Source organism: Triplophysa dalaica, chromosome 8, assembly GCF_015846415.1.
Source record: "Triplophysa dalaica isolate WHDGS20190420 chromosome 8, ASM1584641v1, whole genome shotgun sequence".
Classification (NCBI taxonomy): Eukaryota; Metazoa; Chordata; class Actinopteri; order Cypriniformes; family Nemacheilidae; genus Triplophysa; species Triplophysa dalaica.
Window position 1 is genome coordinate 6,631,876 of NC_079549.1, and position 272,509 is coordinate 6,904,384.

At 39.1% G+C, this 272,509-nt stretch overlaps 9 protein-coding genes and 1 long non-coding RNA gene across 14 annotated transcripts; 5 read left to right on the forward strand and 5 right to left on the reverse strand.

The window, feature by feature from the left end:
• The first annotated feature begins 427 nt into the window (after positions 1 to 427).
• LOC130428050 (uncharacterized) lies at positions 428 to 5,433 on the forward strand. The gene is made up of 3 exons (XR_008907385.1): positions 428 to 566; positions 4,192 to 4,257; positions 4,476 to 5,433. It is a non-coding gene; the product is annotated as an uncharacterized LOC130428050 (long non-coding RNA).
• Positions 5,434 to 5,525: 92 nt separating this feature from the next.
• On the reverse strand, positions 5,526 to 24,721 carry gtf2f2b (general transcription factor IIF, polypeptide 2b). The gene is made up of 8 exons (XM_056755882.1): positions 24,579 to 24,721; positions 24,216 to 24,289; positions 24,119 to 24,137; positions 23,800 to 23,941; positions 8,395 to 8,476; positions 8,219 to 8,318; positions 8,001 to 8,144; positions 5,526 to 7,088 (listed from the first exon to the last, which is right to left on the reverse strand). The coding sequence occupies exons 1-8, from the start codon at positions 24,645 to 24,647 to the stop codon at positions 6,954 to 6,956; spliced, it is 765 nt and encodes a 254-aa protein (XP_056611860.1). The 5' UTR covers positions 24,648 to 24,721; the 3' UTR covers positions 5,526 to 6,953.
• Positions 14,913 to 16,269, forward strand: kctd4 (potassium channel tetramerization domain containing 4). The gene has a single exon (XM_056755881.1). The coding sequence runs from the start codon at positions 15,055 to 15,057 to the stop codon at positions 15,829 to 15,831; it is 777 nt and encodes a 258-aa protein (XP_056611859.1). The 5' UTR covers positions 14,913 to 15,054; the 3' UTR covers positions 15,832 to 16,269.
• Positions 24,722 to 29,396: 4,675 nt separating the features above from the next.
• tsc22d1 (TSC22 domain family, member 1) lies at positions 29,397 to 76,368 on the forward strand. Its single transcript, XM_056754695.1, is given in 4 exon segments — positions 29,397 to 30,634; positions 30,637 to 32,452; positions 74,257 to 74,308; positions 74,937 to 76,368. Coding segments are annotated over 4 exon segments (2,883 nt in total). The 5' UTR covers positions 29,397 to 29,877; the 3' UTR covers positions 75,195 to 76,368.
• A 126-nt stretch (positions 76,369 to 76,494) lies between these two features.
• On the reverse strand, positions 76,495 to 78,691 carry serp2 (stress-associated endoplasmic reticulum protein family member 2). Its single transcript, XM_056754696.1, has 3 exons — positions 78,094 to 78,691; positions 77,448 to 77,520; positions 76,495 to 77,339 (listed from the first exon to the last, which is right to left on the reverse strand). Exons 1-3 carry the CDS (start codon positions 78,175 to 78,177, stop codon positions 77,299 to 77,301), a joined length of 198 nt encoding a protein of 65 aa, XP_056610674.1. The 5' UTR covers positions 78,178 to 78,691; the 3' UTR covers positions 76,495 to 77,298.
• A 17,851-nt stretch (positions 78,692 to 96,542) lies between these two features.
• lacc1 (laccase (multicopper oxidoreductase) domain containing 1) lies at positions 96,543 to 100,409 on the reverse strand. 2 transcript variants are annotated; one of them, XM_056755094.1, is made up of 5 exons: positions 99,679 to 100,409; positions 98,914 to 99,113; positions 98,614 to 98,779; positions 97,809 to 98,034; positions 96,543 to 97,444 (listed from the first exon to the last, which is right to left on the reverse strand). In XM_056755094.1, the coding sequence occupies exons 1-5, from the start codon at positions 100,208 to 100,210 to the stop codon at positions 97,261 to 97,263; spliced, it is 1,308 nt and encodes a 435-aa protein (XP_056611072.1). In that variant the 5' UTR covers positions 100,211 to 100,409; the 3' UTR covers positions 96,543 to 97,260. The 2 variants fall into 2 exon arrangements, with proteins under 2 accessions (XP_056611072.1, XP_056611073.1); XM_056755095.1 differs by having other exon boundaries at positions 98,935 to 99,113; positions 99,679 to 100,408.
• Positions 100,410 to 103,194: 2,785 nt separating this feature from the next.
• enox1 (ecto-NOX disulfide-thiol exchanger 1) lies at positions 103,195 to 194,643 on the forward strand. The gene is made up of 15 exons (XM_056755435.1): positions 103,195 to 103,319; positions 144,701 to 144,831; positions 149,111 to 149,248; positions 152,316 to 152,483; positions 156,262 to 156,468; positions 157,753 to 157,986; positions 160,920 to 161,132; positions 163,122 to 163,228; positions 169,280 to 169,397; positions 171,224 to 171,408; positions 179,998 to 180,105; positions 181,810 to 181,869; positions 183,778 to 183,877; positions 186,830 to 186,915; positions 193,935 to 194,643. Exons 2-15 carry the CDS (start codon positions 144,822 to 144,824, stop codon positions 194,064 to 194,066), a joined length of 1,866 nt encoding a protein of 621 aa, XP_056611413.1. The 5' UTR covers positions 103,195 to 103,319; positions 144,701 to 144,821; the 3' UTR covers positions 194,067 to 194,643.
• A 6,669-nt stretch (positions 194,644 to 201,312) lies between these two features.
• dnajc15 (DnaJ (Hsp40) homolog, subfamily C, member 15) lies at positions 201,313 to 213,954 on the reverse strand. The gene is given in 9 exon segments (XM_056755439.1): positions 201,313 to 201,769; positions 206,552 to 206,622; positions 208,987 to 209,063; positions 210,625 to 210,698; positions 212,577 to 212,628; positions 213,400 to 213,440; positions 213,443 to 213,505; positions 213,742 to 213,858; positions 213,951 to 213,954. Coding segments are annotated over 8 exon segments (516 nt in total). The 5' UTR covers positions 213,809 to 213,858; positions 213,951 to 213,954; the 3' UTR covers positions 201,313 to 201,698.
• Positions 213,846 to 233,232, forward strand: epsti1 (epithelial stromal interaction 1). Of its 3 annotated transcripts, none has more exons than XM_056755436.1 (13): positions 213,846 to 213,986; positions 216,428 to 216,486; positions 217,143 to 217,226; positions 217,337 to 217,410; positions 217,505 to 217,588; positions 218,238 to 218,311; positions 218,589 to 218,676; positions 220,444 to 220,527; positions 220,927 to 221,000; positions 227,779 to 227,933; positions 230,339 to 230,465; positions 232,216 to 232,403; positions 232,882 to 233,229. In XM_056755436.1, the coding sequence occupies exons 1-12, from the start codon at positions 213,895 to 213,897 to the stop codon at positions 232,226 to 232,228; spliced, it is 1,008 nt and encodes a 335-aa protein (XP_056611414.1). In that variant the 5' UTR covers positions 213,846 to 213,894; the 3' UTR covers positions 232,229 to 232,403; positions 232,882 to 233,229. The 3 variants fall into 3 exon arrangements, with proteins under 3 accessions (XP_056611414.1, XP_056611415.1, XP_056611416.1); XM_056755438.1 differs by having other exon boundaries at positions 213,905 to 213,986; positions 217,143 to 217,216; positions 232,882 to 233,232; XM_056755437.1 differs by lacking the exons at positions 232,216 to 232,403; positions 232,882 to 233,229 and having other exon boundaries at positions 230,339 to 232,165.
• Positions 233,233 to 256,347: 23,115 nt separating this feature from the next.
• Positions 256,348 to 267,249, reverse strand: tnfsf11 (TNF superfamily member 11). Of its 2 annotated transcripts, XM_056755003.1 has the most exons (5): positions 266,918 to 267,249; positions 263,568 to 263,603; positions 259,245 to 259,377; positions 258,725 to 258,772; positions 256,348 to 258,233 (listed from the first exon to the last, which is right to left on the reverse strand). In XM_056755003.1, the coding sequence occupies exons 1-5, from the start codon at positions 267,101 to 267,103 to the stop codon at positions 257,809 to 257,811; spliced, it is 828 nt and encodes a 275-aa protein (XP_056610981.1). In that variant the 5' UTR covers positions 267,104 to 267,249; the 3' UTR covers positions 256,348 to 257,808. The 2 variants fall into 2 exon arrangements, with proteins under 2 accessions (XP_056610981.1, XP_056610982.1); XM_056755004.1 differs by lacking the exon at positions 258,725 to 258,772 and having other exon boundaries at positions 266,918 to 267,239.
• Between the last annotated feature and the right edge of the window lie 5,260 nt (positions 267,250 to 272,509).

Here is a 272,509-nt window from a genome sequence, read left to right on the forward strand (position 1 = left end):
AAAAATTCTGTCATCATTTACTTAAATTTGAAAAGTTACTTTGGTAGTCCATGGTGGCCGTGGAGATAATGTTGACAGAATTTTCATTTTTGGGTTAACTGTTTCTTTAACAATAAAGGCCGCATCAAAAATGGTCACAGTGAGTTACATTACCTCGTATACAGTGAACATTTTATCTATGATTTTCCTTCATTGTGAAAAAGCAAAACTGGACAATCTAAACAGCTAGTAAAACTGTTAGCCTACTTCTTTAAAGTTTACATTTGCTCTTTTTAACCTTGATTTCCTTTTTCAGAATATTCCCAAGAATTGTATTATTGTATTATTTATCACCACAATGATAAGGTATTTCAAGAATTATTGGCGTGACTATTTCATCCTTTAGAGGGCGCACGTGTCCAAGTGATGGGCGGAGAAAATAGAATGACGCGTTTCCTGTCGCTCAGAGCTTTTTAACATAGCGTTATTTTGTATTTTTCCTCACTCGTTGCTGTGCGATTTTTGCTCCTTTTATTGTCTGCAAATGCTAGAGTCTGCTACAATGATTTACATAGACCTCAAATCAGGTAACCCAAACTTTTACAGCGCTCTGACATGCATATGAATGTGAAGATTATCTGTAGACAGATATACAGACGTGCTTAAATTTGTTGGTAGCCTACCCATCCACAAAAAAAATGAAGAATGCACAATTTTCTCTGAAACTCCATCCATCCATCCATCCATTTTCTACCGCTTATCCGAACTACCTCGGGTCACGGTTCTCTGAAACTCGCAACTGACAAAAGTAATTGGCATCCACCATTGTTTATTCGATATTTAATAGAAATCAGACTTTGCGTTTGATTTATTATCCAACATAAAATTTTAAATAATAAAACCAATGACAATGTCATGAACAAAAATGATGGGACCCCTGACCTAATATTTCGTTCTACAACCTTAAGATGCACCTGTCGCCAGGTAGTTGGCCCTCTCTTCCTAAGCAAAGTGCTCCAGCTGTCTCAGGTTTCATTGGTCCCTTCCCCAGACTGCAAGTTTCAGATCTTTCTAAAGATGTTCGATAGAATTGAGATCATGACACATAGGCCGCTTTAGAATAGTCCAATGATTTGTTCTTATCCATTCTTGGGTGATTTTAGCTGTGTGTTTTGGGTCATTTTCTGTTGGCGGACCCATGACCTGTGACTGAGACAGAGCTTTCTGATGCTGATGTGACTTGCCAAAAAGCTCCAGTTTTGACTCATCTGTCCAAAGGACATTCTCCCAGAAGGATTGTGGCTTCTCAATATGAATTTTAGCTAATTCCAGTTTGGCTTTTTTAAGTCTTTCTTACAAAAGTGGAGTCCTCCTTCCATTGAGCCCACTTTTGTTTAAAAAGCGGATGACCATATCAAAGCGATGAAAGTATACATGATACAATCGCTTTTAATTTCATCACTCTTTCAGAAAGGAATGAAGTATTATTTCAATAAACTGTAAGAGTACCAACAAATTTGAGAACGTCTGTATGTTGCATGAAATCCAGAATGCTTTGTACTGCCCTGTAGATGGAGTTCTTCACATTTCAGAAAGTTAAATGTATAATATCCTATTTAAAATAAATGTCTTTAATGTCTAATTAGGTATGATGAATAAAAATTTGCTTAGACAACATGGCTTCCATGTGCTATGGTATTTACATTTTTAGGGCGTTACAGTAATGACATTCAAAAGATTTGAAGTTGTCAAATTAAAGGCTCTTAAAGTATAAACATGTCAGGCCTTGTTTATATGCTTATATGGAACACTTTTATTTCCATTTTAAGAAAACAAACTTTCCAATATTAAACAGTTCTGTTTAAGACAATAATGATCAACTTAAATTACATCAAGAGTAAGTTACTAAAAATGAGTATATACCACTGATCTGAAGTAACAGTAACTAGTTTTATAGTAATCCAATAAACACCTAACAGTGCTTTACAAAGAAACAGCCCTTTGCATGCATCTACAGTTGAAAGAAAAAGTATGTGAACCCTTTGGGCTTACTTGGATTTCTTCATAAATTGGTCATAAAATGTGTTCTGATCTTCATCTAAGTCACAACAATAGAGAAACACAGTCTGCTTAATCTAATACCGCACAAACATTATACGTTTTCATGTTTTTATTGAACACAACATGTAAACATTCATAGTGCAGGGTGGAAAAAGTATGTGAACCTTTGGGTTTAATAACTGGTTGACCCTCCTTTGGCAGCAATAACCTCAACCAAACGTTTCCTATAGTTGCAGATCAGACCTGCACAACGGTCAGGATAAATTTTGGACCATTCCTCTTTACAAAAGTGTTTCAGTTCAGCAATATTCTTGGGATGTCTGGTGTGAATCGCTCTCTTGAGGTCATGCCACAGCATCTCAATCGGGTTGAGGTCAGGACTCTGACTGGGCAATTCCAGAAGGCGTATTTTCTTCTGTTGAAGCCATTCTGTTGTTGATTTACTTCTATGCTTTGGGTCGTTGTCCTGTTGCATCGTCCATCCTCTGTTAAGCTTCAGTTGGCGGACAGATGGTCTTAAGTTTTCCTGCAAATGTCTTGATAAAATTTGGAATTCATTTTTCCATCGATGACAGTAACCCGTCCAGGGCCTGAGGCAGCAAAGCAGTCCCAAACCATGATGCCCCCTCCACCATATTTCACAGTTGGGATGAGGTTTTGATGTTGGTGTGCTGTGCCTTTTGTTCTCCACACATAGCGTTGTGTGTTCTTTCCAAACAACTCAATTTTGGTTTCATCTGTCCACAGAATGTTTTGCCAGTAGTGCTGTGGAACATCCAGGTGCTCTTTTGCAAACTTCAAACGTGCTGCAATGTTTTTTTTGACAGCAGTCGCTTCCTCCGTGGTGTCCTCCCATGAAGTCCATTCTTGTTTAATGTTTTCCTTATTAATGTTAGCATGTGCCAGAGATTTCTGTAAGTGTTTAGCTGACACTCTAGGATTCTTTTTCACCTCATTGAGCATTCTGCGCTGTGCTCTTGCAGTCATATTTACAGGACGACCATGCCTAGGGAGTGTAGCAACAGTGCTGAACTTTCTCCATTTGTAGACAATCTGTCTTACCGTGGACACATGGACATCAAGGCTATTTGATATACTTTTGTAGCCCTTTCCAGCTTTATGTAAGTCAACAATTCTTGATCGTAGGTCTTCTGAGAGCTCTTTTGTGCGAGGCATGGTTCACATCAGACAACGTTTCTTCAGAAGAGCAAACTCAAAACTGGTGTGTGTTTTTTTATTGGACAGGCCAGCTTTAATCAACACATCCAATCTCATCACATTGATTGGACCCCAGGTTGGCTGACTCCTGGCTCCAATTAGTTCTTGGAGAAGTCATTAGCCTAGGGTTTCACATAGTTTTTCCACCCTGCACTATGAATGTTTACATGTTGTGTTCAATAAAAACATGAAAACGTATAATGTTTGTGCGGTATTAGTTTAAGCAGACTGTGTTTCTCTATTGTTGTGACTTAGATGAAGATCAGAACACATTTTATGTCCAATTTATGAAGAAATCCAAGTAAGCCCAAAGGGTTCACATACTTTTTCTTTCAACTGTATATGTTGCTTGGCAACTATTTTGCTATTCTGAAATGGTACATAGCTTGGTGGACCATTTTTTGTTTGTTGCTGTATTTTCTGAACCATTTGTAACCAAATGGAAACCATTTCATAAGCCCACTGAAGCAGTGCTTGCACAGTGAATAGTGAATACTACTATGAATAATATGGTCGTCCTCCCAGTTTTCATCTGTGATGTTCTAAATCTCTTTATCTATATTAAAGTGAGATATTGGGTTAATTAGACTTTACCTTTATTTTTTACAAGGCACCAACAGTCAGTGTGAACAGTCATAGTACTCATGCTGCAAAGTGGATTAGAATAATTAAATGGGTAAAATAATGTAATGTATACATAACCTCCCTTTTTCCTGTTTTGATGGGCTGTGGATCATAGAACATAGGCTTTTGTCTTCCTGGTCAGTGTATTAGAGCAGGGAAGCATGACTTTTAAATGAAAATACATAAGGTGATGCCTGATACCTCGACATCATGGATTGCATTAACATGAACTTTCAAAACTATGTCAATAGTCCTTATGCATCATTCAAATGAATTATACCTAGTGAGTTCAATTACTTTTCTTTACAGATGTAAAACCAGGCTCTAGTGAAACCATGAATGGTGCACAAGGAAAGTAATTCAAAGGATCGAAAGGTATGCAGTATACCATCTTTACAATTAGTTTTTTATTCATATTAATAAATAATTTTAAAGATGTGCAATGATGACAATCAATTGCTGAGGTCATGGCCAATGAAACTATATAATAGCATGTATTACCAGAGCACGTCTTCTGAGCAGGTTTTATTTACTAATGCGCTATTATTAAGGGTCCATTTAGACTCCATCTCACTTTCATTTTTTTCCCACAGGCAAACCTTCAAATCCAGATGGCATGAAGTATCCGCCCAACTAGAAAAAATAACCGATTCTTGAGGGGAGTGTAAAGACTGAAAAATATATGAAGATTGTGATGGAATAAGAAATTCACACCTACTGCACCGACCACACATGGCTTTCGCACGTCAGACATGGCTTAAAAAGAAAGGCCAGATGAACAGAAGTGTATATGTATCATTTTAATATATAAGGCACTAGGTTGTATTAATAAAATAAGTAATAATATTATGTAATAATATTTAACAAGTTCTATTATAAACGCTTATGCTACTGTGGAAGATTTATGGTTTGATGAATTTCTTATGAAAATTCACCTCTGCTCTTAATGATTTTAGCTCTTACAATTGTTAATGTTTCTAAGAAACCAAAGACATACATGATGTTTCTTGACTTGAGATAATTTTTTATGAAAAGTTGAAGATACTGTATTAAAAGGCAGAAGACAGAAACCTATGGGCTTGTGGGTGAATTTAAATCTATAATATTATAATTTATTGAAAAATCCGTGTTGAGAAAATATTTCAAATGTTTTGGTGTTTACAATGAATAGTTTTCTTAAAGTGTCTTAAATTACAACTTATTTTTGGACAACATTTATTTTATATTATAACACGGCTCATTTGAATGCTTGATTCTGATTGCCTAGTTGCAACATTTGCAGGTTCCTTTTTTTCCCAGATAACAACCTCAAAAACCAATAACGGACGGTAACCTGGATGCAGCCATTCATTTGACAGTTTTTTTTGACAAATTAAACATAAATATGTCTTTTATTAACATATATGACAGTATATTTACAAATTGTTAAACCAAATTGCCTGTTAGTGATATTTGAACGTTGTTTTATTACCTTTAACTGAAAGTATATGGCTTTTCCTCGCGGAAGGTCTACATCCGGTAAAAATTATCTAATAAAATATATAAAATTCACATTTCATGTCCAGTTTTATTCTTATGTGGAAAGTTGCAGTGTAATAAAGGGGATAATGTAGAAGCAGTCGGCTGTTTTCATGAAATATGCCGATTCAGTGGCCATTTTAAGGGCAGCCTTGTCCTAATGATTAGAGAGTCGGACTCGTGACCAGAAGGTTGCTGGTTCGATTCTCAGGGCCGGCGAGCAACGTCTGAGGTGCCCTTGAGCAAGGCACCTTACCCCTACTTGCTCCCCGGGCGCTGCAGTGATAGCTTCCGGGTGTACGTGTGTTCACGACTTGCTGTGTGTGTGTTCACTACTCTCTGGATGGGCTAAATGCAGGTCACATTTCGGGTATGGGTCACCATATCTGACAAAAAGGTCACTTTCACTTAAATTCTGCTTTAACAACCGGCTGCCTGTAAATTATCCCTTACCAATAATAGTCAAATTCACATACACAACCTGTTCATAATTTAAAAGATAGAAACATAGCACTGCCTTAAGAATTGGATTTTAATTAATGTTTATCAGTATTTATCAACACTTTAGCTAGTTAAAATGTCTTTGTAAAGAAAAGTTAAAAACATGTGAAAGAAATTCGAAAAGCTGGATCTCATGTCATGTAGCTACTATAAAGAAAAATTAATGTAAAGGAGTTGCAGGATGATTTCTTTCAGAGAACAATTTCCTCAGGACAAAACAGACTCTAATAACATTACAAAATATAAAAACTGTCATTGATAATCAAGGAGGGTAACTTTAAAACAAATTTGCCTGTCATCTATGTCAATTCAAAATGATGTACAGTAAATTCAGTATTAAATCAAATATCAATTTGAACTCTTTTCCCCTCTTTTTTTTTTAAGTGTCAGTATTACCGTTACAGGTGTTGCCGAAAGAGATGTGTCCTTTGCTGTCTTTTGCCAAAGATTCTGAATTTTGAAGAATAAAGATTTGTTCCTTTGGAATAGCAACAAAAGACGCTGTTCTCTAGCAGAACCCAAAGCAGCTTGATGTATGTATATGTCAAATACATAAAAACATAATATCTATTATATGAACATATAACCGTATATACAGTATATGTAAACATATTTGACATTTCAAGAGATTCAGTGTAACCCTGTGGGAGTTTTAATCTTTGCTCACTATTTGGATTTTTACTTAATGCATGTAGCACTGTAAAACTATTGGAAAGATGTATTTGAAAGGATCATTGTTTTATTAACAATGTACTTCTGTGCACAAGTGCCTTTAGCTCAAGACGAAAACAAGGGTCATGCAAATTATAGTATTCACTTCAAAATTATCTCAAACACGTCTTTTGAAACAAAAAAGTAATGCATGTTGCTTAGTATTACAAAATAACCATTTTCATATCTGTTATGCTGCGTTTTATGTCTTTTCAAACTGGGAATAAGTTTTCAGGGACCAAAAGGTTGAACAGAAACAAACAATATGTCAATCAAATAAACATAAAAAAATAAAATAAAAGTAGACCAAGCTTTGAACAACAGTGAACATCCGATCTGAATCACTCCATCTTCTTTTCCTCATCCTCTTGTCCTTCCTCATAATGCCGATACTCTGGCTTCAGTTCCCATGTGCTCTTATGGGGCCCTCTGGAATTGTACACTCCAATCTCTCTGAGAATCTCCTTCAGATAAATCTACAAAATGAAGCCTGAATCAATATAATTATACACATAACTCTGTTAAATAAAATATTAAATTCAGGCATAATTACTATTGCCTTATTAGTTTAATCAGTCATTTTCTTTCTCTGACAATAAAAGACCACTGCTGCACAACAATTCCCTCATGTCTATTTGGATTCAGTTCTGTTTCTTTTATCTACACAGTTATGACTCATCTAACTGTAATCATATTTTTATTTGTGCAATCCTTAAGGGACACAGAGGCAGAAGTTACAGTAAGTGGCATTTATTCATAGACACATCAAGCTCACTTATCTGCGATAATATAATCAGCCATGCATGGCTTTCAACACCACGCTTATGTGGAATATTTACGCTTTCTTGTCAGTTTACTTGTAAATATGTGAAATATCATGAACAAGAAGATATGGATGCATATAAAAGATGCAAAACATCAATTTTAATTTCGCCATAAAACAGAAACGTGTCCATACAGATTGTTCAGCCAGGTGTATTTGGAATGAAACCTTTATATGAAATAATTAAAAAATGTTTAAGAAATGTTTCAAGCTTCGTGGCAGAAATTACAAAGTAACATCTTTACATTTGATCACTCCAATTGACATCCTTCAGTAAATCATAGCATTAAACTGAACATTCTGTCATCCATTCCCATGAATACCCATTTTCATTTCTCAGAACTTTCTTGTACGTCAAAACTTCTTGTAATGTGAAATAAGCACTCATTCACACAACATAAATGCATGGTGTCATTTTCTAATTATATAACGTACACACACAAAAAAAAACAGCAAATGATCCCCATGACCGCCCCACCTGGACACAAACCAAAATCTTTTCCACTCGACTAATGAGAAATGTAGTTCTTTTGGTTTTATGGGCCTTGCACTCAGCTGAACTCACCACCGGTTGCTTTGTGATGTCCACCAGGTCTCTTATATTATAGTACTGGTGCTTCTCAAAGGCAGAGAACAGCATTTCAAGAACCTTCTGCTTGTCAGCTCTTGCACGCTTGCCTTCCTCTTTCTTCTTCCTCTCATGCTCCACCTGACAAACAAACCTGGGTTTCTTCTCTCATTAATTAAGAGCATATATCTTTCCCACACCAAGAACACACTTACATTATGGCGGTGGTTGGACACAGGTTTGTAATTGGTTGTAATAGCCTTTTCAAGCTTCTGAGATAAACGAAGAGGTTTGATAGATTCTTCAATCTGCAGCCTGTGAACAGAACATTCATTTCCAGAAGTTCCCATTAAATGCAGGATCCAAGTGCTTTGGTTAAACACAGACTTACTTCTTTAATTTCATGTAGCCTTCACTGGCCGCAGGTCTGCATTCAGCCCGTTGCACAACCATGCCTTCAAGTGCCAGTTTATCTTGAAAGCATACAGTAGACATTCAAGTTATCCAATACATTGACATCAAGAATAGTAGGTTCAACAATTGGCAAATTGTGACATCGTTTCCTCACCCTCATGAAGTTCCAAACCTACCCAAGACTTTCTTCTGTTCCATTTACATACTTTATTCACTGTTTAATGGCCAGGCTTTCAACCTCCAATAATCCAATCAATTTGTGAAGGACAAAATCAAAACCCGCTCCATATACTTTTTTCTCATTCCAGAAGTTTTTTGACTCCGAAGTATTCATTTACATTAATGCATTTGGCAGACACTAGGCAAGGCTCAACATTAAGGATTTTTCTACTGGCCAGGCCGGGCAAGTGATTCAAATTTTTACTGGCCCTGCCAACATTTTCACTGACCCAATCACAAAAAGTAATAAATAGATAACATTGCGTAGTTATTTATTTTTTACGTACAGTATTATGTAATCTTAAATTATGATACCACAAAAACTATTAGCCTAAATCACAGACATTTTAAATATTGTAGTAATTAATCGGTAATTGATAAAATAAGAACAAGTAATCAAAGCATGTGCTTTAGCACAAATAAACATAATAAAGCAAACATACAACTAAAAACAATCAGTGCTTTTCAGGTGGTTCAGGCTGGTAGTTAACTGATACAAAAATTAAATAAGGAAAATAAACACTTTATGGTCTTCACTACATTACATATAAACACATTAAATATAGATGAAACCTTTGTAAAGTAAATCGGTCTGGAGCAGTGATTGTTGTTTGTCTTCGTCCTTTGTTGTTTGATTAACATTAAAATCAGAGATGTTTTTTATGCTGCTGCTCCTTTAGGGAATGCACAGATCTAATGTACTTTGTTTGTTTCCAAACTGTTTACTTTCATTTGACATAATGGAAGACATAATGGTTTACTTTCAAAAGGACTGCTATGGTCATTTTGTGTGGAAATGTCTGTTTAAGAGCAAGAAGACATTAAAGAGATCACAATTCAAAATTTTGCACGTTGTCTTAGGGGGCGTTTACACCAGACCGATTTTAACTGAAAATGCAAAACAATTTATGCGTCTTGGCCGTTGAAAACGCAAGCTTTTGAAGACTGGTCTCAAAGTGCAACTTCCTGAAAACATGGCCTTTTTCCTTTCCATGCAAACTGCAAGACAGAACTTTCTGACGTCACGTGCTACGTATAACGTTTTACGAGCATAGCCAAAACAATATGGCTGCTTCCTGTACTGTGAGCTCTCACTGCTCGACTATGTACAGTATTAATGTTTCCCCAGCAAAATGTTGATGCTGCACCAATAAGCGGAGACACACTATTTACATTAGGCAGACTTAAAACAAACACATACGTCGATCAACAGTATTAAAAAGCACCTTTTCCTTATAAATGTACTTGTGTATGTGCCAAGGCATGTCCCATTTCTTTACAAAACAACATCGCTATCCACTGGCCTGGTGTGCATACTACAGTGCTTTTATCCATTTTCCTGGATCCGTGTAAATGCAGACAGTTTTGATAATGCTGTCATGTGAACGTGAAACCTTTCAAAAACGCAAAGGAAAAACGTTTCTGTTTTTCATCGTGTAAACGTGGGTTTCTGGCTGTGTGCATATCTCAAACAGCCAATGAAAACTGAATCAAGTTCTCTTTTGTGTCTTCTTGAAAGTATTTAAATATGCAAGGCTTAATTACAATCAAATTAGAATTTTTTGTGACGATATAGCACTGGCCCGATCAGGCAAGTGACAGTTCTGAAAAATAGCCCGATGGTCTCCAATGCTGGCACCGGGCCATTGGGCATTGTTGAGCCCTGCTAGGCCAGGTTTCCATTACAGTTTCGTGCAAAACTTATATTTTCTAAATGTCGATTAAAAGATTATAGCGGAATGACGGCATTCACCTACTAGAGAAATGTCTATATTTTCCTATATAATTTTATATTAACTCTGTGTTCCTAAAAAAGCTCCATACAACACTCATTTGATTTGCATTTGGGCCATCATCGAAGATGTTACTTGATATGAATTCCTTAAATCCTATCTTTCCAAATGTTCTGCCCAAACACAATGGTCAGGTGACTATCATACTTTTAACTTGTGACTTGTAAATGCGACAGAAGTCTTTCCATTGCAGTTTTGCAAAATATTCCTTTATCAAATTTCCTGAAAAAAAACACCTCATGTGAGCGAGATAAATTAAAGTGCTCTATTTGATTTATGCACTATATAGCTTACTAGTTAAGCTTTTTTTACTGATCTTTCCCTTGACTATAAATATGGTGCATTAATGTCAAATGCCATTGATCCGTCTTACCGATGTAGCACGACTGCTGCCACCATATCATTGAGAGCTAAAGTGAAAGGACAATTTCAGTGAATCTTATGGCTTCAGAACGGATAAAAGCATGAGTCATATGAATGACGTTTAGAATGTTCATGGTGCTTTGAGTCATTTTGGAGCTTGACAGACACAGTCCCCTTCAAATTTTATCAGAAAAGGGAAGGCCACGTTCACGCACCAGCACATCATGAATATCATATAGTACAAAGGAAAAGCTAATTATTTTTTTGGGCATTGTGTGAGGTCCACCAGAACAACTAATGGGTCCACTTGGCACTGAGCATTAACATAAGGTACTTCAAAAGCAAGGACTCTCTAATGGAGCGTTGGCACAAACCCCTCTTTTCAAGTTCAACTGGACAACTTATATTTTGTGATTCAGCAGCATGGTTTTTAAGCCGCTTTTCTGAAGTATTTGACTTTTGCATGAACATTAGTCTGGTCAACAGACAATGAATAATGATTTTAATCAAAACCCAAATGAGCTTCTCTGCAGCTCAAGGCAGATCTGCTGCCTGCCTGCTTCCATTTGTTGACACAATGTGAAGGCAGCCTAATGGCTCAAGCTCGCTTCTATTGATTCTATTAACTGTACAGCAATGGCTGTAATACCCTGTGGTTATTGTCCCAAAGGCCTTTTAAAAGGGCAAAAATATTTCACTCACAAAATCCATCAGAGAACCACTAATGCGCACAATTACCGGCAATTATTGCCAGATGAGTGCTGAGCACTTGTTGGAGTAACTCCATAAAAACGCCCACTTGTATTTCACAACTCACACAAAAGCATCAATTTTGCTCGCAATTACCTACGGGCTATGAAGAGGGGTCAGGGCAATTCAAGACCTCGGGGTTCACATCTCCCCTGTGTGATCCCTTCCTAAACATCACGTGACCCGTGCATCTTGCGGCCATGCAACATTACATAAGTATTTTGAGAGAATAATATTTAAATAAGCAGGCGATGCATTCAAATGGTCTCTGAATGAATTTGGGGGTGGCGTGAGTTGCTCAAACTGGTAGTGGGCTGCAAATCCGCTGCTGAGATGATAGAGAGGTTACAAGGGGTCGGTCTTCCACCCCCGCACAAGAGCCCACCAGTTTGACTTTCACGGATGCAGAGAAAGGGAGCAATAACATCCTCAGCCCTCATCAGGACACAGCCTCTCCACAACCTCCACTCTCACACACCCACCTGCAGGCAAAGCGTCAAATCTCCAGATGTCTCTTTATACAGTAGCAACAAATCTTGACTTTTTTTCAAAGCCTCAAGGTCTCTTAAGCTCATCACTCATTTCAGTCTCTGTTGACTTTGATCTACAATGCACCTTACATTGCACGCTGTAAAACCAGTAAGCTTTCTGTTTAATAGCACTGGACTGTGGTAATGCAGTAATTTCTGCAATTAAATTATTTAATATACATGATATCAATTTGACACACTTCTTGTAACGGAGTATCAGCATCGGGTTTGTCATCTCTGAAAATTGAAAGTGCCTTAACGCTAAGAAGATTTGCCAAAGCACAATAACGCTTAGAATCTTTTAGAGGGAGTAGACAGAGATATTTTGGGACACTCAAAGATATGACAGTAAAACAATAAGACTCCTAATCATATGCCTCACAGGCTTTTTAAATAATATCTGTGGCACAATTTCTCCCCACTCTATCTCTATTGTTAAGCAATCCTCCACACACTATATTTGTCAAAACATAAATAAATTTGGTGGAGTTTAAAAAGAACATCTTTCATCCATGTGATCTGATCCACATTTGCTTACCAATCCTCCACTAATAGACAAAACCAATACAGTCCTCTTTAAATTGCACAAACAAGTGAACTAATTAAAATAAAAAGAGAGATGAGAAAAAGCAGGTCAGCCACCCACTATTTTCTCATGCATAGTTAAACCCAGTTTGCAATTCAAATGCAGTTGAATAAACCTAGTTATCACATGATGATTAAAACCATGACCGAGCAATGCTTTATAACAGCTGGAATCAGTCATATATGATAATAGTGAACTGTCGCTGAATATGTAATTAGATGGCGATGTGCATGGGCGTCACATTGTTTTAAAAAGTGATGGGGACATTCACACAGGAGTGAGTTCTGAAAGGTTCATGGACGTGTTTGTTGTCACGATATGGTGAAGGCTTAACTCATGAATAATAATTAGTTTTAGTTCAATTATTATATGCGAGTTGGCCTTAACAATTTTACTTGATTCTGACATGTTCAGATCTTTAAAGCTCATCTTGTTCGTTATAGCATCCTCACCTGTTACATACATAGTATTTTTTTCAGCTTAAGTTTCATCAATGTACATTGCTTAGAGTAAAAACTTGCAATAATACCATGCATTTTATTTATTGGTATACTACTATTCTTATTCTTTTTTTATTACAATATATGTAAAGCTACTTTGAACAATAAAAATAAATAAATACATTTGAAAGGTTAAAATTTAAATTGAACTGAATTTAATTAAATATATACTGTAGGATCTGAAGATTACAGCCGGACATCTACAGATGTTTATCAGAAGTTTATTATTATTAAAAATGATTTTGCCTTTTATTGGATGAGCTGCAAAAATATGTTAACCATGTGTGGGAGATGACATCAAATAGTACATCTGTATTTAGAACACTCTAGTGATGATTTCTTTTAATTAATCATAAAAAAAGGAAATATTTTTGAAGCCTGACAATTGTGTAAAGTCAACCCCAGCACTAAAATGACTAAACCTCCACCCTATTCCTGTTGCTGATGCCCACACACAAACAGTGCGATTATTGACTCAGGCGGGTCATCTTCCAGTGAGATGCAAATTTAACATGACATCATTAAAAAATGATCGACAAGCTGACTTTCATTTGTGACATCACTCAAAGAGATTGTGATTCCGGTACCGTTTAAGGGCAAGTCCTCTTTTAGACACAGGCCATGTTAAGTTACAGACATTTAAAAGATGCTGCAGTGGTACTATGAGTAGGGGAAAATCCAATGCTCAAGAGGACCACGTTAGCGAAAAAGGTCCTGCCTTCCCCAAAATTACCTATGTTCTGTACTGTGTTGTAAAGTGCTTGATGACTTTTGCACTGGATCATAAGTTGGTGCAACCTGAAAAAAAGGGTGTTTTTAAAACACAATTAGAGCTCAAAGCCGCAATTGCAGGTTACTTTACATGCCTACATTTACGTGGGTTGAAGTCAACTCAAGTCAAACTGACATTACCTGTGAAATTGTATAGCTCAAATTATAAACAATTATTATAAGCTTACTGTTGAAATTCAGAGATAGTTTTGAACACAGTTTTTTGTGGGCTTGTTCATTGTTAACCAATTGTTTACTTGGTCTTGTGTGACTGAAATTTTCTTCTCAGACATGTTGCAATTATGGCAACAGCAGTGACATTCCTTAAAATAAGCCTCTAAACGAGAGTATCAACTTCGTTTTCTCATCTCTGGGATTATGTAGTCAAGCACCATATGTCATTTAAAGATGGCTTTAAGCCAACTGAAGGCTCATTCCTAATAACTTTAGGTCAAGACATACATATTCTTACTAATCAAAGACTACTTTCTGTGTCTCTTCTTCCAAAAACAGAAACAAGTACCTCTCAAAGAAAGCAAGAAGGCTTCAATGCATTTCTTTTGAAATGAAGAGCAACAAATAATTTACATAACTACACCTACACACAGTACTGGATATGGCTCTTGTTTGGCATAAAAGCTGTCAATCGTCACAATCATCGGCACATCACACAGATGGATCTCCAAAGCAACGACTTAACACGACAGGCCCTCTCGGTGAGTTCATGTGCTGCCACCCAACCGAGGAGCCCTTTCATCAGAGGGCAGTGCCGCTAATTGCCGAGCCAGAGTCAGAGAAGGTGCTGAAGTGGAAAGGTGATTTAATTCAGCCTTTGGAGTGGAGGGCAGCAAACAACGCACTCTCTTTCCTGAGCTCGCACCATTGACGCAGTAGAGCCCACCCTTAACACCCCTCCTCCTACTGAGAGCGTATGAGTGCACACACACGCGCCCATACTCGCGTGTGTGTGTGTTTGCGTGGCTGTGAAAGGCTCAGACACTGCTGGCAACGCACACAGCTCCTGTGCTCCATGCCAGCGCCGCTCAGCTGCGCTCCTATTTGTTCCCCCGCCCGCTCGCACGCACGCTCCCCACACACACCGCCAGCCTGGGTGTGAGGAACGGCATGGAATGGAATCTCAGAAGGATGGAGAGCGAGCTGAGACAGATCAACCCTGACTTGCTGCAGCCCAGCAAGAGCTTTAAGAAACCTTCTTCAGGCACCATCACCATCAACGTGGGGGGCTACCTGTATGCAGCACAACGGCACACCCTAGTCAAGCACCCCGGCTCTCTGCTGGAGGAGGTGGTCAGCGGGAAGAAACCCGTGGTGCACGTGGACTCCATGGGCAACACCTTCATCGACCGCGACGGCCCCATCTTCCGGCACGTTTTGAACTTCTTGCGCATGGGTGAGCTGCTACTACCCGACGACTTCAAGGAAGCGGAGCTGCTCAGACGCGAGGCTGACTTCTACCGGCTGAGTGAACTGGCCCAAGCCCTGCAGGAATGGGAGCAAAAGCAGGCCGCGCAACGTGAGCCTGCCTTTCTGGAGGTGACGGACAGCCATGAGCGCTCCCATGGTCTGAGGGTCTACTGCAGTGACAACGGGTTTATCGAGAAGGTGAAGAGCCGTCTGGTGCAGATCTCCAAGAGCCGACTAGATGGCTTTCCAGAAGAGTTTGAGGTGTCGTCCAACATCATCCAGTTCCGGCATTTCATTAAATCAGAGCAGGGTTCTCGGCTTGTGCTGAAGCAGGACAGCACGTTTTTGTGTACACTAGAGTGTCTGAAGCTGGAGACGGTGATGCTAGCTCTGAAAGGAGGCTTTCGTCTGCTTACCAGCCTAGACAGCAGCCGCGGATCAGTGGTTCAGTGCGAGGCTCTGCATTTTGTCAAGTGACCCAACCGGAACTGCCACCTTTAACCACATGATCTGCTGTAAACCCATCACATCAACGAACACCAGCGTCCCCAACCGAAATCCTGTTCTGGAATATTCCACTCTGCTTCTGCATTACACACTCCTACTAACAGCCTTGATAGACAAGAGAGATTATATGTACTGTGGATTTGTTTTTGTTTTGTATACTGTATGCAGTTTTCTTCTGTTTACATGTTGCTTTTAGAGGGAGAGTGCGTACTGTACTGTACACGATGAGATACATTTGAATTGCAGAGTACTCTGGAGTCAAAAGGCTGCAATTGCAAGTGCAAAGATCATTACATCTGTGTGCAAATTTTGTGATTTCTGGTAAAGTGAAAAAATATAGTGAACAAGAGGTTAATCTGAAGTCTGTGAATGTTTTCCAAAATAAAGCAAACATATAATTTGACTGAACACTGTTTAAATGTTTATGTTCATGTTCATAAAAGTTTGCACTGCAACACTTTATTGGACTTTCTCTGTGAAGTATGAACAATCTTATAAAAATGGATCTTGACAAATTGCAGGGGGTTGTATAAATATAGCTTAATTTTTTCAGTAGCTTGTAAGAAATATCAACATTGTCCTAAATTAAAAGTTTGCAATGTTATGTGACCTAAAAAGCTTTTTTTAATAGCTGTGAAATTTCCTCCAGCATTGATCCAAATTCTAAAGGGTATGAGCACAGAGAACAATTTTAGAGCACATGACATATAAACATCTATCACAGATGTTTCAGTGTGTGTGAACTGCCTCTCAAATACATCATATGACACAACTGTTCTGTAAACACTGAAAGAATGCACAGTAAAAGTCAATCTGAGACAGATTAGAGTATCGAATGTTACAGTAACATTAGTCAGAGGCTAATAAATAAATGTGTGAAGATATTGAGTTCAGAATCAATCACCCTGCGAATCGTGTAATATTCAGAGCGCAGTCAACAGAGTAATTTTAAAAAACAGCTCCGTTTGGCACACAGCTAACTTCATTTACGGTTCTAAGTCGCCCGTTTCGAAGCGAGGCAAAGGCAGACATATGGTTACACTCACTTTGGATTAGCCGACATCTCCACACACTAGTATCCATCTGTTTTCATTGAATCTGTCATGCGCTCTTATCCATTCTTCCCCTAAAATGAGTCAGAAACACATTTCTGACATAGGGAAATTGAACCATCTTCAATCTCCACAGTTTGATATGAGGACATCAAACTAGAGTCTCTTTTAATTGTAGATATCAGTCATTAATGTTTGATGAGGCACGACGGGGCTTATTAGCTGTCATCTTTGACTCATGTGTTCCTAAACTAATGCCAGCAGGGGACTGGAAACCTTGCAGGTGGGTGCTGGGAAGGGGGAGCATTTATTTCATATGAAAGAAAGCCATTAAATGGCTAAAATATTCATGCACAAGTATCTTGTTCAGTTGTTGCCAGGCAAATGAGACTCCTACATAAAACAAAGAAGCCAAAGATTGTCATCACATGCTCCCAAGGAGGCATAACTAATGGCTCCATCTCATTCGGATCAAAATGAATGGTCAGGCTACAAGTACTTGCATGCCCTCAAGAGACCAATTTCTCAGCCGACACTGAAAGACGCGAGAAGAAATAATGAAATTCCTAGCTGGTTACTTTTTCAAAGTGTGAGCTTGATCAGGGGCATGCTATGTTGGAACAATGAAAAAAGGGACAATTGTCAAGGCCATCTGTTAAAGGAAAGCACAATAGCAATGCAGAGTTTTAGAAATAGATGAAAAAAGCTTCAAATGTTGAGGGAAACTAGATTAAACCCAATGCCTTGGATTTCCAGTCATCAACATATTTGATATATTTGTAGCCTAATATTTGTCCATGTTAAAAAACATAAGGACACTTTTGATTACTGTTCTTCTGAATACCAAAGATGTATCTATAAATCACCAATTATTGCTAATATGACACAAACTGATTTAAAGTAATGGAAACATTTGGTATCTCCATTACAATTATAACCAAGAATCGCCTTCAATCCTCTCTGATCGAACTCCTGGTATGTAATGCCATTTTCAAGGTTAAAGAAGGTTTACAAATCTAGACATATGCAATTGAAAAAATTGCATCAACTACCATTTCTACCCCCAACATTCATCCGTTATTACCATGGTCACGTGACTCTTTTGTGCAAGCTGAAAGGTGACTTTTTTTCTGCAAGCTGAAATGTCTATTTAGAGCCACAGATTAAAATCTGCACTACAGAAAACTGTGTAGAAAGAAAACATCTTTCACGACTTCATTGAAGCCTTATGAAAGTGGCCATATCTTTGGGTCTGGCTTTAGCCTGGCGAAAGGCTTTAAAGGCTCAAGTCAATTAAATCAAACTGGCTCTTTAACTTATCACTGTGAAGGACTTTGTGCAGTTAACAAACAAGAAAAATACCTGACAGCTCATCAAAGTCTCAACAACTTCTCCACACATCAAGGCCCACTTTTAGACAGCATACAAGAGAACATGTGGCAATTCTCTGAAAAGCTTTTACAGACCACTCCTTTTCTCAAAATAAAGTGTTATATAAAGAACATTAAAAAGGAAGCAAAAGATTACATTTTCTATTGACTCCTGATAATCCAAACTCTGCAAATAAAGTCCGTTACAGAGTCTGTGCAAAATAAATCAGTGAACTTAAAGTCAAGGACACATTTTCTCTGATGAATCACATAGACAGTATTAAACCTTGGTCCACTGGACATACAAGTTTTGCCCTCTTTCTACCAGCTGTCCTAAAGCATTTAGAGCAAAAAACAAATATATGTGTCGGCAGTGAGAAATTACTTCGTAATACACTTGCACACAGGGGACAATAATATCTTTGTTATGGGATTTTGGCCTATATGACACCTAACAAGGAAACATCTTCTGCTATGTGATCACATAAGGACATATGACCTTTGTGCATCAAACACCTCCACTAATACTACCTAGCACCAAAGAAAAAGGTTTATGTCTTGCATTAGCCGATAGAGAGCTCTTTGTACTCTGAAATAATTCAATTCATAACTTGCTGAGAAAAAGACACTGGCAGTCTTCCACCCCCAGAAAAAAGCTTTTAACTGTACAAGTAGAGCCTCTATTCATGGCCAACTTCTGTGGCTAACCTGTTGCTTAGCAACCACTCAATCAATACCTGGGGCTTATAAGCACTAAGCAGGCGACTGTAAAAAAGAATCATAAATGAACAAAAGCGCAAAACATGCCCGCAATTCCACAGTAAGCTTTGTGTGAATTTCAGTCAGGCTACAATTATTACGTTCTGCACTTATTTATCACATATTAAAAATCAATGTGTGCAACAGTTAATTAAAAAGAATAGCCACTGAACACTGTAAGTATATTTATGTGATTAAAACAATGTGATAAAAGATTACTATGAAACAATGTAATTTTATAAATTGTTTTTAAATGCCAATATTCAAAGAACAGGGTGGCCAAAAGCCCATAAAATGCCAATTTAATCAGCCTTGTGACTACTTAAATGACTGTTCCTTAAAGGTCCAGTCAGTGAAATCTAGCGGCAAGGTTGCGAATTGCAACCATTCGCTCACTCCTCCCCTCCCCCTCCCGTTCGAAACATTACGATGGCTGACAGAACATGGCTAATTATATGCAAGGGGGCCCACGTGTGTATATAGACAGAAATAGCTCGTTCTAAGATAATAAAAACATAACGCTTCATTGTGTAAGCTCTTTATACACATCTGAAGACATAGTTATGTATATTATATTGAATTTCTTTCAATAGATCCTCCAAAAAATTACACACTGGACCTTTAAAGCCCCAATAAAATGCCTTGGAACGCGCAGCATTATTTGATGTATTGACGTAATTTCAACTGAAAAATGCAGAGAGAGTGAGACACATTGAGTGTCCCCTCTCCCTTTTAAAATAACTAAAAGCTTTTTGTTTACGGCACAGTCAGCCTGACAAAACTGCATTTAACATCATACAGCAACAGTGGTGTAAAAGTCTATTGAAAAGATTAGAAAAGATCACTGTTTCAAGTTATGTTTCATTTGAAGCTTGTTATTTACATTGGTAAGTGACACTGGCGTTTGTCTTTTTTATTAATCAAGGCTGCGATGTCCGATCTCTATCATCAGGCCCGGTTTCTGCCATGTGCAAAAGGGTGGGCTAGCAGATATCTTGGGTGGGCATTTAACACAAACGGTATAAAGGCGCAAAAAAAATTTAAGAGACCATTTCAAAAGTTCTTTTCTTCTGATAAATAATAATGTGATGTGTTTTGGTAAAATTATATTTTTTTCTTTATTTCTGTGAATTTCTGACAACATTTCTCCCAAATTTAGTTTGCAAATTTTGTAAAAATAGAAAAAAAACAGATCAAAGCAACAGAAAAGCGTATCTGCTTTTTTAAAACAGAAACATCGCAAAAAAACTAAACAAGTTCATATTTAGTTTCAAGCAACACCAAACTAATGTTTGTGAATGTTAGAAAAAGTTAAAAAAAAAAAAATTATGATATAACAGAATTTTTATTATCATAGGGCTTTCATATTGCTGACTGTCACTATTAAGGTTTCCTTTTGTTGGAATTCAACAAACACTCCAATATATGACTGGAATACACAGGACTTAAATGATTTATGATGTTATAAATATAAAAAAACACGCATTCATTACAGAAGACATAGATTAAAACATAAAAAGTTGTTGTTGATTATTGCCTTTAATATAGTAATTATGTGTGCTAGATTATATTGATTTTTTACACATTTATAAAGCAGTTATGTAAACTGGACATAAATAGAAGCCTATAAAGTGTGCTAAGAACAATCCCCATCACTGATCGATCACTGACTTTGGTTGAATTTCGTGAAAAACTCCAGTTTTAATGTAATTAATCTAATCATATCTGCTGCACGTTATGCGCACAGGTTAGACTACCTGCTAAGCATTTCTGCCAGACGCATTTCCGCAAGTGCCAGTTAGGCATCTGCAGGGTCATCAGCCGGGAGCCACCCGTCCTTGATGTTTCGCTCCTTTAATCCCGGAAAATCTCTAGGTGGTGGAGCAGCAGCAGGGACGTCCCCCTGCCGCCCCCTGCAGATCCATCTCACCCCCAAACCTTATCTTTTCTGCGTAGCCAGAGCCAAAAGATCCCCTGCTCTGCCTACCCCGCCAGGTCTTTCAAGGCCTTCTTCAGTTTTGGGCCTCTGACCCCGAGAGTCATAAATTCAAGTTCATTTTATTTGTGTACCACATTTACAACAGCCATTAGGCTGACCAAAGTACTTTACAGGAGAAAACATTTATTCTACATGTACGAAAAAAGACCATACACAAATTTAATACAACCCCATTTAATTGGCTATATCATTGTAATCAACAATTTAAAGCAACCTGATTAAAAATTTAAAATTACCAAATCACAGTAGTCAATACACTAAGGAAAATAAATACGTTTTTAGCAGAGACTGAAAAACAGAGAGAGAAGGGGCTGGTCTAATTTCTGGAGGAAGGGCATTCCAAAGTCGAGGCCCTACCACTGCAAATGCAAGTTCACCTCTACGCTTAAGCCTAACGCGAGGGACTACCAACAATGCCTGGTCACAGGATCGTAGGCTTCTGGATGGGGTGTATAGATGAAGAAGTTCAGAGAGGTAGACAGGGGCTATGTTGTGTAGGGACTTATATGAAAAGAGGAGAATTTTAAAGTCTATTCTCTGACAAACCGGCAACCAGTGTAGGGATTTAAGGACTGGAGTGATGTGTTCAAGTTTACGACACTTTAAAAGAAGTCTGGCCACAGCATTTTGAACAAGCTGAAGATGCGCAATTTGATGCTTAGATATACCGCTGTATTAAGAATTGCAGTAATCTAGACGAGACGTAACAAAAGCGTGGACAGCCATTTCTGGAGTTTTAGGTGTGTATATTTGATTTGGAAATATTTGATTTTGGACAATAAGCGGATCTGATAGAAACTGGATCCAATAACAGAAGAGATATGTTTATCAAATTTTAAATGCTGGTCAAAAAGAACTCCTAGGTTACGTACCCGTGAGGATCTAAAAACAGATAAGCTTTCTAAATCAGGCCTTATACACGTTCTCATTGGGACCGAAAACAATAATCTCGGTCTGGTGAAGGATTGTTTTAAGCTAAACTACAACAGAAATTAGTCACAATTGTCCAAGGCAAATGCCCTAACGAAAACCCTTTTCAAATTAAATTACAGTGGTTGTGTATCAGTATGTTGTATACAAGGGTTTGGGACTGGTAAGGACCCTGGCTCACTTCACATTGGGACACCGGTGATGTCTCAGTTCTACGAACGCAAAGAACGGACTTGTCTACTTGCTAAATAGGACTTGGCAAATTCGGACTCGGGAGTTTGAACTCTTGAGGACATAGTCCGGTTATATTTTTTCTTGAGTAGAACCTTAAAGAAGATTGTTTGGTAAATCCGCAGCCCTCTCTGCTTCATATGAGATTATACGGGGTCACCGTTCTTAGTGTTCCTAAAGCACATAATTCCAAAAAGTGGCTCCTGGCGACATGTTGGCATTTCATGAAGTGACTCGCTTGATATTGATATACAAAAATATTAGCCATACTGTACAGCCTCAACACTCCCTTTCTGCAGGTGGCGCTAAAAGTACCAGACGCTGGCATGCCATCCGCCACCAAATACTACAAGAAGAAGATTGCGATTGTGTGCAGAAGCTGCACATTATGTCTAATATTATTAAAAATGACGTTCGGTTTTCTGAAAATATCAAACAAATCGCTTCACCAAATGCGAAAATGTCACCAGGAGCCGCATTTTGGGAATTATGTGCTTTAGGAACTCTTAGAACGGCAGACCCCATATACACCCATTAAATGAAGCAGAGAGGGCTGCAGATTTACCAAAGAATCTTCTTTATGGTTCTACTCAAGAAAAAATGTCAGTTTTTGGCTGAACTATCCCTTTAATAGCCTATTTATTTTAATGTTGCTTTAGGTTGCTGCGCAATGCATATCGGAGAATATAGCGTCATCAGTCCACACAAGTCAACTCCAAATGCATTCTCGATAAAGGGGGGAGATCAAGCTACATCCAGGGATTTTATCCATTCTTGTATAGATGTGAACTTTGGCTGCGTCCCAATACCCCCACTTGTGGTCTTTGCACATGACTATTTTCAAGATTTATAACCTAGCGTGATGCATGATGAGATACACTTTACCCTGATTACCGATAGTGTGGGTTTAGTGTGCGCCAAGGGCACTGCACTTTGGCGATTTTAAGACATTGGACACACGTGCACTCCTACTTCCTGTCGAGTGCACTCGCTCTTAATGGTGGGCAAAACTGCAAGTGGGGTGGGGGTATATGAGCGCGGCCACTGAATTGGAAAAGTACTTGGGCTGATACTGGTGATGTTTCACAAGTCCACATGAGCACAAGTACAGACAAGAACGCATATTGAGAAAAGGCCACCGTTCACTTATTTCCCTGTGACGTGACAGGCAAAACTGACATCTCTCTGGCTTTATTTGATTTAATAATGGTTGAAATACATAATGGAAATACTTTAAATAGTTTGTTACATATCCGTGTGCAAATTTGGTCCAATATTAAATCCAACTGTTAAGTTGATTATGTTCCCTGCCTGTCTAGCAACTTGTGTTTATACATAAAAAAATGAACGTTTGTCTTTTCAAGTTCTGTCGCGTTTCATAAAGTTTATTGAGTTGGCTCGTGCAATTTCATTAAACGGAACATTTCTAAGGGAACATGGTGAGCATTGATGCACCCTGAATTTTGCATTGCATTGTGGGAATTTTTAGGGAACGAACGTAATCAGTGCACTGGAAGGACTCCCTGATCAGTGCCCTGACTAACAAGCTGATTGAGTCACGCCTTGCATCAAATGATAGTTCAATCATTACACTCACCCGAACTCTCTGTAAAGACAGCAAGGGTCTGACCCCCCACCGTCTGTATGGTGAAGGGGTGTTCTGTTGGAGCCCGGACTGATGAAGCCTTCTCCCCAGAGCTCTCAACAACTGTCAACTCCTCATTCAAAGTGAAAGACACCTAAGGAAATAATCTATCACTCTCTCTATAAACACATCAAATAGGCTCCACATTCCAGTTTCAAAAATGATTCAGATAATGTTTATCGTGCTTATCAATAGTGACATCTTTACAAAATAAATGTTCTTGCATAACATAACCTCACTGCAGGGAAAATGGCTTTAAATTGTCTTTTACCACAGTCTTTCCCTCTGATCTAAAGGAAAGATAAATATTATCAGTGTAAAGATTATATTAAGGGAAAAAAATTAAGGTATATGAAATGTGACCCTACTTTCCGATTTTAAGTTTGCCAACTTCCCCTCGTCCAGATGCCTTAGCCCATTGCTGAGAAAGATATTTGGGAACCTGAAGTAAAAGTGAATTAGCCTTAGATAATATCATGTTTCTGTTGACAGAGTGTAATCAACAACAGTATGACAACAATACAACTTAAATTTCAAAGACAACAAGTGGTTCTGCACAATGTTTGTGGTGACGAACTGCTAGGTTTTAGTTAAGTCTGTAGAACCTTTGTTTAATATTTAGGGACAGGAGTTTTTTCCAAGGAGATCTAACTTACCTTTTCCCGTTGTGGGCAGTAATAAATAACAATACAAAAATCTAGAAATCAACCACTAAAATGTAAATCACCAACCTTAACCAGCCATACGCCTGTATTTTGTTTGGCCCGTGTTAAATCGACATCTTGCGCTTTGTCTGACATGACGGATGGCTTTTTTATTTGAACACACCGCTCTTGGTACGCTACAGTAAAGACAATCTGGGTATATATAGGAAGAGCAACAACGCAGCTTTGTAAATTAAAAACGCTGTATGTATCCCCATCTAGTGGCAATGAATTGAAATTGGAGTGGGTAGTCATGTTTATGACTTCATGCAGCACTGCGCAGACCACTCTGCGTATGACATCGACTATCGCGAGATAACTTTCGAGCAACCAGACCAACGATCTATATATATCACAAACATTTTTAACATTGCGATTATTAAATATTGCAATGGTTTCATTCCAGTCTTGTAGACACAATTTAAAGTTTAAAGTGTAAATGTTAACTTAGCCTATTTATGCATTACATAGTGCTTACATAGTTCTTTGTTGTTTCAGAGGTGTCTCATTATTCCCATTGTATCAATTAATAAGGTACGTAAAGCTTTCTATAACGTTAACTTTTTGTTATGGTTTCATCAGTGAAATTAAATTTCACGAATCGGCCGCTAGATGAAGCTGTTTGGTCGTCTTTTATTTGCCCAGTAAATTTTTAGCAATGAGATTTTAAAAGATTTGAAAAAGATTTTAGCAATTATAAGTACGGTCAAGTGGAGACTTGTACAATTTGAAGGTTTAACATCGTTTATAAATCACATATATAACTATATCACATACATCTTGCAAAAGCAAAGATTCCTGCTATAAATCATAAGAACAATAGCCTAGGCCTAAACTCAAAACAGATTTTAGCTGAAGAATAAAAAAGACGAAGAATAAAAAATGTTTTGTTTTGACATTCAATAAGACTGTTTTTCCCTTTATACAGCAATTAGGCTACATATCATTTAATTATATATGCCAAGTCTATTTGCTTATTTGAACTAAATTTTGTTTCAATTTTAAAAAAACTGTCTTTTCAGACTTTAGAGATCATGTTAGACGCATATGGTTTATACAAAATAAGGCTTTCACATGCCAAAACCTTCCTTTCATCACAAGTTCATATTTCAGATCAATTCAAACCTTTTCCGAAACAGGTCTTCAGAAAGAACAATTTCCGAAACAGGTCCTTCAAAAAGTTTTTGTTTTCCTCATGCCTTATGGCAGATCACTTCAAAGCGGCGCTCATACTGTATTGCCAGATACTGCTTAATTCATTAGCCATTTGATGCATGGATTTTACTTGATCAAAAGCTTGATTCAAGCGGACAGAAATGTTTTGCATGATCTTAAAACACACAGTTGAATCTGAATGTTTTAATGTTTTAAATTATTTTGAAGACAAAATATAATTGTGCGAACATTCATTTTAATAAATAAGAAAACGAAAGCAGCCAGTAAGAGCTCAGAAAGGAAAAACCTCAATACTTTTTGAAAAAGGCATCTCAAGGTGATACCTCAAGAAATTGTTTGATAATACGTTTCTACAAATTATAGGCAAAAAATGCCTACTTTAAAGATGATGTAGTAGGCTACGTGTAAAGTTTTGTTTCATTTATTTTTCTGTGATCGCAACAGAAATCACATATCTGTTATTCCATAGTTTTAATGCATTTACTAATATTCTATAGTGTGGGGTTGGAATAAAACTATTTCATCATGTATATCTCTGAAGATGCCTGTTTTAATAAGTGTTTACAAAATGAAACCAGTCTCCGCTGTGTAAATTGACCATTGTTGTTCAGGAGCACAATAGCGCTCTGTGTTTTTGCTGTGGAGTTCCAGTGTGATTTAAAGCTGCTGACAGCACCAGACGCTTACATTGCAATCAGCTCTCACTGGCTCTCTTCTTTTTCTGAAATTTGTATGGATGGTCACAGCCTGTCTGCCTACTCTGGACATCAGGGCACATGCCCATTTGGGTATTGTCAGAAACCATTTCCTCATACTTAATGTGTTACAATACAATCCCTCACTCACTCACTCACTCACTCACTCACTCACTCACTCAGATCACTGCATTCCAAATATAGGTGCATGTACTGTATATAGGTTGGGCAAGGGCATGGGGATGTGTCAACCCTTTACTAAGCACACTTACAGGATCATAATTCATCAATTTTTCAATGTTTGATTTTATAATGATGTGTCAGATATTGGGGTCTTATTTAAGCACAGTCTGTGTGTGACACCACCTGGAACAGCATCTATTAAAGCAAATCGCTTTGTTATTATTATAACACTAGTCTAACTCAAAAAGCTTTGAAAATAGTGAATGTGAATAAGAGTTTCACATCAGTCCAGCTCTAGCACACCTGCCTAATTGTCATGAGGTGTGTTCCAATCCACAAGGTCCCGATTCACAGTAATTCATTCCTGTAGCTGAGGTGTAATGTACCCTAGTATTTTTACTCAAGTACATTTATCAAATATCTTTGTAGTGTCTTTGGTTTGGAAAAATGTCACTATACTACATTATAAAGCATTTAGAGCCATGGGAAAAATTAAGAGACCATGCTAAATGTTCATTTCAAATCAGCATTTCTAGTTGTATTGTGGCCATTCCAGTGGTTGTTGAATTTCAATTAAATCAAACCTCAGGAGTGACATGAAGTCATCCAACAGCGATGTGAAAGACTGACTTCATGATATGAAACTAAATTAAATTGAGGTTCTCGTAAAATGATTTAGAACTCTTCCTAAATACACGTAAAAATTTTACTATTATATTGCTTAAAAGTGAATATGAACCTGTTTTCTTTGCAGTATTTGTGGTCTGAAAAAATGCAGAGCATATTTTCTGTTATTTTGACCAGTTTCTGCAGTTTTTATTTTCTGTAAACAAATGCTAATAGAAACAATATTTTTGGTTTATATTTGATAGAAATATTGTTAGTAATTCACAAAGTAATACAAAAATGATAATTTCACCTAAACACAATATAAATTTTACATTTTAAAATCAGAAACACAGTCTCTGAAATGTTCTCTTAATCGTTTCTGCAGCTGTATTGCATTTTTTACTCCACTACATAACGTTTTTTACCTTTAATGCTACTCAAGTAAAACCATTATTTAGTAAAATACTTAAGAAAGTACGATGACCTTTAATGTACTTTGTAAAAACTGCAATGTATATGTATGTAGTTGAGTAAAAAGTATGTTTTATAATGTAGGCCTATGGAAGTATTTTATTCCAAAGTAAAATCCCTTTAAAGTAAAGATACATGATCCTTGTGCGTGAAATACTAAAGTAGCCTACTTTACACATCTGGCTTTCAGCACTAATTAACATTAATTTCACTTGATAATATTTGTTCAATTTGAATGCCCTACAATGTCATTCAACACAAGGCTTTAAATCGTGCAGATTTTGGTTATGATAAATAAAAAATAACCAATGACAATTCACCAGTAATAAGAAGTAACACTTCCACTTCCTCAATTCTTCACTAATAGCCCTGCCATATTGGCAAATTAATGCTAATAATGTTTTCTCTCCCAAACTACAGGCTAGTTTGTTTGGTACAGCTAAGCAGCTGGATGAGGTTCATTCATTGTCTAACATAAAACATACATTCTATGTATGATATATGGCTTAATTTCTTGTTAAATGAATTAATAAATGAATTAATAATGCAAGGTTTATTAGCATTTTAAATGCAAGCAAAACACATGGATATTTGACACAATATCTATTTTGTGGAGTTCTGCTGGACCTGTAGTTTTCTAACTCCTAACAGAGGTGAGCAACAATCAGTGTGTGTGGACTGTGGAATAATTGTCAGGGCATATGTGTTTGGTTGTTCTTTTCTGTCTGTGGAAATATCTGGCCCCTCTTTCAGTGATGCACTTCATTCAAAATCAGAACAAATCTCTCAACACCATTATTGTCAAAAGGTCTGTTTACATCTTGTTGGTTCTGTTGCATAGACCAGGGTCCAGTTGCATAAACTTAGCCACTGCGTCTTAACAACTAGTCTCACTGACTAGCAATTATTAAAGACCAATCAGTCTTACTTTTCAGAATTCAATTAGACCAATCTTCCTTTTTATGTAACTGACTTTAAGTTATGAACAGTCTTGAAGAAAAAATTGGATGACAACCCGAAGACCGGCCCCAGAACATAGAGTGACATCAAACCTACAATACTGATCTGTCCGTCTTTGTTATAGGCATAGGTTTACACCAATATGTTGTTGTTAATTTTATACCACAAATGTGGCATAATTAAAAGGTCCCAAGTCTAAATAAAAAATATTTTGAAGCAACTGAACAAACTATCTACACATCTAGGAAAAACAAAGTTGTTTTATTGTTTTTAGGCCAATTTTCCAGGTTTGTGGGACATTAAGTGTCAAAAACTAAAAAATGTTTTTGTGTTCAACTCGTGTATTAAACTAGCCATGTAAAACATCCCAAATTCAAAACTTTTTAGTAGTTCTCAAATCTGTCAGCCTTTCCTCTGCTAAAGCTCAGTTTTGTATAAACCTTTTACTTTACTACTTGGGTTACCAAAAATATATACCATAATATGTTATTACGTGATGATTTACACAGCTACAAAAGGCTGTGCAATTACAAGTGCCACCCATCACCAAACATAAGGGTTTCCTTTCGGTTTCAGTGGTTGTTCGGAACTCTCCGTCAGCCGTTTCTAGCAGACCCCCTTTCTCCACCCACCGTCCCTAGACTCGTGCTTTATGTCTGGGCGCTGTGAACGTGAACTGCCATGCGCGATCGCCATGTTATCGCGCTCTCCTCCCCCTTTCGGTACTCGTCACAGGCTGATAGCACTAGCACAGGCTACATTACAAGGAGGCAGCTGGTGAATAGGATCAGAGTGGGAGAGTCGTAGAGCTAACACCGGACTAAAACAAAAGAAAGCACGGCATGGAATAAAGCAGGACGGCACTGAGTCGCTCGGTTTCTCTCCGTCATTCGACCCCGGCCAAAGGACCTTATTTCGTGCGATTTCGCTCTTTGGTGACTGCAATACAACAATTCAAAATGCGCCTGGCAGTTTGAACTGTGATGGGGAGAGACTGTGTCGTTGTAACGTTGGATAACGATTGTATTGCTTATCTTGAGTTGATTTCTTCACATTTAAACTTGACGGATATGATGTGTCGATTTGTTTGGTAAGGATATACGTTTAAAAACAAAAGCTGAAGCGAATCGGCGTCAGCTAGCTCGCTAGTGAAGTTAGCATTGACATTAGCCCGCTCCTCATGGTGGACATTTAAATAAACCTCAAGTGGATTTATCTTTTTTGCTGGTTTTATGTGGAAATTACTTGAACTGCTTGAAGTTCCTTCTGAAAAAGAGCTTGTCAACACGGCGGTTCTCTTGACCTGTAATTATAACTCTGTCAGAGACTATCCTCTAGAAATGAATCACCACGAGCGATCCGGTGACTCCGCCAGCGCCCGAAAAATGTTGAGTTTACCCAGACGGGAGAGCAGCAGCGGCACGGTAGGTGGTTCCCCTGCATTGACAGCTTCAGGAAGCGCCAGCCTTAACAGTAACAACTTGATGCAAGGGTTAGATTATTCACCACCTGTGATGATTCAGACACCGGCCACATCCTCACTTGTGACTCAGAATCCTCCTCAGAGTCTAAATATTCCTTTGCAGTCAACCCTTTTACCCCAAACTCTACCCACTGCAGTGGCACAGATGAAAAAGAAAAGTGGCTTTCAGATCACCAGCGTTACACCGGCTCAGACATCTGTCAGCACCAACAACAGTATTACAGAAGACACTGAGAGTTGTGATGACTTGGACGAATCACACACAGAGGATTTGTCCTCCTCTGAGATCTTGGATGTTTCCCTTTCACGAGCTAACAATCCAGGAGGACCAGAAAGGAGCTCCTCTGAGGAAACGCTGAATAACTTTCATGAGGCAGAGACCCCGGGGGCCGTGTCACCTAATCAACCTCCTATCCTAACCCAGGCACACCCACATAGCGCTATGGTTAATGGAACTGTTCACCATCATCACAATAATCATGGACAGCATCCATCTGAAAAGCCCCTCCTGCTGTAGTTGGAGCTAGTGGGGCGCAGATAGGAAAACCATTGGTTCCTCCAGTGACATCTGCTGTGACCTCAAGTTCTGGAACTTTAGTAGGCACGGGCCAGAAAATGCCTTTACAAGTGGTAGGACTTCTTGAGAACGCCTCTCTTGGAACAACCAGTTTAATCGGTCAGCCTTTGGCTACTGTTGCCTCAGGAACTGGAATGATCTCTGTGGCTTCAGGTGCAACAATTAGTACTGGTAATCCTATAATAACTAATTCTGCCGGTGTGCCTGCATTGGGTGGCATAAGTACCACTAGTAGCAGTGTAAATTACTCTCCTGGATTGAATAGTATCAGCAACCAAAATGTAAAATTGACACACATTCAGAGTCGAATAATTGATGTGGGCATCACCATGGCAACCACTGGTACCACTGTTTCTGCAATGGCTTCAACAGGTGGAGGGCAGGTTGGGCCAGCTGTTGTGGGCCAGCATGCGGTGCCCGCTTCCTCTGTCCCTCTATTAAATGCCCTGCCTCAGGCCCAAGTGCCTACTCCTGCCTTCACAAGCTCGCGTTTCAGAGTGGTTAAACTGGATTCTACCTCTGAGCCTTTTAAGAAGGGTAGGTGGACATGCACTGAGTATTATGACAAGGAGGCCCCCAATGCAGCACCCTCTGAAAATGCCCCCAGCACTCGAAGCGTGGAAAGCATTCGGCAGTTTGTACCTGAGAGTGTGGTGTGCCTGGAGAGAGAGTCTGTTAGTGGGATCTCTGTCAACAGTTCTGCTAGCCATTACAAGGAGAGCCTGGGCAGTGGAGAAACTGGCGGCCCCTCAGCTGTGCAGCAAACCTTTCAGCATCCCTCCACTCAAATGCACGACTACTCTGCTTCTAATATAACTCCGATGCCAACCCAGGACATGCATGCGCATCTTAAGACTAACGTAGTAACCCCAATGCCAGCGAGCATTCAGCAGCAGGCCCCAGCAACTGTTGGAGGGTTGCAGACTGCTATTGGACATTCATCTACTTCTGTGCCCCTTCGTATGCCTAAACTGACATATGCCCAGGCAGCACAAACTTCTCCAGCTCAAACTCAGCAGCAGATGGGCTACCCTCCTGCACAGCAGCCAGCTGCACAAGCCCAGGTAGACTTCCCTCAATCCAAACAGATCATCAACACTGTGGCACCTGGATCGCAAACATTGCCCCAGCTGTCTGCATCAATCCCACCTGTAGTGGTGTCTGGAAACAGTCCGTTAATCACCTCACAACAACCTATGCTGACTCCCGCTGCTCAATCACGTCTTCAAGTGCTTCTGCAGCCGCAACAAACAGCAGCCCCTCAGATGATCCAAGTGTCCACTGGTGGTGTCCTGCCTCAGCTTGTGCAGTCTGGGACCGGTCTCACACAGAACACCCAGGGCAAGCAGCTCCCCTCTCAACCTTCTTTGGAGCAGCTTACACAGATCAGCGGTCAAGGCCGTGGAGCTATGTTTATCCCAGCCGTGACCTCCAATCTGCCCACATCCGGCGTGCCTCCAAACATTCAGTGTGATCCTCAGTCCAGTGTGATCCAAAACGGCTCTAAGGAGCCTGGAATGCATCCTGTGGTTAGCGCCTTGCCCTCTGCAATGCCAACACCACTCGAGGATGCTCAGCTCCTTCTGTTACAGCACCAGTCACTACTGACACAACCCAAGCCGACAAGTGGTGAATGTGTCCCCCAGGCTGCCACCGCCCGTGGTCCTGAGGGTAGCAGTGGAGTCAATGCCTTAACTGCCTCAGCCAGCCTGCTGAAGGGCCTGCCTGTAGATGGAGAGGAAGATGGGTAAGTTTCAGAAGTTTTTCTTCATGATCTGCCCTCTATCTGTTTTCTTTTGCTATCAAAATTGGCATTCTATTTGCAATAGATTTATTTTAAAAATGATTACCAGATGATAGGTGTTGAAAGGTATTTTTAATTTAGGCCTGTGAATGAATTATATTATGCATTAAATGTTGCAACTCGTGTTTTTTGCACATCAAAGCTAGAAGTGTCATTTAAATATAAGACATAAAAACTGTTGGAGTTTTGTTTGTTTTGTCTTTATTTCGTGTGGCTATAGCTTTGTGCCTTTTAGTTTACAGCAGATATCTATGGTCACTGTAGTGATTGAGCCTATCAGTGGAATTTTTTAAGAAATATAATATATAAATTAGTTCAGTCTGTGCTCTGTGTCTTCACCGCAAGATCCTAAAGTAATGTAGATATGAAACTGAAAATTTGCATCCAATTGTCTTGGTCTTCAAGATTGCAGTAAATGCACAAACACACTAAGTCAGTGAGAAATATGTTTGCAGATGTTAAGAAATTTGTCTTGCGCAGTTAAGATTAAAAAGACTGGGGAGTTTACACTGTAGTACGTTTATGAGCCCTTCTACAACTTCCCTGTGCCCGACAGAGCTTGTCTAACAGATGTCTTGGGAATGACAGTGTTCTCTGTAATCGTACACGCCTTAATTACTTTTTTTTGTCTCATTCAATCGCAGAACTAGTTTATATGTGACCCTGGATGAAAAAACAGTCTTAAGTGTCAATTTATCAGAAATTTGATTTTTTACATCATTTCAAAGCTGAAGAAATACGCTGTCTCTTGATATATGGATTGTTATCAGAATATCTGGTGGAACAACAACTGTTTACAAAGCTTGAATCTCAGGGTGCAAAAAAGAAAAACATTGAGAACATTGATCCCCTTTGAAGTTGTTAATCTGAGGCACTCTAGCAGGCCATCCACTCACAAAAATAAAGTTTTTATACATTTACATTAGGATATGTATAAAATATCTTCATGGAACATGATCTTTACTTAATATCCTCGTGAATTTTTGCATAAAAGAAAAATCTGTAATTTTTCCAATACCATGTATTTTTGGTGATTACAATTTTTTTTCCAGTTCTACTTAAGACTGTTTTTGTTGTCTAGGGTCACATATCTGGTTTTAGTCATACACATACTTGGGTGGAAAATGTAAGAACACAAGTTATTTATTTCAGTATAAGAAGTACATTATGTATCTGTATGAGTTTTGAACAAATCATCAGATCGTTTTTGACACAGGGTCACCCTTGAGTTGATATTAGGTTATCAGCTCAATGAAACCATAATTAAAATTCAGAAATGTGCAGTTTGAAGTCTTACCAACTAATGGTAGTTTTTGCTTTAGAATCATTATTAAGACATCTGTGCCTTACTCAAATCATGTTATGATTTTCTTATTAAAGCATTAAGTCTATAAAAAGCACATTGAATTAACCTGATATACCTGATGTTGTTTAATTGTTTTTCATCAGCCAACCTGTTGTGAATATTATATATCTTGCGTAGCTATAATTTCAGCAGATTACAACAAACTAGTTAAATTTAATGTACCATGGTAACATCTTTGTATGACAATGTAACAAAGCAACAAAAAACATTTTTTTTGCAAGTTACATTAATATCCTTATTGATTGCAAGTATGTGGTGTACATGAAAAAGTAACCCTTGCTGGATTTCGTTTGTATTCTGCGGGAACTTTACAAATCATGTGGGTTATATGTAACATCTGTATGTTTACATTTGCTATAATTGTGTTTGGGTAATAGACTGTAGAATGAAGAGCCAGCATTGGAAATTACATCTTTGAACAGCATTATTTAGAGCAGGTTGCTTTTGTAGGATAAGACCAATGTTACATGCTCAATAAAAGTATTGCAAAATAAGTAAGTGCAAATTATTTCTGTTTGTTTAGTCCTTGGGTCACCATGTTGACTGGTTGTCTTTTATAGAAACATTATCATCTCACATTTGCTTTTCCCACTCTAATCTGCTCCTGGCAGTGACAAAAGCAACACATTAGTCTCAATGAATCACTCATTGTGTAGAGATCAAGTAGATTATCTCTCCAATTAATGAGCCAGCATAATGGGAGAGGAAATACTTTCACTCGGCCAAACCAGATACCATTGCAGAACTTAAAGCTGTTGTACATGTGTATTTCTCCTGAATGGTAATCATTTTCACTGCTGTTTCTGTCTGCATTAAAGGGACAGTTCCCTAAAATTGTTGTGATTTACTCACCCAATGTAGTTCGAACCACATAATATTCTATATGCTATAACTACTCATTGTTATACTATGAAAAGTGGTTTGGTGATTTATATTGATATGCACACAAAACTCTCTCAGTCCTCTGAACCCATACGATTGGTTTATGCATGTATCAGAGCACAGTTAAAGACTCCTTATTCACCTTATAATCTTTCTCTGTGCCAGAACCCTCTGGTCTCATTAGTGATTCAGGGCATGTTTTAAAGCTTGCCCTTTTTTGATTACTCTGGTAACATGGAAAAACCAGTACCACTTGATGTCAGTGATGTCAGACCTGCTTTATAGATGAAAACGGGTTCAGTATTTCGTTTAACATCTCTGTTTTTGTAAGAAGATAGATAATGTGAAGTTAGAATGACATGATGGTGAGCATATAATGTAACAACTTATATTTGGATGAACCTTTGCTTTAATATGTGTTTAAAGAAAGACATTTAAAGAACACTAGAAGGTTTCTCTCTGCAGCTGTAATCCAAGACAAGGGTCTGTCTTTCATCCCAAATAAGTCTCATTCTATGGACATCTTTTTTTTTTTAGTATGATGTCATTTGGATTATAACCTGTCTTTCCAAACTTGAGAGCATAGAGCACGGATACTTTAGGGACTGAAAATGAATAGGGGCAGAGACTGCATGAGGTCAGCTGAACTGGTTTCTCAGACACATTCACAACAGGCATTTTGCTTGACTCAACTCTTTTCAGGTTTCAATGTGGTGGTGTTCATATTCTTTCCCAGAGGTGTTGCATATGATCCTCAAATGGTTTCCTGCCTGCTACACCTCCTCAACAAATCATAATTTATCTATTTAATTCAGCATTACTTTGTCATAGATGCATGTTTTAGGATCTTAATTTTAGGCCTGCATGTTAAATTGAAAATAACCCTCTCACGGTTTGGTAGTTGACTACGATTAGTTTTTTGCTCAGTTTGCCTGTGAAGTACAGTTAAATGCTGCTTCATCTGAAGCCAGAGGGTGCTCTCGCACAGAAACTCCAAATATACACCGTAGAAGTTTCATAGCACACGGATGCCTATGTTAACTTTTTTGCGCGAAGAAAGCACTGGTTCCATAGAGGTTTAACGTTTTGTTGCACAGGCCATACAGTTGTAGCAAATGTTTAAACATCTGTTGTCTTTAAAGATAGGTGATATTATATCGTTTGCGGTATACCAGTAGAAATTCTCCCAATGATAGAAATTAGTCTTCCCGCGATATAAACGATAAATCCTATTTGATGACATATTTTTTTTATGAAACTCATTCACTGCTCATATGCGGAGAGAAAACAAGTATAACGAGGGTCAGATGTGAAGCTGAGAAAGTTTTTTTATAAATAAAAAACGTGATGGCCTGAAGTTATCCATCTCTATGTAGCATTACTCTCATTTGTCGGTTACCTACCTATTCTTGTGATGAACTCACATTTATTTTAATGATGGTAACTAGGGATGGGCGATATGGCACTAAAACTATATCACAATAGTTTCTGGTATTTGTTGGGATAACGATACTAATGACGATATAACTATAACACCTTCCACCGCCGGTATTTGCTACAATTGATAGTAGCTTGTGCTGCATGTAGTCTAGAACCTCAGATACCCAAACATTTATCGAAAGTAAACCGTACCCCAAATCAAACAGGCTCCTAATATATACCTACAGTATTTTTGTAAATATAAAATGTAATGGTGACATTCGACTTCAAAAGGTTTTAGTAAAGAAAGAATTAAATTAACTAAAACTCTTGTCATACCTAAACTGTATATAGCCTATTGTTGGGTGGAAACGATCGCATCACGCTGTCACTCTCTACTAAACTGTGTGAACCTTCTCTTCTCACAGAAACATATACTATGTCATGTATCTGTCTATGACTCACGCGCAACAGAAAGAAAACAGAAAAATGCGGATGAAAAAAATCTAATTAAAAAATCTATGCTGTCATACGCTCATAAACACATTTAAAAAAACTCACATTTTGTCCTGGATGTAAACGGGCAGCATTGCGGTGCGCGCTGTGTCGCTATGAAAACACAAGTTGGGTGCGAGCTGTGCATGGGTTGCTCCGTAAATGCATCCTGTATATACCAGGCAAGAAATCATATTAAACCATTTGTGCAATGCGCACACTTTTTAAATAAAGAATTTTAGTCAAACTAAATGATTTGGTGTTTTAATGTATTATGGCTATAAACAAATACTTAACAAACAAATGAAATAAAACAGAAACTAAAGATCAACTCTGATGCATCTACAGTGCATCTACCTAGACCTCCGCTATACTTGTTTTTGCTATGCATATGAGCTGAGAATGAGTCTCGCATAGAAAAATGGCATTATTGTTTATTTCGCAGGAAGATTAATTCCTGTCGTGGGGAGAATTTCTACCGGAATATCGCAAATGATATAATACGTTTTGTCCTCATTAACTCCCCAGTGTTACCTAGTTGTTATTGTTTACCTCCAGCTAAATGAAAGCAATTCACACCAATAATGATATACTTAAAAAAACGATTATGATGATATTGTAGCACACAGAAATGTGTAATTAATGATTAAGTACCGTTTTATTTTTCTGCACCGGTAGTTATAGAGAGCTGAATCTAGTTTGAGAGCCCTGGAAGGACAACGGGCATATAGAGTTCAGACATCAGTGTTTTTAATATTAATTATTTGAAAACATGTTGTGGATGTGACAGATGAACAGCAGTGACAGCACTCCAGCTTATTAGAATGAATGGCAGAGAAACATCATATCAAGTATTCCTTCTACTATATAATGACTCCGCAATTGATAATGACATCAGGGGTTTTCCTGGCTCAAAATTAGACTGAGGTGGTACCATCCTAATCATGTGCATGCAGACACTACGTTGTAAAATGTGCGATTCATGGTACCATAATTTTGATTTGAAGTGAACTTGATGTTATACAGCACATTTTATGGGTGAGCATTCACTTTTAGATAGAATGCATATTTGTTCCGACACTTTAATTTTTGCAATTTTACATGTCAAATACATGCACAGGCAACTTAAAACACATCAATGACACATAAAAACATATATTAGCGCCATATGACCTCTTTAAACAGAAACTTAATGAAATTTGAATAATTTGCCATTAATCTTGCCTTGCAAATACATTTCGGCACATTTACAGTTTTGCCTTTCTAAAAATGTAAAATGGATACAATTGATGTTCATCAATTAAATAAAATCGAATGCAGAAAAACTATCTAGTATTTTATAGTACTGTATGCAATTGATCAATGTCTGTAGCGGAATTAGCCAATAGTTGTTTGTTAAAATCGCTATCTGCCCTAAGAAATCATATCGGTGCATCGCTAGTTTAAATGGTAAGATGCTTTTCTAGATGCTTTCATGCATGCACACACGTATGATTTGACTATCAGTCGACTATAACAAGATGTGACAATTCTGATGCGACTATGTAAATCCTTAGTCAGGGACACCCCTATAACTATTTTTTAATCTATTTTTACAAAGTAAGATATACGTGCCTCATTGTTTAAGTCACACACAATCAAGCACAACGACACACACATTTTACACAAAACACGCAGCTCTCTAGCAAAACAATCTCTGCATAGCACCTATATTGTCATGTTTTATTGGACAATTAAGCTCCTGCTTTGATCTGTTGGGTACAATTATAGCATTGCCTATTTAGTTTTTTGGGGGGTGCAATTATTGCATTTATTTTTTTTATGGTTTTAATAATTTTTCCTTCAGCAGTAAATGGTAAAAGTAGTTTGCATTCAGAGACTTATGGTAACATAAATATTTTTCAAATGTGTGAGAGAATATTTGCCTTTCATCAAATCAAGCCTTTGCATCTGGGCTGTGGTTCATTATTACTGTTGTTGTCTCTATTGTTACCTTCAGAATTAGAGTTAAAAAATATTTTAAACTTTTTGTAAGAGCTTTTTCTATCATTCAAGCGTTAGGGCTTGCACACGGGACCTTTTATGAAGTACCAATAAACATAATAATTTATCGGTTTATCTGATGACATGTTTATGACCCTGAACCAATGTCAAAAATGATTAGGATATTAAGGAAAGATCATGTTCCATGAAGATATTTTGTAAATTTTCTACCGTGAATATATAATTCTTTTGAAAGCAGCAACATCGCTAACAAAAAATGGCCAGAAACATGCCTACAAACTTCGCCCCTTTGCTGCCGCTCAAGTTTGGTATCCATTTAAATCTTAGAATTTCACATTATGTATTCATCTACTCTCCACATCGACATTACAACGGTAAAGAGAACGTTAAAACGAACCTGTTTCCTGCTAAAGCTCTTCTGATCAACAACTTTAAATGCAATTTTCTCAATATTTAGATTTTTTGCACCCCCATATTACAGAGTTTTAAATGGTTGTATCTCGACCAAATATTGTCCTATCCTAACAAACCATAAATCAATCAAAAGTTTATTTATATAGATTATGTAAAGATCTCAAGTTAGAAAAATGTACCAACTTTTGTCAAGTGTAACATTTGAACTTTTCTCATTAAAGTTCAAAAACTTAAATATCCATTAAGGTGATCTACATAATTGCTGCATGATCAGATCATGTTTTTAAAGGTCTATATATTCAGCAATGTATAGGAGGTTAATTTATTAGCTTATCTTTTTCGTCTATATAAGATTTCTAATTGATACATTGGTTGATTTAAAAGTCAGTTGTGTATTGCTTGTTTAATATGCCTCATAAGCTTGCTGTTGTGAAATGAAACTGCTCCCCAACCATTGTTATTTTTGCATCAGCTAGAGTATGTTACAGACGGTTTTAACCCTTCCTATTTTGGCTTCTATGAGCTGTCTGCATATAAGGCAGCAGAGGTGGAAAGCTTACTCTTCACTGTGATTTTAAACTGTGCAAGATATCTCATGTGAAACATTGAGCCTGTTCCATGTCAATGTACAATGACATTTCCACTCCTAGACAAAGTAAAATGAGGTCAGTCTGGGGGGAAAATGGTGGCCACAGCACAAGCATTTTTTTCATTTGAGACTAATTAAAGTTTTTTTCTCTTTGATAACTATAACGTTTTGGCTTTTGTAGGTTTGCATTAAAGGATTGCATTTTTGATTGATCATTGCTCAATGTCTTACTCTGAAGATTTTATTTTAAACCAAGCACCTTGCCTGCTCCCATAGGAATAGCTCCATCTATGTGGAATATCTTATCTCCACTTCCTCCCCATCCCTGCCACAAACACCATGTGTACCACAGATTATAAGACAGTCAGCTTCTCACCTCTTCACAATTCTTATCTCCTAATACCAGCTAACAAGCAAACGGCTTGAGCTTGTGAACTAATTAGTCCACAACCACCTGTGTCTCTAGATCAGGTTTAGGAAATGTCCAATTTCTTCCGCCATTTACATTTAACAGTATAAAAAATGTGCACTAGTAAGTGGAGCATCTTGTGGTGAGCTTTAAGGATACTTCACACAGTTTTTATTTGTACTTTAATTTAGCTTGCAACCAAGTTTATGCAAGAATGAAAAATGCTAAATGTTTGTGCATGTTAGTTCTGTCTTATTAAATTTCCTGTATTTATTTGATCCCATGTGATTGTACAGCATGCTCTTATAACGATGGGGTCTATGGTTGCTCCTGGGGTTGGTTATCATTTGAATTTTATAGATTTCGAGTGAGTTCAGCCATTATCCCGCAGCCCGCACACACACATGACTGTCTTAGTGCCCACAACCATCAAATTCTGTTGCAAAACATTAATTTCCTCGCTCTTATTTTATTTATTAATGACGTCATCGACTAGTCGACATCGACGCGACTTATCACATAATTGTCGATTTAAAAAATCTGAGGTCGTTTTACCCCTAATACACATCAACCATGTTTTGTCTCACCATGTCACCAATTTGTATCACCATAGCTTAACTACATAATTAAACTGTAGTTAATATAAATAAACTATGGTCAATTTGTGGTTTTACTACTTTATCACAATGAATATATCTGAAAATATGAACACAGGAATTGATAACAGGAATTAAAATTTTAATTTCAAGTATCCGATTCCTATTCCTTTTGAATCCGATTCCCAATCGATTCCAATTTATTATTCCCAACCCTAGTTCGCTATCTCTTATGTTGTGTTCAGACCAAACGCGAATGGCGCGTCAAGCGCGAGTGATTTACATGTTAAGTCAATGCAAAGACGCGATAGACCTACTTGCGGCGCGAATCGCGCGAATGAGGCGGCGCGAATTGCGCGAATTGCGCGAATGACGCGAATAGCGCGAATTGAGCGAGTTGAAAAATCTGAATTTTGGCGAAAATTTGCGCCGCGTTAACCAATCAGGAGCTTGCTCTGGCAGTCAGGCGATTATGATGTTGCGAGGGGAGGCAGAAATCCCAAACGACAATGGAGGACAAAATCATCGTTGCGCTATGTGGATACCTGGAGCTGTACGATACATCTTACTTTTATCGAAACAGAAATAAAAATGATCTTGCTTGGAAGAAAGTGAGTGAGGAGGTCGGACAATCTGGCAAGTTGTCAAAAACGATCTTTACACAATTTAAGCAATATATATATGGGACCGGAGCCGCCTGGCAGAAGCCCCTCCCATGACGCCAATTCGCGTCTGCAATGAAGCGAATTTGACGCGCGAATGAAGCGAATTTGACGCGCGAATGAAGCGAGTAAACTAAAATGTTCAAGCGTCCAACTACGCGCCATTCGCGTTTGGTCTGAACACAACATTAGGCGAAAAGGGGCGAATGATTGCTGGGCTCTGTATTTAGCATACAGCGTGCCGCTGTGATCCATTAGTACTGAGTCATTGTTTCAACCACATTGCTAGTGTCGCCTGGCCGCCAGCCATCTCGCGCTTTCTGTGCAGACCACCACACGCTTTCCTATCCCTGTCTTTTACACCGGCTTGCCCGCTTGTCTGAGCTGCCACAGAGCTGCTATAGCAACCGGCAGTCCTAAACCCTCCAGCATAGCCCTTCCTGAGCCAATTTTATCTTCATCACTCTCGCAATGCCTCTCTATAGCTGTTCTCATTCAGAAAGGGAAAAAAGTTTGGTTGCTGTTTTAAAACCGTCCCATGATCCTTTGTGCTCGAACATTTTAATTGAGAATTATTATTTGCTTAGTTGTTTGTGGATTAGCAGAAAAAAATGCAAATTTATGCCCTGTTTCAGATGAGTCTCTGGCAGAATGGCAGTTGCTGTTCTCTGTCATGGTTGTTTTCGAGGGAGCATGAATATAGAACAGATCCTTACAAAGGGCTCTGGGGTTTCTTTCTCATCCAGGGCTCTTTTGGGCACTCTCTCGTATTCTCTCTCTTTCTTTCATGCGTAATGGAAATCTTTCTGTGTTGTTATTTATCCATGTTATCCAGTACAGTTGTGCAGGGCAACATTACTAGCCAGAGCCGATTAAAAACAAAGTTACGACACACTTTAATCTTTCTGCCTTTTGGTCATTTGGTTCATGGGGCTCTCGATAGTTCCAAACTATCAGTCTGTTTGAATGGGTTTAAGCGAGAGACAGTGGAAGCAGCTGTATTTGGAACCAATTTCACTAAATACCAGTAGAGCTTTGGAGATACGCCCATGTTTAAAAGCACATTTAGACGTTATGGAATAATGCTTTGAATTTGGAGAAATAATATTTAGAGAAATTATTCTTTCTATTATTGGTAACATGATTCTAATATTTGATATATTTGATACACAAGGTAAGGGAACCGGCCTATACAAAAATATTTTTCTTATCATATGTAGCTTTGCACACTGCTAGACTCTAGAATGGTTTTGATCAGCATATTATTGTTCATAGGGCTTTTTCAACTTATATCTTACATTTAGCTTTTTTTGTAATATTGTTCATATCGTTATCTGAATTCTATCGTATCGACCGAAATGAAGAAAATATTTCAATATAAATTTTGGCCAAATAGTCCAAATCCAGCCCTAATTTTATTGGGGCACAGGCCTCCCATTACTTGACACTTTTTCTTGAAAGCTTCTTTATATTTTCATTTAAATGAATAATTTTAATTTATAAACGTCAACTGAATTGTATGTATGACTGTATTTCCAGTTTCTTTTTTAAAACTTAATACAAGATTTGCCATGCTCTCCAGCAAATTTCTAGCAAACACGGTTACTTTGTCACGACGTACCTGGACCGGAATTCGTCGCAGAGATGTACCAAATAACGTTTCTGGGACATGATGAGCACATCCTAACGACCAAATATTTTTTAAATTAATTTAAACAAGTATCATCCCTACCATAGAGGATTAAATTAATTTGCGATTTAATCTGTGCGTTAAATATTATGCATAATTGGAGTAGTTCTCTATTCAAATATGTATAAAGCACAGTCTAACGATTAATAATACTCAACACAGTACTGTACATCACAATCATATATTTTATTTAGATACTGAAGTATGTGACATAAATTACCAAAGACTTCAACACAATATAGAGGATTTAAAGCAGATATTTATTGACAAAGAGGAATTAACATTATCTTTAATCTTAACATTAAATTCTTGTTTCATCACATAAATTTAACAGCAAAACATTTTATAAACAACAATCAAAAGCTTCTTTAGTCACACACCCAAAAATCATGGAACGTTGTCAAGACATCCTCAGAACGTGGTCACAAAGTAATGTCACGGTAACCAAGTGAAGACCAACTGGCGTAACTGCCGATGTCCTCAGAATGTACTGTTTGTGCTGGGTTGACATTAAGAACCGTTAAAATTAGCTTCAGTGTCTTTCATACAGCATGTTTAAGTTTCTTGGGTATAAAGACTACTAAATTTGCCATTATATCCTCAAAATTGACATTGAGAACTGTTTAAACTTGTATGTGTTTATTTTCCGACAAAACATGCATGAAGACGAAATGAGATGATCCGTTATAACTTGTGCATTGCGGCTGTCGCACACAACATGCACACAACTGCATTTAATCCTTGAATTGGAAGTCAAGACTTTCTTCACAAACACCTCATTATGGATAGAGACTTCAAAGCGGCAGGGGGCACGGACGAGAAGCGAATCACGTTACGTCCACAACGCGCGTCGGGCACGTACCTTATGCATGTGAACGTTCGATCAGCTTCTAAGTTTACTCCCGACGCTGGATGGGCAACATTTAACTTCATTTTTATATTTTGTTTGAGTTAAAAACTTGAGGCTCTTAATCTTTGATCAATGAATAGGTAATGCGCGGCTGTATGCTTTAGTAAGGAAACACAGGTGGGGCAGACATGGATATCCGGCTGAGTCACTTTTACAAGCATTAGTAAATTGAAGATACTTTTTGTAAATTAATATACAGACAGAAATGATCAATGTTAAACTAGAAATTTATACTTTGGCACAACAGAGTGCCAATATATGCACTGATTACTATGTTGATTAAATTTATAATAACATTTTGTCTGATGAGTGTTAGAGAGACCATATTAATCAGTTTTGTGTGTTTAATTTGACTTGGAAGAATGCATAATGTGCAATTCATAAACAGTATGCATGCATTCATCTGTTTCTTATGCTTCTCTGATCATCAGTACATACCAATGATAAATTATGTTAGGCATTCACATATAAATGCACATTAAAAAAATGCATATTATATATTTAATACTGGGAGAGGGTAGATAACATTTTATTTAAAGTGACCCTGCAACAGTGTTTCATTCATTCTGTATGTATTTCTCTGCTCGATACTCTTCCAAAGCGATCGTACAGGTTTCGGAAAGTTTTTTTTCGAACATATAAAACTGTTTTGTAACAACTTTTCTTAGTCCCCTATTGGACAATTCTCCCTGAAAAGCATGTGGTACGCCCATGCGGCAGCGAGGAGAGCAGGAGAAGGAGCATGCGCAGACGTCACTTTCCCATGTAAGCAGGAGAGAGCATACTGTCATGATTCCACCATCATGTTTATTCTTGGTCTTGCGGTGGAGTCATGGCATAGCCTTGGGTTTTGTGTGTGAAAGACATGGCTATGTTTATATATTGGCTTGCCATGTGCTTTCTAGTGTCTCGTCTGTGTTTCCCACCCTTTTGTCTCGTTAACACCCATCACCTGTTCCCTGATAATTATCCTTTGTCTGTCTCACCTTTAAATACTCTTCATGTTTCATTGTCCTGTGCTTGTTCATTGTAGCTTGTACTCTGTATCCTTGTGCGTTGTACCGTGTTTGCATTGTGCCTTCTCTTGCGAAAATCCTGTTTTACCTTGTGTCAAGTAAGTGTAGTTAGTGGTTGTTTAAGTGTTTGTTTTCCTAGTCTAGTTAGTCTGTGTCCTTGTTGTTGTTTATAGTTAATCCTGTCTTGTTTTCCCCCTCGTGGGTTTTGTTTTGCCTTTTATGAGTTTTTTGAGTTATAATAAATTAGTGGTCGACCGATTATCGAATTGGCCGATTATCGGCGTCGATATTAAGGATTTAGCCGATAATCGATATCGATCATTTTCAAAGCCGATTTGCCGATAAAGTCATTTAATTTTGAAATGCGCTTTTTGGCCCTGACGCAGCCAAGGATTTAGCGAGAGCAGTCGGAACACGTCACTCTAGGGGTTTGCCTAGAGTAATGCCCGCCCACTGCCCCTCTGATTTGTTGGGACTAAGTCACGAGTCCGGCCAATCAACACGGGAGGCTGCGGAACAGAAAGTCTTTTTTCACTGTCACACCGAAAGCGCTGCTTCGGGTTCATGCTCTATGAGGTAAAGCAGCATCAGACGTTGAAATAAATCTCAATCCACTGCACTGAAGATGCAAAACACTTCAATATAATAAGTGCCTGAATTTCGGAACTGCTTTGCGGGTTTCCTGCAGGTTCCGCGGGATTTACGCATTATTATCACGTAGATATAATTCACATCCTCAGTATAACAATGATTTGCTCTGCAAGCGAGCAGCACACTGCACACGCGTTTCTTGTAATTGATCGAGCTGGCGTTTTGCACGTCACTTAAAATGACGCAATTTCAAAAATACAAGACATTTTAAAGCATAAAGAACTTGAATCGTCAGTCTTCAGTCAGAGCGCTCTCATGCTCATGTTATAGCTTCATGAAAATATTGCAGTCTTTTCAACAACATACACAATAAAGCTATGAAGGCAATTCAGTTATTTACACTTAATATATAAATTCAAATTGTGCTAGTTAATCCAATGATTAGCATAATGATTAATTGAAAAGTATTGTATGCAATGTTAAAGTCATCAGAACATATTTTTTTCCATAAATAAATATAATTTGTTACATTCAATTCATTTTTTCATTTGTTGCTTGTTGTTTTTTTCTGTGTTGCTTTTGGTTTACAAAATGTTCACAGAATTCTGCTGGGTGCTCTCTTCTTTCTTTTATTAGTATTAATATAAGTGATATGATTAAGATTTCTCAGTCAGAATTAAAAATATTTCAAATGTTTCAGAGCATGTGTTCTTAATTTCTATATAAATTTACGTTTTTACACCATATATATATCGGTTCAAAATATCGGTTATCGGTCTAATTTGCATGGAAAAATCGGTATCGTATCGGCCTGAAAAAACGCATATCGGTCGACCTCTATAATAAATATCTGTTAACTCTGGCATCACAATGTCTGCCTGCATCTCGGTTCTTACGAGCCGAAATCGTGACGGCATACGTTAAAAAACTTGCTGTGTTTTCACGTGTAACAGGTTCATGTAACCAAAGGGTGGCGCTGCCAATAACGACGCACCTAAAACCTAAAGGCTGTCAATCAAGAGACTGTAGAGGAAAACATTTCCCCACAAGAATTTGTAACGAAGTTATGCACACTGTAGACCCGCGTGGCATAGCGGAAACGGTAAATTGAGACTATGTCAAAAATTAGTTCTGTGTGGGGGTCCTTTAATAAAATTAATGAGAATAAAGTGCAGTGCAAACTCTGCAACGCAAAGCTGGCTTATCATGGATCAACAACTACGATGCACAATCATTTGAGGGCGAAGCTCCCAGCAGGTCCATCCACAGGTCAGCAATCAGTTGCTAGTTTATGGTCAGACCAACCAATTTGGATGCCAGACGGGTGGAGCGAATAACGGCTCTAACTACCAAGATGATCGCTAAGGATATGCTTCCGATCGGCTTTGTCGAAGGAGAGGGTTTTAAAAATCTTATGGAGTTTGTACAGCCCGAGTTTACTGTTAATATATGAATGTTTCAGCACGTTATTTTAATGTATTGCTTGATGTAAGATTGCCTATTCCATAATACATAAAGCAGTGTGTCGTCATACGGATTTAAAGCGTAATTGTTCTCTCTCTCTCTCCGTTTGTGTGTGTGTAATACTGTAAATGCGTCCATGTGGGGGAGGGGTGCAAATTTCGAATAATTTTCGAATAGTTCTCATCGATCTTCGAATATTATTTTTGCTTTAAATGCCCATCCCTAGTAAACACATGGTTTAGTTCAGCCTAACCTGAAAAAAAACTTTATTTAGGAAAACAATATTTTGCTTCAAATGCAGCCTTATAATAAATCAGCAGTTTTACAGAGATGTATTTTATCAATTTACCTGCGTACTAAACCATGTGTTTTGGAAACAGTGAAATGAATGAGCTTCAGTTAAATGTTTGGAACTATAGAACCCTGTGACACGAGTTACTTCTGCATTCCATTCTTCTAACGGACATCTATGTGAGTGTCACAACTCTGTTTTTCAACTGTTCTTATACTAGCTTTCTATGGTAATCCATATGGTAATCCAGTGGCCAGTGCCAGTGTTTGGACCCCTTACCCCAGAGGCTTGAGATTTCTCGTTTCCTGCGTCACTGTCCTACGTGTCCTTTTGTCCAGGCTCTGTCCTTGTTATTTCTGGTAAATGGGAAGCTCTCCCTTTTGTCAAGCAGGCTGGATTATTTTGCCTTTAATTATAATCTGTTTTAGATGCAAGATAAAGTTCTGTAAACTTTTTTATATACTTTACTTGAGGTATATACTTTGTTGCCTGCCATTGAAACAGAGGCATGATCATCCTTACACCGTGTCTACACCAGACGCAACATGACAACCTGCTTGTTCTTAAGAGGTTTGTCGCGCCGTGCAGCATCCAGTGTAGAGATGGTGTTAAACCAGACCTGAGCCTACAACATTACTTTCCTTATAGATTGTACAAAAAAAAAAGAGTATAAACATGTTATATAGACTGGAGATGTACAGACACGCATCGAAAGTAAAACAATGTGCATAGGAACTGTTCTGAATATTTTCTTTAAGCACAAAGTTTTTTAAACTCAAACTTAGTTTTTTTTTTATCACGACCAGTATAAAAAACTATAGTTACCTCATTTTAAACTGTTACAGTAAGGCTGTAATCTACAGTTTTAGTTCCATTTATTAAGATATTAACATTTGTCTGACATGATCGGATTACAGTATGCAGAAAAAACTGGTTAAAATGGGCTCCTACATGTTTGAGGTAACCTTAAACCACATTTGTTATGCATGCATCTGTTTTGTATGAGTTTTTTTTAAACCCTTGAAAATGTGGGGTAGAAGTAATAAAGATCTCTGGTATGTTTGACATAGGGGTGGGCGATCTAGAAAAAAAATTCAAATCACGATTTTTTCCAGATAGATCACGATTCACGATTTTATCGCGGTTCTTCTTCAAGTTGGTTTTAAGACTATTTTGCAAATTAAAGGGGCTTCAATACAGCCAAACTAAGTCCCCATATAAAAATATACTCTTTACCATTAATATTTTCAAGAATATTTTAATCAAGTTAATATTTAATGCAAGTGCAAGACCATAAATCAGCTGTTAGAAAAAACTTTACATTTTGAATTTTGTTTTTCATCTTGTTGCGGCGCTCGGAGTAAAGCTGTGGAATGGGCGTGGAGGATAAATATTTTTGGCTGGGTATTTCGTAACGTGGATCTACGACTTTGAGCAGTTTTTTAAAGCCCTCATTTTCCACAGTCTTTATGGAAATCATGTTTTTGGCCAGGTAAAATGCGACCGCGTCAGTGACATCTTTCCAGCGCTTGTTCATTCGCTCATACGGATACGGAGTTCCTTTCTCAAATGGTTCTTTCGCTAAAGTCGTTGTTTAAGCCTTTTAGTTTCCGTATGCTTGGTTGTACCTGATTTACTCGCGTGGGATCCCTTTATAATTTGACTGTCGGCATACTCTTTCAGTCCCTTTTATTTTGAGGTGGTTAAAAAGGTTCGTTGTGTTGCCTTACGACGCTCGAATCTTATCATTGCCACATTTGCAAATAACTGTTGTTTGGGCCGTGTCAGTTGGGGTAAACCCAAACCATTTCAATATTACTGATGTAGAATGTTTTTTAGGGACCAAGTCCTCCGTGTTTCCCTCCATCTTCACTGACCGCGTCACTTAATCTTACTGAATTCACAAGCAACGTATACGAGCTTGTTAACATGGCGCAATCTATCGCAAGTATGTGGACGAATTCTATAGAACACTACTATATAGGACGATTTAACGATTTTCCCGAAAAAGTGGATCGTGCAGTCATTTTAATCGTTCGCGATCTAATATCGTCATATCGCACACCCCTAGTTTGACATCATGTGCAGGGACTGCAGTGCTTATGTAAAGTATGCATGTTCAGAGTTTAGTTAGCACAGAGACTCTGCTATTTTGCATTCTGCTTGGAACATCACAGTTTGATCAAAATTCCAGCATGGGCAATATTTCAACAGCTTTTTAAATTAACAATTGAAAAAGCTTTTGGTTTTGTTCAATTTAGACCATTCGCCATGCTTCACATAAAGTACAGGCTTATATACAGAAGGCCAATACTGTTGTATTAAGTAATGCTGCTGGTGCAATTATATTTTAACCTCCCTGTCGGTATCTTGACAGATCAGTGCTGTCAAAAGTCCATTTACTGACAGCAAAATCTCATTCCTATCTTACTGCCCTCTGACGGATGCAGATGACTGAGGTTTCTGCCTTGGCATGTTTAGGTGTGCATTGCCAGAAACTCTTTGACAACACTGGGTTTGGCCCTCTGTTAATGATAGAGACATTCCCCCAGGCAACCCAAACACACGCATAGTCCTGATTTTTTTACTTACTGAAAGTATTTGGATGCATTTCCAAGTGAAATTGAATTACTAATGAGGAAAAATAGTGGGCGTGGCTTTCATTTTACTCTGTGATTTGATTGGATGTATAAAAACAGCTGTTGCATTTTGAAATGAAACTGGCAGCAGACTGACCGTTGAAGGGGAGGAGTTAACGGCTGCTCCCCCCAAGCCGTCTAACGTACTTCATTTAAAGGGATATTTCATAGGGGTGTTAGAAAAAATTTATTCGCATATGAATCCCCATCGGCGGATTCACAGCAGTAGAGAAAGAGAAAACTATTCAGACCCTTTGTACTAAACTTCGATATAACAAAATACATTACAGGATGGTCTTTCAATGCATCTACTCTGTGCAGTGCGAAAGGGCGCATTCAATTCACCATACCGTAGCTGAATTGTCAATGAGTGCAATATAGTGTTTCCAAAAAGCTGTAATTGTTTAGACTTAAGAACATCACCATACTTCTGGAAATATGCAGTTTGTTAGCCAGCTCACACATGCTGCACGAGGCAAATACTTTAATATTGCCAAAATCACAGTTGTATGTGAGATGATTTTGTCAGAGGATGTGTCAATTCGGGAAAGTGACATGTGGCACTATTGAATCGCGTGTATTTACTATTATACACTTTTTTTTAATGTCTGACAACAGAAAATTTCATAGAGGATGGCTTTATTGGGCACTCAAATACAAAATGTTACAGTTCAACACTAGAAGCAAAAGTGACAACACTAGTCTGACTCGGAGCACAAATGCGATGTAATAATGTTTTCTGAATGCTAATTAGTATGTCAAGAATCGAATCGTGACCCTAAGAATCGATTCTAAATTGATCGTGAGGGACCAAACAATTCCTACCACTAATATTTCACCACCAAATCAAAATGTCCCAATGTTTTACTTGTACAATGTTTATATTATTGAAGAATATTTCAGTCAGATCTCTAAAACAACATATCATTTTGCTTCCAAGTAGTAGGATTGGAATATTATTAAACAGACTATAAATTCCTGTATGCAATAGTAATAGTTTTGAGCCGAGTTCCCCCCTAAGTGACACAAAATGTTAAACACTCTGCACTTCAATAGACTCTAGTCTAGTTGCTGTAGTTGGATGTGTTCTGACATACGTTAGGCTGTGTATTAAGTGAATGGGAGCATGTTGATGATGAATGTCATCCTTTCAAGATGTGGTTAACAGTGTCACACTTGCTTTTTTGTGTAGATCTTGTGTTAAAAGTTATGCGGCGTATAGTACGAGGTTTTATGAGGTATAATTCAGAGAAGAATGGAACTTGTCATTCTGGTCTTCTTTTAGTGTTATGCAACAATTTGATTCAACAAAATTTGGGTTGATGTTGCAGAACTTCAAACCAGGTGTGTAAAACTAGTGTGGCTAAAACTAGAGATGCATTAATATGGTTTTACTGGGTATATAACCATTAATGCCTACTTAGCGATACTAACTGAAAGTAAGAATTAAAGCAATGCTATATAGTCTTTATCTAAAAATAATGTCTCTAAATTTATTTCAGTCGTAGAACAACTCTAAACGGGACGAATTCTACTGCAGCTGCTACCTGAGCAGCCTCCTAGCTCCTCAAACCACACTCTAAGTTCTGTGTTCGGGTTGGTACACACAGCCCTGCCCATCCCCTGCCTGAGGAAGAGTGAGACCTGCTTTACGGCATACGTCACATATTTTAATCGTAGCCTGGGTAGAGTTAGCTAACAACTAACTATAAGACAAACATCTAATATACATGTCTCTAACATTACTGGTTCACAAAGGTAGGTAGACGAGAGATAATAATGTAATATTGCTGGTCTCAATAGCTAACATAATTTTAGCATGATTGTGCCTCGTGACAAATTTAGTGTAATGCTTGTAAAGGATGACTAACAAACTAAAATAAATGTTTTATGGTCAAAAGTTGCTGATTCTTTTGTTCATATACATATATACATAGACTAATGTTATAGGTCTCTATAGTTACACAGTTTATGAAGTGACATGATGTAACAGCGGTATCTGTTTAGTCAAGAAATTCACGTGTATTGCCCTACCCATGGGGAAGCTTATACAGGGACATTATTTACGACACTGAAAACAGACAATTGCGCCGATCAACCACATGGGGGAACAGTTAACAACAGTTCTCTAGTGTTGCTTAAAGTAAAATTATCAGTGTAGTGGAGTAGGCGGGGCGAGATCGTGGTTCAAGACCGGTGAGTAATTGTTAATGAGCGCCAGCTGTGCGCGCACCGGTCTCGGATCACGTAGGAGATTGGGAGCATATAAGAGAACGAGTGACCAGACCGTTGAAGAGAGAGGACCGGGCCAGAACATGTTTTAAATTTGTATTTATGTTTTATTCGCCGGCCGTCGACCGTGAGGGGCGGCCGGCTGTCTTTTTACTTGTGTTATTATTTGTTAAAATGTTTTTATGTCTGCCGGTTCCCGCCTCCTTCCTTCCTTTTGTTGAACCTTGCTACAATCAGTATCGGCTATACAATTGTTTCATATACAAATTTTGCTTTTAGTCACACTTTTTACTAAATGAAACTTGATAAAAATATGGAAAACTGTTACTTGGAGCAAGACATACTAATTTGACTAAAATACCATATTTATTTGGTGTCATGAGCACTGATGCGTTAAACCGGTCTTGCGTGCAAGTTACTAAATAATTGTTGCAAGTAAATATTACCATAACATGTTTTGGCTGGATTTGCAGTAAAAATAAATCCCTGTTGTGAAAATGATATTGCCCAGTGGCACATGCACCCTTTTTGGGGTGTGACCAGACACTTATCCCATGAGACTAGGTTCACGAGAACAAGACGAGACAATATTTTTAGAAATCCTCAACAATGAAAATATATTGAAAAAGTCTTTTATTCACATTAAAAACAAGAATTGCAAAAAATGTAGTCATTCCAAAATCAACTTGTAATTTATGAAACAAATTAAACTTATATTTTAATTAATGATATAATGCTAGAATAAACGATATGTAACACTGCAAAATGTTTGCTCACATAGGCTGCGTCCAAATACCCCCACTTGCAGTCTTGGCCACTTGAGAGGACGTACATGCGACAGGAAGGAAGAGCGCAAGTGTGTCCAATGTCTTAAAAATGTCTTAAAAAAACTACTTTTTAAGGTTATATCTTTATTCTATTTTTGGCTAACATGTGTTTTTCTTTTGTATTTGTTTTTTGATACAATACAAATAAAGTGCTATAAAAATAAATCTGACTTGACTATATAATTACATATTACATATCATTTCATTGTAAAACGTAGTGTGACATATTTTATTGGTGAAAACTCAAGAGTTATGTATTTTATAAAACTCCTCTTTATGTGATAATTAGAAACCCCACATTAATTAATGTTATATGTTTGCACTTGCTAAGTGTCCCATCGGGTTAGAAATATTACATGCTCACTTGGGATCTTCATGGCCACTAGAACACTAGTGCCCAAACAGGAAATATGTCATTAAAGTTGTATGTTTTCTGGTGTCGATCGTTTGAACCAGGTTGAACCTGCACGGTTTTCGGGCAGTGGGACCAGTCAGTCAGATCAGTCAGGTTTCTAGCCTGTCGCTGAGAAACACGGAGTTTGAGCTCCCTCCAAAGATTCTCTATTGGGTTTAGGTCTGGAGACTGGCTAGGCCACGCCAGAACCTTGATATGCTTCTTACAGAGCCACTCCTTGGTTATCCTGGCTGTGTGCTTCAGGGTCATTGTCATGTTGGAAGACCCAGCCTCGACCCATCTTCAATGCTCTAACTGAGGGAAGGAGGTTGTTCCCCAAAATCTCACACTAGATGGCCCCGGTCATCCTCTCCTTAATACAGTGCAGTCGCCCTGTCCCATGTGCAGAAAAACAGCCCCATGCTTCACAGTAGGGATGGTGTTCTTGGGATGGTACTCATCATTCTTCTTCCTCCAAACATGTTTAGTGGAATTAGGACCAAAAAGTTCTAATGTGGTCTCATCTGACCACATGACTTTCCCCCATGACTCCTCTGGATCATCCAAATTGTCATTGGCAAACTTAAGACGGGCCTGGACATGAGCTGGTTTAAGCAGGGGAACCTTCCGTGCCATGCATGATTTCAAGATTTCAAACCATGTGTATTAATGTACCTTAGTGTATTACCAACAGTAACCTTGGAAACGGGGGTCCCAGCTCTTTTCAGGTCATTGACCAGCTCCTCCCGTGTAGTTCTGGTTTCTAGATTTCTCACCTTTCTTAGGATCATTGAGACCCCACGAGGTGAGATCTTGCATGGAGCCCCAATCCAAGGGCGATTGACAGTCATGTTTAGCTTCTTCCATTTTCTAATGATTGCTCCAACAGTGGACCTTTTTTCACCAAGCTGCTTGGCAATTTCCCCGTAGCACTTTCCAGCCATGTGGAGGTGTACAATTTTGTCTCTAGTGTCTTTGGACAGCTCTTTGGTCTTGGCCATGTAAGTAGTTGGATTCTTACTGATTGTATGGGGTGGACGACCTCAAACAGATGCATCTAATTTAGGATAATAAATGGAGTGGAGGTGGACATTTTAAAGGCAGACTAACAGGTCTTTGAGGGTCAGAATTCTAGCTGATAGACAGGTGTTCAAATACTTATTTGCAGCTGTATCATACAAATAAATAGTTAAAAATCATACATTGTGATTTCTGGATTTTTTTTAGATTATGTCTCTCACAGTGGACATGCACCTACGATGACAATTTCAGACCCCTCCATGATTTCTAAGTGGGAGAACATGCAAAATAGCAGGGTTTTCAATACTTACTTTCCTCACTGTATATATACACAAGATATCATGTCAATTCAAGTCAAGCAAGCAGCAGGTTGTGAGAATGGACCCGATGCTGTACCCCTTTTATTATTCCGCTACTAAGTAAGCATAAAAATTGTATCAGCCTACCTCATTTGTAACAAATGCAAACCTTCCGCGAGGTAATATATAGATACTGTATATGTATATTTTTAAATATATATATATATACATACAGTGAGTACGGAAAGTATTCAGACCCTCTTAAATTTTTCAGCCATTTCCTAAAATCATTTAAGTTCATTTTTTCCCCTCATTAATGTACACACAGTACCCCATATTGACAGAAAAACACAGAATTGTTGACATTTTTGCAGATTTATTAAAAAAGAAAAACTTAAATATTACATGGTCCTAAGTATTCAGACTTGAGATTATAAATCCTTGAGATGGTTCTACACCTTCATTTGAGTCCAGCTGTGTTTGATTATACTGATTGGACTTGATTAGGAAAGCCACACACCTGTCTATATAAGACCTTACAGCTCACAGTGCATATCAGAGCAAATGAGAATCATGAGGTCAAAGGAATTGCCTGAAGAGCTCAGAGACAGAATTGTGGCAAGGCACAGAAATGGCCAAGGTAACAAAAAAATTCTGCTACACTTAAGATTCCTAAGAGCACAGTGGCCTCCATAATCCTTAAATGGAACACGTTTGGGATGACCAGAAACCTTCCTAGAGCTGGCCGTCCACAAAGAGTGAAAAATTTAAGGGGGTCTGAATACTTTCCGTACCCACTGTATACTTATATATATATATCCCTGGCTAAATGATTTATTATAATATTTATTCTACCTAAAACTAAAAAAAAGTTTTGTGCCTCTAACAAGTGCTTTTTCCCACCGCATAAAAGGCAACAGAATGCTTGCTTCATCAGACACCTCCATACTCTGCGGAAAACTACATTTAAACACGAAAACCTGAGGTAGTTATTCCAGACCTTTTATAGAAGGTAACTCAACTCAACTTTATTTATATAGCGCTTTTTACAATTTTCATTGTTACAAAGCAGCTGTACATGAGACACATTGAATACAAGAAAAACAACTTAAAGCATTTACCTGTAAAAACAAGAAAAAGGTTAAAACAACAAAAGACAGACATACCAATGCTCCACACACACAATATGCATACATACTTACACACATTGACATGACATGACGCACACACGCAAACACACTCGCACACAGGCACAGTGAAAGCACACATTTGGGATAAAGGAGAGAGAACCACAGGTCAAATATTAAACGGACTATAAATTCTTATATGCAATCTTAATTATGTTTAACTTCTAAATTCTAAAGCAGCCCCCCTGGCCAGGCAAAACAATATAAAAAACGGTTGCGAGGAACCCAAAACTCCAATCGAGAAAAAAAAACTCAGGAGAACCCCAGGCCCAACCAGGGGATTCCAGTTCCCCTCTGGCAAAAGCGGCTGCCTCTGCACAAGCTCAACAGTGCTTCCACAACAAGGCTAAATAATAATAAAAAAAAAACGTACAACATTTTTCGTAATTACTACTGAGATGGCACATTCGAACGGGACTATAATTACTGAGAAGCTCCGGTAATAATAGCTATACCCCACCTCCCCATATAAAACCTATCCCATCCGAATAGGGCTTAAGAATGGCCGGGCCTGTCACTGGAGCTCACAGCACGAACCCACTTTTTGCAGTTATTATTAAAACAGGTTGCATGCTCCTAAATATATTTAGAGGTCGCACAGGTAAATTTGGGCAGCAAATGCTATTTAAAATGGTCGCAATTTTGAGCCAAGTACTCTATCATGCCATTTGCGTGAGGATATTGGGTCCTCGAGATCTTGTCACACCCCTAGGATCTCTGGTTAAATGTTTGTCTTGCCATTTTATATAATTTTGTTACACAAATTAGTGTCTTGCATCAGGATTTACAGCCCACACACTCCAAAGCGTGTATGCCACACCAGCTCTCTTAGAGGAACATAAACGCACAGGATGCACAGATCCAGTGACAGCCATGCACTATTGATGGAGAATTTTCCTTTGGGGCCACACACAGACCTTCCATCCACCCAGACAAGGGCCAAGTAATGTGAGAGTGTTTGTAAGAGAGAGTGATGCACACATGATCTGATCACGTTTCCTTCACTTGTGTTTCCTTCACAAGCACCTCACAATCACAATGGTCAGGGCTGCCATTAACAATCATAAGGTTGCATCCTTTTACCTTCCAACCAGCTCAGTCAGTGCTTTAACATAAATCTATAGAGTCCTACCTCTCACCATCCCCTCTGGTAAACCAGTTTTGTGATTAAGGCCTGATGTCTGCAAGTCAGCAAGTCAGGTGATGGTGAAGGTTTTAATGACTGTGTATATGGCTTTCGGCCCTGCTGACTGATTGGCCCCAGTTGCTATTGTGATGAATCACCACTGCGTCAGCTGTCATGATCCGTGACAAGTCATGTTTTCAATGCATTTGCCAGTTATTTAGGCTTTTGGTTTCAGGGATGGATAACATTCTGTGAATATATTTGTGATCATTTCCTTTTTTCATCATTAAACTCTATGAAGCCATATTAGACTAGTTTTATATTTTTTCTTGACATTTTATCAGATGATTTACAACATCTTTTATTTGAATTACTGTTTTTTTTTCGTTTACATTTATTTCTTTGGCAGAGGTTTTTGTTCAAAGCGATTTACAGTTGACAAAAAACCACAAGTGATTCGTCTTAGCAAAGCAATATTCACGAGAAGTTCAGTAATACAAAGTTTCAGATACAATGATATGTATAAGCAAGCAAACAGAGAACATTAGAGAAGGAATAGAGAGCTGGAGATTTTTATTTTTGGGTTAAATTTTTATTTTTAGTTGATAATTGTAGTGTCTCAGCTTATTTCAAACCTGTTTCAGTTTATTGTTGAGGCAACATTTCTAAATTTTAAATTATGCATTTTTTAGATGCTTTAATCCAAAGCGAGTTGCACTGCATTACAAGGTATATATTTTATAATTAACAAATAAGAAATTTGTGATCCCTGGGATTGTGATTTTTTTTGCGCTGCTCGCACAAGGCTCTACCTATTGAGCTATAGAAACACATTTTTCTTTAGTTTAAGATGATCAAGTACTATGTTAAGTCAATATAGTATTTATAGATTTTTTATTTTAATAAACAGAAATATTTTAGTTTAGCAGAAACGCTATAACTTTTTTTGACACAAGCAAATTTTGACTGGTAACGACTGATAGAATTGAGGTTTCCTCTGTAAAAATTAATTGTCCTTTAAGCCATTTTTGCGGCTATGCTGCATTCTTAATGTAAGTGCAATACCGGATTCTCTGAAATAGTTTAATGAATTGCTTAGCAAATCTACTTAGCCTGTTGACAGCTTGAAATTTGAACTTGAGTTCATGGAGTTCTGGCGTGCTGTGAATAGGCCTTTAAATAGAACGTTTTTGTGACCTAGCCTGACTTCTGTTCCCTCACCAGAGAGCCCCAGTCACAAACACAGACTATGGCTACTAGATAGACGGTATTGCATAAGACTGCTAATGAGGACTAGATATGACAGTCTGGCTCTGATGGCACGGTGATGGCCGGGGCATAACACTCTTTCTATCAATAGACTCTTTTTATGCAGTTATGGTCTACATTATGGTATCTGCCTGGGCTTCAGTTTGTAATCAAATTTTATCTTAATATTTTGGTCTTATGATGGACAAGATTACATTGTAGTAGCGCTATCAATTAGCCTAGATGTCCACTTGCATGATGCAATGTATCATTAATATCAGGATATTGCTTACAAATGTCAATAATAGAAATACACACTTGCGTTTATGTAGAGCTTGTTCTCTACAAAACTTCAGAAGTGTTATAAGGCTGGTTAAAATACACAAGCAGCATACTCACTATCCACTTGTGCGGCAGGCAGCATAGTTTTCTTATGAGAGTGTCCTGACTCATATCTTTCATTTCTGAGGTCACGAAACAAGTTTTATCGAAAGCTTTGTGTCATACATCATGACGGCATCAAGGTCACTTTCACATGAACTTCAAACAATCGTTAAGAGTCAACGATGCAAGTTAATGAATTCCTACTTGTTTGATAGCTGGCCTGCCTCTTCCGGCTTTCTGTGTTCGGCCTGATGGCCAAACACATGGATGATGTCTTGAAAGACTTCTGGGGTTTTGTTTGTTTTGGAACCAATTGTTTCAGATAACCTGAAATGAACTCTTTCAGAGCTGCCACTCCCTCACTTTATGTAATTTAGGCAAGAGGCGTGCGTTATTGGTAATAATGGACACAATGGTTTTGTCTTGTGATGAATGGGGATTTCTGCGGGAGTAGATGTGGCAGTACTGAGATAAGTTAATGTAAGCCAGTTGCCGTAATTTGAAAACCATTGCTTGTATTGCCCTCTGATGGCATTTTTGATGCTCATGGAATGTGTTATTTAATTCATGAACATTCAGTTTGATGTACATTTTTTTTTTGTTATTTTTGTTTCTCGTTTCACACAGTTTAATTTAAAAAGTGCCATAACCTTAATGTGAATGTTTTTGAGAGTCTGAAATTAGCAAAAGAAAATTTATTAGGCATGAAGTATCCTGTGTAGTGTTATAGCACCATCTAGTGACTATTTCAGAGAATGACACGTTATGAGTTGCCTTTTTACATCTACATTAATTCATTGGGCAGACACTTTTATCCAAAGCGACTAACAAGTAGGAGAGCATATAAACATTTTGTCAACATATTTTTTCTACATACTGTCATGAGCCAAACAAGAATAAAACAGTGTTTGACAATGATATAGGAATGCAAACATTGTAATTAGAAAGTATTTTCAGTTTGGTCAAGAAAATGAGCTGCAAGGTACTACACGGCAGGTTACATGATCTTTTTTCTTAGCCCATCTAAAAAAACGTTCCATTATTATGAGGCACAAAGTCAAGAATATTTACTTTCTTTTTCCCTCTTGGTGGATTAAGCCTCTATTCACCAGTAATCGAATAAGATCATTATAAGATTGAAAAAACAGTTGAAGATGCATGTCTTCTATAAGCACTTAACTAAATCACATCAATTAACCTTGCTTTCACAAGACTCAAAACTACCCGTTATGCTTTGATTGTAGGGATAATGCTCTGGATTTCATATTCTCGGTTTAATGCCCTTACCAAATTACATCTGTAATCTGCTATTTTATTTTAATTTGAAATCATTAATGCCATCCATCAATGGCAACAATAACTTGGAGTAGCAGCACTTCCAAGAGTATTTAACAAAGACCATAATCAACATAACATTGCTCCTCACTCTGTGAACTTGACCAGCGCTACCTCCTGTATCTTTACAAGACTTAATTTCCCTTAATGAACACTAGAGGGCAGTGTGGCCATTCCTAATATAGATTATTGTTTAGTTCACACCCCAATTCATTACATAAATCTTGATTCTTTGAGTGTTATTTTTTTTGCCATTTAAAAATGTGATGTTCTTGTAACTTCTCACCGTAACTAACCTACAGTATATATCTCTATAAAGGATAGACTGTATTCACAGGAATACTTTGTTTAGCTTTAGCAGCCCAATTATATATGTGTGCCCAGTTGATTTACATCAGGTTAGACTGAGGTTTAACAGAGAGAACATCACATAAAATAGTCAATCAAGCAACTGATCAAAACACCAATACACCTGTTGTCTGCGTTTTGACTTTTGTTTGGCATGTTAGGTTGTTGATATCATTTGTTTTTCAGCATTTTATTGTTTTGACATTCCACGGAGAACCTCATACTGTGTGATATGTAGGAGTGTTTTTTTAAGCTCAGTGATATAATTCCAGAGGTATTTTGTGAAAACATCACACATCATTCTCACTTAAGGTGGCATTGTAATGATTCTCTAGCGACGTCTAAAACCGTGCCATTTGGATCCATTTACACTAGACGTTAAATATGCTTTGAATTTTTACTTTTCAGATGTGCACGTGCAGGGTCTCCTCTACCTGCCCCATTACAGTTAAGGTAATTTTAACACTGGAGCTTTAGATCATTTGCGACCAATGGAGAGGGACTGTGCATGTTTTTTTGAGCATTGAATTACAGATTGAAGGGTTTCTTTTGCATGGTCACCTTTTACAATCAACAAATGGCAGTTGCTTCACATTTATGAATTGGCTCATTTTACAGCCTACATTATCTACATCTATGGTTCACTAGTGAATATTTTCCTGTGAGTACTCCTTAAAATCATGTGCAATTCCATTTTTTTTCTGTCTAGTGACACACAGTTAAACAGAGTTTACTAGAATCCGTTTTTTTTGCAGACAAATTTTTGTTGAATGTATTTTTATCATTCAAGTTAAGGGTGTGCATAGCTACTCTACAAACATATGAAAAATGTTTGTTTGGAGAGAGAGAGAGAGAGAGGGGAGAGAATAAGAGAGACAGAGTTCTGTTAGGAGAACACAAGGACTGCTGTGTTAGCTGCACAATACGTGTCTGCCTGTCACAACATAAGAGAAAACAACGAATCTGATGTTTCTCATATATGTACATAACATTATATTATTATATCCCTTTATTCTGCTACTAATACTCTATTTCTGTTTTTATATATTTACATATATTATAAACCACTTTTAGTTACACTACATAATCAAATTTCATTTCATTAATATAATTATCTTTTTGTTTGTTTCATACTTGCACTATTTGCAGCCTGGCTGCAAAGGATTTGGCAATACTAATGCACATTTTGTCATGCCAATAAACCACACTTAAATTGAAATTGCGAGAGCGAGGTATGCTTTATTAATGCAGCAAATGTGTCGGTAGTGTGTGCAGCATTTTAAAGTGTCAGAGAAAGACAAAGCACAGAATTTGCCCTGCGCCGGAGTCAATTTCTGCGTGAAAGGTCTTAACCGGTCGGAAACTGGTGTACATCAGACTGGAGCGGGCGGTCTGGCAGTAGCCCAGCCGCTCGCGAAATCATTTGACATCATACAGTGGTTGCATGCAAACAGTTCCCTGTACTAAACAACTTGTCAAAGTTGTTCTGTGCATCCCCGCCACGAGTGCACTATCTGAGAAAACAGTCAGTTTGTGTGGGTTTAGTTTGGAGGAGAGATGTGAACTGAAATGGTTGTCAGAATTGCTTGCATGGAAGCTTTTTCTTCTTTAAATCATTTTGCATTGTAGCCTATAATAATACAGGGTTTCCATGTATTAATATTTTTAGCTTATATTGTTGAATGTACCCTACAGAAAAAACACTTTATTGAAATGTGTCAGAGTACAGTACATTCACAAAAATTGGCGAAATAAATAAATACGAAAAGTGATGTTTGGTTTCTGTATTTGGCCTTCGGCCAACTGTTTCATCTTTATTCGGCTTCGGCCATAATTTCAGTGCAACCCTAATTGCTACAGTGAAACATCGCCATAAGACGATGACATCGCCCTGCAGCGTTTTAAAGTGAGGCGCATCTGGCACAAGCTGTGCAGGGACGCATCTTCATTATACAGCGCAAGCTGGGCAGTTATCAATTCAGGCCAGTCTGATTTGTACAGTGTGAGGTTTTATCCCCCTAAGCCTAGTTCATATTTGTTTGCACATTTGCAGCCCATAGCATGGGGCAGCGAGAGTGACATGACGAAAATGAAACATTTATTAGAATCATAATGCCCGCTCAACATCATCATGTCTATCAGCCATCGACCCATCCCCTAATGTTAAGTAAGGTTTGTGAATTGTGAATTTCTTAAATATGACGAATAAAATGCTGTGGCAAATTTGTGTAGAAGAAAACATATTGCACACTCTTCAACAAATTTGACAACTCAAGTTTAGTAAAACAAATGTTTAAAAAGTAAGCTCCTGAACATCATAATGCAAGTTATATTTTTGTTCTTTTTTTGTATTTTGTGCAAAACATCTCTTATGTGCTTACAATAGTAGTGTAAATGGGTTAAATCACAAATATAGTAAAAATAGTTACCGTCCATATGCTTTGTACCGCTGCAGGTTTTACAGGCCTTACGTCCCAGCGCTACATCAATAGGCATTGTTCCTTTGTTAGTTGTTGTTAGCTTTATTGTTATTAATTGTATGCTGTCATCAATTTACCACCGCTATATTTTTGACCTTTGTTGGGCCTTTGAAACCTTGTTGTTATGAATTGAAGCCTTGTGCCTTTTTGTAACTGTACCATAGGGTTTGTGAGCTCCTCTGAGCCAACCGGTTACAACCGGCTGGGCTCTGCCTCTTCCCCTCCTCCATATCGCTCTCCTATCTTTCTGTCTCTAGCTATCATGCTTTTCTTTCAGTCCCACGCTTGGTGAGCCTTGCAGACTTAACTGGCTCTTGCTTTCATAGTCAATATCAAATGTATGCTTTTATTGTAAAAATAAGTTAAGCAAAATCTTAGTTTTAATGCATAATAACCGTTGTATTGAAATAAAACTACGGAATGTTGATAGTCCTCATGGATTTGGGACATTGACTTTTTCTAAATTAGTTTACACAGTTATTTTGCAAATCATCACACGGCTAATCAAAAAGCCCACGACAGCAAACAGAGATTGGGTGTTATTACAGTCAAGGTATCGACGTCACAGATTTACATTTGACGTACACTTGTAGTAATCTGGGATATTGGTTCTGCGAGTGAATTTTTAATGAGATGGAGGGGTAGTTGAGTGTGTGAGTAAATCTAACCAGGCTTAAAGTTAAATAACCAAGTCAGACAATTCTTTCAATGCATTAATCCAATACATCTTAATGTTTCATTGTGTTTAGGTCAAAGGTCACCTAATTTAACAAACACAGTTTGCACACAGTTAGACTGCAAGGTAAACGGAGTTCTTGGTAGTATAGTTAAGCATTATCTGAATTGCTCAAAAGAACATTGTGGTTATGTGTGTGTACAAAATACGGGTAATGATGAAACAAGCATCTTTCAAAGCCCAGAGATGCACTACCCATCATAAATACCAACTGCGTGACAGCTAGTTCAGGGAATCCTTAGTGAGATTTTTGAAAGAAACTTTCAAATGTGATATAGACTGAGGCTCTTATTTAGCTGAAATGAATAGTAAGCCTCCAGGACAGTCTATTTGCATTGCCTTTTGGCAGCTGTATCAGTCATACAAGTCCTGTCTACTTGAATCTTTCTAAAACCGTCAGTTAAAGAGTATAGTTCTGACCAACAATTAAAACAGAAATAAAATAATTTTGCTTCCTAAGCTTGTATTGGGGTAAAAACACTTTTTATGACACTGTTCAGAGCCCCTCCCCCGATAATCATTTTATTAATCGGTTATAGAAGATGATTGGCTCGGTACTTTCTTCTCTATAGAGGTCGTATTGAGCCACGGCACCGTCTTGCTATATTTAAAGTTGTTGGTAATCTATTGTACTTCGAGTCACCAAGTTGTAGTACTTTGGGACTGTGCCAAAAAACATTCTTATTCAAATTTTTCCAAATACAGTGAAAAACTTTTTTATATACAGTATTGAAAAATTTTGGTGTGGCACACAGATGCTGACAAAATGTGTAGTGTTTATTCATGGAAATGCAGTTATTTAAATTAAAATGTCACTTGATGCCTTATGTTAAATCTTGGTCCTAATTTTGAATCCAAGCCCGTTCTAGATCTAGAGCCCAATGTATCATTTTCAACCTTATTCTCATACACCAGTGGGATACTTGACACAGATATTTATTTTAGAACAATGTGCAATTTATTTTGATTTGGGACATGAGAGGATCATTTGACTTCATGTATGGTTATGATTTTGTGATCTTGTAACCATAAACAAAACAATTATAGGGCCAATTTTTCCCAAATTCAGTATTATTTTTCCCAATTTCATTTTACATTTTTTATTTATACAAAAGTAATATATTTGCCCAGATATTCAATTATAAATTGTTTAAAAAATTCCCTCCTGTAGATACTTTGTACTAGGGGTGTAATGAAACACTCAGCTCACGATTCGGTACATATCTCGATGCTGGGTTCATGGTAAGATAAACATCACGGTATTTTGCACAAAATTAAAAAATGAAACGGAAAATCGAATAACATTTATTTTCAAAATATTAACAATTTCAGTAACTTACTTTGTTGCACATAACACTTAATAAAGAATTGTAACATTTTAAGGCTCAACTGAAATTAGAATTAAGATCAGTGTCAAATTTGACAGCAAATTTTGTTTTTGTTAAATAGCAACTCTCACTTTACGAATAAATTGCATGCAGTGTAAAGCCAAAGCTCACGATTTGGTCCGATCGTTGAGCTGCGACTGCTTCAACTGCGCGATACTACACAAGTAGCAACAAAAATGTACCACAATCATCCAAACATCCGACTGTCAGTTGGAAGAGGTTAATGGCCTCTTGTTTTACACTGCACAGCAAATAACCCAGACAAAGCTGTACGACTCAGAAATGGGCTCAAATTTGGATAAAAATTGCACCGTGCTTAACTGTTAATCTAATTACTGTATTTCTAATGCAATTTGTGAATGGAGCAGTCTCTGATCATATATTTCCCCTACACTGAGTGCACTCCACTCCAATGTGTACAGCACATGTCTCTTATGCTGCCTGCCCTGCAGAAAGAAGAGACGTGTGCGTTTTGCCCTGTGCCCGGCACGCCTTCCGGTCTAAACAAAAGGACACAAAAAGAAGGACTGGCGGAGGGAGAAGAGCTGTGATCCAGCTCAGTGATTAGTGAGAATAGGGGGGTCCCCTCGCCTAGTAAAACAGCAGTTATGTAACGCACAATGAGGACAGGCTTCAGGCTCCCTCAGGTCCTCTTCTGCCTGAATGGAAAAAAGGAGGTTATGGGAGATTTTTACGTGTTGTTAGGTTGATGTGAGGGAGGGGAGATATCTGCAGTTGCCACAGAAACAGCAGCCGCTTAGGCCTGAAACACGGGGTCTCCTCACATGGCCCTGCACAACATTCCACTGCTGAATAATTATGGGCAGTATATTTTTGTTTTTGATCTTCGCTCAGATTAAGCATTGTAATTTTTTAGCCTTATTTTTTGCATGTTTATAGATGGGGAGATGTTCATACATTTTGAACTTAACTGTTTATCGTACTGTGAAGTTATTGATACTATTTTCATGTAGCATTTAGAGATTATAATAATAATAATAGTGCAAAGTGCTGTTTTATGGCGGTAAGCAATATTGTAGCAAGCACTCTCATTCAGGGCTGATCACCCGCATGTTTTTGCCAAGCGTATAGAGCAACAACTGAAATGTTGCAGGTGTAATTGCTCACACAGGCCAGCACACGACTGCAGAGATGCTACTGATGTTTTTAAGCAGTTTGGAATGCGTCCCACCTCATGGCCACGTTGACTAGCTCCTTTCCATAAAGCAAACTGGATTCTACCGGTTGCTGCTGAGCGTCTACGCTCTTCTCAGAATTAGGGCAAAGCAGAGAGAGTGGGGAACGGTAGTCACAGACTGACATGGCAGATGGAGAGAGGGAGCAGGCGGGGGAGTCAGCTCAGTAAATCTAGAAAAACAGCCAGTGCAGTTTAGATTTGAAAGACAGAACGAACACAGAGACAGTAAAGCAATAGGCTTCTTCCGTGTTGTGTGTGCATTAACATAAGGGATGCCCTAACGTTTTCACACTTTAAATCCGCTCATTGCTCTTATAAGTGACAGTTAACATGATAAACGCGAATCATCTCTATGAAAACCGAAAACATGCTCTCTATGAGGGAAACGCGGTATGTCTTTACAACGTGCACATTGTTTTTATACGTGACAATACACTGGACAAACACATCATATCTATAAAAATCAAGAACATGCTCTCTAAGAGTGAAATGCGTTTTTTGTTTACAACGTGATCATTGTTTTTATACGTGACAATATAATGGACAAACGTATCATATCTATAATAACCGAAAACATGACCCATAATGAATCCTGCATTTTAAAAACATTCGTTTGTGAAGCATCCCGGTGTAAAGTGACTTCACCTGATGTCTTCTGCACATGCCGTTGAGAAATAAAACTAATCCAGAGTCTCTTTAGAGGCTCAGATGTCGGGAGTAAATGAAGACTTCTATGTCATATTTACATCCGACAACTGCACACCTTAGTTGTTGCGGATACATTCTTGTCACTGGCCACAACTGCTTTTGGGTGAAAAGGGCGACACCGTGTCTCTGGTGGAAGGTGGACTGAATGCTCATATGGCAGAGTCTGTGAGAGGTCATGGGCGGGAATTATCAGTGACATTACCTATCTAGGAGATCGCTAACAGCCTGTTCAGTGTGGCTTTTGAGGTTTATATGAGATTACATAAAACAGAATGGATGAATTAATATAATTACAGGGTGGATCTGCACACACACTGGCATCTCAAATTTAGGTTATAATACCATGTTAAAGTGAACTTATCGGATTGGGGGGCTTTAAAGTGCGGATATTTCCCTTCCTTTGGAAATCATAAACCTCCTCTCATAATCCCAATGCTTATATTCGAGTCAATCAAACCATGCATTTGCCTTAAAGCATTACCATATTCTTTTAATGCTGTGAGATGACTGATTTGTAAAAATGTTTAAGAGGACATAACACATTGATGCAAACCTTAAAGGACCTGTGGTTCTTGGAGGATCTGTTGACATAAATGCAATATAATATACACAACTATGTGTTCAGAGGTGTAACATAATGAAGCTTTATGTTTTTCTTACCTTTGAATGAGATATTTCTATCTACAGACAGGTCCCCTTGCAAGGAATGTCCCCATGTTATTTTTTTACAGTAGCCCCAAACAGAAAAACTGCTCTATAGAAAGCGTTTCGTTAACACATTAGCCCTTTAGGGAAACAACCGAAAACTTGACATGTTAATCCTCTATCGGCCTCCGTAGTGCTTTGAAGGGAGGGGTTGAGTTAGCGGTTTGTTGCAGTTTGCAACCTCACCACTAGATGCCACTAAAATTACGCACAGCACCTTTAACACTCCATTTTGTGGCTTTTGGTAAGCTGTTTGGCTAGTTGAAACGCTTATAAACTGGAGTGTTTTAGTTTACATAGGATTTCCAGCTTGGATTGCCGCGTTTTTTATCATGATTAATTAATTGTCATTAATTGTGAAGGACCTACATTATATCGCCTTGTCATGACCGTGTCTCCGAATGTACAGAAAAGACCTCACAACTCATTAGGAGTTCGTGCGGAAGTAATAATTGTGCTTGACTGACCGACTGCATCAAGAACATCGTGTACTATGTAAACATCACCCTCTCAGACCCCCCTCAAATCGCCTATATCCCACCTATTGTCTCAATCATCCCCAACGAACTGGAGCTTAAATGCGTCATCTCAATGGCTGTTTGTCTTCTCTGTACTGCTTTAGAAGTGTTCACTTGAGAAAAGAGCACTTAAACAGCTGGTGATTCATTTATACTACAATATATTGCGTGCAAAGGGGCTATACGTTTCTCACAATACATAATAAAGCATGTGCGTGAATTCCCAGAGTCTGATGTCTCAACTATGCCTTGTCTGTCACTTTATATAAAGACTATGGTGCTTCCAGACAAAGGGAAAGGGTGGACCTGTACAGATTTGATGCTTATAACAACGGCAAGTCAAGAAGGATTCTACTGTTCTAGCCCCGAGCCTTCATGATGTCTGTAGTGAAAACGACTTCAATGACTTACTTCGTCCTTGCCCTGGCTGTTTTGCTTTTGGGCTAATCCTTCTAATTCCAGGTTTCACTTCACATTACTTATACCTGTTTCCCTTGTATGCACACTTCTAGCACAGTTACATAACCATGAATGTGTGAGCAGGTCTGTGACCTCCCGCTTTGCCACAAAAATTTAAACTGCCCAGTACACAAACCTGTGGCACTCTGCTAGACAAACAGCAGTTGTAGATTAATTTTTAAATGCAGGTTTTACTTGCTGTAGTCACTGCTACAAATATACTAGTTGAATCACAGAAAGTTCACATGCATATGCATTGGCTGGTATCACCATCTTGGAAAAGCACAATTAACCGTATTAACTCAGTTTAAGCAATAAATGGTAACCTTGCCCACTGAGGCTATTCTCACATGCTTATTTTCTTGCTAATGGGGTGAAACTTGCTGGTGGTTGTCCAGTCTATTCTGTGTGTGCTGTAATGTTGGAGCTGGAGAATACAGGATGGAGCTGTGTTGTGCAACCTGTTGTTGTCATCCCATTAGGCAAAATGACACTTGCAGAGTGGCAATGTTTATGTTTATGATTGTTAATGTCAAAATTCCACAATGTGATCTCATTGATCTTCCCACTATTCCATAGGTTTGTGAAATTTTCTTTTCAAACCAACCTCTGGGAGTCTTTTTAACCGCTTTTATGGTATTACATAATATTTATTTTCTATTTATAACAGATTTGTAAGGTAATACAACATGGTAATTTAGGCTGTCCACATATTTTTGACCATTAAGCTACACCAACTACTAACTGCTGCATAGAATCGAGCATGCAGCGAAGTTATGTACAAATATTTTTAGAATTGGACGTTTTTACATGACAGTGCTTCTGTGCACAATATGTTTACTGAATATGATGTGAAATATCTCGACTGACTGAAGTTTTGATATGAATCTGAATCATAACAGTTGTTGGGGTGCACAATGCATGTACTGTATTTAAAAAGAAAAATTAAAGCTTACTGAGACATTGCATATTTTAAAACCCCAATTTAAACTTGTAACCTTTCTTTAAATTGTATGGCACTGATAACTTGTGAGTCCCAGAAAGGTGTGACTGAAGGGCTGCTGTAAGCGGCAGTCCCCATCTGTATCAGAAGCTCCTACACATCTGTTTAAACATCTCCACTTCCGCTGGTCTTTCTGTGGATGCTATTCAAATCATGTTAGCCTATTTTGTATGTAAATATTGAGGCTGCCCAGTTTTCAGCCATTGCTGTCAGGATTGAAATCTTGGCTGGTGGTTAATTGTCATAGAACCTTTCCACTACAATTGAATGATCTCAACTTTTCATGTCATTTCGGTGTAAGCTTTAAGCACATACAATTATTGGAAAACAATTTGTAGAGTATTTTTACTGTTACTGCTATCTCCTCATTTCAAACTGTTGTAATATCTAGTTAACCAGTTAAGAAAGTGTTTTTAAATGAGCAATGCAAATGTAAAAAACGTGAATCTAGACACTTCCTTTGCATACATTATGTGTGATTATGCATATAACGCAAGCTGAAATGTTGACCTAAAGCCAAAAGTATTTAGGTACAACCTAACATGGTCAGATTTTTTTTGAAGCACTTAAATGTACCATTTATACATTTATAAATATTTTGTGGCGTTTATATGTTAAGTAATAATTTTTTGTATTTTGATTGTAATTTAAAATGCATTATGGTTATCTGAATTACAATCTGACGATTACATAATGACATAACGGTCCTATTGTCATATGATGTGGAACCTGAAACAACTGTACCATAAGATCATTTTCTTGAGCATGCGTTTTTTTGAATATTCTAAAGACATTGCTTGAAGACTGAAAAGCTGCAGTCGGCAGTGCAGCTGTCAGGTTGATGTTCAAAAGCTGGATGCTGAGCTGTTTGTACTCGGAACGACACGTAAGCACAGAAGCCTCATTGCGATTCAAAGCCCTCAATGAGTGTTATTTGAACAGGTAAAATCCCTCCCATTGTCGGACTCCCTATTGTTTTTCACCACAAGCAGCTTAAGCCTGTAGAGACTTGTGTGCGCGCTTCACCGGCCGCGGATGCCGTAAGCCTGCATCAAGCTGCAATACTGATGAGAAGTGACAAGATAAGTCCTGGCTCAAGTGCGAGGGCCTGTCTCTTCTCTCCACACGGGTGAAATGCATGCTTGCCGGGAAAATAATAAAACAATATTGGCACCGGGATGGTTGTGGTTAAGATGGTGAGGATGATTGGACAACAACAACCTCCTTGAGCACGGATGTGTGAGAGAAGGGATCACTGAGAATATTTTAATCTCTGTTGCTGGTTTATGTAATAGTCACGTGACCTATTCAGTGACGTGACGTGACATCACAACTTGTTTTCACTCAGTCGCTCACAACCCTCCTGTAAGATGCACAAAGGCAGTACAGTGGAGATAAGACCACCAAACTCACAACCAGCCATTTGATGTTTTTGTGCACGTGCACGTGTGTGTTTGAGCCTTGAGGGGAATAGAGGAATAAGTTCTGTTTTGGTGGACTGCTGATTGGCACATCAATGAGAGAAACAGTCCTACGAGTGAAAGGCCGAGACGAAATGGCCATGAAACTATTGTTTTGGGAGCTAGAACATCATTTGAAAAGGTATAGTCTGCTGTATAGCTGTAAAGAGACTTTGCTTTTGTTAGTGGGTGACTGCTTTAATCTTTAAGAAATGTCTATATAGTATTTTCAAATAGATGCCATTACATTGTTGTTTGGAAGGTGTTAAGCCTTAAAAAGTTTAAACGCTTTGCAAATATGTTTCACATTATAAATAAATATTATTGGTAGATCTATTTTTTATAGTCTCGTGAAGTCTCTGTTGCTCTAAGCATCATATTTGTCAGATTAATCTTATCATTTTTAGGGGTGTATGAATTTGAATAGGCCAACCTGATACAGGGTTCAATTGGATAGTATTAGAACATTTTCAAAATAGAGATCTTATGTTTTGTTTGTTATCGAATTGGCAAAATTTAAGGCTTAACTGAACCTCATATAGGTAAATAATAAAAACTTAATAGTTATGTCAAATAATAGTACTTAATAATGTTAATTTTAGCTTTATATTATAAATGTTAATTGCAAGTTCTTTATCAAAGAAATTAAGAAAGTTAGTTAACTAACTCAAGCAGTAAAAACACATTTAAAAAATGAAACATTGACCTATTATATATGTTATGCACAGGTCACATGTGGCTCAACAATAAACTGACATCACATCGTATAAATATTGCCACAGCCCTCCAGTACATGATTTTTTTGTATTGTTAAATATTTTCGCACATCATATTGTTAACTGCAATTTTAATAAGAAATATATGTGTTTTGACCAGTATATTCATATTGTATGGAGAATTTAAAGATAAAAACTAGGTTTTACAAAATGTTTACACTATTTTTATGGAATATTCTATGCATTAAATTAAAACTTGTTTTGTATGCTCATTATGCAAGTACATTCTGTACAGTGAGCGTAATCCAGGTCAAATCACAGGTGTTCATATAATAATGCCATATTATAGCTTCAGGTAATTGGCTAGAGTTTAAGTGTATGCCATGGCATTGGCAGTAGCTCTTTTGTGGTGGTGACATTAAGTGTAAGATGGTACACTGGGAGAACCACAGTAGGATGTCAATGAAATAAGTAGGTTGCATTTAGTTTAGAGTTCTAAATGGTTGTAGTGTGAGGTCAGGTAACAAACAACACAAGGTATATTTGCACTCTGTAATTGCTTACTGGAACAGCGCTCTGAGCTGCTTAGAACGTTATTTTGGCCTTTATTAGGTGTGCTGCTACACTTAATTGGTTTAAGTGATCTATATTTACTGGACACAAGCAAAGACTTGATTTGAACAGTCATCTTGACCTCCACTTATACATCTATGTTGCTTATGGGTCGGAGTTGTGCAGTGGTTCAGAAAAATTCATATCATCTATTGGGTATTGGCCTTTAGGAAATCACCTGTCTTGTACATCTGTATACCAATTTGCGCACAGATTGTTGCACCAGCATTATTAAAACCTCTGTCACTTTTACCAAAATTAACAGATATTGTTGCCATGATACACGATAAGGATAAACATCATGCTTTTTGCAAAAGGTTAGGATTTTCTGTTTTAGCTGAATCGGTGTGCTTAGATTTAGATCTCTCTCAAACACTATAGTTACTTTTGCTGCTCCCTGAGCCATGCAAACCAAGCTTGTGTACACACTCAAGCATGTTGTATCATTATTTGAAACGCACACAAGATTATAAAACACATATAAATCATTAGAGATGTTGCTTGGTGCTTAATTTGATTATAATTATGAAAAGTCTTGATATCTGACCCTTTACATATGGCTGATTTCCTCAGCTGGGCATGCATCTGTACTAGAAACTAAAATCCACTCTTGCTTTATGGAATCGCTGCTATTCCCTTTGCTGCCGATATGTGGCGACTCGAAAACATGCATTCTCAGGCATTTGGTTTTGCCCCTGTACTTTAAAAACAGCATAGACACTATTTTTGTGAACTTGGTATTAAATGTTGTGTCATGTGCCATTTTAAATTATGATGGAAAAGCCAATGCATTATCATAATATATTGAATCGATCGGGGTATTTTTGTCTGGATAGTATACAAATGTTGTAAACTAGACTATTAAGAGCTATCTCGTTTTGTTGACACTTGCGGAAAATATCATCGCTTATAACTCGCCTGAACCGGTTGACTGTAAAGAAATTCGTGGCTGAATATATTACTGGGGAGAGTCGGAAGAGCAGTAAATATGGGCGTCACTGCATAGATTATTCAAACAAACCCCACTCTCGGCCAATAGCGTGCTGCGCAGCGCTGTGTGAAAATAAATTATGCAAATATTACAGGCTGCAGATATTCACCAGCGCAGAGATGAGCTGACCTTGGAGTTTCTTTGTGCTGCGGCACTGGACGTACAGTCTCCTGATAAAGGGAGCCTTTCTGCTGGGGACTCACGCGATCAGCGCATAATATTCCTGTAAACGCGTAAAAAGGATGTAATATTCAAAAACACTGCAGGAAGGACACATTCGCGTCTGTTGTCGATTACATATGGACGAAATAGCATGAATTCTCCATGCTATTCCGTGGCGATGGATCTTGGTGTTTGTCAGCTTAGAAATTTTTCAATATCTTTCCTGTCATCGTTGTTGGGGACAGAGACTTCGTCCGTCAAGCTCGACAATAGGTAAAATGTCAGAATTGTTATGTTGGCAATTTAAATGTTGCGGTTGCAGAAAACAAGGGTAAAGCATCCGTCTTGCAAGCAGCCTATATTCTGTCCAAAATGTAACCAATGTGAAACACAGGATGCTTTTGGTTGAATGTACGTTAGGTCTTTTGTATTGTTGAAGGGTCGTTTTAAGGTTTTTCCGTTTTGCGTCTGTCATAAACGTCTAAGATCAAACCGGTTTGCCTGCCATTTCTGTATTACGTCCAATATTTGCTGTATGAATCCTGAATTTGTACTGGGTATCCTTTTGATTATACTTTGTTTATTAAAGTCATGGAATATAGTAATTTTTGATTTTTCTCTAGAGATTTCCTTGTAGCATTAGTGCATTAGCCACTGTGTAGATGGATTGCCTTTAAACGACAAATTATGTTGTTTGTATTCAAATATCCGTCTTTGCGTTTTGGACTTGTGCCTAAGCAGTGAAGTAACGATTCTCTTTTTCCCCCCCACAGCTCATCTGGTGCCAGTGTTGTGGCCATAGACAACAAAATTGAACAAGCGATGGTAAGTCCCATTGCTTCTTAATTTCACATATTTTAGCATTGATTGAAATCATTTGCTTACAGGCTGAAACATAATGCAGCGCTGATACATTGTTAGTCGGTTTTGTTCGTGTAAATAATTGTGAATGTTGTGTAATCCGTTTCGGTGACGTGGTAAACACTTTTGGGGAGCAAAATTTGAATGTAATGTTTGAAGTGTTTGGTGTTTGTTTGCGGACTTGCCTGGGCTTTTACTTGCGCGTACTCACGCGATCTGTGTGCTCCTTGTTACTGTTGCTAGGCAAACCCAAAGGTTTTACACCTTGTTAAAAATATCTCGGCCTCTGATTGGTCTGACAATGTGTGGGACGGCCATTTTGTGCGTTGGGTGACGCTGAGCAATGGCATAAAGAGAGAAGGAGGGGACTGCGAGTTCGTAGGATGCAGTTAGCCATAGCTGTTATTTGCTGTCTAATGAAGCCATATCTGAAAATGTAGTTAAAATATGCAAGTAAATATGCATTTTTTGACAACATTATAAATGTAATAAACTTGAATTACAACTTTATATATTATTCTTTTGCGGTGCATATGTCATCTATAAGAATCCAGAAGACATTCGAAAATAACTGTTGATTTTCTGTTTTCAGGATCTTGTGAAGAGTCACTTGATGTATGCTGTTCGGGAGGAGGTGGAAGTGTTAAAGGAACAAATTAAAGAACTAATTGAGAGAAATTCTCAGCTTGAACAGGAAAACAACCTGCTCAAGAACCTGGCTAGTCCAGAGCAACTTGCACAGTTTCAGGCACAAGTTCAAAGCGGTTCACCACCTTCATCCACTCAAGGAGTGCAGCCAGCTGCCCCATCAGGCCAGCACGCAGCACAAAACTCTGGACCCTCGGCATAGCACAGGAGGAATGTCCCCTTTACAGACAACGAGTGGCCCAAAACATAAGTAAAACAGACTGAAGCTTATGAACAAACATTTCTCACTCGCATGTAGACTGACAAAATTTGCACACCTTTCAAAACGTGATATTTGTCGTACACACCATTGACAATCCAGTTGGCTGTTGACTGATGTTGGATGTTGCCAAAATCCATGGATTGTCAGGTGGAAGAAAATAATCCAAGAGGACACAATGTTAAAAATCCACTGTGCCTGTGTCTAAAGTAATTTTGGTTTTCAGTTCAGGCTGTTTTTCGTGTCTCACTTACCTTTGTAGTGTAAATGCTGACTGCGATCTTTTAAGACTGTAAGCTTATATTAACAAGCACTTTGACGGTGACGAATGTGATAAACTCTGCCTATCTGGGCCCCATCTGGCATGGGGAAGGTGGATGCAAAGATGACTTGCATAGTTGCATAGGTTTAATTATGCTACTTCTTTGAATGAAGAAAAGGAAGAGCTGTTTTGCTTTAAATCCTCATTCTTTCTCTTGCAAATTCAAGGCTGCTTATCTGTGCAGTTCTGCATGCAAGAATGATAGGTGAGAAAGCTGTATGCTCATTCTTTCTCTTGCAAGTTCAAGGCTGCTTATCTGTGCAGTGATACATGCAAGACTGATAGGTGAGCAGTGAGCTGAATTTTGAGGCGGACATGCTAATGTAAACTATTGTAAGATGAGTGTAAGTATTTTGTAAAATAGCAATATCATGCGAGACAGTTAAAGAGACATGATATAGGTTGTACAGATAGAGGCATAGCTTTTGGCTTGCCCAGATGATGTCTTTTTAATGCTGTTAAAACGAGATCTGTCTTGTGATATTTATCTGACAATTGGAAACTACTCATCTAACACATACTGTTCACTACTTGGTTCACCAGAAATGATTTGAAGTATTACACCGATGTGATTTCAGATTTGACAGTGAAGTGTTTTGGATCAATCTTTTAACCTACAGTTACTCTTGACTATCAAATAGCTGACAAGATTTAGCATTGTGTACAAGTTGTATGCTTATGTTCTGTGCATGTTCTCAAACCAGGAGATAAATGTAAAATACTGTAATAGCACTTGCCAGTTGCACTTCACATCTCTCAATAAAGTCATGTTTGTGAACATTGTTGAGAACAATCTTTGAGATGGTTTGCTTTCACTTATTCCAGGTCTTTACTGATCAGGCTGTATGTTAAAAACAATTGTAAATGGCATTTAATTCTACTGTAAAGGCTGAAGCTGCTTCTTCCCATATTGGTGGGTATATATTTCTTGCTGTTGTTGTACAATTATGTCTAGTACCAACGTTAGATTGCAGTCAAGCTCCAACTGTTTCTTTGATGTAGCATTACTACTAATAATACAAAGGCACTTTGGATAAAATTGTCTGCTAAATCCAATGTTTTAAATATATTTTTGGGATAATTTAAGAGATTGAACTTCTCGGTTATTAAAACTGCTTTATGATGTGATTTATATTGTTAAACTTGCAAAAACCTAAAGAGTGACTTAGATTTAAAATGCCAAGAATGTTCTAATAGTCAATGTTTTGTCAATGTAATCTTCAGCTTCTCCAGTGGGATTGTCTATACAGAAAGTGTGCTATTTGATAAATGTACATTTGGAACATCTATCATGTACTATGATTTTATACAACTATTAGTTGTTTCTGTATGATTTAAAAATGTTTACACAAACATTCTGCTTTTTTAAGTTTACCTTTTTATGAAGCACTATCCAAATGTGTTTGACGTTTATTTGTAATAGAAATAGTTAATGACAAGCGATCAGTAAACATAAATGAATTTGGCGAAAGTGAAGAGATTTGGGGAGACAACAACAACAACAATGGTTCTGTAGAAAAGTACTGGTTCCCTTCATACAGGGAAACTGTAAACATGTAACAAAATGTCATGTAGTATTGTACCCTGGATCAAACTCTAGCATACAACCCTTCGTAGGACCCAAAAGGTATATTGTAACCATCCAGTTTTCTGACAGGTTGTATCCGATCACCCATAAATCTCATTCAGATGTAGGGCAGGGTACATTGTGAAGAATTCTGGAATTCACATTCCCATTCGAATACTTTGTATGATCTGAAAGATAGCTAAATAGAGGAAAGAATAATATCAGTTTTTTATTTACACAATTATCATGATATTATAAACCAAGGGAAGCTAAATTACAATCTAATCCGTGATAAAGAGAATATTACCTGATCCACAAACAACAAATACAAAAAGTGCCAAAAGCCATGGTCCCACAGGGTATTTCTCCTCTTGTGGTCGCTGAAATAAATCAAGCCAAATCATTTAATATCTACTTTAATATAAATGTGTCTGGAATGCCTGTGGAAACATTTGGCCTGCTTTTGATGACGGTCGTTCTTAGTTTAATCCTCTTGATGGTCGAATTCTCCGGATCAAACTCCACCACAGGATGTTCATGCATCAGCCCATGCCGTATTATCAAACACATGATGTTAAGCAAATCAGATTGTCATACACATTCTTTTTTGCAGCGGTGACCACGGAAGCGGCATTGGTGTTAACGTTAAATCTTGTTAACGTCAAGTTGAATCATAAAGGTAGATAGGCTGCGAGAATGTACAACAATAGTGGCGTTACGTTATACATGTAAATTAAAAGCGTTATATGAGGATATGGAAGCAAAGGATTTATACTTCTAAATCTCACACGCTTTATATGAGGTGTTATAAATTAAATAAAACGGAGCATCTATAAAACGCGTATAGGCTCGTAGCGAGTCTCACAATAACCTGACAAATCCCAAAAAACAAGACCAATCATACATGCTCTACTTTGCCATGCGTTTATTTCTCCGACACATGTCAATCTTACCAGGGTCTTTGCCACGTTTCCTCTCTGAGTGATGTTTTTGCTGTGCTTCTCGTTTGCCATACGGATTCGTTGTTTTGCTACCATCTTCCGACACAGTGTTCGTGTATAGAAATTCAACGCTACAGTTAAATGAAATGTATTGCTTTATCTGTGGTGACGCTTCAGCCCCTTTCCTGCACCTGCTCCCCTAAACCGAATTATGCGGAACAGAAGTGCGCCTCCATGTAGCCTAATAACGTCTAGAGGGACGAACTCCCTGTTTGCTTCAGCTTTATCTCTATGTTTTACCAAAATGCTTGTCATTGTTTGTCGTGTTTTACTCGATAAATCGTTAAAATTACATTGATCTTGTCACACCGTAAAGGCTAACTGGATTGTAGGCTGTATCTCAAAATAAACAAAGCTACCTAACGTTATCTGATGATGACAAGTGTTATCTTATGCTTTTGGCAATACAACGTCAGTTGTGTTCTTAATGTATTTTCCACACGATTTTTAGTTGCGATATACTTTATTATTTGTATTTCTTTAAGGGACTATAGTACTTTCCTAACTTCCCCACAGCTGTCAGTGTGAATAATCTCCCAATATTGCCATGTTTTTGAGATGGTGCCAGTAAATAAGATACAAGGTTGCCTCAGCAGTCAGCTCAGGTCCTACAAGATATTAAGGGGTTGCTTAGCAACTGCATCAAGGGGGTTGTGCAAAGCAGTACACACCTTCAATGCAAGGAGATCAGCATTCTCTGGGCTCCCATTTCACATTACAATGCATATTGTGATGCGGGTACACTGTGCACTTTTCCATTTCAGCTGCGGTCAAGACTCATCTATCCGTGAATGTCCTCCCATTGTGCAGAGAGCTCTGTGCAGTCAATGGTTGACTAGTTGCAATTTAGCACCTGAAAGGCTTTACTAGAATTCAACATCATATTTAAGTCTCAATCTAATCTTCAAAACAATCTAAACCATTATTTTAAACTGTTGATTTTAATTGTAAGCAATATAGCCTTCTTACCAAAGAGGAAACATTGCGGATGATTACACAGCTGATTCCCAGTCCAATGTTGAAAAAAATATTTGTATATATTTTTTTTAAATGTTATAAAACATTTATTGTAATTGTTTTTTTTTCTAGTATTTTTTTCATTATACAAAATGTGTAATCTGCAAGATCTCACTGTTTAAATTGTGAAATATGTTAAACGCAACATCTCAGCTGCTGTACTACCTCTGAACAGATCTTCAGATATTTTTTTTTAATATTCATCAACTTTTTATCTTTTATTCCTTCTTTAGTTCATTCTTATGAACCTTTACAAGGGAAGTCAATTATGTTACCCTGTGCAATAACAATAAAGAATCTTGAATCATATTGTTGTGTGTGAAGCACAACCTCTAAGTTGTCACGTTTTATAGCGGCAGTGGATTGACCTTATGCATTTCTTTCAGCCTTTGTGTTTACAGTTGGTACGAGATGCATATAATACAGAAACAGTGATCTATAAAAAATTAACACTGTGTTTAAATGGCAGCATGTTTTTACAATAAAATTTCGCTCTGTTTATTTGATTACTATTAACAAAATAGTTTATGCATTAAATATACATTCTGAATTCTCACCTACGTTGATAAATTAAAAAGATTCTAGGAACAGTTAAGACAATATCACAAAGCAAGAATGACTTTAAATGCTTGAAGTCTGATTATCTATAGAGCTTTAGAAAGTAAAAGGGGTGTTTTCATGTGAACCAGCTGTCAAAACACAATTTAGATAACACATGTTATATGTCTCTACTATAGTATTTACTGTAAATTATGCATAATTACATGTAACTAACCCTAAACCAACCCTAATCCTAACCCTGACCCTATAGCAAGTACATGTAGTTTATTTTTTTTACTCAGTACTAAAATGTATAATAACACTGTAACACAGGCACTGTAAAATAAAAAGTGTAACCAAAAATTGCAAATGCAAAGAGGGAGGAAGATTTCAAAATTGTCAGGCTGTCAGTGCCATAGTTGCAGATCCTGGCATAGTCGTCATTGTTCTTTTTGTTTTTAAAATTGATGTGAATTAGCCAACATTTAGAAATGTTTCTGTATGATCAAATTACAGACTTTTAATTGGACCCAAGAAATCTGCCCATATGGGCCTAGCCTTTGTATTCATCAGGAACTTACTGTCTCGTGAACAATTTTTACTCTGCCTGCTACCCTCTTTCCAGTTACTTATACTTTCCCTCTTGCTTTCTCTGTGTCAGTCCTACAACAAATTTAATGTCAAATATTAACCCTCAGGAGAAAAAACAGGGATGATTTATTTATTTATTTATTTTTGCACACTCCAATACGTTCAGTTTTAATGCTGGTACAAGATGTACTCTCAGTATTTTTATACCCTAGAGTCAAAGGGAGAGGAAATGTCTGACCTGGATTTAGATCCGTTTACTCCTAAATACTGGTCCAATTATGCTTGAATTAAATCCTAAGAGAGGAGACCATGTCTTTTCACCAAATAAAGTTTAGGTATAGAACACATGAGCTAGATAACAAGATTGAAAAAATATGATCTGCATCTCAGAAAATTAAGAAAAAAAAAAATCCAAAACCAAATAGTACCTATATAGAACAGCCTCAGCACTGTATGTGGTACAAAGTACTGTGGTCGGAGCATGTATGACTAACTGTTGCAGTCAAACCTTTGTAAATGTTGACATCCAATCAAATGCTAGAACATTTTTGTGAAGATTTCTTTCAAAATACACTTGGATAGGTCACAACATGTTCATTGAAGGATAGAAATGATAACATGCCCTTTCACCAACCCAATGCATTATAAACTTGTTTCAGAATTACCTGCAACAGATATTTATGATGAAAAGTACTTCCGTTAACCCAAAATGCCTCCTTAAAAGTCGCATCCAGGTCTTTGTCAATCTTTTTGTGAGATTTGTATAGCTGACACAGTAGATATGTCCCTGAGGAGTAGCATGAACGAGAGCAGCCTATCAGAGACCCTTTTTATCTCTATTGGTCTCTTTGTGGAAACCTGCACTGTGTCTGGGTTTTGAAGCCAATAAAGTCTCCCTGGGGCAGTCAAATTACATGTGACCCATTTGGTCAGGTTGGATGAACGAACAGTAAAATCCTCCTTTTTGTTCCCTTTATGCACAGTGAACTTTTGTCTTTGTGGGGTGTTGATTGGTCGTGATAAGGGGTGAAGAGCCAGACCATCATATTCATCTATACAAAGTTTGACAAAGTTTACATGACATGTCATTCTAAGCAGATTGTCAAATGAACAAAAAATTACAATTTATAGTTTTGTTCTCATTTTTATCTTTCAATACAATCTGCTATTGCCCCAGTGACACGTTTGGGGATGGGTTTAAATCCTAAAACTGTTTCTAGATGGAATAAATAACTGGAGAAAAGTTTGTTCTGTTAGGATAGTTAAGTGAAGTCAAAAGAATTAATTGATGCAAGCAGTACATTTACATTAACGTGAGTCACTTGGCATGGCGCTGTTATCCAAAGCGACTTCCAGAGAGTTCAGGGAGCAATAAAGTAATATGTCATACAGGACCAATAAAGGAGCTAAATTACTGGTTTCAATTAGCTTACAGTTACAAAGTTTTCAGTAACTTATATACCCTTCCGAACCGACACATATAGACAGTAGCTCACTGTTCACCCTATGGGTCAAACTGTCTTAGAGAACAGAATGAAGACCACAATTTGCTATAAGGTCATTAATAATTGATTTAGTGAACTGGATCTAGGCAGTGCAGAGAGACGGAGGAGACTGAGTTCTCACGCTAACGCAAAGTCACACCCTCTCAGGGAACCTGATTGAAAGGATAAGATGACCAAGCTTTATTTAGACTAATGTGCTGTATACACTGAATAAACCACTAAAATAAATATCATAGAATATGAAACTCCCAGAAAGTGCATGATGTACTGTAAAGACTGTTTGTGTGTTACTGTTTCCTAAACCTTACCTTAATTTGTTCTTAAAGCATTTGTTTTTTAGCTGTCACAGACCGACGAAATGTTTTTTTTTGACAAGGAACTACTGAATGGATTCGTTCTTCGAGATGTTTAGACTCAGAGCACCACTGCCGGAAACCAACAAGGCCAGAGAAAGCTGATAAAGACTGAATATGGAAACAGAAGTCAGAAGGATTCAGGAAGCTCTGTCAAAAGGATTCAGGTATTTTAGGTACTATGGCGGAAGAATTTGTTTTGAGAGAACCAGGACAAGAAAACTAATACTAACAAACAGAACATGTTCATTAAATGTCGGAAGATACATAAGGTTGGGACGTTAGATAAGCTCTCTGATATCTTTCAGTGTATTCTGAGTGGTTGCCAAAATCATCAGTTACATTCTTACTAGTAGTAGCAGAAAAACGTTTGGAGGATATATTGTTATCATATGACCATGAGCGGCAACCGGTTATTTTCTCAGTTAGGATGTGCTAATCCTTAATCCTTATTCCTTATTCACTTACTATGTGCTATGCACTAAAACTATGCATTAACTAGTAGCAAAAACACAGCATTACAATATACATTACAATGTTACAAATAATTGAAAGATTAACCACTCAATCCACTCATCCAACCATCTCTCAAAGGCTGTTTCACAGAAAAATGCAAATTCACTTAACCACATTGATTAAGAAATGGATGAAATGACGCATGTCAGGTTATAAGGCCTTTGCAAATTGTTTAACAGCAAAGAGATAATGTGATTCATTATTTGCTGAAAAAGAGACACTGACCCATTCATTATACCATTTGTCATGCTTCACTTTCACCACAACTCCACTTTTTAACACAAGACAAAAATGTTGTCCCCTGTACAAACAAAGACTTCCAACTGTTTCCCCAAGAAGTAATTGTAAGGATCTTGACTGGCATATGCCTGTAACGTATCTTTTGTCGACGAAGTCTATACTCATCATGTTACCTCAGGTAAAAGTTTGATTTGTGTAAAAAGATTTCTCCACAAAGTCATATTTCAAGCAATGTCACTTCATATTGTTTTTAATTGTTTTTAAATACCCTAAAGTTTGTTCAAAGGAAAATGTATTGTCTTTGATAACCTGTAGACTTTCATGCTTGCGCAGAATATAGCCTAAAAGATGTTTTGAAGAATGTTGCTAACCAAACACTGGCTCCTATTGGCTTCTTCAAAATATCGTCTCCACAGACTAGTATTAAATTAGTTGTGAATGACATGAGAGTGAATAAATTAGGACAAGTATTTTTGGTGGGAAAAACTATTACTTTGACTGTTCCAGTGTGGAATTTTGATTAAAGAAATAGGCTGAATCTTTGGAGAAGGAGAAAAAGAACAAAAACTCTATAAAAGGCATAATTATTTCACACACTTTATTTCTCACACAGACATTTATTACTGTTAAGAAGACCCATGCAAAGTGTAACAAAGAAAGGTCCAGTGTACGTCTTTCAGTTCTTTCCAAAGGAAGTTAATTTATTAGACTGTTCGATAGAACAGAGCAAAGAACAAACTTGGCTTTAAAAGTCATTTATAATTGATTTACTGATCTGTATCTAGGCTGTGCAGGGACAGAGGAAACTGAGTTCTCACGCTAACAGTCACACCCTTCTAGAGCCTGACAGATTAATTTAACACTGAATACAATATGACACGTCTTGTGCAAAATCATAAAAAATGACCTTAACAAAATTATTTGTTAAAAGTTTTTATTGTTAGTGTGTTTGCCTTGAAGATATGGTACAGAGCAGATTCAATCAAGACGTGTTCCCGCGTCACTCAAACCCAAATATCCAGATTCTAAGAAAACAGAAAAGGCCAAGCTGAGGCGTAACTGTGATTAATATTTTATGGTGTTATAGGTTAAGCGAGCATTCAGTGTGTGGGCTAAAGATGAGGTGTAAGCCTACCTCATTACCACTGCACAACATGCGTTTCTTTAGGATTTTTGTCCTGTTTGCCTGAATACTAATACATGTAAAGTAACAAATTCAATGTGAAGATGGTTATTTTAGCAATAGGAAAATCTTCTCAGTCGGAAAAGTGTGGCTTGCTCACTTCAGGTAGGTGGAGAGTTCCTGCCTCAAGTGGAGGAGTTCAAGTATCTGGGGGTCTTGTTCACGAGTGAGGGAAGGATGGAACGGGAGATTGACAGACGGATCGGGGCAGCTCTGCAGTAATGCAGACGCTGTACCGGTCCTGTCGTGGTGAAGAAGGAGCTGAGCCGCAAGGCGAAGCTCTCGATTTACCGGTCAATCTACGTTCCTACTCTCACCTATGGTCATGAGCTGTGGGTCATGACCGAAAGGACAAGATCGCGGATACAAGCGGCCGAAATGAGCTTTCTCCGCAGGGTGGCCGGGCGATCCCTTAGAGATAGGGTGAGAAGCTCGGTCACTCGGGAGGAGCTCAGAGTAGATCCGCTGCTCCTCCACATCGAGAGGGGCCAGCTGAGGTGGCTCGGGCATCTTTTCCGGATGCCCCCTGTACGCCTTCCCGGGAAGGTGTTCCGGGCATGTCCCACCGGGAGAAGACCCCGGGGAAGACCTAGGACTCGCTGGAGGGACTATGTCTCCCGGCTGGCCTGGGAACGCCTCGGTGTCCCCCCGGAAGAGCTGGAGGAAGTGTCTAGGGAGAGGGAAGTCTGGGCATCCCTGCTTAGACTGCTGCCCCCGCGACCCGGCCCGGATAAGCGGAAGAAGATGATGAATGATGAAAATCTTAAAGATGTATATTCTCCGAAAACCAGTCTTATGTTTAACGTGAGCAATTGTACTTCTCAATTAAGTTCATCTTGTTCAAAAGGGTGTTTAAACATTAAAAAAAAAAAGAAGACAAAAATACTGATCAAGAAAAGTTCCCTGAGGGATAGACAGTGTCATATAGATTTATTTATCGACAGCGATTTTTAGGATTACGGAGGATTTTTACTGTAAACACAAGCCCTGCAAGAAAATGGATGTTGTTGTTTTGGTTGGAGATAGCTTTAATGAACAGGAGGAGGTTTTGAGAGAAATGTACTAGGTTATGTCCAGCATTTTGCTGAATTGGATGCAAGAAGGAGGGACTGGATCGGCAGGGAGCTGAGCCGTATTACTCGCACTCTATTGTTTTAGCACTGCGTGTGATTAGCCTTGCCATTTTCTTCTTTGTCAAACACTTCTAGTGGTTCTGTTAGCTTGCCACAGGCCATATTGTTAATACTGCTGCCCCACACAAAACTTTTTGAGCACGGTCATGTCGTTTAAGCGTTCAACTCTTTAGAAGAACAAAGCAAACAAAAAGGAACAAAACAGGATTCAGGGCTGGCCCCTGAATACCCCAGAGAATGCCCGAGCATTAGGGAACAGGTCGCCTGTGAGGTGTATGAGTTCAGAAAGATGGATGAATTTCAGTTTCTCTAGTATAGTCAATGAAAACAGATATCCCTTAATGCGGGTTGGACTTGGCCCAAATCATAAGTGAAGGAAGGATATCTGTGGGTTTCATACCATTACACACTCTACAGTAGTAATGAAAGTATATTCTACAAACCATATAGGTGACAAAACTGTACTTACACAAGGATCACAATTAAAGGAATCAAGTTAAAGAGCGTTTCCCTGGACCAGAGTCATTTAGTTTCATTCGCACCGGCAGTAGGACCGTAATGGCAGCCTTGGGCAAAACTGGGATTGAAAGAGCCGAAAGGAAGAGATGTGTGCTCAAAAATCGACGGCAACATTCATATTTATAAAAACGGTCTATAAAGTGCTTAGTGCCACGTCAGGTTCTGAGCAGACGTGCACAATTTGTCTGTCCGAGTACTGCAGGTTTTTGGAAATATAAGGCATTCTTGCTGCTTGTAAAGGAATTGACGTTGACAGGTGCTCTTTCATTTTTCAAATATGTTCATTAGACATTCTTGAAAGGCTTCTAATACTGTTCAGCTGGTCAGAATTTCAAGATCATTTGCAATTTATGGATTTTACATCTGAAAGAGATGTGTATAGCCTACACATTTTCTTTGTTTATGTTCTCTCTATGAATCACACGTACGCACATCAAATTTAGGACGGTTTCTACACTGTTTTATAAATGACAGTGTAAATAAATGGTCCGTACATAGCTGATTTACACCCCTCGTGAAAACGAAATACCATAGTGGCTCATCTGCTCTTCAGCTCATCCTTGCATCATTATTTTTTAAATGCCATGCAGTCACGACTCAGCACCTATGACTGTGCGAGCATGTATGTGTGTATTTGTGCATTCTGTCACAGACTGCTCAATGACCCTCACATGCCTGCAAATCACACCTTTTCACGCTCATTATAACCGATCGCCTCAACAGAGGATAAAGACTGAAATTCTACCAAATATAATATGTTTAAACAGTATATTTTAGTGTAGAACACCTATGACGGCACATTTTGTTTTAGCTTACACCCGTACCACAATCAAAGGACATTTTTTTTAAATAAACATGAATTGTCTTCCAAAGTAAAATAAAAAACGGGTTCTTTCCATTCACGCTCTCGGGTCTTTAAAAGACCAAACACAAAGGAATTTAAGTGAAACGGAAGCCTGTGTGATTAAGGAGTCCATTGCTGCTGCCAGCCTGTGCCACTACTCAGAGTAGCGGAAAGTAGGTCAATAGCCTGACAAACCAAACAGCTTTGTGCTGTCCTGCCCCTGGAGAGTAGTCCTCTGCACTACATGGATAAGAGAACAACAAAAACAATCTTTTTTTTATTTTCCATGACGCTTTTTAAGTCAAAGTGCAAAACCGCGACTGAGATATGTTTATGTTTGGGCCAAATTTAGCTCCATGACACTCAGACTTTCCCTGTTTTTACTTCTTCGAGTTTCTCTACTGCCTAGCCTGTGAAAACAAACACTCTTTGAGGAAGGTTGGGTGTAAGACCTCGATGCGTGTGGCTGCTCCCAGTGCACTGAAGTTTCATTCGAAACTGCAGTTACTGTGTTTTGAAAACATTCACCATGGTGACCTTATCTTCCCAGGAAGACACTCATGTGATGTCATAAGTCTGATGCATCATCCATCTGCTGGGATGGTCACAATCTATGTTTCGATTTAATTTGGATTTGTGGGTGAAGTGGTTAAATTCCATGATTGTGGAGTAACCGTAAAGTAAACTACAGCCTGAGGGATTGAAGAGCTGAGCCAAAACTCAGCAAACACCCTCTCTTTGTGGCTGCCTTCATGAATGGCTTTTAATAAACATGGGCAAAAAAGGAATGTATAAAGGACATGTTATGTGTAGGTGACTTTAGCAACATTATTGAACTAACAAATAAATCCTTTAAAACTCTAAAATATTCTTAGAATGACGTATAATCAAGGAAAAATTATAACTTAAATAATTCCCAATATGTTTAGCACAAATGACATTCTAGCAATACATGTCTGGCCACTAGAAGATCTATTTTATTTTTCATTCTTAAAAATTTGTTTTTGCTTACACATTCAACTTTGTTCATCTTAATTGTTTACTTTAAAATACCATGTCCAATAATACTCTATATCTTAATATAAGTATTTTATAATTCTCCTGTTTTTATATTATTACGTTTTCTTACTATTATTTATGTTGTATTTTTTTATATCTTCTGCTAAAATTTGTTTTTTAAAGCTATCAAATTGTGAAAAGCAGAATAGAAATCGATATGCATTTATTGAATTAAAATGGGTTTCAATTAAAAATATTTATTATCTAAATATTTACTCATCCTTATTATGTGACTGATTACTGTTGTTAAAAAAGTTATAATGTCACTGTCAAAAAATATTCGACTTTGAAGATCTATGACTGTTATGTATTAGAACATTTTCTTACCAAGAAATTTCATGCTTAAAATGTTTAAATACAAAAACAATATACCAGTCAATAATCAGTTTCTTTCGTGCATTTTGTCGCGCACACACAAACACATCTGAACAGTTCTCAGACCTCCTTCATCTAATACTCTGTTACCCTTAGTCATAAACTGTCACTAATGATGTAATGTTTGGGGTGGGCATTCCACATGTAAGTGTCAGTGAAACTCTACTCACTAATGACAGGGTGCAGGGCTGGTTTCACAGTAGTGTGTGACAGCCATTGTCTCTACCATAAGCCGCAGCTCATACTCTGTGCATGACACAGTAAAGGAATGCAGGTGAAAGTCAACAGCAGCTTACATTCAGCAGATAAACTCCAGGCAACCTGGGCTTGTACTGTTAGCTTAAAAAACCTAGTGACTCCCAGTCAATGGCACACATACCACATGGCAGCTTGCAGGTTACACCTGGAAAGATTATATTGTAAATATTAACGCATTTGGCAGACGCTTTTATCCAAGCAAAGTGCAAGTGTATTCAAGTATACATTTTGATTTGAATTAAAATTAACACATTTCTGGTTGTGGTGAAGAATGAGCATTATTTACAGGGCAGTAGGTACAGTATGCATTCAGTGCATACTGAATGCATTCAGCATTCCTACAGATATCTTTTTTAGTCTGTTAAATTGTGCAGACATGTCAGGTCTATGTCGCTTACAGGGATTTAATGTTGAGCTTATAGAGAATAAATGATTTTCTCTGCACATCAATGCCGAATCTGCGGAAAACAAGTAAAACAAGTAAAAACAAATACAATTAATTCATTTTTTAGTGAATAGTGGTCCATCACTATACTGGGGCATAAGGACCAAACCAGACCACTGGGCGAGCACCCCCTGGCTGTCAACCTGACACCTCTCCAGCAGCAACTTAGTTTCGCCAGGAGGTCTTCCATCCAGGCACTGATCAGGCTCAACCCTGTTTATCTTCAGTTAACAACAAATCTTGGGTTACAGGGTGATACGGCTGCTGAAGAATACAGTTGAACATTAGTTTGGAGCATAGATGAACATCCAAGTAAATGTTTAGTCAGCATGAAACCAATGGTGTTGTATTATTCCAAATATCTGAGTGGATTGGCTTCTGGAATGAAGAAAAAATTTAGGGTGGGGCTTGATTTCACCCTTCAGAATTGATTGGGTTGTTGAAAGTAGGAAATACTGGCCATTGGACAGTTAACATGGTCCCGTCCCCAGGCCAAGACCTACTGTACATTATTCAGAGAAGAGATTTAATTTGTAGGGGGAGGGGATAAATCATGACTATAAATAATTTAGAAAAAGCGACTATAAATAATTTTGAATAATGTATTTAAAATTATTAGAATTCCTGGATTTGATTTTAATGCTAACCTAAAAAACTAACATAGTGAACCACTTATAGAGGAAGGAAGCATTTGTGTAATTGGATGTTTGAAACAGTGTACATTATCCTGTAGATATAGTTCTTGTGACAATCCTCACCCAATCTCAGCTTTATTTCACAGTCTGTGAAATAAACGCATTTCTGAGAGCGCCTCTTCAGTATTCTCTCACAACATATCTGGTTGTGTCAATTTACACATAATAGCCACCTTGTCACGCAAGCTCAGAAACAGTTGTGTCGTGTTGGGTTTGATGTATTTAGTCCAACAGGTGACACAGACACAGCTCATAGCAAGCAAATGTCTGTCTTGTGTTTGTTTTGCCTCCAGTCCCTGCACCTCTGCTTCAGATGTGTCATCGGACGCCGTCACTGATCTGACAACGTAACAAGAGTCCTGCGTGGGAAGTCATGATAGTTCAATTCACACAATTTCTTCTTTTAGGCCACATTCTTGTTGACAATGATCTTCATCGTTTTTGAAAAGTAGCCAAACGCTGCAAGACGGTTGCCGGTTCGATCCTCAGGGCCGGCGGGTAATGATTGCGGTGCCCTTGAGCAAGGCACCTAACCCCTACATGCTCCCCGGGCGCTGCAGTGATAGCTGCCCACTGCTCCGGGTGTACGTGTGTTCACCACTTGCTGTGTGTGTGCTCACTAATCACTGGATGGGTTAAATGCAGAGGTCACATTTCGGGTATGGGTCACCATAACTGACAAATTAAAAAAAAAAAAAGACTATAGCACAACCTATACACCCAGGCATTTAAAAAAAAGACTAAAAAGGGAAACCTGACATTTATTAAGAGACAGGTTAGTAAGGTTATACCATGAGGGCAAGAGTAAATCTCAACAGATTTCAAGGTTTCCATAATAATTACTCAAAATAGTGGAGTAATTACAATGGTTTTTGCTCTGCCTGTTCTTGGCAAGTGATTTCAGAGAGTTTTTATCGAAATTTGCAACCGCAGGACTATCTGAGCCTGGTCCAATGAATTAACCACAGGCGGTGGATCATCTATAGATTGCATACTGATTTTGCAGAATCCTACAGTGTTCAAAGGCTTTTTGTATATCAGGGTGAAAAAAGGCTTATTTTGTAGAATTCCATGAAACTTTCAAAATTATTCAATTTTTTTAAAACGTTTTTACACTTTACAACAATACTTTGTCAGGTATGGTCAAGATGAACTTACAGACTGCATTTATTGTGTTTATTTTTGTTTCATTAATTAATATATTATAGCAGGTCATACATTTCTTTGAATTTAAATAATGGTATATAATGTATAGAATATGTATACATAATCGGAGTATCTAGATAAGCTTATTGCTTAATCTTTCAGAAGACTGTTGTTAATTCCATTAGAGAATGCTCTAAAACTCTTCATCCTGTTTGAGCTTTAAACATTTTCAGGGAGCATTACAGAGATCAAAGCAACAAATATTCCTTGAATAGAATCAATTGTGCAAGTGTGGATCAGTTGAGAGGAAATCAGATTAAGAGGCTCAGGCGACAGGCAATGACTCGTTCATCCTGGTTTTATCATCTGTAGTTTGAGCTGAAAAGAATCAATCAGATTCCACAGCTGGCAAACCAAACAGGTCTGTACAAACAGCAGAAAGCACATTTCTTTCTTTTAAATGCACCCCTCTTTATCTCAGCGACCTCACATTTTCCCATAGGCCTGTATGTACACATATATACACTGAACACATGGGGAAATATTTGACCAAATGGTAGCTTAGAAAAAGATAGGGCCCCTTCGAGGCTTCTTCACCTTGAATAAAAGAGAGCTTAAACAAACTCTAGGGAACTAGTGCAGGCATATGGGTCAGCTGTGCCATGTTAAGATCCTCTCCAGTATTTCCAGACTACCAAATATGCTGAGCGTTGGGAAAAAAACATCCCAGCAGTCTTGTTTACATTCGTCACAGATTCAGAGCCGCAGCCAAAGCGGTGGACAGACAGACTATTAAGCCCAGCTGTCGAGATCACCTGAGTACATCTGATACTTCCCTTACTCAGCCAGAAAAAAGTATCCTCTGAAACAGCAGGCTGGCTACGCCTTTCTCACTTCCTTTTAAAATACAGGGACTTGATCAGGGTGTTTTCATTTTGTGACAGATTCAAAGAAGCCTGTTTTAATCTGCAGGAAATGAGGTCGTAAAACAACTGATTTATTTATACAAATGGGTGAAGCTAAACGTCAGAACATGTTATTCCTGTCACTAAATAGTTCAGTTAACATTAAAGTATAAAGGGGCAGTTTTCTCAAGTAAACGACAAGTTAACTTCATAACGCAAATGTTGCATTCGTCCCATTTTCTATTATATGTCAATATTTGTTAGCCAAAGTTTCCCCATGGTTTTTCTCTACATTTCATTGCCACAGTTGCCTCTGTCTTGACAAAAACATTAAGTGTTCCAATGAGGTTTTCAAGTGAAACTGGTCAACACAGACTCTGTAAACATTTAAAACACTGTACAGTTTGACTTTTAAGAGCTGAATTGAAAAATGTGTGTTGTGGAAATGCATTCAAAAGACGTGACATGACTTGACATACAGTATCAGCAAACACTCAAAATGACTGGCAGCACCTTAAGGTTTTCTGATTGCCTAGACAATAGTGTCTTGTACAGTGTTATCCTTTCTGCATTCTATAGCTGAAGGCTGTCAGCCCTCAAGAAATATCTAAGAACGTCTATTTCAGTGACATCTGTAAGACAGCAGACAGGTTTACTGTATCTTATCCCGTTACAAATATCAAGTAGGCCACCTTTACAGAAAAAAATGCACACAACCAGTTTTGACAGTGTGTTTTAGGGCCTTGCTGAATTTACTGAGGTCTGCAGTCCATTAGTGATACCATTAAAGAAATTGTAACTCATTAAAACAGCTTTGTAGACATCATGAACATTTTTCTCTCTGGGAGCTCAATCACATTAAAGCTTTAAGTATTTTTCACTCACAAGATCTGGATGTGGAACACTGGGGGTTTGGCATCAGTGCTCCACTGCGACTGATCTTATGGCAGTAGGAAACAGAAAAGTCTGTAAAATTTCTCTCCCATGTTTCATAGTGGCCGGACTGTACCTGCTGAGCCATCTGTACTTGATATGAAGGGGCACTCAGCACTCCTCATATGATTATGTCACTATTCCAGAATAACAGCAGAAAGAAGATTTTATTCGGAAGGTCTGAGTTAAGCAGTCACCCCTACGGGAGGAAATTGTAAAGGCGAGACAGTGTGTTTAAATCAAAGGATCAAAGGCGTGTACTAGTTTTAATCATAATATGATAACAGGAGACAAGATGCTTTAAACTGTCCAGATCAGTTCACAGTAATCATGACAGAATCTCATGGTGGGCAGATAGAACGGACTGATAAGAGAAAAACTCATGTTTCAAAGACAGCGTGAGTATGAAGGTCACTGTCGGAACAATAATCCCCATTAACCCCACAAGAACAATTATGCTTTTCAGGCGTTAGCAGAGATAAAGATAAGTCTTCTTCTCTACTGTTTTGGGATGGATATTGAGGACTACAAATAAGTCCTTACAATTATCATTATCCAACAGTGGTTACATGGTGCCAGGAATGTGTCTGCCTCTCTGTAAACTCCTCTATCTGCAGGTGAGAGAAAGCTGCTGCATCAGCTTCCAGCGTTAAAGTGTAGAATCCATTCTGCACCTCAGCCAAAACCGTTCTGCACTGCAGACTTACTCTGTGTCTGAATTCTACCTTCAGGGTCACCCTTGGCTTAAGGTCTCATCTTGCAAACAGAGTCTGTAATAGCAATATCTTTATTATACCACACCGCAGGGTCAATGGCAAAGTTTACCTTTAAAAGTATTGAAATATGAAACTGTGACATTTGAGGTACTTTTTTATCTGTTGACTTCACGGGACATGCATTGGGTCCTGCTTTGGCAGACAACTGGCATAAACAATAATGTTTATACAAAGAAAGTGAATGAAGGGATGGATGGAAGAGGTCACAGTCTATAAGAAGATTCAGAAGACACAGAGAAGAATGACTTGGGCCCGGTTTCACAGACAAGACTTAACCAAAACCAGGACCATGCTTTAGTTAATTTAGCCTATTTACGTTGCTTTTAATTAAAATAATTTAAAAAACATTACTGATGTGCAGCTTGAGACAAAACAATGGCACTGATATATTTTAAGTTATGTCAGGGGAAATTATGTTCAGTTAAGACAGCTCGAAATTAAAATAGTCTGGGACTAGCTTTAAACCTCGTCTGTGAAACCGGGGCTTTTAATCTGAAAACTGATAAAGACAGAGTGGAGTCCAAAAAGTCTGAAACCAAACCAAACCTGGAAATAAACTGTTTTTGGATTCAGCGAAATTGATTAGATTATAATGATGTAGAAAAATGCAAGACGGCAAAATCACTAATGGGACCCCAACGTAAACTTAATCCCCTAATGGACTCATGTCAAAACCCACCGCAGGAATGTAGACAAAATGAAGACCAAGTGAATATTACCATGGGTTATTATGTTTCTTTTAATTGACTTTACAATCCTTCATTGACATTGGTCATAAGTTTGGACGGTTGTCAATTTGTATCGGGGTCATGCAGTAAAGGAGCAGCAGAGAAATCTCTACAGCAGCCTAAAGACTTGTACACACCGGGACGAAAATCCCACGTGTTTATCATCAGTGTTTTTCAAGACGTTTTTTCGACGTTCTTACCCAAACGATTTTCACTGGCAATGAGCCGAGTAAACATGCAAATTCACTCCCTGACATAGATGGCACTTAATGAAAAACAGAAATAACCCCGTACACAAGGTGGCGCTGCACAACTTTATACTTCTTAAACTGAAGAATTCATTTTTCACATTGAAAACAGACGTCCGCCTTGAAGTTTTCCACTATATTTATTTGATTTACTTTTGAAATTTGACTGTTCCCGTGGCATCACGGGATAGAGAAGTGCACATCCGGTCCACTCTCACAAGTCCTGCCATGTAATATCTTGAATGTTGAATCTGTTTCCAGTAAAACAGTACTATGATTTAAACAAACAAATTGTGCATGCCAGGTCTATGTGCAGATGGGCATAATGGTTCATGGCGAGGATGTGCTATTTTGTTCATAATAAAAACAAAGGTGTGTGTCATATGTTGAAAGCTTTTAGAAGCTCTCATTCAAGGAACGCAAATGACCGGACCTCAAGACTTGTTTACAGGTTTACCATTGGTCAACCAACCTGCCTGTGTCAGGATCCACTGAGAACATCCAAAAATGCTTTTGTCTGACTCTATTCAGAAATATTCACATTCAAAGCTTTTGAAAAATCAAGGACTTGTCCATCATATTTCTGTTTGATAGAACTCCCAGCACTCATAACAGCTTTTACAGCCTTTTCATTTAGACAACATTTTTTGTATTGCATTAGCATCTGTAGTGGAGTAGGCGGGGCGAGACCGTGGTTCGAGACAGGTGAGTAATTGTTAATGAGCACCAGCTGTGCGCGCACCGGTCTCGAATCACGTAGGAGATCGGGAGCATATAAGATAACGAGCGACCGTACTGAGTAAAGATGGGAAGTCATAAATCAGGTTGTGTTGTGCGAGTAATTCTGTGGAACAGAAAGTTCTTACAGTAACTTGTATATTAATAATAATATCCAGTATTTAACTAATGCGTTTGAGAAGCACTGATATAAAGTACAATAGGACTAAACTATCAGTGTCAAAATTAAAAAAAACAGCTCATTTTGCCAATACCTTAGATAAGTCCAATGAGAAATAAGGATTCTGTAAAATATCAAATGTATATCTGTTATACTGTAATATTTCCAGGATATATTTTTTGCAATCTCATACAGAAACATTTTTGGGAATCTAAATTGAATAATCATTTTGTTGTCTGACCCACATTTTAACAAGCATTTTAATTATCCAAGTTTAACATGACAGAAAAAATGCAAATAGCCAAGTATGCTTGAAAATTGAAAAACTTGCATATTTTAAACTCTATTTAACCAGAGTCGCTTCACATGGAGACAGCCTACTCTATTCTGCTAAAGAGTGTAATAAGGAAGTAATTCAATATAATGTTTAATAGTTAACTGATATGGTTAACTGATATGGTTCTTTGTTAATCATGTCATGTTTTAATAGAGATAAGTGAAAGATCATCAGTTTATCATTAACATAGAATAAACCACCATGGCAATGAGGCTTCTGATGCAAGGCTAATGGCCAACATTGTTAAATCATATAGTAATTATACAAATAACTTGATCACAGAATACATCCATTGACCAAACAGTTTCAACTATTTCAAAGTGCTGTGTATTAAAAGGACCGCAAAGGTGTCTAAATGACTTCACAGAGAGATTAATATACACAGCTGTTTCAGACAAGTCCTCACCACAACAGGCTAATGGATATCAACTTTTATATTGTATTTATGTATCTTTTTCATATTTTCTATTTGTTGAGATTTATTGTGTTATCTAGATAAATAGCCTAGCTAAATGGTATAGCCTAGAAAATACTTGCAATATAACATGAGAGTTATTTATGGGCTTTTATGTGTGTGTGTGTGTGTAGGTGTGTGTGTGTGTGTGTGTGTGTGTGTCTGTCTGTCTGTACGGTCAATGCAAATGTAAAAAGCTCCATAAAAATAAAATAGACTTAACTGGAGTACTGAAGTGGTACAGTATAATGAAGAAGAACAGAAGAATTTGTTATTCAGTTTTTTTCAAAACAGATTATATTTTATGGTGCTTTCAATTGAATATTTCTTACAAAAAAATGATGACAGAAGTGGTGCTATTTTTAGGATCAGGTCTGGTCAAATATTGGATAAATTAGGTCACTACTTCGATTAACTGAAAGTGGCCCAATAGGCTTATGCCTATATACATAGTATAGTATTGTGTAGTATATAATGATAATTACAGTAATTAGGATTTATCTCTTTTGCAGCATTAACTCCTCTACTGTATATCACACTGTTAACAAAAAGAAAATCTATTGTGAGTTTGCCACACACTCATTTTTCGTCATGACAGCTTACTTGTGTTTTTATCTTATGTAATACTTTGGGAAGCCCACACACATCCTGTTTGTTGTCAATAAAGCTGACAGAGGTCAAAAGACCACATCACTCTGTGACAGCTGTATTACCCTTTTTTAATGACATGTCAAACAATATGTTGCAACCTTTTCAACGGAAAGTAGTAACAATCAAAAGCAGTACCTTTCTAAACAAACAAGCACTAGCACTGTACTGTAAAACTGGGTAGACGCGCGCCCTCTGCTGTCTCGTCCAAATAAAATGTAGTAAGACGGAGAACAGATGTGAAGTTTATTAAATAAACATGTTATGGGATGTTTATGCTTTATTGTTATTTTCTTTCTTTCTTCCTTCGTTGTATTTTGTCTTTCTTTCTTTCTTTCTTTCTATCTTTCTTTCTTTCTTTCAATAGTGTTGTCCGGTTGAGAAGAGGAAAACCACTATTAGCTCCCTCTAGCGTACATTCCCGGTCAGTTTACAGTATGCTATTTAAACCCTTTCAACACTGCCTAATACAGTGTACATACAATACATTTTAGAATTTACAAAACACAGAACTTTTTATACTGACAGATATCAACACACAAATCCTGAGTTAGCTTATTTATGTGAGGTTTCTTTGACTTTCCAAGCTTTCCTGTTGTTTGTGATTTTTGACAACCCTTTCAACAGTTTCAATGCATGCAACAGTTGAAATTTTCACCAAGTATTATACATGTTGTTTTGTAAGTGTGGTAAAACAATCCCATATTAACGAATGTATGTAATTAATGCATAAATGCTTTTTGCGCAGCTTCAGTTAGTCTTTGGTAAACAAATTATTGGTTCGATTCCTCTTTGATCCACACATATCCAATCTGTGTTCCAAAGTTGACTCCATCTCTTACATGGGAGAAGAATAATTCAGGCTGACAGGAAGTGCAAAGTGTGGAACTGGTTTCATTTGGGATTTGGATGTTCTCAATGTGTTCTTGTTTAAGTCCACCTCTCTCCAGTAGAACTCTGGGAAAAAAGAATCGGACTGTAAGACGTGCTGCTTTTTAACAAATGTAAGATACTGTAAAGTTAGATTTACCGTGAAGAAAATGTGTCTGTACACAATAAAACAACATATTTCTTCATTTTTAAATTCTGAATTTAATTTGGTCAGTGATTAAAAAAGATTCCTTCAAATATTGTTTTACAGAAATGTAAAACAAGCCCATAAATCACTTTTTTAATTTTTTTACTGTGAGGAAATGGTATGACCTATGCGGCAGACACAGAGGACAGCAGCATGATGCCATTTTATGAGGATCAATAAAACATGTCTCCAGTGTGCTGTTAAAGTCGAAGCAGAATTTAATTGATGCCCTTTTATGCTTACCTGGTTGCGAGTCTGATATCAACATAAGGTGTAGGTGACTCCATGTGTCTTACACAATCTGGATGTATGGCATAGAACTCTGTAGCTGAATTTTGCTCCAGAGTAAAACAGCACGGTCCCACAGAAGGCCCAATCACACATACAATGTTTTCAGGCCTACTGCCAAACTCTGACACCATAGCATTCACTATTGCCATAGCAATTCCCATGAGGGTTCCTTTCCAACCTGAAACATGAACAACCAATACTAGATAAGCAAGTATTTTGTATCTGGTATATCATCTCATTTCTATGAATTCTTTAAACAGAAAGTGTTGACTTGAACCTATAACCTAACATTTCTCACTGCAGTCCCATAACCCCATTTTTACATCAGTTTTACAAGGATTATGTACACAGGTACAGAAATTATACCAGAGTCCCTTTTAAGGAAAGTAAATTCTCTCTGTAGCCATATGTGCAATGCCTCAGAGAAGTTTCAACCACAATAACTCTTTATTCTTCTGACCGCCAATTAACCCTGACATCAACTCCTCCAAACTTCACTTTCCCCATTCAGTTATTCCAACCCACTATCTTGTTATATCTTTCGTATTAAGATATAGATTTAGATATACCAGCAGTTTTTGTAAATGGTTCAGGTACAAATAAATGCATAGATATACGCATTACATATCTACAATATTCATATATAAACATATCGTAATGCATTTTTTTAAAATCATTAATAATCATTTTCTAAACTTGGGTAAAATATGACATGGACATGTTTTGAGATTCCCATCTCCCAGACAAGATGACTCACCTGCATGTGCTACTCCAATGACCTTTGCTACAGGGTCAGTGAAAAGCAGAGGCATGCAGTCAGCTCCTGGTGCTGCTATGACAACGCCTGCTTGGTTGGTCACCATTCCATCATAACTGTCGGGTGCAGGTTTGCCCATCACCCACACATCATTTGCATGATTGCACTGAAACAAATAACAAAGATACATAGAATTGTACATACAATGATGCGACAGATCTATAATTGTGGTGTTTTGTCATTTATTTGGGTTTAGACTCTCTTTATTTTGTGTCTAAAAATAATTGGTCAATAGATCACATTTTCTTCGTGGTAAAATACTTTTATGAGGTTAAACTGATGAGGTTGAAATCCAGCCTGTTGGCCAAGGCGGCGGAGATTTTCAGACACCACAGCTCTGGAGTCTTTGCGCCGAGGATTGCAGAAGAGGTTAAGTGAGCTCAACGTGTTGATGTAAGATATACCTCCGATACGAGTGGTGAAGCCATGAGCAAAATAGTCTTTGAGTAAGAAGGAAAGACAGATATATAAAATGATATGTATTATTATTGTTATTTTTCACATTTTAGATCATAGAAATTAAATACCACAAATGCAAGAGATTAAGTAGACCAAAAACTGTTAAAACCATGTTGTATTTGAAGGTAGCCTTTGCTCGAATTACACCTCTGCACCCTCTGGGGCAATCTCTCAATCTAACAAGGGGGGGATTTGGGGGCTGTTTTCCTTTCAACCTTCTAGTCCAATTTAAGATATAGGCTACATTTTCAGGTATAATAAAAAATCTAGGATTCAATGCTTTTTAGGATATAGTAAAATGAAAAAAAAAGTTAATTAATCCATTATCACAGTCCATAATTATTAGTCATTTTACGTTGGATGTCATAAATCAGATTTTCTGAATTTATAAAACATGAATCTTAACATGGAATGACAAATGAAAGATTATAGCCTAATAACAAAGGTTGTTTGCTAGCTTTGCTTGATAGCAATTACATTTTTCTTTTTCATTTCACGATCCTGAGCAGACCCATACAGTTGAACCAAAAAAAAGAAACAACCAACCTGAAATTAAAGGAGACCTTAGAGTTGAAATTTCTCCTTTGACCGCTGGAAGGTGCTGCAAAAACGTGTTAACCTCACGTTTAACTTCAGCGATCTGTGTGCAAGTGATCGTGGGATCCCCAAGTGGACAGGACAGATTGTCAAATACGATCATGTATTCAAAGGTATATGCCGAAGTGAAGAGGAGCTCCTGGTAGACTTGAAACACTTCTCTTCCGTGGGTCGAAGTGATGATCTTTACATCTGCGATTTCCTTTTTGTCTATAGCTTGTTTGAATGAGTATAGCGAGGCACAAAGAGAGCTTTCGCACAGAACTTGTTGTGAATTGTGTAAACCAACACACGTCTCCCGAATACAGTTTCTCAGAAATCTGTCCGTTCCCGTGGAGTTATCTTGGAATACTGTAATGAAGATAGTATCCTGCGACCCATTCTCAGTATTTGCGAAAAACGTTCTCATGCGCTTCTCCAGACAAATATCATACTCTGAACAATTTGGATGCGTAAGATCCACAACCGTAACGGTGGCCATCTCCGTTTTTTGCGCAATATTCGAGCGCTCGCGTTAACTTATCATTACGCGCAGCAACGTTTAGGTCGCTTTGTTTAGTATAAAGGATCTGTGGGAATAAAGTCATAGCACACCAGAATATAAGGTCTCAAACAAGGAACTTTCTGCGTTTACAACGCAAATAAAAATTTCCTCTAGTGCATTACTTCCTGAAAAGACCGTGGGACCGCCTTCAGTGGAAACTCCTCACCAAACAAGTTGCGCCTAGCACATGCTGTGCTCTGCAGTTGTAGACGGATTTACACAAGCAATGCGTACATTTTCAAAAATCTCCAACTTATTTGCATTTATCACACATTGAAGAACATTTGGATTAACCACCAAAACAATTATTTTATGTATTTTCAGTAAATACAATGAAAGAAACAAGTTTCAAATGAGCATAGATGCTAATTGAGTGTTACTGTAATACTGTAAACACACAGTCATGACGATGGCTATTAGACTTACCTGCACAGTCAAACACACAAAAAAGCCACGATGAAAATGGCAGGAAAAAAAGCCATATCAAATAACACAAAAAAATCACTTTATATGAGGAGGAAAATAAAACTACATTTTACATTATTTAAAATTTTTTTTTTTTTTAGAAAAATCAATCCTGTATTCAACATTTGGCCATCAATTTTCAATAAAACCACAGTGAATTTCATTGTGATTTTATTTCTTTAATGATACGGTTCCTTGGGAGAAACTAACTGTTCTATACTAAACAGTAAGAACATTTACTGTACTGTGAAATATAGTGAATAGTTACTATAGGCTACTTTGCGTTTTTATTGGCTAGATGATAGAGCAGACAGTTTACAGTTTACCACATAGTCAATCATGATGGCTTGGACTTTTGAAATTAATCAGCACTGCCTACATTCCTCTGTTACCTACACTTTTGCAGGTTCCATGTCAGCCAATGTGTACCTCTTAACCTTCTTCAGGTTTTCCTCTTTTCTTCCAATTCCATCCCAATCTACATTTTCAAAGCAGATTGCTATTGTTTGTAGCAACACATTTATCAGACCTGCAGTTATTTGGGTAAACTGCTGGGACTATATTTACAAGTCATCTAATCTGGACTGAATGAAAAGTTTATACAACTAAAATACAACTAAGTATGTGTTAATACTTTGTGATTTTGTGTTTTTTGCTACCACAATTAAAATTATAGTGAAATGTTACTAAAATAAAAAATGCGTTTAAGATAATCTGTTGTGAGGTTAGGTATACTATGAGTTAAAATATTTACCACTAAAAGTTGCACTAAAGCAAAAAAAAAACATAAGCAACATAATTTCCCAGAGAATTTCCAGTCTAAATGAAGCAGTTTCATTTTACTCGTTGGTAACATATCAGATACTGTAAGTAACAGACAGATTTCACACAAACACTTTCCTCACACTTCCTCTTGAAACAGACAGAAGAATGGGGTTCAAACATTCTTAAATCATGACTTTTGTTCCACCCTAAATGTCCATTGTCATCACATTTTGCAGTGGCTGTTGGGTAAACAACAACATGATTTATGTCATGATTCCGCTATCATGTCATGTTTATTCTTATTCTTGCAGCGGAGTCATGACTAAGTCTAGGGTTTTGTGTGAGAAGGACATGGCATGGCTTAGATATTGGCTGTCATGCTCCTTCTCGTGTCTCGTCTATGGCCCCACCCCTCTCGTCTCCTCGTTAGCTTCCCTTGAGTGTTTCATTACCCACACCTGCCTATTGTTAATTTACCTTTGTTCGTCTCCCTATTTAATGCCCTTGTATTCTCTGTCCTGTGCTCGTTTGTTTTTGTACATACTGGAACCTTTGATGTCTGTTTGCCTGTCTGAACTCTTGTTCCAAGGAGTTATCCATACGCTGTGTCCCAGCGTTCATTTCCAGTGCTCTGTTCCTGTTTTTGGATCCTGAGAGTTTTTGTTACAGTTTGTTACCCTACGTGAGTTTTTCGTTCCTGTTTGGCTGTCTTTGTTTATCCCCTGTATTTTACCCCATTGTGGGTTTTTGTTTTGTGTTTATTAAAATCTTTTGTTACCCCGTACCGCTGCCTGCATTTGGGTTCTTCTATCCCCACACGTTTCGTGACAATAAAACCACACTGCCACACATAAGCCGGCGAAATCACTATACAAGTATTTCACAGAAGGTTAAAAGTTGATCTCATAGTACAAGGGTATAGCCAATTTAACAAAGACCAGGTTTTATAAATTTAACATATCATAATTTTATACAACTAACGAATAAGCTCATTATTAAAATTGCTTTCTAACCCTTTCTAAAGGGTTTTGCGAATACAGCCGCTTGTCTGTGGCCAACAGAGGGAGTACAATTACTAGATCATTTTGCCTTTGCTCTGATAAGCCATGATGCTTTCTGTATGATCTATGCACAATAACCCTTTCTCCTATAATTAACCACACTGCATGTGATAATATCTTTTTTCTCATAGATACTGTGCTTTTTCAATTATATGCTACTGAAAATTCACACAATAACGATTTAACTTTTAAATAATATAACTGGATTTCTTTAGATTTAGCCTACTGACTGCATACAGTGTTATCAAAGAGTATGACATTAAAACATACTTGCTCATTTGGCGGGGGTAATTTAAAAAAAAACGTTTTCTGTAGGTTACAAATCACATTGCACATTTTTTTAGGAAACGCAGTTTTGGGAAACGGTGTTATGTTAGGCTAATGCCTCTGATGTGTGATGGAATAATCAATGTAATATTTTATTTAAAAAAGCAAAATGAGTTTGTATGAGTTATATTCTCCCACATGATATCATGATTTCTTAATTTTCTTCGATACAAGGTTTACACATCAATTTTATTCAAGTATTTTGCACATGAAATATCCTGGTTCATCTGAAGGCAGTTCGCTGTGGACTCGTGCACGCTGATCCGTGTCGCGCGCCTCTCAGTCTCCAGTAATAAGCGCGTGGAAACAGCAGCTGTGCCGTCAGATGCACCAGCACTGAAGAGCAGCGACGTGCAACATTTCGCCATTCAGCTCCATTCACGTTTATTTTGCAGGATTACTCCGAATCACAGACTTTATTCAACACGGTAAGTGCCGATGTTTCGAGCTTGACTGTTGCTGTTTTCTGTATTAGCTTCATTTGTACGTCCCAGGTCTTATAGCGTCTGCTAGTTTCTATTCTTCTCATTTCATCAGACTGAGCTCCATCACAATGTTTCCCCCTATCGAAGCATCAATAACATGTACCGGCGGTACGAGACGTTTTAATTGCATCTATTTTGTAATACTTTTCAAACTGGAATATGCTGCGTGCGTCTGGGTTTGAGACTGAATTAATATTTTACTTGTTGGAATACTTGTTGAGACTGTATGAATATTTTAAATTACGTGTTACATGTTTTATATTTTTATTTCTATTGTACTGTTTTGGATATAAAGTTGACGCGAAAGACCTCACTTATAACAAGAAAGAAAGCGAATTATTAAAGCGAAAGACGTTCACAAACTATTGCTAAGTTTTTCGATTCGACGATGTTCAGAAACAGGCTAAAGACAAGAGACGTGTAGAATATTATTACGAATTCTTTAGAAGCTTAAGAAATCAGTGCCGTTTCGCATCTGATTTATCCCGTTAGTTTTATTCATCACGGGGGATCAGATGCGTGCGCTGCTGTATGTATGTGCTCTGCTTCTTTGCTGATGCCCTTGATTACATGTCACCTGGGCAACCGCTTCAGCACCATGGAGAGTGTTCTGCCTGCTGGAGAAAGGTCTACATTCTTATAAAAGAAAAGTTACTCACTACCATCTGTTTGATTTCTCACTTTGTAGGGTATTATATTTTCTTTCCCTTTTTATAATTTTTGCTGTGGCACCACATGACTGCTGTCGCATATGATGTTGTGCAAAAAATATATAACATACGGACTAATGTACAGCATTTTTTTATACGTCATCAGAATCATCTGGTTTAGCCAACATGACAAACTTTACTGTTGCTTTCTAATACTTTTATATACAACAGTTTATTGTTGAATTCTGAAACTCAAACTTCTTATACTTAAAAAGAGACATTATTTTTGAATAGTAAATGAATCTGCCCAAAAATTTATTTGATCAAGGTCCTTGGTCATTACAGTCTAATAGATTTATGCACATCATGGCTTGTTTTGTTATTTCATGTTATGCAGGCTAAAGATATTGGACTTAATATTCAGGAGGTGTATATCGTTTAACATACGAAGAGAACCTTTAGAAGCATCCTTTCATGATGTTTAACAGAATGCTCCTAAAACAGAAAATAATAGTCATTTCAATGTAATAGTAGTGTATTACCTAAGCGACTTCTCCGGTAAATACACCAATGCTGTTACAAAACAGTGTACCATCTTGTGTTTATACATAGCATCATAATGACAAGTTTACGCATGGTTTACTACTGGTTTACATGTCACTTCACACATGATCTTTTCACTGTAATTCATTGATAATTTATCAGTTAGTTGTAACCAACAACAAAATGTGTGATATGACCCTTTTGCTGATCAATTGACCATTTTTGCAGCTGTGGTTTTACAGCATTTATCAGATTAAGCTCAGTGACTCTGACTCTGACTCTTGACTGACTGAATTCTCAAAATAAAATTAGAAATAGTTAAATTTCTTTCTGATCAGAATTCAAATAAAAGTCAGAGTCCTACACTGGCTAGCTGCTGTACTATTTAAATATATCAAAACAACAGGGAAATTCTCTTAAAATCTATAAAGGCTGTCATTTTATGAGGAACGGACCGCTGTATGTACATGATTTGCCATTTTGGGTCAGTAAAGACTTAATGCGGACAAGTACTATTTTTGAAAACCTGACTAATGTGTTCTTTACAAATGGCTTAGCAAAGTCAATGCAAAATATTCAAATCCAAACTTAAAACAGACAAAGTTGACCGAAAACCCTGTATTAAGGAGCTGTAAAGACAAAAGATATAATGATTTTTAATACTGACGTAAAATCATGGCTTGGCCTATTATTTAATATGATGTATTAATAAAATACTTGAAGTCATGTTGAAAATGATTTGCATGTGTTTCACCGCTGGTCATTTAGTTGTTTATGTCACAGTAATCAAAAGTAAACATTCCCATCTGTTTGGGTTTCATACCAGATGAAAGCAATAAAAAAAGCATTGGGTTGTGATGATTTAATAGCATAATGCCAATACTGCAGTTTAGATTTGAAAGGCATACAGAGCACAGGAGAGTACTGGAAACATCCATTCTTCTACTCATATTGTTTACAAATGCAGTCATACTACAAAAGAATGCATTACAGATTTCTTTCCTCTCCAATGAAATTAGCCTCAATAATTGAAATGGCATTTTAATGTGGTAATTCTTTCCATGGGTTCTGTTTTTCAACTATTTGAATCATATGTATAATCTCGCTTCTGGCCAGTTGGTTTTCTCCATCTATCAAAAGAACTTCCAATTAGGCTGACTTGGCACTTACAGGGCACAATTTCTTTTACAGCCTGTTTTCTCATTACCTGTTACTGGTGGCTCTGCATGAATCCCCAAATAAACATCAGTTGTAAAGATCAACTGCAGAAAATTACAGTCACCCGTTTTCTGTGCTGCATGCACATATTTTTGCATGTGCATATGTTGACTAAATGCTTTCCTACACTCACGCTTTTTGTCATACTTTCACTTACAGATAAAGGCCACTGCATGCTTTTTCTCGTCTGGCCCTCATACCAGCTGTCTTCTCACTTTAGAGATGCTGGTCATTATTAGATTTATCGTATTTTAACACAAGAGTCTGATTCCTTTGGAGGAGGGATGCGCCACGTGAGAATAGCTTTACTCACCGTTTTGCTGTCTGAAGTGACTGTATGTCATTCCCCCTCAAAGCAGAAGATATAAAAGAATCCTTTGCTGTTGGGATATTTTTCTTGGAGGGGTAGGACCTACTCTGCACAATAACTCGCTTTATCTGGGGAAGGAGCCTCTTAGTAAAGTTTGGCATCAAATTAATTACAATTTAACTATAAAGAAAATGCAAACTGGAAATGGAATTAGATTTTTCTCAGATATTTAAGAATATGACATTCCAGTTGCACAGTTGTATGCATGTAAGCAGACATGTCTGGTATGTGTACCAAACCACCTCCTTAGATTAGATTGCACTTGAATGCATCTTGAAGAATATTTACTCTTTGTTCGGGTGGTTATCTGATAAGTGTAAGTAATCCTGTACATCGAGACCTCGCTGTGCAATGGCTGGAAATGAAGACTTGTTTTCTTTTCAAAGAGAGTTGTTTACAATAATTAACCATGAATGACTGTACTTGCCTTCTATTCAACTAGCTTTTTGTTGTAATTACACATTTTAACTGCAAAGTTAATTGTCCATGGGTGGCTTTTACAGTGTTATTTAATTCCCGCCTTTTCCTTGATGGCTATTGACTTGAGAACGACAGGGTTTGGCTGTTAAACTGAGTGTTAAAAATGATGTTTCTTTCTACCTTCTCCCTTGGGTTTCCATGTCAAGGTTTCGGTGAATACGCTGGCTTTTTTCTCTTTTTTGCTGTGAGAGTTATGTTTCTCTCCTTTGAGAGGTGGGGTCTCTAGTTTTTCAATGACAGAGGTTCCTGAGATAAGGAAAAGACTCTCTGTCTTCCTATTACCAGCCTTCCTCATAAGAGATTATCATTCAAACACAAAACCCTGGCTACATATATACAGTACCAATATGAAGTTGTTAAACGCTTAATCTGGAGTAGTATGCTCATCTAATTTTCTAATCATTACAGGGATTAAAAAGCAGCCTCTTGCACTACTCTTTCCTCCTCCTCTCCTTCTCTTTTTCACCTTTAATTATCTGCAGTAGTCCAGGGGTAGTTCTCTCCAAGCTCCTCTATAGCAGACAGCAAGCCAAATCTGTTCAACACATTACCATGCTAAGATTATATAAATTTGTGAAATGGGAGTTAAAAGAGAACTCTTCATCCAAAAATTAAGCCATCATTTACTAACTCTATTGTCATTTCTTTCTTCCTAAAGAATTTTCAGTTTTGTCAATGCATATTTTCTATGCAAGGGCTGGTGCTTTCAGGCCGTAATATTCTGCCTAACATCTTTTTAGGTAGAATAAAGGTCATACAGGTTTGGAACCAAATGAGGTCATGTAAATGATGACAACTCATCTTTTATGACAATTTTGAGGACCATTTTTAATCTGGTTTTATGAAAATTGATGGCTGTAAAGTAAACTTTTCACCGAAAAACTGTGTCTCTCTCACAGTATTTGGTCAGACTATTTAGTCAGGCTACAAAAATGTAAAATAAAAATGCTTTGCAAACAGTATCTGCCTCTGCAATGTTAAGTTATTAAAAAATTTGAGATCTTTTTAACATTATGGTTATTCACTTGTTGTTTCATTTGTATTTCCCCAGCTTCATTTGTAATACAAAGTCTTCCTTTATAGCAGCCAGTGTACTGACCTTGCACTGCATCATCGAACATGCATAGATTGAGTAAAATAGGATCTCTCTGAAGCTAAGAGCATCAGATTGCACCATTTCCTTGTTTAACATTAGGTCTTGGGTTAAATCCAGCACATTGCAACACAACAGAAAACTCGGTAAAAGCTGATCTGGAAGATATAAAACAAAGTGCAAAGAGGCATCTTGCTTTGATTATTGAGAATGTGAGGGAAAGAGACAGTATAGCAAGAGGTGACAGACGATGCATGGACAGTGAGTTGCAAAGCCCAACTACAGTTATAAAACCAACCCAACCAGGGGCGTAACAAGCATTTTGAAAGTGAGGGGGAACGGGACACTGTCAGTTGACTTGACCCTTTTATATACAGTATATATAATATAATCCTCTGGGTCTCCATCCGGCTCTTCCTGCTCCAAGCTCGTCGCTCTGAACTCAATCTAGTCACCTGCCCCGGCGGCAGTGTATTGAATAGTGCGGGGAAAGAATCATCTTTATCTGAAAGTGAGGGGGACATGTCCCCCACGTATTTTACGCCCATAAACCAAACTATAACTATATAAATAGCATTTAGAACTTTGATTTGATTGAAAGTGTAGGTGCCGCATACCTTTTGCCTAAATAAAAAACAGCAGCTAAGATGAAAACCTCAGAAGAGAGTGGACGAAGCTTTTGTAAAAAATAAAAAAAATTTAAACATTGTTTAATTTCTCTATTAATGCACTGCAAATGTATATTGTATGTGAGATATCATGTCTCTGAAAGCTCTCTCTGTTGATACCATTGGTTATATATGTTGTAACAGCGAGCCTATTTGACCTCTATGAAAGACTCTATCAAATGCTAGATGGGGGTCGCCAGCAGTGTTTTAGTCCAACACACCTGGAGTTAATGTGTCCAAAGCCAAGGGTCTAATTTAAATGACAGGGATTACTCTCTAGAATATTTTCATCTCCCTAAAGGAAAAGTTCACCCTCAGGTTGTTCCAGAAATGTGCTGCTATTTTCCCATTGGACTCAAAATGTAAATATTTTGCAAGAATCTTCATGCACCTCTTCTCATAGACAAAAAGTTCACAGTGAGTGTCAAGTCACATATGCTAAATGTGCATGTTTTTTGCATCAGCTTACTGTAAGGGTGAATAAATAAAATTTTATTTAATCACTTTTTTCCGCTTTCCCTACTGGGAAAAAGGTTTGAAGAGTTTTTGCATATATTCATTTTATACATTAACCATGTACCAACCCCCTCCTGTATTTCAGCTAATTCACATATGATGGGTCAATGGGCAGACGCTGCATGATTGCACTGATAGCCTGATCTGACCATCTCTTCAGAGATGGCTTTCATCTCCACTCCCTCTGTCCTGTTCAAGGACAAAGGCTCTGGGGGAGGGGAGACAATTGTGGTAATGGCTATAGAAAGCACCGGACCACTTACATGTGCACAGCATATGACTAAAACATATTCATAGGGACACAAATGCATTACACAAATCCATAACAAAAATTTATTAAGTAAAAAACAAGTATGCTTTGGTTTATCAGCCTTGCATAAGGACTACTATATCTTTCAGATTGGTCTGTGTTACCTTTCAGGTCAACTGCTAAGCAAGATAGCTCCTTTTAACATGTTAGGCAGATACCTGAATATTAGCATATGTTGTTTAATCTGGGGGTCAAAGCATGGGAAATGTCAGATGGTAATGTAAATGCTGTAACTTGAAATGGGAAAATTAACACACAGCCCTCTCCTGGTCAGTAACACCCCACACTCTCCTCTGCCCTAGTGCTATGGATGAATGATCCAAAGCACTGAGATCTACATTGGATGATAGGATTTCTTAAGACATTGATGACCAGTAAACTGAAAGAATGTACTGGCCTGCTTTTCTCTTTAAGTTGGCTTGACTACCTGAGTGATCAGTGGAGAATCTCTGGCTATGGCTTCTGTAAACAGAGATGGCCTTTTATGTTGAACTTTCAAATGAAACAAAGTCAAGGCTGATTGTGTTTGAGCAGGATACACCACACGGTCGAAATCTCATCTCTGTGCAACTTCTCTTACCTAGATTGTTTTGGGAATAGATGTAAACTGAAGGTAGCAGAGAAATAACTTTAAGAGAGAACAAAGTGAGTCATCTGTAGATTGAAGCGCCAGTCTTTCTCTCTCTATTATTGAGAGGGACAATTGCTGCTGTCTGAAGACTTGCAGCAAGGTTTGGCACAAACACAGAATTGTGCATCAGACGTGAAGCTGTGCACGTCGCTGCATGCCGTTGTTTTACCCTTAATGACATTGACACACAAGTAAGGGATAGGCCATACATTCTTTATGTCAAATGTTTTCATAAGGCTTAGATGGTATGTAAAAATATTCATTTTAGTCTGTACGACAGTAATACATCACAATATAGTATCATTTATACAGAAAATTAAATTTCATAAAAGTCATGTGATTTTTATAACTGTAGGAGAATAAAATAATTAAAAAAACGTAAAACAAAATGAAAAGAAACGATAATTTTAAAACATTTGAACCTATTCTTATAAAACTGATGCACACACAAGCACCTGTGACTGCACATTAGTTCTATATATAAAGTGTTAGGATGTGACGTTGCTTGGCTACCGTAAATATCTACACGTCACAGACTTAATAACAGCAGCACATTCTTTTTACTCCATGTTTGTTCTTTGCTCTTTCATATATAACACGAGGCAGTCCTGCTCATTGATAGCCCCAATATTTATGTACTATGTGCAATGAAAACCCAAATTTCTACACATTAGTGACTAACAGTATCTTCTACCATTGCACAATATATACTGTCATAACACCAAGACCTGAGGCATATTTTTCTGGACCTATAAATTTACCGTCTATATGATAAGAAAGCAAAAAAGTGTCAGTATAAGCCATGTACAGTAAATTTCAATGTGTAAGAGACTGCTTATTAAAGTATGGAACTGTTTATTGGGATAAGTCTTCGTCACGGTTAGAACTGTTGGCTGGTTGTCTTAAGGGCTTATAGCTTTTAAAAGCATGAATATTTTTCTATGTCTGCTTTGACGTCACAGCTCACAATACTGATAAGACATGCCAGTCAAGTTGTACTATAAATTGCTTTAAATAGATCTTTGGTTTCTCTGCGTTCTTGAAATAATTCCTTATCAATCAGTTCTCATTGTTTTCACAAATACTAAGAGGATAAACACTTTCCAAACACAACAGTACATACTGCGAACCCTCTGGATGATCCACGAGTCCTATGTATAGTTTTTTGATGAGGAATGGATTTAATAGTGTCTGGTTTTGGCAGATCAGTGTAAAGAGAGCTCAGTCAAAGAACATCAATGAATGAAACGGATCAGCAGACGCTGATGTACACATGTACCTGCCGAGAATCTGACACCTTCTCGAATGGGAATTTAACAGGTTGCTTAGCAACAAGCACAAGCCTCCTTGAAAGGCCTGAATCTTAATTAGTCTGACTGGTCAGTACTTTTTCTTATTTTGGATGACAAGGTCACAGCTAGGAACAGAGAAAAAATATGATGCCACTTCATAAATGAAACATGAGAAAATCTCCTTACCTGTCCAATCTACCTCAAAACAATTTATGTGGACAACTCACTCAGTTTTCCCTCAAGCATGAAACAGCAGCAGCAGCACCTAAAGACTACTGAGTGTGTTTTGTAAGGCGGTGAGGATCTTTTAAAAGGCTTTTAGAGGCTTTAGGCTGATCTCAGAACGCTTAGGTGGGGATCCCAATGCCTTTGCAATTTCATTGACAGTTGCATGATGAATATTATATTTAGGTATTTTTTTCTCAAACCTGTATTCAAAGGGTATGAAAGGGAAATAAATGACTAGGAATCTTTTTTGTTGAAGTTAGAGATGCCCATTTCAACTAAAGATCTTTTAATTAATGAACATAATCTAATGATAACTCATTTGCAGCCCATTCAATCAAATAGTCTAAAATTCCCACAAAGTTGGAACCCAAAAGCAAAAAAGTACATTTTACACAGATGTAATTTGTAATATGAAGGATGAAATAAGCGAAGCACCCAGCATGTAAAGTTATTGTTATGGCAACCAGATACAGTATACTGCAAGCTGGGTTACTAAAGGACATTCAAGATGTTTTGGCAAATAAGCTTGCAATGACTAAGAAACATAAAAACATACAGTACTTGATTTTACTGGCAGAGTAAACCATTATTCTTTGCTGATATTCAAACATTACCATTTTCTTTTGAAAGAAAACAGACTTCTAAAAAGAACAGATTTTACCCTCAATTTAAACATGGTTAACATCAGACTATAAAGACCCAGAAGAGCTCATCTCTCAGGCCACTGGTGTTTCCCCTTTTTAATGTTTTATCAACCATCAGATATCACCCAAAAATAGACCACACGAAAATATGTGTAACATTATCTCACTTCTTTTAGAGCAGCTTAGGACGACATGTGAAATATGTGCCCAGAAATATCTCTCTCTCTTCTACAAACACACATTTACACTCTTACTCAACACTGACCCAGCGCACGTAAACCTAAACCATTAAGCTCGGTTCTCACTTCAGTCTCAGCGTACTGCACAGTGTCAAGATAGAGATTGTTTTCCACTCATTCTAAGGGGAAATGCATACTGCATTGTGATATCCCTCAGAAAGGATGGTTTAAATTTTAATGACTTTTGCAGGAGGTGGTTATTTCATTGGAAACACTTGGGCGCACAGAATCTATAATCCTCTTTATTGGTTGCTGTCTCGCTTTATTCCCATGGGGTGTCGACCTCCATAATGCAGCTTCGTGCTCGGGATGGTGATGGGGGTTGTCTGTGGAAATTCTTTGTTTGCTATTCCCAGATTTTTTTATCTGTAAATCTTATCCAGAAGAGCCGTCCTGAAGAATGCTAAGGCAATATTGTAATATCAATGCACATTTCAAACCAGGAAAATGTCTTAATGCAGATCTCAGAAGATTGAATCCTCTACGTTACCTTGAAGGCAGATTTAAATACCTCTGCCTCTTTGATTGCGGTCATGATTTGAAATATAAATGCTTGAAGGTCTTTCTGAATGGCATGCCCTACAATGGCAGTTCAAAAGGGAATGTGCAGATAACAGCAAAGCAACCAAGCGGATCGTAAAGACTGCTTTTGTGCCATAAGATGTAAATTCAGTGTAAAGCTTTTGATGTATTCTGCTCTATTTACACCAGATTCAGGACTCTGGAGACACAAAAATCAATAGCATTTCCAGAGCAAGTGGGCACAATTGGGGGTAGCTTCACACATGCTGTTAAGGGACGTTTCCCAGAATTATTTCCTGCATTAGAGACAAGGAATACATAGAACAATTGGATTACTCAGGAGTGGAGAATACCATTGGAATAACAGATTTATTACAACTAACAATTTTCAATAATATTTGTTATTTTGTTAAATATTTGACACATTCAAGGTTTGATTTAACCTCTAGACCGTAAACTAATGGAAAAAAATATGTCACTTAAAAATAAACCTAAAAAGAAAGGAATTAAGAACGCTAAAGCCTGGAGAGAACTTCACTAAAATGTTGATGCAGGTCACGTGTCTGCAGCTGAACCAATCAGGTTAAACTGATTTCATGTTGTAAATCGAATCGCCACAGCTGCTTAAAATTGTTGTATATGCAATACATCGGTGTATTGTTACAACCCTACTCAACGTTTACAGTAAACATAATGCATAATTTTATTGATTTTTGTTTTAGTTATGCTGCATGGACTTTGACACACACACACACACATTTCTCCATCTGTTTCTTGTTTTGAAATTTATGTTGGAAAGAAAAGTTAGAGTGCTTGGATAAAACTCTGAATTTCTCTGTGGAAAATGAAACAAATGTCCCAGTATTAATCAGATTTTCTACTCTTAAAGCCTACTCAAGTAATGATTTGAAAATGCGTCAATAACCTCAAAACATACAATGTGAAATGTGAGGAGTTTCTCTTTGATCCTCTATTAATATATTTTGTAAAACATTTAGAACATTACATTTCAAGTGTTTTTGTACATTGATTATCAAACTCACAGCAGTTCACTAAACAGTTTTCAGCACCTTTGCAAACAGTATAGACTAAACTAAGGTGTTAAACCAGGTGCTGTGTGCGCTCATATAATTCTGTGTTGTGAGATTTTGGCTTCAGCAGTTCATCATATGATCAAATTTTGGACAACACAGACGCAGTGTAGTAGTCAAGCTCTTTTTTGCATGAATAGCCAGTCAGTGATGCTGTGCAGTCCCAGTAAAGTATGCTAGATTACAGTAGTCTGCTGCATCATCCATGCCTACTGCAGCACTTGAACAACCCGCTAAGATCAGGAATTTACATTTATGTGTATCATATTAAGCTTTTATCCAAAACTTGCAGTGCATTCAAGATACATTTTATCAGTATTTTCATTTTATGGGAATCAAACCAGAAACTGAGCTACAGGAACAGCTACTGAACTCGTACCTTATTTGCATAGCTCATTAAGTGCTAAAACAATGCAGAGAGTACATGTAAATAAATCACGGTACCAGGCAGAATTCATAGTGGTTTCCCCAGGAGAGTAAAGGTTCTGGAAGCTTTTTAACATAATTTCTTTTAAAGCTGTCTTTTGCTATTTTTATTAGATGTATATCTTGAAGTGGCTTCCTATGCCAAGTAACATCTACAGCCAAACTTCAGGGACCCTTGGAGACTTGAGAAGAATCCAAGTATGAAAGCATGGTCTGAAAATGATTACGGAACCCTTTTTCCATAAACATAATCAGAAAAGGTAAATGCGGGTTCTAGTAGCCTAGATCAAATTCGTAATGACACAGAGAGAAAACACACACACACACACACTGATAAAATGTATATCCTGAAGTCTGTTTGGTTAAAGGCAGCTATCAAATCACATAAATGTAACCATGTTGCCAATCTTGGCATAATGAGGTCACCTATAATTTCTCAAAGCCAGTCTTCACGATGACCCTGCATGTGAGAAACAGGAAAGAAGATTTGTGAGCTAGGTAGCAGATTCAGTGTGTATTGTTACAGTAAAAATATAGATTAGGTATAATTTAGAAAAATACATTTTTCCATTTTTTCCATTTTTATTTGGCCTAATAGAAAGATGATGTAATTATGAAACTATTTTGCGGTGTGACTTGAAATAAAAACATTCCCATCCGGTATTTTTTCTTAAAATCAGATAATGTTAAAGCCATTTGCAGTATTTGTAAAAATCACCATGTGTTGTGGGAAGAGCAACATTCCATTCCATTCCATTTTCTACCGCTTATCCGAACTACCTCGGGTCACGGGGAGCCTGTGCCTATCTCAGGAGTCATCGGGCATCAAGGCAGGATACACCCTGGATGGAGTGCCAACCCATCGCAGGGCACTCACTCACTCACTCACTCACTCACTCACTCACTCACTACGGACAATTTTTCCAGAGATTCCAATCAACCTACCATGCATGTCTTTGGACCAGGGGAGGAAACCCCCGAGGCAGAGGGAGAACATGCAAACTCCACACACGCAAACTCCACACACGCGCACGCGCGCGCACGCGCGCGCACGCGCGCACACGCGCGCACACACACACACAAGTCGGAAGCGGGAATCGAACCCCTAACCCTGGAGGTGTGAGGCGAACGTGCTAACCACTAAGCCACCGTGCCCCCCGAAGAGCAACATAAAAGCTTTAAATAGAGCTAATGTGAAACAGAACCTGAAAATAGGTCAAAGAGAAAGTAACACTTCTAGGTAAAGTTATGAAACGCTGATAAAATGGCATCTTTTGTAGATAGTAACAAACCCTAACACTCCCCTGAACTTTTGCGTTGTCCATTCGTGTTGTTCTCAAGTTGAGCAACATCTTAAAGGGATACTCCACCAAAAAACGAAAACTCGGTCACTTTTTACTTAACCTCAAGTTGTCCCAAACCTGTATACATTTGTTTGCTCTGATATACACAAAGAAAGATAATTGGGAAAATGTTAACAACTGACTATTCTGGGACATTATTGACTACCAAAATAATTGTTTTTGTTTTGTACTGATAAACACAAAATAAGATATTTTAAAGAATTTGTAAAAGCACACAGCTCTGTGACACCTTTGACTAGCATTTAAGTTTTCCTATGGCAGTCAATGTTTGCTAACATTTTCCCCCAAAACTTCCCCTGTGTTCAACAGAACAAAGAAATGTATACATGTTTGGAACCATTCATTACAGAATTTTAATTGGAGTGGAGTACCCCTTAAAATATTATAACACTATTATTTTTGGTAACTGTTGTACCTCTTAATAATAATCGTTATTTTGCTAAATTATTGGTCTCTATCTGTTCTTTCTCGGCTTTCCTGTAGCTCAGTGGTAAGAGCATTGCGTTAACAACTCAAGGTTGTGGGTTCGATCCCAGGGGATTGCAAATACCTATGTAAAACGTATAGGATAATGCAATGTAAGTCGCTTTGGATAAAAGCGTCTGCCAAATGCCTAATTAATGTAATGTATTGATCCATCAAAACAGGTACTACCTCAAACACTATTGGTTCAGTCAAATGGGTCAGGCTGGGAGGAGAGTATAAACAAACAATGCAAAGTTTGATAGCACCACAATGTTAGATCTGATAAACTGATAAACTTTTTTGCTATAAACAAAAAGTGTGTTCTGTGAAAGAATAGTGGTACGCTAAATTAGGGCCTTGTTGGCCTATCATTTTGAATAGGAATACTGAACTGCATATTCCTGCTGGCTGAAGGTGATTGATCACAACAAAAGCTTCATTCCTACATCACATTTCTCTCCATCCAACAGAGCTGCCACAGTAGGTGCTCATTAGAGAAGGTGTCTCAGTCCTTAGACATGATGATAAATGGAGGACACAGCACCTCAGGCTGAGGGCTGTTTATCTGTGAACATTTCCTCTGCCCTGAGCTTGCCATCACAAGACTGCTTGTCTTGCCTGCCATTTGAAAAATACCCATGGTAACTAACCAGCCACAGCTTTTTAATGACATCCCTTTAATATTTGTAAAAATTAAGAAGTGTTTATTTGTGTGCCTTCTTATTCACATACATTTACATTTATTTATTTGGCAGATGGTTTTATTCAAAGCGACTTACAAATATGGGAGAATATACAAATTTTGTCAACATGTAAAACAATAGCCTACCGTTAGTTTACAAGGCCATGCTACTAGGAGGATTAAAGCTGGGGTAAGGAAGGGAGAGAATGAACAACAACTTTTTTTTAGACACAGGGCATAGATTGGTTAGTCAAATAAATGCGGAACAGGTATGTTTTGAGCTGTTTTTTGAAAGTTGAAGGATGCTACAGTTCGGATGGAGACTGGCAATTCATTCCACCACAGGGTAACCGAATGAATAAAGATTTTTTGAGTAAATTTGTTAAAAACCGTCAAGTGTAAAGAATGCACATATCACCCCTCAATCTCACACCACAAGTCCCCAAGCTAATGAGCCATTCCCTCTCAGAGTCAGAGAGTACCCACTGTTTTCCACCATATGTACAGAAATGCTATGCAGTTTTCACTCATCTAGCTGTGGGTTATCTGACCACGACCGCTCACTACCATATGTGCATTTTTGGCAACCACATCCACACACTCAGTCAACACTTGTTTCTGCATTTAAAGCAGTATTTTCTGATCTATTTCCCATGACACTGAGAGTTTTTCTGACCTACATTATGCAATTCATCACTCTTGTTTCCTACCTTTAATTTAGTGGACCAGCAACAACAGCAACCCTTTGTGAATATTTATAAAAAAACATACATAATAAAACATAGCTTTAAATTATAATGCCTATAAAACTAATTTAAGTACTTTTTAAAATCTGATATATAATTCCGTAATAAGGAATTTTATAACAAAAGGTAGTACTATCTTCATGTTTTTAGAGTCCTGTAGTGAGCTGCCAGAATGTGGAAAAACCCTTACAGTACCGATGAAGTCTTAAAACAGCAAATTTGCTCATTTGCAGCTAAAAGCTAGCACTTACCCACTGTTTGCACCTGGTATTAGAATGTATAGAGCAAATTTTTCTAAAGCGTGTGTGCACCAATTGCCAACAAAACACAGACCTATGACTCAGTTTCACTTAACGATCTCCAAATCCAGCATTATATCCACCCTTTATATAACAGCCATCACTGAAATGCCATGAACAAACAAACACACCTCAACTTACTATCGCAAGAGTAACGAGCTGGAGCTGCAGGCCATTTCTTTCGCCCTGTTGTGGGTGTGCTTTTCCGGGAGAATTGCCCGAAAAGGGACTAAGAAAAGTTGTTAAGTAACAGTTTCTCATGGTTGAAAAAAACTTTCTGAAACCAATACAAACCTTGGGGTAGTGTGTCAAGCACAGAAATACTACGTAATACCTCTAACTCGTTTTTTTGGCAAGTTGACCGGGTCAAGCATGAGAAGACAGCACGTTTATTATTGTAAAGAAGTCAGAATGCATAAAACACCGTTGCCTTTAAACTTAAGACAGTTACAGCTCATACGGTATATAGTATCTCATTTTTTGTGACACTTCATTTTTGTTAACATAAACAATTATTTTTAATAATAAACATGAAAGATGAAAATGATAAAAGTGACTTATTTGTCAGATATGGTGACCATTACCCGAAATGTGACCACTGCATTTAACCCATCCAGAGAGTAGTGAACACACACACAGCAAGTCATGAACACACACACATCAACTCATGAACGCACGTACACCCAGAGCTGTGGGCAGCTATCACTTCAGTACCCGGGGAGTAAGTCGGAGTAAAGTACCTTGTTCAAGTGCACATCTGTCATTACCATCCGGCCCTGGGAATCAAACCGGCAACCTTCTGGTCAATAGCCCGACTCTTTAATCATTAGGCCACGACAGCCCCAACAATGGCTACTGTACAGTATCTGTTAACATGACATTTTTTTTAGACTACATCATGTAGAGAAATGTAATTGTCTCTCAAATAACGCTGTACAGGTTACAGAGGTTGTCTGGTCAACTGTTGCAAAGCTGATGTCATGCGATGACATACAGTATATAATGACAATCCCAATCCCACCCTGCTACAAGTTATTGCAGTTCTTGACAGCACCCAAAACCGTGCAGTTTTTGAGGGACTGGTGTATGTTAATGTCTTCAGCTGGTGCTTGAGAGATGGGTGTGCACTGCATAGAAACTGACCCAGAAATCGAAACACATCTGGGAGAGCACAGACCAGACATGACTGAACTGTAGCCACCTGTCCCTGAAGCATTAAGCATTACTGAGCACCAAGAACTCTTCTCTTATAAAGATCAATGATAGCCTACTCAAGGCAGCTGGAGAAATATTGATCGACTCTTTTTAAAAGCTTTACGGTATGGTCATCAGCTTGACTGTAGCTAACTTCAAGTTCCCTTCAGGATTGTATGTATTCCACTACTGCTCCCGGACATAAACCATAAGCCATGAAGCAACCCAAATAGTCATGCTAGTTTAAGCTAGTCTTTCCAGCATGGAAAATGATCTAAAAAAATGAAATATAAAAGAACACAGACCCACAAAAGCAGAAATGTTTCAATTGATCCAAAAGCAATTACCAATCACTTAAGACAGAAAGATAAAGTCATATAAAAAAGTAAAATATACATTTCTTCTAGATATATTTGAGAAGAATAACATATTACTATTTTTTTAAACCACTTATCAACCATTTACACACTACTTTGTTTGAACCTCAGCAGAGTGTTGGCTTTGTATAGTGCTGACCAGTTTGTAATATGCATCAGGCAGGAAAGGAACAGACTGTGGATAGTACGTGGGTGGTGCCCCCTGATGCTGAGATTACAGTCCAGCTGAGGCAGCTGATCATGGAGATATTGGCAAAAACACTTGAGAGTGTACAAGTGCATGACGTGTGTGACACCCCCAGCTGCTGATGGCCACCAGAGAGCGGAAGCAATAAAAGTGGATTAGCACTGGATTAACTAACTGTCACTTCGCTCTGCGTTTTCATTCCCTCCACACACTTAAATACATCCCTACAGGGAAAACACAAACACACAGCACTTTCCATGAACTGGTTCACTGTAGCATTCCAATACTTTTTTAGGTGCTAGAGGCACAACGTCCATGTTTCTCCTACACTTATAAAATAAAACAGCTCATATAAAATGAAGATTGACCTCCAAAACATCCACTGACCATTCACTGAATAACACTTTTGTTTCACTATATTACTGAGGACATGTCCTAGACTTCCATTGTCTTATACCATGTTGATATTTTCTTTCCCATACCCCTAAAACAAACACACATTCACTTATCGAAACAAGAAGAGAATGTTGGAATAGTAATAGTGTTGGAATTAACATCTTGATATGTCAGAGGACTCTTGTAGTGTAGGGGTGATAAATGGGTCACTCCTGCTGTTGTGCTGTGCTAAACCTGCAGTGATTTACGGAGGCTATTAAAGGCTGAGATGGTCACTATAAGTCCACTTCATCTTGGTGATATATAGAAGAAAAGATAGGGACACCAAAAGTAGAAAAACCAAATGGAGAAAAAGCATGACAGTGAGGGAGCATTGTGAGCAGAGAGGTAAAGATGCTGTATGCCGAAACTAAGCACTGATGACTTGTTTTCCTGCTGCTGTCGAGGGCCGCTCCATTCCGATTTAGGTCACACAGAAACTGGTGAGGGGAGACAGCCATTGCTCATGCGTCTTTTCCAGGGTGCTGCTTCATCAAATTTAGCTGGAGTGAAAACCTAGGCATCGTTTCCTGAATTTCCATGATTCAACTGTCCCAACAGTAACAGGGTGCCATTAAGTCCTTTAAGACCTCTTGCCACAGTGCCCACATCCAAAAGATGAGAAAATTAAAGAGAAATAGGGAAAAGAGAGACAGAAATAGAAAGAGAGATGTTTTGATAGGATTTATTGAACAACACAAAGCCCAGGGCGGTTCTGTGAAAGCAAGATAGGATGTTTGGATCCAGACTCTGTTCCATGTCTTGCTGTGTTTATGTAAATATGCATGTGTGTGCACAAGTCAAAAAGAGAGTTTTGTCGTGCAATGCAGTTTAACTCACGGAGTTACTCAAGAAAAGTCTCTGCCCACAGTTAACAGGAATTGTTTATCTTTCTTAAAGCTCTTCAATCTTCTGCCATTAGACAGATGTGTAGGCCAGCCTCGTGAAATTTATTAAAGACTTTCCTTCCCCCGACAAACACTTATTGGAAACTTCTTGAAAACATGAAATAATCTAGGATTTTTGTATGTCTGTTATCTACTGATGAGGCTTAGAACTGTGTGTGTTTTTATGCTGCTATTAACAAATCAACATTGTCAGGACACAATTTTAAAGAAATCAACCTACAAACGGATTACATGTTGTCACTCCATATCAATCTAGAAATAATGTTTTGATATAATTTTATCACACCAGCAACTCCTTGATAGCACTTCTGGAAGCTGTCATCCTTATTTTTAGTAAAAATAAGTAAAAGAGTTTATTGTCAATCAGTTTCCAGAGTATGCCAAACTCTTAGCCCTCGGGGAACCATTTTGGTTTTGCCGTTGAGAACTGAATTGTCCATGATCTCACATCCACTGCAGCTGACAGCTGCCAGCACTTTCAGCTCAACTCCCTTCAGTGCCGTCAAGCTCAGCTTTGAGTCAAGGGAAAATCTGACACTTTTGTCTTGCATTTAATGGTGTTCATTTTTAAGAAGTTTACCCTGGCCGTATTAACTGATGTGGACTAAGATCCAAATTGTGCCTACTTTCTCCTTTTCTAAAACCCACCCCATAATGGAGATTCATGCTGATTGATTTGCTTGTTTCAATTTCCATGATCTGATTCTGATCTCAAGCCCACATTATGTCTTGTCAAAACAATGTCCTGTCGAATTAGATACGAGCGGTCCAAATTGAATCCTTGATGTAAATAATGAATCATCTATGAAGTCAGTAACTGACATTCTGATTAGTTTTGTATATGGTGGGTAAAATACTCCGGTTAAATTTATGTAAAAAATTGGTGCACTTTACAGAGTCTGTTTAAAACAGAATTGCAAAAATAACTATATTTTTACATTTTGTGTCACCGCTAACTAGTATAATGCAGGTAGTTTGCCGGTTGTTGCTAAGGTTTATAGTTCATCGCTGCATTTTTTGGCCTAGGTTAAAAGAGCCCACATCAAAAGCTACGTACTGTCGCTGTGTGTTTCTCTTGCTACGAGGTCGTTAGATTGCCTTCCTAGCTTTGTTTACTCTAGTAGCGGTTATAAACAAACCCTGCAGTAACTGTCGAGAGATGGATGACTTGAGCTCTGCTGCTGGTAGTCGCTTCCAAAAGTCACTTATCATTAGCATAAAGTTGAGCAAATCTTAACTTTGTCTTGTTGCTAGACACTAGGGATGAAACGATTCACGATACTGATCTTACGATAACTTTTATTTCACAATTTATTTTTACAAAATGAGTTTAGACAAATTAAAAATGACCAATTGCCCTTCTATTATTTCTCAAAGGCTGCATATTTCTTTGTAAAAAAATATATTATTTGTCAAATAACAAAAATGAACAGCAATTTAAAAACAAATTCCAGATCAAATAAAAATGAATTATACAAAAGGCCCTTTAATATTAACAAACTAAGGTCGTGTCCGATATAGCCCCTTATACCCTTATATAGTGCACTATTTGAGGGGACATCCATTTGTGGTGTCCCAAATTGATAGTAGACATTATTGAGTGCACTCATTCGATCCCATGATGCATCATAATAACGAGTATACAACCGATGTAGGCCCCTATCCCAGATGGCGCACTGTGGGCTTGCGGTCTCGTGGACCCACTGAAAGCAGACTCCACTGAAGTCCCCTACCCAGGAATCCTTGCGAACGCCTAATCACAGAACGGATTGGAGGAGTGTCGTGGATGTCAGACATTTACGTGAACATGACGGATACATTCTTAAATGTATGTTTTGATCAAATTAAAAATGTATTTAGTAATTAATTATTCACATTAATGCTTATTTTATTATTCAAGAATACACATTTTTAATGCAGTGCATTTTATAACTTAAGGTACGAAGCCATATTTTATTGTGGATTTGTAGTTGTCTTTTGGCTCTGTATTATAGATAAATATTAAATAACCACATATATGCATATTAAGAAGTGTATACAGAAGAATAGTGGATACAAATAAATATACATAAGCAGGTTTACGTCATGACAAATGAATGCATTACAAACATAAGTATCTATTGCATATTGCTCGTGTGGCATTTCAACATATGAAATACAGAACAATAAAATCCGGCAGCTTCAGTCCCAAATTGTCACAATAACGAGTTGAGCAGAACCCAGATGCAGGCAGACGAAGTTAAACAAAATACTTTTATTTAAATAAACAAAACAAAACCCACGATGGGGCAAAACAAAGACGTATTACAAAACAGAAAACCTTCCACGAGGGGAACAAAACAGCTAGTAAATAAGTCCAAAACACGAAATACTCCGACAGAACTCACGGGGAGGAAAATCACTCAGGGTAATCCAAAATCCGTCATGCAGAGTAACGCAGGGCAAGACAAGTAAGAATACACAATACACAATGAACCGACGAGGTGTGAGGGAAAACAGAGAAATTAAATAGGGACACGATAACAAGAGGAGATTGCGCAGGGACGGAGAAGGGCAGGTGACAAGACTTAACACTAATGGTAAATCAGACGGAGAAACAAGGGGTCGGAGCTAAACGGAACACAGGAGAACACGCGGCGAATTATCAAAACATACCGCCACGTGTCTCCACATAAAACAAAACATACACACAAGACATGGTACTGTAACAACCCTGTCCCCAAGGCACCAAATCTAAGAACAGAAAGGACAGGATCGTCACACAAATAACTACAACGGGACAACAAGTGTGATCGAATTCACACGGCACTGTTCAGACTGATCAGCGAATGACAACAAAGTACCACAAGAGTGATTAGAATGCATTCTTTCTTGCTCTTTCCGGTGTGATAACCTCAAGTCTGTCCCACAATGCACACCCATGTACCCCTGTGGACTACAAGAGGATGTCCACAAGACCGGAGTGTGCCATGTGGGACAGGGCCTTAGAGGGTATGCATTGGCGTTACCTTCCCACGTAAACACGCCCCCCTTGAGCGCCAGGACACGTCTCCTGAGTGGTAAAACATGCAGCAAAATGGCTGAGGAGAATTGAGGTATGCATAGATGTTACTTTACCACATGAACACCACATGAGCATGCCGGAACGTACCCTCCTTGGTGGCAAAACTCTCTGGCTAATGAATGCTTACAATATCAGGAAATGCAATTCCGGGCAACATTTCAGTGTCCAGGCATACCTGATTCCTTTGTAAGTGGTAGTGAAGTTGTAACGATCACTGTCTAGTCCAGCTGCTTGTTATTTCAGCCAATAATAGAGTGTTTTAGTCCCGGTTTCTTTGTTTGTTTCTACTATTCTCCTCAGCCATTTTGCTTCGTGTTTTACCATTCAGGGGAACATGTCCTGGAACTCAACAGGGAGTGTCCTGGCGTGTTCACATGGGAAGGTAACAGCAATGCATAACCTCTATTGTCGAAACAAAGTAGCCTTATGAGTGTTTTGCCAGCCAGAAGGGCACGCTCCGGGGTGCCCACGTGGTGTTCACACTCTATGAATTCCCGAATCCTGGCAGAAGATGGCGTCCGCAGCAATTCCAGTGCAGAGTGTCCGAATTTACTCACTCGATTTCACCCGCTCCTTAAAGCGCACTATATTAGTGAACTAATGTAGGTAAATGTGAATGAGGGTATAGGGGGCAATTTCGGACACAGTCTAAGACTGTTTTGGATTGTAACATATCAGCATATCCACGTTTACCAAGCTTGCAGTACACACACCTGCTGTTCAAAACATGTATTGTGATTCATTTAACATCTCAACCGACTTGAATCATCACAAATACTTCCTGTCGGTAACGGTCACCGGATGTGGCTATGGTACCATTGAAATGAATGAGATCAAGTCGCTCTCTCTGGCAGTGTGAATGGGGCATAAATCCTCATGATATATTGGGCAGGAGATGATTTAGATTCTTGCAACAGGTCTGTGAGATTGTTATCGTCCAACAATGTGAAGTAAGAACTGGTAACTTAAAAGTTGTAACTGTTGTTACATTTTGCAGGGGCTTTGTTACAAAGCAAATGACAAATCTTTCAATCTACACCGTACATGTATCTTTATATGTGTGTTCCCTCCCAAGACCAAAATCCCATGATCTTTGTGTTGCCAATCGAGTTACCATTTTTGATCCAACAGGCAGTCCTTCCCTTAGGTCATACATTGGTTGAGCCATTGTTGTGTGTTTTATGGCCCATTCAGGTCAGACTGCAATTCCATTTGATACTGTGGTGAATCTTTTAAGCTCCTAAATCAAAGCACACGCCTGAAATGAACTATGCTTTGAGACAAGTGTTGTGGTGGCAATGAATCATCTCTCCCTTTTAATTTAATTAATATGAAACTGGGACCATAAAGGCACTTCAGAGGACTTACATGACCTTCTGCTGATGCAGACAAAAGGATCATTTAGTTTTTTCACAGAGAAAAGCACAAACTGTACACCCTGGAGGCCATTGTGACATATGTGTTTTGTCCCAATATACTGAATGTTCAATACACTGTTATTTTTTCTACTGAGAGCAAATTAAAAACAGAAATGGTTCATATGAGAAACATTTTTCACACGACAATGTTTTTGTAGAACAAATTGTCCGTAGGGTGTGAGTGCGTGAGTGAATGAGTGAGTGTGTGTGCCCTGCGATGGGTTGGCACTCCATCCAGGGTGTATCCTGCCTTGATGCCCGATGACTCCTGAGATAGGCACAGGCTCCCTGTGACCCGAGGTAGTTCGGATAAGCGGTAGAAAATGGAATGGAATGGAATGTTTTTGTAGTGAGTATAATCATCACATGTAGGAATGTTATTATGTGTAATGTGACTAAGCCATTGGCTATCCCCCATCAATAAACATGTTGTTCAAGTCCCTATAAATGCAATCAATATCCCTGTATCTAACTAAGGCTCAATACAAAGGAGTTATGTAAAATGAAATATATACCAAATATAGATTGTTTCATCGGACACACACGCCTGACCCCAGTTAACTTCCGGTTTGTGTTTGGCTAGTAGTATTATTTTACAGTATAATAATTGTATTAAATAAACGATTTGTTGAATTGTGTTGTATGTTCATTTTATTAAATAAACAATTTGTTGAATGGGTCCTGTAGTTTTGACGCATTTAAAGAAAGAGTTTTTTTCAGGGTAATTTCATTTTTGGAGGGATTACTGGGGTACAGAAACAAAAGGGCAAACTCAGACAAATTACCATTTACATCACAGGTTATTCAGTGCAGGTGGATTATGGGGATAGTCTGAGTTTCCCCTTAACCTCCCACTGTGGTATTACATACTAAATCGACTGAGCTTTAAGCAGGCTCAATTTCTATTCCATACATTTTGAATCGCTATTAGTTCCTTTGACCAGGGCAACATTAATGCCTCATAACAGCAGGAGAAAGACGCACAAGTCATATTCCTGTACTTTTTTACTGCATTAAATGTATTTGCCTGCCCCCTAAATTTTAGACATACATTCTCGAAATTGAGGCTTTGAGAATGCTGCAAATTATTTTGTACCCTTCAGCTGTTCCTTTTAGTTTCACATTCGTCATAGCCATCTATGGAGCTTGAATAGATTAAAAGATTTCATGTTTTTATCTCAAGAGTTGCAGCCGGAGTGGAAGAAAAAGCATAACTCAATCATTACCCCTATAGGCTTAAAATTACATTATGGTCTAAAATGTATGACTGAAAGCTTATGTTGCTATTTGTTTGTTTGTGCCTGTTTGTTAATAGCCCCAAGGACCTGGTGCATTCATGAATTCTTTGTCTAGTGGTATAATTTTCTTGTGTTTAGGACGTAATTTGTGTATTTTTTCTATCAAGGAACACGTAACAACACACCTCACAGGGGTTAGTCTAGTCAAATGAAGATAAACAATAAGAAAATAGAAAAATAAATGTGGATCACCAGCTTTCCTGTGCCTCAGTTGTTAGAGCATGGCACTAGCAATGCCAAGGGTTAGATCCCAGGGGATTGCACATAGTCAGAAACACATGTGTTATACAATGCTATGTAAGTCGCTTTGGATATAAGTGTCTGCCAAATGCATTAATGTCATGTAATGTGTTAATCATTATGTTGTGAAATCAAGATTTTTATCATGCATTGAAACAATTTCTGCTTGCATAATAGAACATATTTTTCTAAGGTGGATAACTGGTAAGTCTGGTTAAGTGGTTCAAAAATTATGAATTATGTACATCCAAAGACATTTGTGATCTTTTAGTCATTGTGTTAATGGAAACGTAAAGCACTACAGAGAGTTGTTGGTACAATCAAGTATCTATTTTCATGAGGTGGGGTGAATAAGACTTGTGTTTATCTGAAACTGAATCTCTATGGGGAAAAATACATTTTTACTCTCCATTGCTGGCTTTGCTCAGTTAATTGTCTAGATTGTCAGATGTATTTCTGTACTGATTCAATGCACATCTCCATGCAACAGCAGTTCTATCAAACCCAGCAAAGATTAGTCCTCTCTGAAGGGAGATATGTCTGCTGTATTTCACCTCTTTAGAATTATGTTTTCTTGCTGGTCTATCAAGCATTTATACATCACTATTGAATAAACAACATTGGGGGCTAGCTCATTATATATGTACTGAATGTGTTTGGCTTTTACAAAGAGTCTTGCCTTTTATCATGAAGAAATTAAAGCTAGACTCTAAATTGTAGTATTATATTGTATTCATTCATTAGATGAAGAACATGAGCCACTGGATGAATACTGTATAGACCGTTTCATCGGACGTGCGCGCCTGAGCCCCACTTAACTTCCGGTTTGTGTTTGGCCATTGTCTAATAATATAATTGTATATTTTATTTAATTTATGTTATTATTAATTAATTAATATTATTATTTTATTGTATGTTCATTTTATGAAATAAACAATTTGTTGAATTGGTCCTACAAACAAACCGTATGGTACATTGACATCCAGCGGTTGAGCTTGGTATCGCTGTCTAAATTCAAAATATCGGAGAGACAAGTTTAGCCAAGTAAAGGTTTTCTCTGTATCTTTTGATTGTTATCAGAAATAATCTACAGTCACTCTATTAGTTGTCAATGTGTACCGGAAGTTAAAGTGAGGTCACCAAAGTACACATGCGCTGTAACGTTTGTTTATGTTCATGTTAAGATGAAACCGTCTATAAACACGTTCACAACATCATAGAAAGAACTACTGATGAACAGTTTTATTGCTCTTGAAGGTACCATCTTAAATTCTGAACTACACATATTGTGGGCATGAGAGTTATTTAGACTAGGTGAAATTGAAGGTAGATTTAATATGTTTTCACTCTTTTCAGGGACTTATCTACCAAATCAATTACAGCATAGATCACCCAAATATGAAACTTCCCTCATATTTTCTTGACACTCATGACGTCCCAAATGTATATGACTTCTAATCCTTCAGTTGAACACGAAAGAATAATTGTATATTCATTGGTAATGTTTTATTTTTACATGGTGCTCACATAGTCTATATTGATTTCAAAGTTAATCCAAAAAATGCCAATGGATTAGTAAGTGTCTTCTGAAGTAAAACAATACCTTTGTAAAAGACAACAACAAAGAGGTAGAGCTTATTTGGTAAATATTGTTTAAAGTAAACAAGCAGTTGCAAAAGCTACATTAGATTCAAATATGAAGCGTCAATAACTTGTAAACGAATGTCTCTTAGTCATATGCATGTTTTAATTTTAAGATTAAATTTACAGATGTGCCGCCATTTTTAATATAGCACTTTGATCTACTCTAACACTTATTATTTGCTCAATAAGATTAAAATACTATCTGTTAACTTTCATATCTTTTAGCTTCAGGCGACATTTATGAACCCAATGGAGTTGTTTGGATTCTTACTGGTGATTTTTGAAGCTTCACCATATTAAGCATCTTATAAGATAACATGACAGCATTTTAAAAAACATTTGTTTATGTTCATCTGAAAAAGGAAAGTCATACATCTGGAATGGCATGACGGTAGGTAAATTATGAGAGAATTTTCAAATGTGGGAGAACTATTCCTTTAAAGCTTTCTTGTAACTCAACTAATTGAGTATGATAGTAGCGTTTTCATGAGTTTACATTAGCACCATCAATATGAGTTTGATTCACAGCAAATGTAAGTACTCATACAATTTAAATCTTGAAGACACTTTTGTGTTTGGACGAAATCCAAGTTGGATTTAACTGTCTCCCAAATGCATAAATGTTAACTGGGATAAAAGTAAATATTCTAACATTAAGGGCACAGCTTTAAGCTAGAAAGAATATGGGCGTAATGCGATATTATTGAACCAGTTCTGTCTAGTTTACATTGTTTTTTTGTCCTTTAAACTGAACAATAGAAAATGGAAAGATTGCAGTCAGATAAGTTTAATCAGAAGGAAAATACCTACTTGCATTTTAGGATACCTCAACCTTTTGCTAGAGGCGCTAAATGAAAAAAAAGTTTTCTCCAACACAATATATTTATATTAAATTATTTTGTTTCTTACGAAAGGTACTTTAAAAGGAGAGGACCTTGTGTCCTCTTTTTAACGGTTGGGTAAACATACTGCACTGTGTTAGCCAGACAGTGGAAAATCTTGAGCTCTTTTGCCCACAACAAGCGCCAAGTGCTCTTAAGTTTCTTGGAGAATAATAACGGATAACCTGCATTTAATTTGGTGCCTTCACTCTTCTGACTTGTTGAGGAAACTGGACGTGCAACTCAGCCTGGGATATTCTGAGCCAGAACATCTGGGTCTCTCGTCAATCCACTGAAACTGAAACCTCACAGACTCTTCAGAGTATAGGGAAAATGAGAGGGGGAGACACGCCTGGAGTGTTTCAGATCCCAACTGCTTCTAAATCAGGTCCGCCTTTCAGTTGAGGTGTCATTAGCCAAGGGTGTGCCTGTATCTGGATATTACTCATAGATTTGATGGTAAACATGTGTTTACTGTAGTGTGCACACCTCTAAGGTGTAGCAATTAATGCTTAAGTCTGAAATTAATTGGAAGGGAAGGAAACATACGGTGTTGCTATAGCTCAGTGACTTTGTCAATCATGCTGCTTAGAGCAGATATGCAGGTCTCTAAAAAACGTAGCTCCAAAACAGACACGAATGTGTAGAACAAGTTGACTTCTGTTTGAAGAATTCCTAACTTACAGAAACAGACTCTTTTTACTTGTCATTGCAGACTTTTAATTATGCTACAAGAAGACAGAATGAGTCAAAGTTAAAGCTGGGCATTCAGTTTACTTGATTCAATTCAATTCAGTTTTATTTATATAATGCTTTTCACAATATGCATTGTTCCAAAGCAGCTTTACAGGAGAAAATAAGAAAAACACAGAAAAGGCATAAACGGCAACGCAGCGCATGGTGTTTATAGAGCAAGCAAGATCATTCTAATAAATAATATCTACTAAAAGTTGTATCCCTGTGAGCAAGCCAACACGTCCCTGTGACGAGGAACCCAAACTCGAATGATGGATAAATGGAGAAAAAAAACGGAGAAACCAGTCTCAGTCAGGAGGGCCAGGTCTCCTCTGACGTGTCACTGCTGCACTCAGTGACTTCGATTAAAAATTGCTGAATAAATGTTAATGAAAAATAAGGAGCGCTTGTTAGTTGTGATTTAGTAAATTTCACTTGTTGAAACTGTTCTAATAAACAGGTCTAATTTTGTCTTATTTTGTGATCGATATCACACAACAGAGGAAAGTTATAAGCAGGAAAAATAGTAATTGCATATGTTACTAAGTGCAGCTAAACCTTTTAACCGCTTTCATGTAATTTAAATTTAGCATTAAGTACGAAGTACTGTAAATTTAGTAGTGGTGGGCATAGATTATTATTTTTAATCTAGATTAATCTAGATTAAATGGCTCATTTGAATTCTGCCGAAAGCATTCAGAATATGTGTTCTACCCAAATAATGACTAAAAGTAAGTCTTTGAGAACGGGTGTCTCAAGCCAGGTGGCGCATTAGACCAGGGGCTCATCTCCATTCCATTCCATTCCATTCCATTTTCTACCGCTTATCCGAACTACCTCGGGTCACGGGGAGCCTGCACCTATCTCAGGAGTCATCGGGCATCAAGGCAGGATACACCCTGGATGGAGTGCCATCCATCGCAGGGCACACACACTCACTCATTCACTCATGCACTCACGCACTCACACCCTACAGACAATTTTTCCAGAGATGCCAATCAACCTACCATGCATGTCTTTGGACCAGGGGAGGAAACCTGGAGTACCCGGAGGAAACCCCCGAGGCACGGGGAGAACATGCAAACTCCACACACACACACAAGTCGGAAGCGGGAATCGAACACCCAACCCTGGAGGTGTGAGGCGAACGTGCTAACCACTAAGCCACCGTGTCCCCGGGGCTCATCTCCTGTTTTCCAAAATGCATCACAAACTGCTTGAGAAAGCTGTTCTACTATGATAATTGGTGATGAAAATAAATTATGTTCAATTAGATGTACTTGTGTTTACTTCCGCATTAGCCTGCTAAGGGATGCTTTGCGTTTAGGTGGTACTTGGGACTGGAAGAGCTCCTACAGTACATTTGCATTTAGTCATTTAGCAGACGCTTTTATCCAAAGAAATTTACAAAGAGTTAGGGAGCAACAAGCGATATGTCATACAGGAGCCATAATACATTAGGTGCCAATACAAAATTACTGGTGTCAACTAAAGCTAGACCACTACCTATTGAGAGAAAGTTTTTTTTTAAACCAATTCCGCATTGCACAAGGTGCAAACAACCTTAGTCTTGTCGATGTTTCCATTGGGAAGCTTCTTAAAAATAAATTTTCCCTGAAGCAACCCGGCGGCTTCAAAGCTGCATCCATGTTAGCACGTCACGTTTGATGTAGTAATTTCACAGTAACGTTATGTTGTGTTCAGACCAAACGCGAATGGCGCGTCAAGCGCGAGTGATTTACATGTTAAGTCAAAGACGCGATAGACCTACTTGGGGCGCGAATCGCGCGAATGAAGCCCTCGTCATGAGACCGCGAATGACGCGAATTGCGCGAATCACACAAGTTTAAAAATCTCGTTCTTGCCTGGTACAGTGCAATTCAGCTAGGTATACATCCGCGCTAAAATATCAAGGTAAATGTCATCATAGCTAAGTATAGACCCAAGTATAGACCCAACCCAATTTTGAGAATAGATTAACGGCGACATTTCTTTTATCGCGCGATAAGAGTCACGTTAACGCAGCACGTCAACGCCGTTCTCGGCCCACCACTAAAATTTAGCATTGATGTGACAAGTAGTCCGTCTTTCCTATTGTTTGGGGTGAAATTGCCTAAGCTGGAGCTGGGAAGGCCAGATGGTCACTTTGCTCTTGGTTGGTGATGTAATTGCCTAAAACTGGAACTGAGAAGCATACACTTTGCTGTGGTGGCCGCTATGCATTCTGCTGGATGTTTGTCAGCTTATATATCACTCTGATAGCCTGGAGTGTAATGTCCTTGCAGAAGACCTGATACACAGCAACAAATGCTTTAATGCTATTTCAAAGCATCTGGTGACACTTGGCATGAGCATAACAGGGTAAGACCTACCGTTCATTGCTGTATGCAGGATATCGTGGTCAGGTTGGCCCCGTACCGTGCAGTATGGCCCTCCCTGGAATGCAATAGTAGCTTCTTTTTTTAGTTCATTAAGATAACTGAGATTTACTTTAAGATTCAAATTACCTTTTTATTTTTGGACTAGATAGTCTATCCTCCTTTATTAGATTCCCCCTCCTTTTGTATTGCCAGGTTTCAGTGGTTCCTGTCGAGCAGTGTAAGTATTGAAGTCTGTCAACAATAAATAGCCAGGATTGAGGGTCAAGGTTGCAGAACCCTTCCTCCAATATAGAGAGGTTTCTGCTGGAGGTCTTGAACTTAAGAGTGAGATAATGCTTGTTCTCTCTATTTTCCACTGCATTACAAAAGTGAACCCTCGTCTTCCACTTGTAATGGTGAAGTGTGAACAAACTGACTGACAGGAGCAGCAATTAATTTTAGTCAGCCTTGCCTTTTCTTGCATTTTAACGTAATGGCGTGTAATATATAGCAATCGTGGCTAAGTGGATTTAGAAGAGAATGTTTTGCATGAAGAACCTGGGCAGTTAAACTCTTTCTGATTTATACATCATTGTGTTCTAAGATGTTTAAGATTGCAATTGATAACACAGTGTACACACTTGTTCTAAATGGACGCTAACAGTGTCATCACTGACAATGATGACTGGGAACGCGCCCTGTAAAAGTGGGGTACACTGGACAAATAGTTTCACTGCAGACTATATAGGGGTGCTTGGGGCCCCCCTTATAATTTTGTTTAATTAGATCTTTAAATTCACACCGCAACAGTGTTGCCATGTGCCGCTTGTCTCTTTCTATGAGGTCAGTAGGAGGTGTTCATAGTTGTGGTTATCAAAGATAATCGTAGATAAACATAACTGCTGTTGGATGTTTCATGCAGTTTCATACTGACCTCAAATCAGTTTTGTATTGTGTAAAATGTTTTATATAAAGCACGGTTGTGCGGAATGAGCTTTATTTAATATGCAGACATGCTCTTTGCAGGCAGACATTGCAAATGGCAGGTTATTTGGGTTTGTCAGTTTTTTCACTGACTTGAGTATTGGTAGTTGCTCCTGAAAGTCACTCATAAATTGCATCAAATTATTTCAGATTTGTTGTGACACACCCACATCTTGTTGCCAATAGTCACTGTTGTCTGTGGCCACAGTTGTTTGTGGCGGCGAAAGTTGCCAGTCACTTCTAAACACGGCTACAGTTAGACCTTATAATCATGTTTATAGCTGCCTGAATAATAAAAACTCTGGTGTAATGGCACAGGCATGAAGGTATTGCCCACTTGGTTACTAATATTTATTACTGTAATAAAAAAAACACGTATGTTTAATGAGAACTCAAGCTTGCAATATGATGACCGAGCATTTGGCTCTTTTGTCCTTCCATAGAGTATGTTTTTGTCCTTAAGCGACACCCCACTGTGGAGCATCTGTGTGTTGGATAGTGGGGCCACTGCAGTACTCATAGCCTAAGGGAATTGGGTTTGCCTCTTTGTAACAAACAGAGTCTGGCAGGCACTGGGTTGTCTGGACATAAGCCAGTATATGGTTTGTGTTGTCTCTGAGGTGATCATATATTCTCTGTCTGCAATGCGAGGACAGATGGACACGTTGGAGTCTCTGAGTGTTAAGTCAGCACAGATGTAAGAGTCATTAGCATGTCAGGAGAACTATTCCACTTGATATGATATGCATTCAAACCTCAATATATCTCTTTATGAGGATAATGTCACATTTGAGTCTTTGACCTCCATTATGTAGATTATGGAAAACGATTGGAATCATGGATCTTTAACATGTTGGCAAACTAAAGATATTTAATAGGTGTTAACATGATGTAAGAAGAAACCAATAACAGTTGATGTGAGTCATCACAGCCAACTGAGCCTTGATAACGCTGACTAAAGCTGCACTGCGTCATTTCTGCACCACTAGTGGGACCAAATGGAATTTCTAAAATAACGCAACTAAAATAACGTACAAACAGGTTCTAATACACTCCTACCACTCGTCACAAATGGCTGAGCCATTAGGTGTTTCAGTCTGATTAGAAATCTCAGTCAAAAGTACTGTAAAATGTTTAGACATGTAATTTCAAGCTACCAATGGTTTACGTATAATTAATGACACACATTAAATGTCCACTAGATGTGCAAAATTGTTGGGTCCCCTTTTAAAAACATGTTTTGTTTATTCTAGTAATTCCAATCAAAACAAATATTAATCTAATTAATTGGATTAATCCAATTAATCCAATTTAAAATATATGTGGTTCCGTCTTTGTTTTGGAAGGGCCTTTTTCTGACTTTCTGACTGACTGTACCCCGTGTACAAGCCATTGAAGGGTTTGGTTGATGAGTGTTTGATTCAAAGCCATACCAAAGGTTTTCAGATGAGTTCAGGTCTGGTACATTTTTTTCCACATTAGAATCAAGTAATGTTTTAACCTTGCTTTTTGCACATGGGCATTGCCATGTTGAAATAGTAAAAGGACATTTTCCAAACTGTTACTATAAAATTAGAAGCACACAATTCTCTAGAATATCATCGTAAGCATTAGGAATTGTATTTATGAAAATTACTAATTTAGTCAAACCTGTTCATTAGGGCGTCCCAATATTTTTGTCCTTATCGTGTACTCCACGTCATTTGGATGGAGCCTAATGATCCAATTCTGACCATCTTTTTCTAATGTATAGAAGCAGTACTCTACTAGCTTCCCACTAGCTGTGATATTCCTCCTTCACCCTGAATTCACAACTAATTGAATTAGCTCTATTCCATCCGATTCTGTAGTCTGAGGGGCTAGCTCGGAGCTTCAGCTGAGTCTCAGGACTGAGCTCTACCTAACACCCCAAGCCAAATTTATTTTCTATTATTATTTTCATTTAGACTGGATGAGCAGGTGAGCTTGTAAAACTGGAATAGGAGAATGTGCTGTATTTTAAAATGACAAACAACACATGACAACCTTTGACTTAAGAACGCAAACATGTATGCATTGCAGGTGGTAAGATTAACACAGTAACACAGAAGCTCTTGTCAGGCATTGAAATCATCCTGTGCTATTTTGTCATGTCTCTGTGGACCACTATCTCTAAATATTCATGGCTCAGGTTTACAGGCAATGTGTGAAATGCAGCACGATGCTAATTGGCTATGCCTGCCCGCGTTTTGGGGTGTGTGTGATGTGGGAACGTGGTGAGCGAGGCTGTTTAAAATGCAGAGCAGTGATGGCTGGAGGAATGCTTCAGTTAATTCTCGCCATCTGGTCACTTTCACTGTGACTCAGAACTATCACCCCTCTAGCACATACTGCTAGCCATGACATTACACACACACATACGTTACATTTACAGGCTTTTGTGCATACGTTACATTTACAGGCTTTTGTGCATAATTTATTGACCTACCTTGCTATCTACTGCTGACATAAACTGCCTTCTAAAACATCATCTTAACCCTTGTTAAATCTCACAAACAATTCATGCAACTAGCATTCCTCTCATTGGGCACACAGAAGATGCAACTCAGTCGATGACACAATATAAGCAACGAAAAATGGCGCACACACACATATAATGTGTATATTATGATTTTAAAGCATTCTAAGCCTTCCTCATAAAAGGACAGATTTGATCCTGCCTTATTATTTAGCCAGAATATCTTTTGTGTGCCTTTAGAAGGTAGGCAGTATAATAAGTTGCCTCGCTGCATAATTATGCTGCCTACCTTTTAGAACAGTCAGCGCACCTACAGTATGATGCCTCAAAGTGCTGCATACGCACAACACTTGATTTTTGCCCTAAGATCCTCAAAATAGAAACTGTACACAAACTTGCATTTCCTTTTTTAATTTAAGGTTAGTACACTCACCCTGTGATAACAACAACACAAACAGGTTGTGTGGTCAGTGATGGATAAAATTGGTGCCTGGTGCTCAGTCTGTTGTGGTAAATGAACATACAGAATAGGAGTAGATGATTAGTTTATTTGATTTAGTTATATTTGGATGAGTCTTCTTCCGACTTCAAATACAAAGGAGAGCAGGAAAGAACGAAGGAAGACCGAGAGGCGTACAGTAGACAGAATTAAATTCTTAGCTATGTTTCTTTCAGCATTATTATTTAAGCTTATTTATGTGTCTTTGAAGCTGATTTCTTGGCAAAATGACCTGTATTATGTATCCAATACTTATGTTATGACAATCAGAACAGTTTTTTACCTTCTTTAAAATAGAAAATAATAAAATAAAGAGAAAATAATGTGCATTGTGTAAAGGCACACAAAGTACTCTGTTGAACTTTAAACATTGATTTATCAAGTGTTCAATTTATGTGCACACAGATTACCATGTTTGAAAGTTTTCATGTATTAAAACAATTATATAGCCTGTGTACGAAGGACCAAATCCCAATAGGCATCTGGCACTTTGCTTTCCTTATGCATGCATAAGTCCACAGGTGTTCAGCTTGCGAAGATTTGACATGCAATAGTTCACTGTATCTTCGGCCAAGTCCCACTCTGTGGTAAGTATCAACAGACAAGGGCAACACATGGAGTGAACAGACTGATGAGAGAAGGGATGGGAAAGGGGGAAGGCATAATGTTTTCTGGTGTAGAGCATCAATTTGGTGAACTTTAGCACAATATATTTTGCAGCTTATTTGTTAACATAAAAGACTATGTGCTGACAAAATCTAGATAATAGAACATTTAGCTTTAAATAAAACACCTCAAGGAAGTATCCCACTTGTCGACACAAAACAATTCAGTTTTGGCCAGTTATTTCACACCAACCCACTGCATTAGCATACATTAGCACAAACATTTGCATTAGCTGACAAAAATAATGCTTGATTTTGCATTAAAGAATGTGAGAATATGCTCATTAACAAGAGACTATAATATGAAATTTGCTGGATATTTTTGGAGAATTAACAGGAGTCAATTAACTGGGGCTGTTAACGCTCATCTGCTGGCAGAATTTTCCATTTCAGATTTCTAAATACAAATTGATTATGTAAATTAAAATGAGTAAATTTAGCTACAGAGTTTATGACTTAAACTGGCTAGTAGGACATGGAACTAACCACACTACAAGACCATTGCCTTGCACACATTTACTGTATGTCTAAGTCAGTTACAAAAACAAATGGAAAACATGGGTTTTATTTTTCTCCTTTCCTATGTGAATGTAATTCTTGACAACAAGGTCAACAAACGACACGATTTGATGAATTGGAGACATTTTCCATTGGTTCGTAACATTGCAATATACAGATGAGATGGTGGCTAGGTAGACATAAATATAAGTTTGGGGGTTTTATCATAGCCTTTTTTCACATTCTCTTGAGTCATTCCTGTGCACCATTGCTGCTTGTCAATTTTTAAACCAGACTGAAATATATCGAGTGGCAGTGAATAATCACAATGTGCACATACTAGAAAGCTGTGTCTGCTGGCATGCTTGTTTGTCTAGGACTCTGGACTTTTTTGCAGTCTAGTGAGAAACGTAAGACATGAAAGGCCAATGAGCTTCAGTCTTGCTTGACCTAAAATGAAACAGTTGATGAAAGATTGAAGTGTGCAGCAGACAAGGTGGCTGCAGGAAAACAGTTAGGCTGAAGGAAGCAAAGAATCATGGGTTAAACTGGAGGCAGAGAGCCAAGAAACAGAGTTGACATCCCTCGCTTCCTGCTTTGTCTTAGGTGTCCACAAGCACAATCGTTCACATTTGTCTTCATTAACAGCTGAGAGAGGTTCTGTGACAGTAGCAGGTCGGCTATGGACTTCTAGAATTCTCTAGAACACTTTTGTAGGCTAGCACGGACACGCAAATCTGCTTTTCATTCTGTAATGGCCTAATGATTTTGTCCATATGACAAAAACCCTGTTTTTCATATAATATGGAGCGCAGAGCAGAGATGATTCAACTAGCAGTCGGCTAGAACTATGCCAAAACTGCTCAGAGAAAGAACAAGGAGAAATCATCTAAAGATTAATCTTATGGTTTGAGTTCTCGAGTTATGATTTGACAGAGACACATAGTTACTGAGTTTACCTTAGTGCAACAGAGTGAAAAGAGGACAGCTGAAAGACGGAGATATGCTTCATAGTAAATGCCAATAAGGTGGAAGTTGTAGGGCGTTAAGATGAAATCGCAAATCATAGTGGATTAGGCAAGGCTCTCTGGCAGTGGCATGACTTTTTTACACGGAAAAATAGAAGCCGATTTAATGTCAACAACTGCTCGTTTTTCTTGCAAGAAAATTGTCTTTTGTCTCTGAATTCTGTATTTCTTTACATTTTTGTTGTGTTGACCATTTTTTACCAAAAATGTAACCAATTATGTATTTCTTTACTTACTGTTTAGACAATGTTCATATCTTTACAATCCAACTTGTTGTTGCACTTTTGCACATTACATTATATTTTTGGAAATATGTTAGTTTGAAAACATACATTTTTAATTCATTTGCTGACAGTATTAAAACAAATAATTAGGATCCGACATCAACTTTAAAAACAGCTTTCAAGGAAAATTAATTTACAGGAACCTCATATGTCTCATGTATGTTTGGTATCATCACACTGACCCTCATTCCCATCTTTATGGCCACTCATCCCCAACAGCGCTAAAAAAATTACAGAGAACCATCAGAGCTGAGCTTCACCGGATCTTAACAAAGGCTCCAGCTACTCCAGCAGGAATTACATTCTTTTGCATCTCAGTAATGGGATTAGGATAATGTAAAGGTGCGCATGTAGAAACAGTGGGGGATAGAGAAAGGCTTTAGAAACCACAATCAAAAGAACTGTCTGTTTGTCATTGCAGCCCTCCAATGCAAACGGCTGTGTCTGTTCTCAGTCACTACTGTTGTTGTTTAGTTGTTCCCAGTTGAATGTAGTGGAGGGTCTTTGTGTGTTGCCAGTGTGTTTAAGTGCACAGGCACTCTCCGTTCTCTGTCTGCTGGTTGAGTGAGGTCTACTAAAACACTGAGTGTTCTTTAGAGTTCCTCTGACTCTGTTCAGGACGAGCAGATGGAGAATTGCTTTCCTTTGTTCGGCTGAAGTGCCGCATTTGGCATTTCATTCAAGTTAAGTAGCTGTATTCACCAGAAGCTGCAGATACCAGGGCTGATTCTGAGCTACTTGTACTTGGCTTGAGGCCAAACTCTATTGCATTATGGATGTTAATTCCTGGTAGTAAAATTGTGGTAAAGTCACGAGCACAGTTGCCTTAGATTTTAAATACACCCTTTTTTAAGCATCTGCCGGCTAACTAGATCTAGATTGAGTATTGTGAACCAGTCAAGTGAGGGGATGGTGCCTTGGGAATGGCTGATTCCCCTTTTTTTCCCACTACATGTTTTTTCCTTGATGAAGAAACCTAGGTTTCACTGTGCTTTGCCAATGCCACTATTTAGAACAGTTTGCGTCAATACTTGAGTAACATTGTGTGGTTGTGACCCCTTTTTTCTAAGTAGAGTGCTGGTGTTAGTGTGCCAGTCTTTTCATAGCTCTGTTCTACTTGTATAGCTCAGAATAACTAGATACTGTAACCCCTGGTAGCCCATTAGGCAAACAAGAAGAAAATCTAGAATTAGTCCACAGAAAGGACAAAAGTACAGGAACGTGTAATTCACCCAAAAGTAACATTTAGTAGTTTTTATATACATTTCTGTTTGACCAAACCTGTAATTTGGCATATTTTTTTCTATTAAAAACAAATGGGACAGTTTATTGTGAACAAGGGCTGTCCGGCTACCAAAGGGAATTTTTATAAAGCGTTGTGTTAAATTTTTACAAAGTCCAAATAGCATAAATGTTTGCTATAACATAACAGCTGAATACTGCATAAACACAATTCCATCCTTATAGAGAATTTAGTCACAGTGCAGTGTAAATCGTTGCATTTGGAAAATGCCTGGAGACAGTTTGCAAGTATCATTTGGCATGCACATTAGATTCTCCCATAAACCTGATGTTGTATGCAGACTGCAGGTTAAGCATATCATTTGTTTGTCCCAAAAGATTAGACATGTCATGGATGGGTTATAATGGAGTATTGATATACAGTAATGATCTTTCATGAAGGTCATTGTAGGTGAAACTATTTGCAACATGCAGTACAGAGCTTTTTAACACTGGTGTTTGAAAACTGTAGAATGCATTTTGTCTTGTAATTGGAGACAAGTTATGTGTGTACTTCTGTATGCATTCAAAGACATTTTTTTCATGGAATCAGGTAAATAAATAGTTCACCCATGTAGGTGTAATGTTTAGCATTTTTGACCCATCATGTTTATTTATTTATTATTCCATTCCATTTTCTACCGCTTATCCGAACTACCTCGGGTCACGGGGAGCCTGTGCCTATCTCAGGAGTCATCGGGCATCAAGGCAGGATACACCCTGGATGGAGTGCCAACCCATCGCAGGGCACACACACTCACGCACTCACACCCTACGGACAAATTTTCCAGAGATGCCAATCAACCTACCATGCGTGTCTTTGGACCAGGGGAGGAAACCGGAGTACCCGGAGGAAACCCCCGAGGCACGGGGAGAACATGCAAACTCCACACACACAAGTCGGAAGCGGGAATTGAACCCCCAACCCTGGAGGTGTGAGGCGAACGTGCTAACCACTAAGCCACCGTGCCCCCCACTTATTTATCATTTATATTATTGTCCCAGGTGAGGTCGTCAGGTGAAAGGTCATCACGTGTGTTGTTTTATTAAGGGTTAAATTATTATCAATTATTTTTACTAATAGTAAGATTGAGCTTGCCTTCCCAAAAGGGCCTTGTAATACATCTCCATAAAAGGGAAGGATGGAGTTGGGAACCGGAAGACATTTTAAACATTTAATAACAGAAATAATAAAAGCCGGCGGCCCCTCACGGCCAACCGCCAGCGAACAAAACATAAATACAAAACACTAGAACATAAATACATATACAAACACTTCGGGCCCGGACCTCTCTCTTCGACGGTCCGGTCGCTCGTTCCTTTTATATGCTCCCAATCTCCTACGTTATTCGAGCCCGGTGTGCGCACAGCTGGCGCTAATTCACAATTACTCACCGGACTCGAACCACGGTCTCGCCCAGCCTACTCTACTACACGCCTTTAATTACATTAAGGGCCAAAGAGGCAGGTGCTCAATTCGGAATCTAGAATTCTAAAGTAGCACCACTTGACATTTGGTTACTTACTTCATATGCGAAAACACTTTTGTGTTCTACGGAATCAATAAAAACAAATACTTCCATAACAATATAATGGAGGCAATATAATAATATAACTTATTTTCTCCCAATAAAGCTAATAAAACCAATTCCCCTCTCTTATTTATATCAATTAACTCAATACATTATAAATGTCATATTTTTATAGGCTATGTAGATAAAACAAGCTTGAAAAGCATTTTTTGCTGTTTTATGTATTAGAAAACATTAAATTCAACATTCGTTTCTCAGCACAAAAACACCTTACACTTCCACATTTTAAAACAAATACTGTAGTTTTTAAACAATTGCACTCCTGGTAGTAATTCAATTTTTTACTTATTGTAACTGTAATCTGATTCTTTTGTGTTTCATGTAACTGTAACGGATTACAGTTACCATATTTTTGTATCCTGATTACTATAATCCCTTTACATATATCAGTTACTCCCAAACCCTGCTTTTCCATCATGATTGACACACTCAAGACTGGGAAGTGATCAGTTCTTTTGGAGCAGAATGGCACCTCCATGATTTAGAAATGTCAAGTGAGCTCATAAATTATAAAGGCAACATGGTTTGCAGAATAAATATTTAATGGTATCTGAAAGCGAGTCGGATACTCCATGGGGTTTGCAGTGACCAGTTTGAGAAAAGCAGAGACTGATAGAAAGAACGGAACCTAAAGGACTAAGAAAAACTGCTATATTAAGACATGTTTGACCATAACATTTTCTTTAAGCATACTTTGCCTACAGGGAAACCTTGCATATTTTGGCTAAGTGGCATTGTGTCCATACAGCAAGAGTTAATAGGGTCCAATGTTGTTTGTTTAGCAGTGTTATTTAAAATATCTTCTTGTGTCTTCTGTAAATGAAAGAAAGTCAGGTTTAGAACGACATGACCAGTGATGGGAATAACGGGGTTATAAATGAAGGGCGTTACTAATGCTGTTAGTTTTTTTCAGTAACGAGAAATCAAACAAATTACGGTTTCCCCCCTTACAACGCTGTTACTGACAGTAAAATGCAGCATCACTGATGACGAAAATAAACAATCAGAAGAGTTTCTTGTGTGCACGCAACAGTTTCACGCATGTTCACGAGAAAGTTCACGCATGTTCACTGTTCTAGTGAGTGTGAAGATCCCAAGTGAGCATGTAGTATTTTCTAACCCAATGGGACACACTTAGCAAATGTAAACATGTAAAGTTAATTAATGTGGTGTTTCTAATTATTTGATAAAAAGCTGTTTTACTAAATACAAAACTCTGAAGTTTTATAAGATGTGCAACACTACGTTTTAATACGAAATTATATGTAATATCTAATTCTATAGTCAAGTCAGATTCATTTTTATAGTGATTTATTTGTATTGTATCAAAGGAGCTGTACCCAAAAAACAATAGAATAAATAAAGATATAACCTTAAAACGTTGTAGTATACAGTAATTTACAGTGTAAAGTTTTCCGCAACACCTCTCGAGACCCGGGCAACGTGATGCATGATGGGATACACTTAGCCCTGAATACCGCTTGGAAGCAGCATTCAAGATAGTGTGGGTTTAGTGTGTGTTATGGGCACTGCACTTTGGCGTTTTTAAGACATTAGACAGAGTTCTGCACATACTCCCTGTCGCATGCACACGCTCTTAAGTAGCCAAGATGTCACACATTCACTAACTCAAGCACTATTTGTTAGAATTAATTAGTTACTATAACATATTACTTTTTAAGGTAACGTGCACAATACTGGACATGATGGTGAGTGGTGAAATGTTTTAATTTTTACCTGCACTATCCCCTTGTCCCAAAATATAAATAGTTCAAACTGACACTGACTTACCAGATATACAAGGAAACACTGTGACTAATTAAAGTTATGATCTGATTGTTTTTCAATTAAAGGAGATTGTGTCACGTTGCTAAGTTGATTTCCATGTGTCAGATTTGAATAATGTGGCACGGTTTGGAGTGGCAGCAAAGAGCATGTTTGGCATACTGATGACAGCTTCACTCTCATAACCCAACTGTTCCCACACCGGGGAAGAATCAGTGCGCTCTTTCTTTGTATCGGATCTATTATCCCAACCCATATTAAACAGCTTAATGGCCCCATCTTCCAGACTTTGATTTTCAGGGTGATATGATGCACGATGATGGAAAGTGCTGGAGGAGGGGAGGTGATCTGTGAGGGAACAGATGGGGGATGGGGTCAGATATCCCTCTCTGATTTCTCTGACACTCACACACACACATTTCATATATTATTATACATTATATATATTTGAATTTTACTGGTAATATATAAAACAATTATTACATGTTTGTGGGTAAATGAATTGGAATTTAAAGGGCATTCCCTTTTCCATTCTATATCCTGTCACTCACACTGGCCATCTGATGGGTCACAGCATGACACATGTCAGTTTAATGGAAGATGGATGGCTCAGCTGTTATTCATTTAAAGCAGAAGCACTGAAAGAATGTCTGAAAATGGCTTTAAGAAGCTACATGTCCTTAAAGGCATTTCCTCCAGTCTTGTTAGTGCAGCTGCAGAAACTATTGGACTCTGTATAACAGTATGATTTCTCACATTAGCAGCTGATAATGAGAGTTACTGTGATATTTCTCCTCTAGTGATTACCATTACTATTTATAACCTCCATCTATTTGAAGAGGCATTTCTAGCTGTGCGTTTGGCTGGACCGTTGGGAATAGAACTGGCTCTTTGAGCTGCACTAAATAGTCGTAATAAAAGTAAGACTGTGACGTGAGTGTTCTGAATATCTCTCTCTGAATTCTCCATGCTTGTGTTGTTTGTGTATTGCAGGTTCTGCTGAATGCTGTGATGAGCTCCTGAGTACTCCGTTCTTCCTGGCCAGCTGTCTTGAAAGACCAAGTGCTCTAGTGACAGCAGTGGCATCCAGAAAAACAAATAAAGACAACCAGCCATGGCTAGTGGTAACTAACCTGCTCTAATTATGTCAAATAGACAGTGAGCCATACCATGCAGAGCAGTCACTCCACTTCTGTTCCAAAACGTACATAAGCAGCATTGAAAGTCAGGACAATAGAGGGTATGGACGTGTCGTCACTTTACCACGTAAACAATATCAGGAAATGCAATGTCGCACAACATTTCTGTAACGTGTGAGCCAGGACAAAGAGGAACGAGAATCCAAATGCAATCTTTTGATTTGAGCGGTAGGGCCATATAGCCCTTCAAACAAAGATTTTTCTGGACCTCACTTCAAACGAAGGGCTATGAAATTTCCCAACATGGGTGCTTATGCGAGTATAATTTAAGCCTTTATTTGGGCTTTAACTCTTTCGCCCCCAGCCTTTTTTTTAAAGCTACCAGCCTTTTATATTTTCACCAAACTTTAACGGCTCACAGTAAATTTTCTGTAAAGAATATATGGACAAACAATATGTCCAATGAAAGAACAGAGTCTCTGCTTTTAAACAAAAGAAACCGTATTCTTCTATCTTCATTTGTTCTTTTTTTATCACTCCTTAGATGTGGGTAGGTTTCTTCAAAAATGCATCACTTTGATTAAACAGCTGATAATGAGATAATTAATGTTTTCTGTCAAAGATTCCTCCCAGATTACACTCAGAACAATCATTAAAAACCGATAAGAAATATACGTTCTAGGTTCTGGGATTCTGTACTCTTTCCCAAAGGTGTGTCTTTGGCGGGGAAACGTTTTTTTTTTAAATGAAGAGATAACTCATCAATGGCGGTGAAAGAGTTAATATGGATTTAAACAGCTAATAATCATCTTGTTTATGTTGAATTGAATGTGTTGTGTTTTTTGTCTTGAGTACTTGAAACATTTATAAAAATTCGCTCAATTTTACTAACGTAACTCTTTAATGATTGAACCGCAACATACACAACTGCAAAAACAGTATTTTGCAGGGACTGGATACATGACAGTTCCCCCCTCTAAGGAGCGGATTCCAGACACTCCTAATAAGACAGACCAGGAGGGTGGTGGAGCGGAGGCGGAACAGGGCGAGGGACGGAGGGCCAGGTCCATGATGGGGAACAGTACCAGGCTGTGGAGCAGAGGCTGACCGGGGAACAGAGGAGTACCTGGTGGATTCCAGGGCGAAACTGGAGGTGGAGCCATCATAGCAGGAAGCCTGGGCATAGCAGACAAGACTGGAAGCCTGGACGGGGTAGGCAGGGCTGGAAACCTGGGCGTGGCAGACAGGGCTGGAAACCTGGGCGTGGCAGACAGGGATGGAAGCCTGGTCGTGGCAGCCAGGGCTGGACTACATAGAGGCACAGGCAAGGCTGGACGACATGGCGGTGCAGTCAGAGCTGGAAACCTGGATGTGACAGGAGAAGTTAAAGCGGCCGTCTTAGCGGAGGCACTTGGCACGGAACGCCACCAGGACCACTGGACAAGGAACCACCGGTGTGGCGGCTACGTTGACTGGACGCTCTGGGCTGGCAGCCATCTTGCAAGTGGGCTCTGGACCGGTGGCCATCTTGCGAACAGTCTCTGGACTGATGGCCATCTTGTGAACGGGCTCTGCCGGCTTACTGCCCCCCCAAAAAATATTTAGGGGCGACCTCCTCCTCCACTTCACCCACAGAAAATGCAGAGCTGCTTAGTTGCAGTGCCAGATCTAAATAAAACTCCAGTGTCCTGAGAGGATCATGCAAAGGCATGAGTGAGCTGAGCAGTTCAGATCGTCCTCCACGAAAAAGTACCATCAAGCATATATCATCCAAACCAATCAAATATTCCAACTCAACAAAGTCCTAGCATAGTCCTCAATGGGCCGATATCCTTGATGGAAACAGATCATTTGTGCTGCTGGATTCATAGTCGGTCGGTCATTCTGTAATGTTTGAGCCAGGAAAAAGCGGAACGAGATTCAAAATGCAAGAACAAGTCAGGAGTCAAAAGTCAGGAACAGGATCCAAACAGAGTACAATCCACACAGAGTAGGTACAATCAATCTAGGAGAGTCAGAAACATGATCCAAACAGAGTGCAATCCACACAGAGTAGGTAAGAACATTAACCAAGAACAAGTTTACAAGAACAGTGACTGACAAACAGCAACTCAAGCACAGACCGTATGTACACATACCTTAACCATCTAATGTGACACATGTGGAAATAACACAATGAGTCCATGCAAAGGTTTTTGGGAAATGTTGTTCTCATGTGGAATGGCAGAGTAGTAAGGAGTTCCCTATGGTGGCAGGGAGTGGATACATGTCAATTTCAGTGTCCAGGAACACCTGATTCCTTTGTAAGTCATAGGCAAGTCGTACGGAGTGCTGGCGAGTCCAGCTGCTTGTAATTTCAGCAAATAATTGGGCGTTTAGTCCTGGTTTCTTTGTTTCTCCTATTCTCCTCAGCCATTTTGCTGGGTGTCCCGTCGGAAAGTGACATCAATGCATACCCTCAATTCAGTTCAGTTCCTGTGTTGGCAATGTCTAGCTAAATTAACTCTTCAATCCTAAAGAAGCACACCTGATAAAGCTAAATCTGTCAAACTGCAGGCAAGTGTGTTGGATTAGAGTTGGAGATGAATGTGCCCTCCAGGGATCAAATTGAAAAGCCCTTGGTAATACTGCAATATAGGGGGCAATTCTCACTATTAAGTAGTTGCTATAAGCATACCTATTACTGGCATATTGGCTGTTTATTTGTAATTATAATGCACATTTTCTGCATGACCATACTCTAAATCCCTAATCCTAGCCAATACCTAAACCTAATAACTACCTTACTTACTATTAATAAGCAACAAATAAAGAGTTTACTTAGGGAAAAGCCGTAGTTAAGGGTTTGTTAAAAACAAGAATTGCCCCCTACACTGAAGGGTGACCTAGCCCTTTTTTAAGACATCATAGTTTTAACTCCACATTGACCCCCTTGGCCCATTGTTACGATACAGTGCATCAGTATTGTTGCCATATTGGAGAGGCTAAGCTGCCCTATAAACACAACAGATGAGCTGTTTTTGATAAAAAGGACAATAATGTTTAAGTTTTTAAACCCATTTTAATGCATGACGAGGGAAGTTTTACAATTTTACTATTCCAAATCTAGATATTCAAATTCAAAGTAGAGATGGAGCTTTTTTGTTCTCCACATAGAGAGTAAACCATTGAAATCAGTTGAGAAATATAAACACTATTATGCTTTTATTCCGAAAAAAAGCACAGCTACCCTGCTTACTTAAATGGACATGTGTTTATTGGGCTGTCCTGCCTGATCCAATATGGTGGCGATGTTGACATATGATTCACAGGTCAATGCAGCGTCTATGCATTTCTATGCCTCAGTCTAAGAGTCTTCCAAGAATCTATTAAGGTGATAGATCATAGGGTCTGAATTTCTTTTGTGTGTGTATTTTCGAAAAATTATGAAATTCTGACTTGAAAGTATAGACATGCTTTTTGAATTTATTTCTTATTTTCTTATCCATATTATTCTTTATTATTATTCTCTACTGTTTTTTACGCATTTACTTTTTTAGTTATAGATTCTATTCATTTTTTCTACCTAGTTATATTCTTCATTCTGTTGGATGCTGCATTTGTATTGTCTTCACCAGAAGATGACTTTCAAGTGGTCTCATTCTTAAAAACGTCACGAGACAAAGTTGTCTAGCAGTAACTTTCCACTGTCTATGTTGGTATAATAACACCCACTCAATGTGTTTCTAGTCAGACAAAGTTAGAATGACGAAGTATTTAGGCATTTGTATGCAACTTCTATGCTTTTCTCTCTACAATAAACGTTGCTCATATTACTATAACATCACTTCATCTCCTGCCTGTTGTTCTTCCCCTCTGACATTCAAGTCTGCAGGGTAGTTTGATCAATCAGTTTAGGCATATTAACAAGATGGAACTACAGTACTACGGTATCATTTTGGATCAATAACAAGATAGTATAATCTGTCAGATCTAGTTCATACTGACGGTTAAAAATATGATGGTGATTTAGTAGTAGGCTTAGTGTGCAGGTTGAAGTGTCAAGAGTAAGCTATAACTTTGTAAGCAGTAACACTACAAGTCCACAATGAATGACCCATACCCTTTAGTAAAAAAAGCATAGCAACTACTTTTTGCCCAGGTGACAACATACATGCACATGTTTAGTCTTCGAGTGATTTAATGTTCTCTTTAGTATTGACCAGGAGACTATTCATTTTGTATGAGGGCCTGATGAAGTTTGTTATTCATGCTCTCTCTGCAGCAGCAGACGGTATTGGCAGTTTGGGAAGTGAGCAGAGCCACATCAGTGTGCCCATGGCGGATCCTGGTGCCTGGGCAACTGCCATGAATAACCTGGGCATTGTGCCTATGAGCCTAACTGGGCAGCAGCTGGTATCAGGTAAGGCTCATCACCTTTTCGCCATTTTGCTCTTGCTTCTGTTCCACAGTAGCCCTCTGTGCTTTGGATTTGAATGGTAGGGGATATTAAAACAATCTGCAAAGCCACCAGAGGTCCAAGCCTAGTACATGACCTTGAGAAGCAATGGACACTGGATTTTACGTTGACCCACGTTTCAGTTGGTTGAGCCTTTTTCTCCTGCTAAGATAATGGATTGTTGTAGCTTTCAATAGCTAAAGGACTGTCCTGATGATGGCATCCTTTTTCTGCTTGGTGTTTATCCTCACTGTTTGTCTAAGACCTTCACTGCTGTCTCTGATTGGCCACTGATCATTGCCAGCCCTCTGCATTCGGTCATCATCAGCTGTTGTTCCAAATGCCATGTACATTTGTTCTAGTATGTGTGTGCCAGGAATCGTCTCTTAAAATCTAAGTTGTTTGTATTTTTTTCTAAACAAGCTGTGAAGATGAGTGGACTAATGGAGTGCTAGGCAATTTGCTTTCTTCATACACTGGCAGTTTACCTTTCCTGCTTTGCTGGTCCCCGTGTCAGTTTTTCATACAAATGAAGTCTGTCTTGGTTTGGAACCTTTTTTAATGACTATCACGCTGGGTAAGCCATGGATTGAGTCAAATTAGACTGAGATTAAAATGCATGAGCCGATATTTCAGATCATGATTATTTATGAGACTCTAGGATGGCATTCGTTATTTCAATTCCATTTAGGATTTTTTTGTTCTTGGGCGATTCAGAAATCATCTAAGAAAGAATATTAAACTATTATACTCCGTCTAAAGCCTCTGGTAATATGCCGCAGATGAAAGAAACATTACATTTTTTAGAATTCTTTACACATTTGACTTTTAGGCCAACCCTTAGCAATGAGATGAGGATTCCTGATCCTTCTCACTATTGGGTATTTGGGTCAAGACCCACAAAAAACAGCCACAATTAGTTGTGGAAAATCCTTGTTGAAAAAGAGTTGAAATAGTATGTCTAGATATCGTAAAGAGAGTTTTGTCAAACTACCGCAATAGCATTTGAGAACAAACGGACTGGAAAGTACAATTTAGCAATTCTTTTTTATAAGATTTCCAGCTTCAAAGGAATGTGTGGAAAAAAATCTGTTTTTTTGTCAAATATTACAGATTATGCTGAAATGAGGATTTGTTTTAATGTCCCCCAGCATGCTTCCAGGCACACTTCAATATCACACATATTGCTTATGACACACACACACACAGCTTCTATTTTGTCCCATGTCTGCTCATAAATTTTCTGCTCACAGAACAGATGCTCACTCGCACAATTTCTCATTTCATTCTCAGAATTTCAGCACATTTTCTATTTATTGTAAATGTTTGTTTGCACCAGCTTATTAGAAGACATGCTTTGCGCGAGCAAAATATCTTTTTTTCAGATGGCTTTTATCCTGCTGGATTGGTGAGGCACAACAATGAATCTGAGTCTAAATATAAATGATTTTCCTGCAGTTACGAGTTGCCTTTGTTGGGGTTCCATTGTGTTGCACTTTAGACTCAGCATTCTGGGAGATTTGGGTTAAGAATTGGTGTAAACTCTGAATGTATGAATGCACATATTTACAAAGATTATGTAAGGCTGTTTTTAGAGAGAAAAAGAACCAAAACCCAATCTGTCTCCACCAGGAGCAGTCAAGTAGGCCTTAATTCACAATGACCTATTTAACTACCACTCTTGTTTTTAACAAAGAATCATTTTACTGAGCAGGAATTGTAGTAATCAACTGTAATTTCCCCTCAATGTTTTCTATAGTAGGCCTATCGATACTATTGACAAATTTGTCGTTCACATGTTCGATACAGATACACAAATGAAAAAGGGATACAAATGCAAAAATTATAAATAAAAAAACGTTACAAACACAAAAGGCTGATTCAACCTTAACAGAAGCTGGGAGCACTTGAATGTAGGTTTTTACTGTGACTCAGCTGTGCTGGTGTCTGAGTTATTCACTGTCATTCTGGCTGCTCTGGATGATTATGCATCACATATTAGCTGGGGTGAGCAATGGCTGGAAATGTGTCAGGCCAAAAAAAAGCTGAGACAAATTTCCGTACAGATTATATATTTGGACCGCAGGCCCTGCGAGTAAAGGGTTTGCTGCTCTGCATTTGGGAGTGTTTTTGATGGACTCTGATTAATGGAATATCACCTCTATAGTAATGAGCACATTTGTCCTACACATTTTTGTGGAAGCTGCAGTCTTTGTGGTGATTTTTTTCAGATTTTTATGGGAAAATATCTGGTGTTGGCGTGACAAGCTAGTTTGAATCTATACACTCTTCATTTTGTTTCATTTAATTGTGGATTATGTCCATATTTCCTAGTTGTATGGAGGATATTAGTTTGTTCACAGAGATGTCAGTGCTGTTCTCAACTAAGTGTTACAGTTTTCTGTACTATATTTCTGAATTTCACAGATGCATTTACTATTGTAGAATTGTTGCATTTCTCGTTTTGTGGAAAATAGTAGCAAACAACTAGAGTCAAAAACTTACCAACAGATTCTTAAACATTGTAGCACACTTTTGGTCAGAATCCTTCCTTTTTATGCCGACATTTCTTTTATTTATTTATTTAAAAAAAAAAAATGTACTGAAGTTGCAGGAACACTTGACTCTTTCTAGATCTGAGACACATTGTACAAGTAGAGGCAGATTGCCTTTTGGGTGTTTCTATCTTAAACATGTAAAGCTCTAAGATGTTGACAGCAGAAGCTGTCACCCCCGTGCCTATAGTGCTAGACTTTTTTAATTCTTAATTTACAGCACTAAGTACTGTAGACATGGTCAAACTTGATCAAATAACCTTTTCATCAAACATTGCTCTGTATTTAAACTGTTTATGCAGCTACTATCTTGGTGGATTCTCTTGGTTTTTGACATCTGTGATGTTTTGATTTTCCTGCCCCATCTCTGTCCTCAGCTTGATTCCACTTTTTTAGGCTTCTTAATGGCTCTTCTCAGATGGTTCAAAATAATAAATCATTTTATAACCTTCCACTTTTCTATTTTCCATCTTCAGACTCCATCTGCATACAAGGTTTTGACCCCAACTTAGGAATCATCACCCCAATCAATCCAATGATGGCTGGGATCAGTTTGGTACCTCCTCATCCTGTGCCAGCAGAGCTACCAGTAGTAAAGGACATCATCCACTGCAAGAGCTGCACACTGTTTCCACAGAACCCCAGTAAGAACCACAACACATGTATAAGATATTGATCTCTAAAATATATTGATGAATGCTAAAAAAAAAATATGTAAATGGCAGAGGTGGAAAAAGTACTAATATGATTATACTCAAATACAAGGACAACTACTTTGATGAAATTGTACATGAGTACAAGTAAAATTACCTGTCAAAAAATCTACTAAAATGTGAGTTACTTTTAATAGTAAAAAGCAGTTTGTTTAAATTTAAAAGTAAAAGTTATTTTTTAAAAGTCCTGATTTATGCAACACCAACAATAGTCATAGTGCCTAATTTCATATATTAAAATGGGTTACAAGTGCACTGCAACAAAAAAAGATTTTTGTCTGGTTTTGCATATCACAGAATCCTGTAGTAGAAATAATAACTAAACAATTCTTAAATCAATATACATTTTCTTCAGAAGCAAAATTAAGCCATAAAAACACATAGCATTTAGATTTTGTAACCATTTCAGAATGATATCACACAGATCGAATGAAAAACCTGTTAATATAGGGCCTAAAGCAAATTGCAAATGATGCTATAAAATCCAAAAATAAACACTTAGGGGAATATATGACAATCATGTTTATATTTACAATGTTTTTGTTGAGAAAAACAAACACATAAATGTTCGAGTTAAAGTTTGGAGTTAGTCTGTTAACACTAAGCGGGTTTCCATTACTCTGGTTTTATTCGTATTTTGAAGTTTCACATAAGAAACGAGTGAAGGAAACGGCAAATTTAAAATTTAAATGGTTATTCTATTCGCTTCAGTGTTTTTTTAATTTTTTCCGCAAAAGAGTTAAGGCGAAATAATGGGTGATGGAAACGCATTTGACGAATAAATTCCTCCAAAGATCACGAAATTGCGAGATGGGAGTAACCTGACTAAACATAGTACTGATCTTGTTGTCACAGCATCAGAAATGTTGTTATGGTCATTCTTAAATTGTCATGATTCCACCTCTTCTTGTTAGGTAATTCTTGGTCTTGAGGTAGAATCATACAGGATCCTTTGTTTTATGTGGGGAGAGACGTTTATGGCCTTTTGGCTTCCATACTTTCTCCCCGAGTCTCGTCTGTTCCCGCCCTTTCTGTCTCGTTAGCTTACCCTTAGTGTTTGATCTGTGTCACCTCATCCCTACCAATTATCCCGTGTTTGTTCCCCTTGAAATAGTCCTCATGTTTCATTGTACGTCTTACCTTGCCTGTTTGATGTCCCTCGTTCCAGTTCTTTGAATGTACATGCCTTGCCTTGTCCTGCTTTGTTCCAGTTACCCCTGTGTCTTAGTAAGTGTAGTCTATTGTTGTTCAAGTGTTTGTTTCTTGGTTAAGTTAGTCCTTGTTCTTCTTTTGTTTCTAGTTTATTTCAGTCTTGTTTTCCCCATCGTGGGTTTTTTGTTTTGTTCCTGTGTTTTTAAAATAAATATCTGTTAAACTTCACCACCAAGTTGTCTGCCTGCATTTGGGTTCATACCTCTCCCGTGGCTCAGTAGTGGAATCGAAGACTTTGACGCCGGAAAATCGAGTTCGATTCCCCACTCTGACAGATCCTGACACCCACAGGGTAGCTACATAATGGTGCATTATAATATCTATTCTTGATGTCATGAATGCATAAATATGCTTCTCTGCATCTGATAGTGACAGCATATGTTAAGAATATAAGATATATTCATAAGATGGAAAATCACGATTTTACAGGTGTTTGCGACATGGCTTTCAAATGTCAGATAAAACGGCAAGATTCTTTGCTGACAACAAGGTTTTTATGGAACATCAATCAATAGTAAAATATTTTTCTTGGTTGTTACGTATGGTGGTTTTCAATCCAATATGTAACCCTTCTGTTTTGTTCGAGTTAAGTAATACAAAGTTGTTAGTCAATCCAATTTTTTAAATCGACTATGCATTCCATTATTTTGTTGAACTGCTGTGAGGCTTCGAGAAAATATAAAGTTTAGTGTTATCACCATAGCATTAAAAACTAACTCTATGTCGCTTTATTATATCTCCTAGAGGTAGCAGGCATAGTGCGAAGAGCAGAGACCCTAAAACTCAGCCCTGTTGTACACAGTACTGGACTTGTGATTTGCCTTTGACACCTCATTGTTTATTGCTACGAATTAAAAACGGTCCGATAAGTAAGATTAAAACCATTTCAAAGCTACTCCATTTAAAGCATTACATTTTCAGGTCTATGTAAGAGTGTGCTGTGGTCAATGGTGTCGAATGCGTCACTAAGGTCTAGCAGCACCAAAAACGATATACAGCCACGGTCAGAAGCCAAAAGCAGATCATTTGTAACTCTGATCAAAGCAGTCTCTGTACTGTTATGTGCTCTAAATCCGGACTGGAATTCTTCATTGATGTCATTCCTTTGGAGGAAGGAACATGGTCCTAATTGAGTTTAAACTACTTTTACAAGTACTTTAGAAATTAAAGGTAGATTCGATATAGGTCTGTTGTTAACTAGTTCTTTAGGGTCGAGTTGTGATTTTTGACAAGGGGCTTTGTAACAGCCACCTTATATGCTTTAGGCACATATCCTAGTGTCAGAGAGGAGTTAATAATGCTAAGAAGAGGATCTTTAATATCTGTGAGCATTTCTTTCAGTATATTTGTAGTTATAGGGTATAGCATGCATGTTGTTGTTCACCAGTTCAACATGATCTACAGCAGTGTTTCTCACTTGGAACCCTAGTGGTTCGTGGCTTAATTGCAGGGGGTCCGTAGAACCCTTTAAAAATGCATTCAGGGTTTGAAATTAACACCCCCCAGACGCAGAAAATAATCAACCGATTCGGCTATAAATGATAAATATTCCCAACGAGTTATTACAGAAACAATTTATTAAAGTATTAATTGTTTTTGTTTCCACCACTTCTCAAAACATAGTTATGCCACTGAAGGAATGCGTCAGGTCAGTTGCACGTCAGGGCAAGTTGGGCAACCCACAGGTCTCACCCACCAGTCCAAAGTCCACTCCTGATTGAAGTTTAAAACTTTTTAGTTTTATTGAACAATGGATAGCCTCTTATGTTGTGTTATTGTTTTCTTGTTTTTAACCATTTTCTACAGATATAAACCATTATGTAATGGTTACATATAACGGTAACTGATCAGTAATGGTTGGTGTAAATCCTTGTTGACAAATGAATGTCAAAAGAATACTCTGCAGTAAAGTGTGTTTATACTGTTGGAGATACTGAAAGAGATATGTTGGGGTCCAGTACTCCAAAAATGATGAGAACCACTGATCTACGGTATAAAATTATTGCAATTGCTCCTTAGGGGAGCTGCAGTTAATTGTTTGATCATGGTTATAATTTTTTTCTCTAATATAATCAATCTTATTTGTGAAGAAGTTCATAAATTCATCACTGCTATGCTGGTATCCAAAATCAGAAGTAGCTGACGAAAGTTCTATCCATGCCTTTTAAAATAATTCTAATATGTTCCACTGAAAGATTGTAAATCTAATATGAATATATATATTTTCAAATAAATGCTTCAATTACAGTTGGATGATTAATCTTTATAAACGTTTTGAATACATCTCCTTACCTAGAAATTAGGCCGAATACTTCAAATTAATTTTACTTTTTACCTTTTTATTTTACTCTTTACACAGCCCCATTTATACATTGTTGTATAAATTCAAACTATGCTGGAAAAAGAGCAATCTGCAAACAATTACATTTACATGATTAAAGTCAGGTTGAGTCCTGCAATCTGACCGCAATAATCAGGCTTTTTGTGGATCTTGCAGATCTTCCGCCACCCTCCACCAGAGAGAGACCTCCAGGGTGCAAGACCGTCTTTGTTGGTGGACTTCCTGAAAATGCGACTGAGGAGATAATTAAAGAAGTTTTCGACCAGTGTGGTGAGATTATTGCCTTACGCAAGAGCAAGAAAAACTTCTGCCACATTCGCTACAGTGAGGAATTCATGGTGGACAAGGCGCTCTACCTCTCTGGTGAGTCTTTGTTTATTTAAACACATACAAGTACTTTTTATTTTATTACTCATTTGATTAAAACATAAATTTTCTCTTTATTATTACAACTGAAAGAAACATTCCATCATTATGAATTTGAATGCTAGTTCAGACTGGTTTTCGCTGGTTATGTGGACCAGAAAACCCATGCTGTTAACAGCAGACTTTGGCAGATAATGTTCCTGATGCAACTATTGGCAGATTAGCCAGTGAGGACACCAGGAGAAATGATATCACTGATTTCCTACTAAAAATAGAACCAATAACCTAAAATCCACATACAAAACAAAAGCAGCCTAATCTGACCATTCTGGGCTACTACACCTCAAGGCTGATTTTAAAGTAAAAGTTCACCCAAAAATGTAAATTCTGTCATCAGTTACTCACCCTCACATTGTTCCGACCCTGTATGATTTTCTTTGTTCTGCTTAATGCAAAGGAATATATTTGAAAGAATGTTAGTAACCAAACAGAATTCATACCCCTTTTACTGCCATAGTAGGGAAAATAAATACTATGGGAGTCAATGGGGGATGAGATCTGTTTGGTTACTGACATACTTGCAAAATCGTCCTTTGTGTTAAGCTTAACAAATAAATGTATACAGGTTTGAAATGACAAGAAGGTGAGTAAATTATGACAGAATAATAAGTTTTGGGTGAACTATCCCTTTAAGGTCCTCCACATAACAAAATACTATAAAATGTCATCATATAAACCCCCAAAAATGTCAATAAAGTGCAGGTTTTCTAGTACTGACCATTATAATAAGTTGTGTTGGAAGATGCATAAATGGTTTGAGCACTTGACTAAACCATGAGACAAGATTCAAGACCAAAGTAATGTTATTGTTGTGTGGAGAGTTGTCATCTTTGTGTGTCGGTGATAATGCTTTGAAAGACCACTACATCACAATTCATTTTCTATGATAGTGGCAGACAAACAGTCAAATTAAACTGCCTCGGATGAGCAAGTGAAGTGCACAGCTCAGAGTAGAGGGGTGACGCCCACTGCTGCTCCAGTGCCATTCTAGATCTAGATCTGCCAGGATCCATCACTAAGAGATTTCTTTTAAAATACAGTACATTAAAATACTGCATGTGCTAGAATTCCATATATAACGTGACAATAATTAATTCAGACAGATCAATTATTATTATGCATTTATTATGCGTTCCTGTTTATTGAAATTGGCTCTCTTTTTTACGTTATGGAAATCCCTGTATGGTAGCTCTGTTTTATGATTGATGTTTGTTGTTTTAGGCTATCGGATGCGCATTGGCTCCAGCACCGATAAAAAGGATTCGGGCCGCATACATGTAGATTTCGCTCAGGCGAGAGATGATTTGTACGAGTGGGAGTGCATGCAAAGATTACTGGCACGAGAAGAACGACATCGACAGAAAATCCATGAGGAGCGGCTGAGACCTCCTTCACCTCCTCCCATAATGCACTACTCTGAGCACGAGGCAGCTCTTTTGGCTGAGAAATTGAAAGGTAAGCTTTCCCACAGACTCTGGTGCCATGATCTCATCTAGCCTTTAAAGCAGAGATTTGTCATCATTAATGTAGCGTCGAGAGAAATTTGGGCTCTTTGGAAGAGCTTCAAGGCAGAGCTTTTATTCCTGTAATAAAGGCAGAAAGTGGTAAAATGGCCTAAACTGCCAGGTCTGCTTCTCTTCAGACATTTTCCAGCTGTTCTTGACTGCCCTCTGATGACGTGACTGACATTAATGGGTGGCTACGTAGTTTTAAGGGTCATATGCCTCAGGAGTCCTCATTTCATCCGAGTCTGCATCTGCCCCAGCTGTTGTTTATTCTGCAGTACTGGTGTGCTTGTATGATCAGCTAGTTCCAGTGAGACCTGATTGTCAATGAAGTAAACACTCTGTGTCAGACTACCAAAAAGGGATTCCAAGGTTGATTTGTTTCTGGGTGCGCAAAATGCTTTATTATGATTCAGACTTTACCCAAATTCTCTCCTAACTGACTCTACAGCATACATGTATATGACTTTCTTACCTCATTCGAATAAAAAATTTGTTTTTAGTACGATAGTTTGAGAGAAAATTATTAATAATTTAATGAAACTGGAATGTAAACAAGCAGATGCGAACGCTAATTTTTATTGTATTGTGGCACGATAATTTTAGATCTCACTGGTTCTCGCGCCTTGTCTCTAGTTAACCTACGTATTATCCAGAACTAATCAAATGTAAAGTATTGACTGCTGTATTGAAATTCATTCTGCAATATATATTCAGATCTGCGATAGTTTTGGGATCTTCTGTAAAACTCTAGAAATGTGTACTCCATACTTAAAAACCACATGCTTTTTTGGTCACACCACTCGATCACTACTTAACATTCGCATTTAGTAACAACGTCACGTTTCTTGCTTTATTTCAAAAATATTTTCTGGCTGACAGCTGCTGTGTTCTCATGCTGTGATTTGATTACAGCTTGCAGCACTAGGAAAGCAGTAGAGGTTGGGTTGTGTTTGGCTGCCATCATTTCCATGCATATCTCCCGTCTCACTGTCGAGACTGCTTTCATTTAGTTGATGGGACTTGACTGCAGCCTCCACCTCATCAACAATCACAGCACACTGTCAAGCACTTCCCATTTTCCCTGCGTGCAGCATCCCGAGATCCGAATCTGTTCCTATATTTATTGAACCCAAAGGGCATCAGAAAAAAATCATCTCTGATGGGTCTCAATATTGCTGCACCTGGCTCAGTTCTGCTTACATCTGACATTTTCAGCCCCTAGCTGAAACCTTCGACCATCATGACCTATCAGACCATCATGCAATTTAGCCACAGATAAATGTTTGTTGACCACAACCAAACAGTCAAAGTATGATTGGCTAGCAAGGTACACTCAACCACTTCTAGTAAATATCATAACTCCGCCATAGTGGCTAAATAACATATTTTCCTATTGATTGTTATTCAAACAGAAGTCGATGAATACTAAAATATTTGTAATATTTAAGCGACATATGAATGGCAAATATTTCTACATTATGTTGTAGTAGATGTTTAATCAGAGATGGATTTCTTTTACTTTTTTATTACAATATATATTAGCAATCCACTGTATTTTGATGTTGTTGATTTAAAAAAAATCCATCTATTGTACGTTAAGCAGTGTTATTGCTGCATTTGGAAACCCTTTCATATGGTATTCATTTAAGAAGTCTATGGTTAATGTTTTCTGGCAAGTAAATGCTCATTGTGATATTATCCTCTTATGGAAAATTTAAAAGGACTGCTCTTTTAAATAAGGCTAATATTCATAACTAGTACTGACCGAATTTGCAAAAATAAGTTACTTCCAGAATGTCTAAGGTATGGAGAGTTGAAAGAACTGGATGTTGGGAATTTTGAGAGAGAGCTTGGAAATTTCATGTATTCATTTCTGTTGGAGGTTCTCATTAAAAGGGAGATTGGCAGTGAAGGCTTATTTGACTGTGGAAAGTATTTTTATTCTTGTCAGATGGCATTTTTGCCTCAGGGCCGGGAGAATTCAATTTCCTTTAATTAGCTGGGAAGTTTGAGTGCCATCTTAATAATATGCCTGCTATTGATGTCAAATGCTCAAGGTCTCCTGGGATTCTCGTCAAATGCAGATGGGAAATAATAATAAATTTGAAGAAATAACAGTCTGGTCAAAAGTGCACTGGTGAGCACAGATACAGGGAATGATGTTGTTGCCGTGTAGGATATCATTAAGGGAGGGATCAAATGTACTGCCAGCCAGCTACTGCATTGTCATTGTGGCAAAATTCAATTATTCTTCCAATTTCAGTAATGTATTTCACACAGGTCCATAGGGAGCAGATCTCTGAAGCCTGGGAGAGGCCACACCGAACGCCTCATGTCTCGACTGCTCAGCCTGGAATTACAATTCAGGTTTAGACAAGAAAAATGCAGGGTTAGTTACTGACTGAAGAGTCTGAAGAGATGATGTTCTTGTCCAGTGGAAAAAGACAATACAGAAAAATTAGAGAAACCATGGATTTGAGGCCAAGTTGTGTCTTTTCCCAGTCCTGTTCTGTCCTCTAAATGCTGCCACTAACAAATGTTGTTCTTCTTATATTTATATTTAATTCTTCGAAAAAGTATGCAAGGACAAACTTTGAATACTGGCTTGCCTGAAAGTTAAAAAATGCTTTGAAATCTAAAGGTTGGAGGCACAGACTTTTTTGAATACTTGTTGCATGTTGAAGAGATAATTGAATTTTATAACTTTGTAGTTATGGGGTGCTCTGGTCTGTCGGATCCTAGGACATTGTTTGAAGGTTGGCAGATGGATAGATCATGTCAGTCAATAAGGAAAGATACGGAGTCAGAACTTCCCCTAACCAAAGTTTGTTCTGTACTGTGAAGTTTCTACTGTACTGATTTTCTCATTCCTTCCTCTAGATGACAACAAGTTCAGCGAGGGGACGGCAGTGCTCTTCACATGGGTAGAAAGAGGCGAGGTGAACCGCCGCACAGCGAATCATTTCTACTCAATGATACAGTCGGCCAACAGCCACGTGCGTCGTCTAATGACCGAGAAAGCCCAACATGAGGAGGAGATGGAGCTGGCCAAAGAAATCTTTAAAAATTCCCTGCTTGCCATCCTCACACAATGTAAGATAACTCATGTCTTCACTGTTAGTACCCCAACTGGTTACTATGAGATTTTTATCTAGTGTTTCCATGACAACAGCACATCCTTTTTGCAGCGAAAGATGATATAGTCGTCCTTAAGTGGGCTCAGTCTCTGATCTGATTGCTGGACCTTTCGTGCTGATCTTGATATTACTTTTCTGCCAGCAGGAGCGATTGTTAATGTCCATAAGCGGCAATTGTTATGCTTACACCATCAAACAAGACAAAAGAAGAACATGCTCTGTTTCAAAACCTAGTGAGTTGCCTATGTATGCAGCATTTTAAAGCATCATAGAAAAGCTCCCTATATAAGACTCATCCATAGGCTAAATTATACAGCAGATGTGTCGTATGTATTATTTAAAGAGAAGGCACACTGAAAAATGTTAAATGTGTGATTCCCAACAAAACTAGATTACTGTTGATTTTATATATAAAAACGTGTAGAAAGTAGTTCAGAATGGGGAAAAATATGTTGATGCCAATATCTGGGTGTGTTTTATCACACTATTGGCATACCAATATGAATGTCTAACTCTATTCATATCAAATGTCCCACTATTTATTTGACATTTGCTACTCATGTAGAGCCTTTTTAGTTTCAGAAAAGTTATGCCTATGTAGGCTTTCAACAGCAAGGCAGTTCACTAGATTTTTTAACAGAGCCCGAGTGTCATTTACATGTGTGCAGTACAAACATTGCATTCACCATCTAAATGAAGTCACTTAGACAATATATATAGAAGTACAGTATGGGATATGATGTTCGCTCAGCATTCAGAACTACACTATCTGCCTCTATAAGTCAGTGTGGCTGTAGCCAAAGCCCATAGAAGGGTCCTAGGTAAGTACAGTTTCAGTGGAGGCACTCTGACCATATAGCAGATGTGGAGGTGTTCAACTTACTTTAAGGTAGGCCAACACCAGATTCCCTCATCTTTATGCGTTCAAAAATACTGATTTTTAATTGGCAACCTGACAAAAGATAAACATAGGAAAACTTTGCTTCTCTCAGCATATTTGCATAAAATAGTAAAAGGGAAATGTATTTCAGAATCATGTCAGCTGTACTAAAAAGACAGTATGTGTTTTTAACTTAACTGTAGGCATCTCCGGACAAAATAATAGCAGGCAACAGTTTACAAAGGGTCCAAATCCCAATAAATGCAAATATAATGCAGTGGTTTTCAAACTTGTCATGGCAAAACCCTTCAACAACTTTTGTACCCCTTTAAATTAAAAAAGTTTATAAAAAGTTGAATGTTATTAGTAATAATTCATAAGATATTGATAAGAGACATTTTAAAGTATTTAATAAAAAAATGTTCCAATAAGCTGACTGTTCACTTGCTAAGATGGTGAATTGAATATGCATTTGCATACACTAAAGTATAACTGCAAGATATGTCATTGAAGTGACATGACAGAAACACTTAATATAAATGAATGTTAACGTTTAATCAGAACTTCTTCAGAGTCTTAAATTTCATTTCACAGAGGTGTTATGTTTATGTTCTGTCAAATGGTCCTTAAGCCCTTTTTCCGTTCATTGTACATGGACATTACAAGATAACATTATATAAAAATGTACATTAAGCTCAATGAAAAAAAGACTTCAGGGCTGTTTGGCAGAACATAAATAGGGTTAAAAAGGGTTTTAGCCTTCCATGACTAGTCATTCTAGTTTGAGAACCAAAAAAGAGAGAAATTAAAATTCATTAATTTTCAGCTGTCTCCAACCAGCGTTTGATATCAAATAATAATATGATACTTAGCAAATTGTAGACTGTTGCCTCCCTCAGTCCTATGGAATTGAATCAACAGCTAATGAGATGTAAGTACAACAGACACCATCATGGCCCTCTCTGTGAAGTGTTGTGAGGTTCCTGATGTGTCTGACTTTAGCTGACTCAGATACAAAGCTCTACATAAATGGCTTGTCTTGTCTGACTTCCTTACCCACCAAAGTTGAGCAGATTACGGCTGTGTTCACCGCTGCCACCAGACAAAAGGCATGGGACCATTTCTCAAAAGCACAGCGCAAGAACATAGACATTTGGCGAAAGCAGTGCGAGGTTGGTACTGTATTTTTCTTCCCCTCTTGACATGCTGACTACATTCGGGGGTCTCAAACTGCACACCCAAAGGCCAAGTTTGCCTCTAAAGATGTATATACTGAAATCTGGCTTGCAAGTTGACTTTCAACTCTTTAACAAAATCAGTTACTTTGTAGTATATACTTGCAAATAAAATTCATGCTTGGAAAAATGTGTTGTCATTGTTCAACTGAAACCTAATAGAGAACACCCCATTGTGGTCCCTGGTGATTTTAGTTTGAGACCCCTGCACTGCACGGTACACTGGCAGCTGTTTATATGGCTGTGTATCTTGCAGATTTTCACTGAACAGACTTCAACAGCAAAATGTACCAGATTGCTAGCTATTGCTCTTTCAGGCAGCAAAGCTCTCATTGAAATTGCAACCTACGAAGAATCACTGTTACCATGGCAACAGATGCTAGCAGGATTATAATGATTCTCATCAGTGATTAGCTAGAATTAATTACTCTTCAATTTTGAACTAGGTCACAATGAGGAAAAATGGATTTGGATGTTTACTTATAATATGCATATGTTGATATTTCCATGTAAATCTCTGATGTATCTAGAATGTACCTTCTGAAGATTTCCATTTTTATATATGCCCAACATCACCAGTATGCAAAATTCATTTTAGTGCAAACAGCATTCTCTATGCATTCTCTAAAATATTAAAATCTGGCACTGGTGATGGAGCTGCAGACTTTCCTCCAGTCATATCACTTTCGCAATTACTTTAAAACACATACAGTGATGCGATGATGTAATGCACATACAGAAATACATGTAGACTGTATTGACTAATTGTTTAAAGGCAAGTCTATAAAAGGATTCCATTTCAGTTCACAGTCCCCTCGAGGTAAGATTTGATGTGATAACATTTTTTGGTGCTGTAAGAAGTGAGAAGTAGTTTGAATGCCACTGCTATGAAAAGTATTTTAGTGAATACAATCATTTTTGCTAAGACTTTAAAGTGTAACTGAAACTGTATAGTAATTAGTCATATTCAGCTTTAAATAAGATGAATAAAAGCTTAAGAAGAATTGTTCATTGTTAGTTTGTTAATATTATTACAACATTTTGTAGATTTAGACAGATCAATCGGTTTTACTTTTTTATCAATAATCAAAGTTAAATACAGGAATCGTCTTGGTAACGTATGTAACCTCAGACATTGTGTCGAACCAACAGATGGGGTTCGTCTTGAGAACTGCTGACCAGTTTAGAAAATAACAAATGAAATTGCCGAATGATATTCGAATGCCGGACTCCGCCACCGGATATCCGGGTATAAAAGATAGACGGCGTGCTGCATTCATTCACCTTTGGGCTGAGGAGCCTGAGACCTCTCTCGACTGCTGCTGCGGGCGGCACTCATTGTGGCATGAAGGACACAATGTCTCATTCCCTCCATAAGGGAACTATCCATAATGTTGAACCGACAGGTGGGGTTCCTATGGAAAACGCCACGCCGCTATGCCGTGTCTCAAGCGATGCGACGGTGACTTGCCTGGGCATGTCAGACGTGAGTGCGAAATTGTAACCTTCCAGTGGATAGGTAGGGGGTCCCAGAGCTTTTGGAAAGGTGGGAAGCTCCTGACACAGGCCGTCACAGGCTGAGGCCTTGTTTCTCTAACAGCGAGAAGCCGCCTGGCACCGTACGGGCAACTTGGTAAGAGCTATTTCCGCAGTGGGGAATTGCGCTAAAGAGACCACTTCCTACCGTAGGGAGGAGTGTAGTGGAGACACCAACATGGTCTCACCGATTGGGGAGAACTCATGGGAGGAATGTGGGGACTGAAAGAAGTACTGCAAGGTGGAGGTCCACCTAGGGAAGGTCATGGGTTACTATGGGAAAAACCCTGTTGGGGGTTACTATGTCTGGAGCACTAGGTCCGGTTATAGCTATGCGGTAGATAACTCCGCTGGCAGCCGGCACTAAGGGGAAGGGCTGATCTGCTTAGCCCGCACCCGCAGGAGGTGCTTAGTGATGGATGGAATGCCTGTTCTTCACCCAGTGGGGGAAAAAGGGAGGCGAAAATAGCACGCTGACCCACCTAGGAGGGTGGGAGGTGCTTTTGCAGGCGTATGCCCTACCGGCCGCCGGTCTTACCTGTTGCCATGCAAGACTCGAGCTGACACCGGTTTTACGTTGAGGCGGTAGAACCTTACGACGGTGTTGGGCGTAGCCCAACCTGAAGCTCTGCAGATGTCTGCCAGATAGGCGCCCTGAGCCAGTTTCCATGAGGAGGCTATACTCCAGGTGGAGTGAGCTCTGACAGCCAGTGGGCACGGGCGATCTTGGGACCAGTACGCGGTAGTGACGGCATCCATGATACAGTGCGCCATTCTATGTTTTAAGACATCCGTCCCCTTCTGCTGACCTCCAAAACAGACAAAGAGCTGTTCAGAGCTCCTGAACCTCTGTGTGTGGTGCAAGTAGAGGGGCAATGCGCATACTGGACACAACGCGGTGGGGAGCGCCTGCAAGTTTAGAGCACGCAGAATTTAGAGCACGCAGCTAGGCCAGGGTTGCAGTATAATGTGAGAATCACAGAGCCAGAGTTCTAGGCAATCTTTGAACACTGAGAATGCTTGTAGGTCCCCTACATCAAGGTCTTGAGAGGGTACAGAGCGCAGCCTTCTCCCTCCCCTAAAGAACCTAATGATCAGGTTGTGCGGTCCTAGAGACTTACCAGCAACTGGGTCGTGATGAGCGGCAATGGCGGCTACATACACTTTCAGTGTGGAAGAAGAGAGATTACTCTCGAGTCTCTCTGGAAGTACAGCATGTTCCCGTACGAGCAACTCCACGGGTCTTCTCTCTGAGAAGAGCACCAGGACGATAAGGTTATAGGTTATTACCACTTATAGGTGTTTAGCCGCCTTGTGGCAAGGGCCCTGACCAACGCAGGGGTTAGGCAACTCAGGGTCTCCTCGTTCCGTCCAGGAGCCAGACATGGAGTTTCCAGAGGTCTGATCTTGGATGCCATAACGTACCCTTGCCCTGAGAAAGCGGTTCCTTTATGAGGGGAATCGGCCAGGGGGGCGTTGTCGTCAGGAGCATTATCTCCAAGAACCAAGTCCGATTGGGCCAGTATGGCGCAAGTAGTAGGAGTTGATGCTCCTCTTCCCTGACCTTACACGAGCCTGTGCAATGAGGCTCACTGGGGAGAGGGCGTACTTCCTCTTGTCCCACGGCCAGCTGTGCGCTAGAGCATCTGTGCCGAGGGGGGCCTCGGACAGGGAGTAGTTAATATACTTAACTGCAGTTGTGCTGTCTGACTGGACCAGCATGTGCTTGTCCTACACGAGAGATTTTATGGTGCGTTGGCAGAGAGGCGTAATCACCGTACGCTTGCTGCCCATTTGCCACGCTCTCCATGTGACCCGACTCTGTTGATTGCCATGAACCAATCCTGACATCTTGTGTAGGTCACTTTTTAGGGTACACAGATCTAGAATGGGGCGCAACCCTCGCCTTTTTGGGAGACGATGAAGTCTGTAAAACCCTGAAATAAGGGCTGAAAAAAACTTGCACACTTCTGGAACTGCCGAGAAGCCCAGGGGAAGTCTTTGTGTGACGGAACGCATCGGGCTTCGAACCGGGTCTGTTCTGCACGAGAGTCGGGCGCTCTAGCGAGGAGGCTAAAGACCGCAGTCTCTAGCGTCTGTCGCTAGAGAGTCCTTGAGGCAGAGGAGTGATGTTTACATACTTGCTCAGCACTTCACTGGATTGACTCTGTTACATTTGTATACTTCAGTACATAGCTTACACGTGCCTGAATCTCTCCAAATCAGGAAGACGAAAAGTTTTCGTTAACGACCTATTTTCACTGACGAAAACTAGACGATAACTAAATAAAATTGAATGCATGACAACGAAAACTGTAATAATATATTAATTATTATTATAAACTGACATTTTCGTTAACTAATAAAAACGAGACGAAAATATTCTTGTACCACCTGGCGGACATCAGTTTGCGCGCATGTGCTGCTTCTCTCATATAAGCGATGGAGAGAAGACTCTGGAGGTAAGCAAGCACAGACATATATTTTGTCTCCACGCGCTTTACAAAGCGTCTTTTTACTTCACGATCGCCGGTAAAACGCCGCAAACTTGAAGCGCGACTGTAGGCGAAACACTTCTAAACACATTACAAAGGCAAGCTCAAACGTTTTTATATGCCTAAACTTTCCGCAAACACGAGCTGCTGCATAACGTTAAAATGCAACAAAGTCAGGCAAAAGAAAACTAGCGCTGTCCTCTACTCATTATAGAAGTGATGAAATGAGTTAAACTGTACATTCGAACAAAATATGTAACCAGTTTGCATGACACAGAAGTTACACGAGAAGTGTAATACAATTTATGTCTTTTAAATGCTGTTTCTTATTAATTTCTGTCTAAAGCAAAGACAGTGCAGGGAGCTATTTCTTCAGAGGAATGCCATAGCGTCAATAGCGTTTGAGTGTGAGAGCGTTCAGAGCGTTTCATTGGTTGAATGAACTGAATGAAAACGCCCTACTAAACGAGTCATTTGAGTCTAATGTTCTGTGTTCCAACAATGCATATCTATTTATTGATTTTTTTCAGAAAAATAAAGGTAATGACCTGGTTTAATTTCGTTCTAAGCTGAGGTAAATTATATCAAAACAGTTGAAGCTTTGTATGGAAAGTTTAATTACACAAAGTAAATGATTTACATTTAAGCATTTGGCAGATGCTTTTATTCAAAGCAATTTAAATTGGATTATCCTATACATTTGTTTCTAAGTATGTGCAATCCTTTGGGATCAAACCCATTACCTTGTCATTGTTAAAGCCATGCTCTTACAACTGAGCTACAGGAAAGCTATACCGTTTCAATTTTAAATGACTGAATATAATGTATATATATATTTATTATTTATTTTTCATATTTCGTTGACTAAAACCAAAATGATGGGGTTGACAGAAATGTGACTAAAACTTAATCAAAATTTGCTGTCAAAATTAACACTGCTCCCAATGTACCTGTCTTCTATTTATTTGTTATGGCTTCACCAAAATTTTATCTTATATTAGCACTAAACACATGTTATACAATGCCGAAAATTTGATAGTACATGAGACCGAATGGCTGGAGTTACTTTTCTGGAGTTACTGTAGTTTAGAAAGTTTCTCATGGCCTTGTCTCCCCTGTTTTATTGGCTATAAAATATAGGTATAATCTCTATAAAACTACTTTATACAACCTTATCCTGTAATTACAAAGGAATGTAAAAGTCAAGGAAATAATTGGTCAAATGTGGGAACCCTGTTAATATGATACTGTGATATATAAATAAGTAGAATTAATAAAGGGAACTGTGTTCCACTGATAGTAGAGCTTTACAGAAGCAGTAGAAATATTAGGCAACACAGTGTTACAAAAAATCATTCACAGATAAGTCAAGCTAAAATGTGCCCGCCCTTGACTGTGGCATCGCTAAGCACATTTATAGAGTCAGATCTGCAAGATCTCACAGTGGTGGCATTAAATGTCCTTTGTGCTGATCCCCATAATGGCTATCAGAGGATCACTGGGCTTGGAAGTTTGTGTAATGTGATTTTCACGCTCCATTTTCAGACCTAGACAAATGAACTTTCGCTATTGCACAGCACTGAGACGACAGAGCCTCAGTTTCCCCTGGGGGTTGTGTTTTTAACTTAAGGAATCAATCACCAGGGCCTTGCGCTTGCCAATTCATTGCGTGTTTTTTCATCCTGTCAGAACCGCACAGGTTAGATTCTGGAAAATAACAAGAGTAGAACTGTGGAAAAATACTTCATTTATATGTGAATTTTGTATTCTGCAGCTGTACATATTTGAATATATTAGATGGAATGCGTGATTTTCATACGTTATTGCCACATTTGTACAATAAATGGAATTGTGCCTTTTTGACACACAGGAGAAGAAATGTTGTTGCAAATAGTATCTTGAATCAGAAGACAGTAATGGAATATGTGTGTTTCATTTGTGTATTGTACTCCATCAGGAGTTGAGAAATGCTCACAGTGAAGAGATCATGGGAATACGAAGAGAAGAGGAAATGGAGATGTCAGATGAAGATTTGGAAGAAAACCCTTGCAAGAAGATCAGAATGGAGGACACAGGTAGTGTTGAGCTCAGCTAATAATTATGATTAATTAGAACATTGATGACAGTGATAGACCAAGACAAGAAAAATAATCTGTATTATTTGGTAATTGTTAATGTAGTAAAGAGAAATAATTGATGTAATCCCGTGATTCTAAGACCGGTTTTGTATGGTCCTCAAAATAGAATGTTCGGCATGGCTGATGGAGAGCACTTATAGCGTAGGGAGCTGCTTGGAAAAAGTTACCTCACACAATGTATCGTCAATGAGAGAGGAAAATAAAGTCTGCAAACTCCTGTAGAACCATCATAGACAACTTTTTTCTATAAAAAAAATGTTCAAGTTTGTAAGTGGAGGTTTTTTTGAAGTGCTAATAAGTGATGTGTACAGTATATCAAATGTTTCATGGATGTATATTAGTAATACTTACTGTAAACAAATAGTCTAGGACCTAAGATTGTAATTTTTTCTTTGGTGACATACATTTTAACATGAGATATGACCATCCCAAACTGGTAAGGTGTCCTTAATGTAGTGAATAAATGAGAATTACGAAATATTACTTGTCTAAAGCAAATAAATATTTTTTTCTGAAAACAAGTATTTAATAAAATGACCACACCCATGATAAGTATTTTGTAAGGTTTACGTCAAACTGAGATATTACATCCTTCATATAACCTTGAGTTAGACATCATTTCAACATGAATGATTATACCCATACTCCGGTGTGTATCCCACAGCAAATGTGATTATGAATGATATTGCGGAGAACAGCAGAGGAAAATGTCAGGGGAGTCTAGGCTCAGCGATATTTCATGACCTGTCACAGCACACTAGCTTTGGCTCCATAAAACAAGTATTTTCAATGGCAGGCAGGAATATCTAATAGTTGAGATTCTCTGTTGACACAGCAGAGACTCAGAGCAGCGACCACGTTGTTAAGAAAACTTCACTATCAATTTCAGCTAGAAATCCAAACATTTGCTTTCTAGAATGAATGTCACATATATATATTATTCAGCCAGACGGCATATATTTAGAGCTTGTCTACTAAGGTGCATGTTAGAATAAAGATGCCATTGCATGTTATAAACCCTGCTGGAAATAATATTAAAGAGCAGCAGGTCGGTTGAAAAGTTTCCCACCAGTTGAGATAAGGTGTTCTAATTCTAGGCAGATAGACATGTTGATCTACCTGCAGTACTGGTGGGACAGACATGCAACTTGAAAATCATTTGTAGAAAAATATTTGTACACATACTGTAAGCCATTAGTATCACCATTATGAGATATCATATGTGTAAAACTTTTCTATAAAGCTCTTGAGAATTATCTTAAACTTTGATTTAACCCTTGTGTGGCCTTTTTGCAAAATTAACTAAAATATGGGTTTTATTGTTTTGTCAACCTTAGACATTAATATTTATGCAGGGTAAACATGTTTCTTTTTAACCATTATGATTTTTTTCATATTTTTTTTCATAATTGAGATTTAAGGTAAAAAAAATATATAACATAATATTAACCATTTACAAAACATTTTTGACCATTGATGCTGCTTATGTTGCGTGTAGTTGGAGTGTAAAAATATTTTCACATAATTAAAAAAATATGACCTCACAAGCTGTGAAGTTTCAAAACATTCTTGAAATGTAAGACAGTCTGAGAAAAGCCCCTGTAAAATTACAAGGTTCTTAGAATTTTTACACAATACTAAAGTTTTGCGGCATTGTACATTTGACCCCAAACAAATTCTGCAAATGAATGATGGTAGACCTTTCCTCTGAAGTAATCTTCAAAACTCATGTTCTGTCTCTGTTCCTCCCTGTGTGAGAGCAGTCCTGTCTGCACAGTCGTGTTCTCTGCGCGAAGAAAACGACAGTCTACGCTGGCAGCTGGACGCCTACAGGAATGAGGTGGAGTTGCTGAAGAAGGAGCAGGAAAAGACTTACCGCACAGAGGAGGACCACACCCAAGAGCAGCAGCTGCACTTTCTGCAGCAAACCATGCAGAACATGCAGCAGGTAATACACACATCACGATGCATGACCTTTAATTTGACTAAGCTTTTTATAGCATCACACATTCCCTGGGTAAAAGTTAATAGAGTGATAGTGCATAATTGTATAAAAAAATATTTCCTGCTTTCCTGTTTATGTCACGGTTTCACCTCTCCTTGTCAGGTATTTCTTGGTTTAGAGGTGGAATCATACAGAATCCTTTGTTTCATGTGGGAGAGAGACGATTTCTTCTCTCTCTGGTCTGCGTCATCGTTCCTACCCTCCTGTTTCCTAGTTTGTGTTCATTAGTTTACCTTAATTGTTAATCCCTTGCACCTGTTCCTTCTTGGTTTCTCTCCCTTTAAAACATCCTCATGTTCATTGTCCTGTGCTGGTTCATTGTGTATGTATGTTTACGTCTTACCTCGTCTGAGCTGATTGTCAAGACCTTGTATCTATGTTTCATGCCCTCGTCTAGCCTTGTTCCTGTTTCCTGTGTCTAGTAAGTCTTAGTTTAGTGTTTATTTCAAGTGTTTGTTTTATAGTTTAGTAAGTTAGTGTCCTTGTTAAAGTTTATTATTTATCAAGTCTTGTTTTCCCCATTGCGGGTTTTGTTTTGTCCTTTTCCCTTCTTTGTTTTATTAAATACCCTTTGTTACCCCTACCTTCTCGTCCTGCCTGTGTGTACCTGCATTTGGGTTCTTGCCACGTGATCCGTGACAGTTTATGACTGTGAAGATCACTTCCTTCAAAACTCACTTTCCGGAGGGCCAGTGTCCAGCAGAGTTTGGCTACAACCACACATGCTTGGAAGTTCCTAGTAATATTGAAGATCTTGAATAACCGAATCAGGTGTGTTTAGTTAAGATTGCAGCTAAACTGTGCAGAGCTGTGGCCCTCCAGCAACTGACTTTGACACCCCTGACATGCTGTCCATGTATCTGAATTGTAATTAAACAAAGCTACCAGTACATAGAAATGTATAATGTGTTGCTCTTGATCTTTTCTAAACAAGCTTCTGCCAAACCGTGCTTAAAATCCATAACATTGAATTGTAGAGAACCATCAATGTCAGTGATTTTTCTGTGCCATTTTTCCCTTTTTAATCTGAAACTGTAACATATTGTACCACTCAGAAATCAGTGAGACTTAAGCAAAAACTGTCTTGGGTGTTTCCTTTTTTTTTTAAGTATAGCGTAATCTAAGGTATTTTTACTCGTATTCCTTATTTCTAAGAATAGGTGTGATTCATCAAAGTTCAAAAGTGTTTACTTTTGACCTAGGGTTGCCTTACCCTTGACCTGGGATTGCCATTGTACTGTACGTTGACATCATAATCAGTCCTTTAAGTGCCACATGAGTCATCACTAGTATATGTAGGAGTCTAGACTTTGCTGAAAGTTTTCATTGCTGAAAAATGTATTTAACTATTATCTACTCTTAAGCAGGTCCTGCTCCGTATTCGAATAACTACAGTTGTGTTCAAAATTATTCAACCCCCACTGAAATTGATTGTTTTGGTCGGTTTGACATTGATTATGATCATTCAGTCATCCTGCTTACAATTAAATCAAAGAGGCACGTGTAGGTCAGACAAATATAACATAACATTTATAATGAAATAACCACAAATGTCTTTTCTGAGCTCACATCATTATCAGTTTTATTCAACCCCCAAGTGACATTCAATCTTAGTACTTCGTACAACATCCTTTTACAGTTATAACAGCTTTTAAACGTGAAGCATAGCTTGCCACAAGTGTCTTGCAGCGATCTACGGGTATCTTCGCCCATTCATCATGGGCAAAAGCCTCCAGTTCAGTCACATTCTTAGACTTGCGCACTGCAACTGCTTTCTTTAAGTCCCACCAGAGGTTCTCAATCGGTTTAAGTCTGGTGACTGCGATGGCCACTTCAAAATGTTCCAGCCTTTAATCTGCAACCATGCTCTAGTGGACTTGGAGGTATGCTTGGGATCATTGTCCTGTTGAAAGGTCCAACGACTTCCAAGCCTCAGGTTTGTGACGGACTGCATCACATTGTCATCCAATATCTCCTGGTACTGAAGAGAATTCATGGTACCTTGCACATGCTGAAGCTTCCCAGTACCTGCAGAAGCAAAACAGCCCCAAAGCATGATTGACCCCCGCCATGCTTCACAGTAGGCAAGGTGTTCTTTTCTTCATAGGCCTTGTTCTTCCTCCAAACATAGCGTTGATCCATGGGCCCAAACAGTTCTAATTTTGTTTCATCAGTCCACAGAACACTATTCCAAAACTTCTGTGGTTTGTCCACATGACTTTTGGTATACTGCAGTCGACTCTTCTTATTCTTTGGGGACAGCAAGGGGGTGCGCCTGGGAGTTCTGGCATGGAGGCCTTCATTACGCAGGGTGTGCCCTATTGTCTGAGCAGAAACTTCAGTACCCACATCTGTCAAATCGTTTCTCAGTTCCTCAGCAGTCACACGGGGACTTTTCTCCACTCTACGCTTCAGGTAGCGCACAGCAGTCTAAGTCAGCATCTTCTTTCTGCCACGACCAGGTAGCTTTTCAACAGTGCCCTTTGCCTTGAATTTGCGAATGATGCTTCCTATGGTGTCTCTTGGTATGTTTAACATCTTTGCAATCTTCTTATAGCCATTGCCCTTCCTGTGAAGAGTAATCACCTGTTCTCTTGTCTTCCTGGACCATTCTCTTGACCTCACCATGTTTGTAACCACACCAGTAAATGTCTAGGAGCTGAGTGTTATGTTGGGAATCAGTGAAATAAAGAAGCAGAGAAACAGGCCGTACTGAACCACATTCTGTTTACTTAACACACTTCTTCTTACATTTCTCTCCTGCCATAGAACAAGTAAATACAACAGTGCCAACTAGCGGAAGACTTAAAAGTAGCACAATTTTCCAGACACAACATCTTCCCCTTGTTTAGAAAGAATGTAGCAGACTTCAAATAACCGAAACCTGTGTATGCCTATAATTAACATTTACTGTGAAACACAATTAAATGAAGAACATATTTAACTTTTATCTTCTTGACTCCATTATTTAACAGTTCAAACTTTCTTCATTTTCTTACTCCTGTAAAACATAGTCCTTAGTCCAGATAGGCTTCTGCCTTGTCCTAGTACACCTAAATGGCACGCTCGGAGAGTTAACCATTTGTAAGGCAGATTGTTGCTTTTCGTAAGTGTCATCATCACACTTTTCCGGCACTCCAGCAAGACGTGAAGCATTCCATATTTTACCATCATCCAAGAGATAGGAATCCTCACCTCTCTTCCGCACAACAGATCTTGGTTGTGTGAACTTTTGGTCACCTTTCTTTACTTTCCAGGGTTTCTTTATCCGCACTAGGTCTCCAGGTTGGAGTCTAGAGGACTTTGCATTTCTCCTGGCATCAGTGTACTGTTTGACTTTGTCTTGTTTCATTTTCACACGTTGTCGTAGTATGTTGTGGTCTGTAGCCTTTACAGGGTAGTCCATGATTTGTAGTTTTGTTCGCATGTATCGACCATGGAGCATCTCTGAGGGTGTAAAACCTGTGGTAGCATGAGGGGTACTCCTGTAGTTCATAAGGAATGTTTGAGTGAATGATTTCCAAGGCTCTCCCTGAATAGAAGCAGTTTGCAAACAGTCTTTTAGGACCCTGTTAAACCTCTCAACCTCTCCATTTGCACGTGGATGATACACAGCAGATCTGAGATGGCGTATATCTCTCTCCCTGAGAAACTCAGAAAACTCAGAAGAAGTAAACTGAGGTCCATTGTCAGAGACAAGGTCTTTTGGATTTCCTTCGCGGGCGAAGACTGAAGTCAGGAACTGTGTGACAGCAGCTGTGTCAACTCTGGATGAGAAAGCAACCTCCGGCCATTTACTGAAATAATCAACAAGCGTTATGGCATATCTGCAGTTTGCTGGTGCAGTTTCAAATGGTCCTACAATATCGATAGAAACCTTCTCCCATGCAGCTGATGGCAACTCAACAGGTTTGAGTGGTGTATCATATGTAACGGCTGATTTATCATTCTGTTTGCATGTGGAACAGTCCCGTATAAGAGCTTCAGCCTGGCTATCCATTTTCGGCCACCAGTACAGTTGCCTAAGCCGCTGCTTGGTACGAACCATGCCTTGATGTGATTCATGCGCAAGGTCTATGAGTTTTTTCTGTAGTGACTCAGGCAACAGAAGACGATGTGTACCTCTGACTACGCATCCCTCCACTACAGCAAGCTCATGACGGATTAGAAAGTAGGGTTGTACATGCAGGTCGACATCCTTCTTGTATTTTGGCCAGCCAGTCTGCTGATACATAGAGAGTTTAGTCAACACTGGGCAGTTGTTGCATGCAGTCTGGAAATCACCTTTGGAGATTGCACTAGAAGCAAATGAGATCAAAGCAACTGATTCAATTGTTTCAGCATAGTTATGCTCAGTGTTAGGGAGTGGCATTCTTGACAAACAATCAGCAACACTGTTCAGCGGGCCAGGTCTGTACTCAATGTCATAATTAAATTCCAGTAAACGTGCAGACCATCTGGCAACACGTAAACCAGCACGGCTATTACCTTTGCTGCTGAGTAGAGTAGTAAGAGCTTGATGGTCTGTGCGTAACATGAATTTCCTTCCCCACAGCCATGTACGCCATTTCTCCGCAGACCAGACACAGGCAAGAGCCTCCTTTTCTACGATGGAGTATTTTCGTTCTGCATCAGATAGGGAGCGCGAAGCAAAAGCAATTGTTCTCTCTATTCCCTGGTCATCAAGCGGAGTCAAGACAGCACCGACACCATAATCTGAAGCATCACAGGAAAGTATTGTGTCGAGATTGGGGTTAAATAAGGAAAGCGCAGGACTGTTCACTATAGTCATTTTGACCTGATTAAAGCTTTCTTGTGCTGCGACAGTCCACTGAAAATCACAGTCTTTGCGAAGTAAAGCTCTCATAGGTTCGACCAGAGTAGCATAGCCAGGAACAAACTTGCTGTACCAGGCAGTGAGGCCCAAAAACGACCTTAGTGTAGCTGCATCTGTAGGGCACGGAGCATTTGTAATTGCAGTGGTGTGGGTGCCATCAGGGTGTAGGCCAGCAGCTGAGAGTCTGTAACCGAGAAAGCTTAAAGAAGTTAGATTCAACTTACATTTGTCTGGATTTAGTTTCAAGCCAGCTTCACTGATCCTATGCAAAACAGCCTTTAGGTTTGCATTGTGAATGGCTTCAGAAGCACCATGTACAATTACATCATCCAAGTAACATTGTACACCTTCAAGCCCTTTTAGGATCATTGACATCATACGCTGAAAAGCAGATGGTGCTGAACACAGCCCATAGGGAACTCTACAGAACTGGTATAGGCCCTCGTGAGTAATGAAAGCAGTAAGTCCTCTGCTCTCATCATGTAGCTTTAACTGGTAATAAGCATTCTTGAGATCGAGCGAAGAGAACATTACCGATCCATGTAGAGCAGACAGTATATCTTCGATCAATGGTAGGGGATGGCTATCTGGTACTACAGCTTTATTGGGCTCCCGTAAGTCAACACACATATGAATTGTGTCATTCTTTCGTTTTGTGACGACAATGGGTGACACCCACTCAGATGAGTCGATTTTTTCAATGATACCATTCTCCTCTAGTGTTTTCAGTTCCTTTGACACGGCTGCTCGTACTGATAGTGGTAAGTGACGTACTTTTTGTTGTACTGGCTTAACTTCTGTGCGAACCTTTACTTTGTGTATGAAGTCTTTAACGCATCCAAACCCCTTAGAAATTAATGCAGAAGCAGGGGTATCAGTACATGTAGGCAGACTGCTAGGCAGCTGAAGCATTTCACAGTGAGTGACAGGTTCAATCAAGCGACCACCCTTAATTTCAATGTCCAATGTTTTACAGATGTCACGTCCAATTAGAGGTGTTCCCGATTTTACGATGTTAAACTCACCAACAACAGTTTTTCCATAGTATGTCACGTTCATTGTCAAGGAGCCACAAACAGGTATTTTGTCCCTTGAATAGTTCAGAAGCTGAACTTTGGGTGGGGACAAAGCACATGAACTGAAGTGTTCTTTGTAAATGTTCAGAGGCAGAATTGATGCACCCGAGCCTGTATCTACCATCATCTTAATGGTACGAGACTGTGCAGGGAGTTCGTTCGTAGCAACAGTAAAAGTGCCCATTGGAGCTCCATCATCTGTATTACAGTCATTGACACTGAGGACAGTCACTTCGGGTAGGCTTACTTCATTCACTGACTTTGATGATGACTTGCAAACTTTAGAGAAATGTCCGATTTTCCCGCACATTCTACATTTAAAGTCTTTAGCAGGGCAGGACTTATCATTTGCAAGGTGGTACGTAGAACCACAGCGGTAACACTGCTGTTGACCCTTTATGCGTCTATCCTCTCTCGGTTTGCTCTTTTGTTTACTTTTCTGCATCTGTGAGTTTGTTTGTTTTTGAATCGCTGATACATGTTTCGATTCCCCTTCAGCAATGACTTTGGCATCGGCAATCGCTGCTTCAATTTGTCTTGCAATATTAAGCGACTTTTCAAGGGTTAACTCTGGCTCTAATAACAGTCTTTCGCGAATTCTCGGCATGCACGTTTTTTCCACAATCTGATCGCGGATCATTTCATGCTCCATATCGCCAAAAGCACATGTTCTTACCAGTTCGCGTAGCGCTGCAACGTAATGGTCTGTAGACTCACCCACTGCCTGACCGCGTTGTCTGAAGCGATACCTCTCAGAAACAACATTCAGTTAAGGGGCGAAGAACTGTTTCAGTGCTTGTAAAGATCCATTATATGTATCAGCAGTAAGAGGCAGTGTATTGTAAATTCGCTGTCCTTCTGTTCCCAAACAGTGTATTAGTAGTGCTCTCTTCCTCTCGGCGGAAAACTCCTCACCACCGATGGCAAGCAGGTATTTCTGAAATAACTTTTCCCATGCATCAAAGGGGATTTTCGGTTCACCTGGACAATCCAGAAACGCTACTGGGGGTTGCAGAGAGAGCAGAGACATCCTGGTATCCTCGTCGCCAATTGTTATGTTGGGAATCAGTGAAATAAAGAAGCAGAGAAACAGGCCGTACTGAACCACATTCTGTTTACTTAACACACTTCTTCTTACATTTCTCTCCTGCCATAGAACAAGTAAATACAACAGTGCCAACTAGCGGAAGACTTAAAAGTAGCACAATTTTCCAGACACAACACTGAGTATCACAGTCATTTTAAAGCTGCCTAATTGGTGCTTATTAGGCTTTATTGCTGCTTCCTGATATCCACAGGTGTTTTCAATACCTGATTGAAAACACTTAATTGAACCTCTGTTCTTCAGAGTGGTAGTCTTTAAGGGGTTGAATAATTATGTCAATGAAGAATTCACAAAAGAAACATTTACTACTGTATTCCATTCCATAGCATTTTCTAACGCTTATCCGAACTACCTCGGGTCACGGGGAGCATGCGCCTATCTCAGGAGTCATCGGGCATCAAGGAAGGATACACCCTGGATGGAGTTTACTACTGTATATCAAAACTAATTGATGTCATTTTAGTTGCATATGGTTCTTTAAGAAGTCCTTGTAGGATTTCATTCTGAATACAATTACAAATGTACACTAAATTCCCTAAAACCATTTAGAACATTGGGGGTTGAATAATTTTGAACACAACTGTATATGTCGCCAAAGTTTAAGTGACCTTTATTGTCATTCTGGCATATTTACTGTAAATACATAAAAATGAACAAAATGTCAAGCCTCACAAGACATGAATGCTATATATTTAGACAGGAACTTAGCTAACTTTACCTTAAACATTGGGTCAGTGTAAACACGCATACGTCAACACAATATCAGATGAAATATTTTGTAACCAATGACTTCACTTCACACATCTGTGGGTCATAATAAAGAAAGATCAATCACATCACGACCTCTAAAAGGGGTCCCGCAACACGCATTGTAACATACGTGAAAGATCATTTGTGCACAAGTGTTAAGCTCACAAGTCAATCATACATCTGTATCATTAACACACTCCCTCATACCTCCGTGTGTTAGCTGTCAAATCAGCATCAGATGATGACAATGTTTTTTTCGAAGAATGATGTAATAGTGCAGCCATTGGCAGAGGCTCTCTATCTTTCTGTCTCTCACTTTCACTCCTGTTCTCATTTTACATCCTGCAGCTGCTATAAGGGCTTTTATGTACACAATCAATACTAGTGTAAGAATGATTGTCCTTGTTGTGGGAGGGGAAAGTTATATTCAGCTTTATAGAGAGTGCAGCATTCTACTTAATAAAAATATTTGTATGATGGGAAAAGTTCTCAAACTTATTTGTTAAACATCAGCATTCACATATTGTTAAAAAAATGTTATAACAATGGTCCACTGGTGTTGTATTAATGGTATCTTTTGCTTTCTATATCTTTATACCACATAAACAAACCTTTGACTAATATACTGGTTAAATGTGTCTCTGTCTCCTCAACCTATGTTACCTCAAATCAAGTGTTTTGTTCTATGCTGATCAATAATGTTTATTTGGTGTGGAGACTCCACACTCTTATTGTTCTAACCATCTGCTTGTTTGTCTCCACAGCAACTTCTTCGGCTCCAAGAAGATCTGAAAGGGAAGGAGTTGGAGCTGGAGCAGGCCAGAGATGAGAAGCGTTACCTGGAGGGAGAGGTCCTCAGCTTTAGGGAAAAGGTTGGTGAATCATTTGAGTTTTTATATTATGCACACAGTAATAATGCTATCTGAAGACATAAACAGTAATTGTTGAGATGCAGTTATTAGATAGCAGGGTTGAAACAGTAGTTTCAGGGTGCTTATTAATGTTAAACAGTCAAGCTAGCCTTTACATACATGTTTATTTTTTTATTTTTTATTAGGATCAACTCATTATTATATAATAACAACAAAGTCTGTAGAAACGTTTTCCAATGCAAAGAACCTTTTACATAAGAGAATTGTTCTGTGGATGCTAGAGATATTTTATGGTACAATACAAATTGACAAAGAATCTTTAAAGAACCTTTATTTTAAAAGTTTAATGTGGCAGCATTAAAAAAGATTTTTACAATAAAAAAAAAATTATCTACAGAAAATGTATTATTTGATAAATCTCTAAAAAGCTGCTGAATGCATAAATGTAAAAAGGATAACAACAAATACAGGAGCTACTGCAATTGTTTCTAGAAACCGTATAAATGATCCATACAAACGAACATAATCAGACTTTCATTTGACTTAATGCTTTTTGACTGTAAAGCTATGCAGTCAATACAATGTGACAAAATTATATATTTTGTCACACACCACCACTGATTGAAAAATCAGAGATCATTACTGGAAAACTGATGTACTGTAATGCTCTTAAAAGGAGAGCAGTTAGGTTAGCTTCTTTGCTATTTTTAGTTAGTTACCCCAACATGGGTTTGCAGAAAGGCAGAAAGCCTGTAAATCATTAAAAGTCATGTTTACTTCAGTCACAGCCTACTGTGTTGTGGCATTGTCTAATCTCTCATGTGTGACAGGGTGAAGCCCTTCATCCTGAGGTCATTCACTGTCCTCACTACCCCGTGCATGCAGTGAGAAATGCAGCAAAAACCCATTGTAGAGACACACACACACCTGCGAGCAGACAAATATAAACAGCGGTACACATACACAAAAACAGGACAGTTTATACTCTTATGATAAATATTTTTTTATCAAAATAGGCCAGTTACATTTTCTGCAGGAGGGTACAAATGCAGGGTTCTTTCATTTCTACATCAGAGACACACATAATAATAAAGAATGTAAAGAATAATTAGGCTACATAACACCTTTACATGGGGAAACATACAAACACAATATGGCCCGTTACAACCTTGTTTTCATTCATGTCAATGTCTTTAGAGTTGTTTTTATTTATGGAACATTACAGTGTGCCACTGTATTTGGCCGAGCACAGGGAATAATCACCAGACTTGTTTACTCTATTTTTCTAACAGCAGACATTGGTTTGCATAAATGTTATTTGACTGTGATGATAGGAACATCAGTAGTTGTGAAGGTCCTGTGGAGTCCATGCACCATTATTCTCTGGACCAAACAGCTAGCAGATTGAACAAATGCATTTTCAGAAACGCATAGGGCCTGTTTCCACAATAAATTCTGACCCTGCAGAGACACCCTGTGTGTGATGTATAGAAACCACATTAAAGTGCATCATAGTTGTTTTTACCTCAATTTTCAAGAGCATCCATAAAAAATGTAGTATTTATGCCTAACGTTAAGTGCCGTGTTAACTCGAGGTCATCCAGTATTATCCTACAGGTAACAATGTCTGCAAAGTTCCTTTGCAGCAGGTGTTGTGAAAGAGGATTTGGCCTGCCAGTGAGTATTTGTTTTCTTTCTTGGCAGCTTTTGAATGCCATGGAATCAGTGGATTTGACAAACCACATCTCTGAAGGCCATGAAAAGGTAAGCTACACTGACTTGGTGTTACGTCCAGCATCCATTAAGTCACTGATGTTCACTAGTAAGATTGTTCTAAAATAGCAGCACACTTCAAAGCTAATATTTAATAATCCAGCTTTTCTCTTCATTTTCCTCACACCATGAGCTTTTTTCCTCTCTCTGGCAGGAGTTAATTTTAGCCTTGTGATCTGTATGTGGAAGTGAGAGCACACCCTCCTTTCTATTTTGCCTGAGGTCAGCAGCAGTGTCAGAATTAAACATGTTTTTAAGGGGTAGCGTTTCTAACCTGGAATTGCATTTCAAGTGGATTTCTTTAACATTTATGATGACACTTTATTGTATCCTATACACACAGTATATTATTTTTACACAATATTCCCATTTAAATAATATAACCATTATTTAAATAAATTCTGAATCTGAACATTTGTGGCTGTTAAAGGATCAAGGTTAGCTGGAGATGAAGAATATTTCACACATCAAATGCTCCGCTACTGCAGAGCATACTTTTAATAACGTTGCGGTTAAAACAGTAACCTCTGTTCCCTGATGGAGGGAACGAGACGTTGTGTTGAGACAGAATAGGGTTTGAACTTGAGAGTCTATCATCTCTGATCCTACGTTTAAAAAGCCAATGAACTTGGTGAATGGCATATGCATGCTTGTCTCTGCCTCGTACATACGGGTATGAAGGAAGAAGACGTCCCCATTCAGCTTTGTGCTGTGAAACCTGGGAGGCGTCTCCCTGTCGCTGCAGCGGAACCCCGGCTCGGAGAAAGGTGACGTGCTACCAAGGGGCTAGGGTGTGGAAATACTGCCAGAAGGATAGCGACCTCGGCCCGAAGCACGGGAGCATTCTCGCCTTGAACCGAGGTAAACAGGATGCCCCAAAACTTGGGTGGGCATATGGCAAATTGGATCGCATATCCAAGACGGATCGTCCTCACTAGCCAACGTGGCGGGTTGGGGCGCTCTAACCAAGCCCCCAGACTCCTTGACAGGGGGACTAGGGGAGCAATCTACATCACTGTCCCAGGGGAGGGAGGTTCTGTGGCTGGCAGAACGTCCATCTCGCCGGGTACGAGGCCTCGGGGAGGCAGGTGGTTCTGTTGACTTACCGCCAGTAGTTGAGTTGCACGATGCACTGTCGAGTGGAGAGTGCTGAGGGCTGCAAGATTGGCCTGACGCAATGTCGAGGTGAGAAAAACACCCAGGGAGATAGGAACAAGTTGGGCGCGGGCCCCCGAGAAGGTGCAACTCGGTAGGGATGTAGTGGCTGGAGTCATGCCCAATGTCCTGGGTCTCCCTTGGCTCGCCCCATCAGGCCCGCTTCGCTTTCTTCTTCCTGGCGGGTTGATGATTGGGGGAAGATGCTCTTCTCCACGGCGCTCTACCTTAGAGAGAGATTACAGATTTATGACAATGTTCTTCTCAATCATCAGATGAATAACTGCACAATAGACAGTAAACACAAACATAAATCAAAAATATAAATTATTTAAAAAAATCTATTTACTCTACAGCATAACATTAACTGTACCAGGCACTGACATTTGTTAAACAGCACTAAAACAACAAAAACTTGTTAGTTGTACTTGCTGAAGGTATGCACTTTTTGATTTAATATCTGTAAATGGGTGAAGCGGTTTAGTAGATGCACCCATAATATTTGCTGTGAGGCCTGGTTAATTTCTCCCATTGCATTGAGAAAAGCATAGACGTGCCCGATATAAAAGTGCACTTGGCATACAAAAAATCTACACATTCTCATGGTCATCTACTGTACATGTCCAGGTGTTTTATTCCTGAGGTCACGGAACATGAAACTTGATTATACAGTAATGCATGCAGTAATGCAATGCCTCAATTTTAAGTTCATGTTATGTTTTTCATTGGTTTGTATTTATACAGGTAGTAAACGGGACAGCAGCACACTACAACTATCGAGAGAAGAATAATGATGCAGCCACTTGGGGTCCCTTGAGATCAGAAAAAGAGGCTCTTCTGCTTGGTAATTATTTTGACTCTGCTTGATCTATAAAACATCTTGAGCTTTAAGGGTGGTTTAACAGAAAGGCAAGCAAGTATAGACAATAATGGTGAAGATTTTGATACATAATAGTGATTTGAATCTTTATCAATCAACAATTTTTTTGATTAAATTATGTGACTCTTTGAAGTCAAGGTATCGTGCCAGTGGATGACACATGTATTTTTGTGATATTGGTGAATCATTGAATTGCTCACTCAACTGAGAATTTCCATTAACAAACTAATTATGTTTAATTCTAGTGTGTCTACAAAAAGCATTATAAGTGTTCTCCCTCAAATGAAGAAAAAGCAAATCTATCATTTTCCCCTTCCATTTTGTCAACTAAAGGCAAAATTGAAATGTTGCTTCAAAAATTAATTGAAATAAGTTTGAAGCACTAAAAATATAATAATAAACAAAAAATAAAAAAAGTAAATTAATTAATCTTAAATAATAAAAATTAACTAATACATTATAAAATAAAAAAACATATAGCAAATTGGTAATATTTTTTTAAAAGTATATTTACATATAAAACTGCTGTAAATAAAACTAAGATCAAAATCAATGGCTTTACAAGTCATTTAATCTTAAAGAGCACGTTCCCCGCGATCCCATTTTTCAACCTTCAGTTAGTCTGTAACGTTGCTGTAAAAGCATAAATAATACCTGCAAAATGATAAAGTTCAGTACCAAGCGAGATATTGTCTTTATCATAATTTGCTTTTCAAGGACTATGGATAACGGCTGAATCAGACTACAGCCCTTTACTTCCAGGGTACATGATGTCACCATTCCGAGTGCTTTTAATAACCTCCGCCCAAAGGAATACGCCAGAAAAGGGGCGAGTTCTTCCTTAGAGAAGTGGAAGAGCTGCTGGAGTAGTGTTCGGTTAGCAGAGATTGTAAACATTTGACTGAGCTACTTGCTAAACTACTGTCACTTTCATAACAGTCCTACAGCTGGTAAAAAGAATTCTGCTACACACATTCTAAGATAACCAACGGTCAAATAACAGCTTCCATGACTTTAACATTGGCTGTGAAAGCTGTTCTGTGTAATACACTGATATTGTGTGTTTGTACTCATACCTCTGTCTAAAACACTTCTATGAAATGTCCTCTGAAGTCCTGCTTGCAGTCTCCTTGTCAGTCTGCTTGATTTATTGTCCAACTCGGGTCCAATATAAAAAAGCAAAACTAACGCTTCTGTTATAAATGTTATGTACTATAACTGGTCTGACACCATTCGGTCCGGTGTCATTTCCCTCACCATAATAGTAAAAAAAGATCTGCATGTTTTAACTGATAAAATGAAGTTGACGCCATTGTTACTGTTTATTGCTAGAAGTCATTTATACATTCATTTATTCCTACGCCAGGGTTTTTTGTTAAGAATTGGTAGGGCATTGCATAAGGGTTTCAGTTTCCTGGGAACACACATACTCATAAAAATGTATGGCTTGAATGCACGTAAGTTGCTTTGAAAAAGGTGTCAAATACATTCATGTAAATGTTACCTTTCTCCCCTTAGCGAGATCAAAATTGACCGTCTTCTTCTGAAGTTTACAGAGTTGCAAACAAATTGCAAAAAATCTCTTGACTACTTTCAAATGTGATGCCTTGTTCATTTACAAATGAGGTGTGCCAGTGCATTGTCATTTAAACAAATGCTGTTTGTTTGACCAATAGCCTGTCTTTTAACTACGAAATATCCACTAAAACATTTAAAAAACGTAAAAAAGAACTGTTTAGTGGAGGTAAACAAGAATTATTTGTTCATGTAAAAGGTTTGATTTGTCACAAACGAAACAACTAGCAGCCAAAGAGTTGATGAAAGTCTGTCCCGTCCATGTTTGAGCCAGTATGATAAGCCGGGAAAGGCAAAGGGGGTGAGGGTGGCGCTGCTACAGCTGTTCGGTGCAGACCAAGTCAACACCTCTGCTTCTCTTGTCATGTTTTTGGATGATGATCCCTTAGAAGGGACTCTAGGGAGCTGTTCTGTGCCAGGCTCTTCATTGGCCCTCACCCGGAGAAGACCACACAGCCTTCACTCTAATCTAATGGCTGCACTGCTGCTGCTCACTGGGATGACACACACATACACTGCATTGGTGGAGAAGGAAATGTCACAACGACTCGGGAGTCCTCAGCCAGAACAGCAGAAAAGCAAAACTCATTTAAGCAGAACAAAATGAAGGAATGGACTGTAGAACATAAATTGGTTTAGTCTCCAGGCATTGCTCTGTAGTATACTTCTATATAGCTATTAGCTAACATCAAACATTTTTGCGTAATCTTTCTTCATTGTTTGTTAGTTTTTGGACGGAATGCTTTAAAAAGAGTATTACATTTACATTTATGCATTTGGCAGAAGCTTTTAACCAAAGCGATTTACAGTGCATTACAATTTATACATTTGTATCATCATGTGTGTCCCCTAGGAATCAAACCCACAACCATTGCGTTACGTTGTGTGGTTTCATTTCTCTTATGAGTATGTAAAAACTACTCCAAATTATTCCTTTATGGCAAGTGCAGGTGTACTGAATTTGTAAATCAAGAGCAGACATCTTGAAAATTCCCCTTTCCTGCTCATGTTCACAAACGTGGCCCTGAAAGTAGGTCTTGCAGTGGGAATTGAATTAGGTTCTTTTGTAATTGGCAGTGCTACGGCATATAAATCAAGGAAATAAATATCGGCTCGGGCCCTTCCGGCAAGACACTATATTTTCTGCTTCTGCATCAGTGCTTTACCTTCACAGGGCCTCTCCAAAGTAATCTGCTTAAATGGGGGAGGGCTGTTGCATTTGCTTCAAGTGTTATATTTATGACTGCAGGCTGCATCTCTTGCCTTGCCTACAAGTCAGAGGCAAATGTGGCAAAGTATGTTCTGTCTCAAGCCTATTCAATTGTCTGTCTCACCACACAGGAATCATATCAACCTTCCTTCACGTTCACCCGTTTGGAGCCAACATTGAATATCTGTGGTCTTACATCCAGAGACTTGATACAAAGGTAAATTTATGAATCAAGACACATCATGGGACGAATGCAAGATTAAAAACAGCGATTGTTGCATGTTTCCCAGTGCAACAGTAGTTGTTCACACCCATGTTTAAGCAGCGCTGATAGTGGAAAACCCAATAGCAAAATGGAGCTAACAAAGACCAAATGCAAATGTGTAATCAACACTGCCATTGCCCCAACTTTTCATCCAATTGTGTGTGTTTATAAGCACAAGTTACAAATAGTATATCTTATTACTTACATCAGGTTGCAAGTACTGAATGTAATGAAATTGAATTTTCACATGTAAATAAGTGTTCTATCATGTGATGAGCTGATGTCAACATAGAAAACGTCTTGGTTACGTATGTAACCTCAGTTCCCTGATGGAGGGAACGAGACGTTGTGTCGAGAACGACAGATGGGGTTCGCCCTTGAGAACCAATCAACTCTGACTACTATAGAAAAGGCCAATGAAATTTGGCGAATGCAATTTGCATGCCGGGCTCCGCCCCCGGAAATCCGGTATAAAAGGAGGCCGGCGTGCAGCATTCACTTACCTTTGTTCTGAAGAGCCTGAGACCTCTCAAACTGCAGCAGAATACGATACGTGTTCGTGGCATAAGGGACACAACGTCTCGTTCCCTCCATCAGGGAACTGAGGTTACATACGTAACCAAGACGTTCCCTTTCTGTCGGTCTCTCGACGTTGTGTCGAGAACGACAGATGGGGTTGCCTATGGAAAACGCCACAACGCTGTATCGCGTCACAATCTCTAGCGAAGCGACGGTAACAAGCCTGGGCGTGTCATCTCGAAGCTTTCGTGAGACTGTAACCTTCCAGTGTGGTGGTCGGGGGGTTCCAGAGCTTTCTTGGAGAAAGATGGGTACAGCCCTGACCGGTAACTTTCACGGACGGGGCCTTAGCTCTCTATAGGCGAGAGGCCGTCCAGATCAGTTTACACCGGGTAAGCGCGACTCTTAATCAGAGAAGCGCTACAGAGGCCACCTCCTACCCGTGGGGAGGAATATGGTGGATATAGGTATGGTCTCGTCCTTGGAGGAGAACGCATGGAACGTGCGGACTGAGTAGTTAACCGCGAGGTGGAGGCCCACCTGGGGAAGCTCATGGGTTACCAGGAGTGGGAACCATTCTCATGAGGATACATCAGACGGAACAGCCCACGGAGGGGGTGTTACAGACGTCCGGTAGCACTAGGTCCGGTTAGAGCTATCTGTGATAGCTCACATGGTATCCCGGCCTAAGGGGGAAGGCTGCTCTGCCCAGCCAGCCCCCAGGGGGTGCTTGTTTGGTGATGGATGGAATGCCTATTCTTAACCAGTGTCTGGGTAAGAAGGGAGGCTGGTGAGGTACCAGTTTCTTAGCGATGTGTTCGGGTAAGAAGAAAAGGTAAATAGCACACTGACCCAACCTGTTAGAGGGTGGAAAGGTGCTTTCGCAGGCATACGCCCCCCCGGATGCAAGTCCTACATGTCGCCACGCAGGACGTGGGCTGACACCGGGTTTACGCGAAGGTTGTTAACCCTTGCGAAGGTGTTTGGGCATAGCCCAACCCGCAGCTCTACAGATGTCTGCTAGAGAGGCGCTTCTGCCAGTGTCCAGGAGGTGGCTAAACTCCGTGTGGAGTGAGCCCTCACTGCCAATGGGCATGGGAGATTCTGAGATCGGAATGCCGTCGTAACGGCGTCCACGACCCAGTGCGCCAGCCTCTGTTTGGAGACAGCCTTCCCCTTCTGCTGTCCTCCAACAGACACGGAGCTGGTCAGAGCTTCAGAGCTCTGCGTGCGGTCCAGTACGTACTGGACACAACACTAATCGGGTTGGGTCTTCCTCCCCTATGGGGAGCGCCTGCAAGTTCAACACTTGGCCCCGGAGGGAGTAGTGGGAACTTCTTGGGCACGCATCCGGGCCTGGGTCTCAAGATAACGTGAGAGTTTCCAGGGCCGAGTTTAAGGCAATCCAGGGACACGGAGGATGCTCGGTGGTCCCCTACCCTCTTGAAGGAAGTGAGCGCCGTCAGGAGGGCCGTCTTACTCTATGAGGAAGATCGGAACCTCCGAGGGGCTCTTTGGGGGGCCCTGAGGCTCCCCAGGACCACTTAGGGTCCCAAGAGGGTATGGAGCGGAGATGAGGCGGATTCCGCCCTCTCGCTGCTTAGGAACCTGGTGACCAGGTCGTGTTGCCCTAGAAACTTTCCACCGACTGAGTCGTGATGAGTGGCAATAGCGACTACATACACTTTCAGTGTGGAAGGGAGATGTTAGTCTCCAGTCTCGTGAGGAGGGGAACACAATCCTGATCAAGCACCTCAGTGGGTCTTTCTCGTTGAGAAAGACACCAGGACGAGAAGAGGCACCGTCTAGAGGCGTGTAACCGCCTAGTAGATGGGGCCCTAGCCTGGGTGATGGTCTCAGCCGTATAGGGGGAGTAGCCATCTTAGGATCTTCTCGTCCCGTCTAGAGACCAGACATGGGTGTTCCAGAGGTCTGATCTGGGATGCCAGAACGTGTCCTTCCCCTGAGAGAGCAGGTCCTCTGTCAGGGGAATGGTTCAGGGGGAGTCGCTGTCCAGAGCATCGGCTCTGAGGCCAAGTGCGGTTAGACCGGTGTGGTGTAACCAATAACACTTGGTGCTCCTGCTCCCTGACCTTGCACAGAGTCTGTACAAGAAGGCTCCTGGGGGGAAGGTGTGCTTCGGCCCATCCCGCGGCCAGCTGTGCGCAAGGATATCCGTGCCGAGGGCAGGGACTATCAAGCGGGCAAATGGTGGTGTTACGGGAGGTGAACAGGTTTTACCTGGGCCTACCCGAACAGCCTCCAAATGAGCTGGACTGCACGGGGGTGGAGTCGCCACTCTCCACGAGGCATAAACTGGCGAGAAAGCACGTCGGCTGTCTAGTTCAGTTTGCCCGGGGTGTGTGGCCTGCAGGGAACGAGTCACCTGTTGACTCCACCGGAGGAGGCGTAAAGCAAGTTGTGTTTAGCTGCTGTGTGCGAACGCCACCCTGACGATCTGTATTCGCTACAGCTATAGTGCTGTCCTCGGAACAGCACGTGCATGTCTCGCACGAGAGGCCGTAGCCTGCTCAGTGCAAGTAGCATAGCCCACAACTCTTGGCAATTGATATGCCAGCGCAGGCGGGGGTTCGTCCAACACCCCACCTGCGTGCCCGTTGCACACTACACCGCACCCCTGCAGGGAGACTTCAGTCGTCACCACGACCTGCCTCATAACCTGCTCAGAGGGACCTGAGTCCGTCGAAAAAGTCATAAAGACTAGGGGTTATGGTGCGTCGGCATCAGGGCGGCATCACCATGCGCCTGCTGCCGGTGTGCCACGCTCTCCTCGGAACTCGACTCTGAAACCAGTGTTGGAGCGGTGTCATGTGCATCAACTCGAGGGGTATTAACCCGCGAGGACGCCATGTGTCCCAGGAGCCTCTGAATTGTTTCAGGGGGACCGCTGTCTGCCTAAAATGTTCATTTCAGACAGTTCAACACTGGTTGGGCACAACTGCGGACAGGTGTGCCGACATGGTGACAGAGCTGAGTTCCATACCGAGAAAGAGGATGCTCTGCACTGGGGAGAGCTTGCCCCTCTCTTGGTTGACCTGGAGTCCCAATCGACCTAGGTGCCGGAGCACCAGGTCCCTTTGTGTACATAACAGATCTCGCGAGTGTGCCAAGATAGGCCAGTCGCTGAGATAGTTTAGTACCCGCTCGCCTTCCTCCTCTCAGGGAGAAAGGGCGGTCAGGGACAGACCGAAAGGGAGGACTCTGTACTGATATGCCCGCCTCTCGCACGCGAACCGTGGGAACGGCCGGTGTCGAGGAGGATCGAGACATGAAAGTAAGCGTCCTTCAGGTCGATTGCCACGAACCAATCCTGACACCTCATAGATGTCAGGACGCGCCTCTGTGTGAGCACCCTGAATGGCAGCTTGTGAAGGTGCTCTGTTCAGGGTACGCAGCCTTTGGGGGCAACCCGCCGTCTTTCTTGGGAACGATGAAGTGCGGGTGGTGACCCACTGAACATCTTGGTTTTGAGGGACGAACTCGATGCCTGTTTTGCCAGAAGGGTGGTGACCTCTACCCGAAGTACGGAGGCGTCCCTGCCTCTGACAGAGGGAGAGATGATGCCCCGAAACTTGGGTGAGTCTCTGGCGAACTGGATCGAGTAACCAAGACGGACCGCCCTCATTAGCCAGCGAGACAGTGTGGGCAGCTCTCGAGCTCCCAGGGACTGTGACAGGGTGACCAAGGGGACGGTCTGCTTCATCATTCCCACGGGGGGTGGTTCGTCGGCTGGCGGAGCTAACCATGTCGCGGGGAGTCCCCGGAGGGAAGGTTTTTGCTCCGCCTGCTTACCTGCCTGGCGGCACAACGGCACGCACTGTCGGTTTGAGAGTGGTGACGGCTGTCGTATGTGTACGACCTCACGCCTCGCCAGGGTGTGAGGTCGGTTCGCCGAGCACAGTCCAGTGGAGTGTGCGATCGGCTGCAAGTAAACCCGGGGAGAACAGAAAACTCAGTGAGTAAGTGGGCGCCAAGCCCTAACAAGGGCCCGGCTTTGGTGACGAGGCAGGAGTCGTCCCGTACCGACCGATCAGAGCCGTGGCTGTGAAGGTTCGGGCCCGATGTTGTTCTCCCTGGGGTCTTCCCGTCAGTGTCCCTTCTCGCGAGGAGGTTGCTGACGGGGTGGAGGTTTCCCCCTCGACCTCTGCTTCCGGGGTGCCGCCTGTGGGGGCACAGGAACCGGAGCCGATGTCGAAAGGGTCCTGGGTTGCAGGGAAGCAGACGTCACGTGAGATCTCGGAGGCCTGTAGGCGGCCGAGTCGCGGCGTGAAAAAAATGTGGTTAATTGCCACTGTCTGCTTCGCCGTCAAAAAACTGCTGAGCGCAGTCCTCGACGGTGTTACCAACAACCCACCCTGCGAGATGAGTGCATCAAGAAAGCGGACTTCCTTGCTGTCACTCTTCTGCACAAGGTATAGCCGGGGGTGTCTCTCCTGGACCACTACCGTGGACATCGTCCGACCCAGGGCCCGTGCCGCCGCCTTAGTCGCCCGTAGAGCGCTGTCAGCGGTGGCACGGAGATCCTGCATTATACCCGGGTCGGCCTTACCCTCGTGGAGCCCTCTCAACGCCCTGGCCTGGCGGACCTGCAGGATGGCCAAGGCATAGAGAGAGGAGGCAGCCTGGCCCGCAACATCGCAAGCTTTCGACACCAGTGATGCCGAAGTCTTACGTGCTTTGGACGGTAGGAGTGGTCGATCCCCCCCAGGTGGTAGCCGTCCGCGGCACAGGTGCACCGCAGGCGGACGTTCCACCCGGGGGATCTCGACGCAGTCCTTGGCTGCCTCACCATCGAGGGAAGTAAGGGAGCCGGAGCTGGTTTCACTGGAACGGTCCGTGAGTGGAGCGTTCCAAGTTTTACACAGCTCCTCACGCACCTCCGGGAAAAACATGGCACCCGGGGTGGGAGCGGTTTGCACCGCGCACCGACCTCGGGAACCACGCATCCCCGGGTTAGCACGGATGACATCACTTCTGCTTCCTCCTGAACTCGACCGCTGGGGGTGGAGTTTGGATTCGGCAGAGTCGGATGCCAGTCTCCCTCCGATGCTGCGAGCGACATCTCATCTACGTCACACATCGTTTCCGAGTGTGTGCGTGAGGATCCGGACGGTATGCCACCGCCGGTTGGGGAACGTTCAGAAGAGCGAATCGGGGTGCGATCGGCCCGTGAGCACTTGGCTGGCGGGTTTACGTTCGCAGAGTTCCCCGTATCACTAACGCTGCTAACGTGGGTGGTCATCGGGGCCGTAGCCACAGATGTCACAGCCCGGGTAGCAGACGAAATGGTGGCTGGTTCCCGTAGGAAGACAGCCACCCGTGACCGCAACTTCTGAATGACAATCTGCCCGCAGTGCAGGCAGATGTGTCAACGAACGCTGCTTCAGTGTGCTGGACGCCCAGACACCTAATGCAGCGATCGTGTCCATCCCCCTCCTCGATGAGGGTGCCGCACCCAAGAGAACAGCGGGACATGCCGCGCTGGAGAATGCTCAGTCAGTCCTGAAAAGGACTTTTAGAAAAAATCTCTAACACCTCCGGAACCGCCGAGACGCCCAGGGGAAGGTCGCTGCAGGAAGGGACGATCCGCTGTAACACGTCGTAGCACCAGCGTGTAGTTGTAGAGGATTGAATCCTGAGTTGTACTCATGAGCGATGGCTCTGAAGAACAAAAGGTAAGTGAATGCTGCACGCCGGCCTCCTTTTATACCGGATTTCCGGGGGCGGAGCCCGGCATGCAAATTGCATTCGCCAAATTTCATTGGCCTTTTCTATAGTAGTCAGAGTTGATTGGTTCTCAAGGGCGAACCCCATCTGTCGTTCTCGACACAACGTCGAGAGACCGACAGAAAGGGAACTGCATATTAAATAATGTCACAAGATGCTTAATATCAAATTATAACTTAAAAGTATAGTTCACCCAAAAATGAAAATTCTGTCACCATTTACTCATCCTCTTGTCATTTCAAACCTGAATGACTTCCTTTCTTCGGCAGAACACAAAAGAAGATATTATATTTTTACTCAACAATGGGTACTTCCGTTGTTCGGTTACAAACATTTTTCTTCTTTTGTGCGCTGCAGAAGAAAGTGATCTATCCCTTGAAGTTATATCTTGAGGATATACAAACAAGCTATTCTAAATTTACATAATTTGCATATTTGCAACATGAGTGGTATAATTAAAAAAATGTTAATATAATCCCTAAATCAATAATGAGCAGTATTGCAAATCAGTCAGTTAAGTGAATTTGTTGATTTAAAACACTCACAAAACATGTCTTTAAATAACTTCTAAATTGACTAAATCATTGAGAAAATGATTAAATTGCCAGGTGCTCTTTACTGTGTTCTCTGTATGCTCATGCACAATATCTTTAAAGTAAAAAAGCAATGATGTCACTAAGCTTTGCCCGTGTCCTGTTCTATAGATCTCAGCCAGTGAACTCGAGAGGCTAATGGTGCGTCTGCCCAACATGTTCAAGCAGGAGTTCAGTGGCGTTGGTGCGACGTTGGAGAAACGTTGGAAATTCTGTGGGTTTGAGGCTCTCAAGTCTGCGTGACACACTGAGCCAAATCTATTAAAACTGAGGCTGCTGGACCTCAGGAGGACAGATCCACAGTCAGTGATAAAGATCAGAGCTTCGGTCTACACCCTGTAAATGCTCTCCGATCAGATGATCTAGCCCTTTCGTTTACAGACGGTGACGCAGAAAGAAGTGAGACTAGATATGCTGTGCAGCATCAGATGTATTTACTTGAAAAAGCTTTTTCCAGACTTCTGTGTGCCGATTGCATAACTTATCCATCAGCAGCGGCGTCCCTAAAGCCTGGGGAGATATCCAGGAAATACAGCGCTACTCAGTTAAAAATACTGAATGTTAAATATGGCACGCACAGATATGGGATAGCGGCACTCTGTGGCCATAAAAAGTGTGTTTGTGATAATGCGACGTGGCCAAATTGCTGGATGGACAACCGTTGAAGCACCATTGCACAGCTGGTGCTCTTAAGACATTCTGCCATTTCAGGTACCGAAGTTGTATTGATAATGTATGTAATGTTGTGTCTTGATGCACTGTTATTAATAATCTAAATTATGATTTTCTAAAAATCAATAAAGACTTTTTCAGAAGATAATGCTTTGTACAAATTGGTTTCGAGCGCAGGGTCAAGCACCATTCAGAATTAAAAATTTGCGTATATACAAGCTGAATGCCTCAAATGGAGATCTTCTGTGACTGTTTTGAACATTAACTGAGACTCAACTCAGTAAGGAAAAATTTCCTTTTCCTTCAACATCCTTTTCTAGCCACTTAAATTGATCTGTACATTTGTTGCCCAACCCTGTTGCCAACAGCATATCTCAATGTGTCAGAGCTGCCTGTGTTTTGATTCATGTCCGTGATAAACAACTGAACTGTCTCTATGAATGTGGAGCAGAATTCCCCTAATTACCCAGAATACATCAGTCTGTTAATAATATATGAGGGGAGGGGAATTATGCTCTGTGTGTCTGTTTCATGCAAAGTGTTCGCTATTTACATCACCCAATGCTGTTACAAGAACTGTTCATAAAATGTACAGGTTTGAAACAATATGAGAGTAAATAAAATACACTCATATTATTTTTAACCTGCATGACTCTTGAAAGAGATACAAAAGCACACATTTTAAGGATTATATCAAGCAAGGATTTAAGGATTACATTTTAAAGTGCTAACATACTGTTTTTAACTTAATCATACAAACACATGGGCAGATATTTCGGGAATCTCATTTGGTACACGAAATTTGCATTTCCTGCAATTTTCTCAGTAGAGTAAAAGACGAAACAGACTTGCTTAGAACTGCCATAAAATGTTAATAGGCTCACAGTGAAAAGCAGCATAGGTCAATCTTTAGTTTTGAGGCTGGGACCATTTAATCAAAATATAAAAGACAAAGGGTGAATATTCAGCGGAGTTGCGACAGTAGGACCTCCTGGAGAATATTTAGACTTCCCTTATGAGATCAAACGGACATTCTCGAAGAATAAATGAGGCGGAGTTAAGCTCTCAAGTCCTTAGCCTCTATTGTCAAGCAATAATATGCTCACATCAGAAAGTAGGGCTGCATGATATTAAGGAAAAATGTGATATGTGAAATTTGGGATGTAAAATATGATAACAATAATGCTTTAAATCGGATGTAACACTGCCAATCTCATATTAATGTTGAGTACCTAAAGAATAGTACTGCATACTTTGTATCTTCGAAGAGTCTTTAGTTTGATCACATTTATAAATGACAGACACAGCTGTACTAATATTTCCAAAAACAGGCGAGCCATGGAGCGTTTAGGGGGGCTGAACTACAGCACAAGCACACAATACATCATTGCATTATCCCTGCATAACTGCATAATTGAAGATCTTGTTGTTTACATAATGCACATTTGACTCAGGTTAATTTACTGCGTGCAGTTCATATCGGGCATCTTTCCTCACTTGGACTGCTCTTCTATAAGTTTTAAATGATCTCCAAATCCAGCGTCATATTTACATTTATTCATTTGGCAGACGCTTTAATCCAAAGTGATTTACAAGTAGGAGAGCATATACACATCATATATCTAGTTTATATAACTTATAACTGCATTGATGGACTTTCTCTAGCTGGTTGACATTTGGGCATGGTCTTTCTCCCGCTCTCGCGGTTTACACATGGGCGTGCTTTTCCGGGAGAGTTTCCCAATGAGGGACTAAAAAAATAATTTTATGTTACCTTGGGGGAGTGTATCGAGCACAGAAATACTACATCATACGTCCAACTTGTTATTTGACAAGTTGACCATGTTAAGCATGAAAAGCCAGCACGTTTAACATTGTAAAGAAGTCAGTATGCATGAGACACTGTTCAATCCCCCCTTATTGTTTGTTGAATCAATTTAGATATAATATATAATACAAATAATACAGAAAATTACAAAACCAACATACATATTAAGCATTTTTTAAAGAAAAAACATCACTTTAACTTCTTAACTTATAAACACCAACAACTATTCTAACCAGCATTTGCTTGCTAGTCTCCCTACCTTCATCAACCTAAATTGTCAGCACATTAATTGTACAAATATTAAAATCATTAAGTTATCACAAAGGGAAATATTGCATATGCTGATGAGCAAAGATAGAGTGCCTTGCAAAAGTATTCATCGTCCTTCATTTTATTCACATTTTGTTATTTTACTGCATTATAAAAAAACATGAATCTACACTCCATGCACAATAATGACAAAACAAAAAAAAAGATTTGTGACAATTTAGCAAATTTATTACAAATTAAAAACTGAAATAAGTACATTGCATAAGTGTTTCTACCCTTTTTTGGGAATTGAAATTTTTGCTTGTTGATGTTTCAACACTTTGAGTGGAGTTAGCCTGTGGCAAATTCAATTTATTAAGTATGATTTTGGAGTGGCACATGCCTCTCAATAAAAGGTGCAACAGCTGAAAATGCATATCAAAGTAAAAACCAAGACATGAGGTCAAAAGAACTGCCAGTAGAGCTCGGAGACAGGATTGTATCAAGTAATTGATCACGGGAAGACTTCTGAAAAAAAGGCTGCTGCATTGAAGGTTCACAGAAGCATGTTGCCTCCATTAATCCTTAATGAAAGAGGTTTGGAACCACCAGATCTCTTACTTTAGCTGACCTCCTGTCCACACTGAGCATTCGATGGAGAAGGTTCTTGGTTAAACGGTTACCAAGAAGCTGATCATCACTCTGGTTGAGCTCCATGATCATATATGGAGATGGGAGAAACTTACAGAAGGACAAACATCACTGCAACACTCCAAACTGGGCTGTATCACAGAGTGGCCAGACTCAAGCCTTTGCTCAGTGAAGGGGAAGTTAAAAAAAGGGGGATGAATACTTTTTACTAGGACAAGCTTTAATAATGCATAAAAATAAATAAATTCATATTTATCTTACTCTGAAGCGCCAAACAACATTCGACCGGTTCACAAAACTGTCCAGAGATTATTTATTTGTGTGCCTGCACAAAAATAAAAATATATATTTTGTTGGTTTTGATGTTGGCAGCTGTGTGGGACAGATAAATTGCCTGGCCGAGAAACTTTTATTGAATGACCAAATTCTGCCACTGCAATACTGCAGCCCACTGAAATGAGGTCGGCCAAAACAGCACTTGTGAATGCAAGCACACTTTCCTAAAGTATCTGACTGCATGCTTTGTTTCCTTTGCTCCTGTAGCTAATGAAAATGAACATCCTCTCGTTTCAATGCATCTGCAATATAGCACTTGCATACTTTCCTGGTTTCATTCCCAGGCCATTTTGTTTCTCATTTATGAGGCCTGTACGGCTTTGAATGTCCTAAAGTGATGGATGACCAGCGAGACACCAACACACACAGTGGGTTGTTTACATGCTCAGATTGAACGCCTGTCTTCCCCTCCTATTCTGGATCCCTCCCCAAACCGTTAGCCAGAGCTTGTTCTATTGTTCCCATCTGCCACGCTTACATCACTGGTGAGGAGACAGAGATGTCGTATTTGTCCTGTGGGTGCCATCAACATGTCCATTGTCTCTATATTAATGAAATCCAGGTGACATGGCATAGACAGCTCCTCACCATGATTGGTCAAGGGGACCCTGCCTTACGGCTGAGGCAGAGATATTGCACCGCATTGCAGAAGTCCAAAGACATGCTAAATAGCTTCCATAGCTCGCAATTTTCTAGAAAGATTTCCCCTCATTTCACAGAGGCAAGCGCAAAAAATGGAAACACATTTCCAACCCCAATGAACTGCATATTTTCACATTAAGATGAGTGATTTACCATTCAATTTTTTTCAGTCTAGGAAAAGGCACTGCTGGTGCACCCCGATGAAGCCTACAAGAAACAGCCTGGTTTGTAAATGAGCTTTATTGACATACTCTATAAATAAACCAAGTAGGAGTGGGAATACAGCAACTAGATGTGTGGATTTCTGCTAATGAAGCTGCTCGACAGCTCTAATTAGCTTCAGCCTTTATGCGCCTTGTTTATAATGATTAGAAATTCAACGTTAAAGCCATTTACATCCCTCCAAATGTCACACAAATTTATCTTCGGCGCGGTGTGAATGATTCAAATGCCAGCAACTTTCCTTACTGTATGAAAATCATTTTCACGCTCTAAAGCGATCAAATAAAACTATAACATTTGTGGTGATATTTGTACATAGCATTCATCATAGTTTGGAAGGTGATCTTATAAAGCACCCCACTGGAGATTATTGCAGCATCCTAATGTTACTAATGAGACATGTTACTTGGGCTCAGAAAGTTACATTGCACTGTCGAATATTACTGTATATTACATTAAAGTTGGGTAAAGCTACGTGTTTATCCACAATGTTTTCTCACCACTCTGATATTTTTTCCAGATGTCTTCACATCTACTTTGAACTGAACATTTGAATTTATGGAAAGAAGCAAAGTATCCTGCAGAGCAAAGCTGGAAATGGGTAACAACGTCTGCTTGCCGCAGCGCATCTGTCTTGTTCGATGCTGGCTTGACAAACCTTTGGTTAAAAGTGTATATAACCTTGCACAGTAGATTTAAAACTTGGACAGAAAGGTCAATGCTAAGCATTTATTCTGGTGTTCTGGATGGTTGGTTGGTAAGTTTTTGAGCAGTCGTGGTTTTTTATGGCATTGTTTTTTAAACATGCTATGTCATGTTTGTGGATATAGTTAAAAGTAAAACAAAAAATGAAATATCTCAAAATATAGGCCAATATAACCGTCATAGTGCATATATATTAATGTGTGATGATTTCACAACATACAACAAGCCAAGAAAACTGTTATACTGCATACAAAGTTCAATGGCTGGTTTCACAGATAATGATATAATTTTACAGAACTTTACTGTTTTTTTACATACATATTTTTTTAATTTTGGAAAGAAATGTTAAATGACAGAAGAGGACTGAAAATGTACATGTCATTTTATGGTTTATTCCTGGTGCCCCATAGCTGCAAGAAAGGTTCAGTTTTTTTACAGGATTTGTTACAGTGCGGGTTTGAAATAACAAGGGGGTTAGAAAATGATAACAACATTTTTATTTCAAAATATGTTGGTGGGATTTTTGACCTAAGATGCACACCAGTAATGCTTTTTAAAAAAAGACTTAAATATCCTTAATAATAATTAAGCGTTGTTTGTGAAACCAGGTCCAAAACTTATTTTATTACAGAATCAAGAAATCAGAGGTTACTGAATCAATAAAGTAACCAAGAACATATGGCAGCAGGAATTACATCTTTCCCATAAGATTAATGAAAAAACTTCTGATAACAGGAAGAGAACTAAAGCATCAAAGGTCCATCAAAGAATGTGGCTGACAGCTGTGAGGTGTCATAAAAGTTATAAATGCAAAGTCTACAGAAGACCTATATGTCAAGAAAGAATAGTTCTGCATTACTTGATATCCTATAAGCCTTGGTTGTAATTCTGCTAAAAAATGTTGACAGGTAAAAATCTGTTACTGTCTCAAAGTTGACACAAGTACCTTACGGGTTTTTACATAATTCATATGAACAAGCTGGTACAAGTTAAATGAAGTATTATGCTCAGCCTAAATCAACCTTTTAAGGCAGAAAGAGCTTCTCAGACCAGTGCTTTACTGTACATAAGCCTGTATTTTATAATTTCATTTTTAAAACATTGTTTAATGGAAATCTACCCTGACAGAGAGACCTGCAGAGAACAGACTTTCTCAGGAACTCCGTGCCGGTTTCACAGCGAGCAGAGGCCAAAAATAACTGCTGTCATAAGGAGGTCAGAGTAACACAACCTAACAACAGTGCTGCTTGAATCTGCCAGAATCTGGGCTTAGCATTTATACCTATTACACAGAGTCAAGGGTCAGTGCTTGAATCCTCAACATATATAAGAGTGAGCAGCAGTACTCATACACATAATAATCCTGGTCCCCCTTATTACAGGGCCTAGATCTTGGCAAATCTGCCTTTTCCTGTGTTTATTTGAGGAAACCTTCAACTACAAAGCATCTAATATGAAGTTGTACTGCAACAAACAAATGGCAAGGTTGGGACATAAATTGGCTCTGTGTCCATCCTTACATCATGGTTTCTGCAGTGGTCTGGCTAAATTTCATGTTGGTCCATCTGTTATGACAAATGATCCAGATAAGAGACAACTGTTTTTAAGCACAAAAATCTGTGCAACATACCATATTCCACAATACAATGTGCACAACCTGATCTTCATGTGATGGATAAGCATATCTAAATTTTATGTCCATTTTGGACTGCTCAATCTTAAGAGTTAAAAAATGCCTTATAATCACTGAGTGTCACACGTGAGAATGTCACAGGTCAACAATGTACTGTAACATCCTATTTTATGTAAAATAGTAGACAGCATACAGTATTCCAGTCTGCACAAGTGTTTCTTAAAGATATAAATGGATCCAAAAAGTGATTCATTTCTCTCTTTAATGCATGTGATTTCTGTTGCATTAATGCATTACTGGTTTTTGCAGCATGTGCTGTGCAAGCCTGACCTTCCCATCAATCACTAGAGGCCTGACATTGACAAACAGGAAATGACTATATATCAGCTTCTCAAGACACACAGATCGTCCCCTCTGTTCAATTCCAACTGCTCTAGCCCCGCATGGATAAGTCTAACATGCAGACCAGACAAGCATCTTTACTGCATGCATCAGCATAAGCACAGACGGGAAAAATGATAGTGTGCAAACACAAAAATAATCACAATGAATCGTGTAAAACAGTTTATTTAGCAAACTAAACTAACATTTTGATGGCCTGGTCCCTATGCATTATGGGAAACATATTGTTTCTTTACACTGCTGGACATTTTACATAGCCATTTAACATTACCCGAGTTAACTCAATTAATAAATAAAAATATTAAAAAAAATACACAGTTTTTTTACAGTGTAAAGATCCTTTAACAAAAGGGTTAACCTTTACCCAGCTGCATTAAAGTTGTGTTAAAATCAGTGACAGATCGATCTGAGCTGAAAAGTGTTGACAGTTAGGTGATTAACAGCAGACAAACATGGAACAATGTCTTGCAGAGGCTTAAAGGTGTGTTTGTAGCACTGAAGCAGATGTAACACTGGGTAAATAAAGGCAGATGAGTCAACGCCGAGGGCCAGAGTCAAGCATATCTTTTGCTTCATTGATCTTTGCTGCCAAATACGGTGATCCACCTGCAGGAAAGAGTTTACATCAGTTTGATCGTGAATGGTCTCCCCCATGTGTGACCTGCAAACTATATTTCCTCTCTATCTAAATATTTGAATTTTTTGAGGTCATTTTGAATGTAACTAATGTTACTGTTTGCAACACATTGAGTCAGTGGTATTTGAGTGTTGTGTCCCTACCCGTACACTTCACCTTCCTAATAACTTCCTTAAGCAACTAAATATATAGTACAGTAGCAACAAAATTGAATCGCTGACAGTTTAATTGTAACATTGATGATAAGCCTACATTACAGCTCTGCCTGATTCCACATTTCTTCCATTTACTTCTGCAAATAAATCTTTTCCCCTCCAATCTCCAAATTCATGCCCACATTCCGGCATAATGATGCGAGTACGAATGTACTATTGCTGGCAGCATGTAATGGGGCACATCTGGTGCCTAGTGCGCCTCTTTTCACTGTCAGAAATTCCCATCTTACCTTTACTGAACTCAATATTTACACGAGGTGTCCTAGATGACAGCTTGGCTCCTCCATCTGAACCATTTCTCTGCCCATAGCCCAGTAATGCCACATTCTGCACTTTGAATTAAACAATCTTTTTTAGCAGTTATATTCACCTCTGTTTGTCCTATCTGATGATTTACAGTCCTTCTACAACATTTGTTTCTATTGGAGTGTTTCTCAAAATGAGAAATGCATACTCCACATTCTATTTTGGTAATACAGAATGTGAATAAGTATTGTTGAAAGTATCCATCCATCCAGGCACTGGACTGAAAAAAATTTGCTAGGCAATTTAGTAATTTTACCCAAAGGCTGGAAAGAAATGCTCTGCCACTCTGCGTGGACAACCATTCATACATCTAACCTAGTACTAGGGGAATGGAAGCTACTGCTGGGTATTCTGGCCAAACGAGATAAAACTAGATCAGTTTGTTAAACGATTTTTCCTGCCCTTAGAGAAAGTCATCATTAGTGTAATTCAAAAGTATTTCAATTAAATTATCAATGAAAACCTCAGTTGTCTCACATTATACCATTTTTGTTTAGATGTACCGTTTGTATCTAATGTAGGCTTGGGTAATTGGTATTTTACAACTGCAGAACGTACTGTGCTACACTCAGTGTGAACGACGCCTACAGTTTCAAAGGGAAGATTTCACCTTCATCCAAGCAAGTGCTGAGTCCGCAATGCGAGATCACTTTCATAAAAATCAACAAAGCTGCTGTTTGCATCCAGTGTGTACTGCTTCATTGACTACAAGTAGTATGATCTAGTATCATCATAAAATTGAAATACCTTAAAGAAACGATGACGTGTGCCGATGAAATATATTGCTATTTATCATATATAACCAAATTTACATTTTCGCATTTGGCAGACAGCGTCTTATATTGCATTATCTGATACATTTATACATAGGTAAGTGCAATCCCCTGGGATCGAACCTACAACCTTGCGCTCTTACCACTGGGCTACAGGAAAGTAAAATATCTGCAATGCTGAAATTGCTATAGCGTAGTTCATTTTTATGTATGGTGAGTTAATATTTAAAAATATTTAAACTGCGTGCAAAAACAGTTGATAACTGGCAATTTTATGGCTTGAGGTACACAAGAGTTTGACCCAAGAACTTCTGGGACATTCTGCGTGACAACTAACCAAAATAATAAGCCAAACAAAACAATGAATAATACAAAGAGCGGACATATACTAGTGGAAACATTACTGGGTGAGTTTAGAAGTAAATTTATGATGATTTATTTTTGATTTAATTTTCTGCTTTAAGCTTTGCTGTTGAAAAGAACTGTTCAGTTCTATTACTATGAAAATCTCACAAAACCTGTGATGATTATATGATCAAGTTTAATCATATTTCATATCCAAAGGCAAAAAATGACATTTAAATCTTTGCATATACAATGTTTTGTTATAAGTTATGTTTACTCCGCATTTGTATGTGTTATCAAATAATAAAACCCACTGAAAAATACTAAAGATAACACTTATAAGGAATGATAATGATGTTAAAATTATTATGGTGAATAATTACAGAAAAAGAAAAATTGTTTACTACGAACAGATTCGCTTTGCAAAATAAAATATCTCTTCTTTTAAGTTTGGCTTGGGGATGCATTAAACCATGCACTGTCAGAAAATGGTCAAAAACATCACTTCCACAGGAGAAACAGTACCCTTTAAAAAAGTACACCTTTACATCTACAGAGTGCATATTGCATACTTTTTTCACTTTTATTTCTGACAGTGTATTGGTAAGATTCACCCAGCAGTACCGAGAAAAAGATGACCTTTATCTTACTGAAGGACAAAATGTACACAATGCAACCCCCTCTTAAGGATCCACTCTTCACTCTCTCACGCACAGTGTCTACCTGCTTGGTAACAGTAATAAATTGGCAAACACACAGGAGAGTGAACAGTGAGGTAGCTGGGAGCAGGGCCTGTGGTGTCTGCTAATCTGTCTCTGTGTCAGAAAGGAAGAACTGTGTGAAGACATAATTACACACAAACACAGGTCACCAGAGCTGCTTTATCTTTACCCTACAGCTATCATGATTTAACGGGTGATATAAATTTAAACAGCAAATTTTATTTTGATTGATGTCCTAATAAAACAAATTCTTTGTATTATTATTTTAGTTACAAAAGGATGAGAGTTTCTTAAAGATCATGTGAAAACTATATTTGATGCAGCTAGAGACTAGGATATTTAAGTAGATTTTTACATGTTAATGACGTATTTTAAGATATGTCAGTACAAGCTCTTTTCAGTTTAGACAGCCAACATTTATTTTAGTCCAGGGATAGTCTTAAAGTCACCATGCCATCAAACACAAAAAATGCTAAGTGTTTTAAACAGTGTTGCAGTGATTATTATAATTTATTTATCAGTGCACACCATTTTTTTTTATTATTCATTTGCACTTGTAATCTTTAATCAAAAACGTTAAGGTCCTCTCCCCTCTCTCTACAACAACTCTTCACCACATGATGTCAGCAACAAACCAATCAAAAAGGAAAGGGCAAAATGAAGCCCGCCCTACATTTTTTCTAATTTCAGAAGGAAAATTACATCACGATATGGAAAAGAAGTCAAACGCAACTTCCGTTTCATGGTGACTTTAAGCCCTGTAAGGGAAACCACACCATAGAATACCATTCATACACTGAAACAACTAGACAGAATGAGGCACGGCTTAAGTTTCCACATCAGATTATAGTGTCTTGTCAGACAAAAATAACACAATACTCTGGAGTCTGTAATAAGACATAATTCTCTAACAAATGCTTTTTATTTAATAGTAAGCTTACTTTTTTGAAACATTTTCTATCCGATGAGTTAAGACATGTATGATGGTCTTTAAATGTCCCCTTTTTCCCATTGCTACAAAAGGTCAATTCAGACATAATTCCATGGCATTATTCTGACCAAGTCAAAGTTTATCATAGCAGAGCTGTATCTTTACTTTTGTACCTACTGTGGGATATGTTGATATGATGTGTTTATTTACAAATATTTCCCTAAAAACTTGGCTTACACTAAAATCTACTGGCTACTTGGAAATAAATAAATAAACTAAAATATCTCATGCACACAGTAAAAAATGCACGGTAAAACTGTGCTCGTCATTTCTTTAATACATCATACCCCTCCACCAGAACAATAAATGGGTCGGATGCCTTGAACACTATTATTAACAGCACTGTAATAAAGGATTTTCTCAGTGTAGCTGGAGGATGGGACAAATCTGGCAAACGTTCTCTGCAGGATGTCCTCTCTGAAGTCAGTGGCCTTATCGCTCTTCTACAGATAGAATCACAAAGCCCATCGCTTATTTCACAGTGAGTAATAGTGGTCTAGAGAAGCAAACAAGAGCTGACACACACACACACAGCACCTCTAAGCGCTGTGAGAAATGCACCTGAAGGAGGGAAAAACCAGAGACAGGCAAGGTGAGGCCATTAACCTTGAAGAGAAATACAGGGCGAACACGATGACCAAGACACACAAAAGCTCGCTTGAAGAGTTTGTAGGTTGAGACCTTGCACTTAAAAAGACCACAGCTATCACAATTCTGAAGATAACAATATTTCACTCTAGTAACTCTTATCACATCTAACTACATTTTCACATTACAATGTTTCTTTAAGATTATTTTCCTGCGAATGTAAAACGTAGCAATATCATGAATTTAACAATAAACATGTAACAATAACTGTAAGCATTTTTAGACATCACACTTCCTAAACATTGTGTTATTTCACAATCTATTATTGTTTCTGAAGACAGATTGTTTAAAAGCGTATCACGTTCTATGCAGTTTTTTACTATAAATGAGATAAATATATCAATAATACAAATTTTGGCATAAATAATGATGGTTAGATAATCCAGAATGAAAAGGACTTTGTTATTTCGTAACACATATATGCCAAGTATCAACAAATGCAAACATTATTTTGTTAAAAGGCAGATTTTTATTATTTGTTTTATTAATTGCTTTTTAAGTTATATCGCCCAGCCTAAATGAGCTTTATGCAGTTTTAATGTATGCACACTGATAAATGTATTACAAATGCATCAATACCACAGGAAGATGAGCTGATTGTAAAGAGTCTGTATGACAAATGTGGTATAAATCAATAATGTAATCAATGCCACTCTGTTGCTAATGAGAGAGGTCTGCATGTGGAAAGACGTGTCAGAGAATTTCTAACTAAGACACACAGACAGAACACATGACAGAATGAACTACTGACCTTTATCAGGGTGATTTAGGACCATGATCCTCCTGTGGGCTTCTCCTTCCTTTGCCTTTGTGGTATTTGGACTGCAAACAAAACAAAAACAGAACATTTAGAAAAGAAATACGTCGCCATCTGGTGGCCATTATGTGTTGTTGATCTCCGATAGTAACATTCTGCTTCAACCTCAGTTAAGATTATTCTGCATTGCCTAAATTATAAACATTTATATAAAGCATGAATGATATTTTCACTGAAGTAGGATCACAGCTATACAATCTATATATTTTTTTCTGTGTCAGGTAACAGTAGCAATGTTTTATTTTCTATTAAGTACTCAGTTATATCCTGAAGACAGGTATTTTTGGGCTTTAAACATTTAATTAAAAGATTCACATTACTGCAAATAAATATTATTGTTGTTTTAGATGTAATGCAATGTATATACACGATTTAAGGTTAAAAAATGCTGTATTTTCCTCTCTGAAACATGCAGATTTTTTGAAAAGCAAGGTGTGTTATGTTTGGCCAGTTAACCAGTGCGTAGTTATTGGTTGAATACTGGAAGGGTGTGACGGAAATGTAACGCCTCTTACCATATTTGGAACATCAGGTTCCAAAGCAATTGTCCAGACAGGCACGAACACCATACTTGTCTGTACATTTGGGCGGTCTTGGTCAAATCATAAAATGAACTGACGTAGATTTGTGGGGGTGTGGTTACAGGAGGCGTTTCAGACAAGTCTGGGTGAGCATTCGTTTTTATATAGAATGCATCTTTTGGTCCAAACTTTTTTGATGCTTTCAATGGATCCGATAGGAATGGCGAAGCAATCTTATGCGAGTACAACATTTTTTTACTATACGTCACTATTGCTTTATTAGAGATCGATTGATATTCCCTGAGCACCTCCAGTCATTTGTAGTAATTGCAGAGGTTGTCTGTGATCGTAAGCCTGTGCGAAGCGGATCTCAGTGAATTCGCGGGCTCACATATAATTTTTCAAGGTTTTATTGACCAATGCGAATAATCGAGGCTGCTTTGAAGTATTTGGTATTATTTCGGGTGCTGGGTTATATCCATAAGTTACCGGGAGTCTCACGTTTGTTTATTTATCATCGAAACCCTTTTAACATTTGAGACCTGCGATTGCGGTGATCTTTTGTCCGGTTTGGGATCACTGGTCTCAAATGCTGACAGTTTACTTCCAAGTGTCTTCAATGCGGCACACTCATTAAAACTGAGCGTTTGTAGAGTTAAAACCTATTACTTATTGATTTTGACGTTTTTGGTTGTAAAAACCATGTGAACGTCACAAGTAGACCTCATATAACAGTATAAAACAATAAACAAGCCCAGTTCATCAGACGTTTAACATTTCAAGTTTTAAGCGATTGACAATCCTAAATAAACATAAATGCAAGAAAATAAGAATAGTTCACCATAAATGATGGTATAGATGTTTTAACTTCAACATTATACTGTATCTAAAAAAAGTATGTTGCAACTAACATTTTCTTTGAATGTGTTCCAGGACTCTGGAACAATCTCCCTCTTGACATATGATCAGCGGATTCTGTAGTTGTCTTTAAGAATCGGCTAAAAACACATATCTTCCCTCAACATCAGACCCATTAGTACAGTCTTCTACTTCATTTCAACTTTCCTATCCCCCCCAAAAAAATAAATATGAAAAACTTGGAGAAAATGGAAAAACTATTGACTAAAGAATTCCTCACAGTTTACAAAGGATATAGAGAAATATAAGATCAAGTCAAACAATAACATTGCTGCGGCCAGTTATTTAAGCTGTGAATCATAAAAACCAAAGTCAAGCAAAAGACAAACAAGAATAGAATAATACAATTATTAACCCAAATCAGTTTAAAACCGTTTTATAAGCTTGCATGTGGTCAACCAGGCTGACACTGGACACAAATCTAAGAAATACTGGTTACAGTTTGGTAAAGCTTTATGAAAACATTATTCCAGTTTGATTGACAATGCAAATAAATGAGCCATGAGGCTATGACGAGAGCTCTGCCACACAGGATGTGATACGTAGATGTAGAGCGGTGAGTCACACCTGATGGTGGACTCTGTGAACTTGAAATAAGTGATATTTTTTGCGAAAAATGAGTTCAAAATGCCCTGCTAGGTAGAGGGTGGTCCTCTAAAAAGATTACAAAGTCGGAGACGTGGCTGAGGCTTTCTGTTATTGAATGGTGCAGGATCAAAGCAATGACGAGAAAAGATGACGAATTAGTTTAAACCAAAACGATTGCCCCTGGACTGAACCGCAAGCTTTTCTGGGAAGTTAAGTGATGTAGTGTGTGTATGTACTGTAAAAAAAAACTTTGTTTTCCTCCATGACAACTCACAATGATAGAATTAAGTATGAGAGTTTGCTGTGATTTTGGAGTTTCTTTAACTCATGGTTGAAAATTACCTGAGCCCAAGGATAAGACTGGCTTCTCGTCTGGACATCTTCCGCTCAAATCCACCTTTGTAGTACGTAGAGAATGTCTAGGTAAGAAAAAACATGCACTGAATCAACCATCTACTATGTTACAATACAATATAGACAACAAGACATTTGTTCTCAATACTGATGGCAACCGATATGCTTTGGCAATGCTAAAGGCCTCCTGACCAGCAATTTTACTTTTCCATATGAAAAATTGGACTGTTTGGGGATTTCATAAGATTGACCTGACCATTGTCCAAGTTTTAAAAAAAAGTTAAAGGGCCTAAGGCTGAGGAGTGTAACGATCAAGACCACCAAGTTCCAGAAGAACTTCAGGTGTTTTAAGGAAGTTTAGCTTGGATTCCAAAACAATAGTTTAAGCTGTCAAGACGTTTAGTTACAGTATAGCTCTAATGAGAAGAATCATGCTTGCACTCTAATATGGTTCACAGGCTTTCCATTTTGGTACTTGAAGATTCATCCAGTACCTTCATATTTTATGCAACAACAAAATCACAGTGACAGCTATCTTGCTGCTAATATAAATTTCAGTGTACATTTTATGTGAAAAACAACCAATCAGTTTATAATGCACGATATGAACAGTTTGAGGGTTTTATTGTATTTTTGGGGGGGTCACTACACACTGATGTTGATTAGCAAGAGCTAAATTGTTTTTATATATTTTGAATTACATAGAAAAAATAAGCATACATTTTAAGAACAAACATCTAAAACAACATTCATTAATAGATTTCGGAGTACAAACACGTGTACAAATTAGAGGGGGAGAGATGGAGGACAGAACATTCATATTAAACATATATAAACATATTAATTTATAGGATTCATCGTTATTGGATTCACAGTATGACAAAATTATTATTAATATTATTACAAATTAATAACAATAATAACACTATAATTTTCAGCAGGGCAATATTTATTTAAGATTTATATAAGATAAACAACGTAAAATACACTTCTGGGGGTGTACATTTTTTATAAACAGTTTGCTCAATAAAAACGTATATTTTTTTAGAATTTAATGAATTCATACAAATGTGCAATTCAATTAAAATAAGCACAATGACAAGTTTAAAAATGCATATTATTTTCCTTATGAACCCAGTTAAGGTGAAGCTACTCAAACTATGGAGGTCTTAGAGAATGCACAGGTGGACAGGATGAAACAAAGCCATGGAAACACTCAAACCACACATGGCGTTGGAGCTTTGCAGGAACCTATACAAAACACGTTTACAAACTTCATCAAAGCCCAAGCGCTCAGCATGAACTACAGTCAAGGCCAGGAAGACAGTGATGAATCAGGCCTTCACCCCACACTCAAGGATTTTGCATGCCAACGGTGCATGCAAGCAAGAGGATCAAGTTGTGGAAAAGAACATGGAAAAATTCTTACTTCATTCCCACAAATCAACGCTTTCTCAAACCAAATTTGTTTACAAGAAACGCTGTTATTATGCTGGAACATGTAAGAAACACTTTACGGCTGGTAGTATTCCTAGGGAGCAGTTGCACAGTAAATTTGTTCACATTTTCTTAAAAAAACGTGTTTTCTGTTTGCTAGTGCTGTTTTAATATGTTTATGATACCTACCGCAGAGGGCACTTTCTTTGCGGCTTCAGTAATAATCTGACCCAGAGGTCTCCATAAATGGAAAGCATACCGACCTAAAAATGAGCATAAGGGAAAAAGGTTGATGGGTTGATAAGTGTGCCACTGGACAGCTGACAGACAACAGATTTAATTTCCAGGGTTAACGGAGTTGGTTTAAGGGTGAAACCAAGGACAAAACCACATTTAGTATTATTCATAACATGTAAAAGGTGAGGAAGCCTTTCAACTTCCCTTGGTATTTATTTGGTCAGAGTGTTGGTGAACTGCCAACGGTTGTGGTTCAACTCTAAAGAAATACACTGCCAGTCAGCAGTCAATGAAATTCAAACAGTATATAATGCCTCTGAACATCCAGCACTGGAAAGCAATGGAAGGATGTTAAAAACATAACAACCAATTAAGCATTCAAGTTTTAGGTGGATCATTAAAAACTATTAAGGTATTATGGGAAAATTTCCGCATTTTTACTCCATCAAATTTTGAAAGCAATATAGTTAGGACACAAACTTTATTTTGCTTCTCAGCAAAAATAAGATCCTCCTTCCACTGAAATCCAAAGCCTTGCCTCTCAACAGAGGAGACCACACACTGCCTCGACTTTTGGCAGGAGAGCTGCCCCCTCGATGTACTGAAATGGGAATTAGTTCCTTTCCTCAAAGCGACCACAAGCACTACTCCATCCTGACCTCACACAGCTATGGGTGGAAGACTTGGCGACTAACAATGATTAACTTCTATGTAACAGTAGGGAGGAGGGCAGAAACACCTGCCAGAATCAAACGAAAACAGCCTGATGACAAAGTCGGCTTGAATCATTGAACCACATGTAGTCTTTTAAATGTCTCTTTGATTGTTCTAATGCTAGAGGCTGCATTGACCTCATAAACCAGACACAGGACCATCTGGGGTCTTGAACAAACACTCTGAGTTTAATGCTCAACCATTTATCTTGTCATCGCTACCATCGTTTTGAGTGCTTCCCATCATTAAGAGTCACATTCAAAATATTGGTGGTAACCTTTATCATACAGGAGGAAAAACAGGACGCAGATAAATACAACTAAGAAATAAGAATTTATAAATGTAACCATACTGAGGGGGTTTCTAGTGGGTGCATTAGGGTTTTGGGGCTAGAATCATACACCGGTCCTTTAAACATAATAATTATACAGATTATCAAAAGCACAAATACTCATGGATTTAAACCAAACACCTTTGAATCAAAGCCCACAGCTTTAAACACAATACCACACTACACATACAGTATTACACAGTGGACATGTGGCTACTTCTTGTGAACTAACAAACGACATGTGCAAGGGTTTACTGACACAGAAGGGATAATTCAGTCAAGAAACAAATTTCCCCATGTTCTACTCACCCTCAAAGCATCCTAACTGAATGTGACTTTTTTATTAAGAATATTGCAGTCGAAGTTATAATATCTGTCGAAGTTATAAATTTCGACTGCATTATTCTTCAAGAAGAAAGTCATATTCAGAATATTATAACTTCGACTGCATTATTCTTCAAGAAGAAAGTCATATTCAGAATATTATAACTTTGACGACATTATTCTTCAAGAAGAAAGTCATATTCATGGAGAAAAACCCCTTTAAAGGGATACTTAACCCCCCCCCATTGACTCCCACAGTAGGAAAAATTACTTTACCGTTTCTATGGTAAGATGTTTTGAAGAATTTAGGAAAAGCGAACATTTCTGGGGCATTTTTGACAACAGTTGTTTTTTTCCTACTATGGTAGTCATTAGGGGGCAAAATCTGGCTGGATATAAGCATTCTTCACAATAATCGTCTCTGTGTTCCTCACAACAAAGTAATGAATACAGATTTGGAACAACTCATACTGAGTAAATGATGACAGAATTTTCATTTTTGAGTGAAGTTTTCCTTTAAAGCAGTTGCGCTTACCTGCAAACCCTGCAGCTGCAACTCCCAGCCCCACTGCCATCAGAGTGCCACACTGAAATGCACATGTGAAAAAAATCACATAGGATCTTAAATAATAAAAAAAACATAAGACCTGCAACTTAGTAAATAATAATTTTCAATGTTATCATATTAACCAGTGTTGTCCCATTTGATGTGGGGACTTGCTTGTACTGTATTTTAAACAAAAAGATTTTTGAAAATCATTATAATTATTTAAGACATAAAAACATTCTCTTTTTTCCTGGAATGTTTAGATCATAGAGTTCTGAGGGTTTTTTTAGATTCTGCTGCTAAGCTGCTTTGGCACCTCTTGTTCTGGTATTAAAGTCTGACCTGGCCACACTGTCATGCTGTTTTTGCAAAAGCCTTTATTACGCCCCTTTAGAAAATCATACATCTTTTGTCAGGCAAACAAAAATAATTTGGTTTGATGGAGTGACATTGTCCATCCAGCTTTTTATCTAAACACTATAGCCTACAGCAGAGGTGTGAGGATATTGCTGTAAATATACTCAGTAACGTTAGGTGCTATTTAAGCCGTCACGTAAGTTAGCTCCTCCTGGCCATCCCTGTAACGTTATGTCCCTAACAGTTTGTTTTGTCTTTGTCTATAGATCCATTAAAAATTCAATTAATTCAAAAAACTGTTTTCTTAACCATTATTATGGGAATGTCGTTAGAGAATTTGAACAGCAAGGTCATAATGTGATGACAGAGGTACTCTGAGCTTGTGCAACACGTTTTGAATCCAACAATACTTTCAATCGGTTTAAATCAAGTCTCCATTGGAGGATTTACTCACAAGACGTTTGTCGATATCTATATCACTCGTTCTGTTTGATTTGGTGTATATTCCGCATGTCTCATAAAATCCCCGTCCATCACAACGCTGCTTGGGCTCGCCATGCCTACGGTGAGACAAGAGGGACAAACATAATTCTGCTGCTGTAGGGTCTCGCGATTTCAAAATAAATAAACGCATTATCTAACATCCCACAATTCATTTATGTACCTAAAATGTATAAACCGCACTATAACCCTTCCAGTAAAAGCATTATTTATAATTATATTTAAAATGTTTACTGTGTAACCAAAGAAGGTGTAACACGTGATTATAAGATATAGGGAAACTCCACAGGCTTGCCAATACTTTCACAGCAACCAGCCCTGATAATGGTACAGGAGCGATAACCTCTCCAGGACAAGGACATCACGACAGACACGACAGTCCAAATCAACACGAATTCCTCCAAATATATATCTGCCAGGGAATATAGAGGGTTAACGGAGCAGAAATATGACTGACAGGGAACAGGTGAATGAGTATGAATATGAGCAGCGAAATTCACCTACCACGTCAAATACACAGACTCGAGATCAGCCCACATAGTAAGTAAATCAATGTCTTATTCGTTTATTTTTGTTTCTATCTCAAAATGGGAGACACTTCACTCTTTTGACGTGTTAAATTTTTAATTTATATAAAATTGCTGTTTAAAAACGAAATATACAAAAAATCTTACATTTGTTGCCAACTTTGTTCAGTAATAATTAGCAAGAATCTGTACATTTGATGCGTCATTTTGTTCTTTTCTATTTGTTTACAAACCACTGGTTAGTTTCACTTTCGTTTCAGACCAAACTAGTATCGAAACTTATGATTATCTCCACACGTCATTCGCACTCAATCATTATTTACAGCAGGCATACAGTAAAATAGCGTATTCAGTAAACACAATGAAAAACGTGTGCATACAACCCAATAAAAACCCAAAGAAACAATGACAAATAAAATATTTACTACAATATAAAACATTATAAATGATACTCTAACCAAATTAAACAACAGACAGATATATTGTTGGTAGTTAAAAAATATACCCTGCATGTTTTCTAATGGTGTGACTTATGATATTTTACATGAAAATATCCCAGGTAAATGTTCAAATAATAATTGAAATCTGATTTGTTATAATTAATGAATTTAACTAATGAGTAGTAAGTAGTAATGACTTTTAATACTAAAGAAAATCATTAAAATCGTATATTGTTTGCAGATCAAACTGACCATAACTGCCCATCGCTGCATACTTTCACCCACGTGGTAGATATGTGTGGGAATCACTAGATCAGTGATAGGAATTCTGCGTCGTGACGACAGAACTTAATGGGAAAGTTTAAAATTTCATGCAAAGCAATCCAGCTCCCTGTTAAAGAGGATGCACCTACTGGGACAAACTAACACGGGTCAAAACTTAAGTGAGGATTTTTGTCTGTGATCCTGAAAAAACTTAAACATCACACTCCTTTTTGCCATGTAATGTTTGTTTACTGGGTTGTTTAATTTGTTGATGCAGTTACACATCATGTATTTATTTTGGAATTCTGTGTTGTGCAACTAAACTCCGTCTTCTCGCTATTCCAGGATAGACTTGAAACTGCTATTTATATTCATTCAAATGTATAATGCAAAACTTATTCAAGTAGTAATCTTAACTAACCAAAGTATTACAAATGTGAGAATTATACATTAAAGCACGGATATTATAGTTAGACTTTAAATTTTTATGTCAATTCCACTATTGCGCCCACATACTGTAGATTACACACAGTATTTAGTTTAATTACTTCAGAACTTACTGTAATTAAATTACAGAAAATGATCCCTTACTTTACTTTTTAAGTGAAAAGTAATTCAATTATAATAACTAGTTACTAAGTATTTAAATTAGAAAAAAATGGTGGGGGGGCTTTATTTTGCCCTTCCTTTTTGATTGGTTTGTTTTGTAAAGTTTGGCTTGGCTTACAAAATGGAGGCAGGTTTGAATGCCAGTTTAGAGTCTGTTGTGGAGGAGAGCGCTAAAAATGTCTGGCCATTAGAAAGTCAGTAGTCCTACCCCTTTTTTGTTGCTTACGTCATGGGGTGAAGAGGGGGAAGGGAGCTTAATGTTTTTGATAAAAGTTTGCAAGTGCAAATGAATACAAATAGTAATGGTGTGCACGGAAAAATCATCCATAATAATCACTGAAACACTGTGTAAAACACCTTTCCCTTAAGATTTCATGGTTTAAGTAACCGTTCTCCTACTGGTAACCCAAGGCAATACTGGGACAATACAGTACTTTTAACATTTTACATTTAGTCATTTAGCAGACGCTTTTATCCAAAGTGACTTACAAAGAGTGTAGGGGGCAATAAGCGATTTATCATACAGGAGCAATAATACAGTAGGTGCCAATACAAAATGACTGGTTACAACAAAAACTTGCTAGCTAATGTAATTGACTTATTTTGCATGCTGCAGGTTCTCTGTGAATGTGTACCGGAAGTTAAGTTTGGGCCACAAATGCGCGGTTTATTTGTGTTGTTGCTTTTAAAACATATATAGAGAGACATTATATACATATGTGATAGAGCTAATATTACTGTATGATTAACAGTAATTAACTGAATGTTTTGCTCATCCATTACACTTTAAAGCAACACTATAGAACTTTTGCTCATGGTTCCCCCATGTGGTTTATAAGCTCAATTGTCTGTTACCAGTATTGTAAATAATGCCGCTGTTTAAGCTTCCTCGTGGGCAGTGCAATACATGTGAACTTGTTTACTAAGTTGATGGAACCGGCGAATGCAGAAATGTCATTTGGAAACCATTTCGCACTCTTCGGAGGCAGGGAATGGTAACACAGAAGTAACGACACACACGAAAAGATGAATTGTGCCCCACCTTGGTTTTGAGACATTGTTGGCATGTGGAAAAATAACACCAAGGTGAGGGAGTTAGTTTAAGAGCAGATGTACTTAATGCTCTCTATTGCCTACACAGTGCTGATGGATACACACGGATACCACCAAATTCTTCAAGACACAGCGAACTGCAAAGGAGTAAGTCAGGACATGACTCTTGTTTTGTTTTTCATCTCCATGTGATCCAGATGTTTCTGTTCTATAATTGTTACCTTACCATCAGAAACAGTTTCAGCATGTATAGTTGCAACTGCTATAGAAGACAGAATTGCTGTCTTGTTAATGTACTAACTGGTAAAATATTATCTTGGTGTGTGTGCGTGTGTGTGTGTGTGTGTGTGTGTATGTGTATGTTTGATTTGTAAGTACCCTTTTTTACTATTTAAAACATAGGCTTAAAGGGATAGTTTACCCCAAAAAAAATACTGTCATCATTTATTCACCCTAATGTCATTCAAAATCTGCATATGACTCTTTTTTCTGTGGAACACAAGAGAAATTATTTTGTTTCCATATATTTAAATGGTTATTTGAGAACCCACTTTCTTCAAAATATCTTCTTTTGTGTTCTGAAAAAAGACATTCGTAAAGGTTTGGAATGACATGAGAAAAATGTTGTTTTTGAGTGAATTATCTCTTTTCAAACTGTTCAAAAACCAAATTACATACTCCATCTATATATATATGTTGTTTGTAGGGCAATACCTGATACTGTTGCCCACATTTGACAGCTTTCTAATTCAGCCATTGAAAGGCTGAAAAGCATTCATGTTTATTTACTATATTATTTCTAGCTGCACAGAAAGAGGAAGAAGCTCTAAGAAAATGGAAGGAGGAGAACCGTCCCGGCCCCATTCAGCTGGCACCAGTGAGGCTCGGTATTGTAAAAGTGCACAGAATTAGAAAACATGGACATTCTGATCTCAAAAACATACACAAAACCAAAAGAAAGAAATTCAAAAAATAATAATTATGACTTTACTCTCAGGTGGTGCAGTTTCATTAAAAGAAGTCAGGCAGAAACAGCAACAGGAGGCACGCCAGGCCAAACTAAAAAAAAGGGTATTTCTTTTTTCTAAACTACAAAAAGGGTATTTAGAGTAATAAGAATAATAGTTCACTTCTTGTGGTATCTTGCATTTATATAACTCTTCAGCTTCAAAAAGAGGAAATGGATAGAAAAAATAGGCAGGCAGAGGAGGAGGAGAACAAGGAGATGAAGGCCAAACAGCGAGATAAGGTATAATCCATGACTGTTTTAACTGTTTACATGTGACTTTTTATAGCTTTTCTTTAAACAAAGTGTTGCATTCATGCATCTGAAAACTCGGGTCATCTGTGTTGTGTTGTTTTATGAAGCTTTTGTAATTCAGACTTTATAACTCCAGATGTCACTGCAGGCAACTGGCACATACAAACCATCAACTGTTATGCAATTAACTGAGATATTAAACTTGAAGCATTAACTCTGCTGCACTGAGGTTTTGCGTGATTGATGAGTCCAAATATTCCAGAAGCCACAAATAACATAGTTAATTTGGTAAAACATGCTCTGGTCATTTCTTGGATGTTCTTTTAGTTTAATAATGTTTTACAGTAGGGATTTAAGGATTGTATTTGAGCTTGGAATAAAAACATAAAAAGGTCCAGTATTTAGTAAAACTAGCTCAGTTAGTGCCAGAAAAAGTATATATATATCAAATGTAAGGTGATTTGGATTTGCATATTCCAATTATAAATGTGTGCAAAATGTAAATGTTATATTGGCCAGTTAAGTGCAATGGGTGGTTATTAGTAAATAGAGAGATGGTTCAGACTTCAACGCAATATAAAGGTTTGAAAAGGTCTTCAGAACTGAATAAAACACTAAATAATTTATTACATTGCAGGCCATTAAACTGGAGATGAAGAGAGAACAAGAAGAGCAACATAGAAAGGATCTGTACCAACCTGATCAGCAAATGTACGTATGTCTACATGTTTGTTTTTTCATTTAAAGTTTACTGTGTTCAAAGAAGAAGTCGGTTGTCTAGCTGCCTTATTGGCATTTTTCCAAAAACAATACACATGAATGCACATGTTTATCCTTGGCATTTCTATCCTAGAAATCTTGGCCACAGTCCAGAGCTCTTGTTAAGAGACGATAAAAAATTAATGGAATTCTCAACGTTAGTCAAACAGAAAATTGTCGTTCTGCTGATGCTTTTGGTAAACACAAGTCATGTCTCTTTATCCTGCAGGAAAAACAGGGAGTTTCTTCAAAAAGTGGAGACGTCTAACAGAACTGTTCCTATGGCAGCAAGCAATTCCATCCCAGCATCATCTTGGGTAAGAAAGGTGCCAAAAATGCACTGCGTGCTCCCTAGGCCTGAGTTCAAACCTTTTCTGCATAGCTGTGGCGCTGAGGTTTGAGTCCATTGCACTGGAGTAATTCACACCAATTGATCTGTCTTTGATACATGTTTTCAAAGTAAACACGCCTCCCTCTGGAGTTTTCATCAACATGGCACATTCTACTGCAGTAAAGGGGTGGCCAACTGCAGGGTCACTCCTCCCGTATTATCTCCTCATTACCCTCACACCAAAGAGTGCTATGATCATTGTGAACACGCAGACATTCACGGTCAGCCAGAGCGAAGATGCAAGTCGCTTCTGAATGGGGAGGCAAGCAGAGTTCAGGGGACTTCCCAGTGTTCACAGCAAGAATGCCTCGCAGCGAGCTGAGAGGGTTCTGTGAGACTGGTTTGGAATAACCTGTATTGTTTGAGCGAAAGTACCTGGAAACAAGCCAGGGTCTGAATCTACGACTTAAGCAATCTGACAGGATGCGTGTAGAGGTGTTAATTACAAACTCACGCTGTGATCTCACTCGAATTTTAAGCTGCTACAGTGTGGCCCAGTATACTGTTGTTGTGCTTTTTTTCAAGTTCTGACTTTATTTTGAAAAAGTTTTAGGATCCATGTTTAATTGATTTTCGATCATTGTTTCAAGATCATACTTTACATACTGTATAAAATGTGTCTTCCGTTTGTTTTATTATATTATGTCATGTTATATTATGTTATATTATATTACATATACTACATACTGTATATAAAAATGAAAATAAATAAATATATTGATTTATTATAACATAATAATTATGTATATGCACTACCCGGATTTGAGACTTTCAAACATGCACAATTCAAGGACTTCCGACTGTATGACTAATGGGGAAAACCCTTTGATAGACACTATATTCATTCAAACTGCAGGGCCGAGGAACACAGCAACAACGTATCTTTGGTTCTCTCATCCTGCCGGGGGAAGAGGAGGCCTCAGGCACTGAAATGTGCTTTCTCTCAGTGTATTTACTTAAGTAGCTGGACGGCCTCCAGGCCAAGTAATGAAACGCTCCAAACTAAATGTCATAGGCCCCGCCGATCAAAGTGTTTGTGGAAAGACGGGTTCTTGATGTGGTTTTGTGGCCACCGAGAATTGTTTTGCTTTCAGTGATGCTTTCACAAGACAGATTAATCTCCTCCATATCCTCTGTTTGCGCAAAGGATCCTTTGTATTGGCTTTCAAGGATGCCAGGCCCAGGTCGTCCCACCTATTCCCCTTACTCTCCAGCCATTCCAAACAGTGTGTCCCCTGCCTGTTGTCCCCGGGCCGTCTGACCAAACACACAAAGGAGCTCTTGAGCTTGAAAAGATCTCTGCCCACCCCTCCTAATGGTGTCTCTGTAGAGTACCATGAGAATCTCAGAGTAACATCACTAAAATACAGCTAACGCCCATTTTAGCTTAATGTAGCAAGCTTCAGGGGTGTAAAGTGTAATGTGCTGTACCCGAGAATCGTTGTACTTAAATTAAGCAGGTTGCCTTGCAGTTTGTGCGTAAAGATCACGCACATACCATTTTGAAACAGTGTCCTTGAAGGGTTAGTTCATGTGAAACAATATGTCATCATTTATTGATCTCCTTCATTCCAAACCTGTGTGACTTTGTTCTGTGGAAGTATAATTTTTCAGGGCTTTTTATTACATTGAACTCACTTTCTCTACTATACGGATAATGGGTGGTTTCCAATACTGTTTTGTTTCTACACAGGGTAAATGTCAGGAGTACAGAGAATCCAGAAGACAGGAAGAGAATACAGGCCTACTTGAGAAGAAAGAGGAGCAAAGGAGAAAGGTACGCTACAAAGGAAGTGAAGCAGATGGCCTGAACTTACGAACATCACCTCCACTTTTGGTTCATAGCAACATCAGAGCTAAACATCGAAGATTTGCCAAGACAAAGAACTAACTCAGCCTAGCATATGCTCTTAATTACCATGTTCTAGGTTATAGGAGGTAGTCATGGATGGAATAGTGTAGGTGTATTCCAGCTGGCCGTATAGAGGTATTTTTGTGGCTTTGATTGATTTTCTGTTGGTCAAACATGAACTTAACTCGCTGATAAATATCAAGAACAGAGAAGTCAATGTCATCTATCATGTTGATATTTTCATAATTGTTTATTTATGTAAATGTGTAATTGAATTGTTATAGCAACAAGCAGAGGAGAAATTTAATAATGCATTATTTGAAGGCAGAAATTTTGGAGGAAAAGTTGAAGCAAGAAGAGGATGACAGGAAGAGACAGATTGAGACTGACCATCGAAGGTATGGACACTTCCATAACAGTCATAATCAGCTGACCAGATGAATACAACCTGGTCCGAAAGTCTGAGACCACTTTTAAAAAACATATTGTCATTCAAATGAACAATTACTGTATATTGTGAGCATAACAATTTGACAGAAAATTGAAAAAATATACTATTTTTTGCGCAAAGGAAATAGTTCCTACAAAAAATTACAGTTTTCATGTCTTTTTTATGAGGGCAAAGACAAAAGTCTTAGTTTGTGCTTAGCTGAAGAAAGGGAATGAGAGTCATTCAATTATGAGAGAATTTTTATTTTGGGGTATACTTTCGAATTCACTGTTGCTGTGTCCGAAATCGCATACTGTGACAGTACGTACTGAATTAAACAAAGTATCTACCTTTCGGCCGTTACAGTATGTTCTATATAGTATGAGTGAAAGTAGTATGAATACATTTCGCTCTTTGACCTATGACGTATCAACAACAACAATTGGCCGTTTATTAATACATGATTTGCTTATATTTGATTAGTGTGCTAAATAAATGCAAATTGAACTTCTTTGTTCCATTATGACATATATGTGACCCTGGACAACAAAACCAGTCTTATAGGTCAATTTCTCGTAATTGAGATTTTTAAATAATCTGAAAGCTGAAAAATAAAGCTTTCTACCGATGTATGGCTTATCACTACATGACAATAAATGGCTGAGACAAAACCGTTTAAAACTCTGGAATCAGAGACTTTGAAAAAATCAAAATATTGAGAAACTGGCCTTTAAAGTTGTTAGTCAGAGGCACTGTAGCAGGCCATCCAATCACAAAAGTATAGTGTAACAAGGTTCAATAATGAAGGAAGAAAGGAGGCGGGGTCGGCGTGGCTGAGAAACAAGAGATACTTTTATTTTATAGTCCACTTCCGGGTATTCAACTTCCGGGTTTCAAATGTTCACTTCATATATTCCTCTCTCGTAGAGTAAGATCCTTTTCATGTAATCCTGGAGTCCACTCCTCGAGGCTTCTCCGTCTGTGAGTTTCTCAGCCGTCTCTCTCTCCATTCTCTCTTCCTCCTTCGTGCCTTAAATGCGTCTCCTCGCCAATTACTAGAACGAGAAGCAGGTGATTTCACTATAGCGTTGATCTGCTTACTCACCGTCATTCTCCCGACACGCCCTCTCTCCGCAGACCGTGTTAAGCCACGCCCCCCTTGCCACATACCCCCACCGCCCGACTCAGGCCGAGGCTCCATCCGGCCTGTAGCCTCGTTCCCCCCCCTCCTGGAGAGAAAGTCGGCCACCGCCATCTGAGTCCCCGGCCTGTGGATCACCTGGAATTTGAATGGTTGTAAAGCAAGATACCAACGAGTGATCCGCGCGTTGGTGTCCTTCAAGCGGTGGAGCCATTGGAGGGGCGCGTGGTCAGAACAGAGCGTGAATTCTCGCCCCAGGAGATAATAACGGAGGGTGAGAACCGCCCACCGGATCGCCAAACATTCTTTCTCGATGGTGCTGTACCTCATCTCAGTCCGTGACAGTTTGCGACTGATGTACAGCACCGGGCGATCCTCCCCCTCTATCTCCTGGGACAGGACCGCGCCCACGCCCCTGTCCGAGGCATCAGTCTGCAACAGAAAAGGGAGTGAAAAATCGGGAGAGTGCAATAACGGCCCGCCACACAGAGCAGCCTTCACCTGGGTAAACCCCTGCTGACACTGCTCCGACCATTGGACGGTATCTGGTTCTCCCTTTTTAGTGAGGTCAGTCAGCGGGCTGGTGAGGTCCGAATAATTGGGTACAAACCGTCTATAATATCCCGCCAGCCCCAGGAACTGCCGCACCTCCTTTTTGGTCTTGGGTCTCGGGGCGGTTGCAATCGCTGCCGTCTTATCAATTTGGGGACGCACTTCCCCGTGACCCAAGTGGAAGCCCAGATACCTTACCTCTACTCGCCCAACTGCACACTTCTTCGGGTTAGCCGTCAGCCCCGCTCTCCTCAGCGAACTCAGGACCGCTCCCAAGTGCTGCATATGCCGCTGCCAATCATTACTGTATATAATGATATCATCGAGATAGGCTGCGGCATATGCCGCATGGGGTCTGAGAATGCGGTCCATGAGACGCTGAAAAGTAGCTGGAGCTCCGAATAACCCGAACGGAAGTGTGACGAATTGATGCAAACCGAACGGCGTAGTAAAGGCTGTTTTCTCTTTGGATAAGGGAGATAGGGGGATCTGCCAATATCCTTTCGTCAGATCCAATGTCGAATAAAAACGAGCCGTGCCCAGCCGGTCAAGTAATTCGTCAATTCGAGGCATTGGATAGGCATCGAACTTCGACACCGCATTCACCTTGCGATAGTCCACACAGAACCGGACCGAGCCGTCGGTCTTAGGTACTAAAACTATCGGGCTCGCCCAGTCACTATTGGACTCTTCTATTACCCCCATGTCTAGCATCGCATCTAATTCCTTCTGAACCACAATTTTTTTGTGTTCAGGCAACCTATATGGACGACTGCGCACTACCGCACCCGGTTTTGTCTCAATATGGTGCTCTATGAGATTTGTGCGACCGGGCAGGGGCGAGAACACATCTGCAAATTCAGCCTGCAACTTCACAACATCCGTAAGCTGGGAGGACGAGAGATGATCTCCCCCTGGCGCCAGAGCGAGAGATTGAACTTTGACGTTCGCTTCTGGCCCGAGATCATCTACTCTACTCACTGTCGTCGCCAGCATTACGGTGTTCGCCTCACTCCATTTTTTGAGGAGATTGAGGTGATAAATCTGATGTGCCCCGCTCCTGTCCGATCGTACTACCTCATAATTGAGATCTCCTATTCGTCGTGTGACCTCAAATGGTCCTTGCCACTTGGCGAGTAGTTTAGAACTAGACGTTGGGAGTAATACAAGCACTTTCTCTCCCGGTGAAAATTTCCGTAGTCTGGCACCTCTGTTATAATGTCGGCTCTGTCTGTCCTGGGCCTGTAACAAATTCTCCATAGAGAGCCGCCCCAGTGTATGGAGTTTTGTTCGCAGGTCCAGGACATACTGAATTTGGTTTTTACTCGCGGAAGGTCCGTCCTCCCAAGCTTCTCTTAAGACGTCTAAAACCCCGCGAGGCTGGCGCCCATAGAGAAGCTCAAAGGGGGAAAACCCCGTGGAGGCTTGGGGGACCTCGCGGACCGCAAATAACAGAGGTTCCAACCACTTATCCCAATTTTTGGCGTCTTCGTGTACGAATTTCCGGATCATGGTTTTTAACGTACGATTAAAACGTTCGACCAGTCCGTCTGTTTGTGGGTGATAGACGCTGGTTCGAATCGTCTTAATCCCCAATAATCCGTACAGTTCGCGGAGTGTCCGTGACATAAACGCCGTGCCTTGATCTGTGAGAATCTCTTTCGGGATTCCCACACGGGAGATTAATCGAAACAGGGCGTCCGCCACACTAGTTGCTGAAATATTGCGTAACGCCACTGCCTCAGGATATCGGGTTGCATAGTCCACAATGACTAATGCAAATCGATGTCCTCGTGCCGATCGCTCTAACGGCCCGATCAGGTCCATACCAATTCGTTCGAAGGGGACCTGAATAAGAGGAAGCGGGCACAATGGTGCCCTTGGAGTGGCCGGTGGGTTTACCAGCTGGCATTCAGGACAAGACGCGCACCACCTGCGCACGTTCTCGTGAATGCCCGGCCAAAAAAAACGCGCCGTTAGGCGATTTATAGTTGTGGATTGTCCTAGGTGTCCCGCCATTGGATTACAATGAGCCGTCTGGAAAAGCATTTCCCGACGGCTTTTTGGTATGACCAACTGGGTTGTATCCTGTTTTGACTGAGTGTCCTGGGTCACTCGATACAACCGGTCTTTTAAAATAGCGAAATATGGGTAGGTGAGCGGTTGCGTAGGATGGAGAAGTTGTCCGTCGATAGTGCGGACCTGATCAAACGCATGTTTAAGCGTCTCATCCTGAGACTGCTCCAGAGGGAAATCATCGCCCTGGGAGAGATTTCTTCTCTCCACAGAGCTCCGTTCCTCTGGAGCCGCCATCGGAGGTCTCGGCTCCACTTCTCCCACCTGCGCGACCGCCCCTCCCCATCGCATTTGGTTTCGCCCAGAAACATCCGCACATAAGTGTCCCATTAATATCGGAAATAATGGCCAATTTGTTCCCAAAATTAGCGGATGCCGGAGGTGCTCGTTAACAGCCACCTCTACACTATGTTTTTGTCCCCGGAATTGTATGGTCAAGGGCACCAAAGGATAGTTCACCACATCCCCGTGTACACACCTTACCTTAACCCCGCGGCTCGTATCCATTGCCTCAAATTGAATCAGGTTTTGGTGAATTGAGGTTTGGTTACACCCTGAATCCACCAACGCCTGATAAATACCCCCCCTAATACTCACAGGTATCTGGTATAGTCCGTCCTGGCCGAGGGCAGCCTGAGGGTTGTCGGGAACCCGGATCATCATACCGACCTCCATCATAGGACATCGGTCGATAAAATGTCCGGGGTCCCCACAACGCCAACAGGCCGGCCCAGGAGTCCCCGCCGCCCCAGCGGCAGGAAGCAGACCCCCGAATTGGCGAGGAGAGGCGGACGAAGGGGAAGAGGTCTGTGGACCATGGTCCGTCCGGTGGGGGTGTCCCTCCGCGGACCTCACCGCTCCATATGGCCCCGCCTCCGGTGGAAACCGGGTTCGCGGCGCCGGACGCGGGTTGAAGTTCCCCCTGGATCTGGGGAATGGCACCGGTCTGGTACCGGTGGAGAAGAATCTAGAGGGAGAGAGAGAAAGAGATGATGGGGTCGCGCCGACCCCAGGGCACGCCACCAATTGGTCCTCCGCCAGCTGGATGGCCTGGGCCAGCGTCGTCGGGCGGTGACACTGGACCCACTGGGCAGTTTTCTTAGGCAACCGCGCCACGAACTGCTCCAGCGTCACCTGGTCGACGATGGTATCGGCGGTAGTGGCCCCGGCCATCAGCCATCTGCGGCAGGCATCCCGGAGCTGGTGAGCGAAGGCAAAAGGCTGGGACCGCTCCCCGAACTCTAGGGCTCGGAACCGCTGTCGGTGCTGCTCAGGACTCCGGCCCACCCTCTGGAGGATTGCCTTCTTGAGGTCCGCGTATTGGAGCAGATTCGCCACCGGGAGTTGTTGGGCAGCCATCTGGGCTTCTCCAGACAGAAGTGGAATAAGGCGGGCTGCCCGAGCGTCCTGCTGCCATCCGGATAGCTCCGCGGACCTCTCGAACAAGTCCAAGAAGGCTTCCGGCTCGTCCTGGGCTCCCATCTTATGGAGCGGCACCGAAGGGAATACAGCCGATGGAGAAGAGCCTCTCTCCTGGCTCAACCAGCTCCGGAATGACTCGCGGTCCTCCCGTTGGGTCTGGATGAGAGCCTGGAAACGTCTCTCCTGATCTTCTCGCAGACCCAACAGGGCCTGATGATGCTCTTGATGGAGACCAGCGAGTGACGAGATGACTTCAGCAAAAGGTGATCCTGGCGGGGTAGACATGGTGGCGGCTCCTTCCTTTCTTCCCGGGTTTCGGCACCAGTGTAACAAGGTTCAATAATGAAGGAAGAAAGGAGGCGGGGTCGGCGTGGCTGAGAAACAAGAGATACTTTTATTTTATAGTCCACTTCCGGGTATTCAACTTCCGGGTTTCAAATGTTCACTTCATATATTCCTCTCTCGTAGAGTAAGATCCTTTTCATGTAATCCTGGAGTCCACTCCTCGAGGCTTCTCCGTCTGTGAGTTTCTCAGCCGTCTCTCTCTCCATTCTCTCTTCCTCCTTCGTGCCTTAAATGCGTCTCCTCGCCAATTACTAGAACGAGAAGCAGGTGATTTCACTATAGCGTTGATCTGCTTACTCACCGTCATTCTCCCGACACGCCCTCTCTCCGCAGACCGTGTTAAGCCACGCCCCCCTTGCCACATATAGTTTTATATATTTAGGATAGGAAATTTACAAAATATCTTCATAAAACATGTATCTTTACTTAATATCCTAATGATTTTTGGCATAAAAGAAAAATCTATAATTTTGACCCATACAATGTATTTCTGGCTTTTACCTAAAATGTTACCGTGCTACTTAAGACTGGTTTTGTGATCCAGGGTCACATATATGTTTTAAAATGTATTACATCCTGAAACATAATGTTTTTTTCCATGTTTGAATTAGATTTTGAATCACAGATAGGTCTCAGACTTTTAATCTCCCCGTTATGTGGAAGATTGAATGTGATAGTCCACTTAATATTAGATATTTCAAAAATGTTTAGTAACTTTGCTACTTCTTGTTAGCTATCAGTCAATACAGTATTAGTAGACTGTCTCTTTAATATCTGCTAAAACGATAGTCTCTCACAAAACATTTAACTGACTAAGTAACTTTGCAACTACTGTACATGTCAACTTACAACTCCTAACTTTATATCCAACCCGAACCTTAACCTAACAGTCTAAGAGACTTACATGACATGTTGATGCACATATTTTAGATTTAGTATCAAAGTTACTTATAGTCATCATAATTAATAATAGTTTGGTTCCAAAACGAGATAGCTCCGTTTAAAATATTTTTCAAAAATCATGTTTTTATCATGATAACATAATCAAAAACATGATGTTTGATAATTTTTAAACTGAGTTATCTCATTTTGGAACCTAACCTATTATTATCCTGTATATAATACCTGTATTTATATATAATAAAGTGTAACCTGTGATTCATTGCTGAAAACACTGTGAATTGTTGTGATGATGTATTGCTCTCTTTAGGGTGAACTTGGCCTTCCTTAATCGATTGGAGACAAGTACTTCAGATAGGATGTCTGAACCCATGGCAAACACCCTCTGTGAATACGATGATGAACTAGAGGATCCAGCCTCATCGCCTGTACCCAATCCGTTACAGGGCTATACAGAGGAGGAGGGTAAGTCTTAACCATTATTTATATGCATCAGCCCGGACAATGTGTGCTTCGGTCTGTTTCATTTCACAACACTTCTGGTAATGTCTCCACTGCACTGACTTTGTCACCAAGGCTTTGTGTATATCTGATATTGCGCAGATGTCTCATCCGATGTTTCTTTCCATCATCAAACAGCGTAGAACACCGTTTAAATAAAAACTCCTGCATGCTCCTGGCACATGATGGTTATTGTCAGTTATGTGCCAATAAAAGACATATTCACTACCAGCGAGCAACAGCTTAACATGTTTTTCACTCTGGATTTGAGGTCCAATGTGAATGCTGCAATGTAAACTCATATGGCCCTGGAGAAGTTTTAATTATATGCATGCCACTGTGACAGCTGAATCGTTAATATTATGTCTGAATGTTTTTAGAGGCAGTACTGCATAAACATCAGTTAGCTCTCTGAGATCCAGTCTGACTTCATTGTCATTACTCAGGTGCGTTCAGCACTGTCTTCAGAGGCGCAGTACACTGCTCTTATGTGTCTTATATACACATTACTAGACTTAAACATATTTAAAATATTATAAAATATTTAAATAAATGAAGAAGATATTACAGTGTAATATATATATATATATATGGTGTATATATCTAGAATGGTGTATATTATATTACTAACATATTGTACAGAATTCAGTGTTTTATGTGAACAGTATGCAATTTTGTTATATTTCCTATAAAAAAGTTAGAAGTATAGAGCATATAGACCACTTTGCAGGATGAAAACACTGGTTTAGAGGCACTTCCAGATTCATTTTTAAATTTAAATTTTCTGTTGGTTGTATTTTGTACAAACGTTTGTGTGGTGTAAAAAACTGAAATTCTGTTCCAACAAACACATTGTTTTAACCTTCTTTAGGAGGTGTAGAAATGACCTATGATTCGATTCATCTCAGTTTTAGCTCTAGATACAGTATGTAGTTCTTTACTGTACCTTTTTGGCAAGGGATGTGTGATGGTGTGGTAATAATGTGCCATTCACATCTAAACCATCTGGATTTCTTCTCTGATGCCTAGTGGCACATTACGTTTGTGTTTAGCGTCACTTACATCTGAATCCCTAAAGGCAAAAGGTTTGACCCTTAGCTGAAGTGTAAGTTCAGCCAGGTCCTCAAATTTTCAAGCGCAAAGCTAACTAGAAACACTAGACATGTTTGTCTAACAACAAAAAAGAGTGCCAGAATGCTCTTCACCCAAGTTTGGATTGGATTACTCCCGGCAGATATTGGACATTTCCCGGCTTATTATATAGACCAACATTAAAACGTTTTCATATCTGTTCACTGTTAGAGAGTCCAACTAGTGACCAGAAGGTTGGTTGTTCGATTCTCAGGGCTGGCGGGTAACGACAGAAGTGCCTTTGAGCAAGGTACCTTGCTCCCCGGGTGCTGCAGTGATAGCTTCCCACTGCTCCGGGTATACGTGTGTTCACGACTTGCTGTGTGTGTGTTCACTACTCTCTGGATGGGTTAAATGCAGAGGTCACATTTCAGGTATAGGTCACCATATCTGACAATTAGGTCACTTTCACTTAACTAACCCATTGGCTATTCCTGATCACGGTAAAGTGTGTAATTTTCATTAGCATCATCACTAAATGAAAATGCAAAGCAATGATTGTTTTTAAACTATAGACTTGCATGTGCTTGGTTAAAAAGGCTTTTGAGTGGCTGCTTAGTGAATCTGCCCCCAATGTTTACACTTTAGGGGAGAAAAGTGCTTTAAACTGCTTATTTTAACATAAAAACTTTACACTATAATAATACGTTTTACCTGAAAGAAAATGCATAAATGCATTGAATAACACATTGTCTTTCATGACAGAAGTTCAGCAAGGCTTTCCCTAATTTAATTTAATTGCTGCACTCTTTGGAGTTTTTGTATCCAAGGACGGCCTTCCCATCCATCCGGCATTCCTGGGATCTGTGTGTATGGGACATCTGTCTGCCATAGCACTAGTTTTGACCATTAGTATGTGGTTTAGAGTGGGATTTAGATTGTGCTGTTTGCGGAACAGGCTGGCAGCAGCACTGCGGTCAAGACGAGTTTCCCACCCTTGTATGTCCTTCTCCATGAACCAGATGAACCAATAGACAGGTCATCGCTGAGATGCAGCCCTACGTAGCTGCAAAGTATTGAATGACTGCATTTGTGTGTACTGTATTTGTGTCTTTCACTGAGACCCGTAGAGGATAAAAAGTCTCTTATTATCTGACAAATTATATACAGTATATTGTTCATAATTATTTTGATAGTTTGACAATTATATCCCACTTTTTAAGCATTTTTACAGAAAAGCAGTAAATTTCCATTATTCTCCTATAGCATTATTTAATTTCTGTTTTTTGTTTTTGTAGGTTGTGAACAGGTGTGGGCTGTAATGAAACTTCTGCAAAATTTTCCCTACTATGAGCGAGATATGTTGGAAGACATCCTACAACAGTGTAATGGCGACTACAAGCAAGCATATGAGCTGCTTAATGTGTAAACAAAAACATTTTCATTCTGTTCTTGTTATTCTTGTTATTCTGGAGTTCAAGCTTTAATTGAAAAGTTCTTCAACAAATGGAAAATCTGTTCTCAGTTACTCCCAAGATTTAATTTTACTACTCTTGTGACTCTGGTCTACACACAATGTCATACTTTGTAAATGTAGTTCGGTTCTCTTTGTTATTAACTGTGATGCGGACCAAAAAAAAAACATTTAATCTTTGTTTCCTTAGCAAAGGACCCTAAGTGGTCTTAAAGATATTCTTTAAAACAATAATAATGACAAATCTTAATTTTGTGTAGACAAAATACTGGAAATATTGTGAATTAATTAATTATTTGCAATAATGTTATAACTTGGCATATGCCCCAAAATAAGACAAGATTCAATTCGAGCACTGCTTGAAGTCCCCGAGACCCATCTTTTCATTGGTCTGGGTCTGCTTTTTTGGCAGCTCCAGGGCTTGGATGGCAGTGTTCAAATTCACTTTTAATAAAGTGCACTAGCAAAGCAATCGCACCAAAAGTTAATTTTAATCGGACCAATGCATGCCATATGTGAACACTCCCTTACAATGTTTTTGTTATAGTGTAGCATTTCAGTCCCATTTACTTTAACAAAACAGAAAATCGCAGCCAAGCTATTCTTCAAAAAATTATTTTCTTCCAAAAAAAATTGTAAATCAATGTCATGTGAGTAATTGTCGACAAGAGATTAATTTTGGTTCAACAAAACCTTACATACAAGAATAGTAAAGGCAGTGGGCTTAAATATTGTAGTGTCCTTTGAACTGACAGAAACACTGTTTATTTATTTAGTTTATTCAGTAATTTTCATTCTGACACAGAACTGATTGACACTCAGCCACAGAGAAAGAAATCAAAACAATAAATCAAGATTTGAGTCTGCCGTGGGAAAGTTTATGGCTCCCTTGTGTACAGTTTGCAGGGTAAATGATGTGCATTCATGAAATTCAAAGGCTAATTTATAATGAGGTAAATGACTGGCAGTCAAAAGTTCTGTGTGCATCCAACAATAGGGAGGGACACTGAAAAACCAAACCACCATACAGATCATTTACTTCCAAACTGTATAGGTTCATGTTTAAGACTGCTTTTATTTGTGTGAAATTTGAGCAGATCTAATCATGAAGTAAATGAAACGGAGCTGGTTTCTGTCAGTGGCAAGGCAACGTTTATTTATATAGCACATTTCATACACAAGGGCAATTCAAAGTGCTTTACATAAAATGATTGACAAAGAGAAATAAGATGTATCTTTAAAATGCAAATGATTTGAGATCACAAATATAACTTTAGATTTTAAGAAAAAATAAAATTGATTAAAAATGTGAGTGTATATATAAGAACCACGGAAAAAGAAATAATAAATCTAAGTGCAGTTGATGTAAACCAGCACAGCGCTCAGGTTGTTAATGGACAGCTAAAGAGCTATGGTGTGGACAAACTTTAGCTCGAGATCTGTAGCACGGGAGTTCTCTTGATCTTCAGAGTTCTTTACCCTGCTCAGTGAGTAAAATAATACAATGTGAGAGATTTTCCCCTGTGAGATTTGTAAAAACGTAGCCACTTTGTATTTTTGTTGAACCACGATCAGTTGTGCTCCTACACAGGAAACGATTATTATGTAAATGTGTTCACTTCAATAAACATTGTCGTTTCCTGTGACAGCTTCCCTGTCTTTTGATGAGTTTTTATCGTGCATGTGTTTTCCTGTGTGCAGGGTGGAGAGATAGTTGTGGAAAGAATGGTTCCCAAGGTAACCCAAACTCAAAGGAAACAGTGTTATTTCTGACACGCGATACCAAGAGCTGTTTCCGAGAGATGTTGTTTTGGGTCATTGAAACTAAGCGGGACTGTGCTGTACCATCATATCACACAACCTCGATGACCCACAAATCAGAACTGCTGGTAGGTCTGTAAGACCCCGATTACCTCAGTAACAGTTTGGGGGATTTCCTGTGGGTGGTTCCCCATCTGAATTAGGTCATGGCATTACCCATATCGCTGAAGAATTCTGAGGAAAAATAATAAAATCTACAGACAGCAATAAACCACAGTATACTCCCAGCAGATTTGGGCTCTATTATCCATTGGTGTCGAAAAGACAAATATATTGATTCTCTGTGAAATTACCCTTTTTGTTTTTCTTTTTGACCATTTTCCAAACCTTGTGAGGAAAAAGTTTTTTAGTTCAAGAAAGTTATCCTTTCAAAGGTCTTGTCTTAGTCATGAAATGAACTACAGACAAAAGGGCAACCTACACAAACCTGAAGCTTATACATCTAAACTTTTACCACTAGTGACCATGTTAGTTTTAAGCCATTACATGAAAGGAATAACGTTTGCTTGTGTGTTGGCCGAAATAATATTCACCCTGTCTGTTTAGAGGGAAGGATACTTCAGGACAGAAGAAGACCTCAAAGTGAACTAGGAAAACATGCCACTCGCAGAGCTGTTACATGTAAAGATCTCCACAGTCAACCACAACTGAGTCACTGCGCTTCCTGGGGAAAATCGGTTCCACGAGACAGGCTATTCAGGCACGCCTCGCCTTTTGGCTGACAGCGCCAACAAACCTCATTTACTCTCACACACTCAGACACAAACAAATAAATAAATACTAGCTACAGGACAAAAATATTTATGAACACTGAAGTTCCATCGAGAATTTTAGTGCCTTTGAAATATTTGGTCAGGCTATCTTTCCTATTATACCACAGGGGGATTCATTTGATCTGTGTTTTGGGTAATAACTACTAGAAAGCACTATGTATTTGGCAATAAATACAGAGCAACTGTTTGGCTCAGACAGCAAGAAGAATAAATGGAGTACAAATAGAGACATTACCGTGAAACGACGTAAATAAATTTCATTATTAACGCAAAGATTCGTAGTGAGCTGGGCTATGCTATTCACATTATTTGTGTAGCTCTGCACTCCTACTGTATGTCAACAATGGTCTATTTTCATTTCTCTTGAAGAATTTTATGAGAAACATATGAAAGAAATGTGATACTTCAATGAGACTTAACTGAGAACTCAATTAAGACTTGTGAGCAAAAAAAATCTTTAACAATAAAACTGCCAAGGACACAGCTGGAAGCAGTGTCAACAGTGATGCTGTGATGGTTCTAATCCCACAAGCTGTTGTGAGGGTGTATAGCCAAAATACAGCGCACTGGCTGAAAATCTGTCACCACATTGGTTTAACGGCCATGAAACGGTTTGAGGAAATACTGTGGAGTGAGAAGTTTTCATTACTCTCTGATGGTGTCTCTATGTCCTGAGCGGACCTTAAGAAAGGAGTAGACAAGGGCGCTGACGCCACTCAAAGTCCTCGCAGTCTGTGTGATTTAACACTCAAATTATGGCCAATATTGTTTTCCTGAAGCATTTTTTATCTTGACCGTTTCCCCACTGAGGCTTGGCTCCGTTCCAACTTGAAGTCACTGTACATGGAACCTGCACAGCTGCAAGACTAGCAAAATATTTGCTTTCTTTGGTCTGGCACTGGCACAAAACCCAAGAATATTGCAAAAAGGAACACTTTGCTTTGCTTGCTTAAAAGTACATATTGGTGACAGCCCTCTCTGGAAAATAGCCATGCTCTGATTCTCTCTGCTACCTGTATCATGGGTAATACAAAATGAAAACGGCATGCCCTTATGAACTTCCTCTGGTCCTTTCCTTCATGTATTTTAAACTTGAGTGGCCTTAGCCAGTAAATTTAAGGCAACATTCATTTCTCCCACCCATGGAAAAACTAAAATCTGGATTTTAATTATATTCATTATAGTTTTGATTTTAGATTTATTTAGTTTTATTAATATTTTAAATTAGCCTTATTTTTAGATTCTTAGTTTTTGTGTTAATTTTAGTTGAAGTTTTAGCAATTTTGGTATATGCTTTTGTATTTGTATTATTTATTTGTTTATTTTTAATGTTGCTATATAAGTTTAATTCATTTTTATTTTAGTTTTTGAGTATTATTATAATTCTACTGCTTTAAACTTTTCCTTGAGTTAAGTTTTTCCAATAATTTTTATGTCAGTATTTTATTTGATTTCAATGAGCATGAACTTTTTACAAGTTTTAAAGGAGGCATGAATTAAAATCACAATTTTAACCCGTGCTTTTGTTATATAAGAGGATATTGTATTCACACCAACATCATATTAGAGTCAGAACTGAAAACGCCCTTGTTACTGAGATTACATCTGTTATTGACACCAGGCAAAACGTATGCCAGGTTCTGGAGTGCAGCAATCTTATGTGAGTAAAAAAATGTTGTTCTCTGCGGGATCACTATTGCTTTGTTAGAGATCACTTGATGTGCACTGAGCACTATTCGCACAAGATAAGTATAACCGGGGGACCTCTAGTCGTTTGTATTAATTGCAGAGGTTGTCTGTGATCTTAAGCACTCGCGAATCGGGATCTCTGTCATTTGGCGGGCTCCATAAGTTACTGGGAGTCTGCCGTTTGCTTGTAACATGGAAACTCTCGTAACATTCGAGACCCGCGATCCTGGGGATATTTTGTCCGATTCGTGATCACGGGTCTCAAATGCTGACAGGTACAGTCATATATCATTAAATGCAGGCTAAAACATAGGCTATACAAACTGTACGCAAAACCTTGCCATCACATCCGGAAAATAAGTCAGTAAATTTGAGTAAAATCATTCCGTATCAGACAATAATGCCGTGCGAAAACTGTGAATGGTCTCTAACCAAATACACAGAAGGCTCCAACTACGCAACTGCTATTCAGTCAAAGCAGTGGGCATTTACATATAAAGTCTTAAATGCGTTTGTACAGCTGGCCTCAAAACCTGGGTAGAAAATAGCCTATATATTGATTTTTATGTTTTTGAATGTAAAAATCACTCGAACAACATAAGTAGACCTCCTATAACAATAAACAAGCCCAGTTCATCACACCTTTAATTTTAGTAAACTAAAATAACCTTACTGCACACTGTCTAATTAAAAGACACATGAAAGCTTAAACATCAACAAAATAATTTGGTTCTTTTAGAAGTACGTTCAGTAGCAGTTTGTTGGATAATGTGTTTTTTTGCAGCAAAAACACACATGCTAGACTAAACCCAAATGAGGTCTCTTCGGTTTCTGAAAACATTCCACTAAATAAACTCAGTGACTTAATTTAGAAGTTACGCAGGATAAAGTCCTGACCGTACTGTGGTCTTCTGTCTCGGTACACTCCTCAATAATGCATTTAAAATCCTGTCACTATTCCAGTATATTCATAGTGAAATCAGTTTAGGAGCCGACCTTCGACCCACAGACAGTCAGTCCTCTTTCACTCAGTTTCAATGTTTCTAGCTATTGTGTAAAACCCAATATGAAGCAATTGTGGTATTCTACCAAAGTCTCTTAAGGCTGCAATGGCCCAACTTTACTGTACAAGAAAAACAATGTTTTTCCACTGAAAAGCCAACATTAATTTGATATAACCCAAAAATATAGCAAAATAATTGCCACACATTTAAGTATTTCAGACAAAGCATTTCCTTGGGCATTAATAAAAAGTTTATTTTCAATTTAAAATGTTCATACACTGATCATCCAGCACTGATGGCGTTGTACCATAGGAAGAATAAGATTCATTGGGTCGAGACTTTGGTATGTAAACAGATAGAGTTTCCATTTCAGCGCATTCTGAGCTTTCACAGATTATTCATGGTTTTGTTTATTGGGTTAATAGAAAGTAAAAATCACCTTTCAACAAATGTCAGGGGAACGTTTGTCTTGAAAGAAGTATGCAGCAATAATAAACACTCTATAGTCAGCAAGCAGAATAGACTCGATTATGCATGTCAGGGTGTATGTAGATAGATTACTTTATATCAGTGATGTGAGGCTCGTGATGTGAGGTTTTATTAAGTTCAAAAATTCATTTACATTTACGCATTTGGCAGACACTTTTATCCAAAGCGACTTACATTCCATTGTATTGTACATTTGTTTCTGACTATGTACAATCTCCTGGGATGGAACCCATGACCTTGGGGTTGCTAGCGCCATGCTCTAACCGCTATAACTATAGCTATAATTTGCCATTCATATAGACAATGACACGATGACATTATTTTATTCAATTACTTCTAATTCTATGTTAATAAAGAAAAGTATGGATTAGGTTTGTTTAAATTAGTACACATGTAAAACAGAATAACTTCAAGAAAACAAGATGTATTATTTGATAAACAAGCATAAAAGCATGCTTTACAGTTTGATACTGTATTGCTTTCATACAACAGTTCAACAGAAAATGGAAATATACTTCTATATTCATCTATATTTCATCAAATATTAATCTACTGATGAAAGAATTTAGATGTTATAGTAAACTATTTGTTTAAATCAATACATTTGAAAGGTCTTTGCAAAATGTATGAAACCAGCAAGAATAAAAGTAAATTTCTATGAACTTTGCTCGTGCTTTTAAATTAAATTTTTAAAAAGTTATTATTTTCAAATCTTAGGCCCAGATCTTTACCACACAAGTGTTTTACAACAGCCCAGCCATTAAATATGTAATGTCACCTAATCCGCTCATGTCTTGCTACACCCTCATGCTTTGGGCTAATAGTGGGAAATACCATGTTGACTATGTTTACTGTCTGTCTGCTAATTCCTGCTAAAATTAAGTGATTTATGAGATTCATTTCTAATGATCTTCTCAGAAGTTATACGCCTATACCTTCTTCTCAACAGTTATGTGATCATGCTTTCAAGTATGGTTACTGGATTGCTTACATTGACACACCATTCAGGATTACATGTGTGCATGAATGTACAGTGTTGCATTAGTGTCAGAAGGCTCGATTACTGCAAAAAAAATCAATGCATGAGGGAGCTATGTTACTGTGCTTTCTATCCAAAATCGGTGCTCTGACATTTACTTACTTAATGTAATGTGGTGGACTCGCAGTAAAAGTCTAAAGTGTTCAATGTGTAGTCTATGTCTGTCTATCCTACCCTTTGTGTAAAGTTCTTTTGTGAGGTTGTTGTTAATGTATATCGTATGAACATGGATGTTCTGCCCCAGCTGTCAAACTGACATCATCAGAAAAGGATTGCAACTCTGAAGCCGAAATATGTTTTCAGAGTTGATGAAAGATTATGAGGACACATGATGAATAAAAACACCCTCACAGACAAATCATTTATATTAAACTCTAATATACTCAAAAAATTAAAAGGATCAGTTTTCATTTCATGGTGACAAAACTTAAGTGTATATGTAATAAGAGAACCATTTTTATGGTGGAATATTTAGGCAGACAAGACCAGTGTAACTATGCTGGTCCACCTTCCAGAGCAAAACCAAAACACCACTAACCAGCAAAACTCAGCCTGAACCTGGATGGGACTTCAGGCAGCTTAAGGTTGGCCTTTCTAGCTGGGTGGTTTAGTTCTTTTAGATAAACCGCCCACAAGCTGTCTGATGCATGGTGCCACGTGAAATTAGTTATGTCTGGAGATGAGGAGACATTTGAAACCAATGAGAGAGTTTAGTTAACCTAACCCAAACCCTCAGAGGAACCACCAACTCAACTAACATGAGAGACTACTGTAGCACTATGTGGTAGAGCCGCCAGCCAAAACTGTTTAGCTTTGTGTCCTGGACACTGTGATTTGCTGAATAATAAGGAACAGCCAAACAGGACCACCGGTGTGAAACAACCGAACTCGTGTTAAATGCATATACTCATGTTTATTCTTCATTCGGTTGTGTTGGAATTACTGTAATTTGAATACCTTTTTTTCTTGTATTCCCACAATGTAAAAACTGTCACCAGTTTCAGCTGCCTTATGTCTTTAAGTAGAATTTTTTTTGAGTCAATTGAACTTAATTATATTGAACTTAAAACAAAACTAGATTTTTGAAGTCAGTTTAATATAATTAAAGTTTAATTGACTCATAAAGCTAATTTGATTTAACTTAAAAAATGTAATGAATCTGTTTAACTTAAGTTTTAAGTTGGTTTGAGAATATAAACTGTCATAGTAGTCCTGGGGTCTCTGAGAGGATCTTTTCGACTGTTTAAATGTGACAACACACATTTAAATGCTGAATGACAACATGTTTCCATAATGTCTACGGAGCTTCTGTTGTCATAAACAAACTGATACCATAGTCATTATTTACAGTACAATACAGCACTTTCGTTGTTCTATTATTTGTATCATTTTTCATTCATATTATTTGTTTTTATTGTACAGTATATGGTTTCTTTAGTTTAGTCACTATGATTTGGTGAGAGCTGTCTGAGGAAAGACCTTTATCATCTCTCAGTGGAATCTTAATGCTTTTTCACTGAAGTAAAAAACCTGGGCTGCATAAAATATAACTTGTATGCGGGCAACCCAGTTTGATGTAAAAAAAAGTTGTTTATCAACCGAACCGCTGGAGAGGCTTAATGTGTGTTATCAATGTTTTGAACATTTTTTTGGGTGAGTGAAAGCCTATTTTAATATGCATGCTGCTTGTAAAATAATAGGAAATTATAGAAAATTGCAACGCTCAAAAAAACAAATTCATCCCCCGACCTTCCATAATAAACAGAGTGCGGGGAGGAGAAGAACATTCATTACACGCACAGATGTTTTACTTTAATTCATCAAACATAAATTATTCATTCATATTATTCATCGGGCATGATGAAGAGCTGTCTGGTATTTACTGTAGACATCTGCTTAATGACAGTGCTACATGTCGGTAAACAGTTCCATAACATCTGAATTGCAGCCGTCTATCACTCATTTTGAATTATAGGCGAAGGAGCATCCAGTTGACCTGAAAGTAGAGAGAGTCGATCACTCCCACAGTGGAAAGTATGATTGTTGAAAGACACATGGTTAAATGAATACCTCTTTTGGCACAGTCCTGTTCAGGCGTGAGTGGATGTGGGTGGGGGTTTGATAGGTGGAATACGGAACGTTCCCATGACCTGACGGTTCCGAGCATCCTGTAGCGTTTGCTCTAGGATTTCAAGGGCTGTGCTGTGGTCTGCTGAGGAAACTTGGCAGAAGTGTTTTGGCTTAACTTTATTTGATTTTGAGTGAGAAAAGGCTAATTGCTTGTTTATAGGTCTGTGATACCTGAAGCCTGTGAGCGTGACACTTTGCATTTATGTGGTCGCTGAGACGCATTCAGGTTTCATTCTTTGCATACTGAACTTCTCAACGTGTTTTTAAGAACTGCATTGAACTAAAACATTCCACTCCATATGAATGGTATCTTGAAATTTCTTACTCTTCCATCTGTTTTTCCTTTTTATGATTTTCGATATTTTTGATTTATTTCTTGCCAATAACCCTAAATGTACTGCAATTTTTGGTTTCTTTGTGCAGCCTGGGGGAGACATGTGGACATCGCTGATCAAGTGTTGTGAGTTTGTGGTAGGATTACTGTCTGATTAATGTATAATGAATGACAAATTAGGAGATGGTTAAGAAAAGTTTTTAAAAACTTTACTTACGCATTTGTAACAATACCATGAAGAACACAGCTCTATGAAACTAGATGTGCTAGTTATATGCCCATCATATTACTAGACCTCAATGAATTTTTTTTTAATTCAGGTTCACATTGCCATTTAGTGTTACAACATGGAACATTAGTCAGATTGGGTGAGTTGGACTACCCAAGTGTTTAGGTCTTGCATGAGTTCTGCTGCTGTCATGGAGTTCATTACCCAGTCTGTGTAATGACAAACAGATGCATTTGTTTGCCTCTTTGTTGCATGTACCATAATGATACCAAATCAATATTTCTCTAGCTAACCACAGAGACATATGCCGATTTTGAGCTTTCTCTCAGAGACTTGGATTCTCTTTTTACAAGGTCTCCAAACATATTGGTCTTAAAGGGATTATTTTGATGCCATGTAAATCTGAAATCATGAAAAGATTAGTCACGAACCTTTACCAAGGACGCCCATGACTCTTCTTGTGGGAATACACACTTGACCATATACTGTACCCCCAGACATACGTGTCCAATATTTCCAGCTACACCTCTATGAGGAGGGAATATTGGTGGGAAACCTATGTGAAATGTATAGGATAAAGCAATGTAAGTCGCTTTGGATAAAAGCGTCTGCTAAATGTAAATGTAAATGTGTCTATAAAGAAAATATGGACAATAATACATTTTGATCACAGTTGTAAATTGCTTTTTAAAAGTTCTTATATTTAAAGATTTACTTTTCCTCTAAGAACCTTTTTGATAATTTTGTTAAAACATCAAGAATTCAATAGTTGCTGATACATATTGTTTTGGGTCAGGAAACACCACTATACTATTAAAACGAGCAAAAATAGGAACAATATATTCATATTGAAAGCATAAATGCTTGAAATATTGAGATTATTTGCATGCAATATTTAAAGTGTGGCTTTTTCAGAAAGTTTACCAAATTTTCTCTTCTCTACTAATTAATGTGTGTTAAGGACAGAACCTTGATAAAGCAAAAGCTCCACATCAATACTAATTCTTTTTTCAATGATCACTGCCAATGGTCTTGTGGCATCATAACATTTCTTCCCCCTTGTGTCTCTTGTTGTTGTTGGTTGCTTTTTTCAGCATGCAACCCATTTGAGACTGCATGCAACGGCATACAAATCTGTCGCTCAGCAGTCTAAATAACATTGCTTTTACTTTTAAAGTTTTAACTGAGCTCGGAAGTGGAGCTTGCCTTGTATTTTCACACCAAACGCCAACCTCAACAGGTGGGAAAAATAACATTTCTCTGTAAAAAATTCAGAAACTGTAAAACTCTGGACCTGTCAGATCTTCATCGGCCATATTGCACTCCCTTCTGAGTTAACTACATTTGTTCTTCATTATTGTCTCATTTTACACCATAAATACAACTGGGTTTCATTCAGTATCTGCAAAGTCAAATTCCCTAGTGTGCACTTCACAACGGTTTCTACTTTTTGAATGTACTGTTGGCTGAAATCTTGTCTCTTTGTACTGCCCTTCTCCAATTGTTCCAATTGTTGTTCCAATTTGTTGGTCTGGACTCTACTGCCTCTCTTGTTATTGACTACTGCCAGTTTTTGATCCTGCCTCTGTCTTCCCCCTTAATATACACAGCATATGGATCCACACAAGCCTTCTGAGCCTTCATTGTCAGAAGACTTTATCTGGATCCAGGGGATCCTTTCATGCACACAACCTTTGCATCTCGGTTGGCAATTTTGGTTAAAAACCACCACTCGACTGCTCAACCATCTCTGTGGAGGGGTACTGAGTCAGAACTGTACTGGCAATACTGTACACTTCCATAACACCCACAAACTGGGGTATCTGTTGCAGGGGCATCCAGGGTTATCCGTTGGCATTTTCTCAAAATCCTTAAATTTCCTGGACAGATGGAGTTATTTACAAATTCCATTCTTTCTGTCAGTCCACATGTATCAGTTGCAGTGGTTGCACACACTGTTTCATTCAATCTCCAGGTAATACCAGAAGTGGAACAATGTGTACATTGCTCAATAGCTGTCAGTGTCAAAGCCTCTAAGCTTCCAACACATAGATCCCAAAAACTGCATCTACCAATTGCAACAACCTAAAACCAAGGCTAAGGAGGAGTATGTGGAGGAAGCCTTTTGTACCTACTTCACAAGGTAGGTATCTTGTGAAGTAGGTACATTGTTTTTTTTTTGAGAAGGATAGTTGCCTTTGTCTGTGCATTACTGGGGTGTCAGCTCCATTGAGGTGAAGTTATCTTCTGCCATCAAACAAGTAACAAAGGCGGATATGATGAGTCTACTCACATTCAGCATGTATTTTTAACCGGATTCACACGGATACAGACAAGGTCCAATCCGTCGTAAACTGGCCCTTCGCAACAGCAAAGTAGGCTGCAATGATTCTTTGGCTTTTCTAACTCCGACAGCCCCACTCACCTTCCTGCTACGAGGCTCCCCTCATACATTTTCATTGACCCCCGCCAGCAACAGCCCTCACTTTGAAAAACCAGTCATGGAGCAGGTAAACACCTCCAATACTGTAGTAGTAGAGCCTTATACTGTACTGTTTACTTTGCTTCCTTCAGAGGAAACTGTCATGTGTAGAAGAGCTATGATGTGAAAAAACAGAGTTTCCATAAAGGTAGCATGACATTGGTTGAAGAGGGTCCAGCACACATTTATTGTGCTGACTGACCACTGTAAACTGGAATACATCCAAGGAGCCAAGAGACTGAACCCATGTAAAGCCTGATGGGCCATGTTCTTTTCCTGTTATGATTTTTTTGTTACCTATCGGCTTGAGTCTAAAAAGACAGACTGATGCCCTCTCCTAATGTCTATCTTGGTCCCATCAGTCTATGCTTAATAAATTGATCATGTGTGAGATTGTGTAAAAGTGTAAAGGTTTCTTTTGTCAGGGATCATGATGTTATAGATTACCGAGTTAACAAACTTTCTCCTTGACAGTGCCTAGAGTGCATATATGACCACCACCTTTCTTGGAGGGGGCTAGGGGAGGAGCAATGCAAGGAAATATTGATTGCCATCAATGTTTTGTTGAAATAATAAAACATGTTAAAGATGGGTGGCAATTTATTTAAAAAAATGCTGGTGGGGAAAGAGTTAAGGTCACTTTATTCTAAAGCTTTGTCTGTTTTGTTACTAGTTAGTAGTTCAAACAATTCTGTGACAGTTTTACGGTAGCTTGGAGGAGGCTACTACCTAAACAACAGTAAGGTAATAAGAATGAAACTTATATGTATATATTTTTGTATACAGAGAAGCTGCTTCCTATCATACACATGGTTTCCAAATATTTACGTGACATTTACAGAGATTTTATCAAACCTGACATGCAAAGTGCAATGACTCGCAAATTGTATTCTGCCCTAGTTTACTCTGAAGGGAAAGCTGAACTGGAAATAAGGTTACACTTAAAATACAAAATGATATGGCAATTAACCTTTTTAAAAGATGTTTTATGTGGTAACATTTAAGTACTGTACTTTTTATTTAGTCAGAAATATTATTTAAAACTAACTAGATTTTAGGTTACTTTATTATTACTTTTTACAGTGTGTTAACTGACTTTGTTAATTGATACATATGTGACCATTTATGTATATTTTTACCAGACAAGGTAATGCATTAGTTTAACTAACATGAACTGCTGTTACTATAAACAGTGTTTTTCATATCATTCATTTTGGTTATTGTTAACTTAAATATAATGCATTTTAAATAAAACGTTAAAGTTAAATATGTCAAATTAAATGCTTACATTACTAAACTTGTTAATTTATGTGTATTAACAATTTTTATGAACATTCAGTTAACATCATCAGTCTCTGCTAGAACAATTCATATAATGCAATATAGTGCACAGTAATCTTAATAGAAGAATACACTGAGTTTAGTCATACTAAAGTAAGTTTTTGACTTGTGGCATCATAATTTAAAACCAAAAACCTACACATTATTTAGGGAATATGCCAGTGATAATTCATTTTGTCTCTATGTATCTGTCTATTCTGCATAGTTTTCAGTATCAGTGGAAGGGGGAAATTTTGAAAATGTTTAACCGGTGCATAGCCCGAGCTTGTGGTGAGCTTTTACGTAAGCAAGTAACCAGAAGGGTTTCTGCCACTGGCATGTTTCTGCAGATGAGTGTCCCATCTTTCTCTCCTGTCCTCTTATGATGGTAATGGTGAGAGAAATCAGAACCATCTGAATGACATTCCACACCATCTTCCGTCTGGGTGTGTTGTCAGTGGTCTGGGACATCTGGAGGATTTACTGATTGTGGTCTATTTCACATCCCCTGCCTGAAGCTATACAAAGTTATCTACTGTATTAAGAGGAGTTGATGAACTGGAAAAGGCATTAAGCAAATAACATCTCAACACAACTATTCTAAAAAATTCTTATAATTTGTCTTGGGAGGATGAAAGGTACATGAATCTTCAAAGTGATTTATTTTGGCAACTGCAAGTTGAAAGGAACTGTTCTTTTGACACTAGTCAAAGTAGTTCTGTGGCAAGTCATTTCAATAAGTAATTGTAGTAAAACTCATTTAAAATATACTGGTTAAATAGAATCCCCAAAACCTTAACAAAACCACCTAAAACCATTTGTGCCCTATAACTATATTTCACCTAGAGAAGGTAAAAAAATATTTTTTTGGGAGAGAGAAGGAGGTGGGTATGGGAAAGAACCTTGAGCCGGGACTCAAACTTTGGTTGCCTGATGTGCATCTGCACATCACTAACCGCAGGCCATCGAATTCGGCTTCAACACAAATTCAAGCATTATTCAAGCAAATATTTTTATCATCTATATGGAAGCAAATATGAGACATAATGTTTTGAAATTTAACAGCCTATGAATACTTGATTTTGAATTATTTTACTTTGGAAACCATATATCTGAATTTATTTGTTTCGAATTTACCTCTATGAAATTTAAATATGAAAATTCTTGATTTCCAATTTAAAAACCTGAATTTAATGCTCACAAATTCAAAAACAAAAAAAATCAACTTACAGAATTTCAGATAAAATACATTCAGATTGATCAAATTTGATTGCTCTTATTCAGATCTCAAATTTCAAGTTAATACTTTTCAAAGAAAACACATGTCTAATTCGAGTGCTCAAATTTAGATCGAAAAATTCAAGTTAAATATTCACATGGTAACATCCGGGCTACCCAGGATAGGAAAAACAGTTGAGCCCAGAGCCCGTCTGCAATTGAACTGAACCATTGAACCTTGCTTCTTCATGTCACTGCAAGCTGAAGCTGCTTCTTGGCGAAAGAAGTCAACTTTGTTCTTTTTAATCGGCCTATAGAAGGAAGTCTCATCACCCAGACCATTGAAAAAGTATCTGAAGGCAACTTGACCTTTCTCCAAGTGAGTTCTTACAAGCTCAGCAGCACTGGGATGTGCAATGTTTTTTGTGTCCAATGTGAGCAGATCTTTGGACTCTTCCTGAAAAGGATTACCCAGATCCTTCATCACAGCAAACAACCTCTGGACCTTGTCAGTGAAGGACTTCTGAGACTGACGAGTCTGCTCATGATGCCTGATATCTTCAGTTGCTTCATTGACCTCAGATGCCAACTCATACTGGTTGACTAACTGGCTAACTTCTGGTCCAGACACCATCCACCGCCTCAGTGCAGATGGATCCTCAGTAACTCCAATGGCACCACCATCACCTTTAACAACTGCATTAGCCTGCTCGTGAGCTTGGTCAATGGCTATGCCTGAGAACTCCCTGTGAGTCTTGTGGACCACAAACTTTCCCAGCTGAAATTCATTGAAAATCTGAGGGTGAGTTTGCTCCAAAGAAACCATGTCTCTGAGGTGAATGGGGAGCCATCGAGCATAGTTCACATTGTTGTTTGCAAAGAAGAAGGGGATTAGAGCAGACAGTGCTTGACAATACAAGTTGAAGTTAGCCTCTCTGAAGGCCTGACCAGCGAGAAAATCACCAATTCCGTTGACAACACAAGCTCCCAGAATTGAAACTGAGGACTCTCCTTCCTGCACTTCTCACACCAGTCATTGAAATTCAGCGCTCCATCATTCTGTCCTGCACAATGGTACTCATATGCTTCCTTTCGGAGCATGTACAGACAGCATGCTGTAACTTGGTGCATGTGGCGTGTTCTTGTGACACTTGAGGCAGAAAGAAAGGAGTCAGCTGTTCCTGAAGAGGCCACCACAGCCTCCACAAGAGCACCTGTCCACCCACTACTCTGAAGCAGGGTCCCAAGTGATCTGAATGCAGCCATCTCTATGTGGAGACCGCCAAACATTACAACAAAGACTTGTTTGGCAATAGAATAAATAGGCTGGTCTGCAGTTATCACAGGGACCTGACCAGGGTTGAGGTGTGCAATAGCATCCCTGACTTTGTTCATGGTATGCCTCACTGTGGCCATTATCTTGAAAATTGGTGGCCATATTGGAATTCAATTGACACCATTGAGTTATTCCAGTCATAGTACATTCATTTTGATGCTTGGATCATTAACATTCTTCTGTTAATTCAAGTTCTACCTCGAAAACCTTTTTTTGGCGTTTGACGAGGCGGCCATCTTGAAAACTGGCGGCCCTCTTGGATTTTCAGCTGGGCAACGTACTTTTATTAGAAGGTATGTCCTGGACATCATTTGTACCAAATTTGGTGCTTGTACCATGAAGTGAACGATTCGGCTCAAAAATGGACTTAAGCAGCCCCACTAGTAGGGTAGCTATCACATAAGAACAATATAACACAAAATTATTTTTTTATATGATTTCAATGTCTAAATCTTTAATTTTGTAGAAATAACCAATTCTTTCAGTTTTTAGAAATACTTCTTTGAATGATAACACAAATATTTTCAGTTTTTAAAATGTGTAACAGGAATGACCCTTACTTAAAAGAAAGCATAACTTATCACAGCATGGATGACACAGCAGGGTATTTATTTTTCTTAGTCATAATGACCATGTCATTTCTGGATGATCTCTTTACCGCTAAAAGTTTGTATTTATTTGTTTGTTCGTCAATATTTTCTTTTAAATTAGAACATGTTTATATCCTTATGATATTATATAGAAAAAATACCAAACTATGGTACTCGAAAACCCATCAGTTTATGCTACTACAATGAATAGGCATTTTTAGCAATTATTCCTTTTTAAGTAAAGTTAAAGTTGGCTCAAAAGTATGTGTATGGTTCCCTTTCTGTCGGTCTCTCGACGTTGTGTCGAGAACGACAGATGGGGTTCGCCCTTGAGAACCAATCAACTCTGACTACTATAGAAAAGGCCAATGAAATTTGGCGAATGCAATTTGCATGCCGGGCTCCGCCCCCGGAAATCCGGTATAAAAGGAGGCCGGCGTGCAGCATTCACTTACCTTTTGTTCTTCAGAGCCATCGCTCATGAGTACAACTCAGGATTCAATCCTCTACAACTACACGCTGGTGCTACGACGTGTTACAGCGGATCGTCCCTTCCTGCAGCGACCTTCCCCTGGGCGTCTCGGCGGTTCCGGAGGTGTTAGAGATTTTTTCTAAAAGTCCTTTTCAGGACTGACTGAGCATTCTCCAGCGCGGCATGTCCCGCTGTTCTCTTGGGTGCGGCACCCTCATCGAGGAGGGGGATGGACACGATCGCTGCATTAGGTGTCTGGGCGTCCAGCACACTGAAGCAGCGTTCGTTGACACATCTGCCTGCACTGCGGGCAGATTGTCATTCAGAAGTTGCGGTCACGGGTGGCTGTCTTCCTACGGGAACCAGCCACCATTTCGTCTGCTACCCGGGCTGTGACATCTGTGGCTACGGCCCCGATGACCACCCACGTTAGCAGCGTTAGTGATACGGGGAACTCTGCGAACGTAAACCCGCCAGCCAAGTGCTCACGGGCCGATCGCACCCCGATTCGCTCTTCTGAACGTTCCCCAACCGGCGGTGGCATACCGTCCGGATCCTCACGCACACACTCGGAAACGATGTGTGACGTAGATGAGATGTCGCTCGCAGCATCGGAGGGAGACTGGCATCCGACTCTGCCGAATCCAAACTCCACCCCCAGCGGTCGAGTTCAGGAGGAAGCAGAAGTGATGTCATCCGTGCTAACCCGGGGATACGTGGTTCCCGAGGTCGGTGCGCGGTGCAAACCGCGCCCACCCCGGGTGCCATGTTTTTCCCGGAGGTGCATGAGGAGCTGTGTAAAACTTGGAACGCTCCACTCACGGACCGTTCCAGTGAAACCAGCTCCGGCTCCCTTACTTCCCTCGATGGTGAGGCAGCCAAGGACTGCGTCGAGATCCCCCGGGTGGAACGTCCGCCTGCGGTGCACCTGTGCCGCGGACGGCTACCACCTGGGGGGGGATCGACCACTTCTACCGTCCAAAGCACGTAAGACTTCGGCATCACTGGTGTCGAAAGCTTGCGATGTTGCGGGCCAGGCTGCCTCCTCTCTCTATGCCTTGGCCATCCTGCAGGTCCGCCAGGCCAGGGCGTTGAGAGGGCTCCACGAGGGTAAGGCCGACCCGGGTATAATGCAGGATCTCCGTGCCACCGCTGACAGCGCTCTACGGGCGACTAAGGCGGCGGCACGGGCCCTGGGTCGGACGATGTCCACGGTAGTGGTCCAGGAGAGACACCCCCGGCTATACCTTGTGCAGAAGAGTGACAGCAAGGAAGTCCGCTTTCTTGATGCACTCATCTCGCAGGGTGGGTTGTTGGTAACACCGTCGAGGACTGCGCTCAGCAGTTTTTTGACGGCGAAGCAGACCGTGGCAATTAACCACATTTTTTTCACGCCGCGACTCGGCCGCCTACAGGCCTCCGAGATCTCACGTGACGTCTGCTTCCCTGCAACCCAGGACCCTTTCGACATCGGCTCCGGTTCCTGTGCCCCCACAGGCGGCACCCCGGAAGCAGAGGTCGAGGGGGAAACCTCCACCCCGTCAGCAACCTCCTCGCGAGAAGGGACACTGACGGGAAGACCCCAGGGAGAACAACATCGGGCCCGAACCTTCACAGCCACGGCTCTGATCGGTCGGTACGGGACGACTCCTGCCTCGTCACCAAAGCCGGGCCCTTGTTAGGGCTTGGCGCCCACTTACTCACTGAGTTTTCTGTTCTCCCCGGGTTTACTTGCAGCCGATCGCACACTCCACTGGACTGTGCTCGGCGAACCGACCTCACACCCTGGCGAGGCGTGAGGTCGTACACATATGACAGCCGTCACCACTCTCAAACCGACAGTGCGTGCCGTTGTCCCGCCAGGCAGGTAAGCAGGCGGAGCAAAACCTTCCCTCCGGGGACTCCCCGCGACATGGTTAGCTCCGCCAGCCGACGAACCACCCCCCGTGGGAATGATGAAGCAGACCGTCCCCTTGGTCACCCTGTCACAGTCCCTGGGAGCTCGAGAGCTGCCCACACTGTCTCGCTGGCTAATGAGGGCGGTCCGTCTTGGTTACTCGATCCAGTTCGCCAGAGACTCACCCAAGTTTCGGGGCATCATCTCTCCCTCTGTCAGAGGCAGGGACGCCTCCGTACTTCAGGTAGAGGTCACCACCCTTCTGGCAAAACAGGCATCGAGTTCGTCCCTCAAAACCAAGATGTTCAGTGGGTCACCACCCGCACTTCATCGTTCCCAAGAAAGACGGCGGGTTGCCCCCAAAGGCTGCGTACCCTGAACAGAGCACCTTCACAAGCTGCCATTCAGGGTGCTCACACAGAGGCGCGTCCTGACATCTATGAGGTGTCAGGATTGGTTCGTGGCAATCGACCTGAAGGACGCTTACTTTCATGTCTCGATCCTCCTCGACACCGGCCGTTCCCACGGTTCGCGTGCGAGAGGCGGGCATATCAGTACAGAGTCCTCCCTTTCGGTCTGTCCCTGACCGCCCTTTCTCCCTGAGAGGAGGAAGGCGAGCGGGTACTAAACTATCTCAGCGACTGGCCTATCTTGGCACACTCGCGAGATCTGTTATGTACACAAAGGGACCTGGTGCTCCGGCACCTAGGTCGATTGGGACTCCAGGTCAACCAAGAGAGGGGCAAGTTCTCCCCAGTGCAGAGCATCCTCTTTCTCGGTATGGAACTCAGCTCTGTCACCATGTCAGCACACCTGTCCGCAGTTGTGCCCAACCAGTGTTGAACTGTCTGAAATGAACATTTTAGGCAGACAGCGGTCCCCCTGAAACAATTCAGAGGCTCCTGGGACACATGGCGTCCTCGCGGGTTAATACCCCTCGAGTTGATGCACATGACACCGCTCCAACACTGGTTTCAGAGTCGAGTTCCGAGGAGAGCGTGGCACACCGGCAGCAGGCGCATGGTGATGCCGCCCTGCTGCCGACGCACCATAACCCCTAGTCTTTATGACTTTTTCGACGGACTCAGGTCCCTTTGAGCAGGTTATGAGGCAGGTCGTGGTGACGACTGAAGTCTCCCTGCAGGGGTGCGGTGTAGTGTGCAACGGGCACGCAGGTGGGGTGTTGGACGAACCCCCGCCTGCGCTGGCATATCAATTGCCAAGAGTTGTGGGCTATGCTACTTGCACTGAGCAGGCTACGGCCTCTCGTGCGAGACATGCACGTGCTGTTCCGAGGACAGCACTATAGCTGTAGCGAATACAGATCGTCAGGGTGGCGTTCGCACACAGCAGCTAAACACAACTTGCTCGACGCCTCCTCCGGTGGAGTCAACAGGTGACTCGTTCCCTGCAGGCCACACACCCCGGGCAAACTGAACTAGACAGCCGACGTGCTTTCTCGCCAGTTTATGCCTCATGGAGAGTGGCGACTCCACCCCCGTGCAGTCCAGCTCATTTGGAGGCTGTTCGGGTAGGCCCAGGTAAAACCTGTTCACCTCCCGTAACACCACCATTTGCCCGCTTGATAGTCCCTGCCCTCGGCACGGATATCCTTGCGCACAGCTGGCCGCGGGATGGGCGGAAGCACACCTTCCCCCCCCCAGGAGCCTTCTTGTACAGACTCTGTGCAAGGTCAGGGAGCAGGAGCACCAAGTGTTATTGGTTACACCACACCGGTCTAACCGCACTTGGCCTCAGAGCCGATGCTCTGGACAGCGACTCCCCCTGAACCATTCCCCTGACAGAGGACCTGCTCTCTCAGGGGAAGGACACGTTCTGGCATCCCAGATCAGACCTCTGGAACACCCATGTCTGGTCTCTAGACGGGACGAGAAGATCCTAAGATGGCTACTCCCCCTATACGGCTGAGACCATCACCCAGGCTAGGGCCCCATCTACTAGGCGGTTACACGCCTCTAGACGGTGCCTCTTCTCGTCCTGGTGTCTTTCTCAACGAGAAAGACCCACTGAGGTGCTTGATCAGGATTGTGTTCCCCTCCTCACGAGACTGGAGACTAACATCTCCCTTCCACACTGAAAGTGTATGTAGTCGCTATTGCCACTCATCACGACTCAGTCGGTGGAAAGTTTCTAGGGCAACACGACCTGGTCACCAGGTTCCTAAGCAGCGAGAGGGCGGAATCCGCCTCATCTCCGCTCCATACCCTCTTGGGACCCTAAGTGGTCCTGGGGAGCCTCAGGGCCCCCCAAAGAGCCCCTCGGAGGTTCCATTCTTCCTCATAGAGTAAGACGGCCCTCCTGACGGCGCTCACTTCCTTCAAGGGGGTAGGGGACCACCGAGCATCCTCCGTGTCCCTGGATTGCCTTAAACTCGGCCCTGGAAACTCTCACGTTATCTTGAGACCCAGGCCCGGATGCGTGCCCAAGAAGTTCCCATTACTCCCTCCGGGGCCAAGTGGTGAACTTGCAGGCGCTCCCCATGGGGGAGGAAGACCCAACCCGATTAGTGTTGTGTCCAGTACGTACTGGACCGCACGCAGAGCTCTGAAGCTCTGACCAGCTCCGTGTCTGTTGGAGGACAGCAGAAGGGGAAGGCTGTCTCCAAACAGAGGCTGGCGCACTGGGTCGTGGACGCCGTTACGACGGCATCCCGATCTCAGAATCTCCCATGCCCATTGGCAGTGAGGGCTCACTCCACACGGAGTTTAGCCACCTCCTGGACACTGGCAGAAGCGCCTCTCTAGCAGACATCTGTAGAGCTGCGGGTTGGGCTATGCCCAAACACCTTCGCAAGGGTTAACAACCTTCGCGTAAACCCGGTGTCAGCCCACGTCCTGCGTGGCGACATGTAGGACTGGCATCCGGGGGGGCGTATGCCTGCGAAAGCACCTTTCCACCCTCTAACAGGTTGGGTCAGTGTGCTATTTACCTTTTCTTCTTACCCGAACACATCGCTAAGAAACTGGTACCTCACCAGCCTCCCTTCTTACCCAGACACTGGTTAAGAATAGGCATTCCATCCATCACCAAACAAGCACCCCCTGGGGGCTGGCTGGGCAGAGCAGCCTTCCCCCTTAGGCCGGGATACCATGTGAGCTATCACAGATAGCTCTAACCGGACCTAGTGCTACCGGACGTCTGTAACACCCCCTCCGTGGGCTGTTCCGTCTGATGTATCCTCATGAGAATGGTTCCCACTCCTGGTAACCCATGAGCTTCCCCAGGTGGGCCTCCACCTCGCGGTTAACTACTCAGTCCGCACGTTCCATGCGTTCTCCTCCAAGGACGAGACCATACCTATATCCACCATATTCCTCCCCACGGGTAGGAGGTGGCCTCTGTAGCGCTTCTCTGATTAAGAGTCGCGCTTACCCGGTGTAAACTGATCTGGACGGCCTCTCGCCTATAGAGAGCTAAGGCCCCGTCCGTGAAAGTTACCGGTCAGGGCTGTACCCATCTTTCTCCAAGAAAGCTCTGGAACCCCCCGACCACCACACTGGAAGGTTACAGTCTCACGAAAGCTTCGAGATGACACGCCCAGGCTTGTTACCGTCGCTTCGCTAGAGATTGTGACGCGATACAGCGTTGTGGCGTTTTCCATAGGCAACCCCATCTGTCGTTCTCGACACAACGTCGAGAGACCGACAGAAAGGGAACGTCTTGGTTACGTATGTAACCTCAGTTCCCTGATGGAGGGAACGAGACGTTGTGTCCCTTATGCCACGAACACGTATCGTATTCTGCTGCAGTTTGAGAGGTCTCAGGCTCTTCAGAACAAAGGTAAGTGAATGCTGCACGCCGGCCTCCTTTTATACCGGATTTCCGGGGGCGGAGCCCGGCATGCAAATTGCATTCGCCAAATTTCATTGGCCTTTTCTATAGTAGTCAGAGTTGATTGGTTCTCAAGGGCGAACCCCATCTGTCGTTCTCGACACAACGTCTCGTTCCCTCCATCAGGGAACTGAGGTTACATACGTAACCAAGACGTTTTCCAGCACTTTTAGATAAATGGAAGACATTTTAAAGCTTTTTTTAAATTATAACACTTGTTGTGATTCTACTTGCAAAAAAATTGTGGAATGCTGTTTTATGGTATGTGTGTGGGAGTGGGGGGATTGATATTAATAATGCAATTATTACAGTCAATACCAGTCAATTTGAGGGACCTTAATTGTGAAAGACATTTTGACCTCTGATCAAAAGCAGGACTACTGATATGGAGTGTCAGGTATAAGTTACACACTAACAACATGTGTGTGGTCATGTAATCTGGGATGTTTGAAACAAGCCACTTTCTCGTTACAATTTGGACATTGATTGGAATTGTGCTGTCCAAGGTCCTGAAGCCCATGGGAACACAGAGATCAGCAGGGGGTCCTTTTTTACCAGTGCATCATTCAGCAATATCTGACAGTATGTACGGTAGGTTTGTTAATGTGTGGAGCAGTATTATTAAGGTGTAAAGCAAAAGTGGACCAGTAGAGCAATATACATTACAAGATTAGTGTGTCTGAATCTTCAGTAATGTCAAAAGTACTCCCGTCCTCTCCAGGCAATTTATGTGCCAAGTGATCAACTACCCGCTTAGAGTTTGTGAGTTTGGTGGCCTTCTTAAAGTATGCTCTAGTCTATACAATAGGGATATTCATAACAGTCTTTGATACCCTGGTTCAGAAACTGGAGGTGTTTCCTCTGAAGAAGTGTACAATAGCACCTTTTAGACAATTTGCTTGAACATTCCCTTTATAAAGCCTGTAAGTCCTTAGAGTGCAGTTTGGACATGGTCAATCCAAGACTGGTCGCAGCACCCGCTTTCCCTTCCGCCCAAACAATAAATTCTCTTAAGGGAATAAAAACCGTTCTATGGTCCTTCTCTATGGGGAAATAATGTCTCGCCTGCTTGTCATGTTGTATGAAGGCAGAATAATTCAGATGGAAAATCTGTGCTGAGAATAGACTCTTTCGGGAAAAATTCCTCCAACTTCTGATTGGGTGAACCACAAATTAATAAAGCTTTGTGACTAGAATTGTTATCTTACCGAGAAATTTTAGCATTTAATCTATTTTATAAAAGAACCGTAAAACAACTGACTTAGTAAGCAAAAAAAGAGCGTGCAAGCGTGAACGTGCAAATTCCTAATCTACTTTAATGTGCATGACAAAACTACCAGCTGTTCTATAATTCTAACCTTAAAGCTATTTCCTTTTCACCACAAAAATCCATTAAAAAAGGCACCCTGAGTTAGGAATGTATCAATGCCTTTAATACATGCTTAAAAAGAACATTTTAATTATAAAACTGTTCATGCCACATCAAGCCTATAAACATTTCACACCAAGTTCCTAAAATCGGACATACAAAAACATACAATGGTTGCATGAGATGATAATGGTTAGACCGTTCAAATGCTATGCAATCACTTTACCATTTTATTCTGTAACCTGAAACCCTTATTTTTACACATGTGAACAATATAAAAGCCAAAAAATTACAAAAATACTTAACTCCAGCGACGCAGAACCAACATAATAGGAACCATAAAGGCAGCATGCACACAGCAAAGTTGGCAAACAGTCCATACGTTTTTATGGGACCCCATGGTACAGTTGCTTTGAAGAATAAAATCTCACGAAAAAGATCTAGTCTGCTGTGTTAGCATTTGGAATGAGATTTTGGATTTTAAAATCTCGATCTGTTCTAAAAACAATTAGCCAGGATTGTAACAAGAAGTTGTTCATTGTAAGGATGAACAGTATGTTTTCACGGTATATTCCTGCTGATTTGGCTTTCAATACTGTAAAACTAGTATTTAAGGCAAACATAAACCTAGTTTTGTTACAGAAACTGATTGATCAAATCTCAACAGAATTAGTGTTTTATGAATGCTTGTATTTGAAACATTGCTGTAAAACGCATCCAGATTTGATCCCTCACTACCCTTAATTGTCAGTGGGACGTATGCAAATCCTATGAAAACTGACAAATGAGACTGCACAAACTCAATACTATTAAATAGGTAAAGTCCCCCTGTGGGATATCTATCTATCTATCTATCTATCTATCTATCTATCTATCTATCTATCTATCTATCTATCTATATAATCAACTGTCCGAGCTCACATGATTGAATGGAGGCAGAAACTAATTTCCATATTCATGAATCTGCATATACTAAATGAGGCAAGGGTGTAGATTTACATTTAAGTCATTTTTTAAGGCATGAAGAAATTCCTATCACAATAAAAAACTTACATAAAATATGTTAATGCTTAAATTATGACTTTTAAGCAATACAAATATTGAATGCATTGGGACTTTAAGAATTGTCATGAATTTGTTGTAATTATCCTTAATGTTCAAATACAAATAATGTCACACTATGCTGCTTTCACTTTTAAAAAAAGTATAAAATTTAGGTCAAACTCCATATGTAGCCATTTCTAACATAAGTGGTTTCATAACGTTAAATGGGGGTTTAATGTTGGTTGCTGTGGATGTGCATTGAGGTCATCTTAATTTAATATGTTAACTGGTGTTAAGACTTTAGACAAATACACAATGGGACAATGTTTTGTTTAAGTCCCCCTACTGCTCTTCTTTCAGAAATTAAGTCCAAGCCAAATATGGTCCAACTCTGCAGTGAATTAGAGGCTGAAGCAATCGGCACTAACGGGTGAATATTATTTTAATGATGCGTGTGTTCCCACCCTACAGCTAATATAATTCACCAGACTGCTTGACCATACCACAAATAAAAGAGTGACTAAACATTTACTTTAGCTGTCACATCCACAGCCTTTGTTGAGGCAGTATTAAATTAGGATGAACCCACGTATAAACTATGAATGTCTATGTAAGTCTCAAATGGTGGAAATCTAGGTACTGTTTTAAAGGATAAATTACATGTATACATTAAAAATGAAAATCTGTATCAAAACACTGCATTATTTACAAGTGGAGATGACCACTCAAACATCACATGGAAATTAGTATTTTATTTAGAAAAGTATCTTTACTAGTCAGAATGGTATAAATAAACATAAAATAGAACAAAACTTTACTAACATATGAAAAATCGTAGACTTTAGGTTTGCCATTTAAAACAGCCGTGGAACAACATATTGTGCTCTCCATGAACATTTGTGCACAGAATTGTCAAATGAATGATACTTAAATACAAAGTTTCTTTAGTGAGAAACCAATCCATTTAAGCCAAAAAAACAAGAGCCATGTGCTTGATAAAAAAGCATATCTATAACTGACCTAAAGTCAATGCCCTAAATCCAAAATCTCTCTTAAAGAATGGAGTAAAGGCATTTATACAATGATATATACTGTACAAACTTTACATTATACAAAACATTTAACATGTTCTATCATCAGACAATAAATAAATACACAAAGAAAAAAACTTTAAATTACAGTGTCCCAAACTCAGTTTGGTTCCACGCATTGCTTAAAAAAATGTTAATTCTCCCGGTGAATCAAAGACAGACCAGCCGTCTTAATTTTTGTTTGTACGTTTGTGAACTAAATTTTGATATATTTTCTCAAATTAAGCACAGGTTTATTTCCGAAGTCATGCAAAGTCAAGTCATTTTCTAGTATGAACTGTCCTCACTCTCAAGTGGTATTAAATGATTTTTTTAACAAATTGATTTTTTAAACTAACTCAGAGGTCTGGAATTAATTTTTTTGGGCTTCAGTAAGCTTTTTGTGGTCAAACAAACAGCAGATCTGTGTTTGTTTAAACTCTGTCACTGAAATGCATCCAAACTGATATATATATTTTTAAACTGCTGGTGCTTCTTTGAATGGCAACATTTATGCAAAGGGCAGTGTAAACTCTTAAAAATGAAGCTGCTTCACAGCGATGCCATAGAAGAACCATTTTTGGTTCCACAAAAAACCATTCACTCAAAGGTTCTTTATAGAACCATCTCTTACTTTTTAATAATCGGAAGAACCTTTTTCACCACAAAGAACCTTTTGTGAAACAGAAAGGTTCTTCAGATGTTAATGGTTCTTTATGGAACAAAAATGTTCTTCTATGGCATCACAGAACCTTTTGAAGCACCTTTTTTTAAAAGTGTACAGTACATATGCTGTTTTGTATTGAAGAAATTTAAAACCAAAGGTACTATTGGACCGATACCATTATCAGTATTGGTGCACTCCTGTCAAAAACACTGAACTAAAAGTAGACTTGTAGATGGGACCATCTAGAATCATATTGCATGCCCCAGTCCTGTTCTAGGTCTTCTTGTGATGGTACTTTATAGCTTAAAACCACATCTGCTTAAGCTTCTAAATGATGTACAATGCAATATTGTCAAACAAAAAGTCAGTGATCAATAATATAAGTTCTCAGTGGTTCATGGTCATTTTGAAAACATCTGTAGGGTTGTTAAGTGTGCATAAACATGTTCAGTAGCAAAAACTATGAAAGTCAATCGCTTATCTTAAAAGCACCAAAATACGTCCCATCGGCTGCAGGGTCCAGCAGCCAAAAATATGATACGCTAACATAAAGCCCATCACCTTTATTTAACTGGACACCTCTGCCCTGCACCGCACAGAACATGTTGTACTTGGCGATATTCCACTGGCGATGGGTTCCGCCACTTTTGCCGAGCATAATGGGTGAGATTATATTCTGCGTGTGCTTCTCATGGTAAATATACTGAAGCAACTGTATATTGCTGAGGTCCACTTTCTCAGTGTCATGTTCCTTAGCATATCTGAAGCAGGTTTTGGCATACACATAGTAATAACCGGGCTCGTCCACTAGTATCCGACCATCGTGGTATTTAATCTTTTTCAGCGTTCCTTGACCTTCATTCCAGTGGATTATGGTATTGGCGATAGGGTCTTCTGCAGAAACAGCAGCATGATTAGACTGAATGCATTTAACAGCGTAAACAGTTGCATCTTTTTTATGAACCTTCTTGAGGCTTTTTGCAGTACAATGTATGTTTTTCCATGTTTATTTAAATTAAAGCTACATTCTACAACTTTTTTTGATTAAAAATAAATAAAAATCAGCTACAAATACATAAAAATCAGTCTTTAATACTGTCTCCTTGCCCGATTCACAATAGTAAACTTAAATAATGAGATATAACTGTAGAGCTGCTGGCATGCAAATTAGGTTTATAGTAAATTTGCGCCTTATTCACAAAAGTCTGTAAGAACATCCCTCACAATCAGGCACTCAGAACCGGATATAGTGTGAAGACGTGGAATTGAGCAATGAAAATTGCTTGGCACTAGTTTTCAAGGCCCTTTCAAAACCATTAGATAGGCGTAAATCCTTTAATGGGATAGTTCACCCAAATATAAAAATTCTGTCATCATGTACTCACCTTCCAGTTGTTCAAAATCTGTATACATTTCTTTGTTCTGATGAACACCTAGAAAGATATTCGGAAAATGATTATAACCAAACAGTTCTTGGACCCCATTGACTAACATAGTAGGAAAAATTACTTTATACGTTTTGTTTGTTCTGTTGAACACAAAAGACGATATTTTGAAGAATGTAATTCTGGGTCACTTTTGAACACCATTGTTATTTTTCCTACTAGTCAATGGGTCCAAGAACTGTTTGGTTACAAGCATTCGTCCAAATATCTTTCTCTGTGTGTGTTCAACCAAACAAAGTAACTTAAACAGGTTTGGAACAACTAGAGAGTGAGAAATTCATGACATAATTTTGATTTTTGAGTGAACTATACTTTTAACAATACAGACAGCCAGTGCAAATAAGCAACATTATTATTGTCAGTGAAGGTTCTATGAAACACTTAGTAAGATTGTGTATGTGAAATGGATACAGAAGACTGCATTTTCAAAATGTATCACGATTAACAGCATTATACTTACTGGTTGAAAAGTCATTGGTTGTACTAATCGGCAGATGAGCTAATGGCAGGCGTGCATCCTTCTTTCGACATCTGTCTTTTTTCTCCTTCGTACTTCGTAGTGGGTCGGCTATTAATGTTTCACTGTGCATTTCCTGAATAAGAATCAAACACATTAAAAAAAGCTTTTAGGTTCTGACTTTTTAATAATGGATCACCTGCTTTTTTCATAGCTCATAGCTCAAATTCTTCATTGAAATTCTGATTGGATATGCAAATATGCATACTAACTAAGGACTGAAACAAAAACATATTCTTTTTTAGGGCACGTGACCTATCAACTAGTCCCCACACTCCTGAGGCAACAAAACATCTTGCTGATGTTAATATGATAATATGACTGAATAGCACTGTTATTTTCACGTTTCAAGTCATTGTGAGATGTTTGTAAAGAAAGGGTTGACTCCCAAATGATGTCATATACAAATTCAAGCATCTAAAGTGGTTTTGTTCATGGTATGTGCGGCAGCAAAGATGCACAAGTTGGTAGCACTTTATTTTACAGTCCTGTTTACCCTGTACATACTGTGTACTTATTACAGTAATATAATAACTAGGTACTAACGCAGAACCTACCCCTAAACCTTAACCTAACTGTAGTTACCTTATACCACCCAGTACTTTCGTAGGCAAGTACAATATCAGTACACTTCGGAAACTTAAGCACAAGTAATATAAAATAAAGTGCACCCCACAATTCAATGGGTCATCTCAATCATTGTGAATGTTGTATGAAGTTTTAACAGAAAAGTACTGGAAACACACTGGTCATACATACAATTGTGTTGACATTAATAAATTAAGATATTTGATATTGACACAAGGAAAGGGCTCAGGCCTATAAAAAGATGTAATTCTTATCAAATTTAGCTTTAAAAACTGCTGGCATCTAGAATGAGTTTAATCAGCATTTTATTGTTCGTAGCAAAGAGCTCTCTCAGCTTATATTTTACAGATTGTCAATGACCAAGATTTTTAGCTTCATATACAAAGCCCTCAAAATCCCCCACAGAGCCCCGGTACATAACAAATCCCAATTCAACCCCAGGGCCCGGTTTTTCAAAAGTAATCCACTAGGATTTTGGATAACGGATTGGATCAAATCTTGAAAATGTGTTTTTCAAAAGAAAAAACAGATCACATAATCGGATCAGATCACGTAATCCAATCTTGGTTTTGATCCGGATCAAACCTTTAGTTTGGGTTTTTCAGAACTTTTTTGTAGGATTTGGTTCACTTTGATCCAAAAAATCTGGATTAAACTGATCCCATCAGAAGGGTGGATTCATCGTGGAATCAATGCCCAAAATGTAATGAAAACTTTAAAAATGTATAAAATAATACTATATTTGGATCATGCAGTATCTTACAAGATATCATATTTATTCATAAGACTTTAATTTTATTTGTTCATCCGTCAGGCTACAGTGATTAGGTAAGCTTTAACGTATTCAGCCTTTCAGTATAGGTCTACAGCAAAGTAGAAAGAGTTTGCCTCATAAAATAATCCTCCAAACAGCTTTCAAAATTGACCAAAAACAATAAATTTTATTCTGTCACTAATTGATATATATATTCATCACAATCGAAAATATTTTTGTTTTTAGAATATGTATTAGTGATGCATGCAATGATTACAGAATAACCAAAAAAATGCAAAGAATGGCAATCACTGATTTTTGAAATCCAAAACAAATACAAATCAGAAATAGTGTCTAACTATTTTGTCCCTTGTTGCACGTCCTGTTTGCTCGTTCTGGCAGAATGCAGGAGGTTGGTTAGGGGCTCCAAGGGGCTCAGGTGCATCATATTAGCAGAGAGAGGGACATTGCGCTTAGTAGCGATGTTGTGCAGGACAATACAGGCAAGGGTTATGTTGCATGCTTGCTTTCTGTGGTTCCACTCTCAGAACTCCATTTAAACGCTGAATTGCTCAATTGTTTGTGTTGTAGGTCTCAGATAAGCGGACTTCTGGAAGAGGATGGGGTGGGGTTTTTCTTGTTTTTAGTTTTTTTTAAATGTGTGTGTTTTCATTTCAAATAAAAATAAACTTATATTGACCCCACACTGGCTATTCTACTTGTTGCTCTTTACATATCTATAGTTCTACATTGCGATTTCCTATCCTGTTTGAGCACTGGTTATCCAGCACTGGTTATCCAGCACTGGTTATCCAGCACTGGTTATCCAGCACTGGTTATCCAGCACTGGTTATCCAGCACTGGTTATCCAGCACTGGTTATCCAGCACTGGTTATCCAGCACTGGTTATCCAGCACTGGTTATCCAGCACTGGTTATCCAGATTTGGTGATCCTGAAAAGTTCCTATCCGGATCAGATTGATCCAATCCGATGTTGCTTTAAAAAACTGGCTCCAAAAGTAAGCTGGATAACGTGATCACGGATCGCAAAAAAGGATTACTAAATCCGGACCAATTTTATCCGGATTAAACCTTTTGAAAAACTATAGGATCAAGAAATACAAACAAAATGTTTAAGTTATTTAAGTTAGCCTGTTAGTTCTGGTATTTGTTCTAGACCAGCAAAAAGCAAACCATGTCTATTAGTCTTATTTTACTGTAGGTCTTTCAAGAGCAGAGTTCTGGATGCTGTTCACATCCTCTGGCCTTCTTAAGAGTTTGGGTAGACCACAAACAAAGTAAAAGCCAGTATATACAACCACTCAAAAATGACAGCAGGGTCATAACATGTATTTAAACACTGGCTTTTTTTAACGTTTACATTTCCTGGGAAATAAGCAAGTCAGAAAAATTCAAATTCATTTCAAATAAAAATAAACTTATATTGACCCCACACTGGCTATTCTACTTGTTGCTCTTTACATATCTATAGTTCTACATTGCGATTTCCTATCCTGTTTGAGCACTGGTTATCCAGCACTGGTTATCCAGCACTGGTTATCCAGCACTGGTTATCCAGCACTGGTTATCCAGCACTGGTTATCCAGCACTGGTTATCCAGCACTGGTTATCCAGCACTGGTTATCCAGCACTGGTTATCCAGCACTGGTTATCCAGCACTGGTTATCCAGCACTGGTTATCCAGATTTGGTGATCCTGAAAAGTTCCTATCCGGATCAGATTGATCCAATCCGATGTTGCTTTAAAAAACTGGCTCCAAAAGTAAGCTGGATAACGTGATCACGGATCGCAAAAAAGGATTACTAAATCCGGACCAATTTTATCCGGATTAAACCTTTTGAAAAACTATAGGATCAAGAAATACAAACAAAATGTTTAAGTTATTTAAGTTAGCCTGTTAGTTCTGGTATTTGTTCTAGACCAGCAAAAAGCAAACCATGTCTATTAGTCTTATTTTACTGTAGGTCTTTCAAGAGCAGAGTTCTGGATGCTGTTCACATCCTCTGGCCTTCTTAAGAGTTTGGGTAGACCACAAACAAAGTAAAAGCCAGTATATACAACCACTCAAAAATGACAGCAGGGTCATAACATGTATTTAAACACTGGCTTTTTTTAACGTTTACATTTCCTGGGAAATAAGCAAGTCAGAAAAAGCGCTGTGTAAAAACCATGACTACAAATTTCTTACACTAAGTATTATAACCAGAATGAAACAACAGACGCTCATTTCTCAAAAAGACTACATGGTAAATGTACAGTAAATACTTTCCAAATAACTTAATACACTTCTCAGGAACACATTTAATATCACTTCGTTTCTCCCCGGATCTCTCTTTAGAGATTTTGATAATGACAATGAGGAAAATATAGTGAGCACATCACTTGAAGAAAACATAGATATACTGTGTGCAGAAAAAAACTGCTCTGTTGTAATTGAATAGTCATTGGCCACAAAACCTTGGTTAAACATCTAAACTAAATTCCTTCTTGGGTCATTTGGCTCGACCTTTTCATGAGCAACTAAATCATTCTGATCAAGGAAGTGTTTTACAGCAGCTAAGATATTTTGTTGTGCATTCATTCTTGATCTAAATAAAATATGTTTATTAAAAATAGCAAAATAAAGACTTACTTTAGTAAATAAACACCTTGCTATAAACATTTTCATTTTTGGGAAAGCACAAGTATTGGAATTTCCTGGCTTGTGTTTAAAGGGGGAAATGCCATGCCAAATAATGTGAAATGTCTATAGACCAGTATACAATAATTCTTGCAATTGTGGCCTTCGGAAAAAAGTATTGTATTATTGAAAGAAATATTTGCAACTTTGACATTGTTTTGTAGTCCAACAAAAGTTGGACAAACACTAGGAAAAAAACATCTTTTGAAGTTCACTAGCTCACCTCATTGGGAGTCTGCTGTGCTTTAACAAGGTCCACCTGTAAAAAACAACAAACACAGTAAAGTTATATATATATTGCTGTTTTCTAACAGGTGCTGCATGCTTTTTATGAAGTAACGGGAAAGCATCATTATTTTCATTAGGTAATTTAACTGTGAGACACCCACAGAACAATGTGAGTAAAGATACACTTCAAGACAATGTTTAGATTAGTTTAGTTGTCAAACAACCTCAAGGCAAATGATGCAACAAATCAGAATGTACAATACAATATTCTCAGTAGATGTTTTCACCAGCTTTGTGCACTTCAATAATGTTGGTGGTAAAACATAATATATCATAGGTTTTTATACTTTTATACAATACTACTTAAGCAACTATTTAAATCACCGAAGAGCCACTAATTCTGATTTTATCTAATAAATAGAACATGTTATTCTCACCTCAAAAGATTGATCATTTATATCTATTTATTTATATATGTTGTAGAATTCTAAAAATTCGTCCTGAAAATGTATATGCAAAATGTGCAATAATGTTACAGTATCTAGACTTACTGTCTGGAAGCACACTACATTTCTGTGAATTATTATTATTTATTAAGTATTCTCAATGATACGTATGATTTCTATTTGCACGTACAACACCCAGCTAAAACTACTACAGGTGCAGGCACTGGCAAAAAAAACTTTCTCATAACTAAAAACAGATGGAATGAAATGTTCTCAGAGAGAGAGACAAGGAATATGTGATGCATGACATTATTCACGACTCCTTTGATATACTGAATTAAATGTCGCTTCGGCTCACTTCACTATATAACAAAATAATATTTCCATGACTCTTTCCTTTAAGTATCCTCAAAGACAAACTATATTTGACATAGAGCACCATTCCAAATTGTTATGATGTGAAACAAAACACTGCTGGTAAAAAAACACTCGTAAGTAAAAACAGATGGAATGTTTTGGGGGGGGTTGTATACCTTGATTTACTGAACGTTATTTTCATTCACTATAAAAGGAATTACTTATAAGTAAACACTTTTATATATGGTTTGGTTTAGCAGAAAATATTGCCTCTGCATCCATTTTAAGGACAACATGAACTTTGCGGCACACATAACTAACATTCATCTTTTTCTCCTCGCATCTGTTGCATTGGCCCTCTACTAGCACACTAGAAGCCTCTGACATACACCGCTGTGCCTCACTAAACAAGATGTCATAATACGAGAGACAGCAGGAAAACTCTGGGCATGACAATATATATCAGGCTTTCTCTCAGCAAAATAAAATCAATAAGCAAAATAAAATAATTGAGATAGCATCAGGGTGAAAGGGTAAACTTGACACAATTTAATATAAGAAAGAAAGAAAGAAAGAAAAATCCCTTTACAAGGCTGACAGTAAACACACAAAATTATTTAAGTTTCAAGTTTATTTTTATGTCTAAAGCACTTTTAAAAACAGCAACCAGGCTGACCAAAGTGCTAAATATATATAAAAATAAATATATAAAACGCTAGAGCAGTGACATAAAAGAGGAACAACTCATAACAATAAAACAAAACAGTCAAAGCATACATGAGCAAAAGTTCAGCAAAAGTTCATACTAATCAAATGCCAAGTCGAAATAGTACACCTTTAAAGTTGATTTAAAAGCGTGGACAGACTGAGCTGCTCTGATATATGCAGGCAGGCCGTTCCAGAGCTGGGGACCAGCTATGGAAAATGTTCTTTCCCCCCTATTTTTAAGCCGTGCTTGCAGGGTGGATAGAAGACCCTGTGCCCCAGACCTCAGGGATCGTGTTGGAGTATAGGGTTGGCAAAGCACGGAAAAATAACTTGGTGCCAGATTATGTAGTGATTTAAAAACATAAAGTACAATTTTAAATTCAATCCTAAAATGGATAGGCAGCCAATGTAATGATTTTAAGATGGGATTCACATGGTCTGACTTTCATTTCACTGTAAGGAATTTTGGAGCAGCATTTTGCACTAATTGAAGCCGATGGATAGAACATTTGGACGGCCAAAAGTATAAGGAGTTACAATTATCTAATTGGGATGTAATCAGTGCATGAACAGCTGTCTCAAGAGATTTAGTAGGCTATAGGTTTGATATTAGAATGAAGACGCAATCGAAAAAGCACAAGCTGATCACTGCGTTAATTTGCCTGTCGAGTTTAAGGCTATGATCCCAAAAAAATTCTTGAAGCAGGATAGAGAAAACGGAGCTTCATATTCCTTATCAATAAAGGACAGTTGCCTTCAAGATCTCCAAGAGAATTAAGTAGACTAATATTCTAAAGGATTAAATAAACTTTTTTTTAAATATAGATACTTATCTATAGTCTTTTGTGCGCTTTGGGCACATTTCTGACTAAAAACAAAAACATTGCAGGAGGTAAAACAACATTCATTCAAACAACCTAGACATTATCAACAGCCAAAATCTATTTTAAAACCAAGATCTGCAATTCCCAGAAAGTATAAATGTACATAGTTTATTGAGCTTTAAATAAAAGAACTAGTAAGCGCATTCCCTGAAGGGGCAGTGTCAGCACTCTGTGCAGCTAAAGCGTACTGTAATAAATGCGCTGTTGCTGAAGAGCCACACAAAAAACAAGACTAACATTTTACAAGCCTGAAACATGAATCATGCAACAATAACTTTTGAACAGTGCCTCAGTGGATGTTCCTGCTCACCTGGTGCCCTAGGCGAGATATCACATGCTCAAAAAGAAAAGATTTATAACTAACTACGCAGTTTCTAAAATCCTCCAGTGGACCCGGGTTCAAATAACCTACCAACCTGTGTTTAGTCGATTTAGTTGTTTGGGAGAATTCCTGACATCTCACAGGTGCAAAAGTCAAACGAGAGGCATGCGGATTGAGTAGTCAATCACATTTTTTTTTTAAAGCGACTCGGACTGACCAAGTTTAGACATGCAAGATTTAAATACAAATATCGTACAATAGAGTGTGGTTTTCCAACAGCCCGATATGTTTTGGAAAGTTATTTAAATTGAACTTGGTTTAAACGTCAGTTAATTTAGTTTGCGAGCGCGCGCACCTTATGCAGACGTGCTCGAACAGTCTCAGGCTCTTTGAACTTTCTTGGCATTCAGAGCACACAACAGGTTAAACGAAACCATGCAGCCAGCTGAAACAGAAACTATAGTAAAACCACAGATTTCTGCGCCTAAACTTGACTCTGTCGGTAAAAACAATGTTGCGCTGTGAGCTCAAATAGACAAAACTGAACAATTACTTTTCACAAAGAGTCGTTTTCCCCTGGGTGCATTCCGCCGTCTTTGCTTCCTTGCTGTGCCAGTTTGTTTCTTACCTCTCTTAGATAACCGGTTAAGTGCAACAAAATCGCCACGCTCGACGCGACCTGCAGCAGTCCCATGATAGCCAGGGTGATGAATATGAGCGCCCTGTGAGTGGAGCCTGTGTGCGCGACGCGCGCCGGAGCCTCGTCCATATCGATATGATTCCGCAGGTACACGCGATAATCATTAGCTGCCATGAGCGCTGCGCGGATCTTCTCTCAGTGGGAGGAATGGAGAAATGATCAAGGATTCATATAAACATGTGGGTGGGCAATGCAACTGGGTTCGGAAACAGCCAATCAGATAATAGTCAGAGATGATCATTCTTTTTTTCTGGCTTCCTTTTCTTCTCTTAAAGTGTGCATCAGTTCAGTGACGAACAGGTATGTTGTTAGTGTTTTCTAAAGACATTATCACATGATGACAAATTACTTTGGCATGCGTGTAAATTGGTTATGTTCATTAGGTTATAAATTATACTGCGATTAGCTGTAATGTCTCAATCTATGTGACATAATTAATAAATGCAATAAGAGATTGAAAAATTGGACAAATTATATATTTTTTCAACTTTTAAACCATGATATGCTGATAGTTGCCATTACTTTGGATAAAACATTGTTGGATCCTCTTGTAACACATTTATATAATTACCCAACTACAAACACAATAAGACATCAATAAATTAACGATTTGGCTACAGAAAATTAAAACTAGCGATTCTAGACAGCCAACAAAGTATTTTGGATTATTGGATGTCATGCTTAGTGAGCTGCATAGACAGCATTTTACTTGCCATACCTATTCATGCCTTCATAAAAAAAAAACAATGAGCTGACCTTCCTACACAGAGCATTGCATGCAAATTCCAAACTCCTGTCTAGCATGGGAGCTAGAAAGCTTCTGAAACATTCAAACATAACCAGCATGTGTTCATAATTTCTTCTAAAACAAAGACTTTTTGGGTCATATGATGTCCAAACACCTCAAAGGAGATTTTCCAAATGATGTTCAGTTATAGATCAGTATCCATGATATTGCTGAAGAAGACTGAATGTTTATCTCAATTTGTAAACAAAGAGAAGGTCAGGTTGTTTTTGCCAAGTGGAAGTTAAATAGAACAGATCTTTCTAAACTAATGTTCCTTTTTGATGCTCAAAACCTTTAGAATACAATCACAAAGCAGAGCTTGGCTTTTTCTTCCTTTTGCGCAGCCTCCAGCACAAAATTTAGTATTGCTCTATCATTATATCGTCTTTTTCGGAACCACAATAATTACTCTGGTTGCAAAGAGTGCCACACTGGTTTTTGCGTGACTTACGCTTAACTTTCAGTTTTGTTACTATTTCGGCAAAGCGGATTGGTGCGGATGACGACCACGTCACCTGCATTCCATTTCAGAACCCAGGACTATGCCAATCAATCTCTATGCATGAGCACACTCCTGACCTTATGAACTTGGCTGGCCTCGCGGGGACTGTCATCCCACAGCACGCCACATTCACTCAAGAGTCATTAATATACCGTGAGAACTCTTGTTTTGCATGCCTTTCTCGTGCCTTCAGCTATTTTCCACAGAATGCAGACACTGCGGGTTGTGGCAGGAAGGTTTGGGTGGTATTTATACCCTTTTGTTTTGCCATGTGAGCTGTTCTTGCCCAGGCCAGAAGGTAGTTCAAGCCGAAGCCAGCGCTCCATCAGAATATGACAGAAAGCCAAAACCAGGCAGTGTTGAGAGCAAAGCAGGCGAAACCACTGGCACAGGCACTTTCCTCTATGCTGAGCAGGCCTCGGGAGATTATTATTAGCTCTCCTGTAAGCATGGTACTGTACACACAGGATGGGAGAGAGCACGCCAAAAGCCTTCCCATGTTTCACAGACTGTGGAGTCACCATGAGGATGTTTTTTTCTGACTGTAGACTCCATGCAGCTACTTTAAAGTGTTTCATGCCGACCGCTTTCTTTGCATAAACTTCATGATCATTCAGCACTCGAGGAAAAGCAGGACAATTGGATCTGAAATATTAGCATCATCACATAACTCTGCTCATTGGAGTTTGAATCCTCAGGTCATGAAATTTTTTATTGACCCTTTAGCTTGCAAGAAGACATGAGACAATAACAGTGTTGCGGTCATCCATATTATGAAGACCTGTGTACAAACAGAATTAAGTTGCTACATTCTAGAATGCGAAAACGGGACATGAAACAGTGCAGTGTTGTCCTTTCCCTACCCTTCCACATCCTGTGTGGTAAGACAACCCAGAGCACACAAAGAATGACCGCCTCTTCCTCTCCTCTCTACTTTCTTACTCACTTTTATACACAAAAGCACAAGAGGTCTTTAGAAGGCCACTTTTACTCTGCACTTCTGTGTCTTTGCATTTTGGTTTAAAAGAGACTATTGCATGACACGTGGCATGCTAACAGACCATCAGCTTTCCTGCGGCTCAGTGGTCAGAGCATGGCACTAGAAATGCCAAGGTCATTGGTCTGATCCCAGGGGATTGCACATAGTCAGAAACAAATGTATAATGCAATGTAAGTCAATTTGGATAAAGCGTCTGCCAAATGCATAATTGTGATACAAAAACATAGTCATGTTGTAGGGATATAGGCCTACATGTTACTCATATTACCACATAGTGATAAAATGGGCGGTCCTTGGCCATATTAAAATGGACCACAATGTTTGCCAGTTAAAATCTCACCACAAGAGGACAGGGGGGGGGGGGGGAGTATGCGGTTTCCTATAAAAAACTAGTTTCAAGTTTTGAAAATGTTGGTGCCAGTTCATGCTCATTTTAAATATCCAGTTACACTTTATGGCACGTTTCACTACATGGAATACACAATACAGATTACTCAACCAGGCAGCAACTGTAATAAATTCTGTATATTTTTAAGTGTGGTCTTTGGATTGCTAATGTCTAAGAACTGTTTTGAAACTTGGGGCAGCATGCTCAATGATCAGGTTTATCTTTCTGACTCCAGTGCAGGAAAACAATAACCAGCATAACATCATATTTTGACTTGTGTTCAATTGTTATGGTTTGCAGAAGGCAGGTCATAAGAACAGTTGTATCTAATGTACTTTGATGAAGGCTGTAATGTACTATATAAGAACTATTTCTAGCAAACTTTGTGGAAGATCAATAGTCTTGCACAGTGAAAGCACAATATAATTCAGGTGGTGCTTGCTGTCTCACTATGGGGTGATGATTTTAAGATGAACAGTGTGGAACAGGGCAGTGGTAGACCAATACAGCTAAAACATCAGTTAGAGGCTGCCCAGTCTCTAATTATCCCAAGATAAATTGTAACTGGTTCCTCATGCAACATGTCACCAGTTTAGCACTGCCTCCCTTGCGTCTTCCTCCACTCCCCACCAGTAGCTTCCTGCTTGTCTTTCCGATACTTAAAGCCTAATGTGAGTGGCCACACGCTGCCCATTTAAGCCACTGGCAGTTTTTTTTCCTTGCCTATAACTTTAAGTGAACACAGATAGACCTTTCCTGCTGGCTGAGAATTGCTGCTCTAATGACCAGGTTATTGCCACTGTGAAGGTAGTATGGATTGGAGTTACAGCAAGAAGGAACATCATGTCAGTGGTTATTTACTCAAATTCTTCGAGATGTGATTCACATCAGTGATTAGTCTCCCCATTCATTAGAAAATCCCCAAAACTAATCTGTCATACACGGTATATGGTTACCATGTAAATATGAAGGCACTTGTTTTTGGGATTATGCCTGGGATGGCTACAGGAAAGGTTGATGTCATGGAGGGAGATAGACAATTGTTTTTCAATAGAGACATGCAATGTCTGAGTCAGGAATGATGTCATCAGGAGACAGGAAGCGGAAAGTTCAAAGGCAACAGCAGTGATATTATGATATGTCAGGCCGACTCTGATGAACAATTTGGGATCTGAGCGGTGTGCACTTTACAACTTGCATAAATTTGTCTTGTCTCACACCAAGACTTGATTCATGTGTTTTCAGTTCCATGAACAAAAACAGAGTCCTCTCCACAGCTCCATGTTTTTTAATCCCGAAGGTCTTCACTTTCTCATGTAAATCCTCTTTTTTGTTTCAGTAAACATTGATATTTGGAAATGACTCAGCTGCTCCATAAGTTAATATGTGCTCTTGAAGACCTCTTGAAGCTGAAGCTCTCCAGCCGTGGGATGTTTCCATGATAAACAGGGCCAACCTCAGCTAGCTCAGGGCTGTGGGAGAGCCCATGAACCACCCACCAGAGAGTTGTGTATCATCCCGTAAACACAACAGAAACCACTGCCATGTGCCTCGTCGTGTTGAGAAATCTTGGATATCGCCACTGGATACTCTTTGCCCTGAGGTAAAACAATGGTCTGTGGCTGCAAATGGAAATTAACTGTTAATAAATTCAGAAGTGATGGGCTTGGAGTGTTAGCCGTGCAGCCTTCCTTTCATGAAAGGTGCTTGGTGATGATTATCGGGTGGCGGTCAAATGTCATCCTATTCATGTTCTGAAAGACCAAAACAAGAGATCAGTATCTCATTCCCATAATGCAGACAAAACCAACCTTTGGTAAAGAGAGTAATTTCTGCACTACTAGTGTCACCAAAACAAATGATTTTCTGTGGCTTAGCGGTTAAAGCATGGGGCTAGCAACGCCAAATTCATGGGTTCGGTCCCAGGGATTGCACATACAAAAACAAATGAATAGGATAATGCAATATAAGTGGCTTTGGATAAAAGTATCTCCCAAATGTAAAAGGCTGTTTTTTATTTATCTGTAATCTGTAATAAATAAATAAAAATGATAGCATAAGAGTTAGGTTTTTTGAGGTAAAGCACCCTATGAATAGCTTAGTTGCAGTAACCATTGCGAAACAAGCTTGGACAGGAGAAAATATTTTCATTTACAAAAACATGGTTATTGAAAACGTTACCTTTCCCTATTAAAAATGACAGACAATTTCATGCTGAATTGGCAGAATTATTTTCTGATAGTCTAAATGAAATAAAGTGTGCCATGAGAAACAACCAAGTGTTTAAACGCCTTATGCAGTTTTATAAAAGGAGGAAATTACCTTTTACACCCACTTTTCATCAGAATTTCAGATGACACTAGATGGCAATTATTATAAAGCAGTTTATAGTCAAATGTAATTTGTCAAAATCTATTAAAACAACATGCATCTGGTGTTGCTTATGTTGGAAACTGAAAATGTTAAAAAAGTGTATGATAGTTAAGCAAAGTGTTACATTGAACAAAGTATTAATTAAGTGGGGATACAAACAAAAAGCAGTCCGAATGATGTATGTGGAGATTATTCACCGTGTCATAATTTGCTTTTCTACAATGGCTTCACCCAGCTACACTGGCTTTTTTGTTAGGGCTGGGAAGGAAGTGATATCATAGGCAGAGCTGAATCATGGCAGACCCAAAGGGGGATTCCAGTCTACAGCTAACCCTGTCTGATGTCAGACCACACCAGTTGGGAAGTGAAGCCAACCTAATAAAGACAAAGGGTCTCTGCTTGTGTTGGCTGATGATGCTGAGAGCCACCTTGTCTAATGGTGCAAAGGGTGGGCGTGGATGACATCACAC

Excerpts from the sequence above, each read along its gene's own strand:
- kctd4 (XM_056755881.1), top strand. The coding sequence starts at position 15,055 with ATGGAATGGAATCTCAGAAGGATGGAGAGCGAGCTGAGACAGATCAAC.
- gtf2f2b (XM_056755882.1), bottom strand. The coding sequence starts at position 24,647 with ATGTCAGACAAAGCGCAAGATGTCGATTTAACACGGGCCAAACAAAAT. Across the intron at positions 8,319-8,394 it reads GGCTACATGAAATTAAAGAA|GCTGCAGATTGAAGAATCTA; the intron begins GTAAGTCTGTGT and ends TTCTGTTCACAG. Across the intron at positions 7,089-8,000 it reads ACATCACAAAGCAACCGGTG|ATTTATCTGAAGGAGATTCT; the intron begins GTGAGTTCAGCT and ends TTCATTTTGTAG.
- serp2 (XM_056754696.1), bottom strand. The coding sequence starts at position 78,177 with ATGGTAGCAAAACAACGAATCCGTATGGCAAACGAGAAGCACAGCAAA. Across the intron at positions 77,521-78,093 it reads GAAACGTGGCAAAGACCCTG|CGACCACAAGAGGAGAAATA; the intron begins GTAAGATTGACA and ends GATTTATTTCAG. Across the intron at positions 77,340-77,447 it reads ATTTGTTGTTTGTGGATCAG|CTATCTTTCAGATCATACAA; the intron begins GTAATATTCTCT and ends TCCTCTATTTAG.
- lacc1 (XM_056755094.1), bottom strand. The coding sequence starts at position 100,210 with ATGGCCACCGTTACGGTTGTGGATCTTACGCATCCAAATTGTTCAGAG. Across the intron at positions 99,114-99,678 it reads AAGGTCTCCTTTAATTTCAG|ACTATTTTGCTCATGGCTTC; the intron begins GTTGGTTGTTTC and ends TCTTACTCAAAG. Across the intron at positions 98,035-98,613 it reads CATTGGAGTAGCACATGCAG|GTTGGAAAGGAACCCTCATG; the intron begins GTGAGTCATCTT and ends TTCATGTTTCAG.
- enox1 (XM_056755435.1), top strand. Across the intron at positions 181,870-183,777 it reads TCTCTGAAGGCCATGAAAAG|GTAGTAAACGGGACAGCAGC; the intron begins GTAAGCTACACT and ends GTATTTATACAG. Across the intron at positions 186,916-193,934 it reads TCCAGAGACTTGATACAAAG|ATCTCAGCCAGTGAACTCGA; the intron begins GTAAATTTATGA and ends CCTGTTCTATAG.
- epsti1 (XM_056755436.1), top strand. The coding sequence starts at position 213,895 with ATGACTGACAGGGAACAGGTGAATGAGTATGAATATGAGCAGCGAAAT. Across the intron at positions 217,411-217,504 it reads AGGCCAAACTAAAAAAAAGG|CTTCAAAAAGAGGAAATGGA; the intron begins GTATTTCTTTTT and ends ATAACTCTTCAG. Across the intron at positions 227,934-230,338 it reads GGGCTATACAGAGGAGGAGG|GTTGTGAACAGGTGTGGGCT; the intron begins GTAAGTCTTAAC and ends TTGTTTTTGTAG.
- tnfsf11 (XM_056755003.1), bottom strand. The coding sequence starts at position 267,103 with ATGGCAGCTAATGATTATCGCGTGTACCTGCGGAATCATATCGATATG. Across the intron at positions 263,604-266,917 it reads TAACCGGTTATCTAAGAGAG|GTGGACCTTGTTAAAGCACA; the intron begins GTAAGAAACAAA and ends TGTTTTTTACAG. Across the intron at positions 258,234-258,724 it reads AGATTTTGAACAACTGGAAG|AAGACCCTATCGCCAATACC; the intron begins GTGAGTACATGA and ends CTGTTTCTGCAG.